Source organism: Camelus dromedarius, chromosome 19 (genome assembly GCF_036321535.1).
Source record: "Camelus dromedarius isolate mCamDro1 chromosome 19, mCamDro1.pat, whole genome shotgun sequence".
Classification (NCBI taxonomy): Eukaryota; Metazoa; Chordata; class Mammalia; order Artiodactyla; family Camelidae; genus Camelus; species Camelus dromedarius.
Window position 1 is genome coordinate 29217511 of NC_087454.1, and position 246189 is coordinate 29463699.

Below are 246189 nucleotides of genomic sequence, written 5' to 3' on the forward strand. Positions count from 1 at the left end.
GGCAGCCACTACCTGAGATCCAGACTGCAGACCTTAGAGCAAGGGCAGCTGGAGATACTTTGGGCTGCTCAAGCTGCGTGAGCCTGAAGGAACGCCCTTTTGAACTCAAATACGCGCCTCTGTTCATCTGTGAAATGGAAGAAATGAGCCTCTAATTCACAAAGTGGTTGTGTACATGAGATCTGGGGACTCAGTACCTTTCCAGCCCTCCTCCTCCCTCGCCCTTTTGAGGCCAGTTGTCTCCATTCAGAGGAGCCTCCCCCGGACCCTGCTGGATAAATATTGACAAATTCTTCTCCTTCCACGTTCTTCCTTTATCAGTCACCAAAGCCCTGACATCTCATACCGGATGATCTATGATCCCAGAGCACGTACAAGATTGAGGTGGTCTCATTCCAGCCCCAGAGATATTTGTTGAATGGATAACTCATTGAATCAATGAATGAAGCAGTTCCCAGAACCTTCTGAAAATTCACCCTGAGCTCTCAACATTGGGCAACACTTCCCGGAGCCACAGCTACACACTGTCTCTCAGCAGAGGCCTCCCTGCAGCTGTCTCATCCACTCTTGCCATCTCTCATCTCTCACTAACACTGCAACCCTTCTCTGCCCTCACTCCACCCCCACATCCAGTCTAGACAACCAGGTGTGTTTGCAGCCTCCCCCAGTAGGAGTGCTGCTGTCACAGCAGTAGCCACTGCCCACATGCCTGATGGTCAGTCTCTAGTCCTCTCCTTCTCCCCAAGTCACAGCTGTCCCTCATTCACCCCACCCAACCTCCTATGGTGGCCTGCATAAGAACACTGACTTGCTTACTTGCTGTTCCAGCTCCACCAATAGCCCATGATACTGGCCAAGCCCCAGCACTTGCCCTGCTAGCCCCAGCTGGCCCCTACCTGTAAAGTCCTATGGGTCGTCCACTCTTCATCAGGAACATCACCTGCTGTCTGGACTCCAGGCAATCAGGGCAGACTCAGATTGGGAGGCCAGCCAGAGCCAGCGAGGAGTTTATGCTCCTTTGAAGGCTGGGACACTGGACCCTAGTTCTGTCCTCAGGTGCCAGGACATGGCCTGAGTGTTATTTCCAGTTTGGTCCCAGCTTTTCCCCCATCATCGACCCACTGCCAGACCTCTACATGGTTCTGGGCTATCAGTGGTCCCTACACACCAACCAGAGGATTCCAAGTGTAGCTGAGCTTAGAAGATTCTAAGGAATCGCCCAGTCTAGTGGAGATGCTCCTAGAGTGTTAGAAAATGTGTTAGGGTTTTTTTCATTGTAACAATGATTAGGGATGCTCTGGCATTGGGTGCCATGGGCCAGAGATGCTAAATGTCCCACAATGCACAAAGTAATCTGCACAATGAAGAATCGCACCCCTTTCTTCATTGGAGAAACGCTGATTCTAGTCAAAAGTACTTACTGTGCAGTTGTAATAGTGAAGAGTCACGGAGGATAAGGGACCAGCCCAAGGTTACGTGGCAAGTTTGTCTTACAGGCAGTCCAATGAGGGGAACCCAAGAGCTCTCCTTCTTAAGAATTTCAGTGTCACCTGTTAAAAAGCCACCAGCAGTCACCAAGTTTGAGGCACTATAGGAGAGTCAAAGACTAATGTGAGATCAGGAAGGCTTCACAGAGGTCATCTAAGCTAGCCTTGGAGGATGGCTCATGGACCTGTGACTTCTGGAAGTGGGAGACAGCATAATGGACAATGGTGAGGCATGAGGACTGGTGCCCAGGAGTGAAGATGGTGGAGAAATGAGCACAGATTTTGGGGAGAAGGCAGTGGAGAATGGGAGTGACTGAAAGGTGAATTTAGGAATGATCACAGAGGACTTTACACATCAAGCTGAGGGTTGGGACTTAATGCTACAGGTGATAGGAAGCCACTGAAGATATCACAGTAGAAGGTGTGCAATAATGCGCTCTCTGCTTAACAGGAAGGTTACTGAGGCTGCCCATGGAGAAGCAATAGGAGGGAAATTACGGGAATGGGAAACCACTGTCAGAATGGTCCAAGTGAAAGACACACATGAGGTTATGATTGAGGACAGAGTTAAGGGGATGGGGTGAGAGAATGGAGACCACTTCAGAGCCAAGAAACCTTGCAAGGACTGGTGCTATCCTTATCATTAAAACAAGGGCTATTATCTGAGTTTGAGTTCCCCTGGATATAGACTCTAAGAAAAGGATTTGAATATAAGTTTATTTGGAAGATGATCTCAAGGAATAACAGTATGGGAGTGGGGAAATCAGGCAAGAAAGGGAAGATAGGGGGAAAGTGTACTGTATCGAAGACAGTTACCCCTTCAGGCAACTGGAGATCAATCTTGCTGGAAATCTCTGGGAGACAGTAGAGAACAGACACTTCCGAGTTTATCCTTAAAGGGCAAGGGAGTTGGAAGTATTTATGCACTGACTCACACCAGTCATTGTTTGAGGGTTGCTCCTGGGAGCATTCACTCTCTGGCACTTTTGGAATGCTCCACATGCAGAAGCAGGCTCTGCAGCCAGAAAAAGTCCCCAGGTCTAGTCTCAGGTGCTTGCAATTGGAAGCTACCGGGTACCTGTGCAGGAAAACAATGAGTACCTGTTAAGATGGGGCAAGGCACTGATAGTATCTGCAACATACATTCTTTACATACAAGTGGAGTGAGTTAGCCAAGATGGCTCCCTGTCTAAAAGCGGCTCCATAAGTGAACCAAGTAAGACACTTCTGAGAGAGGGTCCTGATGGCTAAAATGCCTAGCTTCTGTGACCCCAGGAAGACAGAGAAGCAATCTAAAATACAATAATTGGTTCTATCAATTTTGCTTTGTATATTTCAATGCCAAGTTATCAAGTGCATACAAATGTAGAGTTATTATGTCTTCCTTGTGAGTGAAACTTTATACCACTATGAAGTATCTCTCTCTATACCTAATAATGCTTTAAAATCTAGTCTTATTTTGACATAGCAACACTAGCTTTTTGCTTTGTTAATGTTGTATGTTATATCTTTTCCCACTCTTTATCTGTCTTTGTCTCTACATTTTAGTTACCTCTATGGAAGCAGTATATAGTTGAATTTTGGTTATTATCCAAAATAGGTCCGAAAATTTTGCCTTTTAATGGGAAAATTTAGTCATTTTACATATAACAAAATTATCTTAATATTTGAGTTTAAAATCTACTATTTTCTTTTCTTTTTCTTAACCTTGCTTTCCATATGTCCTACCTCCTCTATGTTCCTTTTTCTCTCCTTTCTTTGCCCCTGTTAGAAATATTTTATTCAACTATGCTCCTCTACTAGTTTCAAAGTTATTCACTCTTTTATAATTTCTTAGTAGGTACCCAGAGATTACAGTACACATTCATAACAAATTCTAATATTAATTGATTATTTTACTCTCTTCCCTCAAAAGGTAGGCAAGGACTTTAGGGGCTTAACTCTCCCCCAAACACTAGCCTGTTATTTTTCTATACAGCCAGTATTACTTGATGTTTACCGTTTTCATTGGTCTTCATTCCTTCCTCCATCTCTGACCTTCCATTTGGGATTATTTTCTTATGCTTGAAAAATATCCTATTAATGTGGCCTGCTAGTGATTAAGTGTCATGATTTATATTAACCTGAAAATGTATTTATTTCATCTTCACTAGAGTGTTTTTTCTGAGTATTGAAAAATAAGTTGTTGATTATTTTCTTTCAGCCCCATAAAGAATCCCATTGTCTTCCGGCTTCCATTGTTTCCATTAAGAAATGAGCTATAGATCCAATTTATTGTCCTTTTGAAGGCATTCTGTATTTTTCTGTTTTTAAGATCTCATTCTCTTTGATTTTCAGCTTTTAGTTTTATCTAATAGTAAAAATGTACTTTTTCATTTTACTCTGATAGGCCCTTCTTACTTATCCTGATTTAGGTTCTTAGAGCTTACGGAACAAATGGATTGGTGTCTTTCATCAGTCTTGGAAAGATCTCAGCCATTATCCCTTCATAAGTTGCTTCTATCCCATTCTCTTAAGCGTTCTTACTGTTTCCTCTGGTCTATTAGACTTTCTTCTATGTTTTCCATGCTTCATTCTGGATATTTTTTCTCATCTAGCTTCCAATTAATTAATTTTTTATTCAGCTTTGTCTAGTATGCTGTTAAACGTATCCTTTGAATTCTTAGTGTCAGGTGTTATAGTTTTCAGTTCTAGAATTTCCATTTCAAAATAAAAGGTTCAATTCTCTGCCAAAATTCTTTTTTCCTTCCAGTTTTATTGAGAGAGATATATTTGACATACAGCACTGTACATGTTTAAGGCGTTCAGCATAATGATCTCTGACTTACATAAACATGAAATAATTATCTTAATAAGCTTATTGGACATTCATCATCTCATATAAATGCAAAGTTAAAGATAGAAAAAAAAATTTTTGTATGTTCATGTATAACTGAAAAATTGTGCTCTACACTGGAATTCGACACATTGTAAAATGACTATAACTCAAAAAATGTTTAAAAAAATGAAAAAAAATTTTTTTTCTTCTGATGAGAACTCTTAGGATTTACTCTCTAAAGAACTTTCATATACAATATACATCAATGTTAATTATATTTATCATGTTGTACATTACATTTCTGATACTTATTTATTTTATAACTAAAAGTTTGTAGCGTTTGACTGCCTACATCCAATTCCCCCTCCCCGTACTCCCCCGTTTCTGGTAACCACAAATGTGATCTCTTTTCCTATGAGTATTTGGGGGGGGGGTAATTAGGTTTATTTATTTACTTACTTACTTGTTTATTTAAATGGAGGTAGTGGGGACTGAACCCAGGACTTCATGCATGCTAAGCATGCATACTACCACTAGAGCTATACCCTCCCTCTTTTGTTTTTGAAGTATAATTGACCTACAACACTATGTTAATTCCTGTTATGCAATATAATGATTTGGTATTTTTATACATTTCAAAATGATCACAATAAGTCTAGTTATGATATGTCACCATACAAAGGTATTACATTGTTAATGACTATATTCCTCATACTGTACATTTCATACCCCTGGTTCATTTATTCTGCAACTGGAAGTTTATACCTCTTACATCCCCTCATCTATATCTTTCCTTCCCTCCTCCCCTCACTTCTGGCCTTTTTTTCTTTTTTTCCTGTATCTATAGCTCTCTTTCTTTTTTGTTATGTTTGTTCATTTGTTTTGTTTTTTAGATTCCACATATAAATGGAATCATGCAATATTTATCTTTGTCTGGCTTATTTTCACTTAGCATAATATCCTCTAGGTCCATCCATGTTGTCACAAATGGCAAGATTTCATTCTTTTTTGTGGCTGAGTAATACTATATGTATGCATAGTCTCCATACTCCAAGTTACATTCCCACCAGCAGTGCGCGAGGATTTCCTTTTCTCCACATCCTCGCCAATCTGCCAAAATTCTTAATTATGTCTTTTATCTCCTTGATCATGCTTAGCATTATATTTCTTAGTTTTAAATCTGCATGCATAACTCTAACAAGAGAAGATGTTATATGTGTTTTTCTTATATATTTGTTCATGTTGTCTCATCATGTGTCTGGTTTTGCTTTTTAGTTTTTAGGGGAGTCTTTTTTTTGTTTGTTTCTTGTGGGGTTTTATGTGTGTGTGTGTGTGCACCCTGGACATTGTCTTTGCAAAATCACTTGTAGAAATTGTCTAAACACCAGCATGATATCTTCTTCCAGAGAAGATTTACAAGAGCTTGAAGGCACTAGCAACACTGGATCACCTTAATCCAATTTCAAGAATTGGGATGAGTCAAAGCTGAGCTGCAGCCTCTGTAAGAACCTGTCTACTTCCAGATCATCCTTCCTCCTCAGGTGCAGACCTTGGGGGGGGTGCCAATTCAAAACAAGTGGTTCACCAAACAGTTCTCTTGATAGACCTTGTCTCTTATTCCCAGGAGACCCTCAAAAGCCCTGACCAACCTTTCAGCCTCTCAATTGCTTCCTGCCTTCCCAAAGAAAAGGCATTTCTGCAGACAGATGCACCTCCCTAGTCTCAGTTTTCTCCATATCCTAGCCCAATAATTCTCCACTGCCTTATTTATCTTATTAGCACTCAGATGTTTCAAACAGTTGTTGTTTTGTGTTTTCATATATATATGTGTGTGTATAGTGTGTATTATATATATATAATATTTATATTTGTATATATATATTGATATTTATTTATATATTTCTATCGTTTCTAGTTAACTTCAGCAGGAAGGTTAATTCACATTACCTAGCCTGCTGTTTCTGAAAGCAAGCACAATGATGTGTAGGAAGTTTCTGAGACATTTGCAACAGTGTTAAAAAGATGTGTGTGGGATTTTTTAAAAATGAACCGTTTACACAACCCAGATTAACATGTTATGGATTGTGATAACAGAATTTACGTTTATGAGTTAAAAAAAGATCCAAGATTTATATAACTGATTGGCTTTAATACCAAAGGGGGTCAGTTAATCAGGAAAATAAACTTTAAAAGGGTGAAGTTAAATGATGAGCTAGTTTCATGTTTTGAAAATAAAATTAGATTCCATGTTCATTTTAAAAGAATCATGACCTGGGGAAATTGACAGGACTGGCGGGTAGGTGGAAATTTACATAAAGGGATGAGGAGCCAGAGGTTGGATCTGGGACGACAGGGAGGGGAAAGCAGGTAGATCTGGGGAGAGTATAACGGGTTCAGCACTGGATGCCTTCCTTTACCTGGCCGAAGAGAACTGAGCAAGGGAGACAGGTGAGTGGCCAGCAGTAGAGTTCTAACCAAATGATCTGATAGAACAGAGACATAGACTTGGGAGCTGCTTCAGCACAGACTGGACTCAGACCAGGAGAGCCAGGTGACCCTGGAGGAGCATGTACAGAGGAGATGCCATCAGAGCACCCATCTTTAGGGGCAGAGGGAGGCAGAATCAGTGCCAGGTGGGAGAAGGAGGAACACATAGGCCTTGACAGCCCTGGGAAGAGGCTCTCTCAAAGCCTTGGGGGTCCTAGGGCCAATTTCCTCTCAGAAGTTGAGGCTGAGATGTGGAGGAGGCCTCTGATGACCCTGAGAGCAGTTTCCGTAGAGTGTCGGGAACCCGGAGGCTACTGAGAAGGGGTTAGGGAGTGAGTGGGAGGCCAGGAAGCAGAGGCAATGTGTATAAACTTTTTTAGAATGTGTGGGGCTATAAAGGAAGAAATTGAGATGGTGATTAAGGGAAGAGCCAGTGGGAACTACTGGAGGAAGTTTGTGGGCAGAAGAGAAGGAGCCAGGACAGACAGGGGACCAGAGAACCCCTGGAGATGGAGCAGTGCTGAGGGGGTCAGCACCCACCCAAGCTGGCCATGAGCTCCACCAGTAACCATGATGATTCCCATTTTTCAGATGAGGAAAGTGGGATTCAGAGAGGCTGACTTGCCCAAGTGACTGCTAGAGGGAGATGGAGCTGGGATGGGACCCAGGTGTGTTAGGTTACAAAGCCCAACACTCAACTCCCACCTCCCCCACCCCCATCGTGATTTCATGGTTTCCATGATCATGACCAACCCTGTCACCACCACACTGCCACCGTCATCACGCCCACCATGGCCTCCACCACTATGACCACCACCGCCACTGTCCACCCCACCACAATAATTACACTCACCAATACGAGATTTCCTGTGCCGGAGACATGCAGTTTCTGTCTTTGGGGTCTCCTATTCTGAGAATATGCAAACAAAATAAACAGCAGAGATGGTCAGCCAAAGCCTTTGGATCACATGGCCGATCAGGGGCTCTGCTGGTCCTATGGTCAGACGGCCGGCATTACTGGCTTCTTCTTAGGGGAGAGGGGCATGGCAGAAATTTGCTCGTCCTTTCCCATGGCAAGCTCCATGGGCATCCCCCATCACCCATTTTCACTCCACCCCAAATCCTTCATTCATTATCTCTGAGCTGGGAAAATTAAATGGGTCTTTCCAAAGAAAAATCCTTAGGGAAGGGAGTGTGTGCAGAAGGATTAGGGCTGGGCTGAAGCCCAGTCATTCTTGGTCCTCCTCAGAGACTCTTGGCTTCCTTCAGGGACATGCTCCAACTCACCAGGAACCCCATCCCTCCCCCAACTCACCACACCCCTCCCTGATACAACCAGGGATGGGAAGCCCAGGGCTGCAGCCTGACCCCACCACCCCCCTGTTCCCTTGGGCCCCCAGACCCTCCCCAGCCCTGCCCCTGTCCCCCAGGCCCCCAGGCCTCGGGCTGGAGAGATTGAGGTCTGGGATGTAAAGGGAGATGGGATGGGGAGGAGTAAGGCCTGAGGATGCTCAGAGAAGTTTCCGTGCTGAGTAGCTTGTTCTGAGCTGCTCTGCCAATTCCTCTCCTTTTTAATCCCAGGATTAGAATAAGTGGAATCCGGAAGACAGGAGCCAGAGACTGAGAATGGGGCACAGTGTGGTGAAGGGGACCAGGCAGGCTTGCAGGCTTGCACTGGAACACTTGCACATCCCTCACACGCACCCGCTGTGCGGTCTTGGCAGGCCATTGACCTCTTTGAGCTCCACTTCCTCATTTGTTAAATGAGGATCATCAAGTCTGACCATAGCTGGAAAGGACATGTGTGAGATGTGCTTTTCAGTAAGCGGCGGCTAGTTGACTGTTACTGTGAGCTCTAAGGGAGGAGTCAGGAAGAATGGGCATTTCTTGAGCCCTGGAAGGCCAAGTGGTTCCAAGAAGAGAACATGGCATTGGTAACAGATAGGCCGGGTTGGATCTCCTCTCCACTGTGAGCCCGGCAATGATTCATCCTTCCCAGGCCTCCACTTCCACATTGATACACAAGATGCCTTACAGGTCTGCTCAGGGACCGAGAGATCTAACACAAAATGTGAGTCTAGAGTAGCGTCTGTTATGTCGGCCCTGCTTCCATTTTGTCTCTGTGGGAATCTGGTGGTTCCCCTTCTCTCCCTCACCTCACCACAGGTGAGGACCCCTGGTTCCATCCTCTGCCCTCCTCTGAGGGAAACTGAAGGGGTCCCAACCATCCTTGTCTCACCTGATTTTTGCCACACTCCCTTGCTCCTCTTCTCCAAAATTATATTCACCTGTCACATCACTTCCTCAAACATCTACCAGAGCTCCCTATTACTGACCACATCTAAACCAGGCTTCTCAGCCTGGCATTTGAGGCCCCTAAGCCCCACCTTCTGGCCCTGTCTTCACTCCCTCGTCTCACCAGATGCCCCTTTCCATGAGCTGACTTGGCCCTGGCTGACCTGCTCCCCAACCTGCCCCCACAGCACTCATCTCCTGCCACCTTCCTCCTCCCTCCTTCCTAGACTTCCGAGGGCTCATTTGTTTCTGAACTCTAACAGATATAAGAAGTCACAGACAAACCAAATCTCAAGTAGCAGCAGAGAGGAAGCCTATCAATAACGGGCCCTAACACAGTTACCAGGCGGGCAGATCGGCTTTGGGAAGAAGCGGGTAATCGAATCTCCCTCCGGTTGCCATCTGTCTCCATCTCCCCTGCCCAGCCCGCGAGGTGCCTGCCCTGCATCCGGCGGCCCAGGCAAATGGGTCTCAGGCCATGATGTGATTCTGTTAAACAGAGCTTGGGTTCTTGGGCATGACCTCCGGCCATCACACCCATATTCCAGGCAGGAAAAAGGGGAAAAGGGAAAGGCAGGGCGTGCTGCCTGCTGAAAACCCCACCACCATTTTAATCAGGAAAACCACCCAGTCATATCTACTTGCATCTTGTTGGCCACAACCATGTCGTAAGGCCCACCCTCATTGTGAAGAAATTGGGAGAGTCTAGCTTTTGCTGGGCACATTGCTGCCCTGGAGATAACTAGACCTGCACGAGTAAGGAGGGTGGGGGGTAGGTATGTGGTGGACACCTAACACTGTCTGCTGCTTTGTTCACCTAGCACGGCAAACTGCACAGACACCTGAATACCTCACTCTAGAACATGCAGCCTGGAGGCACTGAGTCTCCCAGAGGTACTCAAACAGAAGTTAAGTGATGACTTGGCCAAAACATCACGGAGCGGATTCAAACAACAGAAAGAAATCAAGAAAGTCCCCAAATCATCTAGCTTTAGGGCTTTAGGGAAGAGCCCCACATCCTTAATTAAGTTGTTACATACATTTGATTTAAGGCAGAAAGTATCATGAATCAAATCTGAGTCCTAGATTCAAACCTTCCGCTTACTGTGGGGAATTTACCTTTAGCAAATTCCTAAATTTTCTAAGCCTCAGATTTGTCTACTGTAAAATGGGAATAAACAAACCTGCAATTATTTAGTGACAGAGAAAAAAATGTGACAATGAATATATATATGTTCATGTATAACTGAAAAAATTGTGCTCTACACTGGAATTTGACACAACATTGTAAAATTATTATAAATCAATAAAAAAAGTTAAAAAATTATTTAGTGATTTATAGGTGTCAGGCACTGTGCAGATTATTTACTTGCATTATCTTATTTAGTTTTGACAGCAAGCCTTTGAGAGGGTTATTATTGTAGATGAGAAAACTCAGCACAAAAGCGTTTGCGGCGAGACGATGCTCTTTATGCCTGTACCATCTCTACCTGTCAGAGCCTTTGAAGTGGAGTGAGATCTACATTGTAAACCATAATGTGCTTCCCAGAGAGTCACTAAAAGAAAAATACCACATCTATTTATTCATTCAACAAATATTTATCCTGTGCCTGCTGTTCTCAGTATTTTTTAGAAGATACATCAGTGAACCAAACAGATGAAGTGTCCCACCCTCAACGAGCTTGCATTTTAGAGGAAGAAGACCAGACAATAAACAAAATAAATGAGTTTTATATTTATATATATTTGATAGTTGGCAATATGAACTCTGGATAAAAGTAAAATAGAAGTGGGGGGATTCAGGGAAGCTAGGGGTTGTCATTTCCAAAGGAAGAGGTCAGAGAAGGTGTCACGAGGAGACATTTGACCTAAGACCTTAGGAGGCGAGGGAGCCCATCACATGAACACCTGGTTAAAGTGTTCCAGGCAGAGGAGAAGGCTGGTGCAATGGCTTGAGGTGGGCTGTTTCCTGGAACGTTTGAGAAACAGAAAGAAGGCTCAAGTGGCCGGAGTGAATTAAGGAGGCAGAGTCGGGAGAGGTGGTCAGAGAAGCAATGGGGAGGGGTCAGTTAAGGTTTATCAGGCCACTATAAGGATGCTGGTTTTTATGGAGGAAGATGGGAGCCACTGGAGGGTTCTAAGCACCGATCTGGTTTACGTGTTAACAGGATCACTCGGGCCACTGTTGAGAATAGACTAAGCACTGAGGGGAGTCAGGGGGTCCAATTAGGAGGGGCTATTGCAATGACCTGGCTGAGAGAGGATGGCAGCTTAGACCAGGTGGTAACAGTAGAGCTGGTGAGAAACGGTAGGATTTTTGATGTATTTTGAAGTTAGACCCAGTGGGATTTGCTCAAGGATTGGACAAAGAGAAAAAGAGAGGCATCAAAGAAGACTACTAAGTTTTTTGCTTTGAGCAACTTGGAGGGAGGAGTTGTCATTAGCTGGGTTGGGGGAAACTGTGGGGAAAGGTTTGGGAGGCAAGGGCAGGAGTTCAGTTTGGACGTGCTAATTCTGATGTTCCCATCAGTCATCCAGGCAGAGATGCTGAGAAGGCAATTTGAATACGCAAGTTTGGAGTTCAGGGGAAAGTCTTGGGCTTCAGATATAAACAAAGGGGTCATCAGCATATGAAGAATATTTAAAGCAATGAGAGTAAATTAATTTACCAAAGGAAAAGAACAGATAAAAAAGAGAAGAGGGTGCAAGGATTGAGTTCCAGGGCTCTCTGCTGGTTAGAGGTCAGAGGGATGAGAAGCAAGCAGCCAAGGAGACAGAGAAGGCACAGCTGGAGAGGTAGAAGGAGAAGGCAAGAAAATACAGGCGACTTATCTGGAAAGATGCATTAAAGCTTTCAAAAAGCTAATGCCCTTTAACTAAAAAATGCACTTCAAGAATATATTCTAAGTAAATACTCTTGGCCAAGCACGAAGATTCACGGCCAAGGATGTTCTTGACAATGAGGGTCATAAAAGTGAACAACCTAAAATGTTCAACAACAGAGGGTTGGTTAAATAAATTATGGTATATCCGTATGACAGGCTAGCATGCAGCCACGGAAACCTACATTTTAAAAATGTTTTCAGAGTATTGAATGACCTGTGTGGACAGGTTTATCCTCATCATCTATTAGTAAGTGAGGACTCATAGGTTATAAATTGCTATGATCAGCAAGATCCCTGTATCAGTCACCTAGGCACGTGGAGATCACGTTAGGCATTTCAAGCTGAAAGGGATTTAATACAGAGAATTAGGTGTTTACAAAGCTGTGGAAGGGCTGGCTGTCAGGTTCACTACGAGCTTTTAGGGTGTCAGGAAGTTGCTGAAATCGCAGGACACTTGAGCCTCCAGCACCAACGCAGAGAAAACGCCTGAAGTCTGCTCCAAAAGCTCCTATCTGCTGAAGCCCACACACCTGCCCACAGCTGCCAGGAGAACAATGCTATGATTTATGCTTCTTTTCCACCCGCCAGATCTCACGCAAATGCCTCTCATCAGCTGGCGGGGACTCTGAGAACTGTAGTTCCCTGGCTTCCAGCCCCTACTGGGCAGAGGAAAGCATAGACCGGGGGGTGGAGGGGGAAGGAAATGATATTGAGTTGCCAGCAAACAGTACTGTACGCTTTTACAAATATTTCTTTACAAAGATAATATGCCTGGAGAAAAGACTGAAAGCACAAACACTGTGGTGGCCAAATAACACCCCCCCAAAGATGTCCCTGTCTTAATGCCTGGAATTTGTGAGTGTATCATGTTCCCTGGCAAAAGGGACTTCTGTGATTACGGTTGTGGACCTTAAAATAGGGAGGTTTTCCTGGATTATCCTGGTGGACCCAATCTAATCGCATAAACTCTTAAAAGCAGAGAACGTTCTCTGGCTGAAAGTAAAAGAAAGATGGAGCAAAAGAGGAAGACAGGAGAGGTATGATGGGAGGGAAGTCAGGGAAGGTCCAGGTGAGTAAAGGATGCTTCAGGCCATTACTGGTTCTGAGATGTAGGGGCCACGTTTGATGACCAGAGAGAGGTCTCTACAGCTAGGGTCTCCCAGCTGACAGCTAACAAGGAAACAGTCCTACACTGCAAGGAACTGGATTCAGCCAACAATTTGAATGAGCTGGGAGCAGATTCATCCCCAAAGTCTCCAGAAGGGAAAACAGCCCGCTAACACCTTGATTTCAGTTTTATGAGACCCTAAGCCGAGAGCCCAGTCAAGTGCATTCGAACTTCTGACCAACAGAGACTGAGATGATAAATGAGTGCTGTTTTAAACTGCTAAGTTTGCAGTCATTTGTTATGGCTGCAGAAAAACAAATACCATCATTGAAATGCTGCATTTGGTGTTCTCTGGGTAGTTGGACATTGTTCATTTCTTTTTTTATTTTTTCTTTCTTTCCTTTTTTTCCCTTTCTTTTCTTCCTTGTCTTTGATTTTCTGAATTTTCTATTTTAAAAAAATGTCACCTTTATACTCAAGGAGAAAGAAAGAGAGTGAGAGAAAGCCCCTCCAGGCTGATGAGATAGAGTGAGTAGAGGGGCCCTTGCCTGACCGGAGAGCATGGTCAGAACACAGAACAGGGGTCCTAGAGGGGGAGCGAGCTCATGCCATTCCTGAGGGGTTGCGGGTACAATAATGACATAATAATAGCTAACCTTATGTGCCAGGCACTGTGCTAAGTGCTTTACATTAAACAACGTTCTTGATTGTTGTGTGACAGCCTATTTTACAGTTCAGGAGGCGGAGGCACGGGTGGAGTTAAGTGGCTTGCCTAAGCTCACCGAGCTGGTAAAAGGCTGGAGTGTGACTCCCGGCAGCTGGCTGCAGAGCCCAGTCTCCTAAATGAGAGGGAGCCCGGCATCCACAGCCAAGGCACGGAGCCCCTGGTGCAGGGCCCCTGGGCCATTCCAGGGCCTTTCCAATGTAATGTATTTTAAGATCCAGAACTCACAGTATAAAGGACATTACTCTGAAGCCCAATAAGTACAACAGATCAAAGCAGAGGATACGTTTTGGTTGAAACTCGGGTGGGAGGATTGGAGTGATGCCAAGCCCTTCCTGCTCAGCCTTTGACACCCTCAGGAGGCTCCACAGAACCCCCAAGGCACCCTGGGGCACAGTTTGGAAAGGGTCCTTCCAACCCCGCTGCTGCCATCAGGTGGTATCTGACCAAAGGAGAAGGTTTTTCTGAGAAAATTGCATTGTTATTCTAAAAAGCAGCCATCTCGCCCCGCCATCTTGGCTCGTCTCACACAGCACATCTGGGACGTGTTTACTAGCAGCTCACCACTCGGGGGGAGAGGGGGGCTGGGCCTGGGGCAGAAATTGAGAAGAACTGGAAATGAGTAAGACTCATGCCAAATCACTTAACAGGATCCACCAGTGGCACCTACTTTTCCAAAGGAAGCCACATCATTCAAAAATCCATCATCATTTTGCAAGACTATTCTAGGGAAAGCCCTTTGCATTGTGGCTGGTAGGGGCCAACTCAAAGGCCCTAAGAGTTCCTGATTCTGCATATACCCCTCCTTGTTGCAGAACTCCAGGGACCATCTTGCCTCTTTCTATCCAAGCCCCTGCCTCAAGTTCCCACCCAGAGTCCTGACTCCCCCAGGGCTAGGGTCTGCCTTGCTCTTGCTCTCTTGCTGGAAAGCTGGGTTTCCAACCTGAGCCCCAGTCTAATGGCCACAGCCTCTTCCTGCTAACCAGTGCCCCCTCCTTTCTTCTCACCCTCCCATGGCTGGGAAACAGGGTTGCCCCAGTTGCCCCTACTGGGATGTGCCAAAAGTATCAGGAAAAGACTCAAAATTCTTTAATCCTCACAGCATCACCAGCATCCAGAGGTCTCACTGGATTCAATCCCCTGCCTCCGGGCGGGGTGCCCACCATTCACGCTTGCCTGCCTCCTGTGAATGGCTGACCATGTTCTTCCTTGCTTTGCCTGAAACTCGGTTGACCCCGACACCTGTCTGTACATTCTTGATCTCTCATGAGAAAAGAGTTAGGGGATGTGTCTATACCCACTTGGGTAATATAAACAGCCACCAAGTCACCTCCTTTCCTCTTAAATGACTAGGTTAACTAAACATCAGAAGGGGGTTGTGGGCCTGGAAGATCCAGAGATTCTGGTTCAAAGCCTTTTTCCTTCTGTACTCCTAGACCTGATGGTCATGTAAAAAGAGGGAGGCTGGCTCAGAGAAGCCATCTAAAGGGCCCTCTCATCTCTTTCTGGCTACCTGGCTTCAGCTCATCATCTACATAAGTGCCCTCGCCCACCTCAATGCCCTGGACCCATCATGGCCCACACTGGAGAGTCACTTTCCCCCTCCCCCAACCCTGGGTACAGCAGTGTTCACCCAAGGGTGATGATGAAGTCAGCCAGGTTCCTAATAAAAGGTCATGGCCAGAGGACCCCACAACTACAGCAGGAAATGGAGCAAGGTCATATGTTTGGGACAAAAGAACAGCCTTCAGGACCCTGCAGAGATGGGAGGAATGATTACTGCTCTCAGAAGCTGCTGAGTGAAGTCCAAATGTTAAGAAGTAACCAAACTAGGCTGGACATCTTCCTCCATCTCCTGGATCTCCTGGCAGCTTCAGGAGACTCCTCTAGCCTGCCTCACCTCCCCTAGCATAGGAACACCCACCCCTACCTGTGTCAGTTCCGTCAACTTGAGAGGAGCCTAAGGGTCAGAACCATGTCTCCCCTAAACCCCCGAAAGACTAGGACTTGAGGTAGCCCTGAGGGTGACAGAGGGGCAGGAAATCTCCAAGGACAAGCAAAAGGATCCCCGATTTCCTTCCAAGGGCCTCGCCTCTGCTCCTCAGCCCTTACTGGCCCTCCTCCCTTCCTTAACCCTCCCCAGCTATTTCCCTCCCAGATGTTTCCTCTCTCAGTCTTGTCCGGGGAGCCTTTTGTAGATCTACATCCCCTTGGGGACAGGAGACTGAGAGCCCACATCCTAAACTTCAGCTCTTCCCCATGGCCACACACCCATCTCACACCTCCACCCCCCATCTTCATGCCTCTGCTTCCAAGGGAAGAATGATCAGCTAAGGAGAAAGTTCTGACCTAAGGTCAGGATTGTGTTAACAACACATGAAGACCAAGTGTGGTTCCTTTCAGAACAGCAAAAAGGCCAAATACTGGGAAACTCAACATAACCCACTATCTTAATAAATAAACAACATATTTCATGGAGGACAGTCTAGAAGTAGACCCATGTTAAAGACAGATGTCAATTGTCACCATCAACTATCACCATGAGTATTTAAGATCATTCTGGAATTACTTGACAATGCAATTAGATAAAAGAGCAAAATAAGAATTATAAATATTGTAAAGAGAAAGCATAATTATCATTGGATGATATTATTCTATGCATAGATATTCCAAGAGAATCAGCTAAATGACTTTAAGAAATAATCAGAAGATTTAGCAAGGTGGCCAGTTTAAAAATAAGACTTCCTAAACACAAACATTAAGGTTCCATGCACAAATGCAATAAAATTATAATATGAAACATAAAAAAAAATGTGCAGGGATACATGGAAACAGCTATAAAACCTGAATGAGGGACTTTTACATAGGCTTGGATAAACAAAGAGAGAGACTTTGCTCTTGGATAAAAAGTCAATAACACTGAAAGTATGTCTTTGTCCCCAAAATGAATTTATTAATTCAGTAGAATTTTTTTAGAGATAATGTGACAATGTGATTATAAATTTATCTGGAAAAATAAATATGAAAGAAAAGCCAGAAAATTCCTGGATGGAAAAAGTAAACCAATAAGGGAGGAGTAGCCCTTTAAAAATACTTTTAAAAAATTAGACAACTATAATAATTAAAATGGAATGGGACTGGTACCAGCAGACAGATCAATAGTGAAGAATGCAGAAGTTTGAAATTGACCCAAATAAACATGAGAATTCAATTCAATGAGTTGAGACACTAGAATAAAAATAAATAAATCTGTATTCCCTACCTTACTCTTAACACTGAAATTAATTTTAACAGGATCAAAGATGTAAAGAAAAAAACATTTTGAAAACAAAGCATTTGAAAAATAAAGCCATAAAAGTGCCAGAAGAAAATGTGTGTGAATGTTTTTATGATCCTAGGGTAGCAAAGACTTTTCCAGCCATGGAACAAAACAGAAGTCAAAACAGAGAAGAGTAATAAATGTGTCTACACAGGAATTAAAAGAAAAAAAAAAAACTCCATAAATAACATCAAAGGACGAAATAAGGGAATACCTGCAAGATGTATGCCAAGATGCTCATTTTCCTATTTAAAAAAAAAAAGACGTCTTTTACAAAGCAATAAGGAAAAGACAATAATCCAACATGGGAATACAGGCAAAGAATATAAATAAGTTATTCATAAAAAAAAAAACCCGTCTAATAAAAATACACAAAATGTTCCATCTCACTAACAATTTTAATTGCAAATGAAAACAAGATATAATTTCTCAGTTATCAAGCTGGTAAGGATTAAGAAGATTCATACCACACAGGGTTGTGGAAGATGTGATTACAAGGCTGATGGAAGGAAAATTAGTGCATTCTGGAGAGCAATTAGGCATTGTCTATTAAATTATAAATGTTGTCCATACTCTTTGACCTAGCAGTTTAACTTCTTGGATTTTATCCTGCAAAAACATTTATGCAAGCGCTAAAAGTAAATGGACAAAGATGTTCATTGCAGCATTGTTTATAACTTTTTTAAAAGACAGAGGGAGGTGGTGCAGGGAACAACCCATTTGTTCATTCATAGGGAATTGGTTAAACACATTATAGTACATCCATAGAGTGAAATTCTATGATGCTATTAGAAGAATAAGGACACTTTGTAAATATACTATTATGGGACGATGCCTAAGATGATAAGTGAAAAAACAAGTTGCTAAACTTATATATAATATAACATTTGTAAAAAAAAATTTAATGTAGTATGCTTTAATCATGCTTTGGACCAGCCACACGTCCTCCCTCAGAGCTCCCTAAGGAAGCTTAATGCAAAAGAACAGAGGTAAAGGGAAGCAAAATATCATGTTATTACTAGCTTGGACCCTGACCTCAAACCTGAACTCCGGTAAGTGGGACAAAGGCCTCTCTGACTTGCTCACAGCAGAGGACCCAGCAATTGACAAGGCTTGGGCTCCCTCCACCTTTATACTTGTCACTCCACCTGGACGTGACACTGATATCCCTAATCTTGAGGAAGACCCAGTCATACACGCATGCACAGATGCATCTGCTTTGCTCAGAAGACCCCCACCCTCTACTGGCCCGGGCACCTCTCCCTTCTGGGTGTGAGGGCAGAAGGAGATGCACTGGGGGTGGCAGGGAAAGGGGCTGACCCACGTTCTGGGGTCAGAGGTGATGAGCCCTTCCGGATGCAGGGGGTGGACCAGTGCCAGGAATTGCAACAGCTGGTCGCTGGGTTTGTGGGTGAGTGGGCAGGTGGCCTCCTGTGGTGAGGAGGGGAAGGGTTTGTGGGAAACATGGTTGGCAGAAATAGCCAGGATGGCGTGCACAGGCAGCCTCTGGGGAGGGGACCCTTGCCCTCAGCCAACTCCCCCAGGGTCTGTCCCAGGGCACTGCAGGCCACCTGTCTGCCCTATAGTCCTTGAGTCACTTCCTGTGTTTTTCTTTTCACCCAGGTAGGCTCCTGACTCACAGTCCTCCTCCTTTCCTTCCTGTCCCTCTGTGACTCAGGGGCAAGGACCAGACCCACCTGAGGGCCAGGAGAAATGGGACCCTGGCTTGGGATAAGTGCCCCCCTTACCTCTATATCTCCTGCACCTTGGTGTCCCCATCCCTGACACGGAGCTGGCCCCAGCACTAGGGGAAACACAGTTCAAAGGTCATCTCAGTCAGTCCCCTGCATCCAGTCCAGCACAAACAGGGACTCCTCATCAACTCTTTCCCTTGGAGAAAAGGGCTAGAGCACTTTCTGTCTCCGGTTTCAGCAGATTCAGCCTGCCTTCCCCAGCCCTGTACCCTGGTCCTGCTCTCTTCTCTCCTGCTCTGTAACAAACTCCTTCAAGGGTGAAACCGTATCTCATTCCCTCAACGAATGTTTTCTAATTGAATTAGTTTCAAGCTATGTCTTTGGAGCAGGAGCCACAGCTGGTTGAGAAACACAGAAACAGAGTGCTCCCCACTGGGGAGACTTTCTCTTTTGGCCTGTGTGGTAGATATTGCAGCTTGTCCACTCAGCCTCTGTCCCCAGACCCCTTTTCTCCAACTCAGCTCACACAGCCCCAAGCCTCACCAACCAAGGAAGCATCATTCTCCCAACCAAGAGTTAACAAAGAAATGCACAGGTGCTCTAACCTTGGCCTATGAGAACCAAGGGTAAGTTTGCTAAGGGCATTTCAGGGAAAAGTTTTCTTGATCTATAAAATGACTCACAGAAAGAGATGGCCCCTCTTCAACCTCCAGATACATCATGTCTGGATGTGATGTCTGGACCTTCAGCAGCCATCTTACAACCATGAGGGGAGCTGCAGCACTCAAAGAACAAGCCAACACCTGAGGGGAGCAGAACAGAAAGAAGGAAACTGGGTGCCTGATGATGTTGTAGAGTCACCCTACCTCAGGAAATCTTTTCTTATGAAATACAAACTTCCTGTATTGTCAAAACCATTTTGAGTTGGGTTTTCTGTTACTTCCAGTGAAACGGTCCTTACAATTCAGTTGGGTATTTGGGAAGCCTGGCTGATGAAACCAAATGAGTCGTTGTGAGGAAGGAGGGTGTGTGGCCTGGGAAGGAAGGAGATCACATTTTCCAAACTTCTGGCTCATGTTCAGCCCCCAGAACAGGAGCTGTGGGCTGAGGAGGAATGTGGACCATGTGTGGTTAGAGAGGAGAGAAACAGGAGGTGATGTGAGGGGACCTTGGGGAGCCAGCAGCTCAGATGTCATGAGGGAGAGGTACAAAAATGTTCATTGCAGCATCGTTTCTAATTGTTTACAATTCTTTGGAAAAAAAAAAAAAAACCTGGAAACAACCCAGAGGTTCATCTCTAGAGAACTGGTTAAATAAGTTACAGTACACGCCTAGAGTGGGGGCAGCGTATCCACAGAGCCCTAACATAGGAGGTGACAGCTCAGCAAGGATCCTGGATGGGATCATGTGGTTCTCCCCATTGAGGGCCCCCGGGAAGAACCAGGTCCTCTCCCAGCCCAGCCTGGGCTTGGGTTCAGGGTTCATTTGCTATCACACATTTCTTTATATGATGCATTCCATTCCCTGACTGCCCCCAGTACAGCTCTGACCCGCCCCACCCCCCAGGACAGCTACTCCCTTCCTGAGGGCAGGGATCCCCTGGTCTGTGTCTGGGGGCTACCCTGGGCCCAGCACAGTGTTTTGGGCCTGGTTCCAGGGGGCCCAGGAGGAAGGGAACATCTGGGGAAGGTGAGGGTGGAGGAGGACTGGCCATAAAAAAGAATCAGGCAAGTGGAAGGACCACAGATTCCAGAGCCCACATGTGACCAGAGGAGGAGACGGAAGAGCTAGACTCCAGAGGGAGGGAAACAAGGGGCTGAGGTCAGAATGGTGGCTTCACAGAGCAGACTGGGTCGATACAGCACTGTGGACAGGGGCACCTAAAATAAACAGTTCACAAAACTATGCTTTCCCTACTACAGGTAAGGCTCTGCATTTCCTACTCTATTTCATGTTTTGGGATGCTGGTCACAACCTATGGAATTAACTTCCCAACCACCTAACAGGTCAGGACCTGCACTTTGAACACCCTGCTCCAGGGCAATGACACTGAAGGAGCTATCCGCCCACCAGGCCCAACCACGGCTGCCTGGGACTGAGTAGTGCAGGGGCACTTGGACTCAATAGCTATTTGATGGAGTGATTTTATGTCTGTTAGATCCAATAATAAAATATTGGGGCTTGTACTTTGTCGTATGTTTCTAACAATTCCTGTGTATTGTATTTTATCATTTTATTGGTCTATGACAAGTTGGAATTTAAAGAAAAACAACTGGTCTTTTCCCCAGGGGGTCTGAAAAGCACTGCTTCAGAAGATGCAGGCCCTGCCCAGAAGCTCACAGTCCAGGAAAGAAGATTCCTCTGGGGAGTGGCCTGGAGGCGCTCCTCTCCACCAGATCCACACACAAAGGCTCCCTTCTCTGCGGTCCTTCAAGGTTTGTCTTCTAGGAGGGCGCCCGCCTGCGTCCAGTGTTCTTCCCTGAGCTCCCACAATGCTTTGCATGGACTCCTGCTACGTTAGTTCATGTTTTTGGCTGGTTGGCTGTTGACGGACCCACTCACCGTGGACTCTGGCCGTGCTTTGCACATAGAACACAACACGCCCCAGAGGAAGACAGAAGAGCAGAGACAATGGGGAAAGGAGGGGTGAGCTCCATGTATGGTCACAGGGATGGGAAGTCTGAATCCAGGCTCTTCCCAAAGGCAGAGAAGCATCCCTGATGGAGGTCCTGGGCAAATTTCAGCCAAGGTGGTCTAAGGAGGGGAGCAACAGAGCAGGGTTGGGGGCCCACTGGAACAGAGAACTAGCAGGCTGCTCTGAACCAGGCCTCCCTTGGCACTTTGGGGCCAGCCCTGAGGAAGGGAGCCAGAGGTGGGGTCCAGGGTCAGCTGGGCAGGGACTGGGAGCTGCTGTGTTTGCCCTCGTGGGAGAACTAGGGGCTGAGCCCTCTGAGGGTAGTACTGGAAGCTCTTCACAGGGAGGGCAAAGGGCACGGAGTGAGCCCAGGCAAGTACTCATGGGGTCATTTCATCCATCCTCCTGCCCCCATCCCAAACTCTGGTAGCAACACCTGGACCTTCCATCCCAACACACCTGGGAGCTGAAACGCTCCAAGTCCTTGAAAGGAACTGTTTCCATCTACCCTGGAAGGCCCTGGCATTCCCACATCATTTTGAGAGTGTCTTAGTTTAGGGGTGTTTCTCTGTGACCTCAGGGAAGTTGGTTAATCTCTCAGAGCCTCAGTTTTCTCATGTGTTAAATGGGAATAATAACCCCTATCTGAAAGGGCTGCTGTGTGAATGAAGTGAATAATGTACAGGATGTGCCTGGCAGCTGGTGGGTGGGAGTCAGTGCTGGCACTTTCTGCTCGCCCCAGGCTGTTTCTGGAACTGCATTCAGCCAGGAGAGCTAGATATCAATCACATCATGTGTCTGCTGTGGGCCCGGCCATCTGGCAGGGCCTGGGAGCAATGGGCTTTCTGAGATGGAAGGGAGGCAATCTAGGAAGGCTTCCCAGAGGAGGTGAGTTGCAGGCAGTGATTGAAGCCTGACAGATGGAATAAAGAGAGCGTGAGTGTCCCATGCAGGAGACCCAACCTCTGCAAAGACTTGTAGGAAAGAACAGGCGGGAGTAGGAATGGAGGGCTGACCAGCCTGGCCAGCTCTTGGAATGGAGCAAGGTGTGCGGGGTGGGCAGCTGGCAGGGAGGGGCGTGGGTGCCATTCCTGAGGGTCAGCAGGCTCAGCATGCCTGTCCCTGCCCCAGAGTGGCCCCCGTCCCTACCTGCTGAGGGGGAACAATAGATAGGCAGCCAGGTGGGCAGTCCTGGCCACAGAGAGTGAGGCTGCCAGCTTGCCACCAGGAACTGGCAGAGCAGCCAGCAGCAGCAGGAGCAGAGACCTGGGGAGTGGAACAATGTGCTTTGTGTACCCTGGCTACCACGGGGCGGGCTCTTGTGGTTTTCCTAGAATTACTGCGGGCCTGGGGAGGGGCAGAGTTGGGGCTGCCTCTGCCTAGAAAGCCTGACTCTGCCCACCACCCAGAGGGACAGCAGCCCCCACCCCAGCCCTCACCCCTCCCACCTGCAGCCACACCCTCCACAGCCTGCCCCACCTTGACTCGACTAGCAGCCACTTCACACACACACACACACACACACACACACGTGACCAGGTGCCCAGTGGGGGGAAATGTTTTTGGAAAGAGGAAGTTCTTCTTGTACTAGAGAGCACAAAGAGGCCAAGAGAGAAACAGACACAGAGAAAGACAGGAGGGCCTGACAGGAGAGGCAGGGCCTGAGAGGAATAGGAGGACAAGAGAAAGGAGAAAGGGACAGAGACAGAAAAGGGGTGGAGGGTGGAAGGGAGAGAACAACAAACAGAGACAGAGGCGTGAGAGGAAGAATATGGAACTGGAACAGGACATGGACCTGTGGGGACCCTGGGCTCCAGTGGGGGTAGCAGTGTCTTCCCTCAACAGCCATGCAGGATGGGAGGGTCCCATTTTCTCTGCCGCAGCCCCCCCAGCCACCCACACTGGCCTGTCACCAGGGAAGTTCCTTCCTCCCCTCCTTCAAGACACAGACTGCAGGGCCCACAATGTTTGTCTACCCCTCAGTCTGAGCAGAACTCATGTGAGGGCGCAGGCCCGTCAGACCTCCTGGGGCTGAACATAGCTCTGTGTTCTCCCTAAAACGCATCTCCTGATACGTGGAGAGAACTGCCTGCCTCCCAACTCTGCTTTCTCGGCCTGCCACACCACCCAGGACCCTCCAGAAATCTGTCCCCATCGTCTTGTTTGTCTCTTCTCCAGGAGCTTAATTTCCTTGGCAGACTCAGAGCTTTCCATTTCCTGTCTCCTTCAGATGCCCAGAAAGAGGCCCAGGACACGTCTGTCCCAGTTCCGAGTCCCAGGGAGCCGCTGACCTGCAGAGAAGAGACTGGTCACTGTCCTCTTTTGTTTCCTGCCCCAACCCATCCCCTCTCCGTGACAAAACAGCATCCTCAATCCCACCAACAGTTTGGAGGTGGAACCTTTGTTGGGGAGGCTTAAAGTCCAGCTACTATATGCTTTCCCTTTCCTCAACTGGGCAGGCAGGCTTCCCTCTTGGAGAAGCAACCATGTTGTTTTTCTTCTATAAAGTCAAATCACTCTGGGCTTCAGTGCCTGGTCTTTATTTTGAACTCCTCCAGTGGGCCTGGCATGGAAACCGGAGTGGTGATCTGAGACCTTGTCCTCTGAATCTCCTCCGACTTTGGCAAGGAAGAGGGTGGCTGTGCACGGTGGCCTCTGCTAGGCCCCTGCATGCTGCTGGGCACAGGTGTGCCCACTGCTCCACAGTTTCCCATTCTCCTCCAGTATGTCCACCAGCACTGCCAGGGGACCATCAGAAAGAGTAGACCATGGGGACAGAGACTAGACTTTGAGGGAGAAAAGGGTCCAGAGAAAGGACCGAGGAAAGTCAGACAGAGAAAGAGAGAGAGAAAAGGGAAAGGGGTGGGGAAGGGATGAGAAAGAGACAGAGAGAAAAAAAGGTAAAGAATCAGGGTAAGAAAGAGACAGGAACATGGGCTTCCCACCCCTCCAGCCCTCTCAGTGTGATCTAAGACCTTAGTTAATCCTAGATATCAAAGTGGAAGCTTGGGCTGGGGCTGAGGATGAAGCTGTTCCCCAGGAACTAACCCCAGGCCCTAGTCCCAGCCTCTGGCCCAGAAGAGTTCTTGGGGCCAGAAAGGGCTAGGGAGGGCCTTTGCCAGGGCCTGGGCGGATGGAGAAGAGAGACTGCCAGCCCCAACTGTGGTGCATCTCCACCAAGGACACGCAAGGATACAGCAGAAGAGACTATGATTAGACATCAGGGAGCACTTGATGACAGTTAGGGCCCCAGGACACATTCCCCACAGGACAGGCAGGGGGAGGAGTCTGGGGGGGGGGGCGCTGACAATCCTCCAGGAAGCCCAGCCTTCTCCCACCTCCCTCCACCCCCAGCGATGAGTCAGGGATTCCACAGAATTTTGAATTCCTGTCTTCCTTTGGGCAACGGATACTTGACACTCTCCTGGGCTTTCTCTCCTGCCACAGCAGTGAAATCTCCAACCATTCTCTAAGCCTCCTTTCTCCGTGGCTCCAGGGCAGGGCCTGCTTCCTCCCTGCTTACCTCAATCCTGGCTTTGCATGGCTGCTCCCTCTGCCCGGAACCCCCTTCCCAGAACCAGCTTTTTCTCATCCACTGGGAACCACTTCAAAAAGCATCTGCATGGCTGGCCAATTCACAAGAGCCCAGCACTTAGCAGGGGCCCCCTGAGGGACTGAATGAATGAATGAATGAATGCAGAAGATCCTGTGAGAGGGAGACAGCTCTGGTGCTCCACTCAGGGAGCCCACAGTCTGATAGTGGAGACTTGGGCCTGAGAGGGCCCCCAGTGAGCAGAGCTGTGCAGCTCAGAGGAAAGAAAGCTCTGTGTGGGTCCAGCAGCAGGGCTCCCTCTGAACCTCAGAGCAGGGCAAGAATTCACTGGTGGCCAGAGCTTAGCACAGCCTGCTACAATGGAGGGCCCAGTAAACATCTGTAGGAGGGAGGGAGATAGGGAGGAATCTCATGATCCTTGGCTTCTCTTTGAGGGCTGTTCTCTGGTCAAGGAGCTCCCTGGTAACCAGGACCACCTGGGCCTTTTTCAGCTCCACCTCCTTCTGCCAGGCCCACAAGAGCACAGAGTGGGTCCTTGTGACTGAATTAGAACTCTCAGTTAAGCTGGAGAACTTTGAGTACCAGAACATCAGGCTGCAGGCAGGCCTCAGCATCTGCCTCAGTCTACATCCCCACGGTGAGCTCAGCAAGAGAGGCCTGGGGCGGGACGCTGCGGTGGGACCAGGCAGAGGCAGCTGGGCAGTGTGGGCTCTGGCCTGGGGCTCATAGCTTCCCAAGACTCCTAATGGTCCTCAGGGAGGAGGGGTGCAGGGGAGACCAGGCAAGGAGAGGTGGGATCTGAGCCTGAGGAGGAGGGAGAGGCTGGGGGAAGGGGCCTGAGAGGACAGAGCATCCCTCCACCAACCCTGTAAAGCCGAGCGCAATCCCCGAACTACTGCCCCCAGCCCAGCGTGAGCCTGGAAACAGATCAGGATCATTGTCTCAGGAAGGCGGGTGAGTTTCCATGAGAGAATCTTTTCCATCCTCAAACCAAAACCTACATTTCCAGCCCAGCAGGCAAAGCTGCCACTTCCTCTCTCTAGAACAGCCAAGACCTAGAAGGCATTGGGGAGAGACGAGACCTGTCACACGGGCACCTCTTCCCCCAGGCCACCTTCCAGGATGGCTGCCAGCCAAAGGACAGTGAGACAGAGAGAGCAGTCATGGTGTGAGAGATTTTCTCCTGAGCCCCTCTGGGCTCCGTGTTCTGCTCTCTGCTCTATTCGACATTCCTGCCCCAGGAGATGAAGTGCCAGTGTCATGGTTAAATGATGGGGTGGGGGGGGGCTTCAATACAGAGGAAGGGGACAGCAGTCAGAGCCTTCCTGGGTCCATGCAGGGAAGGAGCTGACTGTCAGGATAGGAGTAAGTGCTGAGGCATAAAGCTAGGGGTTAGCAGGTCAGTGACCCACCCATCCTCCTAATCCTTAGCTGGCCATCACTTAGGAAAGTGATGGATTTAGTTAACCAACACTTGTGCAAGATGAAGCACAAGACCCTTATAAATATTAACTCATTGAATCCCCAGAACAAACCTGTAAACACAGCAGTATGATCATCCCGGTTATGGATGGGGAAACTGAGGCTCAGATAGGGTGACCTGTCCAACATCACATAGCTGGAAAGTGGCTGAACCAAGATTCAAATCCAGACAAAATTCCACCCCAATTGACCGCAGCTGCTACCATAGGCTCAAGGCCTGGCAGGGGGCAGGGAGAGTCAAAGGTCAGGATGATGACATCCAGCCTTCAGGATGAGCGCATTCTTTCAGAGACTCCCACAGAAGGCTGGAGCCAGAGAGAGCCAGCGTCTGATGAAACTGCTCCCCCTTGTTGGGGGGGGGGGGTGGAGCTGGCCTCGGCCCAGGGGGTGTGCCTCCAATGACAGGAGCCTGGGCCAATGGCAGGGCCCCAGCCTGCCCCAGCTGGCCCAGGAGGAAAGGAACTCCTCCTGGGTTTTTCTATTATTTTGAGGAGAAAGGGAGGCGGGAAGAAAAGTTGGCCGGAAAGTGGACTGAACTTGCAACTTGGTTTAATAACCAAATCCCAGTTCTCCTGTGGGCCGGAGCTCCCTCCTGCTGTCATCTCCAGGGAAATCCAGGCCAGGCCTGGGGCTGGGAGTGGGAAAGCCTGTCCCCACAACACCCCCAGCCTAGAGCCCCAGAAGTGGGGTCCACCTTCCATGAAACCTGCAGTGCCCCCCCAGCCCCCAGCTCCACTCTGGTTGGCCAAATAGAGAGAAAGTGGGGTCCTCCCCCAGCCCTAGAGAGGGAGACTTCCAAAAATGGGGGCTGCATTGTCCAGACTGAATATGGGGCTGTAGGGGTTGGCAAAATAAATGGCAATAGTGGGGAAGCAGGGTACATCATTTGCATGAGGGCTGTTCTAAGAAATGCCAGCCATGTACCCCTGGGTGGGAGGTCTGGGCACCCACTGTGGCTGGAGTAGGGGATGGTGGCCAGGGAGAGTGGGCACAGCTTCTGTCTCCTCACTGCTTCCCCACGCCACACACACACAAACACACACACACACACACACACACACAGACTCACACAGACTCACACACTCACATACACATTCACACACACATATACTCATATATACATTCGCACACTCATACACACACAATATATACTCACGCACATATATACACCCACCTACGGAGACAGTCTTATGTACACACTCCCACACTCATACCCACAGGCTCCGAGGTACACTCAGCTAGGCATATACACGCGTCCTCTCACAGACATGCTCATCCTTTGTGGGGTTAAGACTGGACTGGGTAGGAGAGAAGCCTTCTGGGAGGATGGTGTGGCTGGTAGCTGCCAAGGGGTGGGTGAGCCAAAGCCTTGCACCAAGTGGGGAGCCCGAGATCTGGGGGTGCTTTGGGGCCACCACACAATGTGGGGGCCAGGACTGTGAATGGAATGGGCGCTGCTCCTGCCCCGCCCCTCGGGCCTGCCTCTGGCCAGACCGGCCTCCATTCCCAGCATTGTTTTGAGCACTTCGGGCAGAGTTCCCAGGCCTGGCTGAACTGGGGCCCTGGCCAAATAGCCCTCCTCTGCCCTCCCATTCCCCTCTCCCTTTGGAAGAAGGGTTGTGTGGGGAAGTGGGAGAGAAGGAAGCTTCCTAAATCTTTGGCATCTCATCCCCCAACCCACACAGACAGCCTGCAGATGCACTCAGGTGCAGCATATGGCCCCAAAGGCCCAGACTCTACAACACCCCCATCCTTCCCAGGGCAGCAGACTTGGAAGTCCAGCCTACCCCTACCTATATCCCCTTGACCATGACATTCATTTCCACCCCCATCTCTGGGGTTCCATCTGCCCTCCTTACAGGCTGGGCTTAGTCTGGGGCAGCTCTCTCCCACCCAACACCCCCCTCCCCAAGCAAAGGGAACCACAGGTGTTTTACTCCTAAAGTTCAAATAACTCACGTGGGGGGAGGGGAATGCAGATATTAATGGATTAATCCAAAGGGGCACCTTCTCTGAGAACTGGTTCTTCCCTGCCTTTGCCCAGGAGATACCCCTTCACCTTACCTCTCCCTGATGGTTCTGGAGAGCTGAGCCACCATCACAATGGCTGCACCTCAGGCAGAGGAAGGGACCCCATGGGCAAGAAGACCAGCCATCCCCCAAGACCCTGCATGGCCTCCCTTAATAGGACTTGGGCAACACTCCTCACGGGGCCCTGAGGAGTAACAGCAAGGAGGCTGCCATCCTGCCTTCACGGGGCTGGTGTCCAGGGGGCACCCCTCCCTGTCCTGGCGCTGAATCTGGTACAGGACTTCTCGCAGATGCCCTCCAACCTGATCTCCACCCAAGCCAAAAGGATTTTTTCCAAAACTCAAATTGGATCCCATTCAGCCCTTGCTTAAAACCTTTCAAAGGTTTCCCAATGCCCTCCAGATAACTCCTTAACGTATCTCAGCACGCGGGGGTCTGGCGCCTGCCAACAGCGCACCTTGCCTCCACTGCCCTCTCAGGCCATGATCTTCACCCACTGAAAAGAACACCCACCTCCACCCGATCCCCATTCTCCACCCCTAGCCCTGGATCCAGTTCCAGTTATGGGGTGCTCTCCTCTCCTTCCAGACCCCTCCTCCCAGCTCACTCATCACCCTGCGGGTCTCTCCCCACCTCCCCTGGGTCTGAAGCTGATGCCCTCTTCTCTGCTCTCACCCCTGCACCCCTTCTCTCCTGGCACAGATCAGTGTGCAGGGATGCGCTGTTTGCTCCTCAGCCTTCCCATCTAAACTGGGAGCTCCAGGAGGGAAGGGACACATCATCCTACCCCTCATTAAGCCCCCAGCCCCAAGCACAGCCCTTGGCATAGAGAAGATACTGAATAGATGCAAATGATCAAATGAATGGGTGAATAAATGAATTAACAGCCTGTAACCACCCAGCCTTTAGGGCCATGAGGTGCCCCTCTTCCAGGGTTGGCCAGGCCCACACCCCTCTGCTCTCCTCCCTCTCCCCGTTGTTACAGTACAGCTCAGTAAGGCCGGCCTCCCACCCCCTGGGAGGAATCCCCCTGCATAGCCCCCTTCCCTATAAGCCCCATCCCAGGAAGTCCCATGACTGCCTTCCTCTTGCCCTAAGACCTCATCTGCTCCAAACCCTGCAAAGCCCTCTGCTGGGGCTGCTCTTGGACTTGATATGCCTTTTTCAGTAGGCTCCCTGTCAGTACCCCTAGGACTCCTGGCAGACATGCCACCTGGGCTGCATCCAGAGGCAGGCCCTGGGCTGGGTCTCATAGAAAGGCAGACGAGCCAAGCCCAGTCTTGGGGCAGGAGACAGGGCTCAGAAAGCTAGGGTCTCGACCCTTTCCTTCCTCATCCCCAAGCCTTGCTCCAGGACCTGGAAAATGAACATCAGAGAAGGAAGCCCCCACTGTGGAATGGAGAGGGTGTCAGCAAAGCAGATGAGATCCTGAGAGAAGAAAGCTAAGTTTGGGGCATCGGAAGCCCGACTCCCAGCCCAGGGGTCGGAACCCAGAGGAGATGGGCTGGAGCCTGGCTGGAGAGGAAAAGCAAGCAGGGGCTTCTCCCCCTCCTCCTTGGCTGCTGCTCAGCTGGAGGGCTTCTAGGGAGGGCTTATTATAAGGGCAGAGCTGTGTGTGTGTGCTCACCCCACACCCCTGGAGCCCTGCCTGTCCCCTGCACTCCTGGCAGTGGCTCAGTCACCCCATCAAGTCACCGATGCTCTCAGGACTGGTCAGCAGAGGCGAGATGCCCACTTCCTGCATGCTAGGTGGGCTGGCCTCTGGCAGGAGGCTAGAAGTGCAGCAGACCCAGCACTGTCCTGACAGGCAAGTCGGGTCAGGGGCTCCTTGCACAGACACCCTCAGTGCCCCCCATAACACACATACACTTACGGGTCTGCCAAGCCCTAAAGATGGGGCAGAAGCCACCTGACAAGAGAGGACTTAAGGATGGGGCTTGAAAATATGGTGCAGTTGCCCTGGGCAGCCATGGATGAGAACTTAGACCCCTCCTGGCTCTGCCGTCACCTGCTGGGTGACCTTGGATGCCTCATCCTTCCACCTGTAAAGTGGAGGTGACAATCCCTGCTCAACTCACCTCTCGGGGTTGCCATGATGATCAGATGAAGTGCACCCAGGAAAACCGTCGGTGGACTTTATCATCAACTACAAAATGAAAGGGGTCTTATTACCATTCTTACTGTTGTTATCATCATCTAGGGAAACTAACCGTGCTGTCTCGTTTAAGCACGGCAGCTTCACCTACCTGCAGGATGCCCTCGCTCAACAACCATCTGTGCCCCCCCTTTGCCTAGAGGATGACGGCCACAGTCTATGGTCTGGGAGTTCATCTGGCTTGAACCCACTTTCCAGTTTTATCTCCTGTATGCATTAGTCCCTCTGATCCTTTCAGAGTTCTCCCAACATGTGTTTTGCTTTCCTGCCTCCCTGACTTTGCTCATACTGTTCCCTCCTTCCAGAATGCACTCCCCTGTTGCTCCCTATTCTATTTAGCTCCCTCCATCCTTCAAGACCAAAGTGTGGTACCAACTCTCCCACGAAGCCTCTTCTCTCAACCAAGCCAGAAGCGCTCTTTCTCCCTCCCTGGAAGGGTTTTGATTTACACCAAATGCCACGACAGTTCCTGACACAGAGTTGGCGCTCATGAAATGAAAGTTGTAATGACCACACCCTAGGCTTTAAACGCTTTACATTCATTGACTCATTTACTCCTCACCACATCCCGTGATTGTGGTACTATTAGTATCCCCATTTCACAGATAGAGATACCAAAGCATAAGATGCTAAGTGCCTTGACAAAGTAAGTATCAGATCAGGGACTGAACCTGGCAGACTGACGTCAGAGCCCACGCACGTGCCTCTAAAAGCACCACAAGGAACTGAGCCTGCCCACTCATCTTTGCCAACACCCTGCCCAGCCCAGGACCTGGCTCTGAAAGGTGCTTGGTAAATGTTTGAGGGTTGCCACACTCAGGCCTCCTGCACACACTCATCTCCCTGTGCTGGAGGCCCATCTAGGGCAAGGCCCAGGGGCTGGCTCAGAGGGGTCCCAGGAAATGTGGCCGGACAGCCCTACTGGCCTGTAGATCCACACTATCCTCGGGCATCGCAGTACCAGACCAGGGCTGGAAGAGGTGGGCTGCAGCCCTTTGGCCGGTATCGTGAAGCTGCCTGGTGGCACACTTGCTGACCATTCTGACCGCTGGCTGAGGTTGTGATGAACCCTACACTGTGGTCCTGACAGGATGTGGGGATGGCCCAGAGTTGGGTGTGGAGGGAAGCAGGCAGGAGTATCAACGTCCGGGTGCAAGGGACTATAGGGACCACCTGGCCCCATTGTTCACTCCCATTTAACAGACGAGCACACTGAGGCCCAGGAGCTGGAATGAGGCCTGAAGCTGAGGAACATAGCAAAGGCTTGCAAAAGCACCAGCCTCTCTGGGCCTTTCCTCCTCAGCCTGTGTGCGGCCTGGCTCCCCTGCCCCTGAAGAGCTTGATGATTAGCCCCATGCCGCCCAGGCACCGAGAGGCCTGACCTCTCCGCTGATCCCAGCAGAGGCAGCGGTGCCCGCAGTCTGCTTCGCCAGCCCCTGTGCCCAGCCAGCGGCCATCCCGACAAAGAGCCCTGGGGGAGACGTTGGGAGAAGGCCAGCTGCTAATTGTAGAAAATAAATCAGGGAAATCTAAACCCCACAGCTGAAGAGGGGCCAGCTGCACGTAGACTTGTTTCCTTTTGTGCTCTCGCTCACCAACTCTAATTGTTAATTGGGAGCTGTGAGTTATATAAGTTCCACAGATACCGAAGGAGTTGAATGAGCTCTTGAGAAGGACCCACGTGTTGAGCAATTTCCAGGATAAGGAGGGGTCTCAGAAGAAGGCCCACCAGTGTGGGCAGCTGACCCCAAGAGGGCTATCAGGACAAAACTGTGCCCCAGCGACAGCCCTCTGGATCTGTGGACACATCCTTCCTGGGTTTTTACAGCACAGGGATGTGTCTTCAAGTTGCTGATTCTTCACAAAATCTCACAGAAAATCAAAAGTGGTGCCATTACATTGATGTCTCAGTTTAATAATGAGACAAAACCTCCCTCTCCCATCTCTGACCCTGAGTTAATTGAGGGCAAGGCTGTGCCTCCCACCTCAGACTAGGGCTTCCTGAGGCAGGGCTGTGTCTCCCCTCAGTCTAGGTCTGAGCTACAGCTTCTCCATATGACTAAGAGCTCCATGAAAGCAGACTATGTTGTTTCTTTCCCTTCAGACTAGGTGCTCCCTGAGGCAGGGGCAGGGTCTCTCCCTCACTCCCACCAACCTGGGTTGAAGAACTAGGGACCTGGAGCCACCTGTCAGGGTGGGGAAATCTCAGGACACACCCTGGTGATGGGATTGGGAAGGTTTAAGAAAAGTTCGCAGGGACACCCTACTCATGAGTCGCCCTCCCCCTCCTGCCTGCTGCCAGGGCTAGGTTTGGCCTATGATGGGCTCCAGCTGACAGCTGGGCCTCCTCCATTCTGATCCATGGGCTGCTGTGTCCTGTAATGACCCCACTACGGGGACCCTTAGCCACCCAGGCCAGGAGGGCTGGCATCAGAATGGAGTGGTATGCAGGGAGGGCGGGGCAGCCCTGCCTTGGGGAGAAAGCAGAGCACAAGGAGCGCTGGAGGAGGGACCTGGGCGCTTGGGGTTCCAGGACTCCCTCTGTTGCCTGGAGGCCCAGAGTGGGGTGCCTGGGACTACCCTGCCCACATGGGCTCATTCTTCTGCTGCCACCACCCATGGGGGAGAGCTCTCCACATAGCCGGCAGTCTGGGTAGCACCCCGTGGCTCCCCCAGCCCCTCCTCATCCATGAGTCATTCATGCCCTGTGTGAGCAGAGGCAGCAAACCCCATGCCACAGCCTGAGGAAAGCAGGGGATAAACTGCAGGGTTGGCCAGATGCAGGTGCCCTACGCAGGAACAGCAGCCTGGTCTGGATGAGGAGGCTGTCTTGGACCCTAAGAAATCCCCGGTCCCGTCTCCTACCCAGCCCACATCCCTCCTGCATTTCTCTTTCACACCCTTGTCTCTTGCTTAGGCCTCCTCTCAGCATCTTCAGGCCTTTCAGGGTTTATCTCAACTGTCACCTCCCCTGGGAAGTGCGCCCTGCTCTCCTGGGTCTATTTTTTGTGCATCCTTGGGGCACCATGGGCATCATTTTATCTGCTGTCCAAGTCTCTTCTTTGGCTAGACAAGGCACCACAAAGGCAGCCGGGACTGAATTCCATTCTTCTCTGTATGCCTAACACCCAGCACATAGTAGGTGCTTGTGGAAGTGTTTATAAAGATGGATCCAGCCAGGAGTTAAATAAGATCACTCAGACCCTAATAACCAATATCTGCTGGTCCCAGCTGCTTCCAAAGTCCCACCAACTGTCCCCAGACAGGCCTGGGGGGTTCTCACCTCGTACCAAGACCTGCTGCCAAAACTACCCCTGGAACACCCGCAAAGGGCGGTGCTGATGTGCCTGAGCACTCAGGGTGTCAAAGCTGAATGGTGGTCTGTGGTAAAGAGCGGAGAATGCACCCCCCTTTCCCATTCCCCTCCAAGAGAATCCCAAAACGGAGCTGCTCATGCCTGGCATCTCGTAGTTCAGGAGGCAGTGTGTAGTGGATATGGTGGACTGACTCTCAGTGTTCACTCCACCCTCTGCTAGGTGCCCTCCTAGACTGCAGAGACAGGAAGTTTTTAAAAAAAAAGTTACATTTCTCAGTGTTCTCCACTGTTAGGATTCAGGGTGTAATCCAGATTCAGCCAATCAGATGCACTTGCATGAGATTTGGAAGGCTGTGCTTCTGCAGCTCCTGCCGCTTTCTGGCATTGGGAGGGGGGTGCAATTTGTTTTGCTGTTTTCCTGCAGCGCTGGCAGACAGGGTCAAGGAGCAAAGCCCAGTGACACCCTCTACTAGAGTAGGTCACGGTAGGTGCAGTGCAGAGCTGGCAGCAGTAGCAGCTTCTGGATCATGGTACTGCGTATGGCTCTGGAGCTGGTGAGCTCACGGTTACCAAAGAAGGGGCAGCTCCCTTGGAGAATTGCTTTGAGAATTGCTTCTGAAAGCTCAACTTTTGAGGTCTATGTCTTTGACCTCCCAATAATTCTGTGGCTGTTTCATAAATCCCTTCCATTCAAGCTCACCAGAGTGGATTCTGTTCTCTGCAGTGGAACCCTGATGCACGGCATTTTGCATCCTGCGGTCAGTTCTCTCTTCTGTCTGTCTCTCAGACCCAGATATGAGTCTACCTGAGAGCTGGACCAGAGCAAAGCCAGTGACAATCACCCATGCAGCTTAGAACTGCCCTTGCTTGCCCTTTGGCAGTGAAGTATTGTCACTCAGCCAAGGTTGTCTCCCAGCTCTCTCTTCCCTTGGTTGAGTTTTCTTCTGGGAGTTTCCTTAGACCCTTTTGAATGTCTGAATCACAGTCCAGGATGGTAGATAGATTTTCATTTCATCTGTCAGCTCTACTCATTTAGTAGTGATGGCCTGCACCAGTGTGTGAGGGAAAGACTGAGGCTGCTTCTATACTCAGAAGGAAGGAAAGAGCAGTGTGATCAGCTAGCAATGCCTGCCATGGTGCAGAAGTGGACACTGACAATGTGCATGCTGTGTAACTGTCCACATATCTGGGGGAGAAGTGAATGAAGTTGCCTTCTGCTTAAGCTGGAATGGGATCCACTCAGCCATGCACTGCCCAGGCAGCTCTCCAGCCCTAGAGCCACCCCACAGATTCCTGACCCTACCTGCTGATTTACCCCAACTCAGCATTTGTTCATTGACCCATTTTACCAACCATTCCTAATGCTTCTGATCCCTATCCCCAACTTAATCCCTCTCCAACTTACATCCCCAACCCTGCCCTCCAACATTCCCACAGACTCTCACGCTCAACGGTGTTCTGACCTCAGGAAAGACCTGGAGCTGAAACAGGCTAATTCCTTGAACTAAAGTAAGTCCACACCCCTCCAGAAAGATCCTTGACCTCTAGCCTCCCCAAAGGCCCTCCCTTACATGTCTCTGTGCCCAATCAGCATTGGGCTCTCAGGAAGTGCTCCATAAATCCATGGATCAGTGAAAGAATACGAGGATTGCTGGGAGTGACCTCACCAACCACTGGCTTCCCCCTTCTCATCCTGCCTTCTGCCCAATCCTGTACTCAGATACTTTTGTTGACACTGACATATGGCCTCCCAAATCTCCAGGAAGTCCACACACAATGGGGTGCCCTGCATCCCATTTGAGTCACCATTGAACCCAAATTCAGCCCGCTGAAGAAGCTGGCTGCTGTGGAGAAGAAAACTGTGCCCTTCAAGGGGCTCCCAGGCTCCCCTGTGAAGGAGAAGAGCCACTCTCTGGGCATGGCGGAGGTCAGGGTGGGTGGTAAGTCACTTTCCAGGGAGGAAAACCAGCCTGGAGCCCACCCTGCAGCATCCTCACTCTGGGCTCTTGCTCATCACTAAAGGGAAACAGATGGTGTGGTTAATTGGGATGTCATAGTGGGCTCTGGCCCTCATCAAATCTCAGGGGGCAGTGAGTGATTTACCGAGTCATAAACAGAAGCTCAAGGGGAGCCAGTGATGTCATGCCCACAGCCCCTGAGGACTGAGAGAACTGTGGATGGAGGCCACTGGTCTTGGGGTGGGGGTGAGGCCAGGCTGGAACTCGAATAGGAGGCTCCAAGTCAAAGCAGCCTTGGGTAGGCAGAGCCCAGTGACAGCTCCTGGAGGGTCCAGATGCTCACAGCTAGAGAAAGTGAACACTGACCTGGGAAGGAAGGAAGGAGAAGTGGGGTGCAGGAAGCAACCACAGAGGAGCAGAGATACCCAGGGGAGGATAGGCAGGAACTGCTGGAGTCTAGGAGCCCCCCAGAGGTGCAACTGAGGCCCACCTCTCCCAACCAGAGCACAAGAGCCCCATGCAGACAGTGAAGCACCAGAGCCCTACTCAAGAGGGACACGAAGAAAAAGCAAGTCCATCTGTCTCCCTGGGAAACCCTGTGCCAGAGAGAAGCAGTGGTTAAGAGCCAGGCTGCCTGGGTTCAATTCCAGCCCTGCCAATCACTGTCCTGTGTGACCATGGGCAGCTTCCTTAACTCCTCTATGCCTCAACTTCCCCATCTGTAAAATGGGATAACATTTTCTCATAAGAACTCCACTAGTTAATGGACTCAGAACAGAGAGGACACACAGTGCTATGTGCTTGATTTAGGTTATTATTTTTAAGGCAAGAGTCCCTGTGTTGGTGAACTGCGGGTGGAGGGAGATGGAGGTGGGGGGTGGGGATTCTCACTCTTCCCTATCACTAGCAGCTGCGGCCTCTGGGGAGCTTCTCTTTGTAAATCCATTATTCCCAGCATCTCCTCCATCCCCCTACCAGGATCCCCAAGTGGTGGGAGGGATGAAGGGCTCCAACCCTGCCCAGAAAGTGAATGAGCCAGCTGCATGCCAAAGACAGCTTGGATAAATAACAAGAATGAACACTGTTTATTGGGCACCTGCTGTGTGCAGGCCTGATCCTGGTGCTTTATCTGCACTTGCCCATTTAGTCTTTAAGGGGGATATCACCATCCCATTATACAGATGAGAAAGCCAAGGCCTCAAGAATTGGTGTCCAAAGTCACCCAGAAAGCAAGACTTCCTGGCCCCAGAATCTGAACTCTTCTCAAAAGCAGAGCGTGATCCTCGGCTATTGATGTCACAGATGCTGGTGGACTTTTTAAAATGCAGAATCCTAAGACCCTTCTAGATCTAGAGAATCAAAGTCTCAGTGAGTGGGACCCAAGAGTCTAAATTTTAATACAATAGCTGTCCCTGACTCTGGACCTCTTCCCACCCAGCGCAGCCCCCATCTCAGACAACAGAAACCCCGCAGAAGGAAAAGAGACAGAGTCCAGTCAATCTGCACTGGGTGTTTCTGGAGGGATGGTGGCATCCCTGCCTCCAGGCCCCTTTTTATTCCTAGGATCCTTCACTCTCTCTGTCCTGGAACTGGGGCCAAAACAAGCAGGGCCAGGCAAAAGACGGCAAGAAAACATGTCTCCAACATATCTTGGAGTGGGAGGTCCAAAGCATGGGGTGAGAGGAGCAGCAGGGTCAACGAGGCCCCCTCCTCTGTCCATCACAGGGGTGCACATGCAATGTTGAAGGACCTGACACCCTGGACAGTGCTGGGAGCCCATCAGTTGGGGGTGGAGGACCAGATTCTCTTAGACTGGGGTAGGCACAGCCCAGTGACAGCTCCTGGGGGATCCAGATGCTCTCCCCATTCCGCATCTCCCCCAGACACCTCAGGACATGATGGTAGTGCCACCCCAGGCTCCCTGTGCTGCGGGGGCAGCAGACACTGGTCTTCACTAAGAAGTGGAAAGGGATCAGCACACATCACATCACACTTGGCACGGCCCCCATTGGTGGGCACCGTGCCACCGTGTTGGCCAGCCATTTTCCTGCAGAACGCTTATTGGGGGCATGCTGCCAGGGGGATCTGTGCCCACCAGGAGTGGCCCAGGCTCCAAAAGCCTCCTGACCACCACTTCCCCGCTTCCAAGCCCTGCCAGTTTGTAATTTTTTTTATTTGTGTGACCATTTGCTTTCAGTCTCTCCTCCAGGCTCTATGAGAGCAGGACTAAGTCCATGGGGTTCATCAATGTATCCTGAGTATCTGGTACATTCATCAAATGAATGACCTGAATGAAAGCACCACATTTCTGTCCACACCTTTGCCCTTAGCACAGAACCTGTGGGTGCCCAGTGCTTAGACTTGGCAGGACAGAGCTCATCTTGCCAGAGCTGGGAATCCAAGATCAACCCCAGAGCAATTCCAAGGCTGTTAATCAAGGAAGACTTCCCAGTGGAGGTGGGTGGGGAGCAAGGAGTGGGGAGGCAGGGGGGAGCAGTGGGGAGGGGTTCCAGTCTCACAGCTGCTCTTCCTGTTCATCACCTAGTTCCTGTGGGAAGTCCCAGAGGCCAGAGGTCATGTCTGGGTCTCAGGGCCATCCCCAGCACACCCCCATTGGAGCTGCGCGTGGCTTGCCCCAATGTTGGCTGCCAGCTGTGACTCACAGTTCATGAGGCTTTCCTGTTGGCCAGAGATCGGGGAGCAGATATTACAGTAACATTACTAACCTCAGCTATGACCGCGCTTACGTTCAGAGCACCTCCCCCCACGCCGAGGGCAGAGCAGTGACCTCACCCTCAGAGGTCAAGCAAGTAAGGACAGTCCTTCCCAGAGGCAGGAGGATGCCTGGACAGTCCTGGTCTGCTTAAGAAGCCCAGAGTCTGGCCCCTTCTCATCAGAGTTGGTTGCACACCCTCCCCCTTTCCCTCCAAGCAGCCCAGCTGGGGTAGGTGCTCAGCCCTGCCTCTGCCTCTCCCCAACAAGGTGGGCAGGAGGGGAAAGGGGAAGTGTCTGAGGCTGCTCTATCCCTGCCCTTCCTCACTGCTGGGTCCAGGACACTCATGCTGGGGAAAGTAACGTCTGAGGATGTGGCTGCAGTGGCCAGCTCCTGGCGCCAGCCGAAATCCCCAAGCCCGTCAGTAGACCCTGTTCAGACGCGTCCGCTGACCATGGCACTGAGTAAGTGCTGAGGAGACACCTGCAGACTGATGTCATGCCCTGCCTGCCCTCTCCTCCCAGACAGGCGCTCCTGGGACCCAGACCATTCCTGGGCCCTCTCAGACCCTGAGAGGGCCCAGGGCATCCACTCCTCCAAGGGAAGGCTCTGGGAAAGAAACTAATGCACAGGAACTGGGTTCAGAGCCCAGCTGGGTGTTCTTAGGAAAGTTACCCAACCTCTCTGGGCCTCAATTTCCCCAACTGTAAATTAGGACTAAGACTAGCTGCCTCCTGGGCGACCATGAGAATAAGTGAACGCACTGGTCTGGCAGTGGGTGGACAGTGACCCCCATCTTGGTGTTGCACTGGTGCCATTAACAGCTCCGGGCAGCAAATGCCAAGTATCAGGAAGAACTGAGGCTTCAGAGAAGGGAGAGAAGCAGGGAAGGGAGTTGAGAAGGGAGCTGGGAAGACCCCACCCACCCTCTGCCAGTTGCAAACTAAAAGGAACAAGAGCCTGGGGGCAGACACTGTCTCCCAACCCCACTTCATCCCTCCTTCCCCAGTTTGCAGCAAGACCCTCATGGGAAAGACTCTATCCTCCAGCTTTCCTTGGACTAGGGTTGGCTGGGGGACTGAGTTCTGGCCAGGGGGATATAAGCAGTGTGTGATTTCTGGGAAGCTTCCGTAAAGGGAAGGGGCATGCCCTTCTTCAGTGCTTTCTTCCTTCTTCCCACTGGCTGGAGCTCCAGTGACCAGCTTGAGCAATGATGTGACCTTGGAAATGAAAACTATACCCAGCAGATCAATAGGCTAGAAGGAGCCTGGGTCCCTGACAGCAAGTAGTTGTCAAACCTGCCCTGGAGTACCTGAGGGAAAATGCACATCTGTCTTGTGTAAACCAAACTTAACTCTGAGCCTCTTAGCCTCCCCGCCTCCCCACATCTGTAGAATCATACAAGGTAATGATTTTGGCCATGGGTTTTGGGAATCATACAGAGGTGACTTTGAAGCCACCTTGGACAAAATTATTTAATTGCTCTGTGCCTTTCTTCTTCTGTTTAAAATAAATAAATGAAACAAAAAACAGAGCTGGGCTCAGAGGGGCACTGGGAGGATTAATTCAGTGGGTGATAGCTCAGGCCTGGTACCCAGAACAAGCTCCATAAATAATCTCTATGTGGCTATTTTTCTCCTGTCTGGGCAGAGATAAGGCTGGAAGTATTCCTTCAAGTTCTTTTCAAGTCTAGAATTCCTTTATTCCACAATCCTGTGATTCCCGATTCTGATTCTGGAATCTGAGGACTGGGAATGACAGCTCCAGCCCAGCACCTAACAGTCCAGCCTGCAGCCCACATCATTTTACTTCCACAAGTGGGCTTCACCCTGCCCATCAATGTGCCCCCAGCTGCGTGGCAGCCCCGTGGCCCCAGGTGGCCCTGCCAGTGTCTCTGACCCCTGCACCATGCCCTCACCTGGAGTTGGGGCAGCACGAGCTCCTCTGGCTGACTTCCTCACACCTACAGTCCCCTGACAATGTCACATGCTGTGGAAGCTGGCAGACCCAGAGGGGCCACAGATGCCAACACAAACACCATTCCTGTGAGGGGAGAAGAGCCTGCGGGGGTTATTTTTAACCTGTTGATCAGAGGCCGCAGCTCAGGCCCTGGGAGGCTCAGGGCTGGGGGCTCTCAAGGGGAAGGCAGGTGTCAGGCCTCACCTCAATGACCGTCAAGGGCATTGGGCTGCATGGACCCCAACCCTCAGTCCACTTTGATGGAGAAGGGGAGAGGAAGACACAGATCAGGACATACCCCATCTTGTGCACTGGTTTCAATGGGAGTTGAACTCAGCCAGGAAGAGCAAGGGTGCCACAAATCACCCAAGACTGACCTTGAGATGCTTCTGCCATCCCGGTTGTACAGGTAACTGAGACCTCAGAGAGGAGGCCCAAAGTCACAGCTCCTTGCCCCCTTGTCCACTCAAAATCCGACATGGACATCTCAGTAACTCTCCAAGGCTGCATCCAGGGATCACCTTGCCCTACGATCCTGCCCAGTCTGTCCCACTCTGGTGGACTGAGCCCCTGATCACCCCTAGATGAGGCCCCCCAGGCTCTGACTCAGCCTGCAAGGACTTCCTAGGTGCCCAAGCAGTGCCCCCTGGAGGTCAGTCGCAGCAATGGCCAGAGCCATGGTGGCTGGAGGCCCAGGCGAGGACGTGCAGGCCAGGGCGTGCCTGCGTAGGGGGGAGCACGACCAGAGCTTCTGCCAAGAGCCCGCTGCCGGCTGCTGCTGAGTCTGTGCTCGCCAGAGGGGGGGGCGGTGGCAGGCAGACAATGGACCCCACAGCCCAGCCTCCCGGCCTTGGCCCCTTGAGCTGGGCAGGCAGCTACCGGCCGAAGCAACCGCCTCCGCTAGCCCCTCACGTAGCCCACGTCCTGCCTGCTGGGTGGCCCTTATCACCGGGTATGTGCCAGGAGCCCACATGCCCACACTCTGCAGTGGGGAGAGGACTGGAGGTCCAGGATGATTGGAATCAGCAGGAAGTAAGGCCTCCTGCCTCCCATCCACCCTCTGCTGAAACTCCAAAGGAAGGGCCTTTGGGGAATGTCCTACCCCCAGAGAGACCTTAGCTCCATCTTGCCAAGTCCCAACTGTCAACCACTCTTCTCTCCTTGGATTGACGGGGCTAGGGTGGAGGAGAAGGAAGAGGCCAACATCTTTATATGATTTCTCTGGGTTACCAGCTCACAAATATCAACATACCTCAATATAATAAGTGCTATTACAGTACACCCATTTAACACATGGGGAAACAGAGGCACAGAGAGGTTGAACAACTTACCCACAACTACACAGCTGGTAGGGACAGAGTCAGGATTCAAACCATGCAGACTGAGTCTAGAGCCAAACCACTGCCAACAGAACACAGCAGAAGCAGAGACAGGACTGGGCAGTGCTCAGCCTCCTACTCCATGGGAATGAGGGCGTCAGGATCTGACAGACATGGCTCAAGGCTGGCTACTGCATGCTCTAGGCCAAGTGAGGTCCTTCTCTGGGCCAAAGTTTCCTCCCTATAAAATGAGCACAGTGATGCAATGAGAAGGTACAGCAGCCTCACACATGGAAGGTGCTACCCCCTTCACCTACCAGAGCTCAGAGTGTCCTTCCATCAAGTGATTAGAATGTCTGCTGGCTGGCCCATTGAAGGCCACCATCCCAGCCTCCCTTAGGCCAAATCCACAGAGCGGTTCCGTTCTCTGGTTCTCAGGCTCTGCTGCAAGCCACTAGCATGTCCAGCCAGGTAGCCCCAATGTCATGGCTGGCTCAGCCAAAGCACTGTCATTGAATCCTCCATGGCTATTGGGTTCTCCCTGTCTTCTCCCCAGGAAGACTATGAGTGCCAGCTGTGGGGCTGAGGAAGCTGAGCTGAGAGCAGAGGCCATCTCCCCCAACAGATCAGAGGGTCTGAAGGAAGACAGGAAAGCTGCTTCCTCAGACACAGACACCCCAAGTTGGGGCTCCCTGAGAACAGAGTCCAGGCAGGCCATGCCATCCAGGCTACCTGGCTGGACACATGTTCACAGTCAGGCCCTGCTCCCATTTCCAGTCTGCTACCCAGGAGCTGTGTGACACTGAGCAGGTCCCTCAACCTTTCTGGGCCCATTTCCTCACTTGTCGAGCAGAGATCACATTCTCTATCTACATCTCAGGTGAGTGAAGATAAAACAGGGCCACGTATGTGACATTCCCTCCTCTGCTAGTGGAGCAGGACTACAGTGTGCGCGGGGAGGGGCCATCCTGACTGGGAGGACATGGGAGACAGGCACAGACGTCAGAGGAGAAACGCAGAGGGGTTTCCCTACCGTGATGTGAGGCCTGAGGCTGCTCAGGCAGAGGAAGGAAGGCTGAGGGGGCTGAGTCACTGGCTATGTGGAAGATGCTGGGAATCTGCTGCCTTCCCAGCCACTGAGAGTGAAGTGACCGCAGGAGGGACCACAGGAGACACAGGGAAGCCTCAAGAAATGGGGCAGTGACTGGATAGGACAGGAAGGGAAGTGGGGCAGACCTGAGCTCCAGGGACTCTGGAGGAAGCAGCCTGATGGGGAGACCCAGCCCTGACATCACAGGGACCCCAGCTGATGTGGACACACAGCCCTGCCTCGGGGAGCCCCAGTCTGATGGGGAGAGAGAGGAAGTCTGCCTTCAGGGAACTCCTGATCTGATGGGGAAGTTGTATGACGTCTGCCTCAGGGAGTTACAGTGTGATGGGAAGACTCAGCCTCTGCTCTCAGGGAGCCCCAGCTAGGGGCATCTATGTCTGAAGGAGCACCTTTCCTGTCTTCCTTCAGACCCTCTAATCTGACAGGGAAGAGGTGGCCTCTGCCCTTGGGAGTTCTGTGTCTTAAGCTCTCAGGCTTAAGCAATGGTGTGCAGACACAGGTGAATGCCCCGTGTGGAGGCCCTGCTCTTACCCACTGGGAGACCACCTGCCTGATGGAAGGGGATAACTCCTCACGGTGGAGAATCCTTGGTCCTGCCCAGGGCAGGGGATCTTCCCTGAAGTGCTTCTGAGCACCTGGACCATAGAGGGTAGAGGGAGACAGAAGTGCAGCCACATCTGGTCTTGGGTGGCTGGACTCGCTGTCTTCAACAGCTGGACCACATCTGGCTTCCAGACATCCACCTCTGGTTCCATGATTCACTCCAGCCCCATGTGTCTGCCAAGATGGGGAGACGTGGGCTTCCAGGGACACAAGTTCCCCCACACGCATGTGGGGCCCCAGTATGCACAGAGGGTGGTGGGCGCCCTTCCTCTCCTATTCCAGACCACTCTTGAGTCACCATGACTCAGTCTCCCCTCCTGGAACCCTCACACTCAGGTTTCGCAGACTTTATGCAGGGATGGTGAGCAGGCTTGGAGTCAGCAGGGAGGAGGCGGCAGAGCCAGCCCTGAGTTCCGAGTTCCGGGATCTGATGCCCCAACAAATCCTTCCTAGGGAAGGAAAGTTCCCAGAGAGCAGAGCATAGAGCTGAGGAGGAAAAGTAATGCCAGGGAGGGAGGAAGTAGGGTGCACACAGCATTTCCCCATCAAGTGGGGGCTGAGTCAGGGCTGTGTCTCCCCTCAGACTGGGGTCCCTGAGGGCAGGGCTCTGTCTCCCCTCAGACTAAGTTCCCTAAGTCAGGGTTGTGTCTTTCCCATCAAATTGGATCTGACCTGGGTCTCCTTTAGCTCTATAATAGGTGACTCATCCCTCATCTACATCATTGGGGTTTTCAGACTGCTTGGAGGGCTGGAAGTGAGAGGGAGCAACTTCCTCACAAAGCCCCATTCTGAGGGCGGACAGTTATACTCACTGACAGGAGCTCCCTCGGAGAACAGCCTGCTCCCAGCTCACCCACTCACCTCTCTGGGTGGTCCCTCCCAGTGTCTAGCCCTAGTCTCTCAGGCTAAATCACCTGCTAGGCAGGATGGACCCAAAGGAAGTATGCAGGGCCTGGTGGGGGTCCAGCTGAGAGAGCTGACATTCTCTAGCATCATCACCTCGCATCCAACTGCCCTCAGCTGGAAGGGTCTGGAGTCCCACTTCCCCCAGGTCTGTAGTTGAGCATGGGGAGGGGCAGACAAGCCTGTGGGCTTCTGTGGCCTGGGGAGGTCCGGCTAGCCAGGCTTTTGCCTACATGAGTCCAAATCAGTGCAGGAAGTGGGTCTCAACTCTTATCAGCTTGTCCTTATCCTGCACGCTACCCCCACAAATTAGAGGAGAGGAGAGGCCTCCTACCCCAGCGGGTCATTGCATCGCCTTACCCTGGAATGGATACATTTGGTAGTGAAGGAAGCAAGGAATGGGCTGGATGGGCCTGGGAATCCCACCCCACACTCTTATCACCGTTCTCTATCAGGAGCAAGGCCTTCTACCCCTACCCCTCCCTGTCACCACCTTCCCTCCCATTCCTCTTTCAGGGAAAAGAAACCACCAAGCCATGCAGCACTGGGGCTGGCAAGGCCACAGTGGAAACAAAGACTTCTGGGCAGAATGAGAAGTCTGTACTCCCCACCTAACACTGAGAATTGGGAGATGCCATGGCTGAGAGCACCCTGAGCTAGCAACCCACTGTGCAGAAAGGAAAGCTGAGGCCTGTGACTCAGAGCCAGAATAGATCCAGCCTCAGAGTGAGCTGGCCAGGCTTGTGATCGGCACCTGCTCTCTCTGAGTCAGAGTGGGACAGTGGGACTGTGAGCTCCCTGAGGTCAGGGACTGGTCTCCAGCTTCCTGAAAGGAGCTTGCTAAATGGGGGCAGGCTGAGTGCAGAGCCCAGTCTGGTCCTAGAGGGCAGTGGATTCAGGCAGGAAGCTTCAAATCTCAACATCAGGGTCTCCTCATCTGTGCTCTAGTCCTAGAGAACACACAGAAACTCAGAAGATTCTCCAGATCCTCTCCCCCTTCCCTTTGTTTGCTCTGCCCTCCTCAGCTTGACTAGGCTGGCCACAAGACCTCCCCATCTCTGGTACCCTCCTGGACCACAAGTCTCCCTGCTTGGTTCCTGGCAGCTCCAGACTCCTGGTCCCTGGGGAGAGAGGGTCTAGGGTACATAGGCCGGCCTGCTTCCAAGCCATATTGGGCCACCTGCAGAAGTCCCCAGAGCCTCGTACAGGAGCCTTCTTCCCCAAGCTGGCAGAAGGGCAGGCAGTAGCCCATATGCTGTCCTCCATCCCTGAGCCCCAGCCAATTGGTTGTGCTAGGTCCATCTTGGCCAATGCTCCCTCCCCTCCTACCCACCATCATCCATCTTGCAAGCACAGTCCTTGCTTCAGACAGATGTCTGAGCATAGATTTGTCCCCAAGAAATCCATGCCCTACCCTACCAGTTTCTGCCTATCCTGCCCTCTCTCCCTCCTATCCCCACACGCCACCTCCCCAGGCCACTGGGCTCACAGCTCTGACCCATGTGGAGAGCCAGCCCTTCCCCAGCCCAGGGAAGGGCCTCAGCAGAGGCAGCAGGGAAGGGGCCACGACACATCTGCCCCATAACCTGGCATGCTCTGTGTTCCACCCAAACCACTCTCTTCTCTGTCCCTGTTGCCTGCCTATGCCATCTCTCAAGGCAGCAAGTTCGTTAGGTCTGTTTCCCATTGTGTGGGCGAGGATGTGGTCTCTCTCTTATCGGATGCCAAGACTTGCTGCAACCCAACCCTGCAGCAGAAAGAGCTGTCATCAAGCCCAACCCTCAAGTTCATACTCTGTAGTCTAGAAGGAGGCTCTCCCAGAACCTGTCAGCTTCAATCCCTGTCCCTACTTTACACATCTTTTTGGCCAGGTAGCTTTTTTTTTTTAATGTTTTTGTAATTGTGGTAAAAATACAGAGAACATAAAATTCTCCATCTTAACCATTTTTTAAGTGCACAGTTCAGTGGCATGAAGTAATTCACATTGTTGTGCAACCACCACCATCCATCTCCAGAAGTCTTTTTATCTTCCCTCAAACTCTGTACCCAATAAACAATAACTCCTCATTCTTCCGTTCCCCCCAGGCCCCTGGCAACCACCATTTCACTTTCTGTTACTATGAATGTGGTATCTAATTAAAGTGGAGTCATACAGTATTTGTCCTTTTGTGACTGAGTGGTTTCACTTAGTATAATATCCTTAAGGTTTATCTGCATTGTAGCATGTGTCAGAAATTCCTTCCTTCTTAGACTGAATAATATTTCATAGTATGTATATACCACATTTTGTTTCTTCATTTGGGTAGCTTTTTTATTAACTACTAAATTAAGACAATCAAAGGAATATAGTCTCAGGGTAAAAAGTCTGAAGAGTTCAGAAGCAGATAAAGTGAAAAGTGAAAGTGCACCTCTGTCCTACCTTGTTCTGCTCAGAATGAATTCTCGAAATTTCTGAAGCATAGGACAGACAGGCGTATATCAATTTTTACAGAAATAGTGACATGCTCTTCACCAGTACTTCTGAAACGTGAGCATGCATCAGGATCCTCTAGAGAGTGTGTTCAAACAGACTACTGGGCCCCAGCCCCAGGTTCCTGACCCAATTGTTTTGCGCTCCATCACACCCTCTGCCCCGCACCGACCCCTGAGATTCTGGGTCTCCAACAGGCTTCTCAGGATATGATGCTTCCTGAAGGTACACCCTTTGTGGACTAGTCCCGTCCGAGCTGTCCTGTCACCTGCTTTCCCACTTAGTGAATATCAACATATAAAGCTGTACCTCGTCCTTTTTAATCACAGCACACCACTCTGGCCTTTGGACGCCCCAGAACATAGCTAATCTGGGCCTTGTTAATGGACTTGATGTTACTTCCAGTTTGGAAATAAAACTGCCATGAAGACAGTTGTACGTATACTTTGAACACTGGTAGCATTTGTGACAGTGTATCTGATAAATTCCAACCCCTGAGCCAATGGTTTGTGACTTAATTCTTCTCATGTAATTGCCACCCCTTTCCCAGGTGTAGTTGCCTTCCCATCAATTCTGAGGATGCCAGTGTCCACCAGACAAGGGCGTTTCCTATTTCCACTGTTGTCAATCAGAAAGAGAGAAAAGAGAATGTTATCATTTCTTAATTTTGATTTCTTGTATTTTGACTGAGGGCAGGAATTTTTACATGTTTACTAGTCTTTATTATTCCCTTTCCTGTCCATGTGCTTTGCCCATTTTTCTGTTTGCTTCTTTTTTCCTTATTGACTTGTATGAACTCATCTATCATATATATTGAAAATATTTTTTTCTGGCCTGTTATTTGCCTTTAGACTTTAAGATATTACATTTTTATGTAGCCAGTTTTTTTTTTAATCTTTCCCTTGGTAACTCCTATATTTTGTGTCATACTTTCCCCAATTCAAGAACAAATATTTTTTAATTTTTCTTAATGTTTGTTCTAGTAATTGTATGGTTTCTTTTTTATATTTAAATATTTAATCTATCTGGGACTTATTTCAGAATAAGGAATGAAGTGGAGAACCAATTTATTTTTTCCCTAAACAGCTGGCCAGTTGTCCAATTTAATTGAATAATTCATCTTTCTCCTCTGACTTAAAATGTCACTTTACCATATATTCAACTTCCATTTGTACACGGGTGTGTGTCTGGTCTCTGTTCTGTTCCTTTGATCTGTCTGTCTGTGTGCCAGTACCCAACTGTTTTATTACTGGAAATTTGTACATTTCAGTAGCTCTCCTTGCCCCTTATAATGCCTCTTCTCCAGAATTTTCCAAGCTCTTTTTGCATGTTTATTTTTCCAGATGAATTTTAATATAATTTGTCAAGTTCAGAAGATCTTATTGTTTTTTGCATCTTCTAACAGATGTGATTTTCTGATTTCTCAGCCCACAGCACAATCGAAACAAGTTGAGAAGAATGAGGTGCAGCAGTGGTCTGCCTGAGACCATGATAGTGGTGAAAGTGACAGCTAATAGTGTGAAAGTAGAAGTGATGAGAATCCCTTATAAATGTAGATGCAAGAACTATGAAAATACAGCCATCATGGAATGGGACTTTGGTGTGGGGTCAAAAGACCATGGATTTTCACTGTATTACAACCAGGATCGTGATGGACACTCGTAACCACAACTCTGAGTCATAAGGACTCACATGTTCTATAACCTCTGATTTAGAAGGCAGGAAAGTGTGTAATAGCCACTAGTGACTTCCATCCAAAATATCTCTTTTTAAGGTCTCAGATATTAATGTCTGGAAAACTAGTATGAAATGGTTCATTCTTGGATGATGACAGAAGTATGACATATTACTGGTTTCTCTATAGTTTTTGCAAAACCCACCTCCAAATTCCAAGGAGCTCTGGGATTTGAATTTAGTCTACCCATGGAAACAGAGCTGAAGGAAATGTCCCCAGCCTTTCAGCCAGTCCATACACAATAATAAAAAAAATTTTTTTTTAAGATTTAGCTCTTACTTAACATCTGCCTCCAATACGTGAGGCATGTTTTGTGCAGACCACATTTTAATCAACAGTCCCACTAGGTGAAGGCTGTGCTCCCGTTAGACAGGAGACTGAGGCTCAGGGCAATCAAATTTGGGCAAGGTCAAGTTAACATGTGACAAAGAACCCTCAACCACCTTCACCCCACATGCCACTGACTAGTCCCCTTCAACTCAGTTCCCCTCCTCCACAACAGGAGGCCCAAAAGGGGACCAGTTCTATTCAAACACCCCTCTGCAGGGCCCTGCACTTGCCCTGCCCAAGTCCCACACAGACCAGAGAGGCTTCATCCGATGCCTCACAGTGGCAGGGAGGGTAGGGTGAGGTGTCAACCTAGGCCATCTAGGGAAGGAAGGGGCAGCCTCCAGGCCACTTATTTACCAGCTGCCAGATCAGGGGTTCAGAAAGTCGGGAGGGTACCCTGGGGACGCAGGAGACACCTCCAAGATAGCACTGCCTGCCACAGGCTGGCGTGGCCTCTCTGCACTCCCTGGTTATCCCAAGACACAGACTCTGTGTTCACCATACCACACCTTTGTCAGTGGTGTAGGCAGAGCCCAGTCCTGCCATCCAGGTGCAGGTGACATACAGAGGGAGGAAGTGACAAGGAAAGGCACTCCCTTGGGAGTTCCCCATCCCAGCAGAGATAGAGGTCAAAGAACTCATTTATTTTTCCTTGATAACCATTTGTCAAGAGCCTCTAGGGGCCTTATAGGGCCTGCCCTGGATTCAAGTACTGAGGGGTCTGAGGGTGAGGGCCTCCAGGCTGAAAGCTCCTAGCGCAAAGGTGGGACGATAGGATTAAGAATCTAGTCCTCAAGGGACCAGAGTTTTCAGTCCTCTGTGACCCCCAGCCCAGGACCCAGCCGACTGTGGGGCAGTGACCCAGAGGAGAAGGGCCAGGGCATCAATTTATTCCAGCACCCAGTCACCATGAAGCGCCCACTGCGCGTGAAGGACGTGCTTTTGGGGTGGATGATGAAGAGTCCTGGGTAGAGGTGGGCTTCACTGGAAGGCATACAGTGTGCCACAGGAGAACCCAGAGCGGCAGGGGCCCCCACCGCCAAGCATCCCCAACCTCGGAGCGCCAAGGAGCCGCGCGATCTGGAGCTTGGCGGGCGCGCTCCGGGCCAGCGCCGCACGCGCACGCGCACCCGCACCCGCTCCCCCGCCCTCGCGGCTCCGGCTCCCGCGCGCGCGCACTTGAGGCCTCCCTTGTGCGTCTCCTCCATTCGCTACGTGCAGAATGGTCCGTCGGCAGCAGCTGCAGCGCCGGGTGGGAGGGGGAGGAGGAGGGGAGGGGGAGGCGGCGCCCAGGTCTGGAGGAGGGGCCGCGGCGGGCCGGGCCGGGAAGAGCTGGGGGTAGAGGGGCTGGCAGGGTAGCCCAGGTGGGCGCAAACGTTTCCTCCTCTCCCCTCTCCGTCGCTCCCTACTTCAAGGCCATTCCCGCCAGCCGCCTGTTCCCTGACCGGGCGTCTCGGAACCTAGCTGACCAAGAGCATTTTTCTCCGAGTCGTCCCGTCCCCAAAACCTAGAACCCAAACCCAAGACAGAACCACTCCTGCTGTCTCCTCTCCCCTGTTCCCGTCCCAGTCTCATTCCCAGGCTTTTGTGTGAGATGACCCAATAGCAAGCCGTTCCCTGCTCCGCCTTTCATAGGGTGGGGTCCCTGAGAGTTACTGTAGCCTCACTTTCCTCTCTTACCCACCTGGAGGAAGGGGAATGGACAGGATGGACACTAGAGCCTATTTTCCAGAACCTCCACAAGGGGAAGCTCAGCATCTCACACTCTCTGATAGGATGGCGGAAAGGTCTGGTGGCCCAGAAGAGTAGGCTGCTGCCCAGGACCCTAAGTCCACATGCAAAGGAAAGAGTGTCAGGAAAGGAAGGTCCCCCACTAGGTTGCATGAATTCACTCACATTACAAGGCTGTGTCCTATACACCTGCATGTACAGAACTCCCCAGGAATATTATGGTGAGAGACCACCAAGGAGTGGATCCCTGGGTGATCCCAAACAGACCAGCTCCCCATCCTGCCAGAAGTCCACAGCAGCCCTTTCCACAGGGACACCAGCTATTCTATGCAGCCCCTCCCAGCCCTTCTCCCAGGGTCAGGGGAGGAAAGCTGGTGACCTCCAGTGCCCCTTCCTCATTTGGACTGCTGGAAGGGGGCAGTTCCCTCATCCTCTCCCTCTTGCCTGGGGCCACCTGGGTTCAACCTGTGGTATAACCTCTAGCCCTCTGCTGACAGGTTAAGCCTAGATCGCCAGGAAAAAAGGTGTCTGGGTCAGTTTCATTTTACACAAATGAACCCATGAGTCTGGGCTTTGCACAGTGCCTGGATCCAGGGAAGCGGATTCCCTCGTTTTTCTCCCTAGTGCCTCCCTCCTTTTGGAGGCGCCCTCTGCTGGCCACTGGGAAACGCAGGAAAGAACAGAGTCCAGATGCACCCATGGAGGGTCTGGAGAAGGGGATGAGAGTCAGAGGAGCAAGTGAAAACCAGCAGCCAGCCAATTGGCCACAGATAAGAGAGGCATGCTGAAGGTGGGGAGTTTTGAGCCAGCTTTCAATGGGCAGAGGAGGGCAACCAAACTGGCAGATGGGGACTCAGGACACTCTAGGGGCAGCCCTGCCTGTGTGCAGAGTCCTGCTCCTGCCCTGGATGGCTCACACCCCCCACTGACTCTGACGGCTGCTGTGGCCCGCCAGGGGGCCCTCCCTCACTGTCAGCCTCTGCTGGGGTGATGCGCTAGGAGGAACAGCTGGGGCTGGAAGCTCTGAATCCTCTAGTCATGGCTGGGCCCCTCAGGGCTGGGAGAGAAGCCCCAGAGGGAAGTCTGCAATTGACAAATCCACCCCACCCCCCACCCCACATATACAGGTCCTTGGGAATGGCAGGGCTCAAGGTGGGGTATCAGCCTGAGTCACAGCCTGGTGTGGTACTGCCCTGTCTCAGGAAAGGCCAGCCTTTCAAGAGGTAAGACATGGGTCAACAGCCCATCACCCTGCCTCTGGACACCAGGCATCCTCCCCATCACGTCTCACACGTGGGGCCAGGGTGATGCCAGGGAGGTGACAGGGCAGTGCAGGCTGTGCTAGCACTGGGGCCTGTGCCTCAGGGCCACGGAGGGGCACAAGGAATAGAATGGAGGGGTTCTCACTATAGGAGGAGCAGGGTTAAAGAGAGAAGGGACTGGATGGACCCCCAGGCATTCAGTCTTTCCTGGTGTGTTGGATGAGGGAGCAGCAGGTGCCACCAAAGACTGGTAGCTTCCAGAACCTGCCCCTCAAGTTCTCTCCGAGGAGGGTTGCCCACAGGGCCTCAGCATCTGCCCAGGGCTTCACCCAGGTCTTACCGCCAAAGGCATCCCCTGCTCCCCGCCTTCCCAGGCCCCACAAGGGCCCAAAGAAGGCAGGAGGCCTAGCTGCCCAGGCCACTCTCCAGAAGTAAATGGCACTGTGAGCCTCGTCTCTCCCACCCCTCCCTGTTCTAGTCACTGATTCACTGACTTCCACCTTATTGGCCAGGCTCCCTTCCAGACCAGCCAGGGTGAGGAGGACTCCCAGGGGCAGGGATGGAGGCCCAGGAGGGAACAGAAACATGGCGCTTTAATTAGAGGTAATTGGCTAATTTACTCTGAAAGCAATGGGGGATGGGAAGGGATAGAGTCTGTGGCCTAACAGGGCTCAGACTCTCAAACTGGTGAGTCTCTTTCCACAGCAGAGTTGACCTAAGCAAACCCACCCACCCAGGACACCCATACTTTGGCCAGATCAGAGCAAGGCCCAGAGCAGACTAGGGTGGTCCTGCAGAAAAAAAGCAGGTGCCCTGGGGTGGTGGGAACAGGCCTGTTGAGATTAGGCAGGTGGAAACTGGCATGAGAAGGACTGCGGAGGTGCAGGGGGTTCTGGGGTGGGAACTGGTCCCTCTCCTCCCCTCTCGTTATACTTCCATCCCTCCCAAGGTCATTGCTCCAAACCCCACTCCTCCACCTTCGCCAAGTTAAGGGCCCACTGGCCTCCTGTGGTCAGTGACCTCCCAGGGCTGCGCATCCTAAGGGCAATAGGGCCCGAAGGCTAACTTCACTCCCTCCTGCTTCAGGAAATCATTCCAATCACCAGGAAAAGGGACACAAGAGGATAAACCCCTGCCAGGCCCCAGGGGGCGTGTCTCGGCCCGACGCGTCGCCGCCAGCGGCGCGGTGGGGACTCTGGCCGGCAGTCTCCCGGCCCGGTCCGAAGCAGCTGACCCGTTGGCGGCGGGCCAGGTCGCGGCGGGGCCGGGAGGCAGCAACGTGCGGCGCGGCATGTCGCGGGCGCAGCGGCAGGGAAACGTGGGGGCGGGCCGGCGGGTCGGCGCGCCACCCCCCACCCCCGCCCCACGCGGGCCCATTCATAAAACCCCAGGCGCTGCCCGGGCCTGGCAGCCTCTGTTCCTAATTGCAAATTCATTAAGGAGTTTGCATCTTATTTGCATGGAAATCATTTCCTGGCCCGAAACAGAGAAGCCCCCCTTCCTTCAGCCCCCTCCGCCCTGCTCTACCCATCCATCCACAGTCTGGGAGAGGAGAGGGGGCTTGTCTCTGCCCAGTGCCCGCTCCCTTGCCGCACCTCCTCATTTCCCTGGTGAGGAGTGGGAGAGTGGGGTTGGCAGAGCACCCACCTAGCTGGGAGCCCTGCCTGTGCCCCAGGTGAACCAGCCCTGCCCCAGTGGGCCCAAGAGAGGGGAGGTGCCGGCCAAGTCATTTGCCCCCCGGCCTGGCCATGCCCAGGGAAGGGAGGAGGCGGATGGCGGGCAGCCGCAGCAGCTGGTTATACCTGGCAGGAGTAGGGCTGGTAGGTGAGGCGGTTCGTGCCCAGCCTCACGTACTTGCCCAGCCACAGGCCATGCCCCCACCCCCACACCCCTCACCCCACAGAACAAGCACCCAGTGAGTGCAGAAACAGACACCCAGTCACGGCACACAAAGGCACCCACACCAGGCCAGACAGATGCCTTCAAAAGCCATTTGGTCTTTCTCCAGCACAGGGCCAGGGTTGGAGGGAAGGGGGCTTCTGTCAGACTTTTCTGAGTAAGGGAGCCTTATAGAGGGGCTTAGCCTCTTACCCCTCCTCTCCTGAAACTCCTATTCTTGTCCCCCAAGTGCTGACCCTACAGGAAGACCTGCCCAGGCAAGGAAGACACAGGGGCTTCCAACCCAGGAGGGGCAGTAGAGGATGAAACCCCTCAGGAAGGGGCACCTAAGTTCCTGCCTCACTGGACTCCATCCTTCCTGTCCCAAGCCTGTGTTGTGGGGGGAGTGCTCCCAACGCCGGTGGGGGGTGGGTTGTTTAAACTGTTGGAAACAGAGTAGAACTACCTGAAAGACATGAAATCAGATAACCACCTAGAACGCATTGTCCTGGTTCTATATGTCCTGGGACAGTGGAAAAAATAATCAGAAAACTTTCAGCATCAGGCTGTAAAATAAAAACCTGCTTCTTGTCCAGGTCATCAGAGTCCCTCCCCGACATGGCCCTGCTTATGCTTCCTGTCTGCCCATACTCCCACCAGCTGTCCCTGAAGTTTCTCTCTTCCATTGCTAGGATATGAATGGGTGGGCAAGGATGTTCTAGAATACTGACCACACTCCATCCTGAGCGGGTTTGGACTGACTCTATCCTCCCATTTCCTGGAGCAGTTGGGTCTAAAGTGCTGTGTGTGTGTGAGTGTGTGTGTGTGAGTGTGTGTGTGTGAGTGTGTGTGTACAGAGATGCAGGAGGAAAATATTAAGACATCTATTTTTTTCATCTCATCTTTTTTTTTTTTCATTTAGTGTGAGAGTGTTTTACCAGATAAACTATGAAAATATGCTTACATTACAGATGTATGCTTGGGGGCATGATCAAAAAATCTTTACGGGTGACTCATCTAAGCTTAAGGTGTAGAGGGCAGGTTGCAAGTAGGGGATGGCTTGCCTTGTACATCTTAGTACCTGACCTGAGGAGTGGTCAGCTTAGAGCCTGGCCAGGAGCAGGGACAGGGTGTTGGATGAACAAAGTTCACCCTTAGAATTGTCAAGTGAGGAAACTGAAGTAACTCTAGGGTGGAGAGTTTGCTCCAAGGAGCGCATGAGCTGCCAGAGAGAGCCCCTCATTGCTGCCAACAGGCCTCGATCCTTGTGCAGATGGGTGTCCTTGGCCCCAACACGTAATTGCTATGAGCCTTGGTTTCCTCATCTATAACATGGGGCTATCCATCATACTTACTATCCCAGGTTGTTGTGAATATTGAGTGGCCTCCTGTGTGTACAGGGTCTGGCATGGTGTGGATGTTCAGGAAGATTCTAACCTCACCCTGCCCCACAACCCCAAGTGTGCAGCAGGTGCCCCATAAAGAACCTGTTGAATTGTGATTTACCATCAACATGGGAAGGAAAATTCTGAAGGCAGACAAATGAACCTTTGCAGAGCACATGCAGAGCACATTCCCATGGAAATTAGTAGCCACCCCAGCAACCTCCAGCCCTCTCCGAGCTCACCCACTCCCTGGAGGGGCAGCGTCCTCCTTTTCTCCACTCTTTCCCTCCTCTTTCTGCACTGCCTTCACTTCAAGCCTGAGCTGAGGGTGACACCTGGTGGCCATTCCTATATCTGCAGGACCTAAACCAGTGACACCAGCTAAGGAAGGCGTGAGGTCGGGTGAGGGAACCATTCTTTCCAGCAATTCCCCTGCACCTCCCAGTTCCCTCTCAGTGTGCAGGAAACTTCCAGGACGGCTGCTACCCACTCCACCCGGGAACAACTGGAGCTCTGAGGGTTGCACCTGCCTGATGGATGGTAAGATGGAGGCCTCTGCCCAGACACTGGCCCCAGGCAGAAAGCAGGGCAATGGCTACCCTTCCCTCATTGCTGCTGGGCATCATCTCCTTCAGTTCTTATCACTAGGGCCTATTTTCACCAGGCAAAGCAAGATTAAGCCACTTGTTCAGGGTCACATAGCTCCTAAATGCCCAAATGATTAAATGAATGGGACACCCGGCAAGCCTCTGGTGGACAGAGAAGCCCAAAAGGAAGTGGCCTGCCACAGGGTTAGAAGCCCCAAGCTCCAGCGCTGTCTTGCCCAATTAGTAAAGTTACCTCCCTCAAGGGCCTTCTGCTGACTGAGCATCAGCCTCATTGACAGCACCATGAAGCATCAGATGGAGCAGCGATTCTCAAACTGGCTGGACATGAGAATCACCTGGGGAGAATTTTTTAAATACCGATGCTTGCCCCAGGAAAGTTCAGCTCCCTAGGGCTCCCCCCTGCCCTGAGGGTGAGGGCTCTCCAGAGAAACCAGCCCTCCCTCTCCCAGCATTCCCGGGACATCTTAACTTGTCCACCCAGACCCCCAAGACTAGCTGCCTTCCCACACCCTGGACCCCGGACAGGCCATTAACCCTTCCCAGAGGGGGCCCAGCATGGTTCAGCCTCCTGAATCTCTGACCTCAGGCCTGGCCTCTGGTGTGGGGGCAGGGGAGGCCATGGGAGCTTAACCCCAACAGGATGAAGGCGCCATAATTAGGGTCAGGCGGTTGGCTCAGCCTGCGGAAATCCCCAGCTTAGTAGGGCTGGGGGGGCTTCAGCCTGGGAGGGGGTCAATGCAGAAGTGAGGGGTCAGGGGGGCCCAGGCACGTGGAGACCCCAGGGCCCCTAGCCCCTGGCTACCTCCCGAGAGGGCCCACTAGAAGCTTGGCACAGTTCACCCACACCCTGGGATCACTAACCCCCCAGGGAAGGAGGGAGGGAGGGACTGACAAGCCCCCTGACCCCAGAGGCCCTGCTGCTCTCCCAGGCTGGTCTGTGCCAGGATCACCCCCCTCCCCCAGACTTTGGCAAGAGAAGGAGGAGGGCACCGGTGGGAAAGGGCTATGTGAGCGTTCCCAGGGCAACCCAGGCTTCCCTCCAGCCTGTAATCCTCAGGCCTTGAGTGAAGGATCACTTTTCTCTGTGGAATGTAACACCAAGGGGACAAAATGGGGCAGAGGGACTTGGAGGGGGTGGGCAGGTACCAGAGAGTGAACTTTACTGGGGGTACTTTCCAGCTCCCAAAAGGCCCTCCAGGAGGTGGTAGGTGGAAAAAGAAAAGAGCTCACCCCAGGGCGCAAGGTCTTGGGCTGGGCTGTAGCTCCCAGTGGACACACCCAGAGCTCTTACACTGGGGGACCTGGGTGATCACTTTTGCTAACCACTCATTTACAGGGGAGGAAACACCTTCTGAGAGATTAGAACTGGCCAAGGTCATGCAGAATCAGAACCACACCTAGAAGCCCCAGCTTCCCAAGAGACTGCCCAGAGTGGGCCAGCAAGGACTGAAGCCTGAGGGATCCAGAGTTCCCACTCACCTGGGCCAGAGCCCCTCTGCCCCCACAGCAGGGCACCCTCCCTCTTGCCTTCCGGGGTCAGAGATTGGGCATGGCAAGTGGAGGACAGGTGTATCCTAGTCATCACAAGCCTGGAATAGCTGAGACCAGGGGCCAGCCCAGTGGCTCTCACATTGAGATTCAACACCAGTTCCTCCAGGAAGCCTTCCAGGCTGATCCACAAAGCACCAGCATTTCCCCTCACCACACCCAGCCATGACCTCCCAAAGGATGTCCTCCCCTCCTCAGCCTCACCCCTGGCCCATGATGCAGGCCCTGCACAGGCTTCGGTCCTGCTCACTGTGGGCTCTTCTTGACCCCTAAACCCTGAGGGCAGGACCATGTAAGCATAGAAAGTACTGTGCCCAGCCCAGCACTAGCCGCAGGGAGGCTTTGGAGTGAATGGCTCTTGGAAAGAGGGCAGAAGTCAGCTCAGGTCACAGAACCTGGAAAAGACCTGCAGTAGGAAGTAACCTCACAGGTCATCTGGTCCAGCCCCCATGACCTCCCAGATGGGGGTCAGCCTTCTGTTCTACCTCAACACCTGCAGAGATGGACATCTCAATTTATTTATTTACTTGTTCATTCACCCAGTGGACCTTACCCAGTCAGTTTCTACATCTCAGGGGCCAAGGCAACCCAATCTATTTCCAAGGGCATGGACTAAATCCTTAACAAATGGAGCTAAAGGTCCATCGATTGCCCTTCCTGGGCCTGGCACAGCACTAAGTAGAAGTAAAAAATGCTGACCAACAACCCTGCACACATATGTCTATGTTGCATGACAGCATTTACACAACAGTGAGCAAACCCTGGGTTTCATTTCAGACTCCACAACATCCCAGGGAGTAATGATCCTCCTTGATGAGTGGCAGCTGACTCTTAGGGAGGAGGAATCACTTTGCAGCTGGAAGAGCAGTGGAGCCAGGACTCAGCCTGGACAGCCGCACTCCCAGCCCAGCACTCGCTTCACACACACACACACACACACACACACACACACACACACACACACACACACACACACACACACACACACACACACACACACACACACACACACACACACACGCTCCCAGCTCTCCACCAGCTGGGGTTTCATGTGAAAGACGAGCTTTGCCTAGGGGGAAAGAAAATGTGATTTAGGCTCCTAACTATAAAATAATAACAGCAAAGACAGGCCAGACGCCTGCTGGGTCCCAGACACTGCGCTGTTTGTTAAATGCAGGGGAATCAAGTGGCAAACCGAGAACTCCCACCTCCCCTCCTCTGGGGCCAGGCTGGCGCAGCCGGCACATGCACGCACGTACACACACACACACCTGGGTGGCGTGAGTCCCTGCACGTCCCAGGAGACGGGGTGCCCCAGCCCCTTCACTCCCCTCTGATAAGCCAGCAGCTTCCAGCAGGACAGGCACGTACTCTTCAGGCTGGCCACGTCAGGCACGTGCCAGGCCAGCTGCCAAAGCCCAGGTCCCCAGCCCCTCTGGGCCCTAGAGGGTGACCTCCTCCATGGCTGACCCAGCTCAACCTCAGGAAGGGGGTGATGCCCCAGGATGTGAGGCCCAGAGCCCCTACCCAAGTGCCTCCTCAGCCTGTGCTGTAGGGCTGGGGCCTAATGAAGAGCCTCAGGCACCTTTTGTGGGCACCCGGTCCCTGGGAACACTCTAGGGAGATGCAGAGAAGGGAGGAGAGACTCAGGAGGTGCGAGGGGGCCAGCGGGGCTCCAGCAGGAAAGGGGGTGACAGAGCGGAAAGTAGGAATGAGCCTGGGAAAAGTGGAGGTGTCTGTGTGAGATGGAGGTTTGGAATCAAGGAGATGGATGGAGAGGACTTGGCCAAGGAATGCTAACAGGGCAGCTGGAATTTACAAAAGGGAGGACCTGTAGGGGTGTGGGAAGAAGTGACTAGGGAACAGACTCTGGAGCAGGTAGAGCTGGGTTGGGATCCATGTCCTGCCATTTATAAGCTGGGTGACCTTGGGCAGGTGCCTTAGTCTCTCTGAGCCCCTCAATATCACCAGCAAAAAGGGGGTAGTAATTGTACCCAACTCACAGATTTGTGAGAAGTAAATGAAATCATGGGTATAAAATATCAAGCACACACCTAGCCCACAGGGCCTACTCAGTTCACAGCAGCTGCCATGAGGAAGTACAGGAAGGCTCTGAGGGCAAACCCCAGGGGTGTTAGAAAGGGGATTTACAGAGCAGAGGGGCGGTGGAGGGCCTGGGGCCACGTATCCTGGGCAACCTCTTTCCTTAGGGCCCCTTGAAGGGTACGGAGGAGCCAAGAAGAGCTAAAGACACCACTGCAGCTGTGCCATCAGCACTCCTGGGGTTCCAGAGGGTCCTGGGAGAGCTGTTCTCCACCCCACACACCATGGCTCACAGGAGGGGACAGGGGTCCAGAGAGGAAAAGGGACTTGCCCAAGGTCACTTGGAGAGCAAAGATAGATGGCAGGTCTGCTAACCCCCAAGCCAGCTTCCTCTTTCCTGTGAGGTACCCTGGCCCCTGTTAAGGAGAAGCCAGGGGCAAAGACCCCTCAGCTCCATGAAAGGGAAAGACCTAGAAGACATGTTCCCTGGAAACAAAGATGAAAGGCTCATATGTACCCACCCAGGCTTGAACAGAGACCTTGCTGAGGCCTGGAGAACAGTCATGCTTCCTTTAAAGCCTGGACCAAAGGCACCTCCTCTGGGAAGCCCTCCCTGCCCAGCAATGGCAGTGGTCCAAGACTGGGTCCTGTAGTGTCCTTTCTGCAGCTTCAGCATAGCCACCACCCTGGGCAGGCATTTTTGAGGCCAGGGTCAGGATCTTAACAAAGCTGGAGGCCCCAGGTCCAAGTGTGATCAGCCTAGCACTTGTGTGTGTGGAATGAAGGCGTCCTGACCAGTTGGGGCCAGAGGACCTGACCAGGGGCTCCAGACGTACGCCCTGGGGCAGCCGCCATCCTGCTCTGGCCCGTCCCTCCCCCATGCTTCAGCCCAGTGCTATAAGCAAGTTCCTGGCACAGACTGTACCCTGTCCCGGATGCCTGGCATTTACCAAAAGGGCAGAGACAGTGAGAAGGGCCTCACCTGTGCCATCCGCTCAGAAAGGAGCTGGGTGGCGGGCAGGAGGGAGAGGAATTAGGTTTCAAAGTGCCTGAAGGTGACAGAATGATGGCGGATGGTCGCCATGTCAGAGCAACAAAGGATTAATATCTAAACTGGATGATACGAGGAATGCCTGCAGAGCAACAAGAGGACAGCAGCCCAACTCCAAAATCAACAAGGGACATGAACAGGCAGTGCAAGGAGACATAGGCCCCCAAAGCTAACAAGTCTAGGAGACGCTGAAAGTCACAGACATCACCTCTCGTGGATGGGCAAAAATGAGGAAGTGGGGTTAAGCCCAGCCCCGCAGGGATGTAGGGGCACAGGGGCCCTCTGCCCTGTGGTGTAGGCTGGTGGCCACCGTGTATGGGGGTTGGCTGTGCTCAGTCAAGTGAGATACAATTGTGCCCTGGGACCCAGCAGCTCGGCTCATGATCACATCCTGGGAATTTCAGCCCGTCCCTACCCGGCGGGTAGGGGAAGTCGTGGCAACTTGTTCTTGAGTGTGGTGGGCAGAAAATTGTGGGGCTGCACAGCATGGGGTACAATGCATCAGGTGGAAGCAACAAGGCTAGACTTTTACAACAGTGCTGCTAGAAGAAGGTCTATCACATTTACCAAAGTAAAAAAAAAAGTTTACAAAACAGCAGCTCCCATTTGCAGGAAATGTACCAACAGAAGGATGGACATTAAATACTATGAGGGGAGAGGGGAAGGCTGTGAGAAGGGAATGAAAAGGAATAAACACACACACTGAACAAGGAAGGCCAGTGATGCCCACGAGCCTACCAGGAGTGGAGTTAGACAAACTCTGGACCTGAGGCCCACGAGGGGACGGTCCCGGTCCCCGAGGCCTGAGGTGAGCACAGGCTCACGGGTGTGGCCAGAACCTCAGCGGTCGCCCCTTGCCCCGCCCTCCGCAGGCAGGTGAGGGGCTTGGCCAGAGTCAACCCAGCTTGTGCTGCTTTCGTGCCCTTGAAATGGAAACAGAAGGAACCTCAAACCTGGAGCCATGGGGCTCCCCTGAGCTGGACTTGAGGAGGAAATGAATGAGGAGTGGGTTCTTGCCTTCACAAAAGTCTCCGGAATTAAGGGGTTTTCCTTCTTTTCTTTAAGGAATGTCCTTATCTATAGACTTACATTCAAAAATGTTTGTGAAGTGCTGTGGTGTCTAAGGTGTGCTTCAGAATAATCTAGCGGTGGGGGCAGGGAGGGAGGGGGATTGGCCATGAGCCTGGGAACGAGCTCATTATGCTTTGTTCTCCACGTATGCATGTGTTGGAAAGTGTCTATAGTACTTAAAAAAGAAAAAGTTTCCAGGAAGAGAATCTCTCATATGAGGAGACTAGCACTAGACTTCAAGGAACCCCCAGTCTAAGAGGGGAGACACAGCCCTCTGCCCTCTATGTGGCCAAGGCCTCCCTGCCTCTCCTCAGCCCCTGCCCTGACCCTGCCAAGGGCCCCGTGTGGGACAGAGGCATGGTCCCGGCACCAAGGACAGAGCCCCTGGACCTGGCTGTCGTCTCTGAGGCCCAAGGTCAGGCACTGGAACCACATCTAAGCAGATCTGGTTCCGGGTCCAGTTCCACCTGCATGTGGCCCCAGACTTCTCACTTTAACAGCACCTGCCTGGAACAGAGGGAACACCCAGTGCGTCCAGCTCTTTTCAGTGGGGAGGAGTCTCCGCCGGCCCAGCCCCTCCCAGACCGAGCCTCTCTGTCCTTATTGTGTGTGGTTACTCACCTCCTGCTGCCTCTGCCTCTGTGTCTGTGTATAAGGACAATCACAGGGTTTGGGGCGGGGAGGTTTAAATGAGGCAGTGTTTTATAAATGCTCATACTGTCACCAGGACCAGGGGAGGGAGCTGGCCAGGGTCGCACAGCCAGGTAGTGGCTGAGCTGGCTTATTCACAGGTGCAGGACACAGAGCCAGCTGCCATCCACCTCCGCCTTCCCCCACCAATCTGCCACCATAAGGCTTGCAGGCTGGTAGATAGAGTGTCTGAATTCAGAGTCCAGGGTGGTGTCCCTGGGACTATGCCCTCCAGCCCCCAGTCCCACTCCTGGAGCCTCTCAATCAGAGGAGCACCAGGAACCCTGTGGGGGCAAGATACAAGCCAGGGAGGGGAAGCCTGGGGAGAGAGGGAGGCAGAAGCCTCTATCCTGCCACCAGGAGCACAGAGGGGTCCAGGGACATCCGTCTGGGAGTGTATCCAGACTCAGAGCTTCTGTCAGGGGCTGCTGGGCCAGGAGTCTTATGCCGGCCCAGACTCTCCTTTCACAACGATAGTAGTAATAATAGCCAACACTTGTATAGTCCTACTACATACAAGGCAGTATTCTATCCACCTTGTGTGTATTATCTCATTTAATTCTCACAACAGTCCTAAGAGGCCAATGTTATTGTTGTCCCCACTTTACAGAAGGGGAAACAAGGCACTAAGGGGTTAAATAATTTTCCCAAAGTCACTCAGCTTGTAAACAGCAGAGCCAGGATTTGATCCCAGGCTGTCTGCCTTGAGTCTGGGCTCTTAATCAGCCCAACACACTCTCAGAGGGCCATAGCCTGGCTTCTCCTGAGCCAGTGCTTCTGGTTTCCCAGGGGTCCAGTGGTGGTTGATATGGGCCAGGGAACTCAGTCACAAAGGGGCACAGGCCATGCTTCCTTCTCCCATGGGAACCTGGGGTATCCAATCCCCATCAGCCTCCTGGGAGCTCAGACGGTAGGGAGGCCAGACAAGGCAGCAGCTGGCACCCCATGTGCACCAACATGTGTAGGTCAGGGTCCTCACACAGGGCAGCCAGTGCCGGCCCATGGCAGGACCTCCACCCTTCTCTTGCTCAGGAAAGCCAGGAGCAAGTGAGCAGAAAGTGATAGTATCAAAGGGCTGGGCTTGAAATCTCTTTCCTTTTTCTGTCTTTATCTGAATCATTCCTACAAAATTAACAAAGGTCCGTAACAAATTACCTGTGAACACCCTCACAACAAGTCACAGCATGGCCCTGGAGAACTTCCCTCCTCTGTTAAACGGGAGCAGCTAGGCAGCTCCTTCCCACTCCCCACCGAAGCTTGTCTCTTTCAAAGAAATGGCACATAGTACAGTGGTCAGGAGCATGGTCTTTAGAGGCAGACAGAGCCAGGGTTCAAGGTGAATGCTGCCACTTCCAAGCTGTGCAACTCTAGACCACACATTAGCCTCTCTGGGCCTCGGTTTTCTCATCTGTAGAGTGGGGATGATAATAGCGTCCCCTCACAGATTTGTTACAAGGTTTAAATGAGGGAAAGTATGTAAAACATTCAGCCTGGTGCCTGGCACAGCATTACTGCTGCTCTCAGCACCAGCCCCAATCAAGCTGTTGGCTCCTTTGGGGAAGGAATTGCATCTTGTTGATCTTTGTCTATCTTGGCATTTTCCCAAAGGGCTTGGCGCCATAGATGCTCCATGTCTTGAGTTCGTTCCCCAGAAGCAGATTCAGAGAGGGTGTTCCGGCTAGGCGATTTCCTAAGGGAATGTTCCCAGGGGACAAAAGAGGGATTGGGGAAGCAAGATGGGAGAGGAGGAGGCCAACAAGGATGCAGAGGGTGCCTTCAGTCTGTCCTGCAAGGGGACTCAGGACTGAAAGTTGTCCCCATGCCAGGCAAGGAAACCAGGTCTTTCCAGCCATCCACCCCAGTCATTGGGTCAGAGTCACCTTGTAGGGATGAACTTCACACAATTCTGCTGCTCCAGTAGCTCAGGGTAGTCTGCAGAGAGCACGCACAGAAGGGAAAACGCACGGAGGGCAGAGCGTGCTCAGAAATGGAAAAGGGGTCCCAGGGGTCTGCTCTACTCCATAACTGTCTTCTGGGTTGAATGTAAATCAGCCTCCACCCAGCCTTGAAGGGTCGTGGAGTCCTGTGAGCCCTAGGTGGTCGAGGCAGAGAAGAGCAGCTCTAACTGGTCCAGAATCCTGGCTGGTCAGAGCCAGGAGGGTCCCCTGGAGCAGCCAGCCTCTCCCCTAGCCAAGCAAGGGTGGGCCTGGGGCTGCCTGAGATGGTCTAGGAGCCCCTACAATGTGCCCAGCATGGATGGTCTTTGGCTGGTTTGCTCTTTTCATCTTCACATCCTCCTTAGATGTATCCTGTTGTAGACATGGAGAGAGGGAGGGACCTGCTTCAGGCCCCCCAAGATTCAAGGGCAAAGATGACTAATGTCATTAGTCATTAGGAAAATGCAAACAAAACCCACAATAAGACACCATTTCACACCCGCTAGGATGGCTATAAAAAGGAAAATAACAAGTGTTGGCAAGGATGTAGAGAAATTGGAACCCTCATACACGGCTGGTGAGAATGTGTAATGATGCAGCTGCTGTGGAAAACAGTTTGGCTGTTCCTCAAGAAGTTAAACATAGAATTACCATATGACCCAGCAATTCCACTCCTAGTAGGGACCAAAAAAATTGAGAACAGGTGTTCAGACAAAAACTTGGACACAAATGTTCATAGCACCACTATTCACGATAGCTAAGAGGGAGAAACCATCCAAATGTCCATCAGCTGATAAATGAATAAACAAAATATGGTCTATTCATACAACAGAATACTATTCAGCCATGAAAAGGGATGGCTTGCTCCACTGTGGATGAACCTTAAAAACCTCATGCTGAGTCATGTTCTAAGCCAATCACATAAGGCCACATATTGTTTGATTCCATTTATATGAAATGTCCAGAACAGTCAAATTCATAAAAGACAGAAAGCAGATTGGTGGTTGCCAGGGGCTGGGGGAGGAGGAACAGGGAGTGACCACCTAGTGGGTGCAGAACTAGACAGTGGGAAGAGGTGCACAGCACTGCAAACATACTAAATGCTACTGAACTCAGTATACATCAGTGTACCGAACTGTACATGCTTAAATGGTTAAAATGGTAAATTTCATGTTATCGATATTTTACCACAATTTTTTTTCTTTTAGTTAAAAAAAAAAAGTGACTGAAGGGTAAAGCCTGAACCAGACCATTTTTTGAGCCTTCCTTCCACAGGTCTGGGAGTGGCCAACATAGTCAGCGGCAGTGTTTTGGGATGGACAGAACAAATTAAAAAAAACAAGTCTACTAGATGCTATGCCGACACAGATACAGGACTCAAGTGGTTTTTAAACATTTCTGTGCCCTGGTCCACTGGAGAAATAAAGCTCTGGCCTTGAGTTCAGACAGACCTGGATTTAGACACTGGCTCCAACACTGGCTGTGTGACTTTGGACACACACTGTTCCTTTCTGGGTCTCAGTTTTCTCATCTGGAAAATGGAGAGAAGACGGCGCTCTCCATGTTGTTGCAAGGATTCCATGGGTTAACACACAGGAAAGGTGGGACGAGAGTGCCTGACACACAGTGAGGGCTCAGCAAGGCTGCCCCTTTCCTCCCTCTCCCGTCCCCACACATGCCCTTGACATTTGTCCCAACCAGATTTCACCTGGACAGACACTGTCCCGGAGGTCATACACACACACACAGCACTTGCCCTGACTGACCCTGCCCATGGGAGCTGCACCTTCAAAGAGAAAACTAGTTAATCCACAGAAACCTAAATGGTAGAGAAGTGGAGGCTTTCTGGACTCATCCAAGAAATATTTGGGATGCGAGAAGCACTGCTTCTTCCCTCCAATCACACCACTCAGACAGCTACCTGCTTCCATGCCATTTCCCTACACACACACACGCCCACACACTCCCACACTCACACACCTACACACCCCCAAGCCCCTAAGCCAACAATTCTCAAGAGCTGGTCCCTGACCACGTTCTCACTGCCCACAGCTCAAAATGTCGGCATAAAAATGCTTATCAACCCTCTGGAGAAAGACTATTTCTTATTTCTATTTTTTGGTATTAAAATTGTCATTGTTTGAGGATACAACAATAGGAATTTTTTTTAATTATTCTTATGTCTTTCCTTAACAAAGCAAGATGCCATCAACCTTCAGATCAGTTCCCAAAATGACTTTTTAACATTTTATTGATAAATCTTCAAATCCAAGGGGCATGGCTCTCTCTGCCTAACCACACCTCCCCCCTCCAAGTCTCCCTCATCCAGCAGGGGTGAATCCTGCCCCATTTGCTCAGTGGGTGGGTAGAGGGCAGGGCCCTGGGGACTGTCCCTGCCAGGGTGGCTCTCTCCAGCCCCTCCCCCTCATCCCCACAGCAGCCGACTGATTCCAGGCTGAGTGCCACAGACTCGCGGGCCAGCCCCTGCATACCAACAGACTGGTTCCTGCTTCCTGGTGCCAGAGGCTGTCCTCCAGCAGTGGAGTGGGTGACATGAAGCCCTGGCATTGTCCCATTTACCAGGCCTCTGGTTCAGCTTAAGAAAGAACAAGCCATGTTCAGGGACCAGTTTGCCTCTGAACCAAATGAGGCTTCATTAGACTGTGCGGCCCCCTCTCAGCCTGGGCAAATCCCAGCCCAAGCTCCCCAAACTCAGAGGGGCCTGTGGGCATCACTGGGAGCTTCTTGCCTCTCCAAGTCCCTCAGGGTTAGACCAGACCATTCTAGGTCACTGTCTTACCACCCAAGGCCTCTAATACTCAGCTCAGGAATGAAACCCCACTTAAAATCTCGTGTTTGGCTTGGAAGCAAAGTGGCAGAGACCTGAGCTTGCCTGGGACACTCCTACTCTGGGACATGCCAGGCTCAGCCTGACACACAGTAGAAACCATCAGGGACCACGAGCTATGAAGGGGAAAAGAAAGGGGAAGAACAAGGCAGCAAACACAGGCTAAGGCCCTCTCTGGGTCAGGCCCACGGCTGCATGCTAAAAACGCAAACATGAGGGAGACACACCCTTGCCCCAAGGGGCTCCCCATGAGCAGGTGTGACCAGAGGAAGAGGCGAGGCCTGGACTGACACTTAGCAAGTATGTTCATCTCCCATAATCCCAGAGACAAGCACCCCACTCTCAACCAAGTCAAAACAGGGGAAAATTACAGATTGGGATAAACCGTAGAAGGTGATAAACAGTGAGACAAAGCAGAAGTGGGGGGGGGGGGGTGTAGCTCAAGTGGTAGAGCACATGCTTAGCATGCAAGAGGTCCTGGGTTCAATCCCCAGTACCTCCTCTAAAAATAAATAAACCTAGTTACCTCCTACCCTTGCCAAAATAAAATAATTAAATAGTGCAATAATCAGCAAATAAAACACTTTTTTTAAAAAAGAAAATGGGATGGCGATTTCCAGGGTGGTTGCAGAAGGCCTCTCTGAGGAGGTGACACTGGAAATGAGGAGGAGGAGGATGAAGAGTTTTCTACATAGAGAGTGGCAGGTGCAAAGGCCAGGGGGCAGGAAAGGACTTGGCACATTCAAGGAAGAGTAGGAGGGCTGGTAAGGCTGGAACATGGGGAGCCTGGGGGAGAGAAGCAGCAGACAGCTCAGGCAAGGCCTTACAGGCTGTGGTGAGGAATTTGGGTTGTGTGAGCTTTACCCCCATTTAGCAGATAGAAAAAACCGAGACTCAGAGAGGTTAACCACCTTGCCCAAGGTCACCCAGCTGGTGAGTGGCCAAGCTGAGATTCCACCACCCAATCTGATGTCAAAGGCCCCACGTTTTCTTTCCTCCACCCACTAACAGCACTGGGCAGGCTGTTCATGGGTGACTGGTACTCGATTCATGACAACTGATTTAATGGCAGGGCTTGGGAGTGGCCAGCTTGCGGGAGATGTCTTTGTGGAGGAGCTGACGACTAAACCAGGCCTTTATGAGTGAGGAGGACTTTACCAGGTGGAGAAATGGGAGGAAGAGAGTTCAAAGTAAGGGACACTCAGATTGTTTGAGGGGCAGCGGGGCCGCGAAGCATAGAGTCATAAGAAGTGAGCATGAGAAGGCAGGATGGGTTGGGTTATAAGGGACCCCAAATGCCATCAAAGATGCCTGAATTGACTCACAAGCAATGAGAAGCCAAGGCAGGTTCTTGAACAGGCTCAGCTATTCTGTCTTTAGGAAGATGATTCTGGTGCAGGAGCCAGGAAAGGCTGAAATAAATGAAGGAACAGAGCCTGGAGGACAGGCGAGAAGGAAGAAGGAGGAAAGAGGTGAGCTGTGAACTGCAGAGGGAGGTGGGGGGCAGGGGAGCCCCTCAGGCCCCAGAGATAACAGCACTGCTGGGGGCATATTTATCCTGATCACACATTACCTCCACCACCTGGCTGGTGGGCATTCAGAGAAACAGAGGAGCTCAGGCAATAGATAGAGAGATATTTCTGCAGATTCGGAGAGTTGGGTAGTACAGCCTGGGACCCCACCCGGCTTCGCTCTGCCCGCCAGGACTGGCCTGGTCCATTCCTGACCCCTGTCAGCCCAGGGCTTTCTGTTCACACCCCACAGCCCCCAGGCCCATCATTGTCCCTCAGAGCCCACAGTCCCCATTCCCTGGGAGCATGAAGGATGGGGTGTCCGTTTCACAGGATTGGGTGACCCTTAGCTACTGATAGCATCCAATTCTTAACAGCCCTCACTTTGGGAGGGGCCTGTTGTTTCATTTTTACTCATTTCACATGCACAACATCCCGACAAGATAGATACAATTGTGCTCCAAAGAGGGTAAACTGAGGCACAAAGGATTCTCTGTGCTCGTCAACTCTCCTCTGCGCTGGGTCTCCAATCCATCTACCCTCTTCTCTCCTCGTTGCTCTCTTAAAGATCCTGCCAGACACTCGCATTCCTGCCGGGAGCGAGAGCTCTGTGTTGCGATGTGGCATCTGGGTCTCAGGAACCACCTTCTTGTCTGCAGTGGGGAGGAGCTCTCCTGACATGGGAAGTCCCCTCTGGGAGGCAGGGCAAGCCAGTCTGAACCCTCCCCACCCCAGACCTGGAAGCTGGACCCAGAACCAACCCTGGCCAGCCCGCCCCTCTCCAGGGCCCAGCCAGGCCCTGTCGCCAGGGTGCTGGGAGCCCTGCGCCCACTAGGTGGCAAGAAGCACACAGAAATGTGGGCTTGACTGCCGGCTGCCCCTCTCACCGTAGAAGGACCGACTTTTCACTACATGCCCTTTGTATTTATCTCGCTTTTATCCCCATCACTCAGCCCCACCCCACAGTCAACCACTTGTATGTGTTCTTGCAAAAATATGAGTGTGTATTTTCTAGTTTCATGCTTAGTACATTGTGTCCATTCTCACTTTGCTCACTCCACACCGTGTTTTTAAAACCCATTGGTGTTGTACGGTGGGTGCCCTCTGCATCTATTTGCCCAGTCTGAGGGAGACGAGCACCCACATCCCCTCCAACCCCCCTCAGCCATCCTGCATGAACATCCTTGCACATGACCACCCCTGTAGCCGCTCCAGAGAACCTAGGGAGCAGAATTGCTGGGGCACAGCGTATGTGTTGACTTAATTCAGTGCAGCACCACCAGCTGGCTCTCGACTCACCCAGTTCTTGGAAGATTCTTGGGAAAAGGCTCCCGACCTCCTAGGACCACACAACCTGGCATCCTCCCTGTGGGCTGGCCCAAATCCTTTCCATTTGGGCCTTAGGGCAATTGAGGGGCTGCTGATTGGCAGCCTCTGTCAAGAGCATCCTGTGATTATAAGACCTTAAGTCCCGCTGTGCCCCTGGGCTTCCTCTGCCCACCTCTACCATGCGCTCACCAAGGCTATGCTGGCATGTTACCTGGCCCCCATCCCTGTCTTCAGGAGTCTTTCTGGTGCCAAAACCCATTCTTTCCCTCTTCCTCCTCTCATAGAACTACCCCAGTTTTCTGCATTTGCTCAAGTTCTCTGCCTCAGCCCATCCCTTCCATGTGATCAGTTCTGCATTTCCTAGCTGTGTGTCTATGGGCAACTTATTGAGACTCTCAATATCCTTGTCTGTAACATGGAGATAGTAATATTACTACTGATAACAGGCACACAGGTATGATCCCTCTTGGCCACTGCACACAGCCTTTTGACTCACTGCTGCCCTGCTTCCCACACATTCAAGCAGCTTTAACTCCTCCTCCTCCTCCTCCAGGAAGTCACCTCTGATTGAACCAGATATGGTCCTGAAGCCCTTAACCCAACTGTTACCTGGTAAGAGCTCAAATATTTTGAGGGCTGAGATTTGAAATAACAATAATGGCTATGATTTATTGAGCACCTACTGTGCTAAGAGTTCTTTATCCTACTTCATCCTCACGGGATCCCTGAAAGGCAGACATTATCATCCCTATTTCACAGAAGTTGGAGCTCAGACAGTTAAAGTGACTTGCCCAAGGTCACTGGCAGGTAATTGTCAAGGTCAGAATACAGGGTTGTCTGACATGAAGGCTCTCCCCTACCCTACCCCACCTCCTTCAGAATTCTTTCCTCTTGCCCTCCTTCCCCCATATACCCAGTGTGTGTGCTGCAGTTGAAAATTAGTTTTAAGTATATACATAATACAGGGATATAGTCTCTTTAGAAAAACTTTAAAGCACTACAGTTAGGGCTGTGTCACCTGGGACCAGGACCACCTACCCTCCCCCAAAGAACCCGGCTGTTAGCAGCACCCTGAATGTCATTCAAGTCCCTGTTTCATGCACTTACAGGCATTTTTCGACATGTGTAAAAAATAAGTACTATTGAGTGATTTTGTTTGATTTTACGTCAGTGATGTGTGTGTGTGTATATCACTCTTCACCACGCTTTTTCCCATTCAACAGTGTGTCTGAGGGAGCTGCATCTGTTTAGAACTACGTCATCCTTTCTTGGAACTAGCATGTGCCATTCTGTGGCAGGGATGGGCTCTACTTACTGAGTTGCCCACTACCGATGGCCATCCAGCTTGTTTACAGCTCTCATGATGAAAAATGAGGCTGAAATGCCTGTCCACGTACAGGTGTCCTCGTGCGCCGTGTTGTGTCCAGCACAGGCTGTGGACGGTCACCACTTCTTGTCTGTCACACTGCCAATGAACAAGTGCCACAGGGGTTCTCAACCTAGGAGCCACCGGAGGCCTTGGTGGGGGGGCCCGAAATCCCACCCAGAGTTCTCTGCATGTGTGGACTGTGCTGGGGAGAGGGTCCATAACCATCACCGGGTTCCAGATTTCCAAAGAGCCTCGTAAACGCTCAGAAGCGCTGACTCATGCTGCCTTTTGCTTGCAAGGACAGGGCGGGCAGCAGAAGGCCTCTTCCCTCCCAGCGGCTTTGCTGGCAAGGATTCCATCTAGTGCTGAGAGGACCTTTTGAGCCAGACCTAGGCCAAAATTCTCACTCCACCCCTCGTTGTAGGCAACTTAAGTAACATGCAAGCCTGCTTGCACTTTACAAAGTGAGATGAGTAATACATGCTTCGTGAGGGTGTTGTGAAGGGAGAATGATGCCAAGCATCCAGCCCCTCCCAGCCCTACCCTCGGGGCCTCTGTCCCTCAGTCCCCACTGCCTCCACCTCCAGCAGCATTGCGGAGGCTGAACACTCCAGCCCCACTGGTTCCTGACCCTGGCACCTTAGACAAGCACTTCTCCAATACAAGCTTCAGTTTGCACCTAACACAGGGCAAAACCCACTATGACTGACAGATCCTCCCTCCTAAGGCGTTGGGAAGATGAGGCAGCAGCACGTGGAGTGATGAGAAGCAGGCTGGCGGGCAGGCAGTGGTCCTCAATGTGCCTGCTGATTCTCAGGCCCCTCGGCAACACCCTCAGACTCTGCCGGGCACGAAGGCCCCACTGAGTGATCACTGGGTGATCAGGGACGCAGAGGCCAGAGGACGGCACCACGTGATTGCCTGCTCTCCCCATCGAATCACCTTTCCATCTAAGTCAGATGAACCCCCAAATCTGTCCTCCCTGGGTCTCCACCCAGAGCCCTGCTCTCCATCAGGCAGTTTTGTCCTACGGTCTTGTGGGAGGTCAGCTTCCATGGGTCTGGGTGTCACTCCCTTCAGGGTGACACACAGACCACACTCGTGGGTCTTCTTGTGCTGCGAATGCTGACCTCTTGGTACTCGTCTTGCCAACATCTTCTTACCAAAGACCCCTCACAGCATGGGGAGAACTCGCATCCACAGAGTTGTTCAGGTCTCTCCATCCTCAAAAGCTCCTTGTGTCGCCCTCTAACTGCAGCCACCTCTCCTCTTGAAGAAGTCCTCCATGCTCTGGGTGAGCATCCCGTTGCTTCATCCCCTCCCCACCCCACTGCGGGCTGCCTCTGACCCAGCTGTCCACCAGTGACAGCCAAAGACCCCAAACCCTCTCTTTCCTCTGGTCCTCTGAGCTCCTGCTGGTGCCCCTACTGGCCAAACCCAGCTGGAAATCAGAGGGCCGGGGACCCCCGGTACAGTCATACAGGTCAGCCTCGTGGGCACAGAGCAGGGTGGAAGAGGCAAGTTAAGAAGGGGGAATAAGTGTCCGTAGATCGGAATTCCACTGATGAGATGTTTGAGGAGGTTCCATAGATGCCTGGCTGCCACTCCAGGAGAAAAGGACATTCCAAGCCAAAGACGGGCACAGGCAGAGCTATGGGCTCAGCATGGCATGTGCTGATGGAAGGCAGTGGTCTAGTGGACCGGGCTGGAGAAACAAAGTGAGGAGTGGTCTCTGGGTGGGACAAACCCCGCCAAGGGACAGGCAGGCAGGGATGCCTTGGCCTGGGTTTTCTAGCTGAGGAGTGGGTTTGGAGAAGCAGAGACAGGTTTTTCTGGGGGCGAGGAAGGACCCACGCTCTCCATCTGGGAATCCATCCAGTACTGGGTACCGAGGGCTGTGCAGTGAGACAGGGCACCACCAGGGGGCCCACGGTTGGCTGGGCGCAGAGAATGGAAGGCAGAGGCCCGTCTCCTTGGCCAGAGCAGCCATCCCCGGTTGCAAGGGACAGGAAACTGCTGATGACAGGCAGGGAGCGGGCCTCCAGCAGGAGCGGGAGCACTGCCCTTGGCTGGCTGGAGGGAGCTGACCTGAGAGGCAACTGGAAGTGACTGCGAGTGTCCGCAGTGCTCATCCTGCGGCTGCTTCCAGAAGACGATTTTAATAGCAGAGAGAGGGCACCTTACCAAGAAATATTTCCATCACAGTCAGTGCAGCAGAAAGAGCAGGAGCTGTGAGGTCAGACAGGCTGATTTCAAAGCCCAGCCTGCCCTGACCGCCTGTTCCCTAACTCTTCTCGGCTGGGGTTTCTCACCCACACCTCAGGCACAATGATCTCGGTGTCGTCAGGGGGACGACTTGGAACAGAACGTGCAAAGCGCCTAGTACAAAACTGGCCCACAGCAAGCCCCCAACACATTGCTTCTCCCCAGTACACGGGTGTCTCTTCTCTGCTCCTACTAGCATACACTAGAGACCCCAGGGTGAAAGATGGGATTTCTACACTGAGAACTGCCTCTGGTGGGCGACTGGATTGCACAGTAACTAGGCAGCCACGTGCAGGACTGGGTTGGGGCCCTGGGGATGGAGGAGGAGGACCACTGCGCTGTAGGAGAGTGGGCAGCACTTTGTGAAAACTAGAAATGGACAGGGAACAGCGGAAAAAGCCCAAAAGTGACTCCAAAGTTGTGAGACTTGTGAAGTAGGAAGGCTGCTGGGACCACTGCTACGACAGTCACTGAGAAGGAGCAGGGGCAGGAGCCCGAGCTCTGGGAAGAGGGACTTAACAAGGCGACCCAGCTCCACGAGTGGCTGAGCTCGACGCCCAGCTCGGAGCCCCCTGTGTGGACTGAGTCCCTCCACCTGCACGCTGTGAGCCAGGTGCCCTGGTGCTGACGGCTGGCCTAGTGCTCGACACTTCCGTACTTACTGCAGCCTTCCAGATTCCCCATCACCTGCTCCACATTTAGGGCTCAAGTTGGGGCAGTGCGCAGATAAACAGTGGTCAAGTGCAGAGTTCCATGGATTCCAGTGAGGGTTTTATTCCTATAACTCTACACTGTTATTAGGAACCAATGTTTTACAATGGCTCCCAGGCCTCCTCTGTCCCCTGACACATAGCAGGTCCCACCTAGTCTTACCCCAGGGGTTTTTGCCCCTTGGCACTATCCCATCGACATTTGGGGCCGGGTGGTTCTTTGCTGTGGGGGATGTCCTGTACATTTGTAACATGTCTAGCAGTGTCCCTGGTCTCTAGTCACCAGATGCCACCCTAAGTGGTGACAACCAAGTTAGTCTCCAGACACTGCCAAGTGTCCCCATTGAGAACCACTGCCTTATCCCTTGGACAGCTTTCTTTTCTCCTAAACATGGTTAAGATTAAAAACTTAGTCCATTAGAAAACTCATTTATTCTACATCCTTCTGGGTGGGGGGAAATGGGGGAAACAAGACAGGAAGGTGGAAAAGCTTTGTCAAAAAGAAGCAACCGGCAGCCTGGACAGTGATGAACGCAGAAGCCACGATAGGGGGACACATCACTTTTCATCACGTGCATCTCTCCTTTCTTTTCTTCTCTTACTCCCTGTCTTTCTGTCCCCTGCCTAAGCCTGAGGACTGCTGACTGCCTCCAAGGACATCATTTAAACCCAAGGATTGAGCTGTGCAAGTTCATCTTCCCCCTTCCATCCATCCCCTAGATACTCACCAGTCCTGTTACCCTCAGAACCCCACAGAGACTACTGCCTCCTAAGCTGCTTTGTAACCTTTTGTTGTTGTTGCCTGAGCATTTGAAGGTATTAAAAATTCTGTGTGATTGAAAGTAAATTTAGGACAAGGTATAGTATTTTATTTTTTGGAAAAGAAAGAAACTAAATTCCAGTTAAGGGCTCCTTGTTCAGGCCTGGCTAGGTCCCAGTAAGAGATACCCAAGGTATGGCCCAAAGCCACACCTCAGCATGGGTTTTCTCCAAGAAACCACACATGGATTCTTTGGACATGAACGTGAACTCTAGTTTAATGGGGTTATCAGTCCAGACTTGGCATGGGAAGATAGCCTATGAGCAGGAAGCACTGGGCATCTGACATGGGGGGTGAAGTTCACTGGGTAAGGATCTATCCGGAGATATGCAACTGTGCCCTGTCCTTGGAAATACACCCTAGAATGTCTTAATTTTTGCCAACTCCTGTTCTACACGTCTGTACCACAGACTCCTAAATTGAGACTCCAAATTTTAACCTTTGAACTCTCAATGTTTTTTGTACATCTACTGAGAACCAGGGACACAGCCGTGAACAAAATAAGACACTGTTCCTGAGCCCATGGGGATTACCGATTTTAAAGAGGTGTGAAAAGTGCGGGGAGGTACCAGGCCCAGCTGGGGCTCCACAGAGTAATAAAAAGAACGCTGGGCCCAACTCCACTGCACACTGATTCAGTTCTCTATCCATAAAATAGGGACCTCAGCCCTACCTCCCGCTCTGCGCTGTCACGGAGGCTGGAGGAAGCCTTAGCAGTGGGCTTGAGGGGACATCACAAAGGCGGGAGCACCTGTGCAACCAAAGGACCCTGCAGGGGATGAGGTTTGCCTGCAGCAGTGTTCAGGGACCACGCGGACCCCAGTGAGGAAGCACCTGCTATCCAGGAGGAGGAGAGGGTCATGAGGTGGGCTCTGAAGCCCTCAGACCCAGTGGGGAACTAAGGTCAGAGGAAAGGCTTCAGACCACAGCATCACAAACCTTCCTCCTGCCGGTCACCACCCTTGGGAACACGCTCAGGGGAGCCGAGATCCTCCCAGCTCCTCACAAGCAATGCTGCTTCCTATCTCTGCTGGTTGGGTGGGTCTGGCCCCATCCAAATGTATTTTTCAGAAAGTTCATCGTGTTTTTAAACTTAGTGGCGAGAGAAAGTGCTCTGTGATGCCGTGAGTTGAAAAGGACTGAACCAGAAAACCTGAGATCTGATGGAATCTGCTATTTTCCTCTGTGAAATTTGGGGGGCTGCTCAGCCCCGGAGTCTACACAGTCACAGTGAAAGATCTACGCCACATGAGTGCGGGTGCACTCTACTTCTGTTCTGAAATGAACCCAAGTCACAGGTGGGTTCGCTGAGGCGCGCCCTTGGAGAGAGAAGCACCCTACGCAGTCCCAAAACAAAGCACACAGCAGCTAAGAGCAGCTCCTTAGGAAGCACAAGCTTCTCCTCTCCTGGAAAACCTCACCTGAACTTGAACAGAAGTAATCTATTGGTTTGACATTTACCTGCACACCTACTGTGTGCCAGGTGTTGGGAACAGAGTTAAACACTACAGCCACATCCCTATAAAAGACAACTGGGCCCAGGCCACGAGCACAGGGAGGGGCGGTGCGAACAGTCAGGCCCCAGCAAGCGGGCTTGCAGCCCCTGGAGCAGCCCCGTCCCCACCAGCCAGTGAGGGGCCACACCTCGGGGCCCTGCCAGGCTCCCTGGCTGCTGGGAAAACGTTTTGAACACAAGATTGGTTTTATCATCAGGATTTTTTTTAAGCAGTCATTCCTTTTTATTTATTTTATTCCTAACATTTTGAAAATGCCAAAACTTTGAAAAGTTGAAAAAATTGTATAATCACTACTCAGATCCATCAACTGATACTTTTTGGGGCAGATATTGTGACACTTCACTCCCTAAGTACTTCAGCTTCCGACTTTTTAAAAACATAAATACATGATCTTATAAATAAAGTGAAGGGGTAAGGAAGGGGTGGGTATAGATCAGGGGTAGAGCACATGCTTAGCATGCACAAGGTCCTGGGTTCCATCCCCAGCACCTCCATTAAGAAAAAAAAAATAGAAAAATTAAAGTGAAGGGGTAAGACTAAAATTAATTTTTACATCTAACAAAAGAAAAATGTATATACAAGGACTGTCTCTCTGCAAGCAGTTACCTACCAAAAAGCAATTCAGTTCAGTACAAAGGGAAGTCTATGGGACAGGAGAGCTGCAGCAAACACTGGAGATAAATGGAGAACCATGTAAGTAATTCTTAACCATTCATCTACTGTGGGGACCCAGCCTGGAGAAACAAAACCCACAGAAAACCCTAAATCTCATTTCAAGCAAGGGTTTCATTCTTCTTCACTAGCAAACCTTTGACCAGAGCTGGCAGAAAACCAATGAGTTGATGCAACTGGTTAAAGACAGTGCCAATGAGGTAGGTGAACAGATGAAAGCTCCCTGGCCAGTGTGCCAGCCAGAAAGGGCACTGGGTTATGGGGATGGGGCAGCACTGCCCTCTCCCAGCCCAAGGAATCCACGGGAGGCCAGGCAGCGCATCCCCTTGAAAAGGCCAGCACTGCGAGTGAAGGTCTCTCCTTCTCTCCTCTTCCAGCCCTGGGGAGGTGGTACAAAGTCAACAGGGAGCCCACAGTGGGGAGTGGGGAGCAGGAAGGATGGTGCTGATCGCAGGCCAGATCATCAGTCTCGACTGACCAAGAGTTGTCTCTATTTGTCATGCAAACATTTGGCCTAAAATCAGCTGCCAATCAGTTTCATAATATCCAAGGGTATCTCAATTACTCAAGAGCTCTTATGAAATTCTCAAAATAAAATAAATTTAAAGTCACTTTCATTCAAAAAAAAAAAAAAAAAAGGGCGTGGTCTGCCTTACAAGATAGCCTGTCAAAATATCAAGCAAATGACAACAGGTTATCACTGAGTCTGGCTGGAAACCACTGGCATTAAAAAATCCTAAAGAAACTGGCTTCAGGCTGAAAATTGAGAAGCAAACTCATTTTCACTTTGAGCCCAGCTAATTTGGAAAATTACTAATATTTGGCAAAAGACTTCAGCAAGTGTCCAAAATACTGAAGGGAACTGAACTGTGATCCATCTTCCAGGTGGGAAAGAACAAAACGAAATCCTGAAACTTTTTGTTAAAAGATTGAATTACAAAATGAGGGGAAGGAAAGAAATGCAGCTGCCGGGACAGATTTGAATTTCAGTTAAGTGTTTGATTCCAACATCGGGCAATTTTCATCGAAAACAAGAATTCTCAGCAGCTGAGAAAGAACAAGAGAGGACATGAGAAGAGGCCAAGAAAGGCAGTGGGAAGAAAGAGCAGGGAAGCTAAGGAGGCTGTGCTCACACCCTGGGGGCTCACTCCTCTGCTGGGGCAGGGGCCCCTCTGGCTCTCGCTGTCCTCACTAAAACAAGCCTGGGCTTGAGGGTTTCGGGAGGGAACTGCCTGCCTTCCAGGCAGTGATGGGACCTCCCAACTCCAGCAGAGGTGGTTGGCTTCTGGCTAGTTTTTCAGGAGTGTTGATGGTGACAGGCTGATCTCCGAGCATTCTTTGGCCAGGTCTCCATCTGCAGCCAATGGCATGCCCTTCAGGGTGGCTGGGGCAAGGTTTCGGTCAGTGTCATGCCTGGTGACCCTGGAGTCACGCCCACAGCACAGGCACCAAGCCCCCATGCCGTGAGCTCCCCAGCTCCCCAAGGCAGTGGCTCACCCAGAGCCACACAGCTAGTTAGCAGCACAGGCCCGACGGGAACCCAGGTCTCCCAACCACAACCCGCAATGTACAGCCTTCCTGTGTCTTCTTCAGCAGTGGGGTAGCAGAGGGAGTCAAGCCATGGGTGGAGCTGGATGCTGCGGCAGACACTGGATGAGGTCTATGAACCCAGGGAGATGAGGTTCTTTGATGTGTCAGGGGTGGCTTCTTAAGGGCATGGAAAGGAAAAAAACAAAAGCAAGTTTATACTCATAGGGAAACATAATCTGTGATTATAAATATTTCATGAGCAAAGAAAGCGGTACTGGCTGAGAGACTCGGGTGGGGAGGGTGGACAGCAAATTAGATTCCAGTTTGCAAAGTGATAGGGCAGCTGGGAAAGCAGCAGAGCTGAGGCTATTCTGGGCTGTGTGCTGCGAGGGCCTGCGTCACAGTCGGGGAGCGGGCCCGGCCCCCCCCCCCCCGGCCCATGGAAACCACAGCCTTCCAGCAGTCGGCGCAGAACACCTTGAGAGGAGTGTTTAAGCCCACGGAAGACCGGAGGAGGGACGGAGAGGACAGTCATTTGAATGACTCGGGCAAACCTCAACAGCAAGGAGGCGGGAGAGGGGCTGGAGCAGGGCAGCTAGTGCCCTGCAAACCCGTAAGAGGATGGACGCACGCTCTGCTGACTAAGGGCAGGGATGAAGTGAGCCGACCCCGGAAGGCAAGCTCCCTGCAAAACTGGAGGGCAGCTCTGGTCCAGCTGCCGACTGGGAGCAAAGGCCACGCCCTGAGCAGGTGGTGCCAGGCTGAGAATGACAGTCCCACCTTTCTTTTCCCTCAGGGCAGGGGTCTCTTCCTCCTGCAGCCTTTGGGAAACAGCCCAGAAAGCAGAGGAGTTAAGAGCTTGCTGAGTACCAGCTGCTGCAGCAGGAGAGACACTCCCCACCAGCAAAGCAGGACCCGGTGTGGGCGATTCCTCCTCCGGGTCTATGAACCCAGGGAGATGACCCAGGGTCAGCTGCTGCAGCAGAGCACATCAGCCAGAGCCAGCCCTTCTGGGGGGCCAGCTGAAGAGTGATGCTAGCTCCTAAAACACGAAGAGGCACCTTGAACCTGGCTTAGTCAGAGGAGCGCTGGGGAAGTCAGAAAACTAAGAGCCTTTGCTTCCTAGCCGTCAGGGCTTGGCTGGTGAGGCGCCAAGCGTCCCCACTGAATTTGGGGAAACCAGACTGTTATCCTCTAGAATTACAGCCAGTGAGAATCAGCTCAAGATGGAGAGAACTTGTCAATCACAAAAATAAGACCCCAGGGCGTTGTGGGAAGTCAGCAGAAGTTAGTTGGGACTGAGCTGAAGTCACAGGAGCTGGCTTTAAGGCCAGCTTGACCACCTATTAGTAGCAGGACCCTGGGAAATCATGTTCCCTCTGAAGCTTAGTGTCCTCATGTAAAACACGGGACCAGCGCCCACCAAGCCCAAGGACTGCAAGGAACACCGAGAATACACGTATAAATAAATGCTTTCAAAATAGACACTAAGCACTATTCCAACTTAAGCAATTATTTATACCCAGCTATCTACTTGACATCTCTTGTTTGGACATCTCAAGGACACCTCCATTCAGGTGCCCAGCTGCTTTTCTCCCTGTCTGGGGCCTCTGCTAGACACCAGGACCAACAATCCAAGCACAGGAGCCAGACACCCGGGACCCACTGTTGGCCCTTCCCCACCATCCCAATGCATTACCAAGCCCAGTCAAATGCACCCACTAAAGGCTTCTGCCCTCCTCCTCCACCACCCAAGTCCAACAGGTCATCATGCAAAGCCTACTCTTATCCACTCTGGCCTCCCTTAGCCCCTCTCATCAGAGTCAGTCTAGCTGTATCTCCCCTTCCACCACTCCAACCCTGCTTGCTAAATACTCTGCAACAGTGTCCCAGCGCCCTCAGAATAAGGAAACTTTCCCAGGCTTACAAGGCCCTGCATGGAGGGCCCCGCCTCTTCCAGCCCCAGCCTACACACCTCCTCCTGCTCACCCTGCTCCAGCCACAACTGGCTTTTCCTTTGAGTCCCTAGGGTTTACCCCATTCCCTCCTGCCACAGTTTCTGCACATGCTCTTCCCTCTGCCTGGGACATTTTCCCCTCCTCTCTCACCTAGCTATTGCCTGTCCATTTATTTTTACTAAGGTATGAAGGACATATAGTGCACAAAAGTATATAGCACAATAATTATTTACAGATGTATATACACTCATGTGACTCCCACCTAGACCCAGATTTAGAACACTTCCAACACCCACAAGGTTCCCTCGTACCCTGTGCAGTCTACACTCCTCCCCACCTCCAGGTAACAGCTTTTTCGACTTTGATCACAATGCCTATTCGTTCCTCAGAAGGCAGCTGATGTAGCCCTCTCTCAGGGAGGCTGCCTCCAATCCCTCTGAAAAAGTCTAACGCCTCCATCGCAGGCACTTGGTACACCTGGGGATCTGCATGCGTTGGCGTAATTAGGTGATCCGTGTCCATCTGCTCAGGAGAGCACATGTGCTTGTACTCACCTTTGTTTCCCAGCGCCGGCACCTGCGAAGCAGTGATGACAGAAAGCAGCTAATGCCTATCAAGTGCTTACTGTCACCGCGCACTCATAGACGCTCACTCAATTCTCACATCACCCTATCAAGCAGGTACCATTGTCATATCCCCGTTTTACAGGCAAGGAAATGGAGGCACCTAGTAGCTAAATAACCTGCCCAAAGGCATTAAGTGGTAAGTGGTGGAGTCGGGATTGGAATCCAAGCAGTCCATCTGGCTGCTGAACACGTGTTCTTAATCATCATCCTATGCTGCCTCTCAGGGGCCATTGGAATATTTAATGAGAAGTGCCCAGGATACTTTGAATGAATAATTGAGTGACTTTAGAAATGAGCTGATGAGATTCCATTTAAAAGAACTAATGGAGCCCCCTTGAACCTCCCCAAAGAGACCAACAAATACATAGAAGGGGAACTGTCACTGAATCCCCTCCACAGGCCCACGATGAGGTCCTTTGCAAACACCAGGGCTAGTGTACTTCCCCAGCAGTCAGGATGGGAAGCTGTCTGCTCTGGGCAGGGAGGAGCACCTGGTGCCTAGCAGGGGGCACTCCCAGCCGAGGAAGGATCACTGGATGGGTTCTCGGAGCCTGGAGGTGATGTGCCAATGGAGGAAGTGGTCCCTCTGCTCCCATTCACGCCGACCCAGTCACTAGCATAACCGTGTAACACCTCAAGCCCTCGGACACAGGGAGACACTTGGGGAGGCAGATAAATAAACAAACAAATAAATAAATAAATAAAAGCTTTGCCTGGTTAGAAAGTGAGATTCCGCTGGACATTTATAAACTGGCATTTGGCGTGTATCTCAGTTTTCTGGAGCCTGATAATCCTGGCTGAGCTCAAGAGCTACTGCGCGCAAAGACCGCGTCTCGTGTGGCACCTTTAACTGCTTCAGTGCCACTTACCCCACACCCACACCCACACCCAGAAAACTCAGAAAGGGACACGAGAACATTTATTTTCTCTCAGGACACTGTTCCGCGGGCTCCCTCTCAGCACAGGTGCAGTTCTCGGAAGGGCTCCTTTCACAAGCCCCCTGTGGCCGGGGCCTGGGCTCTGCTCACACGAAGTTCTGAGCAATGGCCAGCACCTTGGAAAACTCGCCTTCCCTCTGGCGCAGGCTGGTTGGGATGGGTATCTTGATTCGGGTCCCCACAGGGTTCCCATTGTCCTCAATGAGCACCACGTTGTTGGAATCAAACCTGGGGGTCATCTGGGGGCCGGGCATGCGATGCCCCACAATGAGCGCCTTTTTCTTCTGCCCCTTGATGGCCAGCAGGATCCGGTCACCCACCTTGCCCACCCCGTTCTTGTTATAGACGTGGATGCAGCGAGGCGGGCGATGGTATGGGGTGTTCCCCAGGGCGCTGTTGTCCACCACACGCACCCGCGTCATCTTCTGAATTGCACCGAGGCTCCCAGTGGTGCTGGTGGAAGGGAAAAAAAGCCGAGGTCTGCATGTCGCTCAATCAGGGAGCAGAGGCCTCTGCCAGGCAAGGCTTAGGAGACCGTGCAAGTGACCAACACGCCGGACGGAGCACGGCCAGGGCCCCAGCAGAGGTGGTGCCTGTGCAGACTTCTCTGTGCCCACGGCAGCGCCCTCGCAGCTCCTTACAGCTGCTGCTGCCGGGTCAGCACCTCAATCTGGATGGGTTTTAAAGAGGACCCAATTTTCTGTTACAAATGAACTTCATGGCAGCCTTAATTTAAAGCCTTTGGTTTCCAAAAGGACTCTGAGGATTAAGGGAATACCTTATGGGCCCCACCCCGCCCACTGCCTAGCCTGCAAAACCTGCTCCCCCGGAATATACCGATCCCCACGTGTCCATCTACATGTTGTTGGGAACCAGAGGAGACAAGTGAGTGCGTTTGCTAAGTGAGTCCCTCGACACAACATAGCAGAAACTGAAAATAACACAAGGTAACAATCTTTCGTTTTAATACATTTTTCTCCACTAGAAAGAGTACCTATTAAGGGCAGAAAAGCTATTATTAAGCAATCTGATTGGCAGTGGGAATTCTAGTTTCCTGACGCCCAGCCCTTAGTGCTGTGTTCTCCAGGGGCACCCAGGTCCTCTCCTCTCACTCCACATGCCCACCCTGGGCAACGTTCCCTAGTCCCCTTCCTTGCAGCTAGTAGAGCCCATCTCCAGCCCCTCTTCTCTCCTATACTCCGGTCCTGTACTTCCACTCCTACTCCGCACGTGTCTTACAGATGTTGCCATCTCAGCAGGTCCCACAGTGACCTCATCACCCCCACCCCCGCAAACCTCCTCCCGCTGCTGCGTTTCCTGCCCAGATAGTGGCTCCTCCAGACACTCCAGCTCCCAAGCCATAAACCTCTCTCCATCAATATCCACTCTCTGCCTCATCCCACTGATACCACCTCCTGAACACCTGTGTCCCTTCCCTCCACCCCTGTCGACACTTCTTTATCCAGCAGCTCACTCTCCCGCACCAAGACCTGTTAGTGGCCTAACCGGCTCCCTGTGCACCTCACTCTGCCAACTAAGAGCCCTTCTTAGAATATAAAACAGAGGCCCCTCCTCTGCTTAGGATTACTCAGTGGTCCCCACTGTCTAACTGTCAACAGCCTGGCCCCAACTTACCTGCCTTCTGAGGTCCACCATCTCCTACCACTCACTCTGTGGCTGGGAACCCCTGGAGCTCTCCAGGGATGCCTGGCCTTTCGGGGACGGGGCCTGCCCCCACTTCCCTTCTGGGAAGGCCGCCTCCAGCCTCCTTTTCTCCTCCTCGGCCGCCTCCAGCCTCCTTTTCTCCTCCTCCACCTCCTCCATTAGCAACCCCTGTCTCAGGCCTTCCAAAGAACTGTACAAGCCTCTATTATTATACTGGCCACGTTTTCTTAGAGTTATTTGTTTCCAAGTTTGCTCCCATGGCCAACTGTGAGAACTCTTCCAGGGCAGGAAGCAATTCTTATTCATCTCTCTGTGACCAACCCCAGGCACAGGGCTCAGTAAATGCTTGTGGAATGAGTGCTCGTACAGGGCCAAAAGGCATGTTTGCCAACAGGAATGCAACCCATGCTCTCTGCCCTGGCTTAGCATCCAAACGGGGAAGGGGAGGTTGTCACACTTCCATCATGCTTGAGTTTTTGCTAATAAGCATGTGATTTAGAAAAAAAAAAAAGATTTCATTTTTAAAAGAGAGAGTTTTAATGTACTGGGGGAGTGACAGTGTCGAGAGATGTCAGATTCACTACAAAAGCCTGCAAGGATGGAGATTTCATCTTCCTCCATCTCCCTTCCTGATCCTGCCTCCAACAGAACCTTACCTCTCCCCCTCACCTGGCTTAACCAAATCCCAGCTCCATCTATTCCCTTAGCTTTCCCTGACCCCAAGCCCACCTCCCTCAGTTTCCACTCCTGCTTTAGTCACCAAAATACCCAGCCCTGATGGGAGGCTCACTCAGAGACATAGCTTTAAGAACTTAACGGGAAGTTACCTGAAACAGCGCTGGCTGAGTGCTCTGCTCAAGTGGGCGAAGGGGCCTGAGAGCCCAGTAAAGAAAGCCATGAGATCCCAAGAAGGCAAGTCCTGCAGGGAAAGAGGGGGAAAGGATTTATTTCTAAGTCAATGTCCTCACTCAGAGCCAGGGGTTTTTTTGTTTTGTTTTGTTTTTTTGTTGGATTGTTTTTTATTTTTATTTTTATTTTTTGGTAAGAGAGTGTTGGGGGGAAAAAAAAGACTGTTGGGGACTCATGTGGGAGATGGAACTTTGAGCACAAGATCATCAGTCACTAAATATAAATCTTAGTGGTTAAAAGATTCACAGATGATTAGATGGAATTCCAGCTACAATTTTGCTGAGTCATATTCTCTCCGGGGTCAGAGAGCTGGAATGGCCCACAACAGTTCTTGCAGTAGGTAGCACCACAGCTCAGAGAATGCCTTCACCATTACATCACTTCCACAGGCAGCAGGAGAGCATGAATCCTCTGGGACACACCCAGGCAGGGACCACTTCCCAAGCCCTCCACACCTGCCTCCTGGTACCCTTGTTGACACTCACATGCCTCCTGGAACCAGAACTTTTACTTCGTGGAAGAAAGCAGATTATCTGAGCAACTGTCCAGGTTGTCTGTCACCATATCACCTTTCCCCCAAATGTAAAAGCCAGAACACCTGGACAGCTCGTGGTTAGCCAAGTAGAGACAAAGGATGCCCTTGCCAAGTCACGAACCACGGTCTCCATTTGGATCAGTCTCCCAAACAACAACATAACACAGAAGAACTACCTACCCCATCCTGCAGCTGAAAGTGCGGTTTGGGAGAGGAAGTGGGAGATAAAAGAGCAAACACCAACCCAACGCTGTTGACTCCAGGCTGCAGAAACTCGAGCCCGAGGCTCCCTAGCGCCAACACATCTGGCAACTCCCAGGTTCCTGCAACACCTGGGCAACAGGGAAGGGAATGTTTAAGAAAACCCTACAGCCTGTCGACAATTCCAGCGGCAAAGCATGCCTGCTCTTTCATCAAAGTGTTTGGCTACAAAAAGCCTCATTCGAGAGCTCTGTTGAGAAAGCTTCTACCACTGTAGTATTTACACATAGCTTTGCCTTGCACAAGCTCAAAGCACCTCAGATAAGGTTTTATTCGATAAGGGTGAGGGAAAACCTCATTATTCATTTTTACAGGAATACCTAAACACTCCAGAAATGCTTATAAACTACAATTTAGCCTCAAATTGCAAGATTATTCTCCAGTGTTTTCCTTGAGACAACCCAGGAAGCATTGGCCGAAATGTAATTATGATCAGAAAACTACATGCAAAAGCAGGCAGCCAACTTATAGAAATATTAACATCTGATGCACCGAATCAAAGACTATCAGATGAGGCCAGCTTTACCTTTACAGCTCAGTGGCCCTGGGCAAGGGGCTGTGAGCTTCAGCTTCCCCACCTGTAACACAGGGTTTCCCCATCTGAACACCTACTCATAAGGTGGTCGTGAGAAGCCATGTAAAGCACGGAGCGCGGTGCACGCACACAGTACCTACTACCATCTCCATCATCATCACCTCACGGCTGTCTCCTTTCAAAGATTAGGAAACTGAGAGACAGAGAGAGGAAGGGACTAAAGCCCCATAACTAGCTGAGGGCAGAAGCAGAACCAGAAGTGCCCCCAGCTTCAGTCCAGGGGTCTTCCCTCCACACCCTACGGCCTCACGCTGCCGTACAAAGCCCACTTCACATAAGGGGCTCAGGGTGAGAAGCAGCTGTAAGGGTCATCTGGTCCTTTTCTGTTTTCTTTCTTAATGGAAATGTATCAAGTAGTTACAGTGTGTTAGGCAGTAGGCTAAGTGCTTTACATCATCATCTCATTTAAGCCTCACAAAAACTATGAAATGGACACTATTATTAGCCTCATTTTATATGTGAGGAAATGAGGCCCAGAGAGGTTGCATAGTTTGCCCAAGTCACACAGCTGGGAGTGACAAAGCTGAAGTTTGAAGTAGTTGGCTTTCTGAACTCACGCTCTTACTCAACACAGTTAACATGGTAAATTTAAACATTAATATTTTTCCAACTGTTAGATCATCCTTATTCCATCAAGAATACTGATATCTCATGCACATTTCTCTCAGACCCAACTCACTGCTTGCTGAATCAACTGAAATGCAGAAGAACACCAGGTAAAAGTTATTCTCTTTAATCCAACTTAGGCTTTGAAGACAATTCGTAGGGTAGGTGGCAACAAGAGCTCTACGCTCAGCAATAATGGAAGATTGGCTTTAAGGGGGAAAAGAAAGGAGCTCTGAAAAGCAGTCCTTCTGGTCCAGGCTGCAGTTACCTCCCTCCAATTTCAGCCATGCCTTCCCATCCATCCGACGGATGCTGGCGGGCCCCTGCTCTCACTCCCTGGGAGAAAAGAGGCTCCCCCAGCTCCTCCACCGAGCCCTCACAATTAGCCTGGCGCCACCCACATCCCCTCTCCCGAGACCGCAACACCCAGCCTCTCCACACTGCACCATGAGTCCAAGAAATGCAGAAGCGCCTGGGGACTTCCCAGAACTTCTCTGACTTGGGAATAACAAACCCCAATGTTTAAGGTACTTCCCTAAAATAAAATCTGCAGAGCAGTCTGTGCACAGACCCAAACCCAGTCCTCTTCTCTTTGCCTTGCTCATAAGCCATCCCTACAACCTGGGCTCATCTATGTCCAGCGAAATCTGCCCCAGCTCCAAACATATCTCCTCCGAGAAGCTCTGTGTAAGGCTGCAGCATCCGTTGCCAGCAGCGTTGCACACCTAGGATGCCTGGGTGTCCCTAGCCAAAGGAACTCTCACAGGCCCAGCTTTCACTATCCAAATTCAGACATGGAATAAATTTAGATTTCTTTTCTTTTTCTTTCTTTCTTTCTTTCTTTTTTTTTTTTTTTTGAGATAAGGCTGACATCCCTGAACATTCTAGTTCTTGCTACTCACTATCCACAACTCAGAAACCACAGAGATCTTGACAACATGGCCTCTGAACTCACTACAGGAATGAATTTAGGAATCACACAGACTCAGGATTATTTGTACTGCCCTCATACACAAGAGTAATACATTCACGTCTCCAGGGAGCACTTCACAAGAAAAGGCCTAATTCAAAGGCTTTTCACTAGCTCTTTGGTGGATCTGATAGTGACCTCCAGACCCAAAGGACTTAAAGACATCAAATGAACAGCAGTAAGCATTCCTATGAACTTGAAAGCAGAAAAGGACCAAATATATTTGTATACAGAAAAATCTGTGGTCCCCTCTATTGCCACCCCAGCAAAAGATCCCAGCAGGTCCTGATAGAGTAACAGTGCAATAAATATTTGATGAATAAAATAAACAAGGTAGCCAACAGAAAGACAGATCCCCCACCTATGGCATCGCACAGGGAAATCCAGACACTGGAGTTCTTCTCTGTGTATCAGGAACCAGCACATCACATGCAAACATGCTTTAGAAGAGCCATGGTGCTGGCCATGGAAGGTTAGCCCATGCTACATTCACAGGCCCCTGAAATCATCTCCCAGGCCTGGTGCCTCACTGCCCACTGTGGAAAAACACCATATCCCACCACTAAACAAACAACTGGTTCAGATCGGGGAAGAGTAATGGAGGCAGAAATTTACTTTGAAGCAATTTTGATTGCCCCGATGTTACTTCCTAGCATAAATCCAACCTGTAGACACAGGCTCTGATTCACTTCAGATCAGTCTATATATAATGCTTTGTTTCACAAGCAATGTTATCCTGAATCATGTGTTTGCACAGGAAGCTAACCCCAATGATATTTCCTCCTCCAAACTCTCACTCGGAGGAAGCCAGGTATTCAGAAAACTCTAGTGCCAGGGATGGCTTTTCATGCCACTTCCTGGTCAGCACTGAGCAATGCCCTCCAGGTTTAGAGCATGAATCACAACCACTGGGGGGGGGGGGGTGCGGGGAGGGCAAGAGAAGGAAAGGAGAGAGACGGAGAGATATTACCTAACACAATCCAAAGATCATGCTCATTTTCCATCCTGGTTTAACATTAAGATATCCCTTTGGTTGTGGAGGCCAGGGAGAACTGTAGATTTCAGGGACACAGAGGTGAGTTTTTGACCTAGCATGACCTCATAGGTCCCATTGGAAGTACTCTCTGTGAGGGCAGGGACCAGGCCCGCCCTGTTCATTGCTTGCATGCTCATGACCTAGAACAGCGCCTGGCATACAAACAGAGTTCAGTGAGTATCTGTTAAATGCATAAAATGCATCTGCAATTGCAATTCATCCTCCAGCTCCAGACAGGCTCCAGGCTGGGGGGGGGGGGTGTTTCTCGTGCCTTTCACCCAGGCTTCTGGTGACTTAGGGGGGCGTCCAAGACACTGAGAGCTCATTTTTAGCTAATTTTAATACACAGAGACTAGAAAAGCAGACAGAAAGAGTCTATGCCTCTGATGCTTTGTCAAAAGCTGCAAAGTATCATTACTTGAGCTTTAGGAATCAGCAAAATGTTGTACTTAGTATCACAGATCCATATATATTTATACATTGTTTCTTCCTGAACAACTGTCATTTTTACGTGCCTGGCCTGTTACCTACATTTTAAAAGCTTTTCAAGAGGAATGGGTTCTAAAGAAAAAAGACAAAAAGCAAATAAAAAAGTTCAGCACAATCATAAAACAGTGTTTAAAGGAGATTCTGCTAGTAAGTGACAGAAAAGAAAAAGAAACACTAAGAGAAATCAAGTACAAGGCCCAGCCGTAAAAAGGCCAAACTCTGCTGAGTGTAAGGATGTAAATGTCCTTCTTAAATCACAGCAGGAAAAAGCAGAGGCCTGGCAGCTTCGAGGAATCAAAACAAGGGAATTCCCTGGATCCTCCGCCCTGTCATGCTGACAACACCTCCTATCTCCTGCAGGTTTCACGCCAATCATTCTGGACCAAAAAGTGCTCTTATTTATTTGTTGCTTAAATACTCATTACTGTTTTGTCCTGGAAGGATTCTCTTCCAGGAAGTTTTGTGCATTTTTTTTAACCTCACACAAGTATAACATAATACAAGGTTCAAAGTACTTTCACACAGATCACTTTCTTGGATGATTTCATTCCTGAGCACCCAATGGAAAGACAAAAACAAAGACCAACAGTTTTCAGAGGGTGATTTTGGGCAGTTCTAAGGGTTCAACAGAGTAAGTGCCATTTTGCAGATGGAGAAATGAAGTCTGAAGTGTTAAGCGAACTGTTGACTTGTCCGAGGAAGGGTAGAAGGTTGTTTCTATTACACCTGGCACGACAGCTGCATGGCCGAGATGCTGCTGTCTCCACTAACAAACCTCCCGGAAACAAACGTACTCCACACAGTGCAAGTACACTTGCTCCTCTGTCAAAGCTGCCACATAATCTTTTAAAACTCAGGAATTTAAAAGCTGTCTTTGCAATAGATATCTACGCTACACCCAGAGCGGCCTAGGACCAGTGCTGAAGCTGACTCTGATCACCCGCAAAGGTGTGAGCGCTCACAGCATTCCACAACAGCACAATGGGCTGTGTCTACCCTGGCTACCAGTAAGGAACTGGTTCTCAATTTGATTCACAAAGAAAAAAAATGTTTCAGGGTTCTTATCTCTGTTTATTTACCTAACCTGTATATTTGTTTGCTCCACCTTGTTATAGAAGTATTTAAAATCATGGTTCTGAACAGTACCTGACAATTTTTAACTATTCAAGCTGGTTTTTCAATGTGTAGATTTTATCTATTCTAGCTTTGCTCTCCCACCATCCCCACCTCACAGGTATGCAAACACCTATAGTTTCAGAAATAAGTTTGTAACATTCTCGGTATGCTCAAACTCAAAAAAACAGCACAAGGCAAAGCTGAGTTCTACCTAATCACATTCGTATTTCTTTCCTATTAGTACCTCTACCAAGCCAGTGGCAAGGAGCCAGGTTTATGGAACTGTCAGGTAGACAGGCAGGCAGGCAGGGGTTAGGGAAACAAAAAGCCAAAAAGCCAAAAATCTGAAAGAAAGTGAATCTCCTTCACCCCTCCCTTCCCTCCTCTCCTGCTCAGTCTGTGACCTTGGAAACCACTTCTCCTGGTCTCAGTGATTCTGTCCAGCAAGAGTCACTGGGAAGAGCAAAGGGGCACAGAAATGAAAGTGGTTTAGCTTCACTCATGTAAGGACTTATTCTCAAGTGGAAAATCCCTCTCTGAATTAACCAGTAGGGCCCAGGTCTGCAGCATATGCAGTTTGTTTCCCAGATCCTGACCAGGGAGGGCAGCCTCACTCCCTGATTCTCAGGGCAGCACTATGAGTGTCTCTTTAAGATCATTCAGTCCTGAAAGTGTTTTTCAGTTTAATGTAGACATGGAAAAGTGCGCCCTTTTTTCGAAAGACCTAGATGATTTTTTTTTTAAGTTTTTGACAAGGAGACTTTCCCACTCTGAGTTGTGTTTCCCTGATGAATAATACGCTGTGTGGCACCTTTCTTACTAAGAGAGCACACCTGACCCATAGCAACATTTCTGGGATCTGAATTATAATCCTCTTGTACAAGCTGGCTGTCATTGTTAATACACGTGTAAAATCACACCAGGGTAAGCCACAACCCAGAACCAACCATCAGCCTCTAAAAAGGAAGGATCAATGGTAACTTATTTTTGAGATCCTCCCAAGCCCCTATGTGGCCATAAGAATTATCCAAGTAACAAAAACAATAGGAAAATCCATCTTATGTGGGTCCAGGTGTCATCATCCCCTGAGACAGGAGTGGGGCAGGATAGGCTTCAAAGGACTCTTGCATCATGTAAGATTCTAGATGCTGACAAGAGTCTACATAATTATATTCAGTGCCCAACAGAGTACCACCTGAAAAATGGACTCCAGGGAAGGTTTTCACCCTTAATATTTAGGAGCAAAATACAACACTCTGGCTATTGTTCCTTCATAGATTCCACAGTGCCCTTAATTTAATTCTCATTTCAGGCTTTCTGAAATGTTTCCTCTTCTGTCCGTCTGTTAATATGTGATGACCCTAATTAGGCACAGGCAGAAATAGATCCAGAATCTACCATATGTTAACATGCCTAGTCAGGCAGTTCTACCAAACACAGCTTAACCCCATCTTCCTTTCTGTCCTTCCTAAGGACCCAACCTACTTCCTACCCCAACAAAATCCTTGTGCTGCAATTGCTTCATGAATGAAGAGTGAACTGTCTTTCTTCTAGTGTAGTAACTTCCCTCAAAAAAGAGACCCACTCTGTTCTTTACTGTGTATTCCTGATGTACTAATTGCATCCTCGTGGACAATTTTAAGTGACTGAAAATGCAGGCTGATGATGGCAAGAGTGTAAACAGGAGAACACAGGAAACCCGCGTGTCTCAAACTTTTCTGTGACACACAGAAATACATTGCGTAATACCTCCTAATAGGCTCACACACACTCACACGTGTGTATAGCTGAAGCAAGTGTCAAGAAATAATACTTACCCTTACTAAGTACAATGCACTCTGGTATTTTCTATTCTGCTTCATTTTTTTCTTAAATGATGGCCATGATCCACTAAACTGATTTCCAACTAACCAATGGTAGTCAATTTGAATGGGAATTCAGTTTGAACTGCATCAGAACCTTACAGTTGCATTCCACAAGCTAATTGTCTTGAAAAAGCCAGCAAACAGCAGAGACACTGACCAACCACAAGAACCAGACACATGCAGGTAAGCAGTGCCCTTCCTCTGTCCAGCAGCCCAGGTTCAAGTTATCTCCCAACCTTCTAGCTTTTCCCAAGTAATCCAAGGTGACTCTGTCATATGCTATTTTGTTAACCTCTTTATAAATTCAGTCCATTCAATCTCTTAGGGTGGCAAAGCGCATTTACTGCCTACAGTGAATAGTTCTTTTCTGTCCCCAGATCATTCCCCTTCAAGCCTGAAGAGAGCTTTCCAGGAACCCAAAATTAAATGAACAAGTAGACAGTCCGTTTGCCTTGGTGATCTATTTTGTGGAAGCATGCACACACACAGGCAGCAGACCCACAAATACACACGTGTCTCTCTCTCTCTCCTTTCTCTGTCCCTCTCTCTCATCTTTCCAGTCTTAATCCCCGGCAGATGCAGCCTCTGGTGAAATGAGAAACCAGGGAACCCCCTGGAGCCGGGGGAGCTACTCATCGGCGTGACAGTGAAAGCAGTGGAGTCACTCTCCACACCACACAAGCGCCTGGCAAACAAGTCACAAAGTCATCTCAAGACCCAGGCTGGGAAAGGAAAGAGAGAAGTAGACAAACCCGAGGAGCCGCAACAGAGTGATCGACCAGGCCACCTCGCAAGGCCTGAAGGCAGCCTGCCCCTTCCCCGGGAAAGCAGGTGAGCGCGGGCCGGGGACGCGGGGGTGCAGAGGCCAAGGGAGCAGGGAGAAGAGTCCGGGTCAGAGGCTTCCGTCCCCATCGGGACCCCTCCCACAGCCCCTCCGCCCCAAGAGGGCCCACGATCCTCCCGCTCCGGCCCTTCCTCACCCGCCAGCGGATTGCGCCTTCCCTACTGCGGGGAAGAAAGGGAACCGGGAAGCAGAGAGTTAGGAGCGTGACGTCCCCTCCTCCCCAACTCCATACCGCCTTCGCCGCCCTGGAATATCCCGCCGCGGGCCCCACTGAGCCGCCTTCCCCCCCACGCGGTCTCTCACTCTGCGCCTGCGCGCTGGACCCAGCGGGGCGGGCGGCGATCCGAGAGTGCGCGCGCTCCTTGCGTGAGGTAGGTGGGACCTGTGAGGCCCCGCCCCTCCTCCCCCTGCCTCCTCCCCTCCCCCTCCCCCGACACTGCCCGGGCCGCCGCAGGAGCCCGGAGCTCGAGCCGCCCAGCGACTCCACCTCCCCCTCCCCCAGCCCCGCCCCGCCCCAACCTGGGGCTCCGAGCCGGAGCCGAGTCTGCGCCTGGGGGTGAGTACGCGACCCTTACCCAGCCCCCTGTCTTTTCTTTGAGGAGCCTACCGCCACCCTAAGAAAAACCCCGGACTCAGCTGCGCGTCCCCTCCCTTCAACCTCCTGCGGGACCCAGTGGTGCCGCGCGCTGCCCCCAACCCCGCACGATCCTGAGCCTATAATATGAGTCCTCCGACCCCTGCCATGGGTCCAGATGTGCACCGCCCTCTGTCCCCACCCTTGGAGAGATCCCGAGGGGTGGGATCTCCGCCCCCGGCCCTGTAGCGCCGTTCTTCTCCCACCTGCCGGGTCCAGGTGCGAGTCCCCTCCGCGCCCCTCCGCGCCCTTCCGTGGTTCCAGCTGCGCCCCATCAGCCCGCCGCCGCTGTGGGGAATCTGCCGCGCCCGCCCCCGAGTTTTGGATTCCAGGGTTGCCAAGTCCAATGCCCTCGGTGTCTTTTATCTTTTCTCCTGTTCCGGGCGCCGAGTAGCCGACCCAGGGCAGGGGTTCCGGCTTGGGCAAGGACAGGGTTCTCGAGAGCTGGCGCGAGGCCGGACGCTGTCCCCGGCCACTCTGGCGACTGGTCGGAGGACTGGGGAGGCGACTAGCCCCGAAAGCGTCCTTTCCTTGCGCCCCACACAGTGCAGTTCATTCATGAACCGCCGGGGCCTGTGTAGGAGGGTGCGGTGGGCAAAGGATTCGGACGCGGAACCGGAGTGGGGCAAAGGCCCCATTGAGGGGAGGCGGCGCGCTTTGGCCCTCCTGGCCTTCTTGACCACCTAGGGAGCTTTGGCGCCTTGTTTCCCAGAAGAGAAGGACGCTTGGGAAGTGGAGAGGAGAGGTCAGAGAGGCCGGCTGCCCTTGGGGCTCTGTGCTGCCACCTGCCTGGGTCCCCTGAGTGGAGGTCTGTCCCCTCAGCACTCCACTTCCCTGGAGGGGGAAAGGCGAGGGGCGCACACACGGAGGGTCAGGACTTCTGTACCCAGTACCACTCTCCAGCCTCCCCTTGGGTCTGCAGCAGCCCAAGAAGAGTGAGGCTGTGCCCAGCCCCTCCTCAGGAGGGACCCTGAGTCCTGCCTCCTAGGCACATGTGAGGAGGGGAGTGGCAGTATCTCCTAGGCTTGGGGGGGGGGGGGTGACAGCATGACTGTCCTCCAGGGTACCAGAAGGTCCAGGCCCTGGCATGCCCCAGGTGGCACATGCTAGGGCCTGCTGTTGGCTCACCCAACTGAGCCGTGGCCTATGGGTGCATGGGTAGGGATGTGGCAAGGCAGAAGGCAGTGGTGAGCAGCTAAGAACTCCCTTTTGGACATCCTACAAGTTCCCTCCAATTTTAACAGTCTTGGAGACCTGGATTCAAATTCCAGCTCTGCCATTCTTTAGGTGTGTGACCTTGACAAGTTACTTAACCTCTCTGAACCTTAGTTTCAATTAAAAAGTTTGTGTACTACCACCTCCTTACAAGATTAATCATAGGAATCAAACTAGATTAGCACAGGTAAAGAGCCTGGCACCCTGCCTGGTAGTTGATCAATAGCAAGTTCTCTTCTCTGAACTGCTGGCCCATCCTGGCAGAGCATCACCCTCCCACGCCCCTACCTCCCAGCCTGACACAGATGGGTCAGTTTGTTTGAAGAGTTTGGAAACATTACCTGCCACTCAGTAGCAGAGTCCCAAATGCAATAAAAGCCCTTAGGTCTAGACAAGAAGCCCACCTAGACAAAGGGAGTCTAGCATATTAAATTCTATATTTTCTTTTATTTTGATTTTTACCAGTTATGCTCCACAAATCAACCCTTTTTGTTCCATATTTTATTGATAGCAGTAGCTATTGTTTTATAATTAATTTGTGCCTTGAACTGTATAAAGAGCTTTACATAAGTCATCTTGTTTAATCTTCAAAACAACCACACGACTGAATTATTATCCCCATTTACAGATGAAGGAACCGAGGCCCAAGGTGCTGAGGTAATGTGCCTCATCCTGGAGCCTGTGCTCTTAGCCATCAGGCTCTGTTGCCTGTCCCCTATCCCTGCCTCAGAACCTGAAATCACCAGCCCAGTGCCTGAGTGGAAGGTCTGGGAGCTAAAAGCAAGAGGGATGGCAAACAGGTAGAGAGAGGGTGTGGCATTTCTCCAGAGCTATAGCTGGCAACCCCCAGCTTCCTGGTGGAAGTGGCTTCTCTGTTGACTGAGGTCACAACATGCGGTAGTTAAAAGCATACTTGAGTCAGGTTGCCTTGGTCTATGTCCAGATCTATCACAGACTAGCTGTGTGACATTAGGCAAGTTCTGTACCCTCTCTGTACCTCAGTGTCCTCCTAGGGTTGTGATGGGGAGTAAAGGAGATAATATTTGTAAAGCACTCAGAATATGAGTTAAACAGGTATTTGATAAATGCGTTCTTTTCCTACTGTTATCCTCATTTGTTGATATGTTTTTTCCCTTCTCTCTGAAGTTGGTAGGAGTAGACCAAGGATACTAATATCTCTTTGTTACAGATTGCAAGACTGAGGCCCAGGTTACATAGTAGCAGAGCTAGCCTCCATTTTCATCTCCTCCAGTCAGATGACACTGCCTTTCTATGATTTCAAGCCCTAAATTAAATCTTCCCAAGTAACTCTGTATGGGAAAACTTTTTTTTTTTAAATGGAGGTACTGGGAATTGAACCCAGGACCTGTGCATGCTAAGCATGCGCTCTACCATTTGAGCTATACCCTATACCCTCCCTTTGAAAAAACTTTTAACTTATAGCTCCCCACCCCTAACCATGCACATACTTCTTGGTGGTAAAATTACCTTCAGTTAGCTAGAAATAAAATCCTCCATCACTCTCTACACACTTCCAGCTAAAGCCTCAGTGTCAGACTAGAGAAATTCTGGGATACTGCTGACTCAGGCAACCAATCGTCTGGAGTGGATGAACTGCACCCCCCACACACACACTCTCCTACCCCAAATATTCTACCTCAGTCTCTCTTCTCTCAGCTGCTCTCAGTGAAGGCTTTGAGAGCAGCTGCCCTGGGTGAAATTCAGCCCAGCAACCCCACCCCCACAATTAAGAGCTTGGAGTAACCCTGTCAGCAAGCAGAGCCACCGGCCCTGGCTCCACCCTTTCCTGCCCTGTGACCTCCATTGAGTAGCTTCTCCTGCCTGGGTCCCTGCTTCCTCCCCTGTAAAATGGGGAGTGTGTCCTGTCTTCCTCACGGGGGAGGTGGGATGAGCAATGCAGTTGTGGAGAGGAGAGTGCTTTGTGACTGTAAAGACGGGGCAGCAGACAGACATGGTGATTTCAGTTACTAAGCATGTACCTGGACCCTCACCCACCCTGCCAGGTCCCCTTAACATAAGAGCACCCAGAATGTTCCACCTTCCTCAGAGTGAAGAGGATAGAATAGGGGGCGGGGTGCTGCTCCAGGGGTTTGTACCCATTATATTCTGGCCTGGTGGAGTCTTGGAGTTTCAGAGAGAAACAGGCAAGGAGTGGGTATGGGCTAAATCGATCTCTGGAGTGTGTTGAAGTTAGGAGTTAATGGCGGGGGAGTAATGTAGAGGCACCCCAACTACCACAGCCCCAAGATACCTATACCTAACTTTAACCTCTCCTGGTGCACCTTATGTTTATATACTCAGCCTCCCAGACACACCCACATACACACACATACATAGATCAACAGAAGTTTACACACCTAAACACACATTCTCACAGTGCTCTGGGATTCTCTAGCCAGAGAACACATAAGGAGCAGTTATGAAGCTTCCGTGGTCTGCAGAGTCCTGTTCTATGCACATCAGAAAAGCATCAAGGTGTCCTGAAACGTGTTCTAGCTTTAGAAAGAAGTTGACCTAAGTTTAAACCCTGGGTCCATCATTTTATGAGCAGTGTGACTTTGGGAAAGTTATTTAACTTCTCTGAGCCCTGTCCCTTATCTTAAAATGGCAATGATGTCCAGCTCAGGAGTGTCGATGATTAAATGAAAAATGTCTGTATTCTTGAAACAGTAGGCACTCCATAAATGGTGCCTACTACAATTACTAAGTTAATGGGTATTTTTTGTTTGTTTGTTTTTTTAAGGTAACTTGGGCTGGAAAAGGAAGAGGGAGGCATAACAGGGCAGTTACTCCCTTAGCCTCCTTAACCCAGGCTTTTCAGACTCCCTAGGACCAAGTGAAACACACAAACAACCCCAGCTCCCCCCTCCATCTGAGAGCTGGTACTTCTTGGCCTGCAGTTGAAATGTTGGGAAGAGGCTGGGGGGAAATCAGGGATTGGTGGGCCGGAGAAACCCTCTGAGCTGCCCCCCGGGGCTGGGGGACTCTAGCGCCCAGTTGCAGTCACCGATTCTTGGTTTGTTGTTCTCTCTCTTTGTCTGGTTTCCTTTCTTCCCTGGAGAACAACCCCCGCCCCTCCGGCAGAGCTTCAGTGTTGTCAGCTGAAGGAGCCCCCAGGGGCCCTCCAGTAGAATGGGGGTGGGGCAGCAATGTCGTGGCCACACTTCTCCGCCCTGGGAGCCTACCTAGAGCCCTGCTCATCTCGATCCCCAGGCGTTTCCAGAACACAGGCATCCCAGCTGGCTGCCCCTTTCATCCTTACCCATCCACCAGGACCGTTGGAGGGCTGGACAGTCTGGCTGTGGCAGGGAACCAGGCCAGAGGGCACTTCCCTGGCTGCAGGGGGCTTGGGCCGGCTAAGAGGCCCCCGCCCACTCTCCCTTCCTTTGCCAATGGAAAGGCTCGCTACAGGGCACAGCATTCCCAGCCTGCCCTGCTCCAGAGGTAGGAGCAGAGCACTCTGGGAGTTGTAGTCCTCACACCACTCGGGAGCTGAGACAACTGGAAAGAGGTGAGGGAGCTGGAGGGGAAAAAGGTGTAGCTGCTGCCATGACCCAGGAAAAGTAAAGAGAAGCAGCTGGAGTGAGCGAGGCAGGTAACACAAACCCAGAAGTCCTGCTTTTTAACCAACCTCCCACTCTGAATCCATCCTCAGATCCCTACTCTGAGGACAGAGGGACAAGTCTAAAGCTGAACATTTTATTTTGAAACCAATTATATTGGGAAGATAATTAACAGAGTTGAAAACTCTGAGCAACTGGAACTATGCCATTTTTCTAACAGGGATAGAAAGAGAAGATCAGGATAAGGTAACTGGCCCTTGACCCATCCACCCCTGGCCTGGAGCCACTCCACTTAGCCTTGGATCCTCAGACCTGAGACCTCTCCTCATCTTCCCTCAAGTTCAGCTCTGCCCCCTGCCTAAGACAGGCAGATGGAGACAGGGACAGAGTCTGTGTTTGGAGAATTTGTGCATATGGAGGTGGTGGAAAGTGAATGTTAAGAGACTCACAGACAACTTCCAGCTTAGAAAAACCAGTCTCCCCAGTCCAGATCTGGGCCAAGTTCCCCAGACCCAGGGTAAGGTTGCAGCCCAAGAGCCAGTAAAGGTAAATCCATGTGACTCAACCCTCCCCTCCTCAGGCCCTTATCTCAGAGCCCAGAGCTTCCACTCACCCAAGCAGCCCAGGGATCTGCCCTCACTGTCCCCTCCCCACACCTACCCTGCCAGAGCCATGAGCAGAACCCTGAGGGGACAGGGGCTGAGTCCAGCTGACCACTCTGTCCTCTGCCCAGGAGGACCATGCGGCAGTAGCAGCCATGCTGCCCTTCCTGCTGGCCACACTGGGCACCACGGCCCTCAACAACAGCAACCCCAAGGACTACTGCTACAGTGCCCGCATCCGCAGCACCGTCCTGCAGGGCCTGCCGTTCGGGGGCGTCCCCACTGTGCTGGCTCTGGACTTCATGTGCTTCCTTGTGAGTGCCCACATGCCACCCTCCATCCTTGGCACCCACATCCTGTACATAGCTGGCCAACACCGTCAGCTCTAACCACTCTCCCACCTGCCTCTGACTCCCCAGGCTTGACTGCAGGAGGGATCCCCCTCACCCAGCCCAAGCCTAGCCTCTGACCATTCACCCAAGCCAGGGTCCTCCCCTTCTAAGCCAAGAATCCTGCCCCTCTGCCCTGCCCTCCTGACTAGTCCAGTGGGTGGGCAGCCTCTCCTCCTGCCAACCACCCCCTCCTTCCTCAGGCACTGCTGTTCTTGTTCTCCATCCTCCGTAAGGTGGCCTGGGACTATGGGCGGCTGGCCTTGGTGACAGATGCAGACAGGTAAAGCCCTGGGACCTGCCCCTACCCCTACACACAGGCGCGCACACACATACCCGCACACACAGATTGGAGACAGCCAGCTTTCTTGCATCCTTACTTTGGTGGGGGGATGAGAGGGACCAGTCCCAGAGTGGGCATGGGACGCAGAGGGCCTGCAGCTGGGCCTTTGTCCCTTGCCAGTTCCCAGGGACCTCCACGCCCCCACTAACCCTGTCTGTTCTCTGTCCCCAGGCACCGGCGGCAGGAGAGGGACCGAGTGGAACAGGAATAGTATGTGGGGCAGCAGACCCCTCACCCTACTAAACCAGCTTTCTCTTTTCTTCTCTTTCATGCTTCCCTTCTCTTCCTGACACGTTGCTGGTTTCTCTTTTCAGTTTTCTCCTCTGCAGGCTCACGTTTGGATTAACGCAGGTGGTGTGCTTTGCAGAGCTGGGGGCTCCCCAGCTTGTCTCTGCCTCACTCCCAATCTCTCCCTTGGGCTCTGCCTGGGAGAAGTCTGTCCCCGAGTGCCCAGCACGCCAGCCTTCGTGGCTGTGGCTGGCTAGGGTGGAGGAACCATCCAACCCACAGTACAGTCACCCTGTTGGTCGCAGAGACAAGACTGGGTGTCTCCAGTGGCTTCCCGCCCACTAACAGCTAGTTCTTCATATTCCAGGGTTCTCTGCTTACCCCTTCTGGAGGCCTGGGAGGGGGGCTGCCAGAGAAGCCTCAGTCTGGCCCTCTGTGTCCTGTCACCATCTCTGTCTATAGGACTGGCATTGGAGCTGCAACAGCTGCTGGGGTGGAGGAAGAGGGAGGGTGGGGGACATCCCCCAGCTCCCCTCAGCCCCCGCCCTCTGGGGCTCTCCTGGTCCAGCCTGTCCTCCATCCCCCCATTGCCCTGTGTTGGCTCTGTCCCCCCATCCCCTGCTGGTCAGCTCCAGAACTGCAGGGCCAGCTCACATTCTTCAACCTCCACTGGGTGATGATGAAGACTTCCCCCTTCCTTCGCCCACTGCCCGGCATCAGTGCCTCCTATGTCCACCGGGTCCCCTGAAGGGGAGGGGTGGATTTAAGGGAGGCAGGGAGAAGGCAGTCACAACCTCCCCACCCCCCGCCCTGCTTTCGCCTCTGTGCTTTTTGTGTCTTGTCTGGCGCCTGGAGCTCTGGAGTGGGAGCCCACCCACTTCACGCTGCTCCCCAGGGGCTTAGACTCACCAGGCTCTCTGATCTCTCGTCCTCCCCCACCCCCAGTGTGGCTTCAGCTATGCACGGGGACAGTCATGACCGATATGAGCGTCTCACGTCTGTCTCCAGCTCCGTCGACTTTGACCAAAGAGACAATGTGAGTGCCCCCCTCCCTAGAATTCTTAGCACCCCCTCCTCCAGGGGAGGGGGGCTCAGCAGCCTCCAGCTTCCAGTGATACAGAGTCAGGGACCTACGGAGAGTGGCCTTCTCAGCAAGGCTGATGCTCGTCCAAGACCCACAGGGCTGCCCACCAGACCCAGAACTCCCGGCTTTGTCTTCCATGGCAGCCTCCAAACCAGCCTGAGCCTAACATCTGTGACTTCTGAACATCATTTGCCCCAGTAGGGTTCTGTCCCCCCTCCACCAGTCAATCCTAAGAACGCCTTTTTCCTTAGATATGGTTCTAGAAGTAATAATGAGCCTTCCAGGCCTGCCTAACAAAACATACAGAATCCATTGTGCTGCCCAGAGGCTGCAGGCTGGCAGCCCCTGGCTGCGTGGGGCCGGCTGACCTGCTTGTGGATGGGCGCTGAGGGGCAGCAGCCCCTGTAGACAAGGCATGTACTTGGTGATGCATAGCAGACCACAGACCCATTTTATGTCAGACCCAACTCTCTGGCATTACCTGCCTGGCCCCCTATCATTCTGCCAGGGTGAGTCCTGGTCAGAGTGGCCCTGGTCAGTCCAGCTTAGGCTGGGGGCCCTGGGGGTGGCAGCTCCTGTAGCCACCGTAGCAGAAGAAGCCTATCAGCTTCCTGAGTTGGACTCAAACTGGTAAGTGGCACAGCAGAGGTATCACCCCAAATGGTCCCCAGACTCGGGTGATGTTGGCAGCAGGTAGCACAGTCTTGCATCTTGGCTGGAGGGCACTTCTCTCCCCTTTCCCATGTTGGGCCTGGCCCTTCTCCCTGTAGGAAGTTGGGGGAGGGTCTCTGTCCAGCCCTCCCCCATGTATCCCCACCCTGCCCTGAGTGGGGTCTCTGTCTGAAGGCAAGCCTAGGGGTTTGAGGGGAGGAGATTGCAGCTCACAGTGACCCTGGTTTGGTCACTCTGGGTATTCCAGAAGGTAGGTGGCAGGACCTCAGGCAGCGTGGCCCACCCCTCAGCCACACTGCAAACCCTCCTTGTTAGCTACAGCTCTGAAGTTCTCTCCAAACCCCGAATCCCGCCCATCCCCACCCTGGCCCACACAACTGTAGGTTCTGCTGCCCTCCTGGGTATTTGTGGGCATGAGAGCCTGCAGATAACCCCATTTGGCTTTGGTCCTTTTTCTTCTCTGAGGGCTGGCACCTTTCCCCTCCCCTTGTCTGGGGATGAGCTAGTCTCTGTCGGGGGCTGTGGGAGTTGTGACAGGTGAGCCACAGCCTGGCGGTGGTCATGAAGATGGTGTGGGGTGGAGGGGATGCTTGAGGGGAAGGGAGGCTGGGGTTGGTGGGATGGAGTCTCCAGCTGATAGCCCTCTGTCCCCCCAGGGTTTCTGTTCCTGGCTGACAGCCATCTTCAGGATAAAGTAAGTGAAAGGTCTTCAGGCTCTAAAGAAAGAGAGAAACAGAGAGAGAAACTTCAGACCTGTCATCTCCCTACAAAGTCCAGAGGCCAGCAGCTTTGAGGGCGTTAGCATCCTAGCCAGCTCAACACCCTCCTCCCTACTCCAGGAGGCCAAGCCTTGAAGTCCAGCCCCTGCTGTCCCCCCGGGCCAGCCTCACCTTACCCCCATGGTCTCCTGTGTGCCCCCCTGCCTGGGGGGCCTGCTTTGCCCTCAGCTCTCCTTGCCCCTGCCACCCCATGAGAGCAGAGGCTGGTGCTGCCACCTCAGAGCCTCCGTGCAGCCAGCGGGTGGGGGCAACAGGCAGGCTGGGAGCAGCCAGCCAGCAGCAGGCAGAAGTCAGGAGATGGAGCCAGAGTGCGGCAGGCAGGCAGTGAGCCCTAAGAGAGGCAGGAAGCCTGGACAGGTCAGCACCGCCACTGCCCCCAGCCCCCCTCGGGCCCCTCCCCAAGTCCAGGGGGCCTCACCAGCACCCATAAGGCACCACCACTTCCCAGATCGCCCTCCTCCCTCCCGCCTCTGCCTCTTCCTGCTACCATCCTGTCTTCCCTTTCAGATCCGTCCTCTTCTCCCTTTTCTCTCTGGTTCTCAGTGCTCTTCCTCTCTGCAGTCTTCTTTTTCTCTCCCTTTCTTTTTCTTCCTTTCCCCTTCTCATCCCTCTCCTCCTCCTCTACTTTCTCTTTCCCTCCCCTTTTCCCTGCATCCTTCCCTTCCCTCCCTTCCCTTCTCTCTCCTTCTTCTCCCTCCGCTCCCAGAAAATAGGGGACCCAGTGACCCCCCCCTTTCAACTCCGTCCTGCTGCCAGACTGGCAGGGGCTAGGGCGGATGTGGGAGGGGGGTAGGCAAGGGCAGTCACGCTGTAGCCTCTCTGTCGCCCTGGTCCTCCCCTCATCCCTCTGTCCCCCGGCACCTGCAGGGATGACGAGATCCGGGACAAATGTGGGGGCGATGCTGTGCACTACCTGTCCTTCCAGCGGCACATCATTGGGCTGCTGGTGGTCGTGGGCGTCCTCTCCGTAGGCATCGTGCTGCCTGTCAACTTCTCAGGGGACCTTCTGGGTCAGTGAGGGCCAGGATGGGTGGGGCAGGGAGAGGAGGGGGCGGGAGGGGGCGTTCCCTGACCCCACTGTTGTCCACTCCCTCCTCCCATCCTCCAGAGAACAACGCCTACAGTTTTGGGAGAACCACCATTGCCAACTTGAAATCAGGGTAAGGTTGGGAAGCTGGTCAGTGAAGCCTGGGTCTGTGGCCAGAGTCCAGGCTGGAATGGGGAGGGGAGGAAAGGGGGATTGCTTGGGGGAGAGGTGCTGAGGCTGCAGAGATGGCTGTGGGGCCCTGAGGGCTTGGGATGAAGACAGAAGGAACGGATCCCAGAGATTGCCACTCAGAGAAGAGGGGTGTGCAGCCTTGGGCCAAGGAGGGCTGGTTGGTGGCAGTCGGAGGGCAGTGTAGCCAGAGGCCAGGGCATGAAGAGATGATCTCTGGGGGACAGTTCAGCTGGGACGGAACAATCTTGGGGTCTAGAGGATGTGGGGTGTGGGGCCCACCCTGGGAGGGGATCAGAAGACTGGTGACACTAGAGAGGTCCTATACCAGGGTTTAATTAACACTAGGGTGTCTGAGAGTTTTCCCATCCCTGGTGGCTCCATTCACCCCTCTGCCCCCACCCCCCAGGAACAACCTGCTATGGCTGCACACCTCCTTCGCCTTCCTGTACCTGCTGCTCACTGTCTACAGCATGCGCAGACACACCTCCAAGATGCGCTACAAGGAGGACGACCTGGTGAGTGGAGCAGAGCCCGGCCCCGCCCCCGAGCCCAGTGCCACCTCTTCCCTATGGGCCTCCTGCTGGAGTGCTAAGTGGGGGTCAGCCCCAGGGTGAGGCCAGTGCGTTTGAATCCTGGCTCAGCATCTCAGGAGCACCCATCCTGCCAGTTAAGTTACCTCCCCCAGCCTGGGTTTCCTCATCAGTGGGATGAGAAAACCACAGTACCTCTCCCAAGGTGGGTGGGGAGATAAGGAGAGGCCGTGTGTGGAAGGCACCTGGCAGGAAACAGCTGTGGTTGATGTTCTGTGAGTGCACACCGGCCACTGAGAGTAGTCCCTCCCCCAACCACCCCACCACATAACCCCTCAGGGAGCAAGGGGCCAGGGGGCTTTCATCCTGCTCACTGCCTGATTTTATCCCAAGGCCTCCTTCCACTCCTGTCTGCTCCTCTCCATTCCCCTTATCCCCCACCCTCCCTGCATTCTCCGGTAGCCAAGCCTCAGGAAGGCAAACTGGCCCCCTTTCTCCCCAGGTGAAGCGGACTCTCTTCATCAACGGAATCTCCAAATATGCAGAGTCAGAGAAGATCAAGAAGCATTTTGAGTGAGTAGTTCCCTGCCCCTCCCTTGCTGCAGAACCCATGGACCCTCTTTGCCTTCCAACTCTAAGAGCATCCTCATACTCCCCTCCCTCAGGGGTCTGGGGTTGCAGTAGGGGCTGGGGGTTAGGCTAAGGAAGAATTCTCTGAGTCCAAGGCGATCTAGCACTTGGATGATAGGCCCCTCCAAGAACAGGAGAAATATGAGAAATACTTAAGGGAGTCCTCTGGGCCTCTCCTCCTGGCTTGAACTGGGTCATGGATTGTCCACCCAAACTCCATGGGCCCTCAAGGTGTGTGGCTGTCTCAGAATTGCATGTGGCACTCTGCAGTCTGGGTGCAGACTAGCAGAGCCAAGCGCCTCGAGTTTCATTGGGCCCTCAAAGGGGCCCCAGAGAACCTGGGCCGCATCTCTTCTGAGGCTCTTTTCAGCTAGAGGTCTGTGTTGGGGAGGAGGGGTGTACACATTTCCAGGTGGCTGGAACAGTCTGTGTACAGGATTAGGGGTCCCATCGTGCATTCATCTGTCCACTCAGCAACTTTCTCAGATGCTGCCGAGCTTCAGTCACCGGGGGGGAGCCTGGGGACTGTAAAAATGAGTAGAAGACCATCGTGCTCTCGGGAGGTTCGCAGTGTGGAGGTCAGCTGTAGGGGCCAGTCCAGGGTCTGCTCAGAGACTGGTCTGGGGTGAGAATTAGGAGCTGGCCAGCAGTCCTGATAAGGGACATTGGTGGTCTGGATCAGGGCTCCATCTCTAGTCAGGATCAGGACTTAGTGAGGTCAGTTGGCCTGGATCAGAGGTCAGTCATGGCCCTGGATCAAGACGGGATGGGAGTCAATGCCCAGTCAGGTCAGATTCCAGGCCCCTGTGTTACAGGAGATTGACCATTTTGTGAGCAGCCTTAGTGGGTAAATACTCTTTCATGCAAGATGCATTTATTGGTCACCTTCTGTGTACCAGGCATAAATAGATTAGAAATGGTCCCTGCCCTCATACAGTTCATAGAACAGCAGCCAAAATTAGATCATTAATCGTTGGTCAGTATGAGAGAACGATTTGGGGTCCCATCTGGGGTTCAAGCTGTGCTCCGCATTAGGGGGCAGTCTGGGTCAGGATTAAGGACAGTGTGTGCTCAGAATTAGGTGACATCTTAATGTTACCGTCTAAGTGGAATCAGCTGTCAGCTGGCACTAAGTCCTCTCATAACAGTTATCTTTTGAGTGCCTGCTGTGTGCCTGCACTAGAGCAGGAGCTTGGAGATGCAGCAGGAACAAAAAGCCCCTGCCCTCATCTGCTTACATTCTAGTGGGACGAGGCAGACGATAAAGAAATGAACTAGTAATAGACACCGTGTCAAGTAGGGGTAGGTGCTAAGAAGAAAACCAAAGCAGGGAGAGGGACAGAGTGAGAGGGGTCAGGAAAGGTTTCTGTTTCCCAGGGGGTGGGCAGCGGGGCACAGACAGGGTGACACTGGAGCGGAGCCCTGGGCGCAGTGAGCACACCTTGATTCAGCACACATTTGTCATACACCAACTATGTGCTTCATCCCAGGAAGACAGGGAAGAGCCAGACCCAATCAGCATCCAGGGGAGCTCACGGGCCAAGTTGACTGCTTCAGGGGTCAGTCTGTGGTTTTGTTCAGGAAACCGTCTGTGATTAAAATTAACAGTCAGCCTCTAAGCAGGGCCTGGGAGGCCACAGTCCTAACTGAAGTTTTTAGGATCAGTGGGGTGGGCATCATGAAACAGCCATTTCATTGACCCATCCATTCAGCTCAGCACAGCACAGTAGGTGTTTACTGAGCACCTACTGTGTGCGGGCTGTTGGCCCAGGCTTGGGTATGTGATGCAAGACGCACTCCTCGTGGAGCCCCTGCACTAGTTGTCAGTATCAAGCAGGGTCTGGGGTCCAGGTCTAGGGTCTGTCTGGATTGGAGGACTAACCCAACAGAATCAGGGGCTGTCCTGTGTGCAGAATCAGAGGACCTGTGTGGTGGGGATTAGGGGATTAGAGATTAATCAGGTGAAAATGAGAGCTCAGCCTGCCACAGAGGGGAAGGGAAGGCCCTTCCACTGAGGAACCCTAAAATGGTTTGAGCAACAACAGTGCCAGGAGAAAAGCCTAGAGCCTCCTGGAAGGTACTTTTCAAGGACCCCAACCCAGATTAAGTTTCCAAATTCTCACAGGTTTGTGCGGTCCATCTTGTTACTTTAGAACCACATTTCATACATCTTTAACCTTTGATGTTTCTTTCATTAAAAAAAAAAATATGGAGTCTCAGTCTAAATTAGGCATTAGGATCAGGCAGCAGTGTGTGATCAGGATGAAAAAGGAAGTGCTCCTCCACACATTCTGCAAGCATCCCTCGAGCCCTTCCAGGTACCAGGTGCCAAGAGTCTATCTGGTCGTCTCAAGCTGGGGTCAATCTCTGGTCAGGGTTAGAGAGTCAGTCTTGGGTCTGGGTTGGGGTCAGTTGATGGTCAAGGCTAAGTGTTGGACTGTAACCAGGTCTTCTGGGAACAGGGTTAAGAGAACAACCCGTGACTAGAAACAGTTTCTCTCAACTTAAAGTTCACCAGCTGAGAATCTTCCTCAATGCCCTGTAGGTATATGCACTCAGGTCCAGGGTCAGCACCCTCACCTCCATGCACACACTCTCCCTATGCAGACAAGCATGAGGAGGAATTTTGAAGTTTTTTTCTTAGAGAACTGTCATTTTTGCAAACTAAGAAAGAGGGAGCTTGAATTGGGGCTGTGTGTCTTGAAGGTGATGGGGTCATGGAGGAAAGTCTGGGGCAGGGGGGCAGTGTCCCTGCAGAAGATGATGTTGGACTGTGTTTCAGGGAGGCCTACCCCAACTGCACGGTTCTTGAAGCCCGCCCATGTTACAACGTGGCTCGCCTTATGTTCCTTGATGCAGAGAGGTAATGGGGCTTGGGTGAGGGACAACACCCGAGGGCCCCCTGCCCATTATGGAGAGTGTCTTGGCTGCCACTCAGAAGCCTGTCTCCCTTCCAAGTGTTTCCCACAGCATTTGATTGGAGTGCCTGTCAGTTCAGCTCTGGAAAGAGCTGGGCCTAGACATTAGAGTTTGTTGTGAGAGGAAAGGGGCCTACTGTCCCCACCCCTTTTGAGGACATACCTTTTCTGAGCTACAGTGTGAAAACTTTAGGCCAGATTACAGGAAGAACTTCTGGCCCTCAAGGGATGGTGAGGAGATCTTGGGCTGGGGACATGTCTGAGCCATGCATCCTAAACAAATGCAAGAGCAAGATGGCCCCTGTCCTTGGGATATGGACTCTAGGACTCCCGAGCTGGGCTACCTGCCCATCCTCTGGCCAGATCCAGCTGGGCAGTGGGTGACTTAGAACCTGGGTCCCACAGGAAGAAGGCTGAGCGGGGAAAGCTCTACTTCACAAACCTCCAGAGCAAGGACAACGTCCCCACCATGATCAACCCCAAGCCCTGCGGCCACCTCTGCTGCTGTGTGGTGCGAGGCTGCGAGCAGGTAGGGGATGGGCTGGCTGTGGGGTGGCCCAGCCTCAGCTCAGACCTCAGGGCCCCCAGATTCCCAATAGGGGTGGGGGGTGGGGGGTGGAAGGTCCTGGGAGATAGGTCACAGCAGAGATGGATGCACCCCATGGTGGGGCCTGTCCCAGCACCCAGGAATACACACACACACACACACACACACACACACACACACAAGCAGTCCTTGCACATAAATACCCCAAGGTGAAGAGACCCCCAGAGGCAGCCAGGGTGGGGCAGGGGCCGCAAGAGGGGGGCAGCCCCTCCCTCAGCAGGTCCCCATCTGTTCCTACATCCTTGAAGCCCTAGTCCCACTGTTGGGCTTCTCCCCTGTCCCTACAGTGACCAACCAGGTTTTCAAACCCCAAATCAGAAACAGTCAGCCACATAGAAAACAAACTTGTGGTTACCAAAGAGGAAGAGGGGAAGAGGGATAAATTAGAAGTTTGGGATTAATAGGTACATACTACTATATATAAAATAGATAAACAACGAGGTCTTACTATATGCTACAGGGAACTACATTCAATATCTTGCAATAACCTATAATGAAAAAGAATCTTAAAAAGAATATATATGTATATATATTGCTATGTTGTACACTAGGAGCTAATACAACATTGTAAACCAACTATACTTCAAAAATAAAAAAGGAAAAATCAGCCAAGAGGATAGCTTACACTGTATTTACTAGCTCCATGGCTGTAGGCAAGTTTCTGGACTGCTCTGTCCTGTTTCCTCATCTGTAAGATGGGGCTGCTTGTACCTATGTCCCAGGGTGATTGTAGGGATAAGCGAGTGAACACACAGAGCTCAAAGCAGTGCCTAGGCTGCAGGGGGCTCTGGGGTGGTGCTGCGGGGACCGGTGGCTCTGACCAGGGCCACACCTCGCCCGCCCTGGCAGGTGGAGGCCATCGAGTACTACACGAAGCTGGAGCAGAAGCTGAAGGAGGACTACAAGCGGGAGAAGGAGAAAGTGAACGAGAAGCCTCTGGGCATGGCCTTCGTCACCTTCCACAACGAGACTATCACTGCCATGTAAGCCCTGCCTGCCCACCGCAGCCCCCAGGGACCAGCTGGGGCTCCAGGCCCTGGTAACCGTGTCCCCCTCCCCTAGCATTCTGAAGGACTTCAACGTGTGTAAGTGCCAGGGCTGTGCCTGCCGCGGGGAGCCCCGCGCCTCCTCCTGCAGCGAGTCCCTGCACATCTCCAACTGGACTGTGTCCTATGCCCCTGACCCCCAGAACATCTACTGGTGAGCAAAGGGGGAGAGCAGGGCAGTATCGTGGGGCCGAGGTGGGCGCCAGTGGGGGAGGAGTGGGGAGGAGAGGGAGTCCCTAGGTGTCCCTGGGGGCAGATCAGGCATGCGGCCCTGGAGTGATGCCTCCCCACCTTCCCAGGGAGCACCTCTCCATCCGCGGCTTCATCTGGTGGTTGCGCTGCTTGGTCATCAATGTCGTCCTCTTCATCCTTCTCTTCTTTCTCACCACCCCGGCCATCATCATCACCACCATGGACAAGTTTAACGTCACCAAGCCCGTGGAGTACCTCAACGTAAGGCCCATGCCCGACCCCTCCATGCTGTGTCCCAAGATGCAGATACCAGGCCCCAAATCCCTCCTCAGGGGAAGCCAGATGCCGTCCTGCCCAGTCTCGCTCCTGTTCTGTTTTCCAGCCTGGCCCCACTAAGAAGGTCCCACACGACCATGGGCTGCCAACCTCTCTGTGCACTTCCTGAAGGCTCCCTGCCTCCCGCCCCCCAGGAGAGGCCTCCCTTGAGTTTGTACATACCTAGAGGGGCTCCCGGGGAAGAGAGAGAGCCTATGTCCACTCCTAACTGACCATGTGACCTCAGGCTAGCCCTTCTCCAATCCCTTGGTCTCTCCAACTGAAGAATGAAAGGTTCAGACCAGATCATTGGCTTCCAAACTTGGACTCTAATGCCTTTACCAAAAGGAATCTTTCATGAAACCCAATGAGGAAAAGCAAGATCGCTCAGATGGCAGTAGTGAGGGACCACTTCTGCTGGTGTCCCCTAGTGAGAACACATGGCCCTCCTGCCACACACAGAGCAAACCTCCCTGGAGCCTCAAAAGTTGACAGGAAGGCACTTTGAAAATCACTGAGTGATAAGAGCATAGTAGATGAGACCCAGGCTGCCTGGGTTCCGATCCCCAGCCCACTGCTTACTAGCTGGATAATTTACTGCATCTTATTTTGCCTCTCATCTGTAAAATGGGGTAATAACGTTGTAGGAATTAATACATGAAAAGCACATGATCGGTGCTTGGCACATAGCAGGTGTTCAAAAATGCTAACTACTAATATCGCTCACCCTGGGATTGCACATATGGCCCTGGCCATCCCCCTCACCCCTTGCCCCCTAGATGTTCTGGACTTCTGACATGCGGCCCTGAGAGCTGGGGGGCCCAGGGCTCAGTAGGGGAGGGGCAGGTGAGCAAAGCAAATGAGGCTCACTAGACTGCCCCCGCCTGACGCACCCCCCCATGCTCTCTGCAGAACCCCATCATCACCCAGTTCTTCCCCACCCTGCTGCTGTGGTGCTTCTCAGCCCTGCTCCCCACCATCGTCTACTACTCTGCCTTCTTTGAAGCCCACTGGACACGGTGAGTCACCCCTCACACAGCACCTCCCTGTGGCCTTCCGCCTCTCAGGCTCCTTGCCTGGGCAGTCCCAGAGCTGGCAGGGGAGGGATGATGACCAGCACCCTCACCTCGGGAAGCCCCCCTCCTTCCCAGGGAGCCCCCCAGGACACCACACTAGCTGGGGGAGAAGGCACGGGGGCTGGCTCACCTGACCTGTGCCCCCGTGCCCCCACCCCAGCTCCGGAGAGAACAGGACAACCATGCACAAGTGCTACACCTTCCTCATCTTCATGGTGCTGCTCCTGCCCTCGCTGGGACTGAGCAGGTGGGCTTCGGAGGAAGGGGTGGGAACTGGAGTGGGGGGCTGCAGGAGGGGGCGGGGGAGCAATCCAGGCTCCCACCTCCTCTACAGAGTCGGGAGCCCAATGTCTGGGGAGCATCCCCAGAGCTCGTGGATGGGACTCGCCCCTCCCCTGGTGTCCTGGGCCATTCCAGCCACCCCTACCTCTCCTCTCCTGTCCTCTCCTCTCCAGCCTGGACCTCTTCTTCCGCTGGCTCTTTGACAAGAAGTTCTTGGCTGAGGCAGCTATTCGGTTTGAGTGAGTAACAAGGGTCCCCAGGGAAGGAGGCCAGATGATGGGGGTGGGTATTCCCCCACAGGAGGGTGCAGCAAAGCTCCCGCTCCTGCGGCAGGGAAGAGAAGGGGGCTTATATCACAGCTGGGCAGGATCGTCCCAATGGTTGCTGTCTAGGGGTCTCTGGATTCTGAGGTCACCCCTGAGGTGTGTTCGGGGCCTTGAGGCCCATGCTCTGAGGGTTTCTATGGCAGCCTCTGGGGCTTGTATCCTGAGACTAACCATGGGAATCTGGAGCTTCACTGTGAGGTTGAGAGGGGTCTGCAGTGGGATCTCGGTGGGACTGTGGGAGGGAAATGGGGGCTCTTAGAGGTACCCCTGAAGGTCTCTGGAGCCCACACCTTTGCGTATCTATGGAAGGCTCTTGGGCTCACACTTCGGAGCGTGGGTTCTGGGAACACCTCTGAAGTCTTGGGCTGTTACTCAGCATGTGCCTGTGGAGTTCTCCATGGGGCCCCTCCCCTGGGAATTCCTGTCAGGGGGTCTTGGGGGACACATACTAAGTCTCTATATAGGGGTGCAAGCTCTGGGGGACTTGCTGTAGGCCCTCTGTGGTAATCTTGGGCTCACACTTGGGGTGTCATGGGTACTGACAAAGGTCCCTGGGTTCTCTCTCTGGAGATCTCTGTCCGAGGCTACAGACTCTGGGAGTAATTCTAGGTGAAGTTAAGGTCTAAGGCAGGGAGCCTTCTGAGTTTTCCTGGGGCTCACACCTTGGCGGGTCTTTGGGGTCTCATGAGGGTTTGGCTGTGGAGATCTCAGGCAGTCATAGCCTGAAAACTGGTGGCCTCAGGGGTCTTGAGCACTCTCTCCGTGAGTCTTTATGGGGCTCAAGCCTCCGGGCTCGCTCACACTCACACTGAGTGTGTCTGGGGTTACTTTGGCAGCATCTGTGGACACTCTGGCATCTGCCTTTGGTGTTCATACCTCAGGGGACTGGGAAACGGGTGCTTTGAGGGCTCAGCTGGAGGGTCCACTGAGGTGGAAGAAGGCACCTTGAGGGCGCAGGCATGCTGGCAGTGGGCACACGGCCACTGGGTCCCCCAAGGGTGCAGAGCTGGAGCGCCTGGTGCCCGCAGGTGCGTGTTCCTGCCAGACAACGGCGCCTTCTTCGTGAACTACGTCATTGCCTCGGCCTTTATCGGCAACGCCATGGACCTGCTGCGCATCCCGGGCCTGCTCATGTACATGATCCGGCTCTGCCTGGCTCGCTCCGCCGCCGAGAGGCGCAACGTGAAGCGGGTACGGCCCGCACAGCGCCCCCTGGTGGGCCCAACCGGAAACAGCGGCAGCCGTGCTCGAGTGTTGGGGCACAAGGGTGCTGGGAATCCCAGAGCCGAGTTCCATGGCCCTGGGTTATCCCCTTCCCATCTGGGGCCTCAGTTTTCCCACGTGTACAGCGATGTGTCGACATAGCTAACCCTGAAGGCCCTAGCCAGTTCTGACAGTCTAGTGTTCTGTAATAGGTGTTGGGGGAGGTCTGTGTCTAGACCTAGGGTCCCTCTGCCCTAACCTACAAGAGGGCTCTGGGCATCCCATTCCCAAGCCGACCCACCTGCCAACCCCTGATCCCTCGAAGTCCCCTCCCCACGCCCTGTCACTGTACCCACCCTGACCTCTGTCTCAGCCATAGCTCCTCTCTCCATCGGCTTTGCCCTGCCCTGCCCTACCCTGGACACTGGGTTCCTTTCCCCCATGGCTTCTTTCCTGGCCCCAGGGTTCCTGGCCCCCTCCCTCCTCCCTCCTCCCACCTGCCCTGAACCCCTCCAGCCCAGCCCTCCCCACCTCCCCTCCCTGAGCCACCCTCCTGCCCATCTCCCCCCCAGCATCAGGCCTACGAGTTCCAGTTTGGCGCAGCCTACGCCTGGATGATGTGCGTCTTCACGGTGGTCATGACCTACAGTATCACCTGCCCCATCATCGTGCCCTTCGGTAGGCACCGCCGCGCCGGGACCTGGGCCCTGCTCGGGGGGACCCAGGATCTCTCCCACTCCACTCTAGCAAGGCAGGCCATCTGAGTGGACAGGGCCCCGGCTGGGAGACCCGCCCCTCGGGCCTCCCGCCAGGTCCCTGGCTCAGTCTGGGGCCTGGCCTGGGGGGAGGAGGGGAAAAGCCATGTCAGCTCAGGCTGGACCCAGCTGGTATACTGGGCCCTTGGGCCAAGTCTCCCCAACACGGCCACACTCACTCACCAGTGCCTTCACTCAAGTGGATGTGCTTGGATATGTCACATACCCACTGAGGTGTCCACACACACACTCACACACACACACACACACACACTCCTACACAGGCTCCATGGGCACACATGTACACAGCTCTGTAAACTCAGGAATTTGGATTCTGGGGTGGGATTTCATGGAAATACCCCACTGTAGCTAAACCATGTGACTTGGGCAAGTCCCTCTTCCTTCTGAGCAAATTTAGCAATGTTTCTCTTCAGCCTCATTATTACCCCTACTAGTGGCCTCTCCTTTCCCCCCACTAACATCCTAACCCCTTCACTGCCCTCCCTGGTTATCAAAGGCAGCAAACTCCCAAACTAACCACCTTGTCTTCATTTTAAATTTCCCATTCCCTCAGCCTCCAGGAAAATAGAACTTACCAGCTAATTAATACTCATCTGTTCAGGGACAGGGATAGATAAAATGATACGGGTTTTACGAGGATGTTTGTTGACCCAAACAAAAGGCTTTCTAATAGAATTCCTAGTGAGGGGCTTCAGAGGGAAAGGGTCGAAGCAGAGGAAGCTGAGGTTCTGTGGTCCTGCAAGGAGTTTGGGGCTCTGTCCTGCACTGGGACTGGGCAGAAGAAGGGGAGCCAGCCCTTTGGTGACCTCAGAAGGCCCAGGACAACCGTGATGGACCAAAAAGGTCCAGCAGTGCTGGTGCCGAGGTCAGGGCCCGTGTGGCTTCCCCCAGGGCTCATGTACATGCTGCTGAAGCACCTGGTAGACAGGTACAATCTCTACTACGCCTACCTGCCGGCCAAGCTGGACAAGAAGATCCACTCGGGGGCTGTGAACCAGGTGGTGGCCGCGCCCATCCTCTGCCTCTTCTGGCTGCTCTTCTTCTCCACCATGCGCACAGGTGAGGGCCATTCACCGCCCTCGAGACCGGGGGTGGGGAGGGCAGAGGAGAGTCCCGCCAGACTCAGGCAGAGCAGGCCACAGGAGGGGGGCTGGGGGTCACAGGCCAGGGGCCTGGGAGAAGCCACAGCTATGGGAGTGTAGGACTGCACTCAGAAGGGAGCAGAAGCCCCGGGAGGAGCCCAGAGGAGAGGAAACAGCCCATTCTCTGCCTTCCCCCCACACACCAGGGTTTCTAGCCCCTACGTCCATGTTCACATTCGTGGTCCTGGTCATCACCATCGTCATCTGTCTCTGCCACGTCTGCTTCGGACACTTCAAATACCTCAGTGCCCACAACTACAAGGTGTGGGGCGAGGGAGGCAGGGGGAGCGCTGGGAGCTGAGGGCAGGGGCAGCAGGGATGACAAGAGGGTGTGGGGTCGGGGTTGCAGCTGAGGGCAAGGGCGTTCCCCTCACTCCCTGACTCATCCTGGGCCCCTCAAGATTGAGCACACGGAGACAGACACCGTGGATCCCAGAAGCAATGGACGGCCCCCCAGTGCTGCCGCTGTCCCCAAATCTGCGGTGAGTGCCCCGCTCCATGGCCAAGGGTGGGGAAGGGCCTCTGGTGGAGACTCAGCCCCAAAGCTGGGTGTCCCATTAGTTGTCCAGAAAGGGAAGCCTGTTCCAGACACCGGAGTGGTGGGGAGCAGGTGCAGGGAGATGTCTGGCTTCACCGGGTGGGAGCTGCACCACCTCTTCCTGGGAGGAGGACCACTGCCCCTCCCCCCGCAGGCCCTGAGATTCCCCATCACCCCCTCCCCACGAGGGGCAGCTGTACACACTCACCCCCGCAACCCTCCCTCTTCAGAAATACATCGCTCAGGTGCTGCAGGACTCAGAAGTGGATGGGGATGGGGGTCCTGGGAGCTCAGGGGACGAGCCCCCATCGTCCTCGTCCCAAGATGAGGAGCTGCTGATGCCGCCCGACGGCCTCACGGACACAGACTTCCAGTCTTGTGAGGACAGCCTCATAGAGAATGAGATTCACCAGTAAGGGGAGGGGGGCCCTGGAGGCCACACCCTGCCCCCACCCCCGCCCCACCACGGACACTAAAACGCTAATAATTTATTAGATCTAAAGCCCTTTCCTCCCCCCTTCCCCTGCTTTCATTAAGGTATTTAAACCTGGGGATTTCACCGCTCTCCCCCACCACAGAGGGAGGGAGGGAACCCCCAACCTCAGTGAGGAGAGCCCCGAGCCGGCCCCGGGGCAAAGAGGGGTGTGGACAGGGTTCCCCCAGATCAATGCCCCCCTAGGCTGGTATCGTGGTCAGGAAAGGGTTCATGAGAGCCAAGCGGGGTACCTCGTGCCATGGCTGGAGACCTGGGGGGGCAGGTGGATCAGGGGCTGCCTCCCCAGCTCTTATCTCTCCCCCAACTCCCCCTGGGATCTGGCACTCCAGGGAAGTGGAGCCTCCAGCCCCTACGGGGTTGCATGAGAGGGGAGGGGGTGCTGAGCGGGAGGAAGAGTCAGGCCCTGAGCCAGGGGGGGTGACCTGGGGGTGGGGGGTGGGCATGGCTGACACTGAAAAATGGGTTTTTGCACTGTTTTTTTTTTTTTTCCTTTAAAATAAAAATGAAAAGCTCAGAGGCAGGTGTCTGATTTGTGCTGCTGCCCTGGACACATGGCTGGGGTCCAGCCACCCTTCTGTTGGTCTGGAGGACCTGTGGGGTCTGAGTCCCTACATGACCTGGGCAAGAGACTTCTTGAGTAGAGCCTCAGTTCTCCGTCCAGAAGAGGAGAGAGCAGCAGGAGGGGCCTGCTATATTCACAGTGCCAACCTTGCCGCCACCCTTCCCTGCATTCCTGTCACCTCTGCCTCTGTCCCCTGCCCTGAGGAAATTGTAGAACCAGCGAATGCAACTTGTACACAGTGGAGCTAGGACAGGGTGGAAAAAATCTTAGGATGTTATGGGAGCTTAAAGGCAGGATATCTTGTCTCATTCAAACCTTTTACTGTTCATCTGAGAAAACTGACATGGAAAGAGGAGTGATGACTCAAGGACCCACAATTAGGCCCAAATGGCTTGCATGGTACCAGGTGCCTTCCCCGGGGATTGTTGAGTTAAGCCAGAAACACCATCATCACCCACTCTGAGGCATGCCAATGGCCTAATTATGCCAAGAAGAATGACGTGGGTTGAATTGTGTCCCCAAAAAGATATGTTAAGTCCTAACCCCCAGAACCTCCACATGTGACTTTATTTAGAAATTGGGTCATTGCAGAAGTAATTAGATAAGATGAGGCCATGCTGGAAATGGGTGGGTCCCTAACCCAATATGACCGGTGTCTTTACAAGAAGAAGAAGAGAGACACAGAGAAGGCTACGTGAAGACACAGACGCACAGGAGAATGCCATGTCAGTGGCTTCTGGAAACAAGGCTTTCAAGATAAAAAAAAAAGTCCGGTTGGGTGTCAGGGACAGCCCCTTCCGGGAAGACTTGGACTGAAGGAGAGGGACTCAGACTTGTCCTGAGTGGACAGCCAGCCTGGTGGTGGCCTCTGGGGTGGGGGTGCTGAGTCTCCCATCCCTGCAGGGAGATGGCCCTTGGACTGGTGGGCGGAGACCGGGCAGATGAAGAGGGGCTCGGTTACTGACAGCCCAGCCTGTGGGGGACAAGTGGGAAGGAGGCAGCTGTTAAAAATGTGCCACTGATTGAAGAATCCCACTGCAATTAGAGAGTTCTGGGGGGGGGGGTCCTCTGGCCCCCCCCCCAGAACCTTCAACTGTCAAGCACCAAGCGAGCCACCAACATGCTGCACTCCCCAGGTAGGCGCTGTTGGGGCTTGTCCCACTCCTGGCCGACTAAGGCCTAACCCCAGGAAAGGGGCTGTGTCCCCTTGAGGGTGACTCCTCCGTCAGACTGGATGCTCCTGAGGCACAGGAGCTGAGCCTCTTCCTCAGACAGACCCACCAGGAGCCCAACCTCGTTGTTTCCACTGAGAGGCTGGAGTCAGGGAGAGGACAGGGTCCAGGCACCCTGCTGTCACAGCCACCCGGGAAAAAGGCTTTTGTGAGCAAAGCCCAGTGGCTGTTAGAGAAATAAGGGGCACCCTAGACCCAGCCTCCAGGCTTCTTGAAAAGTGGAGGCCCAGTGGGAGACACCAAACCCCGTCTAGACAACACCTTCATTTCCTCTCAGCTCTGGAAATTGACCTGTCCCTAAATCTACAGGGAGAGGGGAGCTGCAGCCCCCACCCTCAGGGATGACTGACTCCCAGTCCGAGGGGGGAGACATGGTACACACACAGGACAGAAGGAGTCCTATCCATTCACGCCTTGTTTCCACTTACTGCTCTGGCCTCTGCCTGTCCTTCCCACAGCCAGCCTTGTCTGTCTGTCTGTCTCAGCTTGCCCAGGACCCTGGCCCTGGAGATGGGGCTGGGCTCTGTCACCCCCTCTGGAGACATTTCTGTGGCTAACTGTGGTGGAGTGTATGTGCAAGTCCTCCCTGCCGGCGCTGAGTCGGGAGCTCAGACCTGGAGGATTGAGAATGCGGGATCTTAAGCAGATTTGAAGTCAAGACAGTGAGCAGTGACTCCTCGCCTGGGTGATGATCGGCAGAGGGCTCCAGGGAGATGAGCGAGGTGGCGTTTAACGCTCACCGCCTGGGTGGGCCCTCTGATGTTCTCAGTTTTCTTGGACTCCAGTACCTTCCGTGATCCTTCCAGACCCTGGAGCGCTTCGCACACTCATTCCTGGGGGCAGCTGGGCAGGCCTCCAGGCAGCCCCAAGGTGGAAGGGCTGGAGGCTTCCCTCACCATGTGGGGCCTTGGGCCATTCACTTAACCTGGGTTTCTCACCCTCCACACTCCTGGGGGCAGGATCTCTTTTTGTCATGAGGGCTGTCCCGAGCACTGTGGGATGTTTAGCAGCGTCCCTGACCTACACACATCGGATGCCAGTAACACCCCTTACCCCACTCCTCAGTTAGGACAAGCAAAAATGTTTCTAGCCATCTCCAAGTGTTCCCAGAGAGCGTGATCGCCACCACCACCACCACCACCCTCAGTGAGAACCGCTGACTCACCTTCTCTGGGCAGGCCCTGAGTTCCAGCCACCCCCGTCACTTGATGGCAATGCTGGGTGAGGACCAGGCAGTGAAACAAAACAAGTTTTGAATTCTCCTCCTTCTCAGGTCCTTCCTCTCTGGACTCTCTTCATCCCCCAAGGTCCCCTTCACAGCCTTTCCCCAGGCTCTCTGGGCAAAAAAACAAGCCACTTATTTTCCCCCCACCCCCACACACATATTCCACATGCACACAGACACACAGATAATCCCCAGACACACATATTCTCCACGGACACATACAGAAACAGAAACGCAGACATACACCCACACACACCTTCTCCACAGACACACACACACACTCCACACACACACATTCTCCAAAAATACATACACACACACACATACACTCCACAGAGACGCGCACACTCACACACACCCTTCTTCATTTTCCCCTAGTCTGATGGCGTAGGAAGGTGCTTCCCTGACCATTCATTCCTAAGAGAAGCCCAAAGGGCTTGGGTTGCAAGAGAGAGCTGGAGGGAACGGGGTGGGCAGGGACTGGCGAGGGGAGGGGGAAGAACTCCCAGATTCTGGCTTCACCCACCCTCTTCCCTGCCCTGCACCCTGATCTTCTAGAACCAGGAACTCATGGTGTACCACACCCTCAGGAGAGCGGGTGGGCTTAGAGTAGAAAAAGGGGGTCAGTCAGTACCCCCCAGAACCTCCCTGGTAATTCCGCCAACCTGGTGGCTCTTTCTGGGGCCCCTCTTCCCTGCCTCTGTGGCCTGTGGAGCTGAATCTGAGGAGGGGGCCTGGGGAGGTCCTCTCTGTGCTCCACGCAGAGGAGTGTTTGCTTCTGACTCCTCGGTGCCAGCACAGAATAAATGCTCCCTGTGGGAAAAACTAAGATACATAGACCTCCTCCCTTCCAGGAGCCGCCAGGAACATCATTCAAAATATTTATCGAGTACCTACTATGTGCTCGATACAGCAGCAGGAATACAGCAGCAAACAAAGCAGACCAAAAAGTCCCTGCCTGCGTGTTTCATTCTATGAGGGAGGCCACAGATAAACAAAATATATAGTATATAGGGGACTAGAGGAGGAGAGTAGCCGGGGGTGGGCAGGGCAGGAGAGAGAGAACATAGCTTCGCAAACATAGATGAGAAATTACTGGGGGAGAGTATAGCTCAGTGGTAAAGTGTGTACTTAGCATGCACAAGGTCCTGGGTTCAATCCCCACTGCCTCCATTAGCTCTGAAAGCGTTTCCAAGCCCCTGCTGGGCCAGGAACTGCATGAGACCAAGGGAACCTGAAGGTGGACAGGGGGCCCCATCTCCACTCTTGAGAACTCATCACCTCAGAGTGAACAGACAGACCACATCAGACAGGCCAGCAGGGACGGGTGTCCTAACAAAGGAGAGTGTTGGACACCAGGGTGGCCCTGACTCCACACAGGCATGTCCAGGGAAGCTTCTCTGAGCAGGTGGCATTGAGCAGGGACTTTTCCCAGTGGACAAGATGTGTGCCTGGGAGCAGAGGCGCAGAGGCAGGAACAGTCAATGCACCTGAGAAACAAAGGCAATCTGTCCTCCAAGGCGCTGGGCTGGTCCGTGGCAGCCTGGGTGTTTGTCAGGCTAATAAGCTGAGGGAACAAGGGTCCTTCATGAAGCCAGCGAAGTCCCAGGAGACACTGATAAGGGACAGGTTTTCAAGGTTCATCCGTACCATAGCATGTCTCAGCACTTTATTTCTTTTTCTCATTTGAGGTACAGTCGGTTTACAGGGTTGTGTTAGTTCTGGTGTACAGCATAGTGATTCAGATATACATATATATATTTTTTTCATTATAGGTTATTGCAAGATATTGAATACAGTTCCTTGTGCTATACAGTAGGGCCTTATTTATCTATTTTACATATAGCAGTTTGTATCTACTAATCTTTATTTCTCTTTATTGCTGAACAATATTCCATTGTACATCATATAGTCTTCATTTTATCTGTTTATCTGTTCATTAGCTGATGGACATTTAGGATTTTCTCCACTTTTTTGGCTATTGTGAATGCCGCTGCTATGAGCATGTGTGTACAAGTTTTCGTGTGGACATATATTTTCATTTCTCTTGGGTATATGTACCTAGCGGTGAAATTGCTGGATCTGGATCATACAGTAACTCCGTGTTTAACTGAGGAAACACTAGACTGTTTTCCAAAGTGGCTGCACCCTTTTACATTCCCACCAGCAGCATACAAGGGCTCCAATTGCTCTGCATCCTTGCCGACACTTGATATTACCAGTCTTTTGGATGAGAGCCATTCTAATGTGTGTGAGGTGGTATCTCCTTGTGACCTTGACCTGCATTTGTCTGCTGACAAATGAGGAGCATTTTTTTCATGTGATCATTGGTCATTTGTGTATCTTCTTCAGAAAAACACCTATTCGGGTCCTTTGCCAGTGCTTTAATGGGGTTATTTGTCTTTTTTTATTATTAAGCGGAGGCCGTTTTCACTGACAAGGGGATGGTGGCCCACATCAACCAGAGCCGACTCAAGGCCAAGGGCTTGGGCCAGCACCACAACGCCCGGAACTACGACAACCAGAGCTTTGAGGAGCTGCGAGCAATCTGCCTGCGGAAGGGGGAGCTGTTCGAGGACCCCTTATTCCCTGCCGAACCCTGTTCACTGGGCTTCAAGGAGCTGGGCCCCAACTCCAAAAACGTGCAGAGCATCAGCTGGCAGCGGCCCAGTGTGGGCACTGGGAGGGGAGGCAGAGACTCACCAGGGGTGGGGGTAGTAGTGACGCCCCAGTCCCCTGCATCATCTCCACTCCCCACCACCCTATCCTGGCCCTGGGCTAGACTCCACCTCCATCAGGGCCAGGGACAGCTCTGGACACACTTCAGCAAAACCTCTCAGATAACCCCTGGGAGGGTCACTCACCAACCTTTGCTATCAAAACCTAAACTCTGCCAAGCACTCCCCCTGCCCCCTCCCTGTCCTCGTTTCCCCCTAAAACTCAGAGGCAGGTGTCATTTCCCAGGGAGGTGGGGGGGGGTGTCCTGGCTCTCTGAAACCTTTATTCCCTCACTGCAGCAAATCACAAGCAATCCTCAATTCATTGTGAATGGGGTCTCCCCGACAGACATCTGCCAGGGGGTACTCGGTGAGTGGGGAGCAGGCAAGCTGGGGGGCAGGGGTGATTCGGGGAAGAGGGCTGAGGTCAGGGAGTGCCAGAGTGTCTTCTGAGGCTGGGGAACTGGGAGCCCCAGGTTCAGATGGCCTCTTCTGTTTCCCTGCTCCTCCTCTCGTCTGGACTGCACCCTCACATGCTACCACTGGGGAGTAAGCCAGGGTGCCACACTGTCCTGCTCCCCAGCAGGCCCCCAGACACACCTTCCTCCCCAGAGTAGTCCCTCTGTTGCCTCCAGACCCCTCATTGCATCTTTAGGGATACGGCCAAGGTGAGCTTCCTCTGGGGCTGAATTCTGTCCCATTTGTGGCAGGGAAAAGGACAGGGTGTGGGCAGGGCAGAGGCCAAGGAGACCTCAGGCCCCACAGCTGCCGCTGGGGCTCACCAGGCTGGAGGGACCCTGGGCTGAAGAAAACTTGCTTCTCCCTGGGTGCCATTTTGACAATGATTGGAATGTCCTTAACCTTCCTTTTCCACCCTCTGCCTCCTTCCAAGGGTACCTCAGGCAGTCAGGAGGGCTTGATAATCACAGAAGCTTTCCAGTGTCCTCAGCCTTAGCCTGGCTCAAGTACCCACACTGGGCACCCTGCCCACAGCCCCACCCACTCATGATCTCCCTGAGATCCCGGGAGAGATGACAACAGATGACCTCTGACCAAGAATATTGCCCGTGTCCCAGCTCGGGTATAGAGTCCCTTGGGTCTCCAGGATTATGGGGGTGACTTCAGGGAGAGACATCTTGATCGCTACACCAGTGTCATCATGGGCTAGAGGTGGGGGGCCATGGGGAAGGGGGCTGGCCTTGTTTAAGAGACGGGAGGTGATTGGCTGTCTTCCAAAGACGGCAGGTCCCGGAGGGAGGAGCAAGACCAAGGCCAAAAATACCTTCTCCCCAAATCCCAAAACAAATGCAGCTGGCCCTAATTTGTGACTCTGCTGCTTAATGGAAGAGAGAGAGAAGCCCCAGCACCTGTCCCTCCTGCACTTCTCCCTTCTTGCTTCCTCCCCGAACCCTCCCTAGTGGGAGGGCGGAGGGAGGTGCATCTCTGTGGAGAGGGGCCACAGAGCTGCTCCAGCTCCTCTCATACACAAAAGGGAGTGCTCAGGGCGAAGCCCTTCCTCTGTCTCTCCAGGGGACTGCTGGCTGCTGGCTGCCATCGGCTCCCTGACCACCTACCCCAAACTGCTGTACCGCGTGGTGCCCAGAGGCCAGAGCTTCAAGAAAAACTATACTGGCATCTTCCATTTTCAGGTGAAGAGCATTTGAAAGCCAGAGTTTATCTGTGGTATGTTCCTCTGTGTGTGTGTGTGTGTGAGAGAGAGAGAGAGAGGAAGAGAAAGAATTAGTATGTACTCAAGTTTACCTTTTTTCTCTTCTTTTTGAAAAATGACATTCATTAGGGTGGATTTTTGCCTAGTTATCAGAGAAACATCTCACTAAAGAAATTGTGTTAAGCTAACTTTTTAAAGCCAAAGAAAATAGTTATCAGTTCCTGTCTCTCCCGTTCCTCCTGCTTTCCTCTCTCTGTCTCTGTTTCTGTGTCTCTCTCTTCCTCTCGGTAGATACACACATATGTATATGGACATGTGTGTATGTGTATGAGTGTATATGTCATTGCAGCCTCTGTCGCATAGTTTTTGTAATCTGCTCTTTAAAATTAAGCAACATGTGGTCAAAATCCTCATGTCATAAAATCTTTCTGAAAGTCACAAGAGTTTTCAAGACCTCAGAAATCCTAAAGTCCAGGCTAGGTCAAAAGGCAGGTGGATCCCTCTGAAGGCCACGGCAGAAGCCCCGGAGATGAGGCTGGGGGCAGATTCAGGCCTTTGATTGCCTTTCTCGGGGGTGGGCTCTCTGTCACTGCTGTGTCACTGGACCTGCCACCAGGAGGCGCTCGTATAACAGAGTCATCACACAAGGAGGGGTGTGTGAGGGGTGTGTATATGCATGTATGTGTGTGGGTGTGTGTCTGTGTGTGCATGTGTGTGTACGTGCCTGGTGCCACACCCCACTGAGTCCCACCTTGCTGCCCACAGATTTGGCAGTTCGGGCAGTGGGTGGACGTGGTGGTGGATGACCGGCTGCCCACAAAGAATGGCAAGCTGGTGTTCGTGCACTCAGCAGAGCGCACTGAGTTCTGGAGCGCCCTGCTGGAGAAGGCGTACGCCAAGTGAGTGCCCCAGCCAAGGGACTGGGCTTGCCTCCAAGCCTGCCCTGACAGCTGGCAGCGACGGGGGCATCTGGAATCAGGGGAAGAGGCAGGGGGACAGCAGGGCATTCCTCCTTTCCCTCATTGCGCCCTCGGATGTCCAAGCTCACAACTGCCTCCCAGAGCCCAGACAGTGCCTCTTTGTGCCCACAGGCTGAATGGATCCTATGAAGCACTGTCAGGGGGCAACACGGTCGAGGGCTTTGAGGACTTCACGGGGGGTGTGACTGAGAGCATCCAACTCCAGAGCCCCCCTCAGAACCTGCTGAGGATGCTTAGGAAGGCCATAGAGCGATCCTCCCTCATGGGCTGCTCCATCGAAGTAAGTTGTGCTTGACCCTGCCTCAGGGCCTTTGCACCTGCTGTTGCCTTCACCTGTAAGTTTCTTCCCCCAGATACCTGCAGAATTAGCTCCTTCTCATTCACATTTTGATTCAAATGCCCCTTCCTCAGGCTGGTCTTCCCTACCTCTCAATCTAAATTAGCATCTCCGAGCCCCATTTCCTCTCTACTTTGTTTTGATTTTCTCCCCAACATTTATCACCATCTGAAATTGTCTTACTTACGTATGTATTTATTCACAGCCTATCTTCTCCAGACAGATTTTACATTCCATGAAGGCAGTGACCTTAAGTCCTGGGACTTAAGATGGCACTTGGCATGCCGTAGAGACCCAACCAATATTTGTTCCAGTAAATAAGTAAACCCAGAGTGCCACTGTATGACCCAGCAATTGCATTCTTGGGCATCTACCTCAGAGAAATGAAGACTTATGTTCACACAAAAGCCTGTACCCAAATGTTCAAAGCAGCTTTATTCATAATAACCAGAAACCGGAAACAACCCAGATGTCTTTCAAGGGGTGAATAAACAGACTGTGGTGCATACATACCATGGGAAACTATTCAGCAATAAAAAGAAATGAATTATTGATACATACAACAGCTTCAGTGACTCTCAAGGAAATTATGCTGAATGAAAAAAGTCAGTCCCCAAAGGTTCCATACCGTGTGATTCCATTTATATGACAGTCTTAAAATGACAAAACTTTTAAAAATGGAGAACAGATTAGTAGTTGTCAGAGGTTAGGGAAGAGGGTAGTAAGAGGTGGATGTCAGTTATAAAAGTGAAACACAAAAGATGCTTGTGGTTATGGAAGTGTTCTATATTTTGACTGTGGTGGTGGATACAGGGAACTACACATATGATAAAATTGCATAAAACACACACAAATGAGGACGAACAAAAGTGGAGACATCTGTATAAGACCGGTGAATTGCGTCGACATCAGCATCCTGGTTCTGATACAGGACTCTAGTTTTGCAGGAAAACTACCACTGGCAGAAATTGGATTCGGGGTGCACGGGATCTGTGTTATTTCTTACAACTGATGTGAATCTACAATCATCTGAAAATACCAAGTTAAATTTTTTAAAAAAATGTACCCAGAGAGTCCCCACCTCTCTTCAGGTGCCCCTGTCCCTCTGACCAGATCCTGAGTTCCTTCCCTTCCTCTCTGTTCCATAGATCACCAGCAACAGTGACTTGGAGACGTTGACCCAGAAGATGCTGGTGAAAGGACATGCTTACTCAGTGACCGGCCTGCACGATGTGAGTCTGACCACTGCGCCCCACACAGAGGGGCATGAGGAGGAGGGCTTCTCCCACCCTACGCGCCTGACCTTTGCCCACTCTCCGCCCAGGTGTTGTACCACGGCAGGATGGAAACACTAATTCGGGTCCGGAATCCCTGGGGCCACATTGAGTGGAATGGAGCCTGGAGTGACAAGTAGGTGTCCCTGACCAGCACTCTGGGGTGAGGGGTGGCGTGCACAGCAGGCCCACGAGCAGGGCCACGCTGCAGAGGGGTCACCCTGGCACCCCGTCTGGGAGGACACCTGCGCACAGGGTGAGCCCCTCCCCTCTAGACTCTGCATCTAACCAAGACCCCAGCAGGCAGACATTCAGGGGTGAGGGAACCCCTGGGGGAGGAACCAGGTGCCTCTAGAGCCTCGGCCCCTCCCCTTCCACTGCTTGTCTCTGCTCCAGCGCCAAGGAGTGGGAAGAGGTGACCCCAGACATCCAGAGGCAGCTGCTGCACAGGAAGGAGGACGGGGAGTTCTGGTTGGTGCTACTTGAACAGGACCTCCTCCTGTGCCCACACCCTTCATCTCCCCACCACCCTTCCACCCATGCCTTGGATGTGGAGGCTCCAGGGGGCACCTCTGGTGTGGGTGTGCCGCTGATGGGCCCTGGATCCCCCTCCACCCCAGGATGTCCTACCAAGATTTCCTGGACAACTTCACCCTCCTGGAGGTCTGCAACCTGATCCCTGACACGCTCTCCGAGGACCACAAGAGCTGCTGGCACACCACCTTCTACGAGGGCAGCTGGCGGAGGGGCAGCACTGCAGGGGGCTCCCGGAGCAACCTCGGTGGGTGGGCGAGGGGACTCAGGGGGCCCAGGGTCACAGGGGTCAGGGTCCAGCTGATCCCACTGGGCCCTGTTGAGGAGGCGGGCATGTGGCTGGGAAGCCAGGCCCTCCTGGGAAGGGCAGAGCCGTTCTGACCTGCTTCCTCCACAGACACCTTTTGGACCAACCCCCAGTTTAAGATCTCACTCCCCGAGGAGGATGACGACCCAGAGGACATAGAAGCTGTCTGTACCTGCCTGGTGGCCCTCATGCAGAAGAACTGGAGGCAGGCAAGGCCCAGCGGAGCCCAGCTGCAGACCATCGGCTTTGTCATCTACCCGGTGGGTGCCCAGCTTGTCCCCCAGTCACTCTTGTTCCCCCAGGGGCCACTGCCCCGCACCCCCAGCCTGGACTGGGACCCCCTCCAACTGCTTCCACAGCCCTGGCTCTTTCTTGAGTGGTGCATTGTGCTTTCGAGACAGGGCTGGCACCTGGGGAGCACCTCCTCTGTGCCAGGCTTTGTTCCAAAGTCCTTTTGAATAGTAACGCCTTTAATGAAGAGGATGGAGATTGGGAGCCAGAGAAGTGAGGTCACTCATTCAAGCTTATACATCCAGGTCCTGGTTTCCAGGCCCTCGAGACTCCTGCACCACCCCCAAGCCTCCCTGCAGATGCCCCAACATGAGCGTGGAATCTAAGGGCCAAGAGAGTTCCCCGACAAGTGTTTCCCAGCCCGTGCTTTGCAAAATCCTAGGAATGCCCATTCGTCCATTCACTTATCCAGCCTCCAGTGCCTCAGTCGTGAACAAAAGCAGATGCGAGCCTTGCTCTCCTCCTAGGCTGTGAGTCCGCCAGCTTGACAGAGACACCCGAAGTCATTTCCAAGGTCAAACCTGGCCCTTCAGGGAAGGCCTCTTTTCTCTACCCCCACCGGAGTCTCACAGTGCCATCAGCATCTTACGGGCTCTGGTCATCTCTACAGGAGAGCAACCTACTTATCTTGGTTTAACCCACCTTTTTACAAGCTTACGTGTGCTCATTCCTCAACTTCAATAATCCCCTATTAACTGCCTGCAGGAGATGAGAGCTCCATGGAAAACACACTCCCAGATTTTCATCCCAGCTCTTCCACTGCTCAGCAGTGTGAGGCTGAGCAAGTTCTCTCACCTCTGGGGAATCCGTTTCCCACCCTTAACCTACAGTGGTAAAAATTTCCCCTGGCAAAACTGCGTGTTAACTGCACTTTGCTGTGCAAAGCCAAAGGCTGATTAATGCTGGGACTTTCAGCTGTCAGAGCCCACGTCCCTCCCTCCCCACCACCAGCACCCCGGTGCCCTATACATCTCCAACGCACACACGCACGCACACGCACACACATACGCACACGCGCACACCTCTGACTTCCACAAGCCTGAGCTCCTTCACCATCCTGGTGATCTGACTCTCTTCTCTCTTCTCTTCCCAGGTCCCTAAGGAGGTACAGAAGACGTGAGGCTTGATCCTGGGCAGACACCCACCCCACCTCCAGCTGCACGTGCATGAGCCAGGGGTGGAATTTGGTGAAGGGCTTTGGGGGACACTGGGTCAGGGTTCCAGCACCCTTGGGCCCTGGGTGGGAGTCAGAGAAGGAAGCTGGGGGTGGCATCCAGGCCCCCCCACAAGCCTGCCCAGCAAGGCCTCACCGTGGAGGTCCCTGTCTCCCTGCCCTCCCTTGCGGGCCCTGTACCCACCTCCAGGACACATACAGTTTCAGAACCTCCAGGACATCCACTTGAAAAAGGACTTCTTCATGAAGTATCAGGACCTCGGCTTCTCAGAGATCTTCACCAACTCGCGGGAGGTGAACAGCCACCTCCGGCTGCCCCCCGGGGACTATATCATCATTCCCTCAACCTTTGAGCCCCACAAGGATGCTGACTTCCTGCTTCGTGTCTTCACAGAGAAGCACAGCGAGTCTTGGTGAGGGGCCCCACCTCACTGCTCCAAGGCCACCTGCCCCAGAGCTGCAGGAAGTCAAGCGCAGGGAGCAGTCATCTGGTCCCCTCCCCCTACATCTGTTCCTAAATCACAGTCAGAGAAACTGAGGCATGGGGTGGGGAAGTCCCAGGTAGTAGCAGAGCCAGAACCAGAACCCAGATCCCTCGGAGCCCGTCCCCTATTGCTTCAGACACATGACATGACCTCCCCGACCACCCCACCAGAATCCCTGGCTCCCCGACCCCTGCTAACTCCAAGCCTTCTTCCATTTTTGCCCAGGGAATTGGATGAAGCCAACTGCGCCGAGCTTCTCCAAGAGGTGAGGGGAGGCTGTGGGGTTGGGGGATTGGAGGAAGCGTGTGGGGCTGTGGAGGAACTCTAGACTGGGTGCCTGTCCCACCCCTTTTCCTCCAGGAGAACATCTCCGAGAATGACATAGACCAGGACTTCATACGTTTGTTTCATATAGTGGCAGGTGGAGAGGTGAGAGGCAGAAGGCTGGAGGCTGAAAGGAGGGGGATGGGAGCTGAAGGGGCCAGAGCAGGGGCTCATGGTCCCCCTTCCTAGGGCAAGGAGATAGGCATGTATGAGCTACAGAGGCTGCTCAACAAGGTGGTCTCCAAATGTGAGTCTTCACCCACCCTCCCTCCCACAACCCTTCCCCGCAGCCTGCACCCCCACCTTAACCACCTGGCCCCCACATCCCGAATGTGCCCTGCTCATGCCTCCTCTTCTCCTCCCTCCCCCACAGTCAAAAACCTCAGAACCAAGGGCTTCAGCCTGGATGTGTGCCGCTGTATGATCAACCTCTTGGATGTATCTTCCTGTCCAATGGGCAGTCTTGTCTGATGCTCCCCTGCCCCTGCCCTCTACCCCTGAGCTTGGCCTCCCAGGTGGCCACCTCTGTCCAGCCACGCCCTCCTTCCATATGGGGATTAGGCTCTGTGGTAGCAAAAGAGGCCAGTTCCTCTGGCTGTTACCATAGTTATCATTCGGGACCCTTCGGTCTTGTGCCCCCACCTCGGTGAGTCCCTCTGCCTCCCAGCCCCCAGGATGCCCTCCCTGCCCCCTCCTCTGATATCCTTGACCACCCACTAGAAAGACGGCTCTGGCAAACTGGGGCTTCAGGAGTTCCGGATCCTGTGGAGAAAAATCAAGAAATGGACGGTAAAGGGCATTGAGGAGGCAGTTTATGGGGATGAGAAAAAGATCTTCAAGAGGGATGGAGACTAGTATGGATGGAGCTGGAACAGGAGCCCCTGACTAGACAGACAGACAGACAGACAGACAGATACAGACACACACACACACACACACACCCCAGGATGAAGCTGTTGATGTGCTGGTATGTTAACATATTCAAATAATAGTCAAAATATTCAATAACCAGTATAGCGCAGGTATCAGCCAGCATAAAGGACACAGGCAGAGAGCCCTGGGCAGGGTGCCAGGAGATAACCCTACAGTCACTGGGTGATAGGAGTACTGGGGGCTCAGAGCTGGGCCATCACAGGGGGCCCCGGGAGACTTGGGTAGCAGGTGTGAAGCATTTTGTCACTTCAACCACCATGCCATGTGCACGGTCCTACCCTATCTGTCTGTCCCTTCAGGACATCTTCCAAGAGTGTGACCAAGACCACTCAGGCACCTTGAACTCCTATGAGATGCGCTTGGCAATTGAGAAAGCAGGTGGCCAGGGGGCAGGAGAGGGCTTTGGAGCAGGGAGCAGGGAGGCAGCAGTCAAGAGGCCTGGACTCTCCCCCTCCGCACCCCTCTCTCTCCCAGGTATCAAACTGACTAACAAGGTGACACAGGTTCTGGTGGCCAGGTATGCAAACGACGACATGATCATTGATTTTGACAGCTTCATCAGCTGTTTCCTGAGGCTGAAGGCCATGTTCAGTGAGTCAGGCGCCTGCCCACTCCCCACCCTAGGCCAGGGGACCACTGGTCTTCTCCCACGTGCCCAAATAAGAGCACCCCTCCAGAACCCCTGCCCCTTACCGGGCACAGATCATCTGGGTTCAAATCGCAGCTCCACCACTTGCTGGCTCTGTTGCCTTGAGCAAGTCATTTTATCTCTCTGTGCCTCCATTGCACAGATGTTACACATCCATAAATGTAGGTAATAGCACTGCCTGCATAGGCTAGAGGTACAGATTAAATTAGATAGTGTTTGGAGAGCACTCAGAACTGGCCCTCATTCGTTCGCAGCAAGTCCTTATCATTGAGTCCCTGCTCAGTGGGTTTAGCTGGGGAGCAGGGAGGAAAAGCTTCTTACACCCTTTCTGACATCCTCCCTAGTGGCGGGAATGGGTCTCGCAGACCACTGACTCGGCTCCCAACCCTTTTCATCTTTGCCTCTTCCCCAAAACAGCATACTTTCTAACCATGGACCCCAGGAATACTGGCCATATTTGCTTGAACCTGAACCAGGTACATGGGAGGGATCTTGGGCACCCCCTACCCTGCCACGGCTACACCCGCCCTTTACTCTCCCAACATCCTCCCCCACCCCCACCGCCCCCCTCCTCTGATTGTCTTCTCTCCCCACAGTGGCTGCAGATAACCATGTGGGGATAGAGTCACTGCTGGAGCCAGGCTTCCTACCACCACCACCGGCCCCCCGGGGCCTCTGGCCTGGGGAGGGGGTTACTCCTTGCTGCCGTCAGCTCTGCAGTCTCTGCTGGTGGAATGGGCTCCAGGTAGTAGCGCCTGGGCCCCAGATACCTGGCTTACTCCAGCAGCGGGACCTCCAGGCCCACCCTCCCAGCTCCAAGTGCTTTTCTTTAACACTAGCCAGGCTTCTGGCTGGATTTACCCTACAGTCTCCCTCCCTGTCTGAGTACATTTCACTAAAAATTAGACGACACTTCCCCTGTACCCCCTGGCTGGGAGGCTGGGAGGCTGGGAGTCTGTGCACTCCTCTTGTGCTGCTCACATCCGCCTGCTTCAAGGCCTCTCTTCTCCCCCCCTCCCTCCTGTGCATTATTGTAATGAACCACACATGGCACTGGCTTCTGCGTCTCTGTGTTTCTGTGCCAGGAAAAGACGGGCAGGGGTGTAAGTCATTTGCTCAGGACCAAAGGAGGGGACCAGGTAAGCTCTCAGTTGGGAGTGATACCACCCTACCTCCAGGAAGCATTTAGAAATGTGTGGTTGTCACAGAAGCTAGAGGGCGCTGTTGGCATTTACAGGCAGTGTGGGGAAGGGGGGGTTGCTAAGGGCACAGGAGTCCCTGTCTGTGAACTATACAGAGCGCGGTACATGGGAGCAGCAGGGCCCTGAGCCTGCCCTCTCATCTCCTGCCTCAAACTGGGGACTCCAGAGGTCAAAATCCTACATCCGCGGGAGCCAGCCAATCATAGAAATGAACTGACCTTCCTGGGCATGAGGAAGGGAGGGGTGAAGACAGCCACAGGTGAGCTCGTTCCTGCCTTAAAGGTGTTCAGATTCAAATCATTCTGACTGTTAGAAAATTGCTTTCCGCCAAGCTATTGTCCTCACGGATTGGTCCACCAGTCCTTGACCTTGGAGTCTCTGCCCCAGACGCCCCCCACTCCCAGCCCCCAGCCCCCTGCTGCAGTGGGAAGACCAAGGCCATCAGCAGCGCCCCCCCATTTCTCCCGTCCTTCCCGCTCTCTCCATGGCTTCCTGCTCTAAGGAACTGGGCATGCAGTCTTTTCAGCGTCTTGCTTGGAGATAGCCTTCAAACTCCCTTAAATTAAGGACGAATGAATCTAAATCCTTCTTGTGTCTGTATACTTTCAGCCTCTCTTCCTCCTTCTAAGCCCGCCTGTCCCTCTTAGGCTTAGTAGGGGGCTGGGATGCCAATCTTTCTGGATCCAGTGACTGATTCTCTGCACCAGCCCTCCCCTCTGCCTCCCTGGCGACTTCAAAGACTAAACCCAGTCCAGTTGCTCCATAGCCTCCCCCACCGCCTCCAGAGGGATCATTTCTGGCCCCTGCCACCCCCTTCTCCCATCCTCTTCCCTCTGCAGCCTTGTCTGAGAGAGAAGGTCACACTCTGTTAAGGAACGTCTTAAAGACTGATGCCTCCACGCCTATCTTCCACCACCACCTTTTCTCTACGGAGCAGCTCAGGAGCAAAGGTCCCAGGGTGGGGCAGGGAGCTTTGGGGGAGGCCAGAAAACTAGCAGGCCCTTTGCACTTCTGAGAGAACCAGGCAGTCCCAGCTGACCCCACGCCTTCCTTGTCCCTTGCCCTAGCAGAGGACACTGCCAGCTTCTGGCTGGGTGGCCTTAGGCAAGTTATTTTACTTTTCTCATCTGTCAATTGGGGGTGACGTGCCTCTCTCAGAGGAGTGCTGTATAGACGACTGAGATTGTGGGGTGTGGAGCACTGTACTCCCCACAGAGGGTAAACTCATCATTGTTACCCCAAAACTGGGTTTGCCTCTTGGTGGATGTGGAGCCAAAAGACACAGCCAAGCCAAAGAACAGGAAAAGGAAGGATTTATTTGCAGCAATTAAGGAAAACACCTGGCATCTTTCCCAAAGCAACGTCTCCCCAAACAGGAAAATTGGGGAAGTTTTAAGCTAAGAATACATGCTTATTCATGAAGGGGTTTGAGCAGAGGAGAATTTAGCATGGAATTGGGGCAGGAGTCAGCAGAGTCTAAGGTTTAGTTGATTGAAGGCACAAGGGTCAGAAAAGGTCAACATTGGCTCCTCTCTCTCCCTTTTCAGAGATGGCCCACATTCTGTCTGGAATGTGTACCTACTTTTAATCTGAGCACCCAACCCCCACACCTCGTGGCCTTTCTCTTGCCTTTCAATGTATCTCTCTGAATAATCAATCTACCTTCACTTAAAAAAAAAGAAAGAAAAGAAAAGAAAAGAAAAGAAAAGAAAAGAAAAGAAAAGAAAAGAAAAGAAAAGAAAAGGTCAACATTATCATCCCTTAGACTCCAGTTGATCTGCTAGTTGAGAGCTTCAGGCTAATTTTTCTTCTGTTTTTTTTAGATGAAGTACAATCAGTGTACAATGTTGTGTCAATTGCTGGTGTACAGCGTAATGTTTCAGTCATACATATACATACATATATTCTTTTCATATTCTTTTTCATTGTAGGTTACTACAAGACATTGAATACAGTTACCTGTGCTATACAGAAGAAACTTGTTATTTGTTTTATATATAGTAGTTAGTATCTGCAAGTCTTGAGCTCAGTTTATCCCTTCCCATCCACTTCCCCCCGGTAACCACAAATTTGTTTTCTATGTCTGTGAGTCTGTTTCTGTTTGTAAATAAATTCATTTGTGTCTTTTTTCTTTTTTTAAGATTCCACATATAAGTGATATCACATGGTATTTTTCTTTTTTTCTGGCCTACTTCACTTAGAATAACAATCTCCAGTTCCATCCATGTTGCTGCAAATGGTATTATTTTATTATTTTTTATAGCTGAGTAGTATTCCATTATATATGTATATATATATATATATATATACACACACATACACACCACATCTTCTTTATCCATTCATCTGTTGATGGACACTTAAGTTGTTTCCATGTCTTGGCTATTATAAATAGTGCTGCTGTGAACCCTGGAGCACATACATCTTTTTGAATTAGAGTTCCCTCCAGATATACGCTTCACGCTAATCTTTACCATTGAAACAGAACTGGAAGTCTTTACAACTTTGCTTGTGTTACCTCTCTTGCCTAAGTTGTTTGTTCTTTTGTTCCCTTAAGATCATTATTACTGAGACCTGTTCAAGGGCAAGCACTGTGACCTGGCTTAGGTCCCAAAATGGCTTAGGCCTTTTAAAATGGCTTCTCTTATGTGAGAAAGCCTTATCTGGTTCTTTTCCTCCTGGGACCCCCAACCCTTTCTGCTTACATCATCACCAGACTTAGATTCCAGCTGGGCCTGGTATGCAATTTGTGCTTTGAACAATTAAAGGGGGCATCATTCACCTAGGTTGTGATGCGGGGGGCACCCCCAGAGCTTCCTCCTCCTGCCAGTCGAATCTGGTCTCTGCATACACATCTTCGCCAGCCCCTCCTGACTCAAACCCAGTTCACTTAGCTCCTTCCCCAGCCTAATGCCCAGGACATCCTTGCCATCTCCCAAGGGGCTGGAGCCAGCCTTTCTCATTGTCTCTTCTGGTCCTTGGCATGGGGAGCTTCCTCTGTGCACGGCGGTGGTTCTGCTGGGGAATGGTCCTCCACCATGCTGCCTGCACCCTGCACAACACATGCTGGGTGTCCTCGACCAAAGTCACGTGTGATGGGGAGCTGATCTCTGGATGACTCACTGCCACTCTCCACAGCGGCTGCCCGCCACTCCCATTTCCTTCAGACCCTTCTCTGAAGCCTCCAACTGTACTACAGAGATGAGGCCACATCAGGGGACAGAGGTCGATCAGAATAGCTCCAGAGCTTGGTCCTCTGGTCTTGAAGAAAGTGGGGTCACAATGTGCTAGAAATCTTGCCATTTGCAATATGGATGGACCTTGAGAGCAGCCTGCTAAGTGAAACAACTCAGAGAAAGACAAATATTCTATGACCCCACTCATATGTAGAATCTAAAAATAATTGTAAAATAATTTAAAAACTGAACTCATAGATACAGAGAATAGAGAATAGATTGGTGGTTGCCAGAGGTGGGGGTGAGGGGCGAAGGTGGTTAAAGGGAACAAACTTCCAGTTATAAAAGAAATAAGTCCTGGGGCTGCACTGTATGGCATGGTGACTACTGTTAATAATACTCTATTGTGTATTTGAAAGTTGCTAAGAGAGTAGATCTTAAAAATTCTCATCACAAGAAAAAACAAATTGTGTAATTGACTATACTTCAGTTTTAAAAATGTGTAACTATGCATGGTGATGGACATGAACTAGACTTACCAGGGTGATCATTTCACAATAGATACAAATATTGAATCATTATGTTTTACACCAGAAACTAACATAGTGTTATATGTAAACTGTATCTCAATTTAAAAAAAAAGTGTGCTAGGAAAACCATGGAATAACATGCAACAGTTAGAAGCAATTGTCTCGTAGCCACACGGCTAGAGGTGCAGAGCTTGAAAACATGCTGAGTGGAGATTAGTAAAGCAGAATGAAGGCAGTGGCTTTATTTTTTTTTTTTTACATTAAAAAAAAGGTGCTTTTAACAGAATATAAAATGTACCATCTTAGCCCTTTTTAAGCGCATAGCTCAGCGGCATGAAGTACATTCACACTGTTGTGCTACCATCCCCACCACCATTATGAGTAATGCTGCTTTTGTGCACAAGTTTTCGTGTGAACACACATTGTCATTTCTCTCCATAGATTCTTATACATCTTTCTAGAGTTTCTCTATGCAAATATGTGTATTCTTATTTCTCCACCCTCTTTGCACAAAAGGTGGCATATTATACACATCAGTCGGCCCCCTCCTTTATCTTGGGAAGACTGCAGATAAGCTAGGGGAAAAGGCTAGAAGGATCCACGCAGTAATAATTAGCTTTGGAGCTATCAATATGAATTCATGTTTACCTTAATCTAGGTACAGAGGGTGATATAAAACACATCTATAGATACGTGTATATACGAGGGTTGGTATACACGCACGCATTTCCTTACTCCGCCAGCTGAGAGGACCCCAAAGCAACAACACTCCAGCAGCAACAAGCACACCTAGTGTTGGATCAGGCCACTCAAGATGCTGTTCTCTTGCTCTCTGTTCATCCCCGGCCCCTGCTGGACCAGAGCCTGCTTCACCTACACCCTACTCACATGACTGACCTTCCTACACACTTGCCGCAGGCCCTGGCTGGTAATTGTTCTTATCAAAGGGGCGGTGACGGTGAGAGGCGTGTCCATCTGCGGGTTTCCCTGGTAAGCAATGCGCCAACCTGACGTCAATTCCTCGTAACTGCTAACTTCCCCCTGCCCCCAGGAGCCAGTCAGCCCTCAGGAGCTGCTCCAGGACCTTGCTTCAGACAATAAGCTCCCGTATCCATTAAGCCACTGATGTCTGTTGCTGACTCCAGGCTCCTCCTCCTGTCTTGAAGCTGGGCGAGGACAGGTCTGTGGGGTGTAGCCCAACCCCTAGTGGCTAGTACTCAATTTCTAATAGCACTGTCAGATGGACCTAGGACTTCTTGGAGAAATGTCTGGTTCTAGGACTGGAACAGGAAGTATACAGGATGAGCCTGGAGGAGCATCCTGTAGTGCCAGAGGGTACGGAAATGCTAATAAAATTAAAATAAAATAAAGCAAAAATAAAAGAAAATGATGGAAGCACGTCAGAGGTGGAGTGTAATTCCCCACCCCTTAAGTGTGGGCTGCACATAGTGACTTCCTTCCAAAGAGGACCGTATGGAAAGCGAGAGAAAATAGTAAATTTATGGCAGAGAATCACGACAAACACGACTCCAGGCAGGTGAGCGAGGTTAACACCAACTGTCATTAACCATGTGGCTAGAACAGACCCTTGAGATAATGTGATGAGAATGGCATTTTACTTCTGTGGTTTCCTTCCCCAAACCTCAGTCTTATCATAAGAAAAACATCAGATGAATCCCACTCTAGGGACATTTTACAAAACTCCTGACCAATACTCCTCAAAACTGTCAAGGTCGTCAAAAACAAGGAAGGTCTGAGAAACTGTCACAGCCAACAGGAGTTTAAGGAGGTAAGACAACTAAATGTACTGTGGTGTCTTGGATGGGACCTTGGAACAGAAAAAGGGACATTAGGTAAAAACTAAGGAAATCTGAATGAGTGTAGGTTTTAGTTAATATATCAATCAATACTGGTTCCTTAATTGTAACAAGTGTACTGTGCTGAGGTAAGATGTTAATTACAGGGAAACTGGATGTAAGGTACACAGAAATTCTCAGGACTATTTTCACAATTTTCTGTAAATCTAAAATTATTCTTTTTTGGTTTTTGGTGGGGGATAATTAGGTTTGTTCGTTTGTTTGTTTTAATGGAGGTACTGGGGATTGAACCCATCTAAAACTATTCTAAAATAGTTTATTTAAAGAAGTAATTAAAAGAGAGGAAGGTATAGCTCAGTGGCAGAGCACCTGCTTAGCATGCTTGAGGTCCTGGGGTCAAGCCGCAGTACCTCCATTTAAATAAAAATGAATAAATAAACCTAAAAAAAAAAAAGAAGAAGTAATTAAAAGCAACTCAAGTGCCCACCAATAGATGAATGGATAAAGAAGATGCGGTATATACAATGGAATATTACTCAGCTATTAAAAAAAAGAATGATATCTTGCCATCCTTGACAATATAGATTGAATCTAGAGGGTATTATGCTAAGTGCAACAAGTCCGACAGAGAAAGACAGATACTGCATGAGCTCACTTATATGTGGAATCTAAAAAATAAGACAAATGAACAGACAGAACAGAAACAGAATTGTAGACACAGAACAAACAGGTGGTTTCCAGAAGGGAGAAGGGTTGGGGGAGGAAAGAAATAGGTGAGGGAGATTAAGAGGTACAACTTCCAATTGCAAAATAAATGAGTCACAGGTATGAAATGTACAGTGTGCTGAATATAATCAATAACAATGTAATATCTTTGTATGGCAACAGACCATAGCAAGACATCGTGGTGATCATTTTGAAATGTGTAGCAATACCGAATCACTGTGTTGTGCAACTGGAACCAGCATAGTGGTATAGGTCAATTATACTGTAAAAACAGACAGACAAACTTATAGAAAAAGAAATCAGATTTGTGATTACCAGAGATGGGGAGTTGGGGAAGGGGAATTGGATGAAGGAGTCAAAAGGTACAAACTTCCAGTTATAAGATAAATAAGCACTAGGGATGTAATGTACAGCATGATAAATATAATTAACACTGCTGTATGTTATATATGAAAGTTGTTAAGAGAGTAAATCATAAGAGTTCTCATCATAAGAAAAAGAATTTTTTTTCTATTTAACTTTGTAGCTACATGAGATGTTGCTATTGTGATAACCATTTCATGATATATGAAAGTCAAATCATGCAGGATACCTTAAATGTATACAGTGTTGTATGTCAACTACATCTCAATAAAACTGGAAGGAAAAAAATTTAATAGCAAAATAATAAAAAAATCTCTAGCTGGAAGCTATTGGCATGAATAAAAAAATAAACAAAAATTTAAAAGTAATTAAAATACATACCTTGGAGATATTTTTCTATGAGTGTATGGAGACCTTCCTTATGATTTGTTATAGCTGCATAGTATTCCACTATAATTAAGTCTCATCATTTATTTATATCAGCTCTTTTTTTTATTGTTTTAATTTTTTAATTAAAAAATTTTTTTTCAGCTCTTTATTGAGGGTTGTTTCCAATCTACTGTACATATGTCATCTTATACAGTGGAAGTATTTCTATAGGATAAATTTTTCTATAGTTGGATATTGGGCTAAAGAGCATATACATCAGTAATTCGGATACACATTAAATTCCCCTCCATAAAGGTAATACCAATTTACACTCTCACCAGCAATATGAAAGTGTGTATTTCCCCATCAATGCTGTTTGTGGTCAGACTTTTGCATATTTCTGATATGATGGAAGAAAAATGGTTTCTCAGCATCTTTGTAATTTGCATTTCTTTTACTGCAAGTAAAACTGAGCAAATATTCATGTTTTGCTTGCATTTTGTTTTCTGTGAGCATTTTATAGTCTTTGCTCATTTTTATACAAAGATTTTGTATTTTTTCTTAGAAAATTCTAGCAGTTATTTATATTTTAGAGATTTGACCTTTGTCTGCCTAGGGGCTGCAAATGTTTCCCTTTATCGTTTGTCTTTCCACTAGGTTTTTAATGCCTGCCCCGAGGACTCTGTCCCTTCACTCCAGCAGAATCCCCCTCTCCAGGCCACCTGCCCTCCTCCCTCACAGCCATGTCCCAAAGCCCCTCTAGTTCCTCACTCTTCCTAGTGACATTTGACCTCTTGGTGACATTTGACTCTATACTGAGGACTCCTCTTCTGTGAAAATGACATTTATTGTATCTTTTGTTGACTCCAGGGGTTTCACGTTCTCTTTAGGACATAGAAAACACAGAGAAGCACGCAAAAAAAATGAAATTCACCTTATATTCCACCTCCTAGGAAAACTACTTCCTGTTTATCAATGCATATGCCTGTCTGTATGTGTTTATCCACAAAATAAGTTTCTTAGATGTATCCAGTCCCTTTGGGAATCTGTAACTGCACTTGGATTTCTCCTTGTACCTATTCTGTCTCCACAAGGAGATAAACTTGAGGTGCTGACGTCGAGGGGACCCTTCTCCCCACCCCCCGCCCTGCACACCCCCACAGCAGCCTCACTCCCTCGCTCTCCCAGACCCCTGGCCACGTTTCTCCTGCCCCATCCCCACCGGCTCCAAGTTTAACCGCTGCCCACACTCCTGCCAGAAACATCAAACTCTTGGTTTCACTGGGTCTTCAGAACCACCTTGGTGGAAACCTGGGCTCATCAACCTACCGGTCCCAAACATGCTGATTTCCCTTCTGTTAGTGAAACCAGTCAAGAGGAACATCCAAGACTCGCCCAGGCATTGTTTCCGGCCCACGTCTTGCGCACACCAAACATTTCCCGAATTCACCCCCCCTCTGTTTGGCGCCCTGTCCTCACGCCTGCTCTTCCTCACGTGGACTCTGTCCCCTTCCTGCATCAGGTCTCCCCACGATCGTTTGTCACGTGCTGCCCATCCTCTGCCCCAGCACACCTCCACCTTCCCTTTCCTCCCGAGTCCCTCTGAAGTCCTCCCCCTTCCCTGGCACAGTCCTCCCCCCGAGGCCTCCTGAGAAGCTGCACATACACACAGCCCAGGCTCCACGCTGGCCCGGTGCCCTGGACTCCCAAGGTGCCAAGCACTTCCCCTGGCAGAGCATTTATCTCTCTGTATTGTAATTTCCTGTTTACTCCTGTCTCCCAACTGACCGTACAGCCAGGGCAGGACTGTCTTTGTCACTGACGTATTTCGAGTGCCTGCACGTATGTATGGACACTAAATAGGCTTGTTGATCAAGGAAAGGGGTAACTCTCCCGGCTAATGTGACCACTCCCCACTTTGAACCTTCAAAGCTCTCCATCAGGGATGCCTCCTGGAGGGCCACAGTGGCCCTGCTGGAAATGGCACGCTCTTGGAGACCCAAGATGTGCAAACTCCTTCACCTCAGCTGTCCTCCCACCACCTTCTTCCAACTGCCACCGAGGTGCTCTCTGAACCGCAGTTTACTCATCGGTCCAGAGAAGGAAATGCTTGGGGAAAATTATAAGAACTTACCTCCAGTGGTACTGGGATGTATATTCCCCCAAGCCCACAATTCCAGGTCCACCAAGCATTCTTGGAATGAGGTTTTTGATCCCTTCCCTCATAGTTTCAGAATTCCCTCACCAAGAGAGATGGGGGTGAAGGAGGGGAGGGAAGAGGCCAGCCTGGGTTGGGGAGAAGAGAGATAAGGAGAGTTTGGCTGGGCCCTTCTGGGTCTGTGGCTCAGGGGGCAGGCTGTGCTACCTGGGTGGCTATGGTGGTGGTGTGGCCAGGTCACCTCCACATGAGTAGCTTCCCTGGCCTTCCTCCTGTACCTGTCCTGTTCTCACTTCCCAGATGCCAGTCTCATCCCTGGCACAAAGCACTGTGGGGGCCAGAGAAGGGAGGGGGGCAGAAAGAGGCCAGCTCTGGACACCCATGGAAAGACTGAGGACAGAAAGGAGGATGTCCCTCAGGGGAGAGCTAGAAGCAAGAGGCCTGCCGCCCCCCACACCATGCTCCCTAACTGTTAGGCCACACTGCCTTTACTTCCAGAAGGCCAAAAATTGTAGGACGCTGGGAGGAAAGAGAGGGCAAAAGATGAAGAGAGGTAGGGAAGTCGAGGTGAAGGGGACCAATACATGCTCCACTGTTATAAGAATGATATGCAGAATAAAAATAGGATGCAGAGAGTATTTTGCCATATTTCCTTTAGCTTTCTTCACTTTTTTTTTTTTTTTTTTTTTAAGGGATAATACATTACAGAGACAGCTATAATCCCCTCCCCTACCTGTGGACCATCATTTCCTGTCCCTTCTCCCTTAGAGGGAGCCGTTCTCCTGAAGTCCTGTTCCTACTCTTACTATATGGGCATATGCGGGTATGGATCCACAAAAATATATACTACTGCTCTTGTGTTTTAAATTTTTACATATGTGGCATAATTTGGCTTTTCCCACTTGGTTTTGTCTTAACATCATGCTTTTGAAACTTATCCCAGTTGATACAAGAGTTAGTGTATTCATTTCATCTGCTATGTATCTTTTTTTTTAATTGAAGTGTATTTGATTTACAATGTTGTGTTAGTTGCTGGTGTACAGCATAGAGATTCAGTTATACGTATATGTAGATATTCTTTTTCATTATAGGTTATTACAAGGTATTGATTATAGTTCCTGTGCTGTACAGTGGGATCTTGTCATCTATTTTATATGTAGTAGTTTGTATCTGCTAACCCCAAACTCCTAATTTATCCCTCCCCTCCTCTTTCCCCTTTGGTAACCGTAAGTTTGTTTTCTATGTCTGTAAGTCTGTTTCGGTTTTGTAAATAAGTTCATTTGCGTCATTTTTTTCTTTGAAATTCCACATGTAAGTGATATCATATATTTGTTTTTGTCTGACTTTATACTATTCCATTTTGATTAAGTTTATGATTCTGTTCTTCTGTTGGACATTGAAATTGTTTCCAGGTTTTTTTGTTGGTGATGGTGGTGGTGAGTTTTTTCAGTTTTTAAATTTTTATTATTATTTTTTTTTCTCAAGGCTTATTTGTTTATTTTTATTGACGTATAGTCAGTTACAGTGGGTCAGTTTCTGGTGCACAGCACCACGTCTTTGTTGTTGCTATTACAAAAACCATGAATGGACATCCTTACACACGTCTCCCTGTGCACATCTGTGAGAATTCCTCTAGAGCCACACCTAGAAGTAGAATTGCCAAGTTCCAGAGAAATGTGTGTTTCCTGCTTTCCCAGATATTGCCACACTGCCCTCTAAAATAATTGTGCCAATTAACCCTCCACGCAGTATTCCAGGGGTGTGAAATTAGAGCTTTTTCCAGAGTTTGTACTTCCCCATAAGCTAGTGTGGATAAATAGCTTTTCATATTTATGGACCAGTCATGTTTCCTCTTCAGGAAACGATCCACCCAAATCCTTTGTTCACTTTTCCGCGGTGTGGGGGTATGTGGGTGTGTGTGTCTGCATGTGTGTGTGTCCTTCTCTTATTGATTATAACAGTTCTTTATTTATGATTGACACTAAATCTTTTTCAGTTTTGTGGATTGCAAATTTCTTCTCCCAGTCTGTGGGGACTGGTCTTCCACTTTGTAGCAGATGTTTTTAATGGAGAGTTTTTGAGTTAATATTGAAGCTGGGTGATTGCTATCTGGGGGGCCATTATACTATTTTCTCTGCTTCTTTGTAGTTTTGAAAATTATATTAACAAATATTTTTGTAAAAATCTATAAAACAAATAATTCTCTACTCTCCAAAATTCCTTCAGATCAGCTCCTATATACATAGTTTTACTTTCCACATTTGGGTCTCTAATGCTACTGGAATTTATTTTTGTGGTTGGTGTGCCAGAGGATCAAATATTCTCTTTCCCTCATGGATGGCCAACTATCCTGGCTCTATTTTTGACTCTGAATGTCCCTTCTCCTCTGACCAGAAATTTCCCCTCTGCCCCAAATATCCTTGGGTCTCTTTCTAAGCTCTCTATTCTGTTCCTTTAGTCACTGTCTCACATCTTGCGGCACTGTTTTAATTCCCATGTTACCAGACTGGCCAGAATGGTATCTGTAGAGCCAGATGGATTTTCCCCTCTTCTTTTTCTTCTTCAGATTGACTTGGCTATTCTTGGCCCTTTTTCCTTCCATGTAAGTTTTATGATCAGCTTACCCAATTCCAGAAAGGAAAAAACCTAATACTGTTGGGTTAATTGGAATCTCACTGAATTTCCAGATTAATCTGGGGGAGAACCAACATCTTTCTAGCACAATAGCTTCCTGCCATTACCTGGGCACATCTCTCCATGTGTGAGGTCTTTTTTTGGTCCCTACATAAAAATTTTCTTTTCTCCATTAGGGTCTTGCTCAGTCTCTGTTAGATTTGTCCTTGAGACCCACGGGGTTTACTGCTCTCCGTGCCGCCCCCTGACATCAGCTGTGCCAGGCATGTCCCTCCTCACCCCCTCCCCCAGCACCTTCATCCAGCCTTCCTCCCACTGTCCAGGGAGCAGCTGTCTTGCTCCAACAGCTGACTGTTCCTGTGAGGCCTCGCCAGCATGGACAAGGCGCCCACCTCCCGCCTTGGGACCTGTCAGCTGAGTCCGGGGAGAGGGACAGTTGTTTCAGTGGGGACAATGAGCTGCATTCTACACAGCACCCCCCACCCCCGCCAGAGCAGCTGTCCTTGTGGGCAGGGTGGGGCCCCACCTGTCAGCTCTAGTTGCTCTTTCAGGCAACATCCCCTTCCTGGACCCATTTTTTCTCTTCGTGTCTTATGATCCTGTCTAGTGTGTATCCTGTGGCCCAATTGCCTGTTCATGGGTCCATCATTGCCTGGAACTGGTGGGCACAGGAATGGTGGTCATTGGTAAGGGACTGTCCCTCTCGAGGGGAGGAGCGTTCTCTCAGTTGTCACCCCATTCAGGCCTCAGATCCTCACAACAGCCCCACTCAGGGTCCCAGGCAGAGAGATGCGAGGATAGGTGACAGGGCTGAGCTCCCAATTCCAAGCTGGAATTCCGCCTTGCCCGGCCGACTCCTCCGATGCCTGGCTGGCCTCCACCCCTGCTCCTCAGGGCCTGCTCCCCTCAGCTCTCCCTGCCTCTTCTCAGAGTCCTTACTTGCGGGTCAGCACTGCCCTCAACTCCCCGCAACTGGGAAGGGCTGGGACCAGTGCTGATTCCCCAGGGGTGATACGGGGCGCCAGAACATGGTAGAGCCAGAGCCCAGGCCTCCATTGCTTCTTTGGGTGTTAACTGAACCCCAGCGCCCACTCTCAGTGGCTGTTCACAAGCCTCAGGGTACCTCGTAGCAGGCCTCCAAGGAGCAGCCAGTAGGGCTGGTCTCAGACATGGGGTGCTCTGGGAGGGAAAATCCACAAATGATGGAAGGAAGGAAACTCTTGTTTATTGGACACTCTCTAAAAGCCAAGCTCTGAACCTAGTAATCTCTCATCTCTTGATCCTGTCAGAAGCAGGTTCTATAATGACTCCCATTCTAGGGAGGAGGGGCACCACACAGCACAGCTCCAGGGGTCACTCCTGTCCGCAGTGGTGCAGCATGCCATCTGGTCTGCCCAGGTATCAGAGCAGCCCTGCGAGGGTCCCAGAGCCGCCGTGTGAATCCAGGTCAGCGTGACCATCGGGGGCACGCTGCATCTCCCTGCGCAGGTCAGAGCAGAGGGAGCGGCCCGTGTGGTAGAGAGCTCTGGACCCCTGGATGGAGACCAGCAGAAGCAGGTGGGAAGACCCGGAGGCCCAGTACTAGCAGGGCTCATGAGAACCCATCAGCTCTATTACAGCTGTCGGTCTGCCCGTCTGTTTATCTGTCACGCTGCTGACTCCTGGACGCTTGTCCTGTGTCCTCGGCACCGCGCACATGCTTGTTGTTAACATGAATGACCCAATATACGATGTCTGTGCATGGGGGTGGTGGGGGTGCCCAGGACACATCTGGGCAGCCCTGAGAATCAGGGAGTGGACCAGGGAGGAGGACCTCATTGGTTATAAGTTGGCACTCAGATACTTTAAAAAAAATTAATTAACTTTTTGCAGGGGGAGGTAATTAGGTTCATTTATTTATTTTTAGTGGAGGTATCAGGAATTGAACCCAGGACCTCCTGCAAGCTAAGCACACACTACCACTGACCTACACCCTCCCCCTCCTTTTTTTTTTTTTTTTTTTTTTATTGTCTTTGAGGAACAGAAGATTTGGCCAATTTCCTTCCCAGCCAGTGGAGGGTTGAGGGCAGAGGTCAGGGCCATGCAGGCAGGATCCATTACACGAGGCAAAATCAGGAACTAGAAGAAACTGCTCTCTGGCAGCTTTGTTACCAGAAGGGATGGCTGTCTTTCCAGGAAAGGCTGAGGAAATCCTTAGCAGAGCTGTAGGTTTTCTGCCTTGGGTCAGTCAGGCCAGGGTGGGGAGGGGTGGGTGTCGGGTGGGTTTAATCCCAGGTGAGGATGGGAAGGAGATGAAGGGAATTAATCCCAGGAGGGAATGGAGGGGTGGGGGCGGCTAGAGAATAAACTAAAACCAAATCCAGGCCCCAGACCCCTCCCCGACCTCCCTTCCCAATCCCTTCTGCGGTTTCCCATTGTCAGGGGAGACGGCATCCTGTTTCCTTTACCTGCTCCAGGCCCTTGGAGCCCTTCACTGTTTACTCAGGGCAAGGATGAGACAGGAGTCTGGCCCCAGGCCCAGGGTCCAAGGATCTCACAGCTGGAAGATCCCACAGCAGCAGAAACTGAGCTGGGAGGGGTGGGGCGTGATTCACCCAAGGCACAGCTACTTCAGATCTGGGGCAGCACTTGGTGGGACGTCCATGGTTCCCTCGAGATTATATACTTTGGAGAATCCCAGAGAGAACCTGACTTCCCCTCCCGTACGCTCAGTGTGGTCAATTCCTCCCCTCTAAGCGACTCTGTCCAGGTGTCCTTAGGGCTCCCACACACATCCTGGGAATGTGTTTGGATCCACAGAGCTCTGGGGCTCAGGAGCACAGGCTCCAGGATAAGCAGGCCTGGGTTGGATCCCATCACAGAACCTTTATTCATTCTTACAACAAATGTCTATTTGCTGTCTAAGTGCTGGGGACACAGCAGAAGATAAAATACATATAAGTGCCTACTCTCATGGAGTTTACACTAGCGAGGGAGGCAGATAATCAGCAAGATAAGGAAGGAAGATATCTGATGAGATACAGCCTGTCAGAAGGATTTGCTGAGGAGATAAAGCAGAGGTAGGGATGGAGGGAAAGCAGCAGGAGATGGGGTAGAGGGAATGTAGATGGATGGATAATATTTGGGCAAAGACTTAAAAGAGGTGAGAGATGGAGCCCTGTGGATAACTGGAGACTGAGCCATATAGGCAGGAGCAATAGTAGGTGCAAAGGCCCTGGGGCAGAAGCACATCTGGCACAGTTAAGGAACAGGAGGCCAGTGTGGCTAGAGAAGAGTGAAAGAGGCAAGGACTAGAAGTTGAATCAGGAAGCCAGGGGGAGGTCAGACATCCAAGGCCTTACAGGTCACAATTAAAGCCTTTGACTATAACTCTGAATGAAAAGGGAGCCATTGGACAGTTTCAGCAGAAAAAGGACAGGCTCTGACTCATGATCTTATAAAGATCATTCTGGTCATTGTGTGGAAAAGAGAAACAGAAACACCAGTTAGGGGGCTACTACAATAATTCAGGAGAAAAATGACAAATGCTCAGACAAGGGTAACCAAGGTGGCATTGGCGAGAAGTGGTGAGATTCTGAATATTTTGAAAGCAGAGCCACCAGGATTTACTAATGTGGGTAGTGAACTGTAATAAGAGAGAGGTTAAGGATGACTTTGAGGATTTTGTCCAGAGTAATTAGAAAGATGCAGTTGCCACTTAAAGAGGTGGGAAAGCCTGAGGGAGGGGCAGGTCTGCGGGAAGTGGCGGGGAGACCAGGCCATTTACCTGCTCTGTGATTGTGATTCAGTATAGGTTGCTTAACCCCTCTAAACCTCAGTTTCCTTATCTGTACAAAGGTCATAATAGTCGCTCCCCTGCAGAGCGGTGGTGAGAATTGAGATCATGAATTCACAGGCTTGATGCATATACGAACTCAATGCACATCCCACCCACAGCCCAGGGATGACACCGGCCATCACAGCTCCTCAGGAGGGGACAGAAAGGAAGGGAAGACGCCACCTATACATCTGTACTCTAGCTCCTCTCCCCGCTTTGTCCAGGTAGAAAGGGGATAGACCTTTTTGACAAAATTAGAAGTTTTCTTTCTTCAAGGTCTTTATGATTTGGGAGATGGTGATAATACTAATGGCAGATGGTGGTGGGATGATGATAAACAAATATATGCCCATGACCTTGCCCTTACAAAGCACTTTCATGGCCATTATCTCATCTGAGTCCAGCAAGGCAGAAATTATACCCGTTTTATGAAGTAGAAGAATGAGGTATTTAAAAATAAAATAGGGGAAGGATATAGCTCAGTGGCAGAGTATGTACTTAGCATGTACAAGGTCCTGAGCTCAATCGCCAGTATCTCCATTAAATAAATAGATAAATAAACCTAATTACCTCCCCTTCCCCCCTAAAAAATTGAGTAAAAACAAAATAAAACAAACCCCGATGGTCTCTACCTCAATACCTCGTGGAACCTTATTTAATCTTCAGGAGGGAAAGTGGGTGAAGATCTTTGGGTCCTGACGTGGGTATCTCACTTCCTGTCCCTGAGTGGGAGTGCCACCCAGCTGTGTCCAGCTGGGCCCAGCTATGAGATGAACTGTGACCCAAAATGCCTGTCCTGGTCCTATTCTGTCTGGACCACTCTGAGCATGCCCAGTGTGTGGGCTGCAGCCTTATTGCTTCTGAGGTTTTGGGTCAGTGGGTCTCATATACTGTCCCCTTCTAGTTACTCCTTCCAGTGACTGCCAGTTACTAAGGTAACAGACCAGGGGACTGGAACCCAGGAGAATCAATGTGCCTCAGATCACACCATTAGAAAGGACAGTCTGGTTCCAACTCTGAGGTCTGCACCCAGTGGGAAGAATTCCTGCATATGTTCCTTCCAATGCTTCCAGCCCAGCTGCCCCCTCCCCTCCATATACCAGGTGCCAGAACACAGCTGTCTCTTCCAGGCTTCCCCAACCCAGGCAAGCTGTCCTAGGGTGGGGCTTAGCTGGGTGGGGCAGCCCTGGAGAGTGTCCAGTGAGACTGTGTCCCCCGCAGGCAAATTCAGCCAGACTTTGATGCTGAGCAGCAGTTCTGACTGGTGAGAGCTGCTGCCTGTCGGGGGGTGGGGGGTGGGGTGGGAGACTGCACTGGGAGCGTACGAAGTGTCAGGTCCCAGTGGATCAAGGGCCCTGAAAAGAAAACTTAGAATTGCCCAGGGAAGAACTCCTGCTGGATTGACGGAGAGGGATTAAGGACTCCCAGGTGACTGAGGGTGTGCATGAGGAGGGGGTGACTAGAGGAGGGGAGGTTTCAGGGGACAGTAGAAGCCCCTGGAGGCTGAGAATGGTGAGCTGTAGGTCTCAGTTCCTGCTTTACTCTTGCCTTGGCTCCCTGTCTCCATCTGTGCTATGGTTCCTGCCCCAGCCACCTTGCCCAGAGAAAGGGCTTCAGGAAAGCAAAAATGACCCATGAATTGAGATCTGGGAGTGGGAGGGTGTAAACTGAAAGAAGAGGCTTAAATCTTGCCCACCCCATGTCTTTGCCAGGTGAGGAGGGAGCGGGAAAGGCAAGTCTAGAGTCTGGATCACCTTGAAAGTCACTGCCCTGGCCATGCCCGCTCCGCTGCTTCCGCTGCTGCTGCGAACACTGCTGGCCCGCCTGCTGATGCCCGCTGTCCGCCTGGCCCGCCGGCACCTCCTGCCCTTGCTGCGCCGGCTGGCCCGTCGCCTGGGCTCCCAGGATATGCGAGAGGCTTTGCTGGGCTGTCTGTTGTTCATCCTCAGCCAGAGACATCAGCCAGATGCCGGGGAGCCCTCCAAAGTAGCCCGCCTAGAGAGGAGGGAGAGGCTAGCCCCCCAGAAATAAGGCCATGAATCCTGGGAGCAGCTGTATCCATCAAAAAGCTTTCTTTTGGAGTAAGACTGTCCTGCCACCATCACTGACTGCAGCCTGCCCAGTGGGCCAAAGACATGGTGGGGGACTGAGCATGAGAAGGGTTTGTCCAGGACACGCCTCCCTACTCCCAGCAGAAATGATGGGTAGGATGTTGTGCATTTAGCAGAAAATCAATCCTTATCCCTCCCTCCCTGCATTCTTCTCAAGAGCTTGTCAACCACCTCTGGCCTCTGGGAGGAGAGGAATTGACTGGGGACTTGAGGTCCAATGAGGGACAATGCCTGACCCAGGGACAATTCAGTTAATCCAGACTGTCTTTGACTCGGGATTTACCTTAAAGTAATAAGACTTTGGTTCCTTTGGAAGTCAGTCTTGCTCCCAAAGCCCAGCACACACCAGGTGCTCAATAAATACTTGTTGGTTTGAATTCTTGGGATGCCTTTGAAAGTCTTGTCACACTCCTGCACTGCAAGACAGTCTAACCTGTCCAGAGGGCAGGAGTTGGGAAACAATGCAAGGCTTCCTTTTGCTACCCATTCCATTGCCCCTCTCAGTCCACATCTCCTGGAAGCTGTTTCTCCTGTCTAACTTGAGTCCATATATCACACTGTGACCCATTCGTCTTGGGTCTGGCTCGCTGGCACAAGGTAAGGAGGTAGACGTCCTCAAGCCAGAGTGGAGACTCTTCTCAGCCAGTGGAGTGGGAAGAGGGAGATTTGTTTCCTCAGGGACCCTGTGGGCAGTCACCCAGCGGAGCAGTGTAGAAATGCATACTCCTGAGGGGCACTCTACCCAGGGTGGGATCTAGAGGGTGTCAGGTGGGTAGGGTGTGACCTGAGGAATTCTCATCATTTCCCCTTCCCAGCGGGAGGCCCCTCGGGGTCAGAAGAGAGCTGTGGGAGGTATTTGCATGCCAGCCTCGGATAATTTGCTTACTGTTCCTATTCAATACTCCTCCTTCCCCCCTTCCCCCAGCGAGTCCTGGGCTCTCGGTTCAGTGGGGGAGAATGAGGAATACAGGCCCCGTTCAGGACCCTGAACCCGTCAGCATGCCCGAGAGAAGGTTGGTCTGGGAAGAACCGATATCAGAGCCATGCGCCCGCCCCAACGCCGGCCCTGCGGGACTTTCCTCTAGACCCCAGTTTCCCCTTCCCCCCACCACCCCCGGCACCATCTGCTTCCTCTCGGAGTCTCAAAAGCCAGTGCACGTGTTCGGCCCCTTTGGGAGGGCTGCCTGGCAGGAGGGGCGGGATGAAGGGGGTTCAAGTCCTTTTTTTTCTGCTCTGGGCCTCTCCTGCCGCCGACCTCCCGGGTCGCTCCCCACTCCAGTGAGGCGCCAGGCGGGACTGATGCTGGGATCGTTGCTTGCAGCCCCTCTCCCGCTGAGCAGCAGAGACCGGTCAGACCCGGCGCGGGCTGCGATTTCCGGGTACAGGGAGGGCCCCAGCCCCGAGGTAAGGAGGCCAAATGGGAACCTGGGGCCGGCTGGCCCGGGAATTTCCGTTCCAGCTCCCCGACTCCGGATGCCACCTCCGAAGTCGCAGCAGGTGCTCAGCGAGCAGAGGCGGAGCCGCGGCGGGGGGGCGGGGGGGGTCTGTGCTGTTTTCCCCCGCGGGAGGGGCGGAGAGCGCGGTGGGCGGGGTCCTCGTGGGGTAGGGGAAATCAGTGGAGTCCGCACCTGCGGCTTCTGGCGGAGGGGGATCCTTTCTCGGACTTTGGAGGCCGCTGTTAGATGACTGCCCTACCCTAAGTACATGCAGATGTTCGCGAGGTCAGAGACGTGCCCAGAGCAGAGGGTAGGGGCAGAGGTCTGAGAAATGAAGCTGGAAAACCAAGCGCAGACCTAGTGAACAGAGTCGAATCTTCTTGAACCCTGACCCAGGTACCCACCCTCAAGTACACACCCTCAAGGAAGGTGAGAGACTTGAGATGAATCTGACCCCTGAGAGGGCCGGATCCTGTCTTAAGTTTAGATGATGTTTTGTTCATCATGGATTTTTTGCATTAACTTTGAGTTTTTTTTAAATATTGCATTAAAACATTATCTGGATTCTGGAATATTTGGGTATCCCCCGCAAATTTTGCGCCTCAGGTAAGTTGCCTCTCTGGCCTCTCCCTTGTCCCAGCCCTGCTACAAGGCCGCGGAGATAGAGCCCCCAAAACAATTGAGAACATACAGTTACGAGGCGCGCTGGTGACAAACCTCCCAGCCAAGCAAGCACACTTCCAGCAAACACAGATAGAGGCAGGGCTGGGGAAAGATAGGACTGTGTGTGAGTCGATGAGGCAGGCTTGGAGGCTCTAAGAGGGAGGAGGGAGTCTGGGGCAAGCCACAGTCGCAAATAGGTGAGGGATAGGGTTGGGGTGCCCCTGGATCCACCTTTCACACCCCTCTCCTGTGCCAGAGACCCGTGAGAGCCCAGGGAGGGAGGGAGCCATAAGACTGGCTGGGCCTGGCTAGAGGAACTTGGGCAAAGGCTACTGTGAGTTGGGGCTCTGAGGCTGTCCAGCAGAGGGCCTTGGCACTCAGCAACCATCTCAGCCTAGGGAGGCGGCTCCGGAGGAGTGTGGGTGCTGGCTGGGGGCCCAGGCAAGGAAAGTGCCAGACGGGCTTCTGTCCAGCAATAACAGCCCTGGCTGTTGCCATCCAGTGAGCAGGCCAGGCCTCAGCAGGGATGGGCAGAGGAACCAGCCTTCCCCTGTCTGGCCTGGGACCCTCACCACTTCCCTCCAACTTCTTTCCATTTCTAGCCCCCCTCTGCACACAATTGCAGCCACTGGCCACCAGCCTGGCCATGCCTGGCGGAACTGTTTGACCACTAAGGCCTGCCACCCCCGCAGGCCCAGAGACGGAAATGAGGATGGGGAGAGAGACAGGGGCCAAGCAAGAGGGGAGAGGAAGGTCAGGAAAGGAAGAGAGAGAATCTGGACAAACACAGGGTAGGAATATGGGGGTAGACCCAGACATGAAGCTGCCCTCAAGCCATGGGGCAGTGCCTAGAAAAATATCACCCATATCCCTCTTCCTGCCCTCTGTTTGGTTAGGGCTGGGGGGTGATGGTGTGTCATGTCTCTGTGGAGCTCAGAGCTGGAAGGCTGGGAACAGCCCTTCTGGAGTATCTTGGGGTGAGTCCACTGATCCATCCTAAGTAGAAAAACTAGCCTTCCCTTCAGGGCCCATTCTGTTCTCTGGGGAGACGGGTTGACTCTGCCATATTCCTGTGATGTTAGTACTGCTAATTGTTAATTAGTGTCTGTGGCTTCTCCAGGGTACAGGCCTTTTGGGTAAATGGGGCAAGCGGTGGGGCTGGATTGGATTTTCTGTCCTCAGCACCTCTGCAGCCTTTGGATTGTTCTCCAGTACTGCTGTAGGGGGCAGTGATCCCCCGTCCCCCAGATGTACTGACCACCAAAAAAGGAATGAATCCTTCCCCCTCCCTGGGAAGTACAAGAGTTCCTCAGCATGCCCTACCCCCTTCCTCCTCAGCCAGGGAGGATGTGGGTCTCAGCAAGGCTTCCTCCTCTGAGTGTCAGGACCATAGGATTCACTCAGGATGTAAGGCTGTTACTGGCTGTTTGTCTTCCATTCCCAGATGTTGCCTCAGCTTTTCCAAAGTTCTGGATTTAAAAAGGGTGAATCATTAGGAGACTATAGGGTTGTGCCTTGGGGCCCCCTACCCCCCAGGGGCACACATCCCTCTCCAAGTCAAAGTTGTGGGTGTGTAAGTCTTAGAGGTGGGAAAACCCAGGTGACACATACCGATTCTGTCGGAGGGATCCCACGGAGTGGGGGAAGGAGAGGATAGTCTGAAAAGAAGAAAATGGTACTGAAAAGGGAGAGGGGCGCTGGAAAGAAACGGTGTAGTGTGGAAGAAAGTGGCTTGAGAGGGGGCTTGAGAAGCGATAATGGAACATCTTGGGTGGAGTATGGACATGGCAGGGCGTCCGGACCTGTCTGAGCAGGTTTGTCGCTGGGAGAGTCCCGAGACAGTTGTGTAGGAGTTTTATGTAACCCCAGCGCGGAGACCAGAGGTACCCAGTGTGGGCCCCATGTGTCCCGTGATGGGGCAAAGTTTGGCGTGGCAGGGCCCTCAGAGGTCCTAGCTACAGAAATAAGGCGAGGTGTGGGCCAGGCGGCGCTGGGGGTCGCAGGGTCTCGGTGCCGGGCGAAGAGGGGTGTCCAAGGGCGTCCGCAGCCTCCCTGCAGGGGGCGGGGCGGCCCGAGGCGGAGCGGGGCGGGGCGGGGCCGCAGCAGGCGCCGGGGAGCGGATGGGGGCGGGGGCGCGCCGGGGCGGGGCGAGCGGAGGGCGGGTTTGAATGTGCTCGGGCGGGCGCGGGAAGCTGCCGGGAGAGCGCGCCGACCTCCACGCGGGTGGACCCCTTCCCAGCAGGTGCTGCCCCGAGCCGGGGGCCGGGGTGCCGGGGTGCCGGGGACCGCCGGGGTGGAAGGTGCCGCTTCCCGTCTGCCACGAGGGCAGGGAGACCAGGCCTGGCGGCTGCGCTGCCAAAAAAGGGGACGCCGGGTGGGGCCCCCGCGGGGAGCGTGCGGAGCCGCGCAGCACGTGGCGTGCTGGGGCTGGAGCGCAGGTGCATCCTGCCGGGACCCGGACCCGCGAGGACGTGGGCGACCTGACTCCCGGGCCTGAAACCGGCTGTCACCGAGCTGACCTCCGCAAGGGACGGGCGAGTTGATGGTTAATCTCGATCAATCTTGTCGTTGGTACCGGGGAGGGGCCGCACCATTAACTGCTCTGGGTGCGGGGAATGGGGATGTGGGCGAACAGAATGGAGGTGGAGGAGCTGTTTCTTTAACCCCCGCCTTTTATTGGCGGAACTCGTGTCCCTGGCCTCCCCTTCCTGGGCGCGTTCTCATTTACTCCCAGAGAGGACCCTTGCTTCCCTCAGAGAACAAGGACATACACACCCCAGATTTTCCTCCCAGGGTCGAACGGTGGTAGATGAGGGCTGGTCCCACCCCTGTCTCTTACCCCTCTTGGGGCCGCCCCTTTGCCCATTCCTCTCCGTCACCTCCAGACCCTCTTGCCTTGTCCTCCCGCCTGTGTGAGCTCTGCTTGCCAGAATGTGTGAATGGGATGGGGAAGTGCCACCTGACACTCAAGTCAGGCTGGAGATGACCTTGGCCCCTACCTTATTTTTTCTCCTTAGATGGAGTAGAGCACCCCCACTTCTGAGTATACGGGGCTGCCTGGGAAGCAGACTTTATACCTCCCTCCCCATCCTGGCAGGAGCCTAGAGTAAGCTGCTCATTGAGTTTGAGTTACAGCTCACCCATTCACTAGCTCTGTTATCTTAGGCAAATGACTCAACCTCTCTGAACTTCAGCTGCCCCCATCTGTTCAATGGAGATAGTTTTGTACTAGCTTATGGTGATTGTGAGGGTGTCCAAAGGCAAGAGAGGGTATCTGTAGGTAGTGGCTGGCCCCTTATGGGATCCAGGGAAGTGGAGAATTTGATGCTACCACAAGCATGTCTCTAGAAGCCATGGTGCCTGAGAGGTCTTGGGGGTCCCGGGTTGGGGAGGTGCTCAGTTGGGGAGGTGGCTGCTTTCAGGGCCCCATCTCAGGCAGGCCAAGGCATGGCTGGAGGGACACCAGATGCTCTAAGCTGATATCAAATCCCTGTTTGTTGCTGGGCAAAGACAGACAAAAACAAAACACCTGGACTGGCCAGCTGATTATCAGTGTGCGGGCAAGGGGAGCAGGCTGCCCCTGGAATTGAATTGTGCTTAGGACTGGAGTAGGGGCAGCTGAGAACAGAGAGCAGGGGTATAGCTGAGGGAGAGGGCAGAAATAAATACTAATCTTAGTCTAAGACAGATTTTACTGAGGATGGGGAGATGCTCTGTTCTCCACCAGTTTCCCATCTGTGTTGAAATGCACCTCCTCTTTACTGCCTGGAATCTTGCCTGTGGGGGCGGAAGGTGAGCACAGGGTAGGCTGAGGTGAGAAGCTGGGGGTTCCCCCATGCTACCTAATAGAAAACCCAAGTTCCTAGCCTCATCTGCCCATCCCCCCAGGTTAAGCCCTCTTACCCCCATCCTTCTAGAGAATGTAAACATTGTTGTTCCCATTCTGTCCCAAGTGCCTACAACAGTGCCTGGCTGGCACTCTGAGATCCTAGGTCAATATTTGTCAAAAGGACAATGGAAAAAGACCTCTGCCTCTAGCTGGAAGGGTGTAGGTCTGCTCCTCCCCTCCCTGTCCTTCAGCCCAGGTGTGGGCTGGGGGGTTGAGGAAGGCCTCTGGAGAGGCTGGAGTTTATTCAGGGAGGGGTTGAGAGGAATTACTGGGAGTGGTAGAAAGGCCCATTTAGGTCCTTTGTTGGGGTCCCCAGGGCTGGCCATTGCAGTCCCTGGGGCCTGGAGCACTGGCTGCACCTGTGAGTTCACCCACCCACTAAGCTCCCCTGCTGAGACTGCTGGCTGTCTTATCTCCCAAGCTACTGGGCTGGGTTTTATCTCCCAGGTCGTGTGTGTTCAGAGAGGCGTCTCAGAATGGGGCTGCTCCCTCCCACAGTGAGGCCTGGGGGGTTCTCTCCTGATACACCCTGTGCCTTCATTCTAGACCCTTACTCAGGAGGAACCCATGGACAAGGCCTGCTGCCTGAGCTTGAGCTAGGACCACTGCCGACGGACTGCCCGGGACCCCTCTGCACTGACCCTTCTGCTGGCAAGTCTGGGTATCTGGTGAGTTCTGACCCAGGCGGGTGAGGAAGCCAGTCTTCACCCAGAACGGCAGTCCTGGCTCCAGACCTGGGCCCACACGTGGGGGATATGCCAGCACATGCCTTCCTGGCTTTCCATGCCATCCAAGGGAAAACTGTTTCCTCCGCTGGTGCCAGGGCACCTCCCCCTGCACAAGCAAGTGAGAAAGGAGCAGGGGAGGGATGCTGAGCGGGGAGGCTGGGTGCCTTGGGGCTATGCTTTAGTCAGGCCTGTGCCCCTATCCCTACGGTCTTCTCTTTAACTTAGAGAAAGGGGAAGAGGGCAGGGGCCTGAGAGTGAGTCAGAGAGGAACTGGGTGGTGGGGGGTGACCCTGGAACCAGGACTAGGGGTCAGGGGAGGGCTGTGTCCCCACATCTGTCCTGAAGTATTTTCCTGGAAAACTGGCCAGTAACTAGGAAGCCTTCGGGCACTGGCTGGGAAGGACCATTAAGATGCTACCAGTAGAGAGGCTGGAGTCTGGGGTGCTGCCAGGAGGGGACAGGCTCTCCAGAGGCTGCCCTAGCCATGAGCTCAGGGACCCCCGGGAGGGTGGACATCAGACTTGCCGAGGGACCTGGGGAGGGAGGTTTGGCCTCGATCATCTCCCCTGCGGCTGCTGCTTCTGCTGATCTGTTTGCTTTGTGCCCTCCCTCCCTCCCTCTGTCTCCTTTCTGTTTCCCTCCTGTCCCTTCTTCCATTATCGCCACTGTCCCTGACCCCTTTCATCCTCTTCCCAGCCTTTGCCTGTCTCTCCCTCCCTCCCAATCATACTTCCTCCTCCTTCCCTTCTGCTCTCCACCCTCCTGTTTCCCGCATACAAACTGCTTCAGCTGCTGGATAAAAATAGCAGTGGCAGCGGCCAGGCCAGGCCAGGCCAGGCGCCAGGTGGAGCCTAAGCGGGCAGGGAGGCGCAACAGGATGGGCCAGAGGGGTCAGACTGAGCAGTCCTGAGAGGCAGGGCAGGTGGTGGGGGGGCGCCTTCTGGACTCCTCAGCTTGCCTGCTCTGTACGCCCTGCCCCCCCCACCCCAAGAATCTGAAGAGGCCTGTGGGGAAGCAGGGCCAAGACAGGGCCTCACACTGCTTCTGCCCCCAGCAAGCGCCAGAGGGAGGAAGCTGTCAGCCAGGCATAACCAACGCAGTCACCATGACAACCAGTCACCAGCCTCAGGACAGGTACTGGGGGACCTGGGGCTGGGAGTCCTGAGGAGTGGAAATGGGTCTCCATGGGGCTGGGTGCTGTGCCCTTTGGAGTTTGGGGTTGACTAGCCTTCCAGCCAAGTAGCTGTGAGTTAGGTCTGCATCAGGGGTGGGGGCCTGCACTGCTGAGGCTGGGTGCTGGCTGGGGTGTCTGGGGAAGGCCCAGGGCGGGTGGGTGGGAGCCCCTCCCTGGCCTGTCAGTGTTTCCACTGTTGGGCTCCAACCGCTTCCGGCTCCTCCCACCACCACCATGAGGAGACATTTGGCAGCACCCCTCATTCCAGAGTGCATCTGGCAGAGCTGCCCTCTCCCTCAGGGCTGCCCTGGGTCCTCTGCTTCGGATGACCCCGGCCCATCCTGGTCCTTGCTCTGACCTTCCTCTCATTCCCCCACCTCCGGAGCCAGAAGTTCTCTCCAGTTTAGACCCACAGCCGTGATTGTGTGTGTGGGGAGAAGAAGCTGTAGGGGGATTCAAGTTCTCCAAGGAGTCTAGGACCCTAGAAAGCTGAAGCCATGCCTGGAATCAAAACCATCCTTCCACTTGTGCCCCCCAACCCCATCACCTCTCCCCTGCCCATCCTATCTCCCTGGGCCAAAGGCCAGAGAACTAGGGCACTTCTGGCTGCAGGACCTTGGGCGCTAATTTGATCTCTCTGGGACAGTTTTCTACCTGTAAAATATAAGTACAGGCCCCAGGTTGTTTCGGTGGTCCCCTCCCTGGTGTCCTCCGTTCCCAGACTGCCTGCCAACATCCCCTTGCCCCAATTCTGGTGGCAGCTGTCTGAACCCCTCTGCCTTCTCCATCAGCCTTGTCACACTCACCCAGCCCCACTTTTCCCTTCTATCCTGGCTGCCTTTGGCTGGGAGTTTCCTCTGTCATTTGGGCCTCTGAATCAAGCCCTCGCCTCTCTTCAAGGTGGGGAGTGTATGAGGAAGGTGGGGGGCTGCAGTTGTCAGGGCTCAGGTCTTCCCACTTGGGGCACTCACCCAGGGCCTCTCTGTGTGGGGCCAGGCCCTGCGTGCTGGCTAGACCCGTCTCCTCACTGTCTTGGGCTTGTTCCTGTCAGCTCTGTGAAGAAAGTGGGTTTTATCTCTGGGGAGAGCATGGCAAACACATTTGGAGACCACAGTGGGAGGGCCCAGGGTTGCCTGGGGGAAGCTGTTCCATCCCAGACAGGCCCTGAGGTGGAGGGCTTGGGGCAGTGCCCTGGCCCAGGCTGGGCGGCACTATTTACACTCTGGGGCTCAGATGACGTGCAATGGCCCGGTCCCTCCTGGCCTGCCCTACATGGTGTGACCTACAAAGCTGGTTCTGTCTCGGCCGGGAGAAAACCTCTCCCTCACTTCCCAGCTGTCCCAAGGCACCCTGCCTGCCTTCCCCACTAGGTCCACAATGGTCTGGGAGTTTCTTGACCTCAGAGTCCTCTTTGGGGAACCACACAGCCCTGCGCAGACAGCGTAATCACTTCCAGCCTGCCCGGCGGGGGTGGAAGACACTTGTATTTGCTCTGTCATTCACCCGCTCACCCCCCCAGCTTTTAGCAAAACCACCTCCAGACATGTGGGTCACACTGGTTCCCAAGCCTGCAGGGTCCCCCGAGTCTTTGGGGCTGAGAACCAAGGTCCTTTCGGCCATGCCCTTCGGTCCCGTGTCCCTGGCCCCCTCCCCCTCAGACTGGTCTGTGCCCTTTCCCCCATATCAGGTCACCTCTCCCTCCACAGACACCCTCAGGAGGACACATGCCCTGGGCCCTGGGCCCTGGGCTGGCTAGAGATACTAAAGATGGCGTGGGAGGGGCAGCCCCCAGTTTGATCAAGGAAGGAAGGTGGGATGGTGTGTCACCTGGCCCCGCTTTCCTCTCCTGTCCCCAGGTACAAAGCTGTCTGGCTTATCTTCTTCATGCTGGGTCTGGGGACGCTGCTGCCCTGGAATTTTTTCATGACAGCCACTGCGGTGAGATGGGGGAAACGGGCTCCAGGGGGCATGTCCCCTGTGCACGTGGGGCCTGGATCTGCGCTTGGGGGCACAGAGAGAGAGAGATTCCAACACTCCTGTCTGCAACCTTCACAGTATTTCACAAACCGCCTGGACCAGTCCCAGAATGTGTCCTTGGTCCCTGCTGAACCCAGGGAGGACGTCCAGGCGTCGGCCACCCCGCCAGCACCCTCACCGGAGCGGAACTCCCTCAGCGCCATCTTCAACAACGTCATGACCTTGTGTGCCATGCTGCCATTGCTGCTCTTCACCTGCCTCAACTCCTTCCTGCACCAGAGGTGAGCACCCGGGCCCCCAGCCTGAGCCCTCCCTGCCCTCTCTGGGCCAAGCCCCTGGCTTCACCACCCGCCTCTGCTGCGGTGGTCTCTCCGGCAGGATCCCCCAGGCTGTACGGATCCTGGGCAGCCTGGTGGCCATCCTGCTGTTGTTTCTGATCACTGCCATCCTGGTGAAGGTTCCCCTGGATGCCCTGCCTTTCTTTGTCTTCACCATGGTCAAGATCATGCTCATTAACTGTAAGTGAGGCTTGGGGGAGGGGGGACCTGGGCAGAGATCTTCCTCCCTCCGGAGGTCAGGGTTCAGAGACCTTAGTGGGCACAGACCAAGGCTGGGAGTGGGTGCAAAGGAAAGGGCTACTCGGTGACAAGACTTGCTGGGAGTCAAGCGGGAATTGCAGGGATTGTTCTACCAGGGGCCCCACCCACGCACCCCCTCCCCCTCCCCTGCTGATGCCCACCCTGTTCCCCAGCGTTCGGTGCCATCCTGCAGGGCAGCCTATTTGGCCTGGCCGGCCTCCTGCCCGCCAGCTACACAGCCCCCATCATGAGTGGCCAGGGCCTGGCGGGCTTCTTTGCCTCCGTGGCCATGATCTGCGCCATTGCCAGTAAGTCTTGCTGTCTGTCCACCTGTCGCGCTGGTTGTTGCGGGGAGAAGGGATGGGACCTGGCTCTAATCGCTGGCACCCTCCACCCCAGCTGGCTCGGAGCTGTCAGAAAGTGCCTTCGGCTATTTTATCACAGCCTGTGGGGTTATCATTTTGACCATCATCTGTTACCTGGGCCTTCCGCGGCTGGTGAGCACATGGATAAAGCCAGGTTCAGGGTTTTGGGGAGTCCAGACCCAGGGGTGTTCTGAGGACAAAACCTGGGGGAGGTGGGAATTCTGGAGATTCTGCCTCTGAATCCACCTCCCTTGTCCCCTCACTTGATAGGAATTCTACCGCTATTACCAGCAACTCAAGCTCGAAGGGCCTGGGGAGCAGGAGACCAAGCTGGACCTCATAAGTAAAGGTCTGAGGAAGCTGGAGTGGAGGACGGCCTGCCCAGCAGGGGGTGGCGTGAGCAGAGGGCAAGAATGAATGAGCTGCAGGGATGCCAGAGGGACTCGGGATGGGCTGAGGGGTAACCACAGTAAATAAAGGTGGGGAGAGAGAAAATGGGGGAGTTCCTGGGGGACCTTGAACGCCTGAGGATGTTGGGAAACAATTGCAGATTCTTGGGCAGGGCATAACCTGACTTAAGGCACCTGGGAGAGGTCAGGACCCAGGGGACTCCTGCAGCGTGGGTCCAGAGGTGGCCTAGGTTAAGCGTTAGGGTGCGACTTTACACCGGTTAAGGGGGTGTCCACCCCAAGTAACTCCAGCCCTTTTGGAGAGTGTTTGTGTCATCTCCTGTTGCTTGGTCCTTCCCACAACTTGAGGATCTTTCTACAACCTGTCACCCCCCAGGAGAAGAGTCAAAAGCAAGCCCAGAGGAGTCCAGAATTTCAGCCCCCAACTCTCAGCCCACCAACGAAAGTCATTCTGTCCAAGCCATCCTCAAAAATGTATGTGGGGCATGGGTATCCTGCCACCTACCCCTCACCCTCTTTCTCTTCTTTTTTTTTTGTTCCTGACTTCCCCACCCCACCCTCCTCCTCTCCTGGCACTGCCCATTCCCTCACTTTCTGATCTGAGACTGGCCACTTTCTGAATTTGTGTGTGTGTGCGCGTGTGTGTGTGTGTCTTGGGGTGGGGAATCTTGGTTCTTTCATGATGCACAAGCACCACGAAGACCCGGGCCTGGGTCTGTTTCCTCCAGATCTTAGTCCCAGCTCTCTCCGTGTGCTTCGTCTTCACCATCACCATTGGGATGTTTCCTGCTGTGGCTGCTGAGGTCAAGTCCAGCATTGCGGGCACCAGCGCTTGGAGTGAGGACACCATGGGTTCCAGGATGGGGAAGGGACGGGAGCTCAAGTGGGGCTAGGAGTCTGGGAGAGGGGAGCCTGGGCTGCTTCCTCCCCAGCCAGACTCTCTTGGTCCATTTGCCATTCCCTGGGCTGGAAGGAAGCACCTTCTCCATTTTACACCTGGGAAAACTAAGCCCCAGTGAGGGTCAGAGTTGCTAGATCCTGCCTCTCTTGAACCTGATAACCCTCCACTAATCTACTCTTCCTCTTCCAGGAAACTACTTCATTCCTGTGTCTTGTTTCTTGACTTTCAACATCTTTGACTGGCTGGGCCGGAGCCTCACAGCCTTCACCATGTGGGTAAGTGGAAGAAGGGGCCCCACACCCCTGTGGGAGGGGAGAGTCCAGCCTGAGACCCAGGGAGGGAAGCAAGAAAGTATGGTCGTAAAGGGCCATGCTTTTGTAAAAACCAAGACATAATCTATATACGGTAAGGTGTACAAGTTGTAGGTGTACAGCTTAATAAATATGAATACATACATGTAAACGTACACACGCTCCTGACAGCCACCACCCGGGTCAAGCTGTAGAACGTTTTCAACACTCCAGAAGGCTCTACCACGCCCCCTTCCGAAGGGTAACTAGGCTTTTTGAGGTTTCACTTCTGATCCCGAGGGGCCCCAAAGGGAGCCCTGGGGGCCGGCCAGCCTGACTGAGACGCTGCCTGGTCCCCACAGCCGGGGAAGGACAGCCTCTGGCTGCCAAGCCTGGTGCTGGCCCGGCTGGCCTTCGTGCCCCTGCTGCTGCTGTGCAATGTCCAGCCCCGCCGCTACCTGACTGCGGTCTTTGACCACGACGCCTGGTTCATCTTCTTCATGGCCGCCTTCGCCTTCTCCAATGGCTACCTCGCCAGTCTGTGCATGTGCTTTGGGCCCAAGTGAGTGGGGAGTGTGGCGGCCTCAGGCAGGGCCTGAAGCTTCAGTGGCAGGGGGGCACTCAATAGAGGGAGAGGAGGCACAAGGAGACTCCCGAGCCTGGTTTCCAGGCTGAGAGAGGACATGGCCGGGGAGGGCACTAGGGGCAGTGGGGGCGGGGAGGGGGCTCTGGGGGTCAGGTGAAGAAGTCCCCCAGGAGGGAAAGTAGGGTAGGTGGTTCAGCAGAATTGGATGCTCTGGGTGAGGCTGGGGTGGGGGCCATCCTAAGGTAGGCTCGCCCTCCCTCCTTTAGGAAAGTGAAGCCAGCCGAGGCAGAGACAGCTGGAGCCATCATGGCCTTCTTTCTCTCTCTGGGCCTGGCACTGGGGGCTGTCTTCTCCTTCTTGTTCCGGGCAATCGTGTGACCGAGTATGGATGGAAGGACAGCCCTGGCCATCAGCTCCTGCCCGCTTCCTCCTTCATTGTGGGCAGGGGTCGCCTGGAGGATTTCTCTTCTAGCTGATTGCTGCTTTCTCACGGCGTGTGCTGGGCTCAGCATCCCGGCCCCGAGGAGAGAGCCTCTGTGGATGGACAGTGGGGACATTGTGGGCCTGAGGGTTCAAGTCAAGGGGGGAATGCAGGCTCTGTGTCTGCTCAAGTGCCCTCCTACACACTTGGCTCTGACTGATCCCTGCCTGAGCAGAGCTGCAGAAGCTCCTTGGCTCAGAGAGTGTGTGTGTCTGTCTGTCCATCTGCCTGTACCAGGGGTTGCTAGGGGCCAGGAATGTCTGTTCTAAAGTCCGATCTGATATTTCCGCCCCTTTCTCCCCATGTGCCTCTCCCCCACCACCTCCCCGTGTTCCTACCCATCATGAACCCTGTACAGTTGCCATTTTACTGCCCTTTTTTTATACTCAAGCCAGGTGCCTTCAAAGGCTCTCTGATTAAATAAACTTTTTTTTTTTCCCCGTGGCTCCCTGTGTCCTCCAGCCACGGCTTCATGCCCAGCAAAGGGTAGAGGGACGGCAGCCCGAGTCTGGGGGGATGAGCATGACCCAGCTGGGCCTTGGCCGGCACTGGACCCGGGCCAAGGCATGGGGGCTGTTGGTCCTCTTAGCCTCGGAGGGGCTACAGTGCCTCCTGCTGGGGCCACAGAGGAGGGGCCGGCCAGGAGCCAGGACACCCAGACTGTTGGTCGAGATCTGGAAAGGTCATTTTCCTTTGCTGCTTCATTCCTTCTTTCATTCCTCTGTCTGGGGATGGAGGCAGTGCTCCATCTTTCTTTTGTCTTCACTGTCACCATCTCCACTGTGTCCTCACTCCACAGCCCCAGGAGTGAGTTCTCTCAAATTGGCCAGCTCCACCTCCCTGCCAAGCTCCTGGTTGCACTCCCTGGCAGGGAGAGGATGCAGCCTGAGGGTTGTCCCCTACCTGGCACTCCGCCCTGACACCGAAGCGCAAACTTCCTGGGGAACAAGGAGCCTGTGTGTCCTTGGTGAAGCTGGGCCCTCCCCTTCTCTTCCCAAACTCTGGCCTAGGGAGGTGTGAGGTGGCCTGGCACCACGAGAGGCCTCAGTGGAGGGGGCCGCACCACTGGATCCCCCTTCTCAAAAGTGATTCTTCCCAATAGGAAGTGGAACCAGAGCTCTGGCCACTGTGCGCCCCCCGCCACGTGTTGTGCCCCCCCCCCACCGCCCTTGGCACTTCTGTCAGGGCTTTATTTCTCACTGTTTCATTTAATTGAAGGCTTCAGGCTTCATTAAGGACTGTTAGCACATTTTCAAGGGTCTGATGAGCTCTGGCATTCTAATAGAGAGTTAAGTATTTTGTCATACTGGGAACCAAGTCCACGCACATACTCCAGGGCACACATAAAACCAGGATACTTAACCTAAGGTTTGTGGAAAACAAGATATTCCTTTTCCATCTGGTTCAAAAGGCAAGGGGCACCCTGGGTGTTCTCCAGTCTCCACAGAGCCCTTAGGCCGTGAGGCTGATGGAAAACGGCACCCTTGCTCCGCTCCCTCTCAGTCCACCTCGATTTCCCCACGGTACCCCAACCCCGAGAGACCTACCGGGCTCCTTCCTCAGCACCACAGCTCTTCAGGGACCCTGTGTTTTCTTGCCTGGGTCTTTTCCCTGCCTCCTGCTTGGCCTTTCAGGACTCCCGCCAAGCCTCATCCAGCCCATCCCACACACGGCCAGAGTAATCTGAAAACAGATTGAGTCACAGGCTGGTGTCTCTCCCTGGGGCATGCCAAGCGTTTCCTGAGCCTCCGCCACCACCAGCAACAGCCAGTCTGCAATTCCTGCCTTCTCCGCACCTCAGAACTTTTGTAACTGACTTAACACTCTGATCTTACTCCAGTGACCAGACAGTCATGTTTTGCAGGTACAGGTCTACAATCTATTTATGTTTTCACTCTTTAAGTTGCAAATTTAAGCTGCCTGTTTCCAGAAGTACTAAAAATGTTTGCTTCCTCGCATCTGCTTGTCCCTCCCCACACAGTCTTCACAGCCAGACCTAGCTGTGCTGGCTGGGTGGCACCCACCCTACGGCCTGTGCCCAAAGGATAGAGGTGGATGTTAAGGAGGTTTCTCTCACCCCAGCAGTGATTTGAAGGACAAAAAAAATTTTGATTACAGTCACTTCTTTTTGTACTGAAATTGATGTTGAAGAAAATTACTAAAATATTTTCTCCAAAAATTTTTCTAATGCAAATGCCGAAAAATGTGGGTTTCATTCATGATCTCAGTGTCTTCACCTGAGAATGGGGAGAGCTGAGGGTTAGAAAAGGTCCTGACGGCCCGACTGCAGTGATGGCTCCCGACCACAAGGGGGCGCTCTGCAGACAGCACTGCCTGTGGGAGGCAGCTCTGGGACCTCCCCACTTTTCCTCCCAGCACTTTGCTTCCTATAAGGTGGGCAAGGGCGAAGCGAGTCACCCAGGTATCCCTCATTCTGCCATGACTAGTGCTGGTCATCACCTTGTGACGTTTCTGCCGCAAGCTGCTGTACCCCCTGGGGTGGCTGCCGCTGCACACAGAAATTTCCCTCTTTAACCTTATATGGTGAATTGTTGAAGCTTTAAACTTTTGAAAAGCCAAGAACCCCAGTAAAACTAGCAGTCCTTAAAAATGGGAGTGAAGCCTCAAGTATATCTGATGGATTGGAATATGTGTTTCTCTTCTTTGGGATGAATATGGAAAGAACGTGGTGAGGCTACTATGAAGTGGGGATGCTTGACAGGAAACCCCCAGTTGGGAAAATTATTCTCAATGTTATGTTATAGTGATTCAAAATGGGTGTGAGCAGAAAAGTGCAGAGTCACTTTAAAGAGATAGCCCGGTTCTCTGGCCAGCAGGCCCTGCCTAAAACCCAAGTCTTGACACAGGAAGAGGGGCAGGCTGGTGGTGAGGCCCATCTGGCTGGTGGGGCAAGTTGGCAGGGAGTGTGGAGATGGGCATCTCAGATAGGCAGAGCCCACGTTTCTTGCTTCCTACCCACCCCCCGCCCCCCAACCCATTAAGAGCCTGAGTCCCAGCTGGGACTAGCTCATCTCCACATGACCTGGCTTCCTGCATGGGTCTCCTCCGGGAAAGTATGTGCTCACTAGATCCCTCCACAGCCTTGGCAGCCCTAGTGCTCCGTACCAGTGAGCCAGTTGGCTGGCTGGCTCCAGACGGCAGGGCAAGTGCTAAACGAGTCAGCAGGACCCCACAAAGTGGGGGCTTCTGTTTATCACAGCCGCCCTCTCCCAGGCCTTTCTATGGTTGGGGGGGGGGTTCAGATTTACAGCCTAGGATTCCATCTTGTGCCTGCCAAGTGCCACCTGTGTGACCCTGGACAAGTCAACCATCCTCTGTGACCCAGATCCTTGTTCTTTAAACAGGGTGACATGCACAGACTTACTAAGGAAATTGAGGGAATCTGCAGGGGAGTCCGGGTGCAGGAGGTGAGGCCCCTTAAAGACACGAGGTGCCAAGAGTCATTAGGACCCCTTCAGCCTGGTGCACTCCCTGCCCCCTTCCCACCCCGGTCTAAGCGGCTCGCTGCTCCTCCCTGCACATCCTTGGGTCTCCTCCCCAGCATCTTTGAGAACTAGGACTTATTTCCTTCCCCCCAGCCAAGTGCGAACCGCCATTGGGGTCCCTGCCTCTGGCAGGGCAGCGAGAACCGCAGGGCTGGGCCGGGAACGGAGAGAGCCCGGGTCTAGCTCAGCCCCGCCTAACGGCGAGCGAGGAGGGAAAGTGACATTACCCGTCCCGCGTGTGCCCCCTGGCGGGAGCGTGGCCTTTCGCAACTGACCCCTGCCAGATGGGTGGGGGCCAGGCTCTACTGCTCTTAAGTCTGAGTGACCTTGAACTATGCACTTTCCAACTCAGAGGTGTTCATCTGTAAAGCAGGGGTAATAATACTTGACTTGCCTACCTCTCCCTGTTGTGAAACTCCACTGAGTTAATGAATAACGTTCACCTGCCACTCGGCTCACTGTCTTACATGTATTGACTTCTACGGTCTCCTAATAATCCTACAAAGTGGTGACAACTGCCATGCCCATTTTACTCCAGGGAACTGAGGCTGAAAAGGTTAAAGGATGGAAAAATATTTTGTAAACTGCAAAGCACCAGGTAAGTATAATTCTCTGTCCCTCTATCCCTGAGTCTCTCTCTCTCTCTCAGTCCCTTTCTCTGATACATACACACACAGATGAGAAAGTTCCCAGGCAGTGAAAGGTACAAGGCCTCATGTGACAAGGTGGCACCATAACACAGGCTTTGTGCACCTGCCTCCAAAACATCCCAGAGAGTCATCTCTTTTCACATCCCAGGGATCCCAAACATCCAGGCATCCCGAAGTCCCATGTCATCCTTCCCAGGTGAAACCAGTGAGGGCTTTTCTGATGTGTAATCTGAGGCCCTTCTGTTGTGAGCTCCTTACTGTCCAGCAGCACTACCACAGTCCAACCAGTCCCTTATCTGGGTGCAGGTGGGCCAGGAAGGCACTGGGCCCAGCGAATGACCTAGAAATCCAGCCAGCTGAGACCTGCACATTGAGGAGTGACTTGTGCCTGGGGCAGGGCTGGTGGCAGGCAGAACAGTTAAGCAGGTCAGGGTTGTTTGTGATGCCACCCAGCCCCTGCACCTTCCCTTGCCTATAATCTGCTCTGGACTGAACTGATTTGGGGTTACGGTTTACCTTCTTAGTCAAAGGGGGCCTGGAACACTGAACAACGCTCAAGACAAAAAGGGATGCCTGTTGGGTGTGATGGCAGGAGGAGGACTGACATTTTGGGGTTGGGCTGACAGCAGCAGCAGGTAGGCAGGACTCCATCACACCCATTAGGCCACGGATACTCTGCCCTTAGGGAGTCAAGAGATGCTGATACGCATATAAAAAGCAAGGTTACCAAAGATGCCCCATTTACCATTCCAGAAGGGCCTAGACCACAGTTTCTGGCTTTCTTACCACACTCCCCTGAGAGATTTTGTTCTCACCTGACTTTGGCCATCAGCCTCTGTCTCCTGGGCAGCTCTCCTTGGTGCTTCACAATGCCTCTAACAGACTTCCAGGCCCCTCCAATCCAGAGTGGCCCTCCTCCCCTCTCCTCCGTCCACCATCCTGCCATCCAGGCACACATGGAGCATATATAACTATTAACCACATCCTCCAGAAGTCAAATACAAAAGATCAGTATCATTGTATGTCTACAACATAATGAAAAGATAATATAAGAATAACTGAACATTTTAAACACTTTTGAATTGATCAATAAAGATGCCATAAGGGGAATCAAAATCCTTAAAACTGAGTCATAATAAAAATACTGTATATTGACACTTGTGGGATATAGCTAAAATACTACTTGAGAAAAAATCCTAAAACCTTGCATTGGAAAAGGGGAAAGGTGGAAATTGAAAGCGCTAAATATTAAAGTTAACAAAATAGGAAAAGAAGAACAGAACTGACCCAAAGAAAGTAGAAATCATGAGAAACACTTTAGTGGAAATTTCTCAAATAAAAGAAAAAAGTAAAGAAATTAAAGAATTAAAGAAGCAGAAAACAAAGTATGTAGATCAACAGAAAACAGATAAATTTCTGGTGAAACTGTTTATGAGAAAAAAGGAAAATACACAAAAAACCATTTTAGGAGTGAAAAAAGGGGACATACTTAAGATAGAACAGAGATTAAAAAGATAGTCAAAGGAAATAGAATGCCATAATCTTTAAAGCTTTCAAGAAACATTCAGAAAAACTATTAAACAAAATTGACTTAAGGCATAATAGAAAATCTGAGTAGTCCTAGACCATTAAAAAATTTGAGTTCTTAGTTAAAATGTTTTCATACAGAAAACAAGAGTCAGGCAGTTTTATAGACGAGTTCTACAAAGCTTTAAAGAAATAGATACTTTCAGTCTAATATTAGTAAGTCTACTAATGGATTAAACCTATAAATAGATAAAGGGAATTTTAAAGAATATTCTCAATAGATGCAAAAAAATAATTTTGATACCTATTCAGATAAAAATATATAACAAGTAAGAGACAGAAAGACTAAGTATGCCCAATCATGAAGTGTTAGAAACATTCTTCTTACTTATATATTTATTGAAGTTTAGCTGATTTATACTGTTGTGTTAGTTTCTGGTGTACAGCATAGTGATTCAGTTATACATACATATGTATTCTTTTTCATTATAGGTTATTACAAGATTGAATATAGTGCCCTGTGTTATACAGTAGGTCCTTGTTATTTATCTATTTTATATATAGTTGTTTGCATCCACTAATCCCAAACTCCTAATTTATCCCTCCCCCACCCATTCCCCTTTGGTAACGATAAATTTCTGTTCTATGTCTGTGAGTCTTTTTCTGTTTTATAAATAAGTTCATTTGTATCATTTTTTTAGATCCCACATATAAGAGATACCATATGATATTTGCCTTTCTCTGTCTGACTTCACTTAGTACAATAATCTCTAGGTCCATCTATATTGTTGCAAATGGCATTATTTCATTCTTTTTTATGGCTGAGTACTATTCCATTGTTATATATAACACATCTTTATCCAGTCACCTGCCAGTGGTCATTTAAGGTGTTTCCATGTCTTGGCTATTGTAAATAGTGCTGCTGTGAACATTGGGGTGCACATATCTTTTTGAATTAGAGTTTTCTCTGGCTATATGCCCAGGAATGGAATTGCTAGTTAACTCTATTTTTAGTTTTTAAAGGAATCTCTATACTGTTGGCCATAGTGGCTGCACCAAACTACATTCCCACCAGCAGTGTAGGAGTGCTCCCTTATCTCCACAACCTCTCCAGCACTTATTGTTTGTGGACTTTTTGATGATGGCCATTCTGATCTGTGTTCAGTGATATGTCATTGTAATTTTGATTTGTATTTCTCTGATAATTAGCAATGTTGAGTATTTTTTCATGTGCCTCTTGACCATCTGTATGTCTTCATTGGAAAAATGCCTATTCAGATATTCTGCCGATTTTTTATTAGGTTGTTTATTTTTGTTGTTGTTGTTGTTACTGAGTTGTATGAGCTGTTTATTTATTCTGGAAATTAAGCTCTTGTCAGTCGCATCATTTGCAAATATTTCTCCATAGGTTGTCTTTTCATTTTGTTTTTGGTTTCCTTTGCTGTGCAAAACTTGTAAGTTTGATTATGATCTACTTGTTTATTTTTTGCTTTTATTTCTATTGCGTTGGGAGACTGGCCTCGGAGAACATTGCTGCAATTTACGTCAGAGCATGTTTTGCCTACGTTCTCTTCTAGGAGATTTATGGTGTCCTGTCTTATGTTTAAGTCTTTAAGCAATTTTGAGTTTATTTTTGTGTATGGTGTGAGGGAGTGTTCTAACTTCATTGATTTACATGTGGCTGTCCAGTTTTCCCAACACCACTTACTGAAGAGACTGTCTTTTCTCCATTGTATATTCTTGCCTTTCTGTCAAAGGTTAATTGACCATAGATGCGTGGGTTTATCTCTGGACTCCCTATTCTGTTCCATTGATCCATATGTCTGTTTCTGTGCCAATACCACACTATTTGGATTACTGTAGCTCTGTAGTATTGCCTGAAGTAGAGGAGGGTCAGGCCTCCAGCTTTGTTCTTTTTCCTCAGTATTGCTTTGGCAATTCTGGGTCTTTTGTGATTTCATATACATTTTAGGTCTATTTGTTCTAGTTCTGGGAAAAATGTCATGGGTAACTTGACAGGGGTTGCATTAAATCTGTAGATTGCTTTGGGTACTATGACCATTTTAACAATATTAATTAGAAGCATTCTTTTTCTGATCAGAAATGAGACAGGGATGCCCAGAATCACTATTTCCACTCATCATTGTTCTGCATGTCCTAGTTGGTGCAGTGTAACAAAAAATAAGAGATTCAAGAGTTAGAAAGGGAGAAACCAAAATGCCATTGTTCTCAGATGACAGGTAGGGTTGTACCTAGAAAACAGCACAAAACTGATGGACAAATTAAGAATTAATAAGGTAGTTTACCAAGTTGTGGGATCAACACACAACAATCAAGTGCTTTTCAAACTCTCTGGGAAACAGAAAATGAAGGAAAATTTATACTTGCCATTGTGTCAAAAAATAATATACCAACAATCAAATGAGCAAAAGCTGTGCAAGAGACTTATCATGCATGTAGAGCAGAATATGGAAACTAGACAAAGAAATGGGGCCCAGGTTGGCTGTGCAGACCTGCTCCACTGTCCAGTGGATCTGAATGTCAGGTGTCAGGTCTGTTGCCCTGGGGGGATGTCAGTTCAGGGTATTCCCCATGGAATTTGGAGGTGTAAGCCTGGTGGTACTGGGAAGACGGGAACTGACAGAGTACATCTGGCAGGCGCTGAGCTTGGGAGGCTGCTTGTTCTGGGGGTTAAGGACCCAGAGCTACTCCCTGTGCTGATACAGTCGCTGACGTCCTGATGCCCCAGTTGCTTTATTCATCTCTTGCCCCTTACCCTTCAGCGGCTTCCCCGACCCCTCTGAAAGGCCAGTGGTGCACGCTAACTAAGAGACTTCCCAGTCCAAGCAGCAGCAGGCGGCCTCTGTCCAGGCTGAGTCTCCGCTCCCTTGGAGACCTCACTTCTCCTTACCCAGAGCAGGGGTCTGCAGCGCTTTTCTGTAAAAGGTTAAGGGGGTAAATATTTCAGACTCTGCAAGCCATGTGGTCTCTGTCACAACTATCAACTAGCCAAAGACAACAGGTAAGTAAGTATGTTTCAGTAAAACTTTATGGACACAAATTCAAATTTCATATACTTCTCACATGCCAAAATATTATCCTTCTTTTGATTTTTTTCAACCATTAAGAAAACGTAAAAACCATTCTTATCCACAGGCCATATAGAAACCAGCGATAAGCTTGCCCTCTGCAGGCCATAGTCCATCAGTCCCTGCTTCCTCTGGATGCCTCCAGCAGCATAAGGTCGGGTGGGTCTTTGAGGCCTGGGTAGGATAAAAAGTCTCTTGGGAACATCTAGGGTTGCAAGTGCTGCTGGGAAAAGTAGGCTTCTGGAGAACCAGGGGTTTTTAAGCCATCTTTAATAGCCTTCAGTGGCTTCCCTCACCCTAAGTTAAGGTCAGAACTACTTAGCAGGGCCTTGTGGCCCTCTGTGACCTTACCCATACCTGCAGGGCCACTTTCAGCTCCTCCTGCCTCCCTCGAGGGCTCCTGGGCTATGGTCCCTCTGTCAGGGCTGTGCCTGTCTGTGCTTTCCCTGGGGTTGGGAGCCCTGAGCCCCCTTCCCCAGGCTGAGCTGGGAGACTCTGATGTGTCTCCCATACTGCTATGGTTCACACTTGGTCTGCTGCAGCTCCCCGTAGTGGGCTGAAGGCTGTCTTGTGCATGCCTCTCTGCCTCTCGCCACGCAAGGCTCACAGTTGGGGCTTAGTGAGTGTCAGAGAGCTGGAGAAGTTATCCTGGAAGACTTCCAGAAGAGAAGGGAGAATTTATGTGCTGGTGCAAGATTTGAGATTTTCCCATTAGAAACCTTCTGAGGAGTCTCTGTTCCTGACATTGGTCCACAGGAGTGATTCTTGCTTTGCTTTGGACTTGGGCCCTGGGAGGGGAAACAGCATCCCCACTTCATTTCTGGAGCAGGGAGCAAGGGAGTTAGTGGAGCAAAGGCTCTGAGCTGACCCACCTTGGGGTCATCCCTGAAGCCTTCCTCTCCCAGTTCCTAGAATGTGCAGACTCACTTCTACCACTTCACAGTCCTGTGAGATGTTGTCAACACTTTGTGAACTAGGGAGCAGACGTTTAATTAAGTAGGCCCCATGTGCCCAGAGGGAGGGAGGGTGCGTTGGAGGATGATGCTCCTGGTTTGCAGTTTCCATCAGGAACAGGGCATCCTGGTGCCTTTCCAGCACCTATGCCCCTTCCCACACTCATTGGCTTCTCTCAGCCACAAGCTTCTCCCAGGCCATAATGAATGGGAATAGAAGAGTAGGAAGGAGATGAAATTGAGGTAATGGTAATAGGGATGATGACGTTTGGAGTGTGGGGCAAGGAAAAGGAAACCAAGGGTCCTTTGTTCTTTAGAATTCAACACATGAACAAAAAAAAGATGAAGGAATAAGACTGGGCACCACGGCTGCTGAGGTAAGTCTGTGGGTGGTGGTGGGGAAACCCCTCCCCAGCATTCCAGGGCCCAACAAAGTGGGCCACGAAGGGAGTTGCTGGACATCCACGAGATCACAGCGCAGGGAGTGTCCATTCTCTACTGGACGGACTGTAGGTCCAGTAGGCTTCCGAGATGAGGTCTTGGAAAGGCAAGGACAGCTACTACCTGGAGGGCACGCGACAGGGGCAGAGCCAGGCGAGACAGAGGCTCCCGCAGCTCGCTGGGCAGGCGCATGGCCTGGGGGGCTCCAGCGCCAGAGCTGAAGGGGAACAGCATGGTTCTGGCTGCCTAGAGCCGGCCAACCTCTGGCCAGCGTCTTCATCCTGCCTCCAAGAACCCTGACACCCTGCGGAGGTCCCTGGAAACTCTCCCCTCCCCTGATTTAGGGCAGCTGCAGAAGGAGGGAAGAGTGTGAAAAACGAAACCAGATTGAGAAACAGCTCGATTGTCATCTCCCTACTTCCCACACACGTAGGCAGCTGCAGAGGCTGGGGAGGGTCCCTCGGGTAGCTACCCCATCCCCAATTCTCTGAAGGCGGCGCCCGCAGAGCTGCCTCAATAGCCCGTGTGCTGTGTGTTACTGACGGCGGGGTGTCAATCATTCCCTTTACGCTCCATCCCACTCCGGACGCAGTGCCGGGCTAGCTGGGCCTGGCGGGTGGGTAAGACGATCCCACCTCTAGTGCCCTACAGTAAAGGAGTAGGGCAGCCCAACCCTTCCCCAGGACACTAGCAGAACCGGCGCGGGGCGGAGCCGCTGCAGAGACACTGCCCCAGCTGCAGCGGGCGGGGCGGAGCCTCGAGGGAAGGGGCGGAGCGGGGGTGGGACCACCGAGGCGGGCCTGGAAACTGCTGGAAGTGTGGTCGTACGAAGCCGTCGCTCCTTCCGCCGCGCTCAGGCAAAGAGTCCCCTCGCCAGCCCCAACCGGCGCCCTTTCCGCAGCGGGAGTCGTGCCCAGCGGCGAAACGCTGTCCCTGTCCTCTGTCCCTGTCCGCTGTCCCCGGGAGGGCAGGGGGCCGGGGGCTGCCCAGAGTTGGGCCTCGAGTTCCTCACCGCCCGCCGGAAAGACCCCTTCCCCTTATCCAGCTGTAGGAATTTGTAGGGGATATTCTAGCAGGGAGATCGAGCCTGGGAGAGTAGGTGGGAGTGGTTGGCCCTTTTCAAGGCGTCCCTTGAGGCTGGTATTCGGGTGTGAAGGCGCCTGCCCCACAGGTTTTTAACGAGATCAGTGGGGATCGTCGCCCCTAGATTCACTTATTACGCCATATGAGCTTTCCCAATATCTCGTTCTGGTGGTGTCCTGTCTTTTAGAGCACGGGGACGGGGCTATGAAAATGAGTAAATACGTGTGCGCTCTGACTTCTTTCTCCCTTGACCGCCCCCCTCCCCTATTTTGGACCATGACGTCAAGGTGGGCGGGCGGCGGCAGGTGCGCGGCTCACAGGCATCCTCCTTTAAGGCGGAGGGATCCGGGGGCGGGCCGCTGGTCTGTGCTTCGCCTTATATAGAGCGTCTTGGGGCACACACCCGTTCTCTTGAGTCACCCCCGCCGAGGCTGGTTGCTGCCGGTGAGCCGGACCCAGTCCTTGCCCCCTCAACTCTCTAGTATACTTGAGATTCTTATTCTTTAAGGTAAGGCCTCAGTCTTTTTCAGGCTTTTCTAGTTTGGTCTTTCTTTCGAGTTGCTGTATCCTTCCTCCCGACCTTTCCGAGACCCAGATTTTGTCCTGGGGAGGCTTTTGGGGATAACGCTGCTAATTTCGGGGGTGGGTGGGAGGGGGCTTTCGAGTTAAGCTTCTTTTTCCTTATGTGTTTGGTGGTGGGCTCTCTTTTAGGCGGCTGCTAGGCACGGGTGAGGTGGGCCGTGGAGTGGGGCTCGGGTAGTGGGCGGTTGCACGTGGTGGCTGCGCCGGCCCGGGACGCTGCCATGTTTGCCCCTCCACTTCCGGACGCGGCTACGGGACGTCGGAGGGTCCGTAAGCCGTGGGGTGGGTGCGCGCTCAGTGTGACTTAGCTTACCCTGGTCTTGGCCAGGTTTTGTCGCCTCTCTTTTTGGACGGGGTTTTCAAGTCTTTTCGGGTCCGTTCCGTGAGGGTTTGCGGCGAGGGATGCCTGTGGTCCATCGTGCTTTTCCCCTTTAGATCTTTCCTGCGGTCCCGGTGGAGGGAGGGGGCAGGCTCTGGGATTCATGGATTTATTCCTCCCCCGCCCCTCCCCAAGAACTGAGATTGTTCTGGAAGCTTCTGGAGCCCGGCGCCCCGCCCTGGTGCCCGGATGCTGGGGCGAAGGGAGGCTGCGCCGTGGCGCCCCCTCCTCGCGTGGCCCTGGCGGACGCATGTCCGGCAGTGACGAGAGTCGGCCCATCAGACTACAGCCACCATCTTAGTTGTGTTTGGTTTGGTCCTGCACATCAGTCACGTGTGCTGCGGGAGGGTCACATTGGAGCTTTTGCTTTATCGATTCTTTGTCTTAATATAAGTCTCCTGGGCGAGCATCCTACTGGTGTCTCACGGGTTACCCTACCTCAGTATGTGAGGCAGCAATCCTATACTATCTCCCTAGAGATACCTAGTGGGGGAGCAGTTTCAAATCATTGCCCTTTAACAAAAACTTGTCACCTTGGGGGTTCCCCACCACCACCAAAAAAGAGTAATAGAAATACAGTGCTTTGCACATTTAAATGTGCGTATTCACCTGGGGTTCTAAGTTCGAATTCAAAATACCGGGGTTAGGGGCCCTGCTCGGCGTGCCTTACAAATTACCAGGTGATGCTGAGGCTGCTGGTCCATGGATCGATCACTTAACAGTGGTTTGGCCCCAAAATACCTTCCGAGAAATCTTAATTCTTTTGTTTTAAAGTGCTGGGTTCCTCTCCCAATTGTCTTCTGACTAAAAGTGTAGCCTGAAATCTTTATAAAGAAAAGGATTTTCAGTCGCAGTACCCAGTTCAAGGCAGTTTGAATTCTTTAATGTCTTTGTTGTAGATAAATTTTTGACCTTTCTTATTTTAGATGCCTGAGGAAGTGCACCATGGAGAGGAGGAGGTGGAGACTTTCGCCTTCCAGGCAGAAATTGCCCAACTCATGTCTCTTATTATCAATACTTTCTATTCCAACAAGGAGATTTTTCTTCGGGAGTTGATAAGTAATGCTTCTGATGTGAGTGACCTGAGCATCTTTATTGGTGTTGGTTTTGTTTCAGAAAAGGGGTAGAAGGTTGGTTTGGCACTTTGTGGGAGTCACTATTAAAGGGGGTTATAAAATTCCTGCAGTTCCAAAAAGGTTTGTGTTCCCTTACGAGGCAAATGGGATACTATAACTGATTCCTAAACTATAGGTCAAAAGGTAATCAGATTTGAGGGACTTTTGTTGTTTTTGCATGAGGAGATGGGCTCTAAGAAAGCAGAATCGTTAAATTGCAATTTGTATTTTCAGGCCTTGGACAAGATTCGTTATGAAAGCCTGACAGACCCTTCCAAATTGGACAGTGGTAAAGAGCTAAAAATTGACATCATCCCCAACCCCCAGGAGCGCACCCTGACTCTAGTAGACACGGGCATTGGCATGACCAAAGCTGATCTCATAAATAATCTGGGAACCATTGCCAAGTCTGGTACTAAAGCATTTATGGAAGCTCTCCAGGTATGTGGTATTTCAGTTAGGCATGCACTTTGCATATTTATTGATGTTGGTTTGCTATTTATTTAAAACTTTTGAGTTTGACTTTTTAAAACTTTGGCAGGCTGGTGCAGACATCTCCATGATTGGGCAGTTTGGTGTTGGCTTCTATTCTGCCTACCTAGTAGCAGAGAAAGTGGTTGTGATCACAAAACACAACGATGATGAACAGTATGCCTGGGAGTCTTCTGCTGGGGGTTCCTTCACCGTACGTGCTGACCATGGTAAGTTGGCTTTCCTGTTAGGGTGTCTGAGTTAGAATTCTGGAGAAATAGTAATAAAGATCTTGAGCACCCTATTTGTAAAGTGGTTGTTTTTCTCTATACTTGTGTTTAGTGTTGTTATCTTACACTTGATTCTTATGGACTGTTTCTAGGTGAGCCTATTGGCCGGGGTACCAAAGTGATTCTCTACCTTAAGGAAGACCAGACAGAGTACTTAGAAGAGAGGCGGGTCAAAGAAGTGGTGAAGAAGCACTCACAGTTCATAGGCTATCCCATCACACTCTATGTGAGTATGTCATCTGATCCTCTAGAAAATTGCACGAACCTTGGTTTTTTGCTTTCTGTATTCTGAAACGATCCCTGCTACTTCCAGCTGGAGAAGGAACGTGAGAAGGAAATCAGTGATGATGAGGCAGAGGAAGAGAAAGGTGAGAAAGAAGAGGAAGATAAAGATGATGAGGAGAAGCCCAAGATTGAAGATGTTGGCTCAGATGAGGAGGATGATAGTGGCAAGGATAAGAAAAAGAAAACAAAGAAGATTAAGGAGAAATACATTGATCAGGAAGAACTGAACAAGACCAAACCCATTTGGACCAGAAACCCTGATGACATCACCCAGGAGGAATATGGAGAGTTTTATAAGAGCCTTACCAACGACTGGGAAGATCACTTGGCAGTCAAGGTAAGAAGCCTTGCTTATTGGCTCAATGGGAGGAGCAGGGTGTTGGTGATAAGACATGGAACTTGCCCAACTGGCTGGTAGCTGGGAATGGTGATTGTGATGAATTCCCCCTCAGGTGGACCCTTCCAGGGTGGAGAAATGACATACATCTTCCCCAGTGACCTCACTGTATCTCCCAGGCAGCCTTACCCACCCAGGGTTCTGATTTGACTGTTTACTCTTTGACCCAAGGATTATATATAGTTTGTACCATGTTGGATTCATTTAGTGCATTAGGGCTTGATTTTCTCAACAGCTGCCACAGTATCTGCTCTATCCCTAGTGCTTAGGGGAAGATCTTTGTTCAGATAATTTGTTGTTAGGACTAAAAGTCACTTTTATCTTGAAATACAGAGTTGGCTTATCTGGGGTTTTCTTTCAGCATTTCTCTGTGGAAGGTCAGTTGGAGTTCAGAGCATTGCTATTCATCCCCCGTCGGGCTCCTTTTGACCTCTTTGAGAACAAGAAGAAAAAGAACAACATCAAACTCTATGTCCGTCGCGTATTCATCATGGACAGCTGTGATGAGTTAATACCCGAGTACCTCAGTGAGTATCTTCTTGGCCTATTGTGGCTTGGTTAAGTCCTTTTAAGGCTTTCTGCATTCTGAAGGGGACTTAAGTCTTCGTCTTACATTAAGGATCCTCTGCACCATAACAAGAGAAGGTTCAGTGAGAAAGTGGGTCCTATCTTGAATGTAGATGACCCTCTGTATCTTTTGCAACTTAGTTTTTTCCCTGTTTGATTTCAGACTTCATCCGTGGTGTGGTTGACTCTGAAGACCTTCCCCTGAACATCTCCCGAGAAATGCTCCAGCAGAGCAAAATCTTGAAGGTTATTCGTAAAAACATTGTTAAGAAGTGCCTTGAGCTCTTCTCTGAGCTGGCAGAAGACAAGGAGAACTATAAAAAATTCTATGAGGCATTCTCTAAAAATCTGAAGGTAAGGAGGCAGCAAATACTGGCTTACTTTATAATTACGATGGATTTTGTTTTTTATTTACATAGAGTAAGTAGTAAGTTATTTCCTAGTAAGATTTTTCTTTTCCTCCTCTAACCCTTAAAGCTTGGAATCCATGAGGACTCCACTAATCGGCGGCGCCTTTCTGAGCTGCTGCGCTATCACACCTCCCAGTCTGGAGATGAGATGACTTCTCTCTCAGAGTACGTCTCTCGCATGAAGGAGACCCAGAAGTCCATCTATTACATCACTGGTATGTTGGAGCCTGGGTCTAGTCAGAGCCTCTCCTTGGGAGAAGGGGAGGACATTCAGGGATACCTGGGAACTGGCAGTATGAGGCATTCTGGTCCTTGATCTATGGTCAATTATCCTACAGGTGAGAGCAAAGAGCAAGTTGCCAACTCTGCTTTTGTGGAGCGAGTACGGAAGCGGGGCTTCGAAGTGGTGTACATGACAGAGCCCATCGACGAGTACTGCGTGCAGCAGCTCAAGGAGTTTGACGGGAAGAGCCTGGTCTCCGTTACCAAAGAGGGCCTGGAGCTGCCTGAGGATGAAGAGGAAAAGAAGAAAATGGAGGAGAGCAAGGCCAAGTTTGAGAACCTCTGCAAACTTATGAAAGAAATCTTGGATAAGAAGGTGGAGAAGGTAAACAGTTGTGGAGCTAAGTTCTCTTATAATAAATGCCTTCGGGGTTTTCTCTCCTCAGCCTCTTGTTGCTACACCACTTGTGGTTTTAGGCAGCCTAATTTGTTTAGAGCCATTAGAGAACTTCTTCTCTTAACCAGGCAGATTTAAGGTTGCTGTTCTTATAAAACTCAGCAAAGATGAGGCTTTTTTTTCCTGAGAATAGAGCTTCAAAAACCATTTTTGCCTTAAAGTGGTGGTTTAATATAAACTGAATGTTTCTGACTGTCCACAGGTGACGATCTCAAATAGGCTCGTGTCTTCACCCTGCTGCATTGTGACTAGCACCTACGGCTGGACCGCCAACATGGAGCGCATCATGAAAGCCCAGGCGCTTCGGGACAACTCGACCATGGGCTATATGATGGCCAAAAAGCACCTGGAGATCAACCCAGACCACCCCATCGTGGAGACCCTGCGGCAGAAGGCAGAGGCGGACAAGAATGACAAGGCCGTCAAGGACCTAGTGGTGCTGCTATTTGAAACCGCCCTGCTCTCTTCTGGCTTCTCACTTGAGGATCCCCAAACCCACTCAAACCGCATCTACCGCATGATCAAGCTGGGCCTGGGTGAGTGCCCTCGTCCTCTTGAGTGTGGCAGTGACTTGGGAATTGGTCTTAGGGGGAAGATTTGACTTAATGCTTTTTGGGTCAATTCCAGTGGCATTCTTTTCTGATTTTTAGGCATTGATGAAGATGAAGTGACAGCAGAGGAACCCAGTGCCGCTGTTCCTGATGAGATCCCTCCCCTTGAGGGTGATGAGGATGCCTCTCGCATGGAAGAAGTAGATTAAGGAGTTTTTACCTGCAGACTTTGCTCCTTCTCTGTATAGTGTCCCCTGGCTCTCCCAGCAGCAGCCCTGCGTGGCCCCAGCCCACCTGGTTCCCTCTGCTGATGTCTAGTGGTTTTATTTCTGTCTTTCTAAGGCAGGATACAAGGGCCTCAAGCCCTGTCCCTTCCCACATTTGACATAGGGTTTGGGTGTTGTGTTGTCGTGTTTGTTTTTGTTCTGAAATTAAAGTATGCAAAATAAAGAAGATGGCGTTTTATACAGTTCTGCTCTCGTAAAGTATATACAGTACTGCGTTTTGAGTTTCCCTAGGTTTTTTACCAAGTCTTAACCTGCCATCACCCTGAGAACAGGTTATATGGTACATAATAGTACATCAAAAGCTTTTTTAAAGGCTTCTTTCTTACAGTGGTACTGGGAATTGAACCCAAGACCTTGTGCATGCTAAACACAGGGCTCTATCCAAGCTATACCCTTCCATCAAAGGCTTTTTTTAAGTTACACAACACTGAATGGTAGCTTTGAACTATCCTGTAACACCCTTTCCAAAGCATAGATGGATCTTCTACTCAATCGTGTTAACTTTACTATGGTAATAAAAGGCACACATGTAGAGACTGTTGAGTTTGGGTCTTCCTGGGTTGGCTGGATGAGGCATGAGGGCATGAGCTGCAGTTCCCAGTCAGTCACGTGATCACAAGGGTAAGCAACTGGTACAGGTTAACAATCTTTCTCACTTCAATGGTTTTGCCCAACTACAGGCTGCTGAGGTAAGTTCTAGATAGGTTAGGCTAAGCGACCGTAGGCAATCTTAAGTTGGTTTGTACTTGGAGTCAACCAAAACACAGGACCAAGCCTGTTGCAGTAGTTTAATAAAATAAAATTATAAGAGCAAAAAGTTACATTTCCAAAGTACCAAAACCTGCACTGGCTCACGGAGCAGAGCCTAGGGATCCAGGAGCGATAGGGGTGGGATTGCTGGGTACTCCCCACCCCCTCCCCCAGCACAGCACCAGCTCTCACTCTCCTGGGAAAGCAGCATTTGGAGCCTACACCATTTGTGCTTCTCACCAGAGGAAGAAACGCAGGTCTGTCAGAGTCTGGAAGGATGGGTATTTAAGGTAGGGCTCACACACAGGTGAAGCGCTGGCAGAGCCAACAGGCAAGACTACAGGGACCTTGAGGAGCGAGGAGCTTTGGAAGGTGTCTTGACACACCCCACCTGCATCTCTACCTTAGGACTCCTGCTTCCTAGAGGGTGGGTGACAAGGCAGAGGGGAAGGCTGCCTTCTGGCCTCCCTGCCCCCAAATGCAGAACTGGTTTGCAATACTGAAGGAAAAAACCTGCACTTTTTTACCCTTGAGCCGGCCACCTCAGAAATTTACTGGTACCTTGAGAGGGTCCTAGTCACTTCATCCCTCAGGCCCCTCAAACCTTCTGCACAGACGACTCGACTGGCACTGCCTTCTTTCCCCGCTGCTTTAGACGGCCCCGGGCATAGACTCGGAGCAGGAGGGCAGCAAAGACCACAGCCACCCCAAGCCCTCCCACCACAGTGACAGTGTGGCCGTAAAGGAGGCAGGAAAGGAGGATGGCAAAGGCCTGGCGGAGGGTCATGATGATGGTGAAGACAGCAGCCCCAAACTGCCCAATAGTGTAGAAGATGAAGAGCTGGCCGCACGCAGAACAGATAGAGAGCAGCAGGGTGTGTGCGGCAAATTCACCATATCGTCCCATGAAGCGGATCCCCTCCAGGAGGGCCCCCTGCTCTAGAAGGGAGCCCACTGTGAAGAGGCAGGAAAATAAGTTGACCCCAAACATCATCTGCACTGATGACATCTTGTAGGCAAACAGGGCATCCTGCCAGTTGGAGGTGAAGCTGTCAAAGGCGATGTAGCCTGACAACAGGATGAGGCCTGAGAGCGTGGTGGCCGGGGAGCTGTGGGGCTCTGGTCCGCTGGACAGCAGAAACATGCTGACCCCGATGGAGATGAGGCCGGCTGTCAGATATTCCCAGTGTTCATAGCTGCGCCGGGACACCAACTTTCCCATCAGCATAACAGGGATTACCTTGGAGGCCTTGGCCAGCACCTGGGTGGGGAAGCTGACAAACTTGAGAGCTTCATACTGGCACCAGCTGCTAAGCACATTTGATAGGCTGGCAAAGGAGTACCGGTACATGGGTGCCCCGTGCCGGGGCTGCTTGCATAAGATGCAGTAGAGGCCAGCCACGATCAGTGCCAGGACTCGGTTCATTAGCACCAGGAACTGTGAATCCGAGAAGCGCTCACCTGGCGAGGTGGCTGTGGCCCCATAGCTGCGGGTCATCACTCTCTCCTGCAGCACTCCCCAGGTCAGGTAAGACACCTGAGTGGGGAAGGGCGGAGACAGGAGAAGATAAGCAAGAGAAGGAAAAGATAGGCCAAACAGGACCCCAACAGTCTCCTTCCTATCTAACATGATTTAAAGGACCACCTATGTATTTGGGTTCCTCTGTAGTAATTAGAAGTTTCCTCTCCCCTCCCAAACCTGGATTCACCTTGTAGGGAATCAAGGGTGTGTGAAATGCAACAACAAATGCTTTAGGACTGACCAGAGTTTGTCCCCACAGCAGGGTTTTTTAAAGCCGACTCCATCCCAAGTATTTCCCTATTTTCAACCAATTCCAGGAGGTAAGAATTCTTAAAGAAGATTGGACACTTACTAGTTCAACATGGTATATATACCAGATGAACTAATAGAGCCCACTCCAAATGCCCTGAGGTCAGCATCTCAGCACCCCTCTCACTTGCGGTAGTGGGGAAGGCTAGGTGGCTTCCCCAGACTTTTATCAGTGGGTTAACTATGTGAGGCACACCACTGTAAGCGGAAGGGAGAAATCACCGAAAAGAGGGTAAGAGAAAAGAGGAAAGGAAAAAACAGCATTTCCCCCAACTACCTCTAAGAAGACAGCGTGCCTCTGGGAGGAGGACACACAACACAAACACCAGCAAATCACTGGGACTGGTGGGGTGAAAGCTCTGGTTCCACAGAGTTCCCGCCTGCCCGGACCCAACCCAGGAAGAGCAGCAGAGCCTGCCTACCTACCTGGAGCCCCGCGGCACAGAAGAGCAGCTTCAGGGCCTGCCAAGTGGGACTGGTCTCTGTCGGCTCTGGCCGGGGAGCCAAGGGAACCTCGTCTGTAGCCTTGGGCTCATTGCCAAACACACAAGTTTTCACCAGGGGAAAGCAGAGGCCCCTGCCTGGAGAAAGCACACAAGAAGCCCCAGAGTTCTCCCTAGCGCCTCATCTTACCCAGAGCTGCCAGCCAGCCCTTCTGGCCGCCCTCCCAGCCTTGCCAAGCCCCACGTGTCCTTTGCAATCCTGACCAACCCTTGTTAACACAGACCAAGCATACTTCCCCAACCTTTCCCCCACACACCTGTCTCCAGGTAGTTCTTCCGCCTGAAGTACTGCACCAGCAGGTAGCCAGGTACCATAAAGCTCGCATAACCAGCAGCATTCACCAAAAAGCGGAAGAACCATAGCTGGGTCCACGACTCCGGAGGGGCTTCGGGGTTCTCCCCACCTGCCCCCAGGGAGGGGAGCGCAGCCAGTACCACCACTGCCCACCACCTGCAGGGACCGAGGACGTAAGAATCAGGGTGCAGCTCCTTATCCTCTCGGCCCTCCAGAGGGGACGACACTGGAGAAGGGCCCGGAGTCTCCTCCCCGCCCCTTCAGCGGCAACCCGGCGCGGACAAAGAGCCTCTCTCTCGCCTAGGGGTGCAGGCGCCGGACAGGCAGGGCTCTCTCCATACCCGGGAGCGGACCCGCCCCTCCGGCCACACAGGTTCCTTCTGTTCCCTCCAGCGCCTGCCGGCGGCTCCGGCCAGAGGCGGCGTCCCCGACCCCGCCATCCAGGTTCCCGGAGCGCCAGGGTTCCCCGACTTCGCCCGACACTCCTGGAGCCCCCGAGGAGCACGACGCCACGCGGCGCCCCTACAGGCGCTGGCTCCGGGAAGCGCTAGGCCGGCTTCTGGCCGGGCAGCTGGGACCCCACCCGGCCCCCCGCGCGGAGGAGCGGCGGTCACGTGGCGCGGGGCGCAGTCACGTGGGCTCGCCGCTCCCCCCAGCCCCCTACCTGGCGTCCATGGTCCGGGCCGCGTGGGGCGGAGCGGGGCCGGGGAATGCGGGTCCCCGGGCCGCAGGCGCCCTCCGCTCCCACTGTCGCCTCCAGGAGCAGCAGGCGAGCCACGGGCTAGCGGAAGTGCCGCGCTGTTCCCGCCTCCCTCCCGGTGGCCGCCACTCCGCCCCCGGCCGCGACCATGCAGCGCCCCGGGCCGCCGCCGGGCCACAGCGACCCCTCGCGGCCCGGAGGGAGACGCGGCTCGGTGAACGCCAAGCTGCCCCTGCGCGGGGTAGGCGGGGAGCTCCAGGCCCGTGCCGCCCCCTGCTTCGTCATCGCCCTTAACCCTCACCACCGGCCCGGAGGTCGTGGTGACCATTGCCATCCTAGGGGCCGGGACGTTAAGGTTCTGCCTCCTAAGCACATCCATCGTTATGTCACCGTTTTCCCGTTTTCTGGCAGGAAGATGTCCTTCCTTTTGTGACTGGGCCAGCATTTCTGTCCCCCCATCCCTATGAACTTCAAGGCTCTGCACCTGGCCCCCGTCTACCGTGCCCACTCACCCACCCCCTGCAGAGCCCCAGTGGCCTGCTCTCAGTTCCTATAATTCACCAAAGGCCTTCCGCCCGCCCCTTACTCATCCTTCTGAGTAGAGATGACACTCAAGAGGACCCCCGACCACCCAAAGTCCCGCCTTCCCCCACTCCACTGTCCTCCCTCCCACCATTCTTTTCCTTCCTTTGCATCCACTGCAACTTGTAATTACATATTTATTGGGCTATTTATGTTTTCATGGCTGTCTCACTAGACTCCAAAGTAGCCAGAAACTGCTGGTTTATTCCCCCATATTCTTCATCCCAGCTTAGGTCTGACTTCATAGTCCCCTCCAACATATGTGGAATGAGAGAAAAAAAAAACATAGAAAGCCACAGCTCCTTGGTGTCACCCTCCACAGGCTAGCCCTTCTCTCCAGGCTCCTCCAGGGCCGTGGTGAGGCCTTCCACTTGCATCTTCTTATTTCTGTTTTTCTTTCTCCATCCCTCTGCATTTCTACAGAAAGGGCAAGGGTCTGTGCTGGACAGAGGCCTGAGGACGGTCAGCCTCCCTACCCTCCCTAGCAAGGCCCTGCTCCTCTCAGGTGACAATTCCCTTCTCTCTGCCTCTACCACAAGGTCACAGGGCAGGCCCGTCTTGAAATCCCCAATGCACACAGACGGACACATTCACAAAACAACAGGGGGGGGCACTTTAAAAAAGTCTCTCTTGTTTTAGTGTTATATTATTGAAATGTCCCCTTCCCCTAAGGCTCAATTCAGGGCCTTCTGAGCGAAGTCTTTAAACAGAGGTGTTTCGGCGTCCTTTCAGCAGTGAGATGGAACCCCTCGGGGCCCTGCTCACTCATAGTTCAGTGTCTCTCCTCACTCAGGACAGTCCATGGCCTCCTACTGGTTGGCAGCTTCAGGCTAACCCCACTTGGGACGAGACGACAGCCTCCATCATCTTCAACAGAGGCGAACAGGCTTCTCCACTCAGGCTATCTGGGGATTTGAGGGGGTCCTTCCATCCACCCGGAAGCTCTTCCTTCCAGACTGGCTCTCTTACTTGCGATCCCTCCTCTCAGCTCAGGGCTGTGCTGGCCCCAGGCTCTGGCCTCAGCAGTCCCCAGGACACCAGAAGGGCACAAAGCCTGGGCCCAAACTGTAGCAGCTGTGGCTCCAGCTTCCAGATGGGAAGAGGGGGAGCGCCTGGAGCCCCAGGGCCTGTCCTGGCTTCAGTCGGCACACAGCAGTGGCTTCCCGGAGATCTTCAGGTCATCAAAGGGCAAAAGGGAAAAGGGCTGAGGAAGAGGATGGAGAATGGAGATCAGGATCCATGGACAAAGGCAGCAGTGGGGAAGGGAGCTGGGAGACCTACTGGGCCCTTTCCTCCCCACCAAGTGATAACTGAAGGACATCAGGGAACAATTCTTCCTACTAGTCTCCAAAAGAGTGGCCCTCAGGACTAGGCAGAGCCCTGAGGCCTTAGGCAAGCCTTCACCCAGAATATCAGATCTTAGAAGGATACAGGAGGTGATCCAGCCCACGGGGCTTCTTTTTGTCTCTGTTTTGGGAGGGGGAAAGGGCATTCACAAAACATATTGAGTATTTTTTTGTTTTACATTGAACATTTAAAAATGGGAAAGATTGTACTGAAAATCTAGGTTTCATCTCTCTTTAAAAATTTCAAGACCTGGAAATACTGGGCCCACCTTCCTCCTCTGCAACTGAAGCTGACAGAGTGACCCTCGGACACAGACTGTCCGGAATCCCGCAGGTCCCACCACCCGGCTGTCTTACACCCAGCCTGCTCTGCTGATCTGCTTTAGCTGCACGGCTCCTGTAGGAGTCCAAGGTTGGGCCCCTGGTCCTGACCAGCTGAGAACATAGGCTGAGAGAGGGGCAGAGGCTTGCCCAAGGTCCCATGGTTGGTGAGTGGCAGAGTCATGGATTTCACCCCAGGATCCTAACTCCTTGGCCCTTTCAGCTACTACGGCGCTTGTCTCTGCTAGGAATGCGGGAGGCCCTGGACAATAGAGCTGAGGGTCTGCCTCTTACATCCTCGGCCAGATCCTGAGGGGTCTCATCCTCCACATTCCGCAGCAGAGAGTCGGCACCTGCCTCGCACAGGGTGGATGAGATGCTGCTGAGGCCACGGCCGGCCGCCAGGTGCAGGGGTGTGCACCCGTTGAGCATGCGGGCATCCACTCGGGCCCCAGCCTGGAGCAGGAACTGCACCAGACCCCGCTCCTGGGTCTCCACCGCCAGATGCAGCGCTGTCTTCCCGCTCGTGCCCTCCTGGATGGGGGAATAAGGATGTCAGCCAAGGCCCTCAAGAGGAATCATGCTAGGCCCGGGGCTCTGGCTAAGGAGGTGAGTGCCACCCCTTATGACCACAGGCCAGGGGACCAGGGGCTGGACCTGGACCAGGCAGCACCGTGATTGGCCACTTCACCTGTGCGTCAATGTCAGCTCCATTCTGAAGCAGCAGCTCCATGAGTGGCCGGTTCCTCTGCAGGGTGGCGATGTGGAGACAGGCCAGACCTGGGATGGGGTGAGGGTGAGGGTGGGGGCTGCACCCACCAGCTCTTGCTCTCTCCCTCTCTTCAGGGACCTCCCTTACCCCTAAGCCCCAAGGGACCCACTGCCCGCCCAGTGCCTCTAATCACAGGACTGTTAAAATACAAGCCCAAAAACCCCCTCAAAAGTCTGGGGGGAAAGGAACTCAAAGTTTCCACCTTTTCAGTCATGTTATTGAAACATTCACGCTTCAGGGGTCAGGTTGCTGAGTGACACCCCCATACACACACCCTCCCTAACACACTCCCCTCCCACACACTCACACACACCCTCTCTCTTTCTAAAACTCTACTTGCCTTCAAGCCCCATTCAAAAGCCACTTTCTTCAGAGCTCTCTGGATCTTCAGACCCCCAGACCCTCCCTGGGGTCCACATCCTCCCATGAGCTCCCCTGGCCTTTTTGCTAGCTCCTTTCTGCCCTGGACCACCCTCTGCTTAGAGAACTAGATTCAAATTCTTGTTCAAATTCATCCCTCACTCTTTCAAGTCTTTGTTCAAATGTCTCTACTCCATGAGGGTTTTCCTGAACCCCCCTGTTTAAAAATCACATCAACCCCCCCAGCCCTCCACACTCGTCCCCTCACTTGGTCCTACTGTCCCCACAGCACTGCCTGTTAACCTCCTAGAGAACTCACTTCTTATGTTTACTGTCTGCCTCAGACATTCTCTTTTGCTCACAGATGCAAGTGTGGCTCCTACAATAATGTCCAGCACATAGAAGGCCCTCAAGTATATTTTTGTTGAATGAATTAATGAGTTCACCTAATCTCCATTAAACTGAATATCCTGAAGGCAAAGTTTAGCTCTCTGCTTAGGACACAGTAGGTTCTTGATAAATTCTAAATCAAATCTGTTTATTTGTTCATTCATTCGTTCATTCAGCAAAGGTTCTGCATACCTATGTGCTTAGAACTGGAGGTGCATTAATGGACAAGCTCTGACCCTCCCTTCCCTGAGACTGGGGTCCCTGTCTCCTGTCCCCTCCTCATCCCATGGGCTGTAAGGCTGCCCACACCTTGCCAGTTTTGCAGCTGGAGGTCCAGGGAGTGAGGTAGTCCTCTGCCTGGCTCTGGCTGCCCCTCCAGCAGGCAGCGGGCACAGGCCAGGTGCTGGCGCTGGCAGGCCACATGCAGGGCAGTGTCACCGTGCCGGTCCTGTAGCACCCGGCTGGCCCCCTTCAGCACCAGGGCCCGAACTGCGCCCGGCTGGTCCAGATGTACAGCCAGATGGAGTGCTGTCTGCAGGCACAAAGAAAGAGTCACAGGGCCACTGCAGTATGCTCCCACCTCTGGGAACATGCTAGGGTGGGCACAGGAATTGCCAGGGGCCAGCACCTTCTTTGAGAAAAGCATATAAAGGCTATGGCACTGGTCTTCCAAGGAAACACCACCAAGCCCTTCCTTCTGTTACCCCCTAACCAAGCTCCTGGGACCCCAATTCTGGAGGCAGGGTGAGGGAAGTGGCCCCCTGCTCTTCTTGTAGGTCTCCTTAGCCCCTGGAAAAAGGCCAGAGAGGCAGTAGATTCTAGCTTCGCCCACACTGGGAAGACCTCTGTTATCCCAGGTGATGGGGAGAAGTTGGGCTACAGGAGGAAAGATAGAGGCTCCCAGCAGTCTCCACCTGCCTCACTCCTCCTCGAATGCTCCCGGCAGGTGTCACCTCCTGTACTAAGCTGCTTCGCACAGACATTGGCTCCCATAGCAGCTGGCATATGTCTCCATCCCAACTCTTATTACCATGCTGTGTAATTAGGTGTCGATATGAGTCCCCTAGCCCAGGCTCGAGCACCTTCTGGGCAGAGGCTGTTTCTTACTGATCTCTGTATCCTCAGCTTCTAGCCCAGTGACTGGCTTATGGTTTTCTGAGGGAGCAGCCCAGGGATGCTGTGTGGCTGCTGGGGATGGCTGCCAGGGCAGACATGGGTATCTGGGCTCAGCCCACCCTCACCACCCACCTGGTAAAGGTTGTTCTGAATGTCCAGGACCTCCTGAGGCAGCAAAGCCAGGCAACAGAGCAGCACAGCCGGGGCCTCGTGAATCACCGCCAGGTGGACCAGCCTGCGAGGCAGAGGCAAGGTTTGGGGTCAGGGCCCAGGCCAGAGTGGGTCCTGGGGTTAGAAGAAGCAAATCAACATTGAGATTGCCACCCATGGGGTAGGTGCAGGAAGTGAGAGTTTGGGCCAGGAAGTGAGGGTTGCTGCGGGAAGCCAGGATCCTAGGGGTGGGAGCTCCAAGTTCCCATCTCTGGCCTTCGGGAGGGCCTTGGCTGAGAGACAGTGCAGGCAGGGTGCTGAAGGGACAAGGTCCTTCCTGTCCAGCCTGCCCACACCCCGCTCCCCTCTGGCCCCAGGGCCCCGCCAGACAGCTGCTTCTCAGAGCCAAACTGAAAGCTGCTGGGGGAGCACAGAGGTGGTTTCCAGGGCTGGGCTCCCCACCTTCACCCCCTCCATGGGGAGGACAGAGAGGGAAGGGGGGTCACCCCCACTTCCCCTCAGAAACTCCGTGTTACACATTCTAAGAGAGAGAAGACTTTGGAAGCTCTTGGAAGGGGAACAAGGAGGCAGTGCAGCATCCTGTCTTGCTGCCCTTCACAGGGGCGGCCAGAGGACAGCCCTTTAGATGGCACAGGCTGGTTGAGGCCTGACCCCTGGCCCCTCTCCTGTGTGTGCCTGGCGAGGAGGTCTGTGCAGTGCAGAAAATGTGTGTTTGTGGGGGGATAAAGAGCCTTAACCCGAAGGGGGGCAGATGGGAGGGAAGTTCCAGCCCTGGGGTTTCCCCACATCAGGTGGGGAAAATGAAAGCCTGAGGGTCCAGGCCAGGACAGCTGCCTCGGGTCATGGGGGTAGCTTGGCTGAAAGGCCCGTATGGGCTGGGGAAGGGGCTGCTCAGGCGGGAGGGGGGCCGGCTTGGGCGGCAGGCGAGGCCCAGGAGAGAGTGATGGAGGGAGGGAGGGCGGGAGGAACCGCGCTGGAAATCCCCTCGGCCAGGGCCTGCTCTCTGGGTCACATTCCTGCAGCCACCTCCCTCTCTCCCTCAGTCTCCCCCCTCCCACTTCCGCTTCCCATTTCCCTACGTCCCACGGCCCAGACACCTCCGGAGGGAAGAACGTGCCCCCTCCTCTCAGGGAACCCCTTGGGGAGTCTTGACATGCCCCCTCCCCAAGGTCTAGACATAACACTTGTCTCTAACTTGAGATGGTAAAAGCTGGGGCTGAGAGGCTAACACAGAAGGGGAGAGGCAGAGGTCTCCACTCCCTGGGTCAAAGGTCAGCCAGAGGTATTCAGCATGGAGTCTGCACGATTTTGGTTGTGTACCTAAGGGCTAGGGATCTAGGTGCAGGGTACAGAAAGGCCTGGGATCACCCACTGGGTCCAGAGACTGTCTTTGTCAAAGGCCACCCAGGATCCTTGCAGCTCCAGAAAAGCAGGTCAGGACAGATACCTCCCGCCTCCTCTATCTCCCCTAGCCCTGCTGATTCCAGCACCCCAGATGTGGGATCCCAGCCCTCCACTCTGTTTCTCACCCCCAAATCCCAGCCACTCTCTTTCCTGTCAGCATTTTCTTCTTCCTGAGGGGCAGGCAAATCCTCAACTGGCCAGCGCCTCCCACACAACTGCCTCCTAGCCCAGTCTCCACCAAACTCTACCTGGGCTCGGGGAGGAAGGATAAGGTGAGGAGGTCACACAGGACAGTCAGGGGGACTTGTGGGGCTCAGAAGGTGGAGAGTGTTGGTAAAGCTGACTCTAGCCCTCACTTCCCCTTTCTCAGCAGAGGAGGAAGTAAACTGGGGCAGCCAGCCGCCTGTCTGCTGGGGCAAGAGTGCCCCAGCCTGGCTTACCTCCTCCTCAGGGCCAGCCTCAGCAATGCACCCTGGCAGCGCCCCCAACCCTAGCTCCCTAGGCCTACTGGCAGCCTATAACCAGCCCCTCTTGTTCCTTGAGACAGAGCATTCTGAGGTCAGAGGTTGGGAATCCCAGATATTGAGCAAACAAGGATGCCCTGTCCCCCAGCAAGGAAAACAAAACAAAACAAAACAAAACTGGGTTTGTCAGGGGAATTTTCTTTCCTAGGGGTGGGTAACTGGTAGATTTCCAAGATGCTAGCTGGAGTTCCAGGTGCCTGGTAAGGGCCCTGCCAAAAGGTGGGGCAGACAGATGATGCCAGGTTTTTGGACTGGGCCAGGCTAGAGCTCAAAAGTGGGTTCAGAGTTAAGTCTGGAAGAGAGAGTGGGGACTGCCCCTTCCAGAGTTGGTGCCTTGAGGGATCCTCACATAGGGGGTCCCGACTTGATGCCGCTCCTGGGGAGGCACCCAGTTAGCATCAGGAGGGAGGAAAGGGTCCTATCTCAGCCTAGCCCCCATACTCACGTGTCTCCATCCTCCGAGATGTAAGTGAGTGCTTCCAGTTGCTGAGGGCTCAGGGCCCCTGCGGCGGGAAGCGGCGAGTCTGGGGTTGGGTCCTTGGTCTTGGGGTCCCCCAGCAAGGGCAGGGTCTCAGTGAGCGATGAGGAGCCGTAGATGGAGTCAGCCCTCTCCCCATCTGTGTCTTCCTTCTCCTGTGGCTCGTTGGCTGTTCCTGAAGGATGGGTCCAGGGCTGGGGGCTCCCACCGTCTGAAGGCCCAGAAGCTGGGGCTGGGGTGGGCTCGGGCAAGGAGCGCAGAGAACGCAGAGACTCGATGCCCGAGTCATACTGACTCTCATCTGTCTCGTCCGGCCCCTTCCGCGCCTCCGACATCCCCGCGGCGCCGGCCCGCCGGGGCCCGGTCCGAGCAGTACCCGACTCCGCGCCGCCTTTCCGGGTTGCAGGTCCCCCTTGCAGAGCGGGTGCTGGGCCTGGACTGGACTCCTTCCTGGGATGCGGGGGCCCGAGGGGTTGGTGAGAAGCTGGGACGACGCTCGGAGCGCTGGCGGGGTTCTCGGCAGCAGCTAACCGGGGCAGCTGGGCAGCCCAGTCTGACGCGCTCGCTCGCCCCGCCCTCAGTCCCCGCCTCCGACGGGCGCTGCGCTTCCGGACCGACGCCCCGCCCTTCGGAATACCCCTTACCCCGCCCTCTGCGTTGGCTCCAAGTCAGGGTTTCCCCGGTCCTGACTCACTCGTGCGTTAATTCACCCATTCATTCATTCATACAACCACCGAAGCATCCATTCACTCACTCTTTTCTCCTTTCTTCACACCATGCATTAATTCCACGCATTCTTCCTTTCCTTCCTTCACCTCCTCCATTTCTTCATTTCCCCCCCCCGTACATTCTTCATTCGTTTTTAAATGAATATTTCTCATCTGCACAAGTTGGGAATCTTGTGTGGAGGACACGTGAGGGGATGGGGAAGCGTTGCTACCTATGTCTTGCCCGTTGCTCTCAATTTCTCTTGCTCTTCCAAGAGAAAGAGGGGACACCCGTGTCTTCAAAGGAAAAGTTCTCCCTTTAGGTCCTGGATAGAGGGTCTCCTGTGTCAACTTCCCAGATCACATAGAATTGGACACAAGGATGTGTTTTTTGAAAGTGGTTTTTCTCAGGAAGATTGTTGTCTAAAAAAATAATATAGCTTAGTGGTAGAGCATAAACTTAGTATGCACAAGGTCCTGGGTTCAATCCCCATTAAAAATAATAATTAAAATAATAATAATAAACCATTCAAAATAATAATAAACCTAATTACTCCCCCCAAAATTAAAAAGTGGAGTGGTCATTCCTCACCAGGGATAAAACACTGGCCTTGAGTGTTTGCAACATCTGGTTAGGGAAGTTTAGTTCCTCCTGGTGGGGCTGGGATGGGGAGGCCCAGACACGCTGGGCTGCACTCTGCTGAGGTTCCCTCCACAGCCACAGCCACAACCCCAATGCCTCCTTCCCTCTCCTTACTTTCCTTGGGCAAACCCCACCCACATGGAGCCCAATAAGTGCTCCATGATTTGTCCCCTACCCCAAGTGCCAGCAGTGCTGTTAGAAGGTCATCTCCAAGAAAATCTCTCCCTTTTCCATCTCTGGCATTGGGAGAAGGAAGCTGGAGTGAGGCATAGACAGCTACTAACTGGCTTCCCTACCCTCCTCCCCCATGCAACCTCATTTTATTGTATAAAGCTTCTCCTATGTGTCTGATATTTTTCTCTCTGCTGGAAGCAAAACCAAGTATCACAGTAACAGTAATAACCAACAACCCCCCTTCCCCCTCCCCTACTAAAAATGTCCCATGTTCCAGCCTCCAAAAAGCCCCCTGGTAGTTACAGCACAGAGTGATTGTGCTCTGATAGGAGTGAGAACAGGGAGCTGGAGGAGCACATGGTGGGGCCAACTACCCAGGGGGCCAAGGGGAAGGGGAGGTTCCATTTGAACTGGAAATGGGAAGAGAAGAGGGCTAGGGAGACAAGAAGCACCTAGTCTCTGTTTGGTGGGGGAGGGTGAGTGGAGAGAGGAGGGTGGGGAGAGAGATGACCCAGTGCTCTCCACCCCCACTGACAGCCAGAATCTGGAGGAAGCGGTGAGCATGAGGCAGTGAGGAGCCATGAGGGGAAAGCCCAAGGAAACTAAGGCCTCTCCTTTCCTTGGGGTCAGTGTGATTTCTGACAATCTCAACTTCCTCCCAGAGCACGTTCCTCTCTAACCCTCAAAGGCTGGAGCAAAAGTACAGTCTCTGACAACTCCAGACCCTGACCACTTGGGTTCAAAATCATCTCCATTTTAAAGTTGGGAATCTGGGACCCAGAAAGGTGAACTGACTTGCCCAAGATCAAAAACAGTTGGAAAGTGTAGAGCTGTGTTTTCCTGTTCCTAATCCAAAACTTTAAACAAGTTTTCATTGAAACTTTCTTTCAGTTATGAAGGTCGAAGGGGCTGTGGACATCTGAGCCCTTCGCAAGGACACAAGAACTCAGGAGTGTGCAGTGACCAGCTCTCTCAGTCTATACGGAGGCTGATTTTAAGGAAAAACTTGCCTCAATCCAGTCCCGTGTGCAGCTCTAAACCATAACAGGTGCATGGCAGCCCCTTTTCCGGCCACATGAGGACAGCATTGAGTCACTGATTGTCTCCAGCCCCGAGCCTGCACTCGGACAGGAAGCCCTTCTGGGGACATTCTGGAATGGGAAAGAGAGACCCATTGGCAGTGTCATCTGGAAAGATAACCTGGGGACTTTGACTCAGGTCACGGGGTCAGGGTTCTGACTTTGCAACCTCAGTCCCAGTCATCTCCGAGGCTGGGCCCCTCTGGTCCTTTTCTCTGTTTTCTGGTTCCCTTTGTCATGCTCTGACTCCCCATTTCTGCCCACCTTAGCCAGGCTCCTCTTCAGGAAACAGGCCCAATTGCCATGGTGACCAACTGGTCAGCTGGCTCCTACCACATCCCCCTCTCTTCACCTCTCTTTACCCTGGGCTTCTAAGGAAGAGTAATGTGTGTGTACGGAGAAAAGGGAGGTGGTCTTTTATCTCCTGGGAACTCTGAGGTTGGCCAAAAGAAGTTCGGCTATCTCTCTCACAAAGCCCCCTGAAGTGGAGTCAGGAAGGCAGTGGGGATGGGGAAGAGGAGGCAGATTAGAACAACTAAATGGGGAATGTGAGATCCTATATTGGTTAGGAAAGGCCAGGGTTAGGAACTCTGCTTTCTGTCTGCAGTGAGGACTGAACTAGGTGGAATGAAGTGAAACCAGAGGAAAAGGGTTTGAAGTCAGCCATAAGGCAGGACTTCCCAAAAATCATGGGTGGGAGAGAAACATTGGAATGAGCCACCAAGTGAGATTCTTCCTCTGCTGTGGGATGAAAATGATCCATGCCTTTTGGGACCATACCCTTCCTCTGTTTGGGCAGGGAGGATGAACACACTGACCCAGGGAGGATCATACAGGCTGGACAGTTCTGAAATGATAGAGGGACTGAGACCCATCTTCACTTTGCCTTGAAAGGGAAGAGTAGAAAATGGAGGCAGAAGCAGGAGTAGGGGAGTGTGTGTGTGTGTGTGTGTGTGGAGTAGAGGCAGAAGATCTTCTGCCCCAGATGAGAGGCAGGACTGTCAGCAGATCAGTGTGCTTGTCCTCTATTCCCAAAGATCAGATATCCAGGCTTTGCCTCAAGCTGCCTTCCAGCCCTCAAAGATCCCCATGGACTTTTGAATGGGAAAGATCTGGATTCTTGGACCACCCTGTAAGTACTGGCAGGTGACTTTAAGTCACTCACCCTCCCTCTGCTTTGGTTCTTTGTGCGTAAATGGGGAGAGTCACCATATGTCAAGGACTCTACTGTAGCACACGACACACAGTAGGATTCCACAGTGACAGTGCACATATAGATTGATCAAGCATAGCCTTTAGTCTATTCTATCATAGTGATTGGTTTCCATGTCCTTCTTCCCCATTAGACTTTGTGCTCCTGGAGGAAAGGAAATTGTGTTTTATATTTCTGAACAGGGCACACAGTAGGTATCTAATACCTGTTTATTGAATGGATGCATTCAGGAATGAATGAATGAATGAATGAATGAATGAATGAATGAATGGCAGTTTCCTTTCTGCCCCTAGGTGGGGCAGGGAAAAGCACTGTGGGTGGATGGCATGAAGGGACAGGCGACCTGCAGTCACTCAGCCTGGGCTGTGGTCTCTGACTTTGCCTCCTATACCCACAGAAGAAAATCAGAGCCTTAGAGATTGTCCACTCAACTTTGTCCCTGCATAGATGAGACAACTAAAGCTCAGAGAGGGAAAGGCACTTGCGCAAGGTCACACAGCAAACGACAAAGCCAGAATTAAGCATTTGCACTCAGGATGCCTGATCTCCAGCCTAGGCCAATGTTCACACTTCATTGCTTCTCTGGGGCTGTTCTTCTAGGGTAGGAAGATGGTTCGATGAAAGCTGGTTTCAATGTCTCCTCTTCTGTCCTCTGTTAGAACTTTCTCACATCTAGCTCCAATCCTTTCCATTTCACCCTATTCCATCCCTGTTCAGCTGCATCTGGCCTCTGAAGTCTGGTTCCTGCCTTAACCCTTTACCATCCAACTGGGAATAAGGCTCTTCCCTAGGGATCCAAGACTCAATTTTCTCTCCCCACCCTCACCCCCAGGAACTTCCAGGAACCAAAAATGGGGAGGGATGTTGGTTGAACCGCTGGCGCCCCCTCCACGGAGTATAGACGAAGAGGAGTTTCCGCTTAGATCTTCCTAGGATGGTGGGGATGTGTGAGGTGAGCAGGGCTAGGAGTGGGGAAGGGGTGCAGGGAGCCCCTGTTGCTTTTCCCCTTTGGGGTGGCTGTTAGGTAGGCTTGGGGAAGGCGGAGTTTGGGGGGCCGGGGGCGGGGCTCCTGCGCAGGGAGGAAGAGGGGGGGCGCGCTGGCTCCAGCTCCGCTCAGACAAAAGGCGGCGGCGGGAGCGGGCGGGAGGCGGAGCGGCGCCGCGAGGGCCTCAAGGTGACACCCGCCCCCGGCCCCGGCCCCCCCGGCCCGGCCCCCAAGCCCGCCTCCCTATCCCCAGCCCCTAACCCCTTACCCGGTGCCCTTTCCAGGCCCCCTCCCCCCGGCGGGGGGTGGGGAGCAGCGAGGGCCCCGCCCCCTCCCTCCCCTTCCCCTGGCCCCGCGCAGGATGCCCCCGGCCCCTGGCAGCCCCCCGGGAGGCCCTGAGCTCGACGCGCCCCCTCTACGCCATGTCCCCCCCTGGCTCGGCCGAGGGAGAGAGCGGCGGCGGCGGCGGCGGAGGCGGTGGCGGCCCCGGGGTCCCAGAGGAGCCCACGGCGGCGGCAGCGGCGGACGAGGGCCCCGCCCGAGAGGAGGTGAGAGCCGGCGGCGCCCCTTCCCGGGGCGCGGCCGCAGCCTGGTCCCCATCCCCCGCCGCGCGCGGCCCCCGCCGGTTCCGCCGCAGCGCGGCCGGCGCCCCGCACCCTGAGCCGGCCGCCGCAGCCGCAGTCCCGCGCCGCTGCCCCCACCCGGCGGCCAGAGCTGTCCGCGGTGGCGGGGAAGGGGCCGCGCCGGGGGCGGGGCTCGGGGGGTCTTGGGCAGGGGGAGGGGCCTAGGGGCGGAGACTCGCGGACCCCGGGCAGGTTGGGGTGGGGATGGATGGTGGCCGGGATCCTATCTGGCTGAGGGGGATGCTATCTTGAAGGCGGGGAAGGGTGACTTGTAGGGGCTACGGAGGCAGGAGAGTGCCTGCCAGTTCCACGGGGGAAATCGTGATGTCACTTGAGCTGGGCTTCTAAGAAGGTCAAATGTGTGCCGAGGCGAACCCTCCTGGGGTCACTGGGAACGTGTGTGTATATGTGTGGGGTGTGCACTTCTCTCTCCCAATGTCCATGCAGCACCCCCACCCCCGGCCCAGGGGGCCCTAAACCCAGGAATCCTTCTCAGTGTTGGTACTGAGCATGTCCCTATTTGGGGGCCCTACTCTCCCGCCCCCTGAACCTGGAGACAAAGAGACCAAGGAAGGTACCAGGGGCTCCCCCATCTCCCTTGCACACGCTTGCATACTGCACTAGGGCAGAAGCACACAGGCAAGGACGGACCTGCAGGCAGAGCCCCTTTCAGATGCGTTCTCACTGGGAGCAGCACACTCAGGTGGGCACACAAAGGGGCAGGTATGCACACACCCCTAAGGACAGGTTTCCCAAAAGGCACATGTCCCCTAATCTTGCTTGTATATGCTGAGTACTATTTCCTAGCCCACCTACCTATCTGTACTTCCAGATCTTTCCTTGGATTTCACACCGGGTCCAGGGCCCGCTGCCTGTTACCATGCCCTTCCTCTCCACCCTTCTCTCCCTTCCTCTGACTAGTCTTCAGGTCCGGCCCGGGGAATTGAAAGAATAAGTCAGAATCTCAGCAAGGGTGTGTGTGTGGGGTTCCTAAAGCTAGTCAGCAGCGAGGAGGAGAGGGAAACCCCAGGCAGCCACCAGAAATCTGACTCAGTACCTGTCATTAAGTGGCTGTGGGTGCCAGCACCCAGGATGCAAAGAGAATGAGGCCCTGCCCTCAGGAGCACCCAATCTAGTGCAGGAGCCAGACATGTAAACAACTCATTGGGGCGACAGTGCAAGCAGCATGTGCTAAGTGCTTAGCAGGCCCTGGTACCAAAATCGTTTTCTCTTGACAAATGGCTAGGCTGCAAACATCTTCCTCTCAACCCCCTACCCCCATCCCACATCCCTTCTCCCCAGCCACATGCCTCTGCCCTTCTGGATATTTCTTCCTGGATGGCCTTCTGCCCAGGGACACAAGGCCCCTGCCTCTCATCTTAGAACACGGGAAGGATGTTAGGGTGCAGGAGTGAGACTCGCAGGGGACCTGGGGTCCAGAACGTGCAGAAAGAGACAAGTCTTGGGGTTTCCTGGGAGGTATGAGGCTGTCTGTGCGGGGCAGGGAGGTGGATGGGTCAGAGGAAGTTGTTCCTCCTGGTTCTGGAAGAAGGGAGGGCCCTATCTGTTAAGTGGGAAGGTGATGTCATTGGGTCTCTCCACCCTTCCTGGAATACTTGGAAGGGGTCCGGGCTGGGGACCTGCCTTCGCTGATGCCTGTCTGTCCTCCCTGTCTTCCCTGTCCACACCTCCTCTCTCATTGCCATCTTTGTGTCTGTCTTTGGACCCTGTTTCTCTGTGTGCCATCCTATCCATCTGTGTCTTCTCTGCCACCGGGGCCTCCTCCCTCCATCTCTGGCTCTGATCCCTCTGCCTCTTGGGGTGTCTCTCTGCACTTCCCTGTACTGGATTCCATTCCCCTTTCTTGTCCCCATGGCTCACTCTGGGTCACTTCTGTGTGTATCTCTGGTTCTGGGATCCCATCTCGGTCTGACCTTTTCTCTGCACATCCTGTCTGTCTCTGCCTGTCATCTCTGGTGCCGGCCTCTGCCCCTCCACCCCTGCATCCAACTCTGTGCTGGGTCCTGCCACTCTGTCTTACTCTCCACTCATCCCGGCCCCTTTCCCTGCCCATCTGAGCAGCAGCGTCCCATCCAGCCCTCTTTCACCAAGTCCCTCTGCCGTGAGTCCCACTGGAAGTGCCTGCTGCTCTCGCTGCTCATGTACGGCTGCCTGGGGGCCGTGGCCTGGTGCCACGTCACCACAGTGACCCGCCTCACCTTCAGCAGCGCCTACCAGGGCAACAGCCTCATGTACCACGACAGCCCTTGCTCCAACGGTTATGTCTACATACCCCTGGCCTTCCTGCTCATGCTGTACGCCGTCTACCTGGTGGAGTGCTGGCATTGCCAAGCCCGCCATGAGCTGCAGCACCGTGTGGATGTAAGCAGTGTGCGGGAGCGCGTGGGCCGCATGCAGCAGGCCACGCCCTGTATCTGGTGGAAGGCCATCAGCTACCACTATGTCCGCCGCACCCGCCAGGTCACCCGATACCGCAACGGAGATGCCTACACCACCACCCAGGTGAGGAGCTGGAGGGGTGTACAGGCCAGTCCAGATGGGAGGGGGTGCTGGGACCCTGCCTGACTGTCCCCAGGGGAAGAAGCACAGGCAGCAGTGAGCTCTTGTGGGCACTGCAACAGGAGGGTAATAACAGCCACCATAAAAATAGCAGCAAACACTTATGAGCAGCCTGGTTCTGCTCTAAGTACTTTACAAACATCAATCATTTAACCCTCAAACAACGCTATGAGGTAGGTAACTATTGTCCCCATTTTACAGATGAGGAACCTGAGGCTTGAAGAAGTGAAGTAACTTGCCCAAAGTCAAACAGCTAGTATGTGGTGTGGTGGACTTGAACCCAGGCAGTCAGGCTCCAGGGTCTGCACTGTTTAGTGCTTAATGGTTGGAGCCTCACAGGCATTCTCTCACCTGTTTAGTGAGGTGGCTGTTACTGAGTCCTCTTTCACAGGTAAAGAGACCTAAGCTCAGTGACTTGCTCAAGGTCTGCAGCTTCCAAGTAGGAGTGCTAGACTTAAACTCAGGACCCTGGATCCCAAGTCCAAGGCTCCCAGAGGAGGGGGTCAGCTGGTAAAAAGGTGGAGGTGGGCATGGGAGGCATGGGGGGGGGGTGTCAATCAGCACTCCCTGGACCTGCCAGGATTAGGCATACTAGAGCCCTGGAGGAAGAGATTTTCCCAAATGAGGGGGACCTCTCTGTCTCAGTATTGGGTAAACAAAGCCTGGGGCCTGTGAGAATCAGGAAAGAGGCTGGGTGGTAGCTAGGGTAGGAACAGGGAGTCCGGAGACAAAGGTGTCCCCCAAGGAGCTCCTCTGGAGGGCCCATTTGGAAACACACTTGTAAAAGGGAAGATGGGCAGGCTGCTTGCGGTGATGAGGGAGCAGAGTGGGACAAGGGAGGCAGTGGCAAAAGGGTCAAGCAAGCCGGAGGGGCAGTTCAGGGCCTGGGCCTGACCCCCAGACCAAGCAGGGCTTAATTCAAATGAGAAGGCACAGAGGTAGGGATGAGTCCTAACCCCGCCCGCATCTCCAACTCACTGATGAAGCTGAGGGCCTCAGTGTCTCTATAAACCCTACCCGGTAAGATCCTACCTGGCTCCAACCCGGAGCTAAACCAGGAGAGACTGAGGGTTTGACCAGGCGACAAGAGCAGCAATGGGGCGGACGAGGGTAAGCGGACAGAAGCGACTCCCGTCGCCTTCCCCGGCGCCGCAGGTCTACCATGAGCGCGTCAATACGCACGTGGCCGAGGCCGAGTTCGACTACGCGCGCTGCGGCGTCCGCGACGTGTCCAAGGCGCTGGTGGGGCTAGAGGGCGCGCCGGCCACGAGGCTGCGCTTCACCAAGTGCTTCAGCTTCGCCAGCGTGGAGGCCGAGAACGCGTACCTGTGCCAGCGCGCGCGCTTCTTCGCCGAGAACGAGGGCCTGGACGACTATATGGAGGCGCGCGAGGGCATGCACCTCAAGAACGTGGACTTCCGCGAGTTCATGGTGGCCTTCCCCGACCCGGCCAGGCCGCCCTGGTACGCCTGCTCGTCCGCCTTCTGGGCCGCGGCTCTGCTCACGCTGTCGTGGCCGCTGCGCGTGCTGGCCGAGTACCGCACGGCCTACGCGCACTACCACGTGGAGAAGCTCTTCGGCCTGGAGGGCCCGGGCTCGGCCGGCGGCAGCGCGGGCGGTGGCTTTAGCCCCAGCGACGAGCTACTGCCCCCGCTGACGCACCGCCTGCCGCGGGTCAACACGGTGGACAGCACGGAGCTCGAATGGCACATCCGCTCCAACCAGCAGTTGGTGCCCAGCTATTCCGAGGCGGTGCTCATGGACCTGGCTGGACTGGGCGCGCGCTGCGCCGGGGGCGCGGCGGGCGGCTACACGCCCACGTGCCGCTACGGCGGGGTGGGCGGCCCGGGCGCGGCGGGCCTGGCCCCGTACCGGCGCAGCTGCGAGCACTGCCAGCGCGCCGTCAGCAGCTCGTCTATTTTCTCGCGCAGCGCCCTGAGCATCTGTGCCAGCCCGCGGGCCGGCCCGGGGCCGGGCGGCGGGGCGGGCTGCGGGGGCAGCCGCTTCTCGCTCGGCCGCCTCTATGGCTCCCGGCGCAGCTGCCTGTGGCGCAGCCGGAGCGGGAGTGTTAACGAGGCGAGCTGCCCCACCGAGCAGACGCGGCTGTCGAGCCAGGCCAGCATGGGGGACGACGAGGACGACGAGGACGACGAGGAGGCCGGACCGCCGCCTCCCTACCACGACGCCCTCTACTTCCCGGTGCTCATCGTGCACCGGCAGGAGGGGTGTTTGGGCCACAGTCACCGGCCGCTGCACCGCCACGGCTCCTGCGTAGAGACCTCACTGTGACCCCGGGCCCCTGGACCCGCCCGCCGGCCTCCTCCCTGCCCCTCGCCGGACTGGGCTCCCTGCGTGTAGCAGAGGTAGTCACGATGGTGGTGGCCGAGGCTGTGCTGGGCACGGCGTGGGTAGGGTGGGGGGAGGCAAGGGGTCGCGGGACATACGCCAAAGCGGCCGATCCCTGTCACCCTTCCCGCCTTCCCTGTACATAGACAGATGGGAGGAGGGGGTGAGAGAATCCCACCCGGGCAGAGTCATCTCTTCCAGCCCCGCCCCTGAGCTCCTAGGGGGACACCTCCCCTTTCTACATGCACACCCGAGATTTCCCGTCCCGTCTTTCAACGGATCTTCTGACTGTTACGTGGCAACTGTGCCGCGGGACCGGCGTTGGGTCCAGTCTCAAGGGAGAGGCCCTCGCTGTACAGCAGCTGGGGAGGTTGAGGCCGGGGGAAGGGCAACTGGGGCTTTCCTTCCTTGGTAGCCTGGCCCCTCTGGGACCTCTCTCTACTGAGGGGGCAGCGGTTAGCAGGGCTGGCTTCCAACAAGCTAATGAATTCAGTGGGTCTGAGGCCAGGGCCAGGCGTCAGCCGCCACACTCCATCTCAAAGCAGTGGAAATGCTGCTCTCCTCTTCTTGGCGCTGGCCCCGAAGAGGATCGGGGTTTCCTTTCTGCCGCTCCCTCCACTGTTGTTTATCTCACTGGGCCCAGGGAGGCTGGGTCCCTGTAGGGACTGTGCTCACCACGAAGACGTCACTCCCCTCCCTCCCCTCCTGCTCCCCGGCTCTAAGAGATGTTGCCAGGGGCGAGAGGGGAGGCACACTGTGGAAGGCAGTACACCTCAGTCCTTCCTCCACACTGCAGCCTCCTCACCTGGGTTCTGAGAGGGCACTCCCTTCAGAGAGAGTGAGATACAGCCCCGGCAGGCTGCATTCCTTCAAGCTGGCCAAGGTGAATGAGTAAGTGGGAGACAAACTTGGGTGACAACAGGGAACTCTGGAAGTAGGTGGGAGTCAAAGAGGAGGGGGCAGTGAAAAGACTCCCGAAGGCAGGGGTGTCATGGGGCCTGACCTTGCCTCCCCCATACTTGTGGGGAGAAGTGGAGAGTGGCTGACCCCATACAGATCCTTTGCAGGGCTGAGGACCTTGTCACGAGCCCCAGCTGGAGAAAGACTCAATTCCAGTGGCAGGGTCAGAGGCAGGAATTCTCGAAATCTTGCCCGACCCCCTTGTCCTCCCCTAGCCCATGAACTGAAGCCCTGCTGTGTGTCCCAGGGTCTTCAAAGGGGCGTACTGCCACCACCCCAGGGTGCTGGCCCCACGTGCTGTCCTTCCACCACTCCTACCCTGATGTGCTTCCGCGTGCATGTCTGTGTACGATCCCCCTGGACTCCAACTCCCCTGGCTAAAGTTTTTCCAGCCAACTTAGCATCCAGGGATTGAGTTTGCATTTCCAGCTGGAGAGGATAACCCTCTGGCCTCAACATTGCTTGCCCCATGCTTCTCACTTTGCCTGAACCATCAAAACTGCTCCTTCCCCACCTCAGCCTGTCCCCTCTTCCTCCAGCATAGCCGGGCCAGCACCCCCAAGGGCGTGGCCTCCACCTATGCAACATCTCCTCTGGCCCCCTTTCCCTCCTTTCCTGGGGGACTTGGAGGGCACAGATTGTGGGGACACCACGGCCCGTGACCCATCAGGGCTGAGGTTAACTTTGATGAGGAGATGGCTGAGTGGGAAGGGAGAGGAGGCTGGACAAGGGGAGGCCTGGGCAGAGGGAGACAGCTGCCCATTAGGTTTCCCTGGGCAGCAGTGCCCATCTGCCTGCCAGCACTGGACTCTCAGGGGGCCTGGCGGTTGGAGCAACCCCTCTTTCCTCTGAACCGACATCTGTGAGGGACAGGTGGCGAGCTGTGGCCTCGGGCCCCAGTTCCTGGCCAGCTGGCACCTGAATGTCACACTCTTGTGTGGGGCAGCCTGACCAGACCACCTCACAGCTTCAAGGGGGGGAGAAACTCCGCCCCTCCTGCCTCAGGCCTGTTCCTGAGACAGAGCCAGAGCTGGGAGGAGGGGACCGGGAGGGGCTGTTATTATTTTTGCCTGTACTGACCATTTCTGCCTAGTGTTCTCACACAGACAGCCTCACTTCCCACACACGCACAGACTTAGAGAGAAACCAATTCTTTGGTCTATTTTCTTGGTAGCTTTATTGATTGCCAGGGAAAACGAAAACCAGAAAATTAATTAATCTCTAAAATTAAACTTTACACTGAATGTTCTTGTTTCTCTAATTAGAACCTCTGCTAGCAGCTGTGGCTATGTACACTCACACACTCACAAACACCCTCACACCTACATGTTTGCACTCTGGAACTGTCAGAGGGTGTCAGGCACAGACAGACTCTAGGTTGCCCGGTCAGGCACACACGTGCAGTCACTCCCAAGCCCCCTCTGGTGCTCTGCTCAGCGCCTGCTTGTTGGAAGGAGTCCCTAGAAAGTGGGCACCCCGAGGCTGTGGTGGTGGCAGCCCATGACCCACCCTTTGGAAACATGAGGCTGGAGGTTCTGAGCCCCTCTGCCTGGGGAGGATGGGGGATGGGGTTCAGCCTGAATCCATCCTCAGTTCCTCTGTTGGCCCCATAGGTAGATGTGATTCCTGTGGGTGTGGCCCCAGGGTAGGCAGCCACAGAGTGCCTGGGACTCATGGAGGGCACCAGGAAGGTTCCATGTGTCCTGGGGACAAGGGCTTGTGGGTGGGCTGGGCCTGGCTGAGGAGAAGACAGGTCTCTGTCAACTGGGTGCATCACACTGTGGCCTTTCTGTCGTGGATTTCCAAGCGCAAAGATTGTATAAATCAAACTGGTGGATAATAAAGTTGCGGATGACTCACTGACTTCCATTCCCCATGTGGCACCTCCCTCACCATCTCCCCTTTCTGTGAGCAGCTCTCTCAGGAGGCCACTGGGTCTGAGCTCCCCCTGTCACCTCTGTTTCCCCCTTCCCATGTTGGGGGGGATGGGTTACAGGATGGCATGGCCTGTAGACCCAGATGACTTCAGCGGAGTCAAGTAACAGGGAGGGGCATCTGCAGGGGTGAGCGTGGAAAAGTCAGGCAAAGCTCTGTTGCAGCTGGAGGAGGGAGAAGGTGAGAGAGAGTGAGTGTGTTTGAAGGTCAAGAGGTTAAGGATCTGTTTGGTAGAGAGGAAAATGCAGGGGTGAGGGGTGATCAGGGAGACGGACAGTCCCTGTGGGAGAGTCTGGGCAGGCACAGTCCCTTAGAGGCTGCTTTGCCTTCCGTATTCCTGGAAGATGCCATTGCAGTAGGTCTGTAATACCCTCTCCCTGGGTACTGGAGCTGAGTCCCATTTCAAACCCCTATCCCAGACCCCCCCCCTCACACCTTTATCTGCACAACCCCTTGATCACTCATCCCAAGGATACTCTTAGTCTCCTCACCACCCCCTGGACCAGTGTGAGACTGCAGCCGGCACGGCAGGGGCATGAAATGAGGGATGGGGCTGGGGCAGGGAAGCATATCTGGTCACTGCTCCAGCCCTGGCCCCCATTTTATCCCCCAGGGTTCTCAGGGCCCTTGGCAGTGATTGGTGACATGAAGTGGGTGGGATTCAGGGCCCGCTGGCGGGCTGCTTCACGGTTGGCACAGAGGGCCTGGCTGATGAGATACTCGCTCTCCTGGGCAATATCTGACAGGCGCAGATCAAACTCCAGGAGGGTCTTGTTGTCTGACATGCCTTCCAGGAGCTGCTTCCCGCCATCCTGGGTCAGGAATACAAGGGAAAGGGTCACTTTCCATCACTACCCAGAGTCGCACAATGGGTGAGTGTATAAACACATACACATATTTATATACAGATGTGACTGAAACAACAGGTTCACAAAACAATCCTTAACCCACTTGCACAGCACTGACATTTTCTATCCTATTCTATCCTGTTCCATTCTGTTCCCTGAGAAAAATGGTGCTCAAAACTCACTAAACTGATTTTTCAGCTCCAATGGTTAGAAAACCACTGCACTACAGCAGTGATGGTGATTCTATTTCTCCAGTTCAGCTGTGGCAAGTGGGACCAATGTGGCTCATGAGACATGAGGAGGATGTTTGGACAAAGTGGCTTCTGGGAAGGTTCTCCTCATTCTGAAAAGAGAACAAAAGAGAGGGATGCTCTCCCTTTCTCTGCCTCTGGGCGCGGCCCTAACCGATGAAGGGAGCAGCAGAGAGGACGTGGCCATGTGGCTGGGCAGGCAGAGCAGAGGATGGCACTGAGCCACGGAATTCACCAACCCCAGAACCTTCTTTCCTGGGGCTTCTGATTAGGGACATAATGAATACTCTTCTTGCTTAAGCCACTTCCTTGTTAAGTGTTCATTAGTTGTAGCTGAGAACACCCCCTTCAGAGATAGTGTATGTGAGTAAGCCTGTTTTCTGGGGAGTTTAGTAGAAGGTTGAGGGCCCCAAGTAGAGTACATGGAGTGCCCTCCTCACGAGTCCTCACAGCTCCAGTCCCTTCTGGGTTGGGTGGGCCAGGCCTAATGTGAAAAATTTCATGTCAGGAGGCAGAATGCTGCTGTTCTATGGTTGTCACCTAATAGCATGTTGTAAACTCAATTTAATGGGTCATAGAAGCATTTTTTAAAAAATGAAATAGTGTATATTATAAAAGAAAACATCAGCTATATCACAAGCAGTACAAGTATATTTCAATTATGTTATAAATATTGATGTATATGTTCACTAAGTGTTCATGTAAATTGCTTTTCTTACTCTGAGACTTGGTCAAGAAAATATGAGAGACATTATCTATCTAGGACCCAGGCTTTCAAATCAGTCCTGGGCTTGAATCATAGCTCTGCCACTTTCTACTGACTGGATGCTTTCAGGCAACTCACTAACCTCTATGAGACTCAATTTTTCATCCAAAGTGGGGTTAAGAATACATATTTTAACCCACATACCTATGGTCAATTAATCTTCAACAAAGGAGTCAAGAATATACAATGGAGAAAAGACGGTCTCTTTGGCAAGTGGTGATGGAAAAGCCACATGTAAATTAATGAAATTAGAACACTCCCTCACACCATACACAAAAAAAACCCTCAAAATGGCTTAAAGACTTAAACATTAGACAGGATACCATAAATCTCCTAGAAGAATATATAGGCAAAACATTCTCTGACATAAATCGTAGCAATCTTCTCCTAGGTCACTCTACCAAGGCAATAGAAATAAAAGCAAAAATAAACAAATGGGACCTAATTAAACTTATAAGCTTTTGTACAGCAAAGGAAACCATAAACAAAACAAAAAGACAACCTATGGAATGGGAGAAAATATTTGTAAATGATGCAACTGATAAGGGCTTAATTTCCAGAATATATAAACAGTTCATACAGCTCAACAACAAAAAAACAAACAACCCAATAAACGAAACTGAGCAGAAGACCTAAACAGACATTTCTCTAATGAAGACATACAGGTGGCCAACAGGCATATGAAAAAATGCTCAGTATCACTAATTATTAGAGAAATGCAAATCAAAACTACCATGAGGTATCACCTCACATCAGTCATAATGGCCATCATTAAAAAGTCCACAAATGATAAATTCCAGAGAAGGTGTGGAGAAAAGGGAACCCTCCTACACTGTTGGTGGGAATGTAATTTGGTGCAGCCACTATGGAAAACAGTTGGAGAGCCATTAAAAAACTAAAAATAGAGTTACCCAGTAATCCCACTCCTAGGTATATATCTGGAGAAAACTCTAATTTGAAAAGGTACAGGCACCCCAATTTTCACAGCAGCACTATTTACAATAGCCAAGACATGGAAGCACCCTAATTGTCCATCAACAGATGACAGGATAAAGAAGATGTGATTTTATACACACACACACAATGGAATACTACTCAGCCATAAAAAGAATGAAATAATGTCATTTACAGCAACATGGATGGACCTAGAGATTATCATACTAAGTGAAGTAAGTCAGACAGAGAAAGACAAACATCATATGTTATCACTTATATTTTGAATCTTAAAAGATGGCACAAATGAACTTATTTACAAAATAGAAACAGACTCACAGATATAGAAAACAAATAGTTATGGTTACCAAAGGGGAAAGGGCAGGGAGGGATAAATTAGGAGTTTGGGATTTGCAGATACTACTACTATGTACAAAACAGATAAACAACAAGTTCCTACTGTATAGCACAGGGAACTATATTCAATATCTTGTAATCTATAATGAAAAACATATGAACAAGAATACATGTACAACTGAAGCACTAGGCTGTACACCAGAAACTAAGACAACATTGAAAATCAACCATACTTCAGTTAAAAAAAATACACATTTTACTAGATAACCATGAGGGTTAAAGAAAAACTAATTGATACTGGGCAGCTAGCATAGAATACAACCCTGAGTGATGGTAACTAGCAATCACCGAGGACCTACCAGTACCTGCAATGGTAAACTGCTTTGCAAGTATAACTCATTTAATCCTCCCAGTGACAGCACTTAGAAGTAGATGCTATTATAATCTCCAGTTTACAGAAGAGGAGGAGGGGGCAGGAAATGGAGGTCCGCAAAAGTTAAGTAACTTAACCAAGGGCTAAAAGGCAGAAAACCAGGTAAGAACCGAGTAAAGACTGTAATCCTAACAATTGTCCCCTAAGCACCCGGCTGCAGCTGGATTCCACGCCTGCCCCGCAGGCCCCAAGGCCTCCCCTAGACCCTGCCAGCCCCAGAAGCCGTGGCTCACCAGTCCAATGTGGTTGCAGGACAGGTTGATGCTGGTGAGCGTGGTGTTGATGGAGAGCACCTGGGAGAGGAGCGTGGCGGTGGGCTCGGACAGCTCGTTGCCCCCGAGGTGCAGCGTGGTGAGGCACTTGTTGGTCTGCAAGGCGTGCGTGAGCGCCTGGCCGCCCTCATCCTCCACGCAGTTGAGGCGCAGGTTGAGGGAAATGAGGTTGGTGTTGTGCGCCAGGGCGTGAGCCAGCGACTGGGCGCCCAGCGCGCGCACCTGGTTGTTGGCGAGGTTGAGCACGCGCAAGCGGCTGTGGCTCAGCAGCTTGGCGGCGGCGCGCGCGCCACGGTCCCCGATGAGGTTGTGCGACAGGTCCAGCTCCTCCAGGGCCGGGTGGTCCAGGAGGCTGCGAATCAGGATGCGTGCCTTGTCGTCGTCCACCTTGCTTCGGGTCAGCCTGAAGATCTGTGGGCAGGTAGAGGGTCGGTGGATAGCACCGGGTAGACGGTAGAGGAAGGAGCCCCAGGGACGTCTGAGGTTCTGCTCACCTACTGTTGGCCACCTGGCTGGCTCTTGGGCAGGGGCCTACTCAGCATGACAGTGGTGCAGAATTGGTAGCAGCTAGTAAGGGGGAAAGAATACCACTTATGGAGAAATGACTATGTGCTGGGCATACTGCTGGAACATTCCATAGCCATTATCTCTAACTCTCAGCATCCCAGTGAGGCAGAATGAGTTCTCTCCGTTTTACAGTGGAAAATGGCAGCTTTGAGTGGATACATCATTTGCCCAGAGTCACACAGTGATTAAGCTGTGGAGGTCGGTTTTGAATCCAGGTCTGTTTGATGCTCCAGCCCCTCACTGCACCCTCCTCAGCTGGCTAAGATCCACCATGACCAGGAGAAGTCTCTGAAGGACAGTGCCAGGGTAAGAACGGGAGAAAGTGAAAGGGCGAGGAACAGGAAATGGATGAGATGAACAAAAGAGATAAAAGAAGGGGGATGGAACTAGTATTATAAACATTGGCGGTGGGATCCCTGTCCCATTCCTTCTCACTGGCTTATCCTGCTGCTGCCGCTTCCTTGGGACCTCTGAGTGGCCCCCCCACCCCCCCATCATTTAGTCCTCTCCTTTCTTGACGTCCCTCTTAGCCTTAGAATCTTTCGTTCCTCTTGTCTTTTCATTGCATCTATCTGGCAAAGCTCCAACCCTGCATCAACCCCACTCTCTAATTTCTGCCTGTCTGTGCCCAAACAAGTGACATGATGGAAAATGTCACATGACAGGACTGGCTGGTATCACCAATAGTCCCTCAGTCTGTGTGCCAATTCAACTCTGCTTCTCTGGACCATGTGCTCTCTCATAATCCAACAGCTATTTTAGCCTTCGCCAGCCCCTCACTTCAGGAACCCCCTCTAGAGCCTCCTTTCAGTAGGTAAATCTCATCTTGTCTCCCCAGCCATTGAGTAGGAACCCTTCTTTTTCCTAATCCCAAACATTAATCCACTGCTGCACACCACATCCACTCTCCCCTCTGCCTGGAGCCAACCACCCCACTCAGTCCCAGATCCCATTCCTCTGCCTTCTCAGGAACCTCCCTGGGTCAGAGTATCCGTGCCTCTCTCCTGTACTCAACTCCTTTCATGCAGTTGGGTGGAGCTTTACATTGCTTTTAAATGCATGCAAGTTTCTTAAGAAAACCCAAACCCCTCATCTATTATTGCTCTACCTTTCTCCTCCTTCTCAGCCAAATTCTTGAAAAAGATGATCACTGTCATTCCATTTCCTCACTTCTCACTCTCTCCATAAACCTCTCCAATCTGGCCTCTGGCACTCCAGAACTCCTGGCGTTCCACTGACATAGCTCCCCTTCAGTGACCTCCGTATTTGCAAAATCTGGTCCTCAGCTCCATCCCACCCCACTGCTGCTCACCCCTCTTCTTGAAACACATCCCTCTCTTGGCTCTGTGACACAATGTCGTGTCCTCCTTTCCTTCCTCTGATTTCTTGGCAGGCTCTCCCTCTTCCAGCCAGAATATCTGGGACATACACTAAAAAAATATTCGTGTGTATCTGAAATTCAAATTTAACTGGACATTTTGTGTTTTTATTTGGTAAATCTGGCAACTCTATTCGAGTTGCAATTTTACATTTATATGATTGCTGATTAGTGTCTTTTATCCCCACCAGACTGTTAGCTGGAGGGCACAAATGGTATAATTTTGCTTGCAGTTCAATCTTCAGCACCTAGGAAAGGGCCTGGAGAGCAGATGTTTGTTGGATGAAGAAATGGCTGGTGAACAAGCAGGGCAGTGCTGTGTGCATCTCTCTATCCCCAGAACTCAGCTTGGTACAGGGTGCATAAAAGGACACTTGGTCAATGAGTGAGAAGGAAATAGGAAGAAGAGAATGGTGATAGAGGAGGAAGGGAAGGGGAGGGGGAATCAGATGCTGAGAATGGGAGGAGGGGGAAGGCTGGAGGCAGGTGGTACCTTGAGGGTGTGGCATGCCTTGACGGTGGCCGCCAGGGAGTGGCAGTCGCCGTAGGTGAAGAGGAAGAGGTTCCACTCGAAGTTCATCCCGCAGTCCTTGACACCGTACACGAGGTCCAGCTCTTCCAGATGGCTCAGGCCAGCCACTAGGTCGCCCAGTTGGTAGTGGTCGGTGGCCAGCTCCTCCATTTCTCCCTCGCTGCCGGAGTCGGACAGATCCCCGCTCTGGGGCGGCGGCAGGAGCTGCACTGGCGGAAGGAACTGATCCACCCGGATGGTGCGCACGTAGTTCCTGCAGAGAGGCAGCAGGTTCAGGATCACCGCAGGGTCGGTGGTGCTTGGGATGAAGTGCTTCAGCAGGTTCTCCAGGTGCAGCTCGAAGAACATGCGCTTCCAGCTGCCGCCATGCTTGTCCACGTGGCACACTGGCCAGCGCTGCAGGCAGCAGCGGCGCCAGTAATTTTCGTCGTCGATCAGGTTGGCAGTCACAGTCAGCGGCAGGTCGGGGGGCAGGTTGTTCAGGACCTTCTTCTGATGTTCTGGGAGCAGCTGCTTCAGGATAGGGTTGTCTTGGGGCACAGAAAAAGGAAAGTAGGAGTCACAGTGTTGGGGGTGCCACACATGGTACCCTTGGCTGGAGGAGAGAGCCACCACCCCTGACTCTGGGGTGTTCCTGGTTGAAGGTGGACATCTTAGCATCGAGTCTCAGGAGGCTACCAGTCTGAGGAAGAATCTCAGGTTCAGCCCTCAGTTATTGCTTAATCTGGTGGAGGAGACAATCCCTGACTTCAGAAGCTCTCAATATGATTTGATTCATTCATTTCAAAACAAAAAGGGTTTTCTGGACACCTGCTCTGCACCACACTCTGTCCTAAGTGCTGAGGATACAAGAGTGAACAAAACAGAGGAAGCCACTCCGTCTTATGAGGGGAGGCAAATAATAAACAAGTCAAATGAATATATTCTAGGTCTGGTGGTAACAGGTGCTGTAGACAAAATGATGGTCCTGTCCTCAGAGAGCTCCCCATCCAGTAGGAGAGGTTGGCAACCTTTTCTTTGAAAAGGATGGACATTTATAGAGGTTAGTGTACAGAATAATTGAAGAACCTGTACGCACCATGGAAGACCAAGAGAGTGAAGGGCAGTCAACCAGGGAGGGCTTTCTGGAGGAAGAGGTAGATATGATTTATCTACCCCAACTACCTGGGAAAGGTGAGGAGAGGGCATAGGCATAGAGGGCACAGTATGGGGGCAGTCTGGTGAGGTGGGGACAGCAGGAGAAACTGTCCTAGCTTGGCTTGGTGGGTGGGGCAAGAAGTGTTGAGTGGGGATGAGGATGCTATGTGAGAGGCCAGAACCCAGCCTCTGAGGACTCATCTCCAGACAGTCCCCACCCACCCTGCCCCACTTCTGGCCTGCTCTCTCTCGCCCCAGGCAGGGACAGACTTACTCTGGAAGTTCTTGACAATGTGTTGAATGCAGAGTTCTGTGAGGAAGGGCACGATGGCCAGTGACCACTCGACATCCTCAGCGATGATCCTACGCATCCGACGTACCCCAGCCCTGGAACTCAGGCCCTTGGACTTCACAGGAGGTGGGATAGTTGAGGGCTTTGAGGGGGGTGGGCCTGTGCTGGAAGTTTGGCCGGCAGTGGAGGACCGGTCCTGTGTGGAAATTGAGGACTGGCTGGGGCCTGACAGTGAGGGTGTTGTCAGGGTTTCCTGCATGCTGAGGCCTGGCAACACAGAGACAGGTGGCCCCTTGGCAATGGACTTGTGACACGGACTTTTTCAGATAGGAGGGTCCTGGATGCCAGTAGAAACCTGGAGGAGGAGGTGGGTAGAGTTGTTACTTTGGAGGGTCTCGGTGAGCCTTTACCAAGACATGTAGCACAGGGTGGTTCTTAAGGGTCAGTTTCTGGATTAGAGCAGATTCAGGTGCAAATCCCACTAGCTGGGTGGCCCTGGACCAGTTACTAAAATTTTCTCAGTTTCAGATGCCTCCTCTGTGAAATGAGGATAACAGTCACCAATAAGAGGCTTGGGAGGAGTAAATAAAATAATGCATCCAAAGAGGCATAATATACTGTGATACATGAAACTGTAGCCAGCAGCAGCTCCACATTTTGGATAATAATAGCCTCACAGCAATTACAAGAAATTGCTGTATGCTGGACACTTTTTTTAGTTTTTTTATGCATATCAGCTCATTTGATCCTCACAAAAGCTTTTTTAAGATAGGCACTTATAGAAGGGAGGGTATAGCTCAGTGGTAGAGTGCATGCTTAGCATACAAGAGGTCCTGGATTCAATCCCCAGGACCTCTATTAAAAAATAAATAAAATTAAAAGAAGCAAACCTAATTACCTCCCCCCACCAAAAAAATTACACAAAAAAGTTACTCGTACTGTTTCCATTTTTCTGATGTGAAACTGAAGCACAGAGAGGTTAACTGACTTGCCCAATGTCACACAGCTTATAAATAACAAAGATGGATTTAAACTCAGTTTATCAAGTTTGGCTAAAAGACTAAGGGATGATAAAGAATCATTTAGTTCAACACAGCTCCCTGCACTAAGTGTTTTACAGAACAGCAACTGCTTGACTAGGAAGATGGGGTCAAGAACAGCACTGGCCAACAGAAGTATAATGCCTGGCAAAATGCAAGCCACATATACTATTTAAAAATTTCTCATACCCACATTAAAAAAGAGAAAACAGGTGAAATTAATTTTATGTTTAACTCAATGTCCAAAATATCATTTAAATATGTAATTAATATTAAAATTATTAATGACATATTATATACACAAATATTTATACTAAGCCTTCAAAATCTGATGGGTAGAGTCTACTGTTTTGGGTGGTGCAGGTGAGAGAGGAAGGAGTGGGGGAACTGGACCCAGTCCCTGTAGAGGACGCCAGCTCGGCCCCTCCCTTCAATCTCCCCATCCCAGTCTTCCTAGTTTTCCCAGCCTCTGGGCATTCCAGATGGCAGCAGGAAGGCGTGGGAGGTGAAAAAGCAGCTAAATCTGGGGCTGAAGACAGAAGACAAAGAATGTATCCAGGGCTGCCTCCACTCCCCTGTTTGTCCATTCCTGCATCCTTGCTGGATGTGCCCCTGTCCTGAGACTGCAGGTGGAACAGGGGTCGCTTGGCACGCAGCTCCAACTCCAGGTTTGCTCCCTGACTCGATGCACTGTGTAGTGGCCCATGGGAAGGGACACTTTGAAAAAGCAAAGGTGTCCTTGGCAGATGGAGGGGACCAGATGGTGCTCCCCAGTCCCCTAGGCATCTCAAGGAGGAAGAGCCTGGCTGTGTGTGTGTGTGTGTGTGTGTGTGTGTGAGAAAGAGAGAGAGAGAGGGAGAGAAAGGGGCAGGAGGAAGCAGTGTTGGGAAGGTATCTATGCATTTGTGACACACTTACGCAAATCAAATGCAAATTGACAGATTGTGTCCAGAGTTGTGGAATAATCAGCTGGTATTTTTTGACTAATGGCCCCTTGGAGGCTGTGGCTGGGAGGGGTTGCTGCTTGGAGGTACCAGATGACTTTGCATTACTGGCTTTACCAGTGACTTGCTGTGTGACCTTGGCCAAGTGACAGCCTATCTGAGTGCCAGTTTCCTTATCTATAAAAGGGGATAATAATAAAGGCTGTTGTGGAGATTCCCCTGAGATAATATTTGAATCACACTGATAATATCTGACTGATATTAAGAGAGGGTGTGCGGAGGATGAAGGGACTCTGAGGGACAGGGGTCTTGGGCTGTGGAGAGAAAGCTCTGGAGACCTGCTTATTGAGTGCTGACCTGAGACAGTGTTTTTAAGTGAGGTCGTTCCCTGTCTCCAGAGTACATGGGAAGAGCAAGGCGGCAGTTCAAGGCAGATCAGGATAGAAGGATACTGATATCTCGGTATTGAGGAGCCTTGGCAGACTGGGCAAGAGGAGGAGGAAAGGGGTAACAGGCCAACCCTGCTCCTGCTGGTTCTGCATCTGGACGCCTGGGGCTCCCTCCAAAGTTCTGGCCTAATGCATCCGGTGTTCCCCTTGGTCCCCCTCATCCCAGATGCATCCCAGGACACCCTGCAGGCCATGCCCAAGGGAGTAGGACCCAGCTCCACAGCCAGGGGAGCCCCCCACCACAACCCCTCCAGTTACAGGTGGGTGTTGCCCTGGGGCTGGCACTCCAGGCATTTCTCACAATGCTGCCCAGGCTCACCATCCTGGTCCAAGGTTCCTTCTTCCTCCCAGGAGGCCGCATTGTTGGGAAACCCCACCTGGGGCCTGGCGGGGTGCTCTCTGGAACGGGGTGGCCCTGCTCTCACTGCCTAATGCCTCACAGTCTTAGGACCCGGAACCTGGGGTTCTTTCTGATGTCTGGTCCTAACCGCCCTTGCTGCTGCTTGGAGCCTGCAGCTGCCTCTTCAGAAGGAAAGAGCAGAGCGGCCCTCCATGTGCTCCACGTGCTTGGCTGGTATAAAAAGAGCCCCTGCCATCCTGCAGCATTTACAGAGACCCTCTGATGTTATTTTTAAGGCAAATATTGACAACATTAACCTCATAATAAGGTCAGAATTGACAGTTTTCACTAATCATCTCTTGATTTAAAAAAAATCAACATTACAAAGATATTTTTGGCAAGCAAATTATCAGAGTATTCTTCTAAGAAGGATTTTAATTACAAATGTTTTTTTTAATATTTTTAAAAAATCACATATAAAACAAAGTATGTTTCAAAGGGTAGTGAGCAAGACAAACTCCTCACCTCCCAGTTATTAATGTTATAAAGATGATGCCAAGCCGAATGCCTGACCCCTGCCCTTCTCAACCACTCTCTTGGCTCTCCTCCTGCCTCTGGATCATTGTCCAGAAGTCTCCATGGCAGGCTCCTCTGACTCCGCCCACCCCTCAGGGTTTAGCCTCCACTACCCAGCCTCACTCCTGGTTGGTGGGCTGTAGCTCTTCCTTCTCTGAGCTCCAGACTCGGGGTCCACTGGCCTGCCTCCCAGCTCCCTTAGACTCAGTCTGCCACCCAAGAGAACTCAGTGCCTCCCTCAAGCTGCCCTTCTTCCTGGCTCCCTACCTCAGCCAAGGGGACCAGCACCCATCCAGGTGCCTGAACCCAGAAGCTGAGGAAACACTCCTCTCCTCGAGGGACCCCCCCATCTGGTTCCTGTTGCTTCCCCTCAGTTCTGCCTCCTGCCCCAGCAGACCCTCCTCTCCTTCCTGCTGCTGCCTTAGCTTGGGGCCCCATTGTCTGCCTGCACTGTCCTTCCTGCAGTTGCCCAGCACCGGGCTGTGTCATCCAGCAGCTAGCCTCCCAGTAGCCACCGTGGCAGGCCTCCGTGTCAGCCCACCGCTCCCTGGGAACAGTCCAGCTTCCTCAACTCCACGTAGCAAGCCCTCCGGGACCTGATGCTCTATTTGAAAGAAACTCCTCTTTGCATCTGGAACACTGCAGGCTGGTCCATGCTGCCCAGCCTTCGCTCAAGCTGTTCCCTCTGCCTGGAATGCCTTTCCCACAGTCTCACCCTGGGAAATGGACCATCATTGGTCTCTTGAGTCTGAGCTCAAGCACCATTTTTCCTTTGGAGTCTTTCAGCTGCTCTTGTCCCCTACCCTCCCTTTGTCACCTCCTCCCCAGTACCTGCATTGCTTCAGTGATCTGACCACCCTCTCCCCACACCTGCACTAGACTGTGGGCTCCTCCAGATGCGGGGACTGTTTCTTACTCATTTTTATCTCTAATCCCTAGCCCAGTGTCAGGTCTGTTGGGGAGGCAGCTGGTGTTTTGGGCTGCCCCACCTCCTTCTGATCATAGATTCTGGCCAATAGGAGTGCTGTGTATTGGTCGGAGCAATTGGTTCAGGGGTGGCCACCTGTTGTAAGCCAATCAGAGTCTTCCTGGGGATTTGTCCAAATGGAGGCAGACAAAAGGACATATGTCCTTGATATAGTTTGGATCCTCTGCTGCTGGAAGCTGTTTCCCTTCACCCAGAAAAGGCCTGCCTGCAGCAGGAGGAAATGCTGCCTGGTGGAGAGCAGCAGAAATGGGAGGTGGACAGAGAGCACCAGGTACCTTCAGTCCCCAGTCCTTATGCCCAAGGGCCCTCTGAGGGCTTCCTTCAGTTCTGAGACCTAACTCGACAGCCCTCTCACAAGTCTCTTTTGCTGAAGCTAAGAGTTGTGACCAAAGGGTCCTGTCCATTTGGATAGGCTCACCATTTGTTGAGTGAAATTATGGGAAAAAATCCTAAATCAGCAGATGAATTAGTTCAATGGGATAGCCAAGAAGGGCCAGAGGCCCACCTGCCGAGTACACACCAGGCCTGATGTCTACCTCCTGTGGCCTGTTCCTCTCCCGACAGCCCGAGCCTCTGGTCTCACCTCCCACCTCTCCAGCCACTGGTCAGTATCAGCAACATATCTGCTCAGCACTTAACAGCTCCAAGCTTCTTTCAGGAGACTTCTCTCAGAAAGGCGACAACCACTCCACACTGGGGGCAGGGCAGGCTTCTTACCCCCATTCTATGGATGAAGAAACTGAAGACCTGCCTGGGAAACGACTGGCCCCCCGATATCTAGGAGGGCTGGGGCTGGTGCTGGGGCTCTGCTACCTCTGACCACAGTGCCCTGCTCTCCCACGGGCACTTTCCCACGCTCTACTAGGAAAGAAGAAAGCATATTCTTGCTCTCTGGGAAGCAGGGGTCCTACCTTCATGCAGAGCAGATCTGTCAGGGAGGGTCTCCCTAGGTTGAGAGAGTAACCGATCCTTGATACCCCACTCTGGGAATTTCAGGCCCCTAACATAAGGCTTTCATCCTTGTTATGTTAAAATGTGTTTCCTCCCTAATGACATGAAATCTTAATAGTCCATACATGCATGTTTATATATCCCTATGTTAACCTTGAACTGCCATTTTAAAACTTCACCTGATCATTTTAGGTCAAACAAAAGCATAGTACATTATAAAATATATACTGATATTAATGGAGCAAAATTTTAAAAAATGTAGAAGTCACATTCTATCTGATAGCTTAAGTCAGACAGGGGACATATATCTCTTCCCTCTCATCTGTCACCCACACCTCATTGTAAATGAGGTTCAGGTCCAAAAAGCAAACTTGGGAAGAGGGCAAGGAGAATGTACCACTGAGTCGGGGGAGGGTAGGGAGGACCCACAGAAGAACTGAGGTAACTCCACCGACTTCACGGGGCAGCCTTAGTCTGGCTTAGGCATCGCCAGTCTGCAGCTGGCAGTGGTACTAAGTGGCACTGTCTTCCCTGGAAGCCTGTGGAAGGCAAGACACGCATTAGCCAGGGGCCCCCAGACAGCCCCCAAGGGCCCATAGAGGGCAGCCCCAGAAGTGGCAGAGTGGTCACCTTCCTTTCTGGAGACTTCTGTCCTCAGGGAGCCTCTGGGAGAATCCCACAGTTAGAAGACTGGAAGCATGTTCAAGACTGCATCCTTCTCCAGAGGGGCAGGAATCCTGACTTTCCAGAGAGGTCAGCGCCACCACCACCGCCACTGAGAGTGAGTGCCTCTTGTGCCATCACATGTGTCCCCCTTTAAGAGCACATGCTACACTAAGATGGGGAAAGTGGGGATACACGCAGTGACCTTTCATCTCCTGATGCCTGTCTCACAGGCTTGTGGGGGCCTCACATGTGGGGCCTTCAGCATCAACCTAACCAAACCCAGGACCACAATCCCTGGGGAAAGGCCAGTCTTCCTCTCCTCAAGTCCCCACTCTGTGTCCTCAGGACCAGGGTCCAGGGTCCTGAAATCACATTCAGGCCATCACTCAAAGGCTTAGGTGTTCACATCACAGCACTTTTCCAATGGGCCTCCCACTCTTTCCAGCATGGAGCTCGGGGTTACCCTCCTTGGTGCTGACCTACACAACCCAGGCTCCCTTGCCCACAGGTGCTTCCGCAGACCTCGGTAATCACCTGTACCCTTCAGCTTTTGAGGTCCCATGGGGACCCAAGAGATACTGCAGAATTGTACTCTCCTGCCCCATGGCTGACGATGGGCCCTCCGTGCTCCTTCCAGACCTAGGATTCAACACTTGACTCTCTGGCATATTCCCTCCTTTCAGATGAGGTCTCAGACCTTCTCTGTCCTTCTCAAGTCTTTACTTAAACCAAATTGCTTTGAACAGAGGCTCCTCTCACCTTCTCAAATGAGAAATTTGAAGATGCTAGGGGAGGGGGAGCCCTCTCCCCTTCCTCATCACTTGTCCTCACCTCCCTTCCCCAGGCAGAAGCACCTGGGCCTCCTTTGGCACATGAGCACCTCTGTGGCCCTGGACACCCCTCCTCTGGGCTGGCTGGGCTTGGATGCCCCCTCCCTCTCTGACCTTCTCAGCCAGCTTCTCCTCAGGGCCCTGGGCTTTTGTCTACATTTCCCCTGACCCCTTTCATGCCTACTATGTTAGGCCCTTCCTAGGCCAAGTCTCTGTCACATTCCTGTTTGGGAATTCCCAGTTTGTGGAATCACAAAAGAGAGGGCAAAAAAGGGATTTCTCTGACAGATCTCTGACCAAGCATCCTTGGTCTCTGGCTCATGAAACAGTCTGCCCACTTATCACACCCCTAGGTCTGGCTCTCCTTCCAACTGCCCACTTAGGTCTGTTGTCTTAAAAAGGACGCCAGCAGAGTTGCTCCCCACCCTCATCCCTACCTTTGACTCAGACACCCCAGCAAAGAAGCTCAGCTTCAAAGGCCAGCAAGTCCCTCCCCCAACACGCATGGGGTGAAGAGGTCCTGGCTTCTCCTTAGTAACCAAGGGAAACCAGCTTTGCTGTGGGAGGGAGGGAGGTGTGGAAGTGTCTGGACCTGCAGGAGGGGTTGCAGCAGGAAAGGAGCTGGGAATGGAGGTCAGTCTTTCCAGGAAGACTGAATCCCCGAGGCTTGGAACTGCTTTCCCCAACGACCTACCCTTGCTCCACTTCCCCCTTCCTCTATCTCACAGTCCCCACTTCCCTGACTTGAAGACCCTAAGCCTCTAGGCTAGTTTACAGCCTCTAGGCTGCGGCTGCCTGCGGGTTTCGGGCCAGGTGGACTGAGGGCGCTGGAGGGGTTTCCGCTTCCCATGGGCAGACGTAGGGGCCGGGAGAGCTCAGCCCACTAGGGGAGAGCGGGGTCGGGAGTCTTCTCTCCCGGAGGTCGCCTCACCGCTCCCGGGGCCGTGGCGCTCGCCTTTCCGCTGGTCCCCGCGTTGCCGCCGCCAGGTCGTTAGGGAAGCCCGGCGTCTCTAGGGGGCGGGTCCAAGGGTGGTGCGCCCGTGTGCGCGTGCGTCCCGTGAAAGCCGGTCTCCGCGGTGCGTGGTGCGGGGGCGGGGCTGCTGGTCCTTGGATGGTTGTCACTGCGCGCTCTGGCACGGGGTCGCCAAGAGGAAGCGTCCGTCTGAGGCGCTGTGTGGGGCCACTGAGCAGGCAGTGGGAACTCTGGCTGTGGGGCATGCTTTGCGTGTCTGGGGGACTTGTTTAGGAACGTGGGCTTTTGCGAGGGGAGGTGTGGAGTAGGGGACAGGGGCAGGGCTTCTGGACGGCAACAGTGCTCTTCCCTCTAGGAAACTTTTGTGTGGAAGTTGGGGTGGGGGTGATGAGTGGAAAGACGGTCCACGAAAAGCATCAGCGGCCCATCTTCTGGAAGATGAGGAGGGCGGAAGGGCACCTGCAGAGTTCCTGAACTCTCCTGAGGCCCCTGGTTGCTCTCAGGCCCTGCGGGGCAGCCGTGGGCTGGAGCATCCCTGCAGAGTCACCTTCCGCTTTTCTCCAGGGTGTCAACAAGGCTGAGGAATGGCACCAGGCAGGAAGGTCACAGGCCTCCACAATGCTCCCTCACGCAGCCCTAAGCCTGATGCCATGTGGGCAGAACTGACCAACTTCGTGGGGGTTGACTAGTAAGAAAAGGAGATTGTCCCTCAGGAGGGGAAAGGCAACCTAGGTGGGTGGGAAGTTTAACATGGAGGCAGAGCTGGTAAGTTAACAACCTAGAATCTCGGTTCTCATCAACAAAACAGGGGTACCCCAACTCCTCACCTTGGTGTCCACAGTAAAGAACAGGGCCCTCAGTGAGCACCACTGAACAGTGGCCGCTGCTGCATTTGCCAAGATCTTGAGGTAAAGTTCTGCGACTCAAGGCTCCAGGCAAGCAGAGGCCAGTAATTTGTGTCCCTTGCAAGCCTTCATCAGTGATTTACCAACAAATCACCTATGCCTCAATTAGAATGAGAAATCACCCAGGAAACGATGCCAGAGGGACCTGCTCTGCTCTAATAATTTTAACTAAATGACCCTGGAACCTCGTAGCCAGGGAGGCTCTGACTTAAGAGACAGGCCCCCTGAGGTCCCTTCCTTCATCTAGTAATGGAGATTTAGGGACAGAGGTGGAGCTCGAGCATCTGGCTTGGTCCCAGGTGGATTCATTTTGGTAGGGAAAGAGGGCTGCCCTCCACCCCTAGGATTTCTCCTGCTCTGAGCTGCTGACTTCAGCTTCAGACTCAGCTCAGGCTTGGGGCAGGTGCTGTGCAAAGCTTGAGGCAGCTCACTCCCTTCTGACCCTGAGACCTGCCTGCTCACTTCTGCCTCAGGGCCTCTGCACTGGTTCTTTCCTCAGATGTCCACATGGCTCACACCCTCCTCTCTGATGCCACCTCTACCCTCCCAATCCCCATTCCTGCTGTCTCCACAGACCTCATCCCTGTCTGACACCCTCTTCTTTCTTTTTACTGCTGTCTCACCACTAAAGGGAGCTCCACAAGGGCAGGAAGTTTTGCTTGGTTCTCGCCACATTCTCAGCAACTGACTGGTACTTGGGCACATTTTATCAACAAATCACTAGGGCCTTCATTAAAACAAGAAGTCACTGTTAATGAAATAAGTGACACCAGAGAGGATCTGCCTGGCTGTCATGACTTTCACATGACAGTTCTGAATCTTGGTGGTTATGGAGGCCTTCGTGGGTGCCCAGAACAGGCTGGCTAAGAGGGCCTGTCTGAGCACTTGTGGTGATGACAGTTCTGATCTGGATGCCAGGGAGCTTTTCAGCTCAGTATGAGAGGTCAGACTGGTGATGGGGGCACCCACAGCAGGTTGCTGGAAGGGGAAAGGCTGCTCCGGAGCTTCCTATCCTCTGTGAAATACTTTTTAATAAACAATCACGCCCAGGATGGCCCAGGTCTTCACATTCTTCTAGAGGGGGTGTGTCTCTGTACCTGCTTCTGCTTTCCTCAGCCCACATCTTCTAGTGTCTGTGCAGGGCTCGGCCCAGGGAGGCTCTCTTTGGCTCAGGTGCTTGGCCTCCAGTCTCTAGTCCTCTGCCTCAGCCTCCAGGGAGGTTCTGCTGGCTCCTTTAAGGCTCTAGACACTTGCATATCTGTTGTCTCTTTAGTCTGTGTGAGTCTCTGGGTAAGCCTGGCTCAGAGCTGGTTGAGGGCATAGGCTCGTGCTGTACTGAGGGCAGCTTCCAGGTCAGCAGTGCTTCCTGTGCCCTGGGCCACCACTCGAGAGCCCCAGGCCTTGCCCCCCATGTGGCTGCACACAGCCAGTGCCCAGGCATCTGCTGTGAAGGCCGGCATGGCATTCTGGAGGCAGAAACAGAAGGAGCAGTGATGTAGAGCAGCCCTGCCTGCCACTATCCACTCCAAGTACCCTTGAGAGTGGAGTCACAGTGGTTAGAACCCCTCCCCAGTCAGGCACACAGCTGGGGGGAATAGGGTGCGGAGACAGGAGAGGGACAGGCTGGGAATGTGTGTGCGGAGGTTGATGAATGGCTACTACTTATTTGCAAGAAATGTGCAGCCTGGAGGTGGGGTGGTGGGAATTAGGGAATCTCATGGTGCATCACTGGTTGGGTGGGAGAGGGGTGGGTTAGGGACAAGGAGATGGCCCTATCCCCACCCTGGGGTATCCTCAGAGGTCACCTCTACCCAGCCATGGCTCCCTCATCTAGGAGGAATAAAAGGCATGGAATCAGAGAGCTGGACCAGGAGATGGGTCGGGTGGGGGGCTGCCCTCTCACTTCCCTCACCTGGGCCACCTGACAGGCACACAGCACCTGCCCCAGAGGCTGGGGGCTGAGCAGTAGCACGGATGTGCTGGGCGCCTGCTTACACAGCTGTCGCACCACCTTCACCAGCACCTGTGCAAGGGAGGGTAGATGGTGACCTCATAGCTCCCCTGACTCCCAGCCAGCCACTTCCCTGTGAGGACTTTCCCCTCCCTAGACCCTGGGGACACTCCCAGTACCAGCACTTACGGAGAGGGACTCGGCGGAAACTGTGTCCACAATCAGGGGCCCCTCTGAGTGCCGCTGTAGCAGCTCCTGGGTTTTCTGTGCAGCCTGTGAGGCAGGAAGGACAGCACAGGGGTCAGGCTGGGAGGCAACTGGCCCCCGTTTCTGAGCTGAGCCCCAGTCCAGAAATCCCCTCCCATTCCCCAGCCCTTCACCCCTGTCCCCCAGCAGAAGTCTTCAGCTTTGAGCAGAGGTGCCAGGGATTCTGCCTAGAATGGCCTCCTTCTTTCGGTTCCCAACTGCGTCCTTCCTCTCCTCCTTCACCTCCTCCCTTTCCTCATAGCTCCAGGCCCCTACAAATAAGTCGCCAAAGGTTCAAGGACTAGGGCTGGAGCAGATGGACGAGAGGAGGTGGAGGTGGGAGGCTTCACAGTCAAGGAGCAACTAGGGCTGAACGGTATGTGTCTGTTGGCTTCCTGCAGGGACAGCCCAAGCCAGACTCAGGTGGTGGGGGAGAGACCCAGTCTGGCAGAGAGAGAAGTTGGGGAATGGCCTGGTGGTGGTGCCTAGCTGGCAGGAGAGGGAGAAGCCCCCCTGGGTGCAGCCCCCCTGGGTGCAGCTGGAACTCCTCTTACCTGCCCCATTTCCAGCTTTCGGATGGCAGTGTTGGCACGCCGCTGTAGCGCCTTCAGTGTGGCCTGAAGTTCCCGCCGCTGCCACTGGGGCATCATGGCAGTGTCCACGGCCTGTGGCCGGAAGCAATGCATCAAACCTTGCCTTCCCTGAGACAGTCTCTGAGGCAGGGACTGGCAGGGCCAGGGAAGAGACCATACCCACCACATCCCACCCTGCAGACAAACAACAAACATGTGGGCCAGCTGGAGTCCAACAGGAATGCTGGGGAGAGAGAGGCAGGGTCCAGGGAGCCATAGGGAAGGGAATAGGGCCAGGAGAGGGCGGGGACAGCTCCATGGTAGGGGTGGCCCTCACGTCAGTGAGTCGTCCCATGTCCTTGGACAACCGCTGTGCCTCTACCACGTCCCGGCTGCCCCGACTTAGCCGCTCTGTGGCTGCTTCTACCTCCTGGGCCAGGCTCTGGCCCACCTCTCGGGCCTGCAGGGAGGGGACAGGACAGTCAGAGCTGCTTGGCTTACTTTCGCTCCCCAAGACAGGGGCTCTCAACCTGTTGCTGGTCAGAGCCAAGTTAGAAACACTGAACAATCAGGACCCATCAAGGCACCAAATAATCACAACAGATGCACTTGCCAGCAGCTGGGATAGCCCTATCTGTGCACAGGTGTGAATGCTGGTTCTGTTGCTGGGCATCCTCCAGCCTGAGAGCATCAGCTGTGTGTCCCCGGCCCCCCATCCACACCCTGGCATGCTGACCTGCTGGGCCTGCTCCCCAGTGACGGCCACCAGACGGGTGGTGCCCTTGGTAAGCTGGCGCTCCCCAATGATGACCAGGTCCCCTATAGCCCCGGTGCGTAGCAGATGCCTGTGGACAGAGGGAGAGAAGAGGAAGTCTGGGTGATGATGGGAGAGAAGAGAGCAGCCTGAGCTCCAAACCAGTAGCTGGTGGCTCCAAAGACCAGGAGAAGATGAGGGCCCAGGCCCTGGGCAGGCAGGCAGGAGTGACTCACGTCCCACAGCACAGCTCCACAGAGGTCTGCAGTGCGGCTTGGGAGGCTGGGTCCAGTGCATGGGCCACAGGCACCCCTACAGACACCACTCGCACAGGGTCGGGGTATACCTGAGGGTGAGAGGGGATGGGTCTTTTAACTGGCCTGTGGGGGACAGGTGATCTCCACCAAGGGGGCTCCCCCAGCTCACCTCATCCAGAGAGCGCAGGCCAGGGACGTGGGCAGTGCGTGCCAGGGCCACCTCCTCCATGTACACTGCCTCATCCTGCCCCACGGCCTCCTGCACAGTGCCCTCTACTGCCTGGAGCTGCTCTGGGGTCAGCGGGGCCTGGTGGGATTGAGGGTAAATAAACAGACCAACAGGGATTCAGCCCCACGCCTGGAAGTGATGCGTGAAGAAACAGTCAATGTTTAGTGAATGAGCCCCAGGTTCTAGAACAGAGGCTAACAGGTGCTCACTAAACATTTGTGGAGCAGACAACTCTTTTCCTTAGGAAGCTGCAGGCCTTTCATTAGACACTGAAAGTTGATGGAGAAACAGAAGGTGGAGGCTCTGTACTCAGGGAGCTTACAATAAGGGGCAGCCCATGGGAGAGAAATACAGGATGGGGGAGACGCAGGAGCAAGGAGCAATCAGTGGAATGGGATCTCGTCAGCGAGTGCCTCCTGGAGGACTTGCACCGGGTATACAAGGAGCAAGGGGCGGCAGAGAAGGGAGAGGGCAGCTCACTTTGAGCAAGAATGGCCTGGGGGACAGCAGGAACAAGGAAGCTAAGTGGCTGAGGTGAAGGAGGGCTCCAGACACTGTCCAGCCTGACCCTTGCTGGTTTGGAAGGAGCCTGATGGGAAGCCACCCGCCCAGGGTCCCCCAGTGACTGAGGGACAGGGAGCCCAGGCCCTCTTACTGGCCAAACTCCCACACCACCAGACTCTTGCCTCAAGCCCATCGCCTCACATGAAGCCTGCTCACCTGCGTGGCCACATCGAAGCGCAGCCGCTCGGGATTGAGATGGGAGCCACGCTGCTCTGTGCCGGGGCCCAGGGCCTGCCGAAGCGCCCAGTTTAGCATGTGGACAGCCGTGTGCTTCTCCATGCAGCTCAGACGCCAGGCCTGAAACACTTTTGTCACCTGGGGTCCTGGGTGCGGGCAGGGGTGAGAGTGTAAAGGAGCTGCAGGGTATCAGGAACAGCAGGGGTGGGGGCCTCACCTCATCCACGTGCAGCTGCACCTGGTCACCGACCTTCAGGCGCTCAGGGGCCACTACCTCATGCAGGATGAAGCCTCCGCAGACCTGGGCCTGGGCCACTGGGAACAGCACGTCCTGGGAAGGGCAGGTCCAAGGCACTGAGTGCTTCTGTACTCTCTCTCCCCTTGGCTCCCTTCTGGCCTGGGTCTGTCTCCTGCAGGAGTTAACCTGTGTTTGGCTTGGGGGGGACTCACCGGCTGCTCCACCCGCACCAGGTAGCCTCGGTCAGAAGCCTGACCTCCCTGTTCAGCGTAGAAGTTGGTTTTGTCCAAGAGGAGGCCACAGCGCTGGCCTTCCCCCACAGAGGCCACGGCCGTTCCATCCTCTGTATACAGCTGGAGCACTTGGGCCTCACAGGTACTGAACTCTGCCAGGGCAAGAATGATGATCAGTGCTAGGTAGGGGTTTGGGACGTGGGATGTGGGTCTGTGCCCTCCTTGAAGCCAACAGACATGTGACTGGGAGAGGGTACTTCCAGCTGGGGGGCACAGTGACCCCTGGTGGCTGCCAGAGGGAAAGCACAGGGCAGGTATTCTGACCTGTGCTCATGCTCCGACCTCCCTCCCAATCACAGTCAGGCAGGCCCTGGCCATCCGCCTCAGTCCAGGCTCTCACCATAACCCCCGCTGGGTCGCAGGGAGTAGCTGTACTTGGGGCTGTCATCAGTTGGGGGCACCCCTCGGCGCTGCAGCTCCCCCAGCGCATGGACGTCAAGCCGCAGTCCCTGCTCGTGAACTGGCTCAGCCTGCTGTGCCCGGCGCTGCAGGACAGGCATGTGTACAAGGGAGGGGTGCAAGGGGAATGCAATGGGACCTGAGTCTCCGCAGAGCCCTGACTGCCTGCAGCTGTGTGGACACTGTGGCCCTCTCTGGAATAAGCCCTCAGGCTTGGCTGGCTGCTAGGGACCCTGGACTGGCTGGTGAACCACCATTGTGCTGGGTCTCAGGACCAGGCCTCCCTCACCCACTGCTGCCCCGATGACCCCCTCTCTCGGACGCTGTGCTGGCCTGTCCCCCTTCTGCCCCTGTTTGGCCCACCATATTAGTGTTCCTCTCCACGGCCTGTGGCTGGGGCCGAGGTAAGGGGACAGATCTACCCCAGCCTCCTGTTTCTCTCAATAGCTGCAGCTCCTCCTGCAGGAACTAAAGGCCAAGGAAGGGATGGCTGTGTCCCAGCAGAACCTCGGGCAGGGGTGCCCCAGCCTGTACCTGGGCCTCCTCCTTGGCCAGCCGTGCCAGCCCGGCAGAGTCCAGCTGTACCCCTTTCTCCTCCAGCATCAGCTCTACCAGGTCCAAGGGGAGCCCCAGGTTCCCAGACAGTGACAAGGACCAGGCCACTTCGGCTTTGAGGAAGGAAGACAAAGGGTGTTGATGGGGGAGGGGGAGGATGGAGAAGGGGGAGAAGTGAGGGAGAAGTGAGGACCAGGGGTTTTCTAACCACACAGATGCCACTGGGTGCCAAGCATAAGTGCCCCCTCCCTACACCAGGCAGGCCCAGGAGAGGGGTCACCTTCAGGCTTTAAGCTCCAAAGCCAGACCTGGGGGTCACCCCGGGTTCTCCCTTGGCATATGTCATTTCAGAGGAGGGAAGAAGCTCATTCTTGGCTTGAAGCCAGCCTTGGAAGGCAGAGACCAGAAGCAGGGCCAGCTGGGCCTTGGGGAAGTGGGGAGAAGCAGGTCTGGGTGTAGGAAAGAATACAGGGAGAGGGATGTGGGGAAAGAGGGTGTGAGGCCCAGGAACTCCCTCCCCACCCCACCCCAGCCCAGGCTCGCCTAAGTGGGGCCCTCACACCTTGGCCAGGTGCCCCACTCACCAGGGAACACATCGGAAGGCCCCAGGCGCCTCAGGGTCCGCTCGATGATCCGCCGACCCCGCTGCAGGGAGGCCAGGAAGGCTGCCTCATCCTCTGACACTAGGTTGGCTATCTGATGGGGACAGGGCAGGATTGGAGCTGGGCCTCCTGAGAGGGAGAGCCTCTCTCCACCATCCTCCCGTCGGCCCTTCCCTCCCCCATCCAAAATCCAGTACCTGGGCTGAGTTCTTCCGCAGTTCCGGATAAGCATCTCCCTGGGGGCAGTGGAAAGGGCTGAGGAGGTGTCAGAGGCAACCAGCCCACTCTGCACCTCACTCGGGGCTTCCCTCGGGACACCTGTCTGGGAGGCTCAGAGGGGCTGATGCGCGCGCGCGCGTGCGTGTGTGTGTGTGTGTGTTAGTGTGTGTGTTAGGGGGTGATGCGGGCAGAAGGGGTCTCGAGGTCAAAGGCTCAGTAGCCTGGGCAAGAAGGCCTCCAGAAGGCTCCCTACTTCTTGTAAGCAATTCTGTTTCTCAGCCTACTGAGGACTCTGAGCTGGACATGTAGGGTGGTGAGCCCAGGCTGGGGAACTGTATGGGCTGAGCAACGGGCTCCCCAAGTGCCCAGAGAAGCCCAGGGGAGCGAGGAAGCTCTACCCTTACCAGTGTCTCCACCACTACAGGCACCAGGCTGCCCAGGAAGCCAGGTGGTGCCTGCAACACCTCTGTAGAGAACCGCACGGCTCGACGGAGGATCCGGCGAAGTACCAGCCTAGAGGGGTTCACAGCCCAGACATGAGCCCCCAGCAGCCCCTGGTCAGCAGGGAGGAGAGTGGGGAGGACGAGGTCCAGAGTGTGTGCTCCCACACCCAAGCCCTCTCCCTTCCCTCTCCTCCTGCCATCTCGACCCACCTCTCCATCTCCCTCTCTCCTCTCCCCTGCAACCCCTCACTGTAGCCCTTTCAGACTCACGGGGCGCCAGACATGCCGGGGGAGACGCCGTCAGCGATGCAGATGCTGAGTGTGCGGATGTGGTCAGCCACCACGCGGTATGCAGTGTCTGTGCGCCCCTCATCTGCTGCCCCAACCCGGCCCAAGTAAGGGGGTGCCCCGCAACCCTGGGAAGCAGGAGAGGAGACAAGGCTGCCGGTCTTGCCTGACTGGCCCAGGCGGGATGCTCTCCACCACCCCTAGAGCATCTGCCCACATCCCTAAAACCGACTGCATCTGGAATGGCCCAGATGGAGAAGCTTCAAAGGTGAGTGGGAGCCAGTCCCTGCCTCAGGGGGCCCACGTTCAGCACTGACAATGACCATGGCTGTGATCATTTACTATTAGAACTGGGTGGGTGCTTGAATGACATGTTGTCTAATCCCTAAAATGTCCTGTTCTGTTACCATCCTGGCTTACAGAGGAAAGCGAGACTCAGAGGCACTAAGTTCCATAAGGGCTCACAAGTCAGGAGCAGATCTGAGATGTGAACCCAGCTGGCCCATCCCACCCCGGTGCTCTCCACCCTGCCACACCCGCCTCTACAGCCTCTGTTCAGACAGGGAGGGAGGGTGGAGGCTGTGGACACATTAAGCTGTGCTCCAAAGCCAGTGCTTGATTCTTCCAGCTCCAAGCCTGTCTCTTCCCCAAGCTCCCCCTCTCAATGAACAGTCCTGCCATTGCTCAAGTCAAAAATTTGGGAGCCAGCCTTGATTTTCTTTCCACTTCTCATCCAATCAGTGGGGCCTTTTGCATCTACTTCCATGAGATCTTTCACACCAATCTACTTTTCTCCACTTCCACTGCTACCAGCCTAAGCCATGTGCTACTGTCTGTTTCCTGGACCATGAGACAGCCTCCCAGCTGGTTTCTCAGCTTCTACTCTTGTCTCCCTCCAGCCCGGCCTCCACACAGCGACAGGAGTGGCCTTTTAAAAGCATCAGTCACATCATGCCCATCCTCCCTTGGAGCCCATCTCACCACAGTTAGAATAAAAGACCCACTTTGCACTTTCAGGCCCCACAAGATGTGACTCCTGCCTTCTTTTCTGTGGTAGATTGTTTGCAAAATTCTTCCCTTTCCTGTGTGCGTACCTTTACAGATGCTTTGCAGTGTGATTTTACACTTGCTTCCCATCAAGGGCTAGAATTTATTTCTCTGTTCCTTGAATCTGGGCTAGCCCTTTGACTTGCTTTGGCCAACAGAATGTGGTGGAAATGACACTGTTGTGAGCCTAGGCCTCAAGAGGCCTTGTGTGTTTCTGCTCTCCTTGGAAGTTTGCCCAGTGTGATGTGAACAGGCCCAAGCTAGCCTGCTGGTTGACAGACATACGACCCGGTCACTCCCATCGCCCCAAACTGACAGCTAGCCAACTCCCAGAAGTAAAGCCACCTAGCATCTGACCACAGATGTACGAGAAAGCTCATACAAGACCAATGACCCTGCTGAGCCCAGCCTACATCACTAGCCCACAGTCTCGTACACTACATAAATGGTTGTTGTTTTGAGCCACAAAGTGTTAGGTGGTATATTATACAGCAAAAGCAAGCCCACATATGCTCCAACTGTATCCCAAGTAATTCTACTTTAGCTGGCTGGCCACCTTTTTGTTTCTTTCCTGTCTCAGGGCCTTGGTACCTACTGGTTCCCCCTGCATGGAATGAGTTTCCTGTGGTTGATTCCCCGTTTCAGGTTTCAGCTCAGAGGTCATCTCCTTGGTGAGCCTTTCCCAAACATGTCATCAAAGATTCCTCTGTACCCCCTCCACCCGCCAGTTACTATCACCCATGCCTACTGCCTAGTCACAATCTGTAAGCTGCTGTCTTGTTCTTTAATACATTAAAACAAAATTATCTATCTCCTAGGCTACAATGTAATTTCCACTATCTCTTTTCTGTTTACTGCTGTATCTCCTGGACCAAGCACAAAAGTTTAACACAAAGTAGGCACTCAACACGTATATTTTGAATAAATGAAGGACGGAAGGAATTAGGATGAATATCAGGTAATAAACATGAGTCTGAAAAAAACCCCCAAAAACAAAAAACATTAATCTGAGCATCATGTTTGACACTCATGTATCCTTGGCTGGTCACTGTCCCCATACGCAGGGATACTCTGAGTTCTCAACAAAGACGGAAAGCAACAGTGGTGAGCACTAGAGACAGCACGTCTGAGGGGCTACTGGAAGGGAAGAGGCAGGCTCACCTGGTGTATGGCGTTGAGCAGTGGGGAAAAGAGGTCGGTGTCATAGGTGGAGTGTTTGCCTTGCAGCACGGCCACCAGCCTTTCCAGGCCCATTCCTGTGTCCACGTGCCGCTGGGGCAGGGGCTGCAGGCTTCCATCTGCTTCTCTAGCCAGGAAAGGTGTGCAAGGTGAGGCCCCACAGGGGATGACAGGTGTGAGGCAGATGCTCCAGTGGAGTTGAGGGATGAGGAGGGGTCCAGGGGAGCCAGCAGTGGGAGGAACCAGAGGGCAGTATCACCCCCATCCCCCCAAAGCAGATGACGATGGCCTTGGGTCCTGTCCTTTCTGATAAAGTGTGATCTCCACCCTCACCCTCTGCTGGGGCCCTTGCCAGGACCCAGAAATCCCCTCTCTGGGACAGAATTCTTTGCCCTTAGAAAGAGACATGTCAAAGCTGGAAGAAAATCTTAGAGATCATCAAGTTCAACTCCATTGTATGAGGAGAGAGCAGAACCCAGAGAGAAGCAGTGACTAGTTTCAACTGTCCTGGGCATAGACAAAGATTAAATCAGTTACTATCCGAAAAGTGTTTAAAAATGTGCCTGCTACAGTGTAAGCACGGTTTAAGTGTTAGTTTTTGTGAGAGATGGATGAAAGTCTCCCAGCTGCCGCCTTTTTCACTCCAGCCAGGGATCTCCCTCCTGCTCCAGCACCCTATTACCTGTTGTGTTGCATGAAGACCAGATTCCAAAGCTCCACTAGCTGGGGGGCTCCCACCCCACCAGCCAGGTCATAGTGGATTTCGGTACAGGGCCCACAAGGACCAGTATCACCCATCTCCCAGAAGTTTTCCTGCGGTCCAAATGAGAGCACGTGGCTGGCGGGCACCCTGGGAAGAAAGCCAGGCAGGTGGTGGGGAGACAGACAAAGGCAGGAGTGGGGACCCTCTCTGCCAGGAGAGCCCCTCCATCAAGCTCAGCTGGAGGAGGAACAGGGCTGACCCCACAGTATCCCCGTGCTATGTGGAGACTCTGAGGACCAGAGCTAGTAGTCTCTATCTTCCAGTTGTCTTGTCCTCCAGGAGTGGACACACAGGGGGGTGGACTCACCCTAAGTTGAGCCAGATGTCCCTGCTCTCCAGGTCTGGACCCAGCCCTGCCTTGGGGTCACCACCAAAGTAGGAGACCCAGAGCCTGTCCTCAGGGATCCCATAGACCTGAGTCAGCAGTTCCCAGGCCATGCTGCAAGCCTCCTCCTGCAGTGGAAACCCAGGGGTGGGAAGAGGAAGATGGGTGAGAAGAAGGCCCCACTGAAGTGCCAGTCAAGCCACGTGAGTTCAGTCCTTGGCTTAAAACAAAAGTATTTCACTGGTTTTGTGCCCACCTTGTTTCTAGAACAAGCCACGACCATTTCTGCTTCTGAGTTTTTTCTTGCATAGAAACCTTCTTCTGTCTTCTGAATCCTACTTTCTTTCAAGTCCCACCTTCTCTATGAAATCCTCTATCCACCCTAGTCTAGGATGATTTTTAAGTCCTGCACTTTAGTACCACTGTCTGACTGTTTATTCATACAATAATTATTGACCAGCCATTAGGTAGGAAGCAGAGTCCTGGCCTTCAAGGAGCCTGTAATCCAATCAGGGAGGCGAGACACATTCCCAGTGTACGTGTTCCTGTGGCACTTTACCTGTGTCTGGTATAAGGCTCTGCCTAAACAGACTCTAGGAGTGAAGACAGGACTAACCTTGACCCCCTTTCTTGGCTGACCACTGATCTTTTCCTAACTCCATGGCTTCCTGGAGACTCACCTTAAAATATTCACCCCCAAAGGCCCAATTGCCGAGCATCTCAAAGAAGGTATGATGGGAAAGGTCTCGGCCCACATCCTCCAGGTCGCTGTGGCGTCCTCCAGCCCTCACACATTTCTGGCTGTTGGCTACACGTCGGAAGCCTGCCATTTCGCTTCGTGGATCCACAGTGCCCAGGAAGATTGGCTTGAACTGGAAACACATGAAGAAGGGGGAAGAGAGATACCTTAGTCCCTCAGCAGAAGGAAAAGGCGGGGAGTGAGGGCAGAGATGGCATTTCAGACTGAAGGCTGAGTGTCCCCTGATAGTACGGTGTAGTCTTGGCCTGGGAGAACCCATCTCTCATGTGTCTGGGCAGAAGAAGGATAAATAAACCATGAAATAGATTCTCTGCTGGTAAAATAGGCAAGGCAAGAGAAAGAGGAATGTGCTGGAAACAGGGCACTGAATGACTGCATCCTCCAACTCAGCTTCTTCAACCACACTCAAGAGCTTCAGGGTACATAACTGAGACCCCAGGGTACTGGGCACCCCTCACAATGTTAGCATTTAATAGGGATCTTGGACAGCCTCTAAGGTTAACCCATTCCCATTTTACAGGTGAAGACAAAGAGGGTAAGTGGTGCTCAAAGTCAAAAGTTCAAAGAACACAGTTTAGCAAACGGTATGCACTCATTAAGCATTTATTTTAATGAATGAGTTATCTTTATTTAAACATGAATGAATATATGAAGAATGAATATATGAAGCCGGATTTCCCCCACCAGTCTGCCCCTATGCGCCGCTACACCCTCCATTCCTGGACCTAAGACTCAATCCCAACTCAGAAATTCCCCGGTCCAGCCCTCCCCAAATCTAACTTGTTCCCCAAACACTTAGCCCAACCATGCAACTCCCTCTTTCCCCCCAAAACTACGAGCTCCGCCCTTCGCTCCTTTTGCCCAATACCGCAGCGCCTTTCTCTCTGGAAAAAAAATCACAAACTCCGCCCGGATCTGCGTGGCTCAGCCCCTACCTGGTTCATGCCCGCGTTGACGAAAAGCAGACTGGGGTCTCCGCGGGGCCGCACCGAAGCGGACGGCACCAGGTGGTGGCCGTGGCGGTCCCGAAAGAAGCTCAGGAAGGCGTCCCGCACTGCCGTGGCCGGGGCTGGAGGGGCCTCGGATGAGAGCGCCCGGCGGCTGGGGCCCCGCCACGGGGGCGACCTTCGAATGGCCCGCCGAAGGCGCCCGGCTGCGGCTGCCAGCGCCGCCGCCATCTTAGCTCGGGGCAGTGACTTCACGGGGCCAAAGGGCACCGCGGGGATAGAAGGTGACGTGAGAAGGACACATGTTTCCTACAGCGGCCCCTGGCGAGGAGGACTCAAAGCAGCCTCTGTCTCCTTTCAGAAGTGACTAGGAAGGAGTTGACCTAGCACAAGCCTCCTGTCACATGGTAGGTCCTTAACTCATTTGGCAGTCAACAGATATTCACTGAGAGCCCACTGTGTCCCAGGCATTGTTTTAGGCGCTTAAGGTACATTAGTAACAAAGTTAATAAAAACCTATGCCCTCCAGAAATCTATATTGGATCAGTAGTTCTTATGTTTATTGATTTTGCAAAGTTACAAATGGAGTTGCAGTGAACAGGCGTGGGTTCAGCTCCGTGTGGTGTATGCGTGTATATGTTTCCCCGTTGACAGAAGGCAGAGATGGCCTAGGGAGGTGATGTCAGCATTCATTCAAGAGTCATTCGGCAAACATTTATTGAATACCCACTACGTGTCAGTCACTCCTCAGTTCTCTTTGCCCTTGGCATTAGAAATGGCCATTTTGTTCTTAGGGACTGAAGCAGGCCCTTTGGAGCAGGAGTTTAGCGGAGACACAGGAGCCAAGCAGCATCTGTTCCATTATTAATTGCTTAATAACATTTGGTCTTTTAATTTGCCTAGGGATTAGAGAGAATCCAGGTTGTCAAGGCAGGATGAAGCTGTTGGCTGATAGCTGCAGAGATTTCTCTCTCTCTCTAAGCCTTCCTGTGCTCTAGGGTTTTGTGTGTTTTGCTCTAAGGTAAGAAAGAACCTGTTCACCTCTCTTTCTGTCTTTCTCTCCAAGGTGACAGCTGTGATCATGAGACCAACACACGCCCTTGTGAGTGGAGCCAGGGTCTTTATGGAGCTTCTTATGATAACCTCTGCTCTTGGTTAGGGAAATTAAACAAGAAGAGAAGAGAATTTGCTAAGATTTAAGCCCAATAGGTTGCAGCAGAGCTGAGGTCTGTGTGGTCACCTCCAAGGCCTCAGCCATCCAGGTGGGTTCGTTTGGCCACCATTCTTCGTGAGTTATGTTATTTAGGGACTTTTGAGACAGTTTCCCTGGGAAATGTGAGGTCTTTTTTTGGACTTGAGTTTCTACAGTGATAGTAAATTCTCAACTTTGTATTCTGACAGAGCCCACAGCATCTATCTCGTGATTCTCTATTTCTTCCTTTGCCCACGTAGATTAAAGGTGGTGTTTCGAAAGTGTTTTGCCTGTGTTGGTTTTTCCAATGTTTTTGGAACAGGAACCTAAAGCCAGATGGGGATTTCTGTGAGATTCATGATCTTGAGACAAGACTGTGAAATTCTTCCCCAAACTGAGATGAGAGTGTTTTGCTAGAGAAATCTAACTGGGGCCTCTACCCACTACTGACGTCAACTTTTTTTTTTTCCTTCCGATTTTGCCTAGAAAGTCTTTGCATTATAGTAGGAACAACATGTTTTTAGATTATTGTGGCTCTAGTGTGGAGCCATGAACTTTTTTTCCCAAACAGCTTTATTGAAATATAATTCACATACCACACAGTTCATTCAGTTAAAGTGTACAATTCAAATGGCTTTTAGTACATTCACAGAATTGTCATCTGTCCAACATTTAGAACATTTAGATCATTTTCATTACCTCCAAAAGAAACCCCATACACTTTAGCCATTCAATCCCAATTCCCACATCCCTCCCAGCCCTAGGCAATCACTAATCTTTATGTCTCTAAGATTTGCCTATTCTGAACATTTGCTATAAATGGATTCATACACTGTATGGTCCTTTTTTCACTTAGCATAATGTTTTCAAGCCTCATCCATGTTGTAGAATGTATCATGGATTTTTAGAAATGCATATTTTGAGTTGTTTTCCCTCATCTTATCACTTTGTCCTTGCCATTAAAAATGATCTTTTTTTTCTTTCTTTGAATGTGGTATCCTCTGGTAAGTCAGTTTCTTCTTTTTAATATTTCCCAGTGAAGCAAAGTGGTTCTTCTAGGATTTGGATGTGCTTATTCTGACTTGTCACTGTAATCTGATAAGGAAGTTAAATTGAAGGGCTGCAGTTTCCGAAGATAGATGAATATGGAGAAAAGTCACCAGACTAGGAAGTTATTGACTTGGGAACTTCTCTCAGGAGTTCTCATGCACTGTCTTAGTATCCATAGGAATTTCATTTGGGGGTTTAAAATGCAAATGGGGTCTTGCTTCCTGGGAGCTGTTCAGCTTGGCTACTGCCTTCCCAGGGACTTGGGTTGGCCCTTAGGCTGCTGTCTGACTTATCTTGGCAAGTCCAAGGCACCCACCCATTCTTTGAGCCCTCTCTTTCCACCTTATTCATAAGAAGTAACACCCTTACTCTGGGAATGGAAATTGTCCTTCCTGATTTCCCCATTGACTTTGAGAGCAGGAACTCGAGGTCAGTGATGCATTCCGTCCTGGACTGATGGTCAGAAGAGACACGAGGGGATTTTCACCCTTACTAATCATAAGGAACTCAGCTTTGGGAACTTCCTCTTGTAAATCATAAAGGCTGTTTTTTAGTGTCTGAGTTAAAAATTCAACCTATAAGAGGTGTTCCTATTTTGATGTATTTATTTATGGCTTTGCCTTATCTGGATTGTGAAGCAACGTTTGTCAAACGTTAGTACGCCTAGGTTCCTGCGGGATCTTGTTAAAAATGTAGACACAGATTTGGTATGTCTGGAGTGAGGTTGCAATTGTGTGTGTCTAGCAGGCTCCTAGGAGCTGCTGTTGCTGTCCCTCATCTACTATAGACCATACCTTGAGTGACAAGGGTGTGGTACAGGACTTGCGTGAAGAGTCAGGACACAGACTTTGGCTTGTCACCAGCCCTAGGGCTTGGGTGCCCCTGGGATCTCCCCTTTCTCCCGGAGAGGATGGGTGGAGCCCGGAGCTCCTTTTGCGCATGCGTACCCGCTTACACCCACTCCACTTGGAGTCCCAAGTGAGGGTGGAGGTTGCGTCTTCCAGTTGCTAAGAGACGCGGTGCGGTGCGGACCAGAGGCGGGGGAGGAGCGCAGCGCCGGGCGCTCTCCCAGAAGGGCTGGGGGCGTAGAGGGCGGGGCTGGGAAGGTGGGAGCCTCCTGGGATGGGAAATTCAAGGATTAGGGACCCTCGAGGGTCGCAATGCTCCGGTTTGTCCTTAAGCATTTTTAAATGGTTATATTTTAAATGGTTATGTAGGTACCTACATAACATCCTGGATTTTGCCTCTTGGCCTGTAAAATGAAAAATACTGTATGGCCCCTTGGAAAAAAAATTGCCAACCCCTGTATTAGAGATTTTTTAGAAAAAAAATTCCCCTAAATCAGATAATAAAACACAGATATAGAAAAGTCAACCTAGGATGGACCTAGAGATAATCATACTAAGCGAAGTAAGTCAGACGGAGAAAGACAAATATCATATGATGTCACTTATATGTGGAATCTAAAATATGATACAAATGAACTTATTTACAAAACAGAAACAAACTCAGAAAACAAACTTGGCTATCAAAGGGAAAAGGGGGCAGTAGGAATAAATTAGGTGTTTGAGATTAGCAGATAAAAGCTATTTATAAAATAGGTAAACAACAAGGTCCTGCTGCATAGCATGGGGAACTCCATTCAACTACAATATCTTGTAGTAAACTATAATGGAAAATAATCTGGAAAAGAATGTATGTATATAACTGGATCACTTTTTTGCTGTGTACCAGAAACTAACACAACATTGTAAATCAACTATACTTCAATTTAAAAAAAAAAAGAAAGAAAAGTCAAGAAGGCAAACATCTTTGTATCCACTATCCAGGATGTGAAATAGAACTTTGCCGCCACCGAGGAGCCTTCCATAGATTCTGCCTCGGCCCCAACCACCTTCCTCCTCCCAAAGGTGACCACTACCCTGATTTTCACAGTCATCACTACTTCACTGTCTTTATAGTTTTATCCCCTGATTATTCATCCTTAGACATTATTACTATTTAAAACTTGTTTATTTATTTATTAATGGAGGTACTGGGGATTGAACCCACAGCCTTGTGCATGCTAAGCAAGCATTCTGCCACTGAGCTATACCCCCCATCTTGTCTGTTATTTTAAAAAGCTTACTTGATATGCGTTTTAAGTCCTTTAAATTATAGATTCCCTCCCCTCTGAATCCCATTCTTTCCCTTACAGTGTGTCTGTTGCAGAGCCAGGGAGGCAAACAGTCTAAGTTTTTGCTGACTGCATATTTAACAACATTCAACTCATATGCAGCATGTTCCTCTGTCTTCTCTAGTTCATGTACCTGGATCTAGAGGCTGATCAGACACAGATTTGGATCCTTTTGGCCAGACTCTAGACGGTAGTGTGCCCTTTCACCAGAGGGCGCGTTGAGGTCTGGTTGTCTTTCTGTGACCTTAGCAGCCACTTGTATACATAAAGTCTATACCTGTTAATTCACAGGAGATGCAACATGGTGATACTCTAATTCTGTCATCTCTTTTTCATTATTAGTTGGAATCTTTCTCTAAAGAGATGCTTCCTTTAATTTATTATTTGTTCGCCAGTGGTATCGTTCATGGAGAAAAGGCGGGCTAAATGCTTAATTTTCCCCCTTTAGTTATCAGTGTTTAAGATAATGAATTTCTTTCCTATCACCTTTCAAAGGTGACCTATTATCCTGTTATTATATTTTTAAACATCATTATGAATTCATGGATTGCAGCATATTTGGTGGTTTTAATCCATTGTAATTGTTCTCTCTGTTAAAACTCAAATTGTCCCACTTTTGGTCAGTGGGAACCTCTTTGATTTGGCTTCCGAGTCTTTTTGACATGACCCTGGTAGTCATTGATAGTTTTCTTGGTTTCTGTGATGACAAAATATTTCTGGCTCATTTTTTGTGCATTCCTCACCCTAGTCTTGGAATCAGCCATTTCCAAAAGTTCTAGTTACTTTTACGGGGAAATGAGAGTTCAAAACTACAAACTGGGTGCTGGGGATGCTGATTGCTACGGGATTGGTTACTGTTTCTAGGTGTTTACAGAGGACAGAGATAGGGAGAATATATATTTATAGATAAAATATTTCATTAGAGGGTTTTAAGCAGGGGAGCAACATGATGTGATTTATACTTTTGAACTATTATAACAGTAGGAGAGAATGGACTACGGGGGCAAGTGGGGAAGCAGGAATGCATATTAGGATGTTGTTGTCCAGGAAAGAAGTAATGGACAGGACTGCAGCAGTGGAGACAAGAAGTGGTTGGATTCAGGCTATATGTGGAGAGACAGCTATATATATATATATATATGTATGTATGTATATATGTATATTATATATACACACACACACACATACATAGACACACACTGTGGAGCTATGTGTATATGTATATATATATACACACACACACTGGGATGCAGGGAAAGAGGGAAAGGACTGATTTCTAAGTACTGAAATTATGTAGGTAGTTGTACCATTCACTCACATGGGAAAGCCTTGAGAAGGAGCAAGTCTGTGGAGGGAAATCAGGATTTAGACATCCAAGTGGAGATGTCATTCAGTGTTGGATATAAAATTCTGGAGTACTGAGACAAGATCAGGGCTGCAGCTATAGATTTGGGAGTCACTAGTACATTGGTGGTCCTGGATGAGGTAAGATCACCTAATGGAAGAGCCGGATGAAGGGGAAGGGAGGAGGGTCATGTCCTGCGCTGTATTCTGGGGAGCTGGAAGAGCAGACCCCTGCAGGGAAGACTGAAAAAGTGGCTGGGGTCGGGAGGAAAACTGGTAAGAGTGAGGTCACACCAAAGCCTCGAGAAAAGGCGATGACATTCAGGAGGATGGAGCGGCCAGTTGTATCAAGTGCTCCTGAGGGCTGAGCAAGATGAGAGCAGAGACCTATCAATGGACTGGGCAAGATGGGAGAAATTTCAGTGGGATAGTGGGAAGGAAATCCCAATTGGAGTGAGTGAGAAGGTGGAGACAGGAAATATAGGCAACTTGGGAGGGATTTTGCAGGAAAAGAGAAGGAGAAAAAAAAAAAAGAGTCTGGAAGGGGCTATGGGCTCTAGGGAGCATATTTATTTTTAAGGACAGCAATATTAAGGCTTGTTTGTATGGAGATGGGTGTGACTGAGTACAGAGAGTAAATTGACAAAGCAGGAGAAGGGGAGTGTCATTGCAGTAGCAAAGTTTTTAAGTACTTGAGGAGACTGAAAAATTCAATACCAAGTGAAGGGATAGGCCACAGTCATGAGCAAGGGCACTCCTTCCATTACAGGAAGAAGGGGAGATCTGGATACAGATGCACTAGGTTACTGGATCTGGAGCTCGGAAACAAGGGAGGACTCATGTGCATGCGTCTATTTCCCTAATGAATATGCAGTAAGGTGAAGAGGTGAAATTGCTATCTTGAAAGAAGATTTACTAGGAAAGTTGAATTAGCTGACAGCGTTGGCTGCTCATTTAAGATCTGAGGTCTTCGATTAAAACTGAGGCTGATCAGCACTGTGGGCTTTTCGCCATCCATGCTCAGCTGCTCAGGTGCAAGCACAGAGCAGGCGGATATTTGGATGTAATTAGAGCTGGGGTTCTGCCAGCCCAGTGTGATGGAGGGAGGGGCAGGCGTGAGCACGTTTGCAGGGAGGTGGTTGAAGTCCTGAACCTTGGCCAGTATTTGAGTTCTAAACACTATCAACAAACGCCTTCATCTCATCTAATAGCCTTAGGTAGTATCATCTTTCAGATCTTAAAACACAAGCCTTAAGCAGAAGCATAATGATATGTATATATGTGTGGCTCCTCCCTCTCTCCTTTGGAAGATTTGTTTTTTTAATATGGAGAAGGAGACAAGAGACTGTTAGCCTCTAACATTTTAATACATTAAAGAGATAGTCGCTATTTTAGCAATGGAAAAATTTGTCGTTAAGCTGACTTTTCATCAGACCAGAAGAGAGTGGAAAGGCATCTTTAAAGTGCTGAAAGAAAAAAAAAAAACCTGTCAACACAGAATTCCATATCCGGCATAAACATCTTCTAAGAATGAAGACAAAAAATAAAATTTTCAGATAAAAACAAAGAGTTTATTGTCAGCTGACTGCAACACAAGGAGATTCTTCAGGCCACAGGGAAATACTACCAGACAGAAAGTGGAGTCAGTAGGTAAATGAAGAACACTAAGAATGGTGATTGTGGATAAGTATAAAAGGCCATCTTTTCTCCTCAATTTATTTAAAACACATTTAAATGTTTAAAGCAAAAGAATTTTGCAATTGTATAGTTCTATTTAATGTTCCTGTCCTTTATGTTGCACAATATATATGACTAAGAGCTATACAGTTGCAAAATTCTTACATTTTACATAAGGTAGTGTCATATTTACTCTGGGCAGACTCTGAGAAGTTAAGAATATATGTTGTAATGCCTAGAGCAGTGGTTCTTCGGTGTGGTACAAAGACTTTGGGGGTCCCCAAAATGCATTTAGGTGGTCTGTGAGGTCCTCCCTTTTCCAACTATGTTTGTCAGGCTGCGTTTTCTTCATATATGCCAACACAAACAACGTATCAGATCAGATTGAATGCAGAAGTAGAATTGGGAACCAATCTGTCTTTTATTAAGCCAGATATTAAAGAGAGTAGCAACAATGTAAAACAGTGCCTCTCTTCTCACTCTTTTTTGAGAATATATTTTTCATAAAAATATGTTGTTTATGCTAACATGTAATGGATTTTGTATTTATTTGTTTATAATATATTTTTATTGAAGTATAGTCAGTTTACAGTGTTATATCAATTTCTGGTATAAATGAATATATTCATTTACATATTCATATTTCACAGTACATATTCTTTTTCACAATAAGTTACTACAAGATATTGAATATATTTCCCTGTGCTATACAGTATAAACTTGTTGTTTATCTATTTTATGTATATTAGTTAGTATCTGCAAATCTAGAACTCCCAATTTATCCCTTCCTACCCTCTTCCCCCTCCCCGTAACCATAGGTTTGTTTCTGTGAGTCTGTTTCTGTTTTGTAAATAAGTTTGTTTGTCTTTTTTTTTAGATTCCACATATAAGTGATATCATATGGTATTTTTCTTTCTTTTACTGGCTTACTTCAGTTAGAATGGCATTCTTCAGGTCCATCCATGTTGCTGCAAATGGCATTATTTTATTATTTTTTATGGCTGAGTAGTATTCCATTGTATAAATATACCACAGCTTCTTTATCCAGTCATCTGTTGATGGACATTTAGGTTGTTTCCATGTCTTGGCTATTGTAAATAGTGCTGCTATGAACATTGGGGGTATCTTTTTGAATTAAGGTTCCCTCTGGATATATGGCCAGGAGTGGGATTGCTGGATCATATGGTAAGTCTATTTTTAGTTTTTTGAGGAATCCCCATACTATTTTTCATAAAAGCTGGATTTTGTATTTATTTTAACTAAAAATAAATACTGAAAATTTTTAATTTTATCTATCTATCACTCCCACATAAAAGCTCTTTGGGAGTCTTCAATGCTTTTTAGGAGTATAAAGGGGTCCTGAAACCTAAACACTTAAAAAAAGCTGCTGTAGAGCAAACACTCAAAAATAATGCAGTGAACAGCACTATTCACAATAGCTGAAATGTGAAACAACCTGAATGTCCATCCATGGAGGAATGTATAAACAAATGTGATATGCACATACAATGGAATATTACTCAGCCTTAGAAAAGGAATGAGTATTGATACATGCTACAATGTATGAGGATGTTTCGAGGATGAACCTCAAAAACATTATGCTAATTGAAAGAAGCTAAACACAAATGGCTACCCTTTGTATGATTCCATTTATAGGCAATGTCCAAATAGGTAAATCCATAGAGACAGTGCAGATTAGTGGTTGCCAGGCATTGAGGAAGGGGAGAATAGGTACTGACTGCTTAACAGGTATGGAGTTTTATTTTGGGAGGATGGAAATGTTTTAGAACTAGATAGAGGTGGTAGTTGCACAACCCTGTGATTGTACTAAATGCCACCAAATTGAACAGTTTAAAACAGTTAATTTTATGTGATGTAAATTTTGCCTCTTCTAGAACACATGCCACAAAGCCAGGCATCCTGTGATGGCTGTGGCTCCCGGGAATCCAATCAGCTCACTCGCCAGAGTATCTGAATGCCCTGCAGCTTCCTTCTTTCTTGTCCTCTGAGCTTTTAGGAATGGAGACAGTCACTCTGGCTTTGGTTTAGAGAATATGATGAGAAGGCCTTTCTGCCATAAGTATTTAATAAATTAGAACACAGATTTCCATTATCCCTTCCTGAAATGGGGCCACTATCTGTCTGTTAGGATGTCTGGAGAGTGGAAAAGTAAACACAGAATTAGGAATCCTAGCATTAATGCAATTTGCATTTGCTATCAGCTTACTACCATTGTCTTTGAGATGCCATTAAAAATGCATGCAGGATGTGGGGGAGATAAAACATATCAAAATTCAAGTGGATTCTAATTCACATCAACCCTCCATTTCTCTGGCCTCTGGCTTCAAGCAGCTTCAGCCATCTGGGCCACAGCCCAGAGCCTGGGAGTGAGGGATGAGGGCCTCTGAGCAGGAGAAAGGGCTGCCAGTAAAGCTCAGAAGGCTCATTTCAGGGGAGGGTCTTTGCCACACTCACTTGGCCCATGGAATCAATAACTAACTTTCCTTCTTTTCCTTTCTTTCTTTCTTTCTTTCCCCTTTCTTTCTTTCTTTCTTTCTTTCTTTCTTTCTTTCTTTCTTTCTTTCTTTCTCTCTCTCTCTCTCTCTCTCTCTCTCTCTTTCTCTCTCTCTCTTTCTTTCTCTCTTTCTTTCTTATGGAGGTACTGGGGATTGAACCCAACCTTGTGCATGCCAAGCATGTGCTCTATTACAGAGCTATCCCCCTCTTTTTTTTTCCAGTAACTTATTTTATGTTAATAATGATAGTGCTCCCTCATTGGGCACTTACTGTATGCTAGGTAAAATGCTTTATATGTAATAACTTATTTAATCCTCATAATAACCCAGTGAAGTTACTATTATTATTCCCATTTTACAGATGAAGAAACCAAGAGAGGTTAAGTGACTTGCTTAAGCTCATACAGACTGTGGGTAGTAGAGTAGAAATTTGAACCCACACAACCTGGCTCCAGGGCCTGTCTTATTAACTACCTCTACTTACCTCCCATCTGACTCTGTGTGTGTGTGTTTAGTACATATAATTCTAAAAATCCCCAATATTTGGTTTTCCCACTCTCGGCAGATTAGAAATGGAGCCACTGGGAGCAAGTATATGTATAATAACATCAGGAGACAGACTGGTGGCCCGGGGGTGACTGAGGAACAGAGAGCTGGTAACCTCAAGCAGTCTGGTTCTTGCAATGAGTCCGTCTGCACATTTCAGCTGTCCTTGCAGGAACCACTAAACACAGTAGGGCAGCAAGATTAAAATGTATAACATACAAACAGCTCATACAACTTAAAAAAACAAGCAACCCAATCCAAAAGCGGGCAGAAGACCTAAACAAGCAGTTCTCTAATGAAAACGTGCAAATTGCCAATAAGCACATGAAAAAATGCTCGGTATTGCTGATTATCAGAGAAATGCAAATCAAAACTATAGGGAGGTATCAAATCACACCAGTCAGAATGGTCATCATTAAAAAGCCCATGAATGATAAATGCTGGAGAGGGTGTGGAGAAAAGGGAACCCTCCTACACTGTTGGTTGGAATGTAGTTTGGTATAGTCATTATGGAAAACAGTATGGAGAGTCCTTAAACTAAAAACAGACTTACCATATGATCCAGCAATCCCACTCCTGGGCATATATCTGGAGGGAACTCTAATTCAAAAAGATACATGCACCCCAATGTTCATAGCAGCACTATTTACAATAACCAAGTTATGGAAACAACCTAAATGTCCATTGACAGATGACTGGATAAAGAAGTTGTGGTACAATGGAACACTACTCAGCCATAAAACATAATAAAATAATGCCATTTGCAGCAACATGGATGGACCTGGAGATCATCATTCTAAGTGAAGTAAGCCAGAAAGAGAAAGAAAAATACCGTATGGTATCACTTACAGGTAGAATCTAAAAAAAAGACACAAATGAACTTATTTACAGAACAGAAACAGACTCACAGACATAGAAAACAAACTTACGGCTACCAGGGAGTAAAAGGGGTGGGTAGGGATAAACTGGGAGTTCGAGATATGTAGATACTATCATATATAAAATAGATAAACAACAAGTTTATACTGTATAGCACAAGGCATTATATTCAGTATCTTGTAGCAACTGACAATGAAAAAGAAAATGAAAAGGAATATATGTATGTATATGTATGACTGAAACATTATGCTGTACACCACAAATTGATGCAACATTGTAAACTAACTACTTCAATAACAAAAAGATAGCTGTGGCAAACACTATAAGCTGTCCCTAATGTTCAAT

At 51.9% G+C, this 246189-nt stretch overlaps 11 protein-coding genes and 1 long non-coding RNA gene across 27 annotated transcripts; 6 read left to right on the forward strand and 6 right to left on the reverse strand.

The window, feature by feature from the left end:
- Positions 1-1560: 1560 nt before the first annotated feature.
- On the reverse strand, positions 1561-19631 carry LOC135318627 (uncharacterized). The gene is made up of 3 exons (XR_010376906.1): positions 19501-19631; positions 7646-7702; positions 1561-2565 (listed from the first exon to the last, which is right to left on the reverse strand). It is a non-coding gene; the product is annotated as an uncharacterized LOC135318627 (long non-coding RNA).
- A 62723-nt stretch (positions 19632-82354) lies between these two features.
- MRPL14 (mitochondrial ribosomal protein L14) lies at positions 82355-94244 on the reverse strand. Of its 5 annotated transcripts, none has more exons than XM_031434618.2 (3): positions 94119-94244; positions 84880-84971; positions 82355-82840 (listed from the first exon to the last, which is right to left on the reverse strand). In XM_031434618.2, exons 1-3 carry the CDS (start codon positions 94185-94187, stop codon positions 82474-82476), a joined length of 528 nt encoding a protein of 175 aa, XP_031290478.1. In that variant the 5' UTR covers positions 94188-94244; the 3' UTR covers positions 82355-82473. The 5 variants fall into 5 exon arrangements, with proteins under 5 accessions (XP_031290478.1, XP_010977841.2, XP_010977839.2 ...); XM_010979539.3 differs by lacking the exon at positions 94119-94244 and adding an exon at positions 93511-93611; XM_010979537.3 differs by lacking the exon at positions 94119-94244 and adding an exon at positions 93415-93545.
- On the forward strand, positions 93015-116617 carry TMEM63B (transmembrane protein 63B). Of its 3 annotated transcripts, none has more exons than XM_010979534.2 (24): positions 93015-93265; positions 99445-99627; positions 99906-99985; positions 100217-100255; positions 101219-101309; positions 102686-102723; positions 103676-103818; positions 103917-103968; positions 104434-104542; positions 105060-105130; positions 107970-108050; positions 108511-108634; positions 109562-109695; positions 109775-109912; positions 110058-110211; positions 111178-111284; positions 111502-111588; positions 111797-111862; positions 112978-113140; positions 113725-113830; positions 114820-114987; positions 115217-115332; positions 115472-115552; positions 115839-116617. In XM_010979534.2, the coding sequence occupies exons 2-24, from the start codon at positions 99469-99471 to the stop codon at positions 116022-116024; spliced, it is 2493 nt and encodes an 830-aa protein (XP_010977836.1). In that variant the 5' UTR covers positions 93015-93265; positions 99445-99468; the 3' UTR covers positions 116025-116617. The 3 variants fall into 3 exon arrangements, with proteins under 3 accessions (XP_010977836.1, XP_010977835.1, XP_010977838.1); XM_010979533.3 differs by lacking the exon at positions 93015-93265 and adding an exon at positions 93716-93834; XM_010979536.3 differs by lacking the exons at positions 93015-93265; positions 100217-100255 and adding an exon at positions 93716-93834.
- Positions 116618-121558: 4941 nt separating this feature from the next.
- CAPN11 (calpain 11) lies at positions 121559-131932 on the forward strand. Its single transcript, XM_010979542.3, has 21 exons — positions 121559-121795; positions 122141-122210; positions 123371-123489; positions 124275-124408; positions 124601-124769; positions 125975-126058; positions 126151-126236; positions 126497-126571; positions 126721-126881; positions 127032-127201; positions 128326-128337; positions 128608-128819; positions 129117-129156; positions 129252-129320; positions 129405-129462; positions 129589-129653; positions 129936-130004; positions 130448-130526; positions 130623-130739; positions 131215-131273; positions 131394-131932. Exons 1-21 carry the CDS (start codon positions 121568-121570, stop codon positions 131418-131420), a joined length of 2103 nt encoding a protein of 700 aa, XP_010977844.2. The 5' UTR covers positions 121559-121567; the 3' UTR covers positions 131421-131932.
- Positions 131933-131982: 50 nt separating this feature from the next.
- MYMX (myomixer, myoblast fusion factor) lies at positions 131983-150090 on the forward strand. Of its 2 annotated transcripts, none has more exons than XM_064476533.1 (2): positions 131983-132258; positions 149302-150090. In XM_064476533.1, the coding sequence occupies exon 2, from the start codon at positions 149366-149368 to the stop codon at positions 149618-149620; it is 255 nt and encodes an 84-aa protein (XP_064332603.1). In that variant the 5' UTR covers positions 131983-132258; positions 149302-149365; the 3' UTR covers positions 149621-150090. The 2 variants fall into 2 exon arrangements, with proteins under 2 accessions (XP_064332603.1, XP_031290476.1); XM_031434616.2 differs by lacking the exon at positions 131983-132258 and adding an exon at positions 148811-148853.
- A 608-nt stretch (positions 150091-150698) lies between these two features.
- Positions 150699-163616, forward strand: SLC29A1 (solute carrier family 29 member 1 (Augustine blood group)). 6 transcript variants are annotated; one of them, XM_064476534.1, is made up of 15 exons: positions 150699-150713; positions 151022-151104; positions 156235-156356; positions 157471-157550; positions 159447-159528; positions 159646-159848; positions 159946-160085; positions 160319-160453; positions 160545-160642; positions 160781-160859; positions 161297-161394; positions 161649-161757; positions 162011-162096; positions 162474-162673; positions 162964-163616. In XM_064476534.1, the coding sequence occupies exons 1-15, from the start codon at positions 150700-150702 to the stop codon at positions 163073-163075; spliced, it is 1641 nt and encodes a 546-aa protein (XP_064332604.1). In that variant the 5' UTR covers position 150699; the 3' UTR covers positions 163076-163616. The 6 variants fall into 6 exon arrangements, with proteins under 6 accessions (XP_064332604.1, XP_064332608.1, XP_064332607.1 ...); XM_064476538.1 differs by lacking the exons at positions 150699-150713; positions 151022-151104 and adding an exon at positions 151178-151197; XM_064476537.1 differs by lacking the exons at positions 150699-150713; positions 151022-151104 and adding an exon at positions 151336-151565.
- Positions 163617-174697: 11081 nt separating this feature from the next.
- On the forward strand, positions 174698-180622 carry HSP90AB1 (heat shock protein 90 alpha family class B member 1). The gene is made up of 12 exons (XM_010979545.3): positions 174698-174935; positions 176315-176461; positions 176738-176944; positions 177045-177204; positions 177357-177490; positions 177578-177886; positions 178308-178473; positions 178677-178867; positions 178991-179138; positions 179262-179530; positions 179805-180138; positions 180253-180622. Exons 2-12 carry the CDS (start codon positions 176315-176317, stop codon positions 180360-180362), a joined length of 2175 nt encoding a protein of 724 aa, XP_010977847.2. The 5' UTR covers positions 174698-174935; the 3' UTR covers positions 180363-180622.
- Positions 180623-181213: 591 nt separating this feature from the next.
- Positions 181214-184636, reverse strand: SLC35B2 (solute carrier family 35 member B2). 2 transcript variants are annotated; one of them, XM_031434612.2, is made up of 4 exons: positions 184484-184636; positions 183782-183975; positions 183448-183602; positions 181214-182727 (listed from the first exon to the last, which is right to left on the reverse strand). In XM_031434612.2, the coding sequence occupies exons 1-4, from the start codon at positions 184492-184494 to the stop codon at positions 181789-181791; spliced, it is 1299 nt and encodes a 432-aa protein (XP_031290472.1). In that variant the 5' UTR covers positions 184495-184636; the 3' UTR covers positions 181214-181788. The 2 variants fall into 2 exon arrangements, with proteins under 2 accessions (XP_031290472.1, XP_064332609.1); XM_064476539.1 differs by lacking the exons at positions 183448-183602; positions 184484-184636 and having other exon boundaries at positions 183782-184451.
- Positions 184637-185710: 1074 nt separating this feature from the next.
- On the reverse strand, positions 185711-192549 carry NFKBIE (NFKB inhibitor epsilon). Of its 2 annotated transcripts, XM_031434611.2 has the most exons (6): positions 191951-192549; positions 189539-189641; positions 188600-188822; positions 187460-187548; positions 187063-187302; positions 185711-186305 (listed from the first exon to the last, which is right to left on the reverse strand). In XM_031434611.2, exons 1-6 carry the CDS (start codon positions 192316-192318, stop codon positions 186240-186242), a joined length of 1089 nt encoding a protein of 362 aa, XP_031290471.1. In that variant the 5' UTR covers positions 192319-192549; the 3' UTR covers positions 185711-186239. The 2 variants fall into 2 exon arrangements, with proteins under 2 accessions (XP_031290471.1, XP_064332610.1); XM_064476540.1 differs by lacking the exon at positions 187460-187548.
- Positions 192550-197024: 4475 nt separating this feature from the next.
- On the forward strand, positions 197025-205156 carry TMEM151B (transmembrane protein 151B). 2 transcript variants are annotated; one of them, XM_031434609.2, is made up of 3 exons: positions 197025-197332; positions 199490-199930; positions 201143-205156. In XM_031434609.2, exons 1-3 carry the CDS (start codon positions 197207-197209, stop codon positions 202274-202276), a joined length of 1701 nt encoding a protein of 566 aa, XP_031290469.2. In that variant the 5' UTR covers positions 197025-197206; the 3' UTR covers positions 202277-205156. The 2 variants fall into 2 exon arrangements, with proteins under 2 accessions (XP_031290469.2, XP_064332611.1); XM_064476541.1 differs by lacking the exon at positions 197025-197332 and having other exon boundaries at positions 197550-199930.
- Positions 205157-205815: 659 nt separating this feature from the next.
- On the reverse strand, positions 205816-213336 carry TCTE1 (t-complex-associated-testis-expressed 1). Its single transcript, XM_010979548.3, has 4 exons — positions 212977-213336; positions 211527-212095; positions 209050-209499; positions 205816-206040 (listed from the first exon to the last, which is right to left on the reverse strand). The coding sequence occupies exons 1-4, from the start codon at positions 213251-213253 to the stop codon at positions 205831-205833; spliced, it is 1506 nt and encodes a 501-aa protein (XP_010977850.1). The 5' UTR covers positions 213254-213336; the 3' UTR covers positions 205816-205830.
- Positions 213337-222388: 9052 nt separating this feature from the next.
- AARS2 (alanyl-tRNA synthetase 2, mitochondrial) lies at positions 222389-234709 on the reverse strand. Its single transcript, XM_031434608.2, has 22 exons — positions 234453-234709; positions 233438-233629; positions 232740-232885; positions 232352-232519; positions 231652-231796; positions 229426-229571; positions 229117-229225; positions 228691-228729; positions 228476-228587; positions 227871-228004; positions 227278-227422; positions 226857-227029; positions 226624-226737; positions 226386-226526; positions 225606-225743; positions 225416-225525; positions 225162-225270; positions 224763-224885; positions 224408-224518; positions 223797-223880; positions 223569-223679; positions 222389-223122 (listed from the first exon to the last, which is right to left on the reverse strand). The coding sequence occupies exons 1-22, from the start codon at positions 234693-234695 to the stop codon at positions 222958-222960; spliced, it is 2958 nt and encodes a 985-aa protein (XP_031290468.2). The 5' UTR covers positions 234696-234709; the 3' UTR covers positions 222389-222957.
- Between the last annotated feature and the right edge of the window lie 11480 nt (positions 234710-246189).

What these genes read in the sequence shown, in the direction of transcription:
- SLC35B2 (XM_031434612.2), bottom strand. An exon ending in GAAGAACTACCTGGAGACAG is followed by an intron (nt 183,603 to 183,781) that starts GTGTGTGGGGGA and finishes TGCTTTCTCCAG; the next exon opens with GCAGGGGCCTCTGCTTTCCC. An exon ending in TCTGTGCCGCGGGGCTCCAG is followed by an intron (nt 182,728 to 183,447) that starts GTAGGTAGGCAG and finishes TTCCCCACTCAG; the next exon opens with GTGTCTTACCTGACCTGGGG.
- TMEM63B (XM_010979534.2), top strand. Translation starts at nt 99,469, where the DNA reads ATGCTGCCCTTCCTGCTGGCCACACTGGGCACCACGGCCCTCAACAAC. An exon ending in ACTTTGACCAAAGAGACAAT is followed by an intron (nt 101,310 to 102,685) that starts GTGAGTGCCCCC and finishes CTGTCCCCCCAG; the next exon opens with GGTTTCTGTTCCTGGCTGAC. An exon ending in AGAGGCGCAACGTGAAGCGG is followed by an intron (nt 113,141 to 113,724) that starts GTACGGCCCGCA and finishes TCTCCCCCCCAG; the next exon opens with CATCAGGCCTACGAGTTCCA.
- MRPL14 (XM_031434618.2), bottom strand. Translation starts at nt 94,187, where the DNA reads ATGGGGCGCAGCTGGAACCACGGAAGGGCGCGGAGGGGCGCGGAGGGG. An exon ending in CTCGCACCTGGACCCGGCAG is followed by an intron (nt 84,972 to 94,118) that starts GTGGGAGAAGAA and finishes CTTTCCCTGCAG; the next exon opens with GACTTGCCTTCTTGGGATCT. An exon ending in CTCAGCCAGCGCTGTTTCAG is followed by an intron (nt 82,841 to 84,879) that starts GTAACTTCCCGT and finishes CCCTTCCACCAG; the next exon opens with CACCACTGGGAGCCTCGGTG.
- CAPN11 (XM_010979542.3), top strand. Translation starts at nt 121,568, where the DNA reads ATGGTGGCCCACATCAACCAGAGCCGACTCAAGGCCAAGGGCTTGGGC. An exon ending in AATGGAGCCTGGAGTGACAA is followed by an intron (nt 126,237 to 126,496) that starts GTAGGTGTCCCT and finishes TCTCTGCTCCAG; the next exon opens with CGCCAAGGAGTGGGAAGAGG. An exon ending in GAAAAATCAAGAAATGGACG is followed by an intron (nt 130,005 to 130,447) that starts GTAAAGGGCATT and finishes CTGTCCCTTCAG; the next exon opens with GACATCTTCCAAGAGTGTGA.
- SLC29A1 (XM_064476534.1), top strand. An exon ending in AACTCCTTCCTGCACCAGAG is followed by an intron (nt 159,849 to 159,945) that starts GTGAGCACCCGG and finishes TCTCTCCGGCAG; the next exon opens with GATCCCCCAGGCTGTACGGA. An exon ending in CATGATCTGCGCCATTGCCA is followed by an intron (nt 160,454 to 160,544) that starts GTAAGTCTTGCT and finishes CCTCCACCCCAG; the next exon opens with CTGGCTCGGAGCTGTCAGAA.
- HSP90AB1 (XM_010979545.3), top strand. Translation starts at nt 176,315, where the DNA reads ATGCCTGAGGAAGTGCACCATGGAGAGGAGGAGGTGGAGACTTTCGCC. An exon ending in CATTTATGGAAGCTCTCCAG is followed by an intron (nt 176,945 to 177,044) that starts GTATGTGGTATT and finishes AAACTTTGGCAG; the next exon opens with GCTGGTGCAGACATCTCCAT. An exon ending in AAGATCACTTGGCAGTCAAG is followed by an intron (nt 177,887 to 178,307) that starts GTAAGAAGCCTT and finishes GTTTTCTTTCAG; the next exon opens with CATTTCTCTGTGGAAGGTCA.
- AARS2 (XM_031434608.2), bottom strand. Translation starts at nt 234,695, where the DNA reads ATGGCGGCGGCGCTGGCAGCCGCAGCCGGGCGCCTTCGGCGGGCCATT. An exon ending in GCGACCCAGCGGGGGTTATG is followed by an intron (nt 227,030 to 227,277) that starts GTGAGAGCCTGG and finishes TTGCCCTGGCAG; the next exon opens with AGTTCAGTACCTGTGAGGCC. An exon ending in GAAAGCTGGAAATGGGGCAG is followed by an intron (nt 223,881 to 224,407) that starts GTAAGAGGAGTT and finishes CCTGCCTCACAG; the next exon opens with GCTGCACAGAAAACCCAGGA.
- TCTE1 (XM_010979548.3), bottom strand. Translation starts at nt 213,253, where the DNA reads ATGCAGGAAACCCTGACAACACCCTCACTGTCAGGCCCCAGCCAGTCC. An exon ending in CATTGTCAAGAACTTCCAGA is followed by an intron (nt 212,096 to 212,976) that starts GTAAGTCTGTCC and finishes CTGTGCCCCAAG; the next exon opens with ACAACCCTATCCTGAAGCAG. An exon ending in CCTGCAACCACATTGGACTG is followed by an intron (nt 206,041 to 209,049) that starts GTGAGCCACGGC and finishes TTCCTGACCCAG; the next exon opens with GATGGCGGGAAGCAGCTCCT.
- TMEM151B (XM_064476541.1), top strand. Translation starts at nt 199,280, where the DNA reads ATGGCTCACTCTGGGTCACTTCTGTGTGTATCTCTGGTTCTGGGATCC. An exon ending in ATGCCTACACCACCACCCAG is followed by an intron (nt 199,931 to 201,142) that starts GTGAGGAGCTGG and finishes CCGGCGCCGCAG; the next exon opens with GTCTACCATGAGCGCGTCAA.
- NFKBIE (XM_031434611.2), bottom strand. Translation starts at nt 192,318, where the DNA reads ATGTCGGAGGCGCGGAAGGGGCCGGACGAGACAGATGAGAGTCAGTAT. An exon ending in CCAGCTGCAAAACTGGCAAG is followed by an intron (nt 187,549 to 188,599) that starts GTGTGGGCAGCC and finishes ACCCCATCCCAG; the next exon opens with GTCTGGCCTGTCTCCACATC. An exon ending in GAGCTGACATTGACGCACAG is followed by an intron (nt 187,303 to 187,459) that starts GTGAAGTGGCCA and finishes TCCCCCATCCAG; the next exon opens with GAGGGCACGAGCGGGAAGAC.
- MYMX (XM_064476533.1), top strand. Translation starts at nt 149,366, where the DNA reads ATGCCCGCTCCGCTGCTTCCGCTGCTGCTGCGAACACTGCTGGCCCGC.